The 272,819-nt window shown below is 34.2% G+C and overlaps 21 protein-coding genes, 3 long non-coding RNA genes and 15 pseudogenes across 29 annotated transcripts; 23 read left to right on the plus strand and 16 right to left on the minus strand.

Annotated features, from left to right (window-relative positions):
- The first annotated feature begins 12,938 nt into the window (after nt 1–12,938).
- Nucleotides 12,939–16,570, plus strand: LOC120200801 (histidine-containing phosphotransfer protein 4-like). 2 transcript variants are annotated; one of them, XM_039201561.1, is made up of 9 exons: nt 12,939–13,011; nt 13,223–13,396; nt 13,495–13,567; nt 14,558–14,718; nt 14,879–15,009; nt 15,460–15,528; nt 15,634–15,705; nt 16,303–16,375; nt 16,481–16,570. In XM_039201561.1, the coding sequence occupies exons 4-9, from the start codon at nt 14,659–14,661 to the stop codon at nt 16,514–16,516; spliced, it is 441 nt and encodes a 146-aa protein (XP_039057492.1). In that variant the 5' UTR covers nt 12,939–13,011; nt 13,223–13,396; nt 13,495–13,567; nt 14,558–14,658; the 3' UTR covers nt 16,517–16,570. The 2 variants fall into 2 exon arrangements, with proteins under 2 accessions (XP_039057492.1, XP_039057486.1); XM_039201555.1 differs by having other exon boundaries at nt 12,956–13,011; nt 13,317–13,567.
- A 230-nt stretch (nt 16,571–16,800) lies between these two features.
- LOC120200784 (mitochondrial import inner membrane translocase subunit TIM17-2-like) lies at nt 16,801–18,244 on the plus strand. Of its 2 annotated transcripts, none has more exons than XM_039201538.1 (2): nt 16,801–16,887; nt 17,254–18,244. In XM_039201538.1, the coding sequence occupies exon 2, from the start codon at nt 17,285–17,287 to the stop codon at nt 17,993–17,995; it is 711 nt and encodes a 236-aa protein (XP_039057469.1). In that variant the 5' UTR covers nt 16,801–16,887; nt 17,254–17,284; the 3' UTR covers nt 17,996–18,244. The 2 variants fall into 2 exon arrangements, with proteins under 2 accessions (XP_039057469.1, XP_039057475.1); XM_039201544.1 differs by having other exon boundaries at nt 16,835–16,887; nt 17,269–18,244.
- A 1,128-nt stretch (nt 18,245–19,372) lies between these two features.
- LOC120200766 (endoribonuclease YBEY, chloroplastic-like) lies at nt 19,373–24,578 on the plus strand. Its single transcript, XM_039201519.1, has 12 exons — nt 19,373–19,809; nt 20,229–20,480; nt 20,562–20,657; nt 21,043–21,220; nt 21,383–21,466; nt 21,545–21,645; nt 21,914–22,006; nt 22,443–22,514; nt 22,638–22,757; nt 22,860–22,910; nt 23,353–23,541; nt 24,342–24,578. Exons 1-12 carry the CDS (start codon nt 19,399–19,401, stop codon nt 24,507–24,509), a joined length of 1,815 nt encoding a protein of 604 aa, XP_039057450.1. The 5' UTR covers nt 19,373–19,398; the 3' UTR covers nt 24,510–24,578.
- Nucleotides 24,579–25,815: 1,237 nt separating this feature from the next.
- LOC120200776 lies at nt 25,816–29,305 on the plus strand (annotated as a pseudogene).
- Nucleotides 29,306–30,119: 814 nt separating this feature from the next.
- Nucleotides 30,120–30,712, plus strand: LOC120192509 (oleosin G-like). Its single transcript, XM_039195303.1, has one exon. It carries the CDS (start codon nt 30,186–30,188, stop codon nt 30,651–30,653), a length of 468 nt encoding a protein of 155 aa, XP_039051234.1. The 5' UTR covers nt 30,120–30,185; the 3' UTR covers nt 30,654–30,712.
- Nucleotides 30,713–32,130: 1,418 nt separating this feature from the next.
- On the plus strand, nt 32,131–34,676 carry LOC120200818 (glycosyltransferase BC10-like). Its single transcript, XM_039201569.1, has 2 exons — nt 32,131–32,918; nt 33,928–34,676. Exons 1-2 carry the CDS (start codon nt 32,388–32,390, stop codon nt 34,564–34,566), a joined length of 1,170 nt encoding a protein of 389 aa, XP_039057500.1. The 5' UTR covers nt 32,131–32,387; the 3' UTR covers nt 34,567–34,676.
- A 1,103-nt stretch (nt 34,677–35,779) lies between these two features.
- Nucleotides 35,780–36,503, minus strand: LOC120200828 (vacuolar-processing enzyme-like). The gene is made up of 3 exons (XM_039201577.1): nt 36,324–36,503; nt 35,955–36,161; nt 35,780–35,874 (listed from the first exon to the last, which is right to left on the minus strand). Exons 1-3 carry the CDS (start codon nt 36,483–36,485, stop codon nt 35,824–35,826), a joined length of 420 nt encoding a protein of 139 aa, XP_039057508.1. The 5' UTR covers nt 36,486–36,503; the 3' UTR covers nt 35,780–35,823.
- Nucleotides 36,504–38,392: 1,889 nt separating this feature from the next.
- LOC120181107 lies at nt 38,393–41,015 on the minus strand (annotated as a pseudogene).
- On the minus strand, nt 41,002–77,215 carry LOC120200837 (annotated as a pseudogene).
- On the plus strand, nt 50,167–51,383 carry LOC120200882 (annotated as a pseudogene).
- LOC120200860 (K(+) efflux antiporter 4-like) lies at nt 60,335–61,459 on the minus strand. The gene is made up of 2 exons (XM_039201604.1): nt 60,868–61,459; nt 60,335–60,518 (listed from the first exon to the last, which is right to left on the minus strand). The coding sequence occupies exons 1-2, from the start codon at nt 61,112–61,114 to the stop codon at nt 60,421–60,423; spliced, it is 345 nt and encodes a 114-aa protein (XP_039057535.1). The 5' UTR covers nt 61,115–61,459; the 3' UTR covers nt 60,335–60,420.
- Nucleotides 64,793–65,279, plus strand: LOC120200898. Its single transcript, XR_005523610.1, has 3 exons — nt 64,793–64,843; nt 64,978–64,996; nt 65,141–65,279. It is a non-coding gene; the product is annotated as an uncharacterized LOC120200898 (long non-coding RNA).
- Nucleotides 76,435–76,763, plus strand: LOC120200905. Its single transcript, XR_005523611.1, has 2 exons — nt 76,435–76,464; nt 76,537–76,763. It is a non-coding gene; the product is annotated as an uncharacterized LOC120200905 (long non-coding RNA).
- Nucleotides 77,216–78,217: 1,002 nt separating the features above from the next.
- Nucleotides 78,218–79,363, minus strand: LOC120200848 (serine/threonine-protein kinase EDR1-like). Its single transcript, XM_039201599.1, has 2 exons — nt 78,949–79,363; nt 78,218–78,647 (listed from the first exon to the last, which is right to left on the minus strand). Exons 1-2 carry the CDS (start codon nt 79,224–79,226, stop codon nt 78,539–78,541), a joined length of 387 nt encoding a protein of 128 aa, XP_039057530.1. The 5' UTR covers nt 79,227–79,363; the 3' UTR covers nt 78,218–78,538.
- A 5,683-nt stretch (nt 79,364–85,046) lies between these two features.
- On the minus strand, nt 85,047–85,524 carry LOC120200891. The gene is made up of 3 exons (XR_005523609.1): nt 85,457–85,524; nt 85,246–85,344; nt 85,047–85,109 (listed from the first exon to the last, which is right to left on the minus strand). It is a non-coding gene; the product is annotated as an uncharacterized LOC120200891 (long non-coding RNA).
- A 561-nt stretch (nt 85,525–86,085) lies between these two features.
- On the minus strand, nt 86,086–89,793 carry LOC120181203 (probable serine/threonine-protein kinase SIS8). The gene is made up of 7 exons (XM_039186403.1): nt 89,496–89,793; nt 88,623–88,672; nt 88,095–88,535; nt 87,824–87,927; nt 87,388–87,503; nt 86,470–87,302; nt 86,086–86,358 (listed from the first exon to the last, which is right to left on the minus strand). Exons 1-7 carry the CDS (start codon nt 89,791–89,793, stop codon nt 86,086–86,088), a joined length of 2,115 nt encoding a protein of 704 aa, XP_039042334.1.
- Nucleotides 89,794–97,185: 7,392 nt separating this feature from the next.
- On the minus strand, nt 97,186–102,062 carry LOC120200871 (annotated as a pseudogene).
- Nucleotides 102,063–119,471: 17,409 nt separating this feature from the next.
- LOC120200912 lies at nt 119,472–121,598 on the minus strand (annotated as a pseudogene).
- A 5,785-nt stretch (nt 121,599–127,383) lies between these two features.
- Nucleotides 127,384–128,247, plus strand: LOC120181303 (pathogen-associated molecular patterns-induced protein A70-like). The gene has a single exon (XM_039186497.1). It carries the CDS (start codon nt 127,384–127,386, stop codon nt 128,245–128,247), a length of 864 nt encoding a protein of 287 aa, XP_039042428.1.
- Nucleotides 128,248–138,614: 10,367 nt separating this feature from the next.
- LOC120200922 (NDR1/HIN1-like protein 13) lies at nt 138,615–139,484 on the plus strand. The gene has a single exon (XM_039201648.1). The coding sequence runs from the start codon at nt 138,630–138,632 to the stop codon at nt 139,443–139,445; it is 816 nt and encodes a 271-aa protein (XP_039057579.1). The 5' UTR covers nt 138,615–138,629; the 3' UTR covers nt 139,446–139,484.
- Nucleotides 139,485–140,393: 909 nt separating this feature from the next.
- Nucleotides 140,394–142,930, plus strand: LOC120192607 (translation machinery-associated protein 22-like). Its single transcript, XM_039195387.1, has 7 exons — nt 140,394–140,614; nt 140,998–141,093; nt 141,228–141,292; nt 141,781–141,862; nt 141,953–142,020; nt 142,116–142,199; nt 142,618–142,930. Exons 1-7 carry the CDS (start codon nt 140,467–140,469, stop codon nt 142,672–142,674), a joined length of 600 nt encoding a protein of 199 aa, XP_039051318.1. The 5' UTR covers nt 140,394–140,466; the 3' UTR covers nt 142,675–142,930.
- A 2,138-nt stretch (nt 142,931–145,068) lies between these two features.
- LOC120200943 (cytokinin riboside 5'-monophosphate phosphoribohydrolase LOG8-like) lies at nt 145,069–146,967 on the plus strand. Its single transcript, XM_039201655.1, has 7 exons — nt 145,069–145,284; nt 145,704–145,801; nt 145,898–145,928; nt 146,078–146,177; nt 146,255–146,325; nt 146,412–146,555; nt 146,709–146,967. Exons 1-7 carry the CDS (start codon nt 145,171–145,173, stop codon nt 146,799–146,801), a joined length of 651 nt encoding a protein of 216 aa, XP_039057586.1. The 5' UTR covers nt 145,069–145,170; the 3' UTR covers nt 146,802–146,967.
- Nucleotides 146,968–148,191: 1,224 nt separating this feature from the next.
- LOC120200954 lies at nt 148,192–148,590 on the minus strand (annotated as a pseudogene).
- A 662-nt stretch (nt 148,591–149,252) lies between these two features.
- On the minus strand, nt 149,253–153,182 carry LOC120200933 (annotated as a pseudogene).
- Nucleotides 153,183–157,469: 4,287 nt separating this feature from the next.
- On the plus strand, nt 157,470–165,542 carry LOC120181403 (annotated as a pseudogene).
- A 1,744-nt stretch (nt 165,543–167,286) lies between these two features.
- Nucleotides 167,287–168,507, plus strand: LOC120181503 (annotated as a pseudogene).
- A 2,182-nt stretch (nt 168,508–170,689) lies between these two features.
- LOC120200970 lies at nt 170,690–172,035 on the plus strand. Of its 2 annotated transcripts, none has more exons than XM_039201677.1 (5): nt 170,690–170,799; nt 170,879–170,992; nt 171,112–171,162; nt 171,400–171,484; nt 171,572–172,035. In XM_039201677.1, the coding sequence occupies exons 2-5, from the start codon at nt 170,924–170,926 to the stop codon at nt 171,892–171,894; spliced, it is 528 nt and encodes a 175-aa protein (XP_039057608.1). In that variant the 5' UTR covers nt 170,690–170,799; nt 170,879–170,923; the 3' UTR covers nt 171,895–172,035. The 2 variants fall into 2 exon arrangements, with proteins under 2 accessions (XP_039057608.1, XP_039057614.1); XM_039201683.1 differs by having other exon boundaries at nt 171,115–171,162.
- Nucleotides 172,036–173,357: 1,322 nt separating this feature from the next.
- Nucleotides 173,358–176,363, plus strand: LOC120200963 (annotated as a pseudogene).
- Nucleotides 176,364–177,059: 696 nt separating this feature from the next.
- Nucleotides 177,060–177,784, minus strand: LOC120192705 (annotated as a pseudogene).
- Nucleotides 177,785–178,653: 869 nt separating this feature from the next.
- On the minus strand, nt 178,654–180,937 carry LOC120181600 (annotated as a pseudogene).
- A 5,882-nt stretch (nt 180,938–186,819) lies between these two features.
- LOC120200988 lies at nt 186,820–188,433 on the plus strand (annotated as a pseudogene).
- A 1,804-nt stretch (nt 188,434–190,237) lies between these two features.
- On the minus strand, nt 190,238–192,982 carry LOC120201007 (PHD finger protein ALFIN-LIKE 4-like). Of its 2 annotated transcripts, none has more exons than XM_039201705.1 (5): nt 192,731–192,982; nt 192,570–192,641; nt 191,748–191,976; nt 191,036–191,168; nt 190,238–190,727 (listed from the first exon to the last, which is right to left on the minus strand). In XM_039201705.1, the coding sequence occupies exons 1-5, from the start codon at nt 192,825–192,827 to the stop codon at nt 190,452–190,454; spliced, it is 807 nt and encodes a 268-aa protein (XP_039057636.1). In that variant the 5' UTR covers nt 192,828–192,982; the 3' UTR covers nt 190,238–190,451. The 2 variants fall into 2 exon arrangements, with proteins under 2 accessions (XP_039057636.1, XP_039057640.1); XM_039201709.1 differs by having other exon boundaries at nt 190,241–190,727; nt 192,570–192,602; nt 192,731–192,980.
- Nucleotides 192,983–202,163: 9,181 nt separating this feature from the next.
- Nucleotides 202,164–203,525, plus strand: LOC120200997 (protein BIG GRAIN 1-like B). Its single transcript, XM_039201696.1, has one exon. It carries the CDS (start codon nt 202,334–202,336, stop codon nt 203,510–203,512), a length of 1,179 nt encoding a protein of 392 aa, XP_039057627.1. The 5' UTR covers nt 202,164–202,333; the 3' UTR covers nt 203,513–203,525.
- A 16,949-nt stretch (nt 203,526–220,474) lies between these two features.
- LOC120201019 (mechanosensitive ion channel protein 10-like) lies at nt 220,475–223,384 on the plus strand. The gene is made up of 5 exons (XM_039201719.1): nt 220,475–221,838; nt 221,927–222,047; nt 222,119–222,412; nt 222,503–222,705; nt 222,805–223,384. Exons 1-5 carry the CDS (start codon nt 220,529–220,531, stop codon nt 223,076–223,078), a joined length of 2,202 nt encoding a protein of 733 aa, XP_039057650.1. The 5' UTR covers nt 220,475–220,528; the 3' UTR covers nt 223,079–223,384.
- LOC120201027 (thermospermine synthase ACAULIS5-like) lies at nt 223,235–225,233 on the minus strand. Its single transcript, XM_039201723.1, has 10 exons — nt 225,067–225,233; nt 224,919–224,985; nt 224,732–224,826; nt 224,520–224,622; nt 224,344–224,432; nt 224,099–224,255; nt 223,945–224,020; nt 223,820–223,878; nt 223,592–223,728; nt 223,235–223,495 (listed from the first exon to the last, which is right to left on the minus strand). The coding sequence occupies exons 1-10, from the start codon at nt 225,216–225,218 to the stop codon at nt 223,417–223,419; spliced, it is 1,014 nt and encodes a 337-aa protein (XP_039057654.1). The 5' UTR covers nt 225,219–225,233; the 3' UTR covers nt 223,235–223,416.
- Nucleotides 225,234–235,964: 10,731 nt separating this feature from the next.
- On the plus strand, nt 235,965–242,899 carry LOC120201034 (F-box/LRR-repeat protein 15-like). 2 transcript variants are annotated; one of them, XR_005523623.1, is made up of 18 exons: nt 235,965–236,700; nt 236,786–237,008; nt 237,103–237,235; nt 237,455–237,554; nt 237,643–237,840; nt 237,925–238,195; nt 238,290–238,388; nt 238,492–238,580; nt 238,724–238,823; nt 239,399–239,569; nt 239,918–240,070; nt 240,177–240,337; nt 240,411–240,609; nt 240,941–241,404; nt 241,484–241,547; nt 242,252–242,338; nt 242,509–242,657; nt 242,764–242,898. XR_005523623.1 is itself a non-coding variant. In XM_039201733.1 (17 exons), the coding sequence occupies exons 1-17, from the start codon at nt 236,309–236,311 to the stop codon at nt 242,587–242,589; spliced, it is 2,985 nt and encodes a 994-aa protein (XP_039057664.1). In that variant the 5' UTR covers nt 235,965–236,308; the 3' UTR covers nt 242,590–242,899. The 2 variants fall into 2 exon arrangements, 1 of the variants encoding a protein (XP_039057664.1); XM_039201733.1 differs by having other exon boundaries at nt 242,509–242,899.
- Nucleotides 242,900–244,295: 1,396 nt separating this feature from the next.
- Nucleotides 244,296–251,464, plus strand: LOC120201048 (copper-transporting ATPase PAA2, chloroplastic-like). Its single transcript, XM_039201739.1, has 18 exons — nt 244,296–244,993; nt 245,067–245,144; nt 245,536–245,633; nt 245,736–245,789; nt 246,211–246,297; nt 246,505–246,669; nt 246,883–246,993; nt 247,294–247,362; nt 247,566–247,675; nt 248,242–248,347; nt 248,620–248,686; nt 248,838–248,917; nt 249,161–249,606; nt 249,849–250,023; nt 250,317–250,448; nt 250,856–251,006; nt 251,106–251,237; nt 251,338–251,464. The coding sequence occupies exons 1-17, from the start codon at nt 244,372–244,374 to the stop codon at nt 251,231–251,233; spliced, it is 2,679 nt and encodes an 892-aa protein (XP_039057670.1). The 5' UTR covers nt 244,296–244,371; the 3' UTR covers nt 251,234–251,237; nt 251,338–251,464.
- A 1,115-nt stretch (nt 251,465–252,579) lies between these two features.
- On the minus strand, nt 252,580–256,725 carry LOC120181697 (agamous-like MADS-box protein AGL30). The gene is made up of 6 exons (XM_039186812.1): nt 256,541–256,725; nt 256,372–256,431; nt 256,104–256,122; nt 255,854–255,999; nt 254,085–254,181; nt 252,580–252,735 (listed from the first exon to the last, which is right to left on the minus strand). The coding sequence occupies exons 1-6, from the start codon at nt 256,723–256,725 to the stop codon at nt 252,580–252,582; spliced, it is 663 nt and encodes a 220-aa protein (XP_039042743.1).
- Nucleotides 256,726–270,767: 14,042 nt separating this feature from the next.
- Nucleotides 270,768–272,121, plus strand: LOC120201068 (annotated as a pseudogene).
- Nucleotides 272,122–272,819: the final 698 nt, after the last annotated feature.

Consider the following 272,819-nt stretch of genomic DNA (forward strand, 5'->3'; position numbering starts at 1 on the left):
GTAGTTAATTTGAATCATTTTGTTTCATATTTATTTTATGGTTTTTAACTTATATATGTTATGACTTGCTTTGAATATGACTTGTGATATAAAAAATTATTTTTTATTAAATATTTTTGGTATTTTTATTTAATTTTTTAAATAATTATGACGTCGGCCGGTTCTTCCGACCGGTCGGACCGATTCGACCGGTTGAACCGGTTCGACCGGTAGCATGACCGGTTCGCTAACCGATCCGGTTCTGAAAACCATGATTATATCCCAAACTTCTCTTTTCTAAGAATTTTGTTTTATTTAATTTTAAAGCTAAAAAATAATTAAAAAAAGGGTAAAGTATAGTAATGGTCACTGAACATTTCTGAAACTTGCATTTAGGTCCCCCAACATTTAAAACTTGCAATACAGTCCCCCAACATTTATTCCATTTGCAATATGGTCCCCCAACTTAAACCACAGTTAGAAAATTAGGATAAATTATATAAACGGTCATTGAACTTTTCAGTCACTTGAATTTCGGTCCCCCAACTTTTAAAACTTGCAAAACAGTCATCAATTTCATTCTAAACCCCAATTTCCAAAGTAATTCAATTTTATTCTAAACCCTAAATTCTAAAATACTTCAATTAAATTCTAAAATACTTCAATTTAAGGTAATATAGGCTTGAAGAAAGAGTTCAAGGCACAGACACAACGAATAAAAATATATTTATATAAATGTATATTTATATTTAGATGTATAAATAAAAATATATTCATATATTAATGTATGAATCATTTATATTTTTGAATATTTTATTTTTAATAAGAAATTAAAATTATTAATTATATTAGAAATACTCAACTTAAGATTATATATATAATCATGAATTATAAATATGAAAAATATAATTATTAAATTTAGTTTAAAAATATATAAATCTTAAATTTATTCTTTTAAAATATTGTATCAACTAATATTTAAAAAATATTAAATCTATCAAACAATTTATCAAATATAATATTTTTTTATTGTAAAAATATAATATTTTCCCATCATTTATTGCTTTCAAATTTTTTGCCGAAGTTCAAATCTCATTATTTCCATTTTACATTATATTTTTTTTTGGCATTGGTCATACTATTAGTATATGTATTATTGTATATCTCTTAACACAAACGATGGTGTTAGCTTAATGGCTCCACCCTATATCTTTCATTTGCGTGACTCAGGTTTGAGTTTGCCCAAGACCCAAATTTTACTTCTTTGTAACTTAATTTTCTTCTAATTAGGAGGTGACATGTGTCACCAATAACACATATCATGATCATGTGTTAACACATGTCAGATCCTGATTAAATGATTAATTTATTAAATTTTATTTAATTTAGGACCAAATTGATAGCATATATAAATAATTAGGTGGTAACACGTGTCACCAATGACACGTGTCATGATCATGTGCTAACACATGTAAGATCCTAATTAAATGATTAATTTATTAAATTTTATTTAATTTAGGACCAAATTGATTATATAAATAATAAAGACTGAATGTATAATAATGTCAATTCCTTTTAACTGCCACATCATCATTTTTATCAATTAGTAATGACTAGTGGCTTAGTTGAAACAGTTAAATAATTATGTGGTATGATTGATAAATTTAAAAGATCGATGACAAAAGTAAAAAGGGCTAGATAGTTAAGTTGTCAACCGAGTAGTTTACACTTTTATTTATACGTCAAAATAACATTTTATAAATTTAAAATTTGAATTATTTTCAACCTCTTTTATATCCTAACTACTTTTTTTAATTAAAAAATTTCTTCAACAGATAAGAATTATACTATTATATTTATATAAAAAATACGTATCACATGAAATAAGATGAAATTAAATAATAATAACTTTGACATAATTGAATTTAATTTAAGTATTTTGGAATTTAGGGTTTAGAATAAAATTGAATTACTTTGGAAATTGGGGTTTAGAATGAAATTGATGATTGTTTTGCAAGTTTTAAAAGTTGGGGGACCTAAATTCAAGTGACTGAAAAGTTTAATGACCATTTATATAATTTATCCTAATTTTCTAACTGTGGTTTAAGTTGGGGGACCATATTGCAAACGGAATAAATGTTGGGGGACTGTATTGCAAGTTTTAAATGTTGGGGGACCTAAATGCAAGCTTCTGAAATGTTCAGTGACCATTACTATACTTTACCCTTTAAAAAAAGCCTAATTAACGGGAATTAAGTGCCGTTGCCCAAACTAAAATCGAACCTAAATAATTGGACCACAAACTTGACTTGGCCATGGACAAGTGGCCGTTGCATGTGAGAGACCTAGGCCTACCATTTAACTTGAGAAATTTGCTCCATTATATTTGCAATCAGTTAATATGGACCGTCCAATAGTTGGGTGAAAAATAAATCACTTTACTAACAACCAGATATTAAAAAATATAGGATAAAGTACATAAATGACCCTCGATTATGGGATATTATTTTGTTAAGTCCATCGACAATTAAAAATTACAAAATGATCATTCGACTATAGAGTGTTGCTTTGTTGAGTCCCTTGACTATTAAAAGTTACAAAATGGTCACCCAACTATTTATTATGTTCTAAACTTTTCCTTTTTCGTTAAAATTGATGGTAATCGACAGAACCAAACCTAATATTTAAAAAAGACAATCTTATAAAATTAAGTAAATCGAAATTCTAATAAGAGAAAATATGATCTCATAATCTCAAACAAGTATCATATCTCAGTCATCATACAACCGTCCAGCTTAGACAACCACCAATCTTTTAACGAAAAAAGATGACTTTAGAACATAATGAATCGTCAGAGGATCATTTTGTAACTTTTAATACTTCAGGGACTTAATAAAGCAACATTCTATATTCGAATGATCATTTTGTAACTTTCAATAGTTGATGGACTTAATAAATAGTCCCTATAGTCAAGGGACCATTTTGTGTACTTTACCCAAAAAATATAAACATTATTTTTATAATTACACCCACAATTACGACGATTATAGGATTCAGATCTAATAAATTATGATCGAACTTTCTTTTATTAGAATTCTGATCTGACTTAATTTTATAAGGTTGTCTTTTTTTTAAATATTAGGTTTTTTCAATCGAACCGAGTTTAGGGTGAATGATCCCTGATCTGACCTCAGAAAATAGTATAACTACTTTTATATTTAAGGATTATTACAATAATACGTTGTTCTCTATATTATTCAATTAAGTCTATGTTTTACCTAATAAAATTTACATATGAGTTTTTTTAAAACCTTGCAAAATAAATCAAGACCCCATTGATTTAAACCTTAAATCATAACCCTAAATTTAAAATGATTTTAGAAATTATAAATTTATGCAAGAAAAATACTATTTACTACAAAGTAATATCCTCACCAAAATAATGCAGCCATTATCAAGACCCACCCTAACTTAATGATGATGATAGAGAATCAACCCCAATTTTACATGGATAAAGCAAGTACAACAAGCATGCTTGTATATAATTCTATGCTATAATTATTTTTTTATTAACCTGATGTAAGTACAAGGCGATATCTGTTTAAAGATAACTCTAAACTATTTAACATTGAACACTCACACCCCTAGCGTTTTTGGTGCTCGAACCTGAAACCTCAAAGAATAACAACAATTCCTTTACTATAGAGGTCACTTGATCGGTTCGTAAACCATCCATTTTCTTCATTTTTGACTTCTTTTTTCTTTTCATCTCCCACTTGGAAGGGAGTATTATTTGCTAATCCTCATCACTAAATAACTCACTTAAATTAGGCCATAGGATTCTAGCTTGTGTAATCATTATGAAACCCAATAATTAATAAAATAAATAAAAGATAAAGAAATTCTTTGAAATATATGTATTTTTAAATTGCACCCCATTGTGTAATGTAATGGATAAAGTGGGTTTACACCTTACTTTAACAATGATTTTAATACTTAACGAATCGCCCATATATTTCCTTTTTTCTTTCTTCCAACACTTTCCCACTATATCAGTCGGTCCATGGAATTAGCTTTCAATCTTTGCTCCCCCCCCCCCTCTCGAACTTATCTTAAAACGAACACCTAATTTTCAAAATATTAGCATTAAACAGATGACATTTAACACTTAAATTGTAATATTTATTATTCGAATCAGAAGACCGATCGAACATATAATGTTATATTCGAATAACGGAATCGTAACTGGATTGATCAGGAGGTCAAAATATACATTTACCATGCATTTTAGACTCATAACTAGGTGTTTAGGGACTATTTTGATCAAATCAAATGACATATAGGTTAGGGAAAGAATACAAGCAAAGTGCATGCACCAAAGAAGTTTTGGCAAAATTGTTATTGGATTATGTAGTTCAAGATGTGTAATTTACGTTATAACATTAACGTGATTAAAGTTAGGGTAAATCATGCATTTAGTATCGGAACTATCAGTTTTGGTCTATTTTATTACATAAACTTTCAATTTTTTCAAAACCATACACAATGTTTAGTTTTGTTTCATTTTAGTATCCCGCTGTTAAAAAGTTAAGGCGTTTATTACCTAAACTATCAATTTTGGTCCTTTTAGTACCCAAACTTTCAATTTTTTGTTCAAAATTTAACGTTAAATTTTAAACAAAGGCACTAAAATGAAACAAAAACTAAACTTTATGTATTATTTTTAAAAAATTAAAAGTTTAGATACTAAATGTGTAATTTACCCTTAAACTTAACTATAAATGAATGGGAAAGAATTCTCAAATAACCATTTGATGGTAAAATTTTAAGATATTAATTATAAATTTATCTTTGTGGTTTGAGTTGGAGTTTAGATTTGTAATATAATTTCTAATTATTGAATTTTAAATATGAAAAAAATATTAAACTCATTTTTATTTTAAATCTTGCATTAATTATAATTTTAAATATATATATCGCTAGAGGTTTTGGTGGTTAAGGGATATTGTTATCCCTAGAAGTATTGGGATCAAACACGATATCGACAACGATATTTGAGTGTTTATCCTCAAATGATTGAAATTCTTTCAAACAGATAATACTTTGTAATCATTATATATATATATTCAATTATAAATAAACTATTAGATTTAGCTTGGTTATTTAGGTAGTCTTATACTCTCCCACAAGTCTAAGTTTGAGTCCTTATTTGGTATTCTTTTTACCATCAATGATAATATAAATATATAATATTATAATATTATAATTCATATATTGAATTGATAGAATATATAAGTGATGAGTATATATATATATATATGGTACAAAAAAGTTTATGTCAGGGTTAACTCTCCTAGTTTAGGGTTAGGACATACTTAAGATCCAATTGAGATTTATATAGAAATTTACAGATTGCTCATTAAGAGTAACAATAATAGAATTCGAATTTGATCTTACGAATTTTAATTTTTGAATTCCAACCATTTGTACCAATACTCGTTAGTGACAAAATTATATATATATAATATCTGAATTATATCATAATTCAGATATTAAATTAATAGAATATATAAATAGTGAATACACGACAACCGTAGCATCAATCTCTTCGTCAATATTACCGAGAAGATACTAACAAATATCATAAATCTTAGCGTAAATTTCCATGTAAGCAATATGATTACAGGTAAGATTCTTATCATCATTCCCCTCTCATTGGCACCCATGATGGTGAAATGATAAGTAAAAAACAGTATACACCCAGTTGGTCAATTCTATCAAAATCAAACCCCCTTTCAGTAGTGGAAGAAAAAGAAAAAAACTTTTAAATAAAATATTCCAAGCTCTCAAGGTTGAAGACAAAGGAACATAATCATACACAGGAAAACCAATACAAAAGCAAAGGCAGAGTAATCATAACACACAGCACCGAAACAAACAACACTCATCAACTTTTCTTCAATAAATATTAACCCTAATCTATGATCTCTTCTCCAACAACAAAGAGAAGAAGAAGAAAAAAGAAAAACCCTAATTTTGCCTCTAGATATGGAGCCAAGCCCACCCTTTATAACCAAGAAGCTATCCAACATGATACGTAAAGGCTTCTCAAAGGGCAAGCTCGTGCTCGACGACCTTCATTTCTTAATGCAACGCGGGAAGGTCGTGGGGAAAGAAGCCTTAAACGAGGCCTCGTTGAGTTGCCGGTCGAGAAACGTGCACCTTTCGTTCGTGTCACCGATGGAGTACGAGTTCAGCTGCCGGACTAGTCCGTCGCATCAACCCTACGCCCCCCCTGCATCGTCAGAAGCGAAAATCGGGGCGTTACCGATACTACGCCGCGCGGCCTCGGACACGGGATGGTGTCGGCTTCGTAGGGTGTAGGGACGCGGGCGATTACGAGTCGCCGTTGCCGAAGGCGTTAGCAATGCCGAAGGGAAGGAGAGGCAAGAAGATTAGTAGGGAGTCGCCATTGGTGGTGTTAAAGGATCGTCAAGATGATGGTGAGTACCGTGTAGACGAAGCGGCTGAGGAGTTTATTCAAAGCTTTTATACGCAATTAAGGTTGCAAAAATGGTTGGATGTCATGGATGCAGCAGATTACTATGGCTGACCTTTGATCTTTAGGGGGAAGAAGAAGCAACAAATATGTAATATATATATAACATTTCAGTAGGGTTTTTTAAGGTCAAATTGTACAAAAAAGGACACTCTCTTTTGTATTTTTTCCAATTTAGTGTCTCCACTATAATTTGATCTTTTGAAATGTGTTTTTTTCAGGTCTGAAATCAATTTTCTTGTTGTTAATTTTGTCAGATAGTTTAGTATGATATGTTTAAAACATATCAAATGTTGATGTGCTTCACAATCAAGCGTATATCACACAAGTCGGATATTACCATTAGTCAAGATGGATCGAGAGATATGGGTGATGATAGTTGCCTTCTAAAAATTTAAAACTATTATATATTTTAAATTATTTTATGTATTTTCTATTGAAAATATGTTTTCGTCTCCTAACGTAAAATCTTACGTCCATCCCTATTCACAATCGTCTTCAAGGAACGATTGATATATTACAAACTTTTCAGTTGAAAGATAAAAACTTGACTCGAGTAATACTCGATGTTGATGTCTTGGACATCAATACACCTTGGCATTTTTACACGCATCTAAACAAAAATTATACGAATTTTATCTTTTCTAAATCATGCTATCATATGTTTCAAATTAAATTATTTGATGGAACTAAATAAATTAACCACATGGCTAAAAAATGTTTATATTATAATAAAGAGGCTAAATTCGAAAAAAATACACACTATAAGAACCATATATGAAATTTGACCACTTTTAACCACAACTGTTCTCTCGTTCTTTGGTTTTTTTTTTTTTGTTTTCCCTCTAGGTTATTAGGCTTCGTCTTAATTAAACCCGGTTCCTAGTCTTCGCCTTACTTAATTCGGACTGATCCGTGTAGCACACCTAACTTTGGTAGGTGAATATTCCAGTAGAGATTTTTTTTTCTTACACAAAGACTCGAACTCAAGATTCTTGCTTAAATGATATCATGCTGCTAACCGCTTAAACAATATCATGCTGCTTATCACTTAAACCAACCCAGTTGGCTTTTTAAAATAAGAAGTGCAACACAAGGACTTTTCAAGAAGTCACCTATGTTAGTGCTACTTTCGCCAAACATACTTAACTACGGAATTCTTAAAGGATCCGGTGCATTAGTACTGATATAATCGTGCCCAAAAGATTTGAATTTTATATTTTTTTTTATAAAAAAAAACTCGGATTTGATAATGGCTTTTGAAGAGAGAGGACATATGCCTTCTTTTTCGATGTATTATGCACAGATATTAGGCTGGGTGATGAATATGGAAACAAGTGATGCTGTCAAGTGAAGAATATATTCTCAGTTTGATTTTAATATTTAAATGATAATCCTTATTATATGGACGTTGTATTTAAAAATCATGCAAATATTCTCACCCCATTATGTACCATTATAATAATATGTCAAACTTTAGCCTTCGTTTAAATTAATCAATCGACTTATAAAACAATTCCTCAATCACACTTTTTTTTAAGTAAACTACGTATTTAATATCTAAACTATCGATTTTGAATCGTTTTAGTACCTAAACTTTTAATTTTTTCAAAATTATACATAACATTTAGTTTTCATTTCATTTTACTATCCCGCTATTAAAAACTTAATACATTTAGTACTTAAACAATCAATTTTAGTCCGTTTTAGTATCTAAACTTTCAGTTTTTTCAAAACTTAATGTTAAATTTTGATTGAAGTTACTAAAATGAAACAAAACTAATAATTTATGTATGGTTTTGAAAAAAATTAAAAGTTTAGATACTAGATTTGCCAGCACGATAAGCGGATGAACTGCAAAGACAACATGCATCATCTAAGTAGGGATGGCAGTATGACTTGAACCCGACGGGGAAACCCGAAACCCCGGTCAAGTTCGGGTCGGGTCGGGTCGGGTTGAATGATATCGGGTCGAGTATCAGGGATTTTTTTCGAGGATTTTTTTGGGTCGGGTTCGGGTTCGGGGCAAGGTATCCCCGCCCCGATTATATATATATATATATATAAATAATATTTTATATTAATTATATATAAAATATTTTTGGGTTCGGGTATAATATTTCGGGTCGGGTTCGGGGACGGGGCAAAAAAAATCCCCGACGGGGCGCCCGATAAAAAACCCGTCGGGGATCGGATCGGGGATTCATTTCGGGTTGGGGGACGGGGCGAGCAAAACCCGCCCCGAACCCGACACGTTGCCATTCCTACATCTATGTCCAAGATAATTCATTTGATTGATCTAAAAGGGGAAAAAAGGAGGATCAGGGAATATACATGAAATGCAACTAACCTGAAATTTCTAGCAATTTTTCGACAAAACTCCTTAGTATGCAGTACATCTCTTGGTTCCATTAACAATTTCTCCATCTTCTTGATCTGTACATAAATACATAATTTTAATACGTGTGCACGAAGCATCATACAATGAATCAGAACTATGACATACTAAATCCAGAATCAAGAAAACAGCTCTAACTTCATATGTTCATGAATTACAAATAGACATCAACATGCATGCAAAAGCTAATCAGAAGCATAAATATGGACAATACATATACTTGTATAGGAAGCTTTCTTTTTGCTTACATTGGGAAATATCCATATACATCCACATACATAAATATCCATATACATACATGGCACCATTTGTTCCAGACCTCACAATTTGAAGCTCGATTTCTTAACTATCTCATTCATAAACAAAACTACCATTGCTAGCAGACATCCTAATGAAAATGAACAAAACAGCAGCAGCTGAAAAAAGAAGTACACATTTGTAAACAAATGGAGAAACTGATAGCTACTCAGATGAAGAAACGCCATTTAAAAACAGAGAAGAAAGAAATTTTCACCTCGGCTTTGGTAAATCCAGACAAGACCGCTCTCTGCCTCTGTCTCGGGCGTGGACGATCCATCAAACACCACGAAATAGCGTGTGCTTTCCCTCTCTTTTCAAACAGAAGCTGTTAAGTTTGAACTCTTCCTACTATAAATTGGTGGATGCAACTGGGGAATGATTGAAGGATTAAGGAAGCTTGTGTATAAGATGGAGAACCCTAACGTCTTGAAGTTTCAATGGCAATTTAAGCGCTTTTAAGTTTTGGATTCGATTAATAGAGCTAATTGCAATATATAACTTTAAACTATGACATTTATTCTAATTAGTCCTTAAACATGTGAGTTAGGGCTATAAATGAGTTGAGTCAAAAAAGTTTAAAGTTGAGCTCAATTCAACCTGAAGGCTAGTGAGCTTAAATTTGTTAAATTCGACTTGAGCTCGAAATCAAAAATTGAAGCTCTACTCGTGCTCAAAAAAACTTAAACTTGAAACATTATCATTCTTAGATTGATTTAAGCTCAAACTCAAACTTGTACCTAAACTTTAATTACATGAAAATCTTATATCATATTTTTAAAAATATATATTAATATTATTACTAATCTAATTTTTTTAAAAATTTAATATATTGTTTTTTAAGTTAATTGCGAGATTTTTGTTTTGAGTATCAAGTAGTTTACTTCAATTCGTTAAAATTTTAGTCGAATTCATTTAATTTGAGTGTTGACCTAAATGTAACCAAGTCAAACTCAAGTAGTTCGTGATCTATCCCGTCTTATTTACAACTCTAGTTATGATTCCCGTTCTAAATTTATCTTAAACTTTTTATTTTATATAATAAAATTATTAGGGTAAATTACACATTTAATATCGAAACTTTCAATTTTGACCCTTTTTAGTACTTAAACTTTTATTTTTTTTCAAAATAATACCTAAAGTTTAATTTTTGTTTCATTTTAGTGCCCATGTTCAAAATTTAATGTTAGGTTTTGAAAAATATTGAAAATTTAGGTAATAAAACGGACCAAAATTATTAGTTTATGTACTAAACGCATTAAGTTTTTTAATGATGGTATTAATATGAAACAAAAACTAAACGTTATGTATGTTTTTGAAAAAATTAAAAGTTTAGGTACTAAAACGGAATAAAACTAATAATTTAGGTACTAATTTTGTATTTTACCCAAATAATTATCATAAAATCCATTTAATTATTGAAATTAAACACAAGGCCGCGAAAGAAACAGTATGAACGCAACGCGCCAATCTCTTCACACGCTCCCAAATCGCGCGGTCTTAGTTTCTCCCTCGTTTTTGCTGGATGAATCTTTCTCCCAAACACAAGTTAAATTGGAAAAAAGAACGAAAACAGTTTTCTCCCAATTTCTCATCCTTTCGATTTCATCTCATCGGCTCTATCTGGCTTTCATCTTCAGTGTATGTACTCTGTCCTGCGCCCTCCATAGTTAGATCCATGATTCTTTTATGTTCATATGTTTACTTTGTTGTTTGGCTTTTCTGCTAAAGCAGGTCTTGTGGCGGACTTGGAAGTACATACTTGAAAAGGCCTGAATTCATCCGTAATAACCGTGCTTCAAATGGAGGCAATGTGTCGCTCTCCCAGCCGGCAGCTGCAGTTCCCGAGATTTCTTCCAGCTTGGTCAGGTAATCTCTTTTTATATAGTTATTTCCTTGTCTTATTTCTGATGGAGTTAATGAAATGAAACTTTATGATTTAGTATTTTATTTTATCTTCATTGTAATGGTAAATATAAGCTTGTTCTGAATTGTTGAAAAGCCAGAATGTGATTGCTAATCTAGATTAAAGCCGAATTCATTGCAGTAGAGAATGAATTTGAAGGAAGTGCTCCGCTTAGAGTATCTTGGACTTTATATTCACACATAGGCGTGAAATGCTTTAGGAACAACATTTATTCTCTCCTTTTGAGTCCAGTACATTTTTCTGTACAATATCCAACTTTGCATTTGAAATTTTTATTGATATTAAAACTGCTGCTGTGAGCCTGTGATATAAGAAATTGTGTGATTACCAATCTGAGGCTAGATAGCTTAGGAGAGATTCAACACCCGGATAACTGTCTTGTGTTTTTATCCTTATTTCAGGAAGTTGTAGTGAAATGCCAAGACATGAACTGGGGCTCATTTTAAACCCTCATGACAGATGTATTTGTTTATCATTTGCATCCTACCCAGGTTCTTTTCACTATATGCAGCTTGTTTGTGCATGATATAGACATATACATGCTATTTTTTTACCCCTGTTTTCTCTTGTGATTAGGCATGTTTAGGGACTTCAGGTGTTTATTTTTGTATTAATACTTCATCTAGAAATGTGTTACAATTTAAAGATTAATCATGTTAAGCCAAATGCTGGCTTACAAATAATTTTAACCATAAAACTTCATGTTTTTGTGGGGACAAAATGTATATCTATGGATGTTATTTACTGTTCAAATCATGGCAATTTAGTAGTAGAAGCCTTCTTGATGCAATTGAGGTCTAGTGTGTCCGGGCTATCTTATTTCAGCTGTTTGGTCAACCTTAGAAGTCAAACATTTCATCAAATGATTCCTGGAAATTTTTATGAAGCTGTCTACTTTAGTCTAGGCAGTCTAACAAACTTAGAATCTAGTTATACCCATGTGGCTGTTCACAGTTGATTGGTGCCAGTGTTTTGATTAGATTCCATGTTTGACAGTAGTGATAGATGTGGTTCTTTTCAGGAATAATTCGTAGCACATGGTGATTTTTTTGCTTGATGTCTATGAAGTTGTTTTCAGCCAATGTTGTGACCATACTTCCAATCATTTCGTTAACTACCCCTACTTTTGGCATAGGATTGGTTTTGCATATCTGAAAGCTATCGGTTTATCATCCACTGAGGAATCCCCATCATTAGGAGGTTTTCAACTTTTGCAGGTTCGTTATGAGCGGTAGTTCTGCTATGCGGTGGACAAGCATAAGGTTAATATGTGGTCGGTTTTAACCTAAAATGTTATTCAGTCTACTCCAAAATGTTATCCAACTAGTAATAACTTCAATTATAACCGAGAATGTTACATTGTGACGGTTTTAACCTAAAATGTTATCCTGTCTACTCTAAAAGGTTACACGATTGATAATAATTTAATGATTTGTTACGAAGAACGTACTATTTTTAGTTTCAACCTCAAATGTTACCTAGTTTACTCTAAAGAATTACATAATTAGTAACTTATTGCAGCCTTTTTTTTAACTTTATAGTAACTGATTTTATTTTAGACTCCCTATTATGAGGAAATTATTTTTGATCCAACTTATTTGGACGGAGTCTCGGCAGAAGGATTAAAGCAGCAGCTACTCTCGGTAATGTCTACCAGGCAATGGGATTCTTTGCGTAGATGGGTAAAATGATTTGTATACAAAACTTAACGTTCTTTTGGATGATTCATCATCGCCCACCATTTTTTTGGAGTACATACCCATTGAAATGTTCTAAATGAGTAAAAAGTTTTTTTTTTGGAGGACCACAAATTGTTTGATGGAGTTTCCTCTACCTCTCCTTTCCAGACAGGTGCTATTTAGATCCCTTATTGTTCTTTAAAGGTGGGGTCTGGGTATTTATTGTTTTTTTCCCAAGACAATTTTATTTGCATAAACCACCATGAGCCTAATTAAACCTTAAACTCTTTCATTATAGTTATTTGAGTAGGAACAAGTACTGTTCTTCTATAACCTGTCCTTGCATTTAGTTGTTATTGTGTCCATGGTGGGATTCTGATCAGCATGGGAGCAAGTTATAGAAAAACGAATACTGATCCTTGTAGTGAAAGTCAAATTTAGCAATTCATATTCTCATCCAATTCTACGTGTCTTCAGCCTTTTCTTTAACAAAGGAGAAGATGTGATGAGGCATCTGTAAAAGACCATTTGAGGGAGACAGAGAGGCCAAGGACAATGTAAATCCTCTTCTATTCCTCTTTCTCTTCCACTCTCTCTTTAATGGGTGGCAAAGGAATAAAGGTGGCATCCTTATCAACTCCTCCTTTAACTTTAGGCTGACAGTTACACGGGAGGGACAGACCAAGATACCAGACAAGTGACAAGGACCACTGTCTACTCTGTGTAAGGTAATGTTCTCATTCCAATCAATAACATAATCTTGGTCTTTCCATTTCCCTGTTTTGGTTACCTCATGAATCATGACCTTGTTTACTTTTGTAAACATACTGCAGCCCGCATAGGTTGCTAGGTCAATATCGATTAATCTTTCTTAATCATAGTAACTTTTGTGAAGTTACTGAGATTAAGAATCACCTTCTTGTTAAGCTGGCATAAATTATTAGCATCTTATACTTAAGCACCTACTTGGTAGTTAAGAACTGCCTTGAGTTACCATGTTTCAAGTTTTCAATTATGGTATGCCAAGTGCATATCTGGATTCTAAAATTAACCGAGTAGTTTTCAAGTTTTAGCTTTAGTATTGTGATAGCTTTAGTCGATTTCTTGAAGGATCAACAGATATGTGGTCAGTTCCTATATTCTGTTAAAAGTGAGATTTAATTTCTACACTTAAGAGGGTTAAAATTCTAATCAATTTGTTAATACTAATAGTATGTGGTCAGTTCCTATATTTTGTTAAAAGTTGAGATATACTGACTATCACAAGATATATGTCATCTTTAGATGTATGGTCCCTCATTCGAATATTATTTACTTAGAAATCAAGTATATATTCTGAGGATTTGGACCCTTTGGACATCGTTAATGATATACGGACATATATGGTTCTCTTATACAAATATAGTACGAAATGTAATACGTCTATTTTTTTCAAGAACTTCTAGCAAATTAAAAACCGAAATGGATATACTAATTTGATAATCGTTGGACACGTAGACATTTTCCTTTGATTCTCCATTTGTCGGCTTTACCCAATTATTCTTCCTTTTTCCCTTGCACGAGGGTAGGGAAATTTAAATTTTCATATATTTTTAATAATTTCTTTGTATTTTTTATCGATAATATATTTTTATTTTCTAAAATTTTGTAAACTTATCCCACGTAAAATTTTATAAGTTCATTCATAAAATAAAATCTTACGTCAATTCTTAATATAGCCCTACTATAAATACAAGGCGTGGCCATGGCATGAAGCTGCCAATTACTTGTCGTTGACGTATAAGAATTTTGCCCACTTCCTTTACAAAGAAAAGCAAGGATGGATAGAAATCGCTTACAACACCAAGCTGCTTGCATGAGAAGGTCCCTCTTCGATCAGGTTTCTCTCGCTTCCCCTCTATCATTGATAATATCCCGACCCGAAAAAAATATATTATCATGTGTTCGAGACTGTTCGACGAATAACATTTTATAGATTTCTCTTGAAAGAGTCGGGAGACCTCTCGAAGTAATGAAAATGAATAAAGCATTATTTGTAGGGTTATCTTGACGAGCCATTCATCCAGCTGGAGGAGTTGCAAGATGATGCCAACCCCAACTTCGTACAAGAAATTGTCACACTATTCTACACTGATTCGGCAAGGTTGATTCAGAACATCGAACATGCACTGTAAGGGGAAACAGCATAGATTCTCATTTTAAGCATCAATGTGTCATAAATATTATATTAGGGTAAATTACGCGTTTAGTATCTAAACTATCAATTTTGATCCGTTTTAATACCTAAACTTTTAATTTTTTTTAAAATCATACCTAAAGTTTAGTTTTTATTTCATTTTAATACTATGTCGTTAAAAACTTTAGTTTTTGTTTCATTTTAGTATCCCGTTCAAAATTTAACGTTAAATTTTGAAAAAAATAAAAGTTTAGGTACTAAAACTGACCAAAAACTGATTGTTTAGATGTTAAACGCGTTATATTTTTAACGGTGGGTATTAAAATGAAAACTAAACGGCAGGTATGGTTTTTTTAAAAAAAATCAAAAGTTTAAGTATTAAAATGGACCAAAACTAATAGTTTAGATATTAAATGCATATATTATCCATAAATGCATATGCAGGAGCACTAGGCCTACTGACTTTAATAAGCTGGATGATTACATGCACCAGTTCAAGGGAAGCAGCTCTAGGTAAACTCTTGGATACTAATTTTTCCCCCAAAGAAACCTTGAATTGATATTACTATATTGTTTATTGATTTTCTTGGTTTTATATTTTTTGTAATTCTCATGAAGCATTGGAGCAAAGAAGGTGACGGATGAATGCACTGTTTTCGGAGAATACTGCAGTGCTGAAAACGCTGAAGGGTAATTCTCTTATCTACTTTTTGTTTCATCAGTTAATTCTTGGTACGAAATCGAAAAGATAATGACGAACAAATAAAAAAGCCACAAAATAAGAATACACATATTTATGTGAAAATTTCTAAAAAAGAAAAATCACGAACCGACGAGAAGAATTTCACTATATTACAAGGGGGATTGTAGAGATCAAATTAACTGCGACACACTTGCACTAATCCACGCAAAACCCTTTTTTCTTCTACATAATCCTTGGGAATCCTGGGTATAAATTTATAGCATGAATTAAGTGGTCTTCGTGATAAAAGAATTATTGTTATTTTTTGAGAACTTGAGTTAGAGTATCATAGATGCTAAAAGTGTGAGTGTTTGATGTCAAAAGATTGAAAGTTATCTTTGAAGATATACTGTCTTCTACTTACCATAGTTTAATAAAAAAAATTATAATGCTCATCGGCTGCCTGACTGACCTCATCGGCATCCTTTTCTACCTAATGACCAGTTTCTACACCTTGCAGCCTCGGTTGCCGGGGTTCTTTCCGGCAAGCACCAGGTGGTTTACTAATGTGCTAATTATTGTGACACAATGTCTTGATCTTATAGGTGCATCAGGAGTTTTCAACAGGTGAACCAAGAGTATGTGATCTTAAGGAGGAAGCTGGAAGTTTATCTTCAGGTCTTACATTTCTGATTCATTCTATTTCTATTATATTATCATAAATTGTAATTAGTTAGCACCGACATTTGTTTTAAATGTTGCTTTGTCTTGTGTTTGATTCAGATGGCGAAACAAGCTGCAGTTTCTCGAACAGCATGACCTGCATGCCCCATCAATGGAAATATATACTGATATACATATACATATACATATATATACAGCCTACACAACAATTAGTTCATTACTATATTTGAAAAAAAAAAAACGAGAATATATGTTGTAAGGGTAAATTAAATATTTGATAATTGAAGTTTACTCTCATTTTTACTCTGCACTTTTAATTTTTTTTAATTTACTCACTAGACTTTATATATTAAATTTTTTAATTGTCGTTAAATAATTAAATGATTTATGACATTGCAACATACATCAAAAGATGTCGTTTTGAATTCTTGAAATAAAAACTAAACACAGACCCAACCCTCTTTTCTTGTTGAGACCTCCAGGTTTTCTCGCAGATCGCCGCCGAGGTAAAAAGAGAAATCGATATTTTCGTTCGTGCAAAACTATAAATTTATTGCATCTTCTTTTCGTTTTGCCAAATATTTTCTGGGTTATGTTAGAAATTGATTGTTCACCATCTGAAAGTTACAATTTTTCCCTAGGGTTTCATCTGCTATTCTTTTGTTTCTTAATGTTTCAGCTTCGATCGGTTTTATTTGAAAAGAAAGTTAGATTTTTTTCATATACATGAATAGTTACCTGATACTAGATGTTGCTGATCTTATATATTAATCCGCGTCTTTGGAATTTTTGATAGTGTGTTAATTTGTTGCAATTAAATTATATTAGCAGTTTATTTTGATTGATTTTTGGGTGAATTTTGAACCTTGTAGGGTGTTGTTTTTAAAGGGACTATTGTGAACCATGGGAACCCCTGAAACTTCACGGGAGCCATGCCCCGATAGAATTCTCGATGATATCGGTGGTGCTTTTGGTATGGGTGCTGTTGGAGGTTCAGCCTTCCACTTCTTGAAAGGCACATATAACTCCCCGAGTGGTGCTCGGTTGATAGGAGGAACTCAAGCAGTGCGGATGAATGCCCCTCGTGTCGGCGGTAGTTTTGCTGTTTGGGGTGGCCTGTTTTCCACCTTCGATTGCACGATGGTGTATGTCCGACAGAAAGAAGATCCCTGGAACTCCATTATAGCCGGTGCCGCGACTGGAGGGTTTCTTTCGATGCGTCAAGGATTCGGTTCTGCTTCCAGATCGGCGATTTTCGGTGGTGTTTTGCTTGCCCTGATCGAAGGAGCTGGTATCATGTTGAATAAAGTTCTCAGCCAACCGCAGATGCCTATAATGATTGACGAGCCAGCACCCAACGTAGCCGGAATACCCGGATATCCAACGGGACAACTTCCAAACCAAGCCCCTACATCAATTGATAGTTTTAGACACGGATCAGCACCACCACCACCTCCATCACCATCATCATTGGCCTCGTCTAATTCTTCCTCTTCATGGTTAGGAGGACTTTTCGGTGGAAAGAAGCAGGAAACAACTACTGGTAGCGGAAGTAAAACTGAGGTTCTGGAGAGCTTCGATGCACCTCCCGTGCCATCATTTGAATACAAATAAGTTGGTTCCTTACCCATTTTGTCACGGTTAGCACCGATCCTGCCTTTCTTCCCGGAACTTCGAAGTGTCTCGACTTATTAAGCTTCCGTTTCGTCATTAAATTAAATCAATAGCTGTTATTACATTCTTATTGTTGTTTTCCTATTGCAAGATACATGCTTATAGAGATGTTTTCTCAGCAGTCAAACAAAAACCCCATGTGTGCCTCTATATAGCTTTTCAAATGTCATGGTGGAATTTTGCTTCCTTGTGTGTTTATTTGGTTGTCCTCCTCCCAGTTTTAAGGTTTCGCATTGCATTGACTAATCCATATTGATTCGTGTTGTACACCTGATTTTAGTGAGTGAGTCTTCTTGCATGGCTTGCTTCCGTGTGCATGTATCATTGTATTTCGTGTTGTATGGTGTATTAGCATTCTTAATCGAACAATTATTGGAACAAACTAGAGTATTAGACTGTCGAACATTTAAACGATTTTTTATTAATTTTGAGTAAATTTTGTGAAAAATTAACTTGAAGAGTAAAAATGAAATGAAAACGATTTGATCTTGATCTTGATATTGATCTTGTCACAAGCGATTTTTGACAATTTAATGGGCTTGTATTTTAATCATAAGGGTAAAGTACTAAGATCCATCGATTATAAGATATATGAAGTTTTTTTACTATTAAAAGTTATAAAATGATCGTAGAATGTTGTTCTGTTGAATCTTTTAACTATTAAAAGTTGTAAAATGATCACCTGATTATTTATTATATTCTAAATTATTTTTTCTCGTTAAAAATTTGATGGTATTTTGAATTAAACATTAAATTTTTAATCGTGATATGATAAAATTTAATTCCAAAATCTTAAACGACTATTATATTCTATTTATCATGTTAACGTTCAAACAATCGCCAATTTTTAATAGAAAATGATGAGTTTAGAATATAATAAATAGTCGGGTGACCAATTTATAACTTTTAATAATTGAGGGAGTTAACAAAATAACATTTCATAGTATGAGGATCATTTTGTAACTTTTAATAAATAAAGGACTTAGTAAAATAATATCTTGTAGTCAGGGGATCATTTGTGTATATTATCCTAATTAAAATGTAAAATTAAAGTTTAGTGTTAAATTTGGATTGTTTTAGAATTTAATGTTAAAATAAATATAATAATTAAAAATTTAATGATGAATGATATAATATATCCTTAATTTTATTTAATAAAAATAATTAAGTTTTTTTAAAAAAAGTAATAATATTTGTAAAATAATCATTTATATATTTGTAATTAACGTCTACAAATTTTCTTTACTTTCGAATATATACCGTTTTGGTTCTAATCCATTTCAGTTTAGGCCTCAAACAAACCTCGACTCTCTATCAGCTAACGAGAGAAACAAACACTCTCTATGCTCACCCGCTCCTCTTTTATCCGTTCTCTTCTTCCTCCTCCCTCCCCCGCCATGGCGTCCGCTATTTTACACGCCGCCGCCGCATCCGCCGCCTCCACTTTCTCGCTTGAACGTTCCCCAACTACCTTCTCCACCCCTCCTCCTTCTTTCAATCTATCTCCCCCTCGCTGCTCGGCGCGTTTCGTTATCTCTTCCTCGTTTAGATCTTCTCTATTTGGTCGGAGATTTCACGCCCTGTGCCGAGGAGATGGAAGGAGGAGGCTATCGAGGCCAATGCGATTCGTTTCGGCTTCGAATAAGGACTATCGGAAGATGAGAGGACGGCCGGCGAAGAGTAAAGAGAAGCAGTTGGAGCTCAGTGTTAGTATTTGCATTGAAGAAGAGTTACCCGGTGATCCTGAAATTTCGGTATAATACTTTATACTTTACAGTTATATTTCAAATGATGCAAGCATCAACTAATTTTCATTGTGATTCTCGAGAAAAATGAAAGAAAATGCTACTGATTATACGTTTTTTATGCTTCAATTATTTTAGGTTTCTTTAAATTGCAAGTAGTAATGAATTTTCTTTTAGTTTCTAGAGAATGAAAGAAGAGAAATCACATAGCGAATTCCAGCTGCCCTGTTTGGTCTATCGCTGAGTACATTTTGCAGAGCATCGCACAGTTCTTAATGTTTATACGTTTTTGTGCTTTATATTTATTTTATCTTTAAATTTCTAGTATTAACTAAATTTCTGTTAGTTTCTTGAGAGAATGAAAGAAAAGAATAGGCTATTTCGATTCCAACCGTCCTCTTTGTTTTAAAGCTGAGTACATTTTGCAGAGCATTGCGGAGTTGCTTCGTCTTAATGTGCCAATGGCAATGAAGCTAGCTTTTGAACGTATAACAGATTCGAATTATAAAACAAGAGATACTTCCATTCAAGATTTAGGTGGGTTTGAGAGCGTAGAGTTGTCTGTACTACTTTGTAACGATGAGTTCATTTGGAAACTAAATAAGGAATGGAGGGATGAAGACCATGCTACCGATGTCCTTTCCATGTCCGAACATATTCCTGAACTTAACCTTCCTATTGTAAGTTATCTATCGTCTGAAAATGTTTTCTATAACTCATGAGTGAAACGGATTGATACATCTTTCTTACTTTCTTTGCAGCTTATGCTGGGTGACATTGTTATTTCTATGGAGACTGCTGCAAGGCAAGCAGAAGAAAGAGGGCACACACTTATTGATGAAATACGTATCCTTATGGTTAGTTCAGTAATTTGAGCTTTCTCCAGTTTGTTTTGGACATGAGAGTCATCATAAGCTGATATAGAAAAAATGGGCAGATAATTTATATTAGACATTTAGACTTTTTTGATAATTTAATTACAAAAATGGCCTAGTATAATTATGGTCTGTATGAAATTGCAAGAAATGATAACTTTTCTTTAGAACATAACACACAACACTTACTCAAAAAAAAAATTCCTGGAGATTGATCTAATTTATGTGAAACGCCACACAAATTTGTTGGAAAAAGACAATGGACATATTAGGGCAGTCTTTCTACTGATTCAGCTTCCAAAGAAGTTAGTATCAGGACAGGAAAACTTAATGTGAGGTTGATTCCACCTTTTTATCCACCTTGAAGGTTCATGGATTGCTACATCTGTTGGGTTTTGATCATGAAATCAGTGAAGATGCCGAGGAAGAAATGGAGGAAGAGGAGGATTTTGTTTTGAAGAGTCTTGGATGGAAAGGAAAAGGACTAATACGGAGTGCATATGATGCTGAAACTAATGAAAACCTTCATATTGAAAATTCAAACGGTACTATCTGTTTTGTCCTTTTCTTAGCAGTTTGACCCTTTAAAGTCTTATTTCTTAACATGTGAGGTTTATATTATTTTTTTCTGCGTGTGTTCTTTAATGATTTTGAAACTAAACAATAAATCATAACTAATATATAATTCAAGTGAGTTAATATTACAGATAAATTGTCAAAGGACAAGAAGAAAGAAGGTAGTCTTCGTTTCTACAGACCGAAGTTCAAATACATCTTCTGTGATATGGATGGTGAGATTATTCCCACTGTAATTCTTTGTCTTATTAATTCCAGTACCATACCTAATGCTTTTGTAACTTTAATGCTAGGCACACTGCTGAACACCAAAAGTCAAGTTTCATTGACCAATGCAAGAGCTTTGAAAGAGGCAGCATCAAGAGGCGTAAAAATTGTGATCGCCACTGGGAAAGTAAGAACAATGAGCACATTTTTCTCATTCTAATTCCTCGTTATCAGGATGTTGTTCAAGAAGTTTACAGATGTATTATGTCTTTATCTAGCAAACTGAAACATATGTATATACGCCTGTCCTATATTTTTAACTTCAATTGTACTAGGATTCTTTACATTATGAGTTGTCAGATAACTCATAACTTCGCCTTTTCTTTGATTTTAATCTGACATCGTGCTTGCTAACAAAGATATTGATTACCAGTACCTGACTTGTTACTTGTCAGGCGCGTCCTGCTGCAATAAGTGTTCTGCAGATGGTTGATTTATCTGGCAAAGATGGCATCATTTCGGAGCACACTCCTGGGGTCTTCTTACAGGTACATTTCCGTTGTCCATGCTGATAGAGTCTGTTTCAACTGCATGAATAGCATGAAAATTTTTGTAACATCAATTTGTAAGAGTAGAGATGCCAAGCTGAAAAGTTGAAGAGATCTCTTCTTATATGATATTATTGGGCCCACACGGTCCTCTAGCTCTTTCTGATGTTTTTCTTGCTTCCTTTTTTTGTTTTTCTTTTATTTCTCCCTATGAATTTATTTTGCTTTGTGGAGAATTCACCACAAAGCTTGTGCGGTAAAATTCTACTATTTCATATCTAACCCAAGGCTAAAATCTATCCAGCACATTTTCAGTGAACCCAACTAAAACACAATGTAAAATTTGATTCTGCACATTATTTTGCACGGAAACCTGTGGCAGTTTATTTTGTTACCATAGTGTTGCTCAATTTGGTTTCTTTAATTTTGGTCGCAGGGATTGATGGTTTATGGTATAAATGGTCGAGAAATTTTTAAAAGGAATTTAGATCCAAATGTTTGCAGAGAGGTAATAAATCTTTTCTTTGAAGACCCAAAATACAAATGCCCTGATTAAGAATAGTCATGTAGGATCCTTTAAAAATAAATCCATTGTTTTATTTAACAATTCAACCTTTATTCAATTTTGCAGGCTGGTCGTTACTCTTTGGAACATAAGGTTCCTCTCGTTGCATTTTGCCAGGATCGTTGTTTAACGCTATTTAATCACCCTCTTGTTGATACGCTTCATAGTGTATATCATGAGCCAAAGGTACCGTATACTGTCATATACTTTTTCCTTGTATTAATACATTTAGTTTTTTGACCGATAAATTTTTTATAATGTGTTTGATACACATAACAAATTTTACAGGCAGAGATCATGCCTTCAGTTGAGCATATGGTGGCTGCTGCAGACATACAGGTAGAGTCCAAGATTCTCTTGTTCATGGTTAAAGCATAGATGCAAAGTAATTGGACTATACATTTTCGGTACCAGAAGAGGGGGGAAAAAGGAGCTTTGGCGATTGTTTTGTTTGTTATCGGTTTTGAGTGGTGTCTTGTTATTAGTTTAACGACCACAATCTTCAATATTCTTAAAAGTCCAGTGCCAATTCTATTTTAAATCCTAAATGCCAAAATACAGAGGCAGTCTTTGCCAATAGCTTCTACGAATCTAACATAGATACATGCATATGGTATTTCTGTTGGCATAAAACTACTTTCAAGAAAGAATACCTCAAGGTGCTTAAGATTCTTTGTTTAACTGCCATTCGGTTGTACTCGGTTTCCATTACAGAATCCTACCCCATTGATTTTGTTGAAAATGGTCCTTTGTCTTTTAATCACGCTTTCTGGATTTGCAGAAGCTAGTTTTCTTCGACACTGCCGAGGGAATAACGACTAATCTCCGTCCATACTGGTCAAAAGCTACAGGAGATCATGCGAATGTTGTCCAAGCTGTACCTGACATGCTTGAAATCGTTCCCTTTGGGACTTCAAAGGGAAGTGGAGTGAAATTGCTACTTGATCATTTGAGTGTCAGTTCAGAGGAGGTACTTCTTAAGCCCTATCTTCTTCGATCTTCTCCTTCCTTTCACCTAATTTGCTTCGATAAACGTAAACTATCCACACAGCAAATCCAGTATGCATGCTTCGCTAACTCAGAGAACTAGCTACTACACTATTCATTTAGTACCATTTTACAAATGTTGAAGTGAACTGTCGCGATACTAACCGAAATATGCATTTGTATAAGCTTTAAATATCATGCTAGTGACTTCCTTACTAAAATGTTAAATTCTGCTTAGACACTGATTTTCTTTTAAATTGATGAAAACAACACATTATATTAAAATAGTAGGTTATTCTTAGCCAGCACCTATAGACTAGAGACGTCCAGGAAGACATAGTTGGATGGGCACGGCGCGGGGCAAGGCGGTTTTTTGGCTGCCCGACCCTGACCCAAAAATCGAAATCTTCCATCTGACCTTGACTCGTCCTAGTGTTTGATGATGTTCTACCTACCTAAATTTTGAGATGAAAAATCGTCTCGACCCGACCACAAGAATAATTTAAAAGTTTTTTCCTTTTTTTGCACAGGATAAGAAGATAATTGAAAAATATGTGTAGTAGTATATATATATATACATACGAAGCATAATAGTAATTATCTAGGTCGAGATTTTTTCGTCCTAAACCCGACTCTAGTCCAATCCCGACTCTCTCCTTCACAAAATCTGTCACGACAAACTTCGAACCCAATTCTTTTTTATCGAAATCTATCAGGTTGCAATATTTTGACCATTCCTACATAATTTAACCAATTTTATTTTTTCCTTCTATTTGGCTGTAGATTATGGCCATTGGTGATGGGGAAAACGACATGGAAATGCTTGAGTTAGCATCTCTAGGAGTTGCTCTCAGCAATGGATCGGAGAAAACAAAAGCTGTGGCTGATGTAATCGGTGTTAGCAACGATGAAGACGGTGTAGCCGATGCTATCTACCGGTATGCCTTCTGAAGATCCAACTTAACCTTTAATATATACAACAATAGCCTTCAATTTAAGGCTCAAATGGAACAATTTGGTCGATCTTACATATCTGGGGATGAATTTATCTTATCCTCTTTGCTCAATAATTTTTTTATTATTATTATTATTATTATTATTATTATTATTTCTCATTTTGAATGAGAAAGGAAACCTGTATTATTTGTATTTTTTTTCTTTTTAAGGATCACATTATTTTTGGATTATTATTTGATACACCCTCTTTATTCTCCAAAATACTTGTAATTAAACAATGTAAATCGAACCAAAACGAAAGAACTCTACTGAGTTTCATGTTAAAGGGCACGAGAATTATATATCCTATGGAACCCTTAGACAGCTGCTGTTTAAGGGGTTTGAGGGAGTGACATTATTTGCCATGTAACAGCTTCAAGCTTGTTCACATATACTACATTAAGCTTGTTGACATACTAAACCATTTATTTAAAGGGCAAAGTAGACAAATAGTTCTCTGACCAGAGGATATTATTTTATTAAATTTTCTGACTATTAAAAGTTATAAAATAGTATTTTGACTATAGAATGTTGTTTTGTTGAGTCCATTGACTATTAAAAGTTACAAAATGGTCACTAGATTATTCATTATATTTCAAATTTGTCATTTTCTGTTAAAAATTGACGATATTTTGAGTTGAACGTTAACCTACTAAATGTGATATGATATGATAATATTGATCCCATAATCTCAAACGATTATCATATATCGTCTATCATATTAATATCCAGCTTAGACTATTACTAATTTTAACGAAAAATAACAAGTTTAGAACATAATAAATAATCGGGAGATCATTTTATAATTTTTAATCGTTGAGAGACTTAACAAAGTAACATTTTATAGTCATAATTATTTTATAACTTTTAATAGTCGAAGAATTTAATAAACATTATCCTATAATCGAAGAATCATTTTTTCTACTTTACCTTATTTAAATTAGATGGAGTTATATTTAAATTTAAATTAATCAAGTTAGAGCTTTCGAATTTGGAAAGGAAAAGAGAACATCAATATCTCTCGACACGTGGAAGCCAGTGGAACAAGAAAGATACACAAAGTATACAACCTATGCGGCGCCACCTGTTTTGTTTTGCGAGGCAAAAGAAAACCTGGGATTTAGACCCAAAGCCGAAACGACGTCGTGCCATGTTCTGAAAGTGATCTCTCTGGTGTAATTAATCCTTTTTCTTTACGAGGACAACTCTCCTATATACCAGCAATTTACGATCAGCCACAGATTCTTTCCAGTTATTTCTAAAGAAGAAAAAGAAACACTTGCACCATTTTATTAATAAGAAATACAAGTATTCTTCAGCTGTTCACCGAGACAAAGAATCGAACATTCCCGTTTCCTTTAGAGGAAGCTAGCGATGGAAAATCCCGGCGATACGCAGATGAAGTTAGTCGCCGGCCCTGGCGATTACGTGCTCGAAGATGTTCCTCACTTTACGGATTACCTGCCTGATCTATCTGTACTTGCTCTCATTTTCATGTATTTGTTTGTTTAGGTGTTTCGTACTGATCTGGTTTCTTTAGATCAAGATAGACGAGATGCACATTGTTGACATTGTTGAGATTTCCTTTGTTTAGTGATTGTAATTTGTTAAGCTTTGAATTTCATTGCACTGTTGATTGTTCAGAGCTCCGATTCCCTTTTTTTTTCTTTCATTTTGAGTGCTTTAAGTTAATGATTTTACTTCACTTTAGATCAAGAGAGACGAGGTGCGCATGACGTTATTGAGATTTTTGTTTACTGATTGTAATTCGATCTGCTTTGGATTCTATAGCTTAGTTGAGTGCTGAGAGCTCAGCCCCTCATTTTGAGTACCTTTGAGCTACTGGTTTTCCATTTCACTTTTTTTTTCTCTGTTTGTATACAATTATACATATAAATTGCATTTTGTTTTACCGATATATATATTTGTGTGGCAGAGCTATCCCAATCCATTACAAGATAATCCAGCTTTTTCAGTAGTCAAGTAAGTGCAATTAAACCTCAAAGTTTTCTTCAGTTTTGGATTGTGGTTGATGCTGGTTTGTTTGATCGGCTTTTTGTTCGCAGGCAATATTTTGTTAATGCCGATGATACCGTCACTCAGAAGGTGAATCCTTTTATAGTTGCTTGGATTTTGCAAAATTTATTTGCATTTCGTTGAAGTGGAGTAGGTCAAGAAAGAATGCCTTGGAACGTTTTTAACTTTTTTTTTTCTTTCTTTTTTGTGCTGCAATCACAGTTATAAATTCCTACAGATATACCTTCTTAATCGATATGGTTAAGTGATACACTTGTTTTATTATAGATTGTTGTTCACAAGGACGGTCCAAGAGGGGTGCATTTTCGACGTGCAGGACCTCGCCAAAGGGTAAAATTCTCACCTTGCCTACATGCTATTGGGTTGAAGTTAGTGACTGACCGTTATTATGCTTATCAGGTGTATTTTGAATCCGATGAAGTGCATGCGTGCATTGTAACATGTGGTGGTCTATGCCCCGGGCTCAACACAGTGATCAGAGAAATTGTGTGTGGCCTGTATCACATGTATGGTGTCAGAAAAATTGTTGGAATAGATGTAAGTAACCCTATGGTATAATACTATCGATTACTTGGTTTATAATCAGCAAGAGCAACCCCATCACTTGGTAATCTCACCCGAAACTTATACTTGATGCACCTTTAGGGAGGGTATAGGGGTTTTTATGCAAAGAACACAATCACCTTAACTCCCAAGTTTGTCAACGATATCCATAAACGTGGTGGTACAATTCTTGGGACATCAAGAGGGGGTCATGAAAAATCTAAGATTGTTGACAGCATTCAGGATCGTGGAATCAATCAGGTACTTTGAGGTGCATGGGTAGAGGGTTTTTTTTTCTCTGAGCCTCCTCTCTGTTTGTTTGAATTTATGCATCTAATATTTTTTTTCCCAAATGAATGCTATTGCGCGGGTTCTAATTGTCGCCTTTAGCTGTTCAGGTTTATATAATTGGAGGTGATGGGACACAAAGAGGAGCATCAGTAATTTTTGAGGTATTAGCATTGTCTTTTTTTTTTTCTGTAATCGTCAAATAAGGAATATTGTCACAATCTCTTTAAGCTATTATCGGCATGAATTTGAATGCCAAGCAATGCAACTAATTGATGTTCATGTTTAATGATCTTGTCAGGAAATTAGGCGACGTGGCCTCAAAGTAGCTGTTGCTGGAATTCCAAAAACTATTGACAATGACATTCCGGTACTTCTCTTCGAAGTTGTAGTTTTCATAAATTTTATTCTTGACACCACTTGAAAGACATGTTATTAATCCTTGAGATGGCATCGTGCTGGGTTGCTGATTTTTGCTCAGGTTATTGACAAATCATTCGGTTTCGATACGGCAGTTGAGGAGGCCCAACGTGCCATTAATGCAGCACATGTCGAAGCTACAAGCATCGAGAATGGCATTGGACTGGTGAAGCTAATGGGACGCTATAGTGGTATGCTTAGTTATGATTATAATAGATGAACTCTTTACAATTATGTACTCGCTACTGCCTGGTGTCTCTAGTTTTGTTTGTTAATGGAATTGGTATTTTCGGATCCACTCTCTGTTTAATCTTATTTAACCTCCGCTGCAGGTTTCATTGGAATGTATGCTACTCTTGCCAGCCGTGATGTTGATTGTTGCTTGATTCCAGAGTCACCATTCTATCTTGAAGGAAATGGCGGACTTTATGAATATATCGAAAAACGACTCAAGAAAACAGACATATGGTTATTGTTATAGCCGAAGGAGCAGGACAGGATCTTCTTTCAGAGAGCTTGCATTCCATGGACCAACAAGATGCTTCGGGAAACAAGCTTCTTCAAGATGTCGGCTGTGGATCTCTCACAGGATAAAGGTACAAACTTCAGTTGACATGTGGTAAATGATTAGATGACAATGTAACATTTACACTGAAATCTTTAACCGTCTTCTATTCCTTTGTGTAGGAACATTTTGCGAAAAAGATGCCCATTAATCTTAAATATATAGGTTAATCTCTCGTTTGCTCCAAATTCATCCTTTTAGTAACGTGCAAAATATGACATGAGAAATTTGGCTCGCAGATCCTACATACATGATCCGGGCGATTCCTAGCATTGCTTCTGATAACGTCTACTGCACCCTACTTGCTCAAAGTGCAGTTCATGGAGCAATGGCTGGGTATACAGGCTTCACTGTCGGTCCTGTCAATGGCAGACATGCTTACATTCCATTTAATGTATGTTCCACGACACCCTTTTATAACATATGTTAGTAAGCACTATTAAAAGTTATAGGTTATTGTTCAAGTGTCCGTTGAACCCATCGACCAATCCGCCCGATGGACAGTTCCAGTTGCATGGAAGTAGCATATAGTAGCCGCGCACATATATATAGGATTAATTATTGGGTTTTTGTCATTTGATTTGCAGCGTATCACCGAGGAACAGAACAAGGTGGTCATTACAGACAGGATGTGGGCAAGGCTGCTCTCTTCGACCAACCAGCCTAGCTTCTTGAACCCCAGAGATATCGCCAAATCCAAGAAAGAGAAACAACCGGCAACCGGCATTTTGGATGACGGAACATCAGCGACCGAATACGATCCTTGTATGTCAGCAAATGGTTTGTCGGATGCGGAAAATTGCAATGACGGAATATCGGTGACTGAAGACAAGCCTTGTATGTCATGAAAGGAATTTCCCTCTCCCATCTTTTATAGTCAGTCAAATTTGCCATCACTTAAATAATCAATTAAAATAGTAACTGGGGCCTTCAATTTCTGTGTTTTATGAATTACTTGTAGTTTGAAATGTATGCTCGGCTAATCTAGGCCTCCAAAGTACTTCCCTCTCCCATCTTTTATAGTCAGTCAATCTGAATTTGAATTGTTTTAAATTCTTGTCGTCTAAAATTAATTCTAAAGGCATGATGCAAAAAATAACCCCCAACATTTATTAAAATTAAAATGGTTAGTGGCCTATATTCTTGAAATATTTTGGTTCAAACGTTTTACTTTGGAGGTAAAAAGTTCTATTTATAGATAAAAATCATTAGTTAACACACTATTAACGTTTTAAAATAAGAGTTATTTTATAACCTAAAATGAAATGAAATGTTGAGGACTAAAAATAAGAGGTAAAATGATTATTTTGTTAATTCTGCCTGAAAATGAAACATTGGGACCAAAATATTTGTGTCGGATTTGAATTCATGTTGATCGGATGAGGATTTCAAGTTGAGGTCTATCATGCCATGTTTTCTTCTTTGGTGTAAGAAACCCAAGACAGATCGTAGTAGCCTTATAGAACCCACGTGTCACCTCCTCGTGAACCCACAACCATGCGGGCATCCCATACCAACACGCGCCACACCCCGAACCATGGTAACACCCTGTTCTGGAGAAGCAGAAACACATTTTGATATCCTCACCTCTTCACTCACCACGAGGACCCCTCACCGTCTGCCACGTGTCCACCTCCTCAGTTCACCCAGCTCCTTATATCACCGCCATCACCCTCCCAAGCTCCCACTACTTCAGGCCTCTCATCCTCACTCTTTCTAATACTCAGCTTCTTCCTCTTCTTCACCATTATCAGACAGGATCAGAGCCGTTGTTTATCATGTCGATCAACGATCAAAACATGCCGATGACCCAGAAGCTCTACGAGTCGGCTCCGTATTCTCGTCATGTGGCCAAGTTCTTGACCGCCTCCACATTGGGCGTAACACTGCTGTTCTTGTCGGGGTTAACCCTGACGGGTACGGTGATTGCCTTGATCATGGCGACGCCGTTACTCGTTATCTTCAGCCCTGTTCTCGTCCCGGCGGGGATGACTGTATTCTTGGTCATAAGTGGTTTCTTGTTTTCCGGCGGGTGTGCGGTGGCGGCGATAACGGCGTTATCGTGGATGTACTATTACGTGCAAGGGAAACATCCGTTGGGAGCTGATCAGCTTGATTACGCGAGGAATAAGCTTGCGAGCACTGCTAGAGATATGACCCAGAAAGCCAAGGAATATGGACAGTACGTGCAGCATAAAGCTCGAGAGGTTTCACGTGGCGGCCAAGCTGGATATCAGAGTTTATAAGAAAGAAAGTGTGGGATTTTAGGGTTTGTGAATCTCTGTTGGGCTGAGTACGTCTTGTGTTTTGTTTTGTCGGTGTTGGTAGATTTGTGCTTTTGTAATTTGGAGCTGCAGGGTTCTCTCTGCAGCTTTGAATCTCTCGTTTTTTTTCCCTTCTTCTTTTAATAATAATTCCGGAATTTAAAATAATTTAATGCAGTGTTCCCTCGGTATGTTTTCTAAAAATTTATAAGACCATTTCCACCTAGAAGGTCGCTGTACGTATCGAAAACTGTCAAAGGTGGTCGAGCATGGGAGCCTACTAAACATGACATGGAGGGTACAACCCCCAACCTTCATTCTCCATTTTCCCAGGCGTGAGATCTGAAGGATCCAGTAAATTTGACAAGTGGGTGTCAAACACCATCCAAAAATTTCATTATGAATTAGTACAAAACATACAAGTAGAAGAGTAAATTAATTAGTCCCTAAACTTTATCTCATTTCAATTTACTCCTCAAATTAAAATAAGGATTATAATCTCATTACAAATAATTAATTAGTCCCTAAATTTTATCCCATTTCAATTTACTCCTCAAATTATCAATCTATATAAATTAATCTATAAGTCAAAAACCATAATACAATGATTTAATTTTATGCACTCCATTGATGTAACAAGCTATTATTGAATGACGATTTTTTTCTTTCATTTTCATTTTTAAGTATTTAAATAATAAATATCAATGATGATGTATCACGTAATAATTTTATGAAAACAATTGATATATAGTAATAATTTATAGATTAAATTTAAATATGTTAATATTTAATAATCAAATTAAAATAAAAGATTAAATTACGTATTTAGTACATAAATTATCAATTTTGGTCAATTTTAGTACTTAAACGTTTAATTTTTTTCAAAATCATACTGAAAGTTTAGTTTTTGTTTCATCTTAGTACCCTACCGTTAAAAACTTAACCCTTATAGTACCTAAACTATCCATTTCTCTATGTTTTAGTACATAAACTTTTATTTTTTTTCCGAAACTTAACATTAAATTTTGAACATAAATACTAAAATTAAATTAAAACAAAACTTTAGATATTTAATTTTTAAAATTAAATTAAAACAAAACTTTAGATATTTAATTTTTAAAAAAATAAAAAATTTAAATATTAAAACGGATCGAAACTGATAATTTAAATAAAGCTTAATTTATTTAAAATAAAGTTGATAATTTAAATTTGAAGATGTCTAGGTGAGGGAGATAATCCAACTTCAATGCTGCCCCTATCGGAGCATGCAAAACAGCGACATCAAAGCAAAAATGCCATTCTCAACTTACCTAAAAACGTAGCCATTTCGTTCCTAAACACCGTTTTCACATATCAACCCAGCTTACCTATAAGTAACAAATGGCCAACGCCACAACCTACCCACGTTTCTCTCGGTTTACATGGTAATGTTTCACTATCTTCTACTTAAAACCAGCTTCTCACTTTGATTTTAGCTTTAGATTCTGCGTTAACAATGCTGTTTATCGTGCATTCTTTTGCTTTGATCTCTTGATTTTCGATTTTCAGCTTTGGGTCTGTTGTTCCATCATTGTTTCTCTTGCTTAGATATTAGAAACTTTTTACTGAATTACTCCTTTTGGGGGTCTAAGATTCAATAGCTTTTAGTTCACTGCTTTGGGGTTTTAGATCTGAACCCAGAATTTCGGATCCTAGTGTTTGGGGTTGTCTTGAAAGATGCAAACTAGATCTGGGTCGGTTGTGTCATTAGAGGAAGGCAAGGAACCTGTGGTTACAACTAGAGCAACTCAATTCAAGACTCCACCATTAAGGGTACTTCAATTGTTCGGATTGTATCTTGCTATCTGTATTGCCTTTTCCATCATTAGTATATACACAATCCAGCATTTTGGAATCTATAGTGTGATAACGACGGTCAAGTCGAATTTCGTGACTTGCGATGAACAACCGGATAATAGTTTGGATCATTGGAGGAAACCTCCCTCGAATTTGCTTCATTCGATGAGTGATAAAGAGCTGTTTTGGAGGGCATCGTTCACGCCTCGAATAAAAAAGTATCCATTCCGTAGAGTTCCCAAGATTGCCTTTATGTTCTTGACCAAGGGACCATTGCCACTTTCACCTATTTGGGAGAGGTTTTTTAATGGCCATGATGGCCGTTATTCTGTCTATATTCATTCACTGCCATCGTTCAAGGCCGAGTTTCCACCATCTTCGGTGTTTTACGGGAGACATATCCCGAGTCAGGTATGCTATTCAAATCTTCATTTTTATATTATATGGTTTTGGTATGTTCATTTACATGCTTATGTGTGAGATGGCGAATTATTGTCTTTAATTTTGCTCTTTGCATGCTTGGATGTCTTGCAAGTGTTCCTTTACTGTTGAAGAGGTTTTAGCATGTAGGATACCCTTACTTAATAAAAGTCTTAGACACACACAGTTGCATACACTAACGTTTACCCCCAAGTCTGAGTATCATAGATTACCATGCCTAGTTGCTTAGACTTGGTTTTTGAAGATTAGACTTGGCTCCATTACCATATCTCTTTCAAGAAAAATAACAGCATTCGGATGTTAGTTTTTGCCTCTCCTTATCTCGAGTTCCAATTCTAACTGGTTCTTGGTTGGCTTGATGGTTGTGATTTTTCTGTTCTATTAATGTTGTGTTTGCAAATGAAGGGTTTGTTCTCATATGCATGTGTGAGTACCACTAGTTCATTGCAAAACGTCACGAATTATGGTCACGAATATTTACGAACATGCATTTGACTGCGTTCACACTGTATGTATCATTAGCTTGATTCCTTGACCAGTTTGTGGCATCATTTAATCCGGACTGAAACTTGCACATTTGAGATCTTCGATTTACACCTGTGGATCTGTTTTGTGCTTCAGACGGTGACACTGGTTTACCACCCTCATATAATAGCACACCCTGTTACTGATGCTTGCTGAAAACAGATACGATGTCAATTCGGAACTAATTACTTGTAGCATCAGCCTTCAAGGTGTCAATAGTTGTATGGTTTTGACGCCTTTACGTTGTGAACTGAGGTTTTACTTCGGGAACAGATAGCTACATAATGTGCTAGTAACTTGATGAGACTTTATTGTGATTGATTTTCCCACAAGAAATCTCATACCGATAAAGGATTGCATGAAACGGTTGTGTCATGTCAACATATGTCCATTTTAAATTATGCCATGTAAGAATTAAATAATAGTGATAGTTATGTTTTTGGTACCTCTACAGGTATCTGAGTGGGGAAAGATGAGTATCTGTGATGCTGAGAGACGGCTCATTGCCAATGCCTTGCTCGACATATCCAATGAATGGTTCATCCTCCTATCCGAATCTTGCATTCCCTTACACAACTTCAGTGCCATCTACCAGTACATAAAGAAATCCAAATACAGCTTTGTCGATTCATTTGATGAACCTGGGCCAGTTGCTCGAGGGAGGTACAACGAGAGTATGGCTCCGGAAGTGGCTCTCACCCAGTGGCGCAAAGGTTCCCAGTGGTTTGAGATCAACCGAAGGCTGGCAATCAACATAGTGGAAGACATTAAATATTACCCAAAGTTCGAACGGTTTTGCCGACCAGAATGCTATGTCGACGAGCATTATTTCCCGACCATGTTAACAATTCAAGCACCTACTCTGTTGGCAAATAGAAGCATCACGTGGGTAGACTGGTCGAGGGGTGGTGCTCACCCGGCAACTTTCGGAGGCGCAGACGTTAGTGAAGAGTTCTTCATAAGAATCTATGAAGGCAATGAATGCAGGTACAACAATCAAACATCTTCTGTTTGTTTCCTTTTCGCCAGAAAATTTGCACCCAAGGCATTGGAGCCATTGTTAGAGATATCATCCAAGGTTTTCGGATTCTAATGGCGGTTCGAGTGATCGGAATCTCTTATCTATTACTAATACAAAACTATTCAACCCGGAAAAGAATGTACATAAAATCATGATCAACAAAATCTACTCACGTTATTCTTTAAAAAAAAAAAAAACTGCTGTTCCTTTTCTTTCTTTCTTTTTTGTACCATTAATCCTAATCCGTAGGTGCCAACAGAAAAGCCTTAACCACTGGTCCAAAAGATTGCTGGAAGATTGCAACTTCTATTCAAATAAAGGATTGGGAATTTTTACATTTTGAAAAGGCAAAGTGCAACTTCTGCCCTTTTAGTAGATTTAATTTATTACTTTCGTCCTTATCGTATTTTCGTATTTATTTAGTTTTTAAGTTGTTCAATTCTATTATTTTATACACTATCCCTAACTTAAAATCTTAAATTATAAACTTTTTTAAGTACCTAAATTATAAACCCTAAACACTAAACTCTAATTTAAAAAATTTATAATTTAAGGTTTTAAGTTAGGGTATGATATAAAATGGTGCATTTAAACAACTTTGAGAACTAAATTGATGAAAAAATACGATAGGAACACAAATAATAAATTGGATCTACTACAGGGGCAAAAATGACCTTTGTATTTTTATAAAATTACATTGCTAAATAAATATTAGTCTCAACTGCGATTTAACCTATATATTAGTTTCATTAAATATATATCAAAATCTTAAATTGACTTGGTGGTAGAACATTTAGTTTTTCTTTTCAATGATGTATTAATGTGATATTTACGTTGATAATAGTCATTATACAATTGTGTCGTTATTGAGTTAATGACTCAGTGATATAATCGAAACAAAAATTAAAGTTAATATTATAATTAAAACAATAAAAAGTTCAATGATATGAACAACACACCATCTAAATCGAAACAAAAAATAAAGTTATTATTATAATTAAAACAATTAAAAGTTTAGTGATATGAACAACACATCATACACGACAAAATTTATCTTTTTAATTAAAATATTTTAATATTCATCATACATCATTTATATACAAACAATACTGTCTCGTGGAACATATCCTAACCATATTTACATAAATTAAGCAGTCTGGTATAGACTTGCTCCTACTCATAATTTTAGAAATAAGCAATCACATGAACAATCATTTAAATGCAGCTCCAACGACTGGTAGGAATGCTAACACAAGCATGTGCCGATGCCTCGACCATCTGTTGCGTCTGAATTCCGGCATTGCAGATGTTTGCAAGGGATCGCATGTGTTACATCCCGTACTGGGCTAGGGATCCACAATGTGTCTCGAAAGTCCTCGCCTGTTTAGATGAATGGCATGTTGTTTTAAAGTAGCAAGAGAAAAGGAAGTTAAGAGAGACTGAGAGTACAGAACATTCACCATTTTCTCAAGGCATTTCCAGTCGTTGACGAGTGGTTGGCCAGCTGGTAGAACGGCGCTCAAAACTTCCGGTCCTCTTTCGATGCCGAATAAAAGTTTGCCAATGAGTTTCACACTGTTGTCTATATGCATTCTATGAGACATGGCTTCAACAAACTCCTTTTGGGCTTCCACCTTCCTAGCAGAGCCCTCGGGTGCCCTGCGATACTGCAACGTAGATTCGAGAGAAAGCTCCAAGTTAGATGGGTTCTAAAACTAGCATAGTGTCAGCTTTCGAATCTATAAAACAAATGTAAACATCTTACAATCATTCCGAACGAGATCATTTTAAAGAAAGAGATGCAAAACGAGAAGAACTAAGACACAAACCTTGTGCCAAAACTGGACAAGATCGTCATCACGCTGACTAACAGCTTTTGTAGGTGGTTGCAACGAGTTTTCGTCAACGAAGGTGAAGTTATCATTAGAAGGATTTGTACCCAAGTATGCAAAGAGACTTCCCTTGCTAAGCCCTATATCACCATATTGCATGACACGAGAACCGTATTAAATTAAATTTAATCATTTTTCTAAAATAACGAAAATACAATCGGCCCTATGTGGCTTAGTGCGTCCGCTCATGACTATAGTGCTGAGGTCGCCACAAATATTTTTGAAGAAAACACATATAATTATGATTTGACATTTGAAGATAAGTGGTTATTTTTAAAGGTTTAGGGTTTAAAAATTATTTTTTTAATTCATTTTTCTCGAGATTATTGCTAAGGTCGTATTAAATGACATTTACCGGGTAATATATCAGTTGGGCACTCTTTTCCCTTATTAGGCCTAGATGAGGTTTTTAATGAGGCGTTCCAATCTTTCAAAAAAAAGTTTGTAAATTAAGATTTAAAATTTATGGTATAAAATTTCTATATTCGAACTATTATAAGTAGAAACAATAATAAATGCTAGTACTAAGTTTTAGAGATTAATTAAACTTTTAAAGAATTAAATAGTTTCGATGATAATTTCTACTTATTTTTAAAAGATTAACCATTTATTTGAAACAAGAGGTTTAATTAAAAAAAAATAAATCACGGGATCAAATTAAAATGTTGAAGAATTTAAAATTTTAAAAGGGTCAAATAAATTTTTTTAAAGGACTTGAAAGATATTTCTACTCTCACCGTTATCATATTCATCTGCCCCTAAGTAGAAGTCAATCATTACAAAGTACATATCAAATATAACTTAGTTAGAATAACTTTAGGCATGGCCCCGTGATGACGAAATTTAAATCATATATAAATATAGATATAATCAAAGGTAAAATACACAAATGATCCCGACTATAGAATAATGATTTATTCATTCCCTTGACTATTTAAAGTTATAAAATGATCCTTTGACTATATAGTATTACTTTTATAGTCCATTGACTTTTAAAAGTTATAAAATGGTCACTCGACTATTTAGTATGTTTCAAACTCATCATTTTTTGTTAAAATTTTGATGGCAGTATGAGTTGTACGTTAAGCTGCTGACTGATATATGATAAAATATGATCTCATAATCTTAAATGACTATTATATCTCAGTCAACATGTTAACGTCTAGCTCAGACGATCGTAATTTTTAACAGAAAATGATGAGTTTAAATCATTTTGTAACTTTGAATAGTTGAGGATATTGTTCTAATTAATTATATTTGTTTTTTTTTTCAAGAAAAACTTGAATGAAATTTCAGGGTATCTTATTGTCAAAAAATACATTTCAGGGTATCCAATGGAAGTTTTTGGATTTTATCAACTATATATGTGCTTATCTAATCAAGTAGTTTATTGATGACATAATTTCCTTTAGAGTTAATTGCATCATATATCCTCAAACTATGACCCTCATTTCAAATTATTCCTTCAACTTTTAAACATTCCAATTTCATCTCAAAACTATGACTCTCATTCTAAATTAGTCCTTAAACTTTTGAACATTCCAATTTCATCCCTAAACTATAAATATCATTCTAAATTGGTCCTAAACTTTTGCATCTTCAATTTTATACCAGAATTTGTAATCCATTTCAATTATAGTTTAACCTAAATTTTTATTTTTTTCCAAACATATAATAATATAACTTGGTCTAATGATTTTATTAACAAATGACGTGATTAGTATATACATATAATTTAAGATTAAATTGAAATGTTTAAAAAAGTTTGGGGGACCAATTTAGAATGAAGATTGTAGTTTGAGGATGAAAATAAAATGTTAAAAGTTTGAAAACTAATTTAGAATGATAGTCATAGTTTAGGGTGAGATTGAAATGTTTAAATGTTTAAAGACTAATTTAAAATGAGCGTCATAGTTTGGGGACATATGATGGAATTAACTTTCCTTTATAATATATGATCAAAATATCTACCAATTTTATATGACTAAGAAGGTCGACCAACTAGTTTAGGTCTCCTCGGGCAAGAAACTTGGTTGTCGCTTGTTTTGGAGGAAGAGACAAACCGCCGTACAATCATCCACTTTCGAAGATGGAAACCTCCTCTTCCACGAGGTGGTGGCCGCCTCCACCACCGTCCTTGCCGCTTCATGCTCACCTTTTGTCTCCATCACCATGGATGCAACTTGGTCGTTGTTTAGCACATCCCATACCTAACATCCCCAAAAAAAACTTTTTAACTTCATTATCGTATATTTATTAGCATAAAGGTTAATTCCACCAAATGACTTCAAATTACCACATATATTTTAAGTTAGTCTCTAAACTTTAAAACATTTCAATTAAACTCTCAAAATATTAAGATCATATTAATCAAGTCCATTTGTCAACTAGCCAAGGGTTAAACCCTCAGCATATTGAAAACACGTGGATCAAATTGTAAACATGAGTGTTCTTATTTAACTGACAACGTGAATCTAACATGTAGGAATGACAAGAAATCAGGTTGGATCGGGTTTTTAGTTAACTTAAATAGACTTGAAAAATATATACCCTTCCAGAACTCGACCCGACCCAAAACTATATTTCACACGATCCTATCTGACCCAAAAATATATAATATCCATTTGACTCTAATCTGACCCGAATTTTTAGAATATAAATCTAATCCGACCCGACCCAACCCGGTATAAAATAATGACTTAATTAAAAAAATCAATAGATAGAAGAGGTATTATAGCAATTATATATAAATTTATTTGAAGAAACTACACTATTACCTCAGGTTGGGTTGGGCCGGAGTTTTTCACCCTTCACTCGAACCCGACCTGACCCACCTCACTACTTTAAAAAATTTGACTCGACCCGACCTCACTCCTTTCAAAAATTCGATTAAATCCAACTTCGATTGTTATTTTAAAAATATTTGATCCTATCGGATCAAGTCAAAATCGGTTTCATGTTAAATTGTCAATTATTACTTAAAGAGAAAATAACCTCATTGACCAAAAATGCCTTATAATATATGATTTTAACAAACTTTTTTTGGATTTGCCAAAATGACCAACTAAATCGCAATGCGATCGATAATTCGCAACGTGATCTCCGGTATCGCAAATCAGTTTCCAGATTCGCAACGCGAACTTGGACTATCGCAATGCGAATATGTAAATCGCAATGCGAACTTGAACTATCGCAACGCGAATTTCGACTATCGCAATGCGATAGTCGACTATCGCATTGCGATTTACATATTCGCGTTGCGATAGTCGAAGTCCGCATTGCGATTTATTCCAAATTCGTTGCGATAGTCCAAAATCGCAACGACTGGTGGTATTGCATTTGTTTCTTAAGAATTTTATCTAAAAAGATAGTATTCGCGCGGACGTGTCGAAGACATGTATTACCACGACCACGACCACGACACGGACGGCGGCGGCGCGCGAGAGTCTCCCTTGTTCTCTATCACTCAACAAGGAAGTGGGAAAGCCAAGCCTTAAATATCATTCCCAATAGTGTTTCCAATACTATGTGGGATTTGAGCATTACCAACACTTGTTCCCAATACTATGTGGGATTGAGCCTTAAATAGTGATATTATTTTTGAATGTTTTGCTTAAAATTGCAATAATCGCGATTGATTGTAGATTGACTTTTAATTATGACATATTTAATCGTATAATACTAATGCAATTGGTTGCTGATTCAGTTGTTTTAAGGTACATGATTGTTAATTGTTTCCTAAATAATCACATTATATTGGAAACAAGTGTTGGTAATGCTCAATCCCACATAGTATTGGAAACACTATTGGGAATGATATTTAAGGCTTGGCTTTCCCATTTCCTTGTTGAGTGATAGAGAACAAGGGGGACTCTCGCGCGCCGCCGCCGTCCGTCTCGGGTCAGGGTCGTGGTCGTGGTCGTGGTCGTGGTCGTGGTCGTGGTAATACGTGTCTTCGACACGTCCGCGCGAATACTATCTTTTTAGAGAAAATTCTTAAAAAACAAATGCAATACCACCAGTCGTTGCGATTTTGGACTATCGCAACGAATTTAGAATAAATCACAACGCGAACTTGGACTATCGCAATGCGAACTTGGACTATCGCAATGCGAACTTGGACTATCGCAACGCGAACTTGGACTATCGCATTGCGATTTACATATTCGCATTGCGATAGTCGACTATCGCATTGCGATAGTCGAAGTTCGCGTTGCGAATCTGGAAACTGATTTGCGATACCGGAGATCGCGTTGCGAATTATCGATCGCATTGCGATTTAGTTGGTCATTTTGACAAATCCAAAAAAAGTTGGTTAAAATCGTATATTATAAGGCATTTTTGATGAATGAGGTTATTTTCTCTTACTTAAATTTCTCTTAAATAGGTGGGCTTAAGAGTTAAGAGTTACCCCATCAGATGCGAGGACAATGGAGTGATCATTCGGAGTCAAGTGGTGATAGGAGACATCAGGGACTGCAATGATGCCATGGTTCTTGAGTCGGAAGTCCCCAAAAGCTCGAGACATGGCTAAGCCAGCGAATCCTCATGGGGCAGCCACACTCGCTGGATATGTGGTTCTTCCTTCAACGCAAGCACCCTACCCTTGCAATTCCTTATCCTCTCCGATTCACCTGCACCCAATACAATTCATCAACAAACCTCTTTTATAGGTATCATAGACCCGTAGGGATGAGTATAGCGTAAAATTTTGGAAGGGTGTTTGAGAAAGGTCTACTTGTTAGTTATGAATAAAAATTTATTACTGACAGCTAATAGATTTAATGAATGGGTAAACTATGCATTTAATATCTAATCTATCAGATTTGATATGTTTTAGTATCTAAAGTTTTAATTTTTTCAAAATTACGCATAATGTTTAATTTTTGTTTCATTTTAGTATCACACCGTTAAAAACTTAATGCGTTTAGTACTTCAACTATTAGTTTTGGTTCTTTTAATTTCCTAAACTTTCATTTCTTTCAAAAATTAACTTTAAATTTTGAACAAGGGTGCTGATATGAAACAAAAACTAGACTTTAAGTATGATTTAAAAAAATTAAAAGTTTAGGTACTAAAACGGACTAGAACTGATAATTTACCCTAGATTTAAAGAATTAATATTTGGGGCTCGAGTCATGGGACTTACTCGGTAAACCTCAGATCAGTTGTTAATTGAACACCCTTGATCCCATTCTCTGTCATTGTTCCCAGCACAGCCCTTGAATCGCCAAGGTTCGCGATAACAAGATCTTCACCCTATTGGATGGAAGAAGAAAACATAATTAATAGACCAACAGTCGTATAATTTGCGAAACAACTCAAGAACATCTAACAAAACAATGTCTCAAAATTTTCCCCTGCCTGTCTAACGATGACAACAGCGGTTGTTCCACTGGTGGCGCAGTCCAAATTCTCTTGCAGCTTAATCTCCTTGTCCATCACCTTGAACGCACTGACGCAAGCCTTTTTCCATTTGAGAAAATCCTTGCCCGGTGCGGTTCCACCGTCCTTTTCCGCCGCTGTCTTGAGCTTTGCTAGAGTAATATTTTGGCTTAACAATAGCGATGGCAGTCGATTTCTCACCATGCTGCTCACTACATGACCGTTCTTTCCATGACCATCGAAAACACCACAAAATGCTCCACCTTCAATTCCGTAGTCCTTCAAGAACAAAAGATCGTGGTTTTAGTCCCTCTATTAAGCAGAATTTTGCGGTTTAATCACCCTAATTTTGCATAACCTACTCCCTTTACTTTTATAATATTACTATTATGTACAAATCGATAACCCCATTCTACTCTAATTTGGCATAATTCGATCATTAGATTAATATGTATTTTTTTATATTGGCCGAACATAATTGATAAATTTTCATGTGACCTTGATGATATGATTGAAAAACAGTACACAAAAATTCACATAATCACTTTCACGATAACAATTAGGGTAAACTACATATTTAGTACCTAAATTATTAGTTTTGACCTATTTTAGTACCTAAACTTTCATTTTTTTCAAAATCATACATAACGTTTAGTTTTCATTTCATTTTAGTACCCAATTAAAAACTTAACGTTAAGTTTTGAAAATAATTGAAAGTTTAGGTACTAAAACAAACCAAAATTGATAGTTTAGGTACTAAATGAGTTATTTTTTAAAAGTAGAGTAATAAATTGAAACAAAAACTAAACATTAGGTATGATTTTGAAAAAAAATAAAAGTTTAGGTACTAAAACAGACTAAAACTGATAGTTTAAGTATTTAATACGTAATTTACCCTAACAATTAATAGTGTTATAGGCTTATGTAAAAAAATTTAAACGAAAAACTCATGAGCCGAGGAGGAAGCTCGCAAAACATAAAAGTTTTTTGGGTAAACTACGCATTTAGTATCTAAATTATTAATTTTGATCTATTTTAGTACCTAAACTTTCAAATTTTCCTTAATCATACCTAAAGTTTAGTTTTTATTTCATTTTAGTACCCGCTGTTAAAAACTTAACACATTTAGTATCTAAACTATCAATTTTGGTCCGTTTTAGCCTAAATTTTCAAATTTATTTCAAAAGTTAACGTGAAATTTTGAATGGGGTACTAAAATGAAACAAAAACTAAACTTTAGGTATGTTTTGAAAAATGAAAGTTTAGGTACTAAAGTTGATCAAAACTGATAATTTAGGTACTAAACGTGTAATTTACCCATAATAATAAAGGAGTTGCAACGGCAAACCTGAAAAAGGATGGCAGAATCCTGGTTAAGTCCTTTGGATCCTTGTTTAGAGTAAAGAGATCCAAGCCTTTGAATCCCAAAAGAACCAATGTTTTCAGGCAGGTAGAGAATATTTCATGGCAATAATGTTCTTCAGCTTCATCATGAATCTCTGAAGATGCGGCAATGGATATGCAGATTCCCATCTCCAAAGACTCTGAAACTGTCTCCTCAATGGTGTTCTCAAAGTAATGATAATCACTATAATATATAGCAGTGTGTAAGTGGCTCTCAATTCAGCTGAAACCACACTCCAATTCATTAATTATTGGACTAAATTGTCTAGCATGTTATTTAATTGCTGTTGTTATAATAACAGGGGCGGACCAATGTGGCTCACAAGGTAGCATCTGCATACCCATTTTATTTTAAAAAATACCAATAGTTAGTATATTATATCAAAAATAAAAATTATGCACACCTTTTTTTTATTTTTTTGACTTTTCTGCTCAATTTTTTTGTTGTTGAAATTTGTGCACACCCTTTATATTAGCTTCAACGTTATATTTACTATAAGAGCTATAGGACAAATGGGTTTTATTTTATTGGGAAGAATTCAATATGATTGTATTCTTTTCAAGTTTAAAAAAAATTCTAATTTAAAAGAAAAAGGTTGATGAGACCATTTTTCCTTTTATTGGGGGCACTTAGTCTAATGAGTTAGTGGGTTATATAGTTAATTAAAAAATCGTATTGAGTACTATGACACTTAGTTGAAATTATCAAAACACCATCTATTTTTCTATCCTATTGGTTGGATAAAAGTATAGTACAAAATTCAGCTATTACTAAATCTTCTCTTTTACGTTTTAGTTCAAATCCACAGGCTCCGAGCCTCCAAACCCCACTGCTACTCAATTCTCAGTCTCTTGAGCCTAAACCACCAGCCACGACGACGTTCATCGATGATTTTCCGACGAATTTCCTCAATCAAGCTACACGTGAAAAGAGCATGCGAGGAAATAGCATTTTCTAAAATGAACATCGTGAAGAATAAGTTACGAAATAGCATAGGTGATCAATTTCTAAATGATTGTTTGGTCACTTAGATAGAAAGAGATGTTCTTGTCCAAATTGATGATGAAAACATCTTGAAACGATTTCAAGGAATGAAAGCTCGTCGAGAACAATTGTAATTGTTTATAGTGTTTAGTAATTTTTTGTGCATTTTGAATGAATTGTTATTTTGGATTTTTAATTATGTAACTTTTTTATTAATGAATATTATAATATTTATTTTGGACTCCTATTTTTTAATTCTTGGATCCGCCACTGTATAATAAGCTACCCCAAGGTTCACTTAAAGAGGTGGATTCTTGTTAAAATCAGTATTTTAAGTTATTAACCCATCAATCAATATCTATAGCTTAAGTAAGAAGAGGAATTGGTGCAATTTGGTTTTAGTCCCTCTATTATAATGAAAGGTGTTAAATCAACTAAATTCAAAATTAAAATTTAACAAGTATTTCATCCAAAATATGAAATAGATTTTTTTTGAGAAGTATTTAAATTAAGGGTAAAGTACATGAATGGTCCCTCGACTATAGAGTATTGATTTATTGAGTCTCTTGACTATTAAAAATTACAAAATAGTCCTTTAACTATAGGATATTGTTTTTTAAGTTCTCGAATAAAGTTGCAAAATGGTCACCGACTATTCATTGTATTACCAACTCGTTCTTTTTCGTTAACAAATTGACGATAGTTTGAGCTGTATACGGGCATGGGACCTAAACCAGACAGGTTCTGACCCGACCCCATCGAGACAGTTTTTTTTAATTTCGGGTTCGGGTTAATTTTTTAAATATGATGTTTGGGTCGGGTCGGGTTCGAGTTTAGGGTGAAAAATACCTGACACGACCCGACCCAAAAAATAATTTTACCTTATATATTTAGGAATAATTACAATAATACCCCTCTATATTTTATTTTTTCAATTAAGTCACTATTTTTATTGAATAAAAATAATATTTTTATTATTATTTCGGGTCGGGTCGGGTGAAATCTTGTTTCATGCGGGTCGGGTCGGGTCGAATCTCAGGTGGAGAAGTCATTGTTCTCGAGTCGGGTCGGGTGGACCAAAAATCCGACCCAACCCGACCATGCCCATCCCTAGTTTGATCTGTACGTTAACTTGCTGACCGAAATATGATAACCGTTTGAGACTCTGGGTTCATATTATATCATATCTCAGCCAACAAGTTAACGTCCAACTCAAACTGCCATCAATTTTTATCAGAAAATGACGAGTTTGGAACACAATGAATAGTCGGGTGCCCATTTTGTAACTTTTAATAGTTAATGGACTTAAAAAATCAACGTCTTATGGTCGAGAGACCATTTGATAAGTTTTGATAGTCGAAGGACTCAATAAAACAATATCCTATAGTCAATGTACTATTTATGTTATTTACCCTTAAATTAACAAAGACAAAAAATATCATTAGAACATCCCTACTTACATATCACCCATTGAATGGGACTACTAATGAAACTCGAATCTTTATGCTTATTAAGATTCTATTGAGAATTCAACTAACTGAACCGACCTATGTTCGTAAGACGTTATCACTTTTAACTTATCGATAGCCATATAAAAGTGGAAAGATGGTAAGAAAAGAATACATAACTTAAATCACAAAATTGAACATTAGAAATGGACTAAAACCACATTTAGACCTATGTAATATATAGGTGCATTAACAACCATATATAGTCCATTTTTCATGTCTAAAAGAGAAAATAACTTGAGTGAACCAAAATGCCTTATAATATACGATTTTAATCAACTTTTTTGGATTTGCAAAAATAACCAACGAATTCGCAACGCGAAAACCAAATTCGCAACACAGTTTTCGAATTCGCAACAAGAATTTACATTTCGCAACGCGAATTTACCGAAAACAATGATGTTTTACCTCTATAGGTAAACGCGGTAAAAAAATCATGATATTTTAGGTAGCGCTTTACCGAAAACATAATTTTTTACCGCGTTTACCTATATAGGTAATTAGAATTTCGCAACAATTTCGTTTTCGCAACGCGAATTTTGAATTTTCGCAACTCGATTCTAAGTACCTATGTAGGTAAACGCGGTAAAAAAATCCGGCCAAAAAATTATGTTTTCGGTAAAGCGCTACCTAAAACATCATTTTTTTGACTGGATTTTTTTACCACGTTTACCTATATAGGTAATTATAATTTCGAAACACGAATTTCATTGCGAAATTTAAATTATTGTTGCGAATTCGAAAACTGTGTTGCGAATTTGGCTTTCGCGTTACGAATTCGTTGGTTATTTTTGCAAATCCAAAAAATGTTAGTTAAAATCGTATATTATAAGGCATTTTGGGTCACTCAAATTATTTTCTCAATATAATATTACAGATTTCCTTACTTTTATTTCGATTGGTACCTATATTATAGTATATATGCAACTATGCATGTTGTGGGTGTACACCATTTTTCGTGTCATATAATATATGCATTAACACAAAATTTTTGAACGGATGGAACAAATAAAATTTTAAGGTGGACACCATAAATAAAATAAGGAACTAATCGAAGAAAATTTAGTTTTAGAGTGGGAACTATCAATAAAATAAGGAAATAATTCAAAAAAAAATTCAAATTTCAGGATAAACATGTACCCACCATCAAATAAAAGTGGCTCCGCCACTGGGTGTGGGTCATTTGGTTGGAATAATTAAGGGTTTGGGGAGGCTGACAACTTGACATTTGACGAAGTAATAGCGTGTAAAAAGGAGGACCGGATCCGATCCAAGGCTAATGAAGCTGGTTAACGTTAAAAAGCTGAGAAGATACTAAAGAGTGATGAACAAGCGAGGGAATTTGATTGGAAGAAGAGGGTAAATGTTGTTAAAGGCTTGGCTAATGCTATGTCTTATATGCACCACGACTGCTCCCTCCCATAGTCCATCGGGACATTTCAAGAAAGAATATTCTGCTCGAATCAGACTGTGGCTCACGTTGCAGACTTTGGCGCTGCTAGGCTTCTAAAGCCTGACTCATCCAATTGGACCCCTTTTGAAGGCACTTTTGGTTACTCGGCTCCAGGTATGTTTTTTTTTTCTTTTCATTTTTGAAGTCATGATCGTGTACTTGAGCAATGCCTATTCTTTTGTAGAGCTTGCTTATACCATGCAAGTCAATGAAAAATGCGATGTGTTTAGCTTTGGAGTGCTGACATTGGAAACACTAATGGGAAAGCATCCTGGGGATCTGATATCATTCATGTCATCATCTTCTTCTTCACATTCTCCATCATGCTCATCATCAGCAACCTTGGGTCATTTATCACTGAAAGATCTGTTAGACGAGCGTCGTCCATCTCCGAGGAGACAAACAACAGCAGAAGTGTTCCTCAAATTTAAACCATAAAGTTGATCAGAAGAAGAAAAGTAAAATTGTGATTGCAACTGTAGTCCCTATTTCATGCACACTACTACTTGTATCCATTGTCCTTGGGATTCTTTATTCTTCAAAGCTAAGAGAAAAGCATACCGAGAACACGCCACAGGTTGTAGTAAGTGATGATATGTTTGCAGTTTTCAACTTTGATGGGAAAATGGTGTACGAAAACATCGTCGAAGCAACTGAAGAATTTGACTCCAAATACTGCATTGGAGTAGGGGGACACGGAAGCGTTTACAAGGCACAATTGTCTAATGGTCAAATGGTTGCTGTGAAAATGAAAAGGCTGAAAATAATGGTACTTAAAAAGCAGGATATGAAGCAGGTGGTCACCCCCATAAGTTTCAACCCTGATGAAGACGGTGCTACCCGGTTGGCTGCATGCTTGAAATGTCAAAGGGTAGTTAGCTACAAATGTAATACTTTTTCTTCGTTCTTAATCATATTCACAGCAACTAGTTTCACTTTATAGTTGAGTGTAACCGATACTTCTCCCTGCAATTTCAAGCCATGATACCTTTTGCCAACAAGTTAACATCTTCATCATTCAGGGTCTTCTTCTTTACCCTGCTGCAGCATTCTTCTTGCCATGTCTTTTCTTCTGTTTCTGCCACTTTTAGAGATGACTCATCGGCAGGACAGAAGGAAGCCGATGCTCTTCTAAAATGGAAGGCCAGTCTTGATGCTCAAAGCCAGTCATTCCTCTCTTCTTGGGATGGAAATGGCCCCTGTAACTGGACCGGGATCATTTGTGACAAGTCTACAAGGGTAAGCCATTTAAACCTTTCGAGTTTCGGTTTGAAAGGTACGATTCATGGTTTTAACTTCTCTTATTTCCCCAAACTTACTGTTGTTGATCTAAGCTCCAATCATCTCAGTGGAACCATTCCATCAGATGTTGGTAAGCTATCGAGATTAACATACCTCGACTTGTCTTCCAATCATCTTTCTGGTGAAATTCCTGCTTCTATAGGAAACATGACAGACCTGCTGTTTCTTTACTTATACAAAAATGGACTCTCTGGTTCTATACCTCAACAAATTGGAATGTTGATGTGTTTGAATGGACTTGACCTCTCTGAAAATAATCTGATCGGTTCTCTCCCTCCATCTGTTGGAAATTTGGCCAACTTATCTTATCTTAGCCTTTTTAACAATAAAATTTCAGGGTCCATACCTAAAGAAATTGGAATGTTGGGTTCCCTTGAAACGCTTTATTTGTACAACAATAGTCTTATTGGTGAAATTCATCCTTCCATTGGAAACTTGACAAACCTGCTGTTTCTTTACTTATATAAAAATGGACTCTCTGGTTCTATACCTCAACAAATTGGAATGTTGAAGTCCTTGAATGGACTTCACCTCTCTGAAAATAATCTGGTGGGTTCTCTCCCTGCATCTATCGGAAATTTAACCGATTTATCTGATCTTCGTCTTTCTGGCAATAAAATTTTGGGGTCCATACCAAAAGAAATTGGGATGCTAGGTTCTCTTGTTAACTTAAGGCTGTTGAACAACAGTCTCAGTGGTTTCATTCCAGCAGAGATGAACAATCTTACAAATCTGAAATCGTTGCAACTCGGCGAGAACTACTTGACTGGCCGTTTACCACAACATGTGTGCCTTGGTGGAGTACTTAAAAATTTTACTGCATATGGAAACTATTTCACAGGTCCAATCCCCGAGAGCTTGAAGAACTGTACCAGCTTATATAGAGTTCGGCTTGAACACAATCAACTCACAGGGAATGTATCTGAAGATTTAGGCATATACCCGAAACTGAACTATCTTGATCTGAGTTATAATAAATTGGTTGGTGAGCTATCGTCAAATTGGGGTCGGTGCCACAATCTAACAAGTCTAAGGCTCTCGAACAATAATATATCCGGTGAGATACCTTTGGAACTTGGAAAGGCGACTCAGCTACGAGTATGCGATCTTTCTTCAAATCATCTAACCGGGGGCATTCCAAAGGAACTGGGAAAGCTGAAATTCTTGTTCAACCTTACGCTGAATGATAATCATCTCTCGGGCAGTATTCCTTCAGAAATCGGAATTTTGTCTGCACTTGCTGGTCTTAACTTGGCTGCAAACAACTTAAATGGCTCGATTCCACTATGGTTGAGCAAGTTCAAGACACTCTTGGAACTAAATCTGAGTGCCAATAGATTCAGTGGAGGAATTCCTTTTGAGGTTGGTAGCTTTTCTTTTCTTGAAGTTCTTGATCTCAGTCACAATTTGTTGATCGGTAAAATACCGGAGCAAGTTGGGAACTTGAAATCATTAGAAAAGCTGAACCTCTCTCACAATAAGCTCTTCGGTCGCATTCCCTCAACTTTTGATGGTATGTTAAGCTTAACATCTGTTGATATATCCCACAATCAGTTGGAGGGTCCTCTTCCACATGCCAAGGCCTTTCGAAAGGCTTCATTCGAGGCTTTCAGAAACAACAAAGGCTTGTGCGGAAATATCACAGGGTTGGAATCATGTTCATCAAATTTAAACCATACTGCTGATCAGAAGAAGAAAAGTAAATTGTGATTGCAATTGTAGTCCCTATTTCATGCACTACTACTTGTATCCATTGTCCTTGGGATTCTTTATTCTTCAAAACGAAGAGAAAAGCATACCGAGAACACGCCACAGGTTGTAGTGAGTGATGATATGTTTGCAGTTTTCAACTTTGATGGGAAAATGGTGTACGAAAACATCGTCGAAGCAACTGAAGAATTTGACTCTAAATACTGCATTGGAGTAGGGGGATACGGAAGCGTTTACAAGGCACAATTGTCTAATGGTCAAATGGTTGCTGTGAAAAGGCTTCACCAACTTTCAGAAGATTGGGTGGTAGATCAGAAAGCTTTTAACAGCGAGATCCAGGCCTTGACCGAAATACGCCATCGGAATTCTGAAGCTTCATGGTTTCTGTTCCCATCCCCGACACATTTTTGGTATACGAGTTCTTGGAAGGGGGGAGCCTGGAGAAGATACTAAAGAGTGATGAACAAGCGAGGGAATTTGATTGGAAGAAGAGGGTAAATGTTGTTAAAGGCTTGGCTAATGCTATGTCTTATATGCACCATGACTGCTCCCCTCCCATAGTCCATCGGGACATTTCAAGCAAGAATATTCTGCTCGATTCAGACTATGTGGCTCACGTTGCAGACTTTGGCGCTGCTAAGCTTCTAAAGCTTGACTCATCCAATTGGACCCCTTTTGAAGGCACTTTTGGTTACTCCGCTCCAGGTATGTTTTTTAAATTCTTATATGCTGTAATTGTTCTGAATTTAGATGAAGCAAATTGTTGAACACAATCTGAAGTCACAATCGTGTACTTGAACATGCTTATTCTTTTGTAGAGCTTGCTTATACAATGCACATCAATGAAAAATGCGATGTGTTTAGCTTTGGAGTGGTGACATTGGAAACGTTTATGGGAAGGCATGCCGGAGATCTGATATCTTTCATTTCGTCATCGTTCTATTCACTCCCTCCATCATGCTCATCGTCATCAGCCTTCGGTCATTTACTAGTGAAAGATCTGTTAGACGAGCGACTTCCATCTCCGGGGAAACAAACAGCAGCAGAAGTGGTCTCCATTGTGAAAGTAGCATCACAATGCTTACATGCCAGTCCACAATCTCGACCGAGTATGCAGCAAGTTTCTCGGGAGCTGTCGGTTCGTAATCCACCCTCACTGGAGCTGTTTCACAGGATAACACTAAGCCAATTGCTCGACTCCAGCAGTTATACATCTTAAAGGCTCCGAATGGAATTACTCCCTTTCCCCCCCCCCCTTGTTTCCTGTTCTGATTCTGCATTTCCTTGATTTGCATGTTCTAATCACTTGTTCCCATTAGTTTGTATAATTTCAAGCTCTTTTTCTGGGCCTGCTGTGTACAGAATGCTTTCCAAAGTTTGAAGTGCAAGTCAATCTCATATAATAAATTAAATATAATAAACATTATATTACCTCCTAATGTCTCTCACTCTGCTTTATATAAGAAGTATTTAATATATAGATAAATAATAAAATATATAACTATTTTTATAATTATTTAATAATTATTTTATAATTATAATAATATAATATAATAAAATATTTATAATTTGTATTTCCATCTACTTTTTTTATTAATATATTCTTATTCTTATATCAATTAAAACAAATCATTATTAATTCGATAAAAAATATTAAGGTAAAAGTCGTAAAATATTTTGAATAAAATAATAAAAATTCTAATATTTTACAAAAAGTATGTCTTGTCTACAAAATGTATGTATCTTTATCTTGCACCTAAATTCAATAGACATTTTACGCATCGGTTCGGTACGCCTTGCGTATTTTAAAAGTCAGTACAGAAGTAATAGTTGGATTGCGTATTTTAAAAGTAAGTCTAGAAGTAATAGTTGGATTGATGATCTGCTTTGACTCGCAAGATCAAAAAAAGGGTAAACTACACAAATGACCACCCAATTATGACTTTGGTTTCGAAATTACCATCATTTTTAATTTTTTCACCATGACCACTGAACTATTTAAGTGGTTTCAATATAGCCACACGTAGTTAACATTTAACGGAAGTGTTTAGGTGGCAGTTAACAAAATTAGTATAATTAGGGTGTGGGTCCTTATAAAGTTATGTATTCACGACTTTGACACCCTACTTTGTTTTCTTCCATTTTGGTCACTAATTGTATATGATTTGTTTCCTTGGATTTTCAGTTATTGAAATTTGATCCCAATTTTGTTTTTAATTTGTCTAATGTCTTAATTTGAGCATTAACTTTAAAATTTTCACTTGGGACCCAAGTTGGATTCCCTTGGATGTTAAAACTCATCTTCACTTATTTTCACTTCAATTCAAAAATTGACACATATCATAATTTGATTAGAGAAATAAATTTCTTAAGTTCAATTAAAATTAGGACCTAATTAAAAATTAAGAATTAAAGTTAATCTTGGTGATCAAATTGATTAATTTTAAAATCTAGGGGATTTAATCTATAAATTTAATACATGACTAGAATAAAAGATTTTAAAGTTAATTCTAAAGTTAAGATATTATACGAATTAAAAACATAATCGAGATCAAATTGTATTAAATGAAAATCCAAGGAAACAAACCATACACAAATAGTGACCAAAATGGAAGAAAACAAAGTAGGGTTCCAACACCGCGAATACGTAACTTTACAAGGGCTTGTGCCCTAGTTATACAAATTTTGTTAACTGCCACGTAAACACCTCCGTTAAATGTTAACGGCATATGGATATATTAAAATCATTTAAATAGTTTAGTGTTCATATTGACACAAATTTAAAAATGATGATTATTTCGAGACCAATACCATAGTGGTGTGGTCATTTATGTAGTTTACCCCAAAAAATAATGGAACGAAAAAAGCAGGATATGAAGCAGAAGGTCATCCCCATAAATTTCAACCTCAATGAACACAGTCCGACCTGTGATGAGTGCTTGCAACCGAAACTTTTTGCTGGTCAATTCTCTTGTTTTATGAACTTTTCACTACTGATTTAGTTGCATTTGGCTTATTTTTTGTGCAGAGAACATGTTTACAAAAATTGGAAGCAAAAGGGTGGTGCGTTCTACAACTTTTATTGTTTTCTGGTCGCGACTAGAGGCATGGGCACGACATGAATCTGACGTGGCAATTTCTAAAAGGTTCGGTCAGCACGAAGTTTCTGGAAGCCGCCTAGTCATCATTATCCGAGAATATTTTCTAGGATTTTAGTTTACAATTTTGAAACTTAAAAACATTTGAATTATTTTGATTTATCTTCTTTTCATTATCTTGTTATTTTTAGATTTAAGAAGCCTATAAATACCCTTAATGGGTAAGGATTGAACATATCATCTTCTTACTTTTGTTTTTCGACATTTTCTATTTTAATTAAAGTATCCATTTTCCTTTTTACTTTCTGTTACTTTCCAAATTTATTTTTATTTTACAAATCTATGCTAAGTATGATCATCAATATCATGTTTAGCTAATTTCCTCGCGCCAAGAGCTAGTAATAAATCGATTTTATTCGTGAGAATCGAACAAAGCGCTTAAACTCCTTCGGGATACATTCTCATTTTTCTGGATAAAAGAGCTTGGCAATCGGTCTTGTTCATAATTTTTAAAATATTTTCGAATAAAAAAGTTGACTTTGGTCTTAACATTGTTTGAAAATACCGTTGGGATGAAGGATCGACCTGTGACACTTCGACTTCCTGTGAACACGCTTAGCGGCGGTCCGCTAAGGGAAAACGAGATCGTAATTGATTCTCGATGAGACAATACCCGAGCCAGGCCTTTCTAGTTTTTAATTTGAATGTTTTAACGACAATATATGTGGTTAATCCACTCAAGAATCGTCTTTCAAATATATGCTTGGGAAGATCGGTTACACAAGAGAATGGCAAGTTATAATGGGTCGGGCCTTGTAGACTATAACCGACATGAATTCCGGAGCAAAAATACATTTCTATGTTCGAAGAAATTGAAACAAAGCTAGCTCGAAGTAGTTTCTCTCATTGTAATTTTTCCAATTTGTTTACCGCTTTCTTCTGATTCATTACTGTATTCAATTATTTATTTGATTTTACTTAGTTTGCTTCATCTTAAATTCGCCTATCACACCCCCTTTCTTTCTTTTGTTTTGTTACAACTTACTAGATGAAATCAACATAAATCATATCAGAGATTCTAATATTTTCCTGTGGATCGACCCTCTTCAATTGTTCTACTTTTCACTTATTTATTTTATTTTTGAAGAGGTTTATTTTATTTTGACGAGTAAAACGACGTTTGTCAAAATTGGCACCGTTGCCAGAGAAATTAATTTTTGGCAATTACTGATTAATTTTTGTTTGATTTTATGACCATGAGCAATCCGGGAAATCTTGAGAATTTGACCCAGAGATCGAAGCGAGAGCTCGTAGACTAACGGCCAAACGCTTCAAAAGAAGAAACAACAGCGTGGACAGAACAAACAAAGATCAGATCTGGAATCTACATCCGAAACTCTATCTCAATCACAATCTTACGAAGAATCTACTCTAGATGCCAACCCTACTGCTCCTAACGCAAATCTTACACCCGAGCTAGAACCAATGGCGAATCAGACTATTAGAGAGCTAGCCGCAACGCCCGTTGTGCAACAAACGCTATGTATCGCCTTTCCTAATGGCGAGACCACATTCTAATTAAAAACGGGATTGATCCATCTCCTTCCTACCTATAACAGTCATCCCAGCGAGAGCCCACATAAGCATCTCACCGAATTTCATATGGTTTACAACAGTATGATGCCTCAAGGAGTTTCTAAGGATCAAATTACTTGTGTTTCCCTTTTCCTTAGCTAGAACTGCTAAGGAATGATTATTTTATCTTTCACCTAATTCGATTACTATTTGGGTTGAATTATCTCGTGTTTTCCTTGATAGGTTTTTCCTTGCGGCGAAGGCAAGCGAGCTTAGGTGAAACATTTTGGGAATCCAACAAAGAAATGATGAAACTCCCTACGATTACTAAGAGAGATTTAAAAAGTTATGTGTCAGTTCTCCGCAACATGACCTTTTTTAGCAAACTGTTCGGTAATATCTTTATGAAGGCATGCTTCCGATCGATAGAAAAATGATGGATGCCGCTAGTGGTGGCGCCCTTGTTAACATGACCCCAGAAGCCACGAGGACTCTGATTTCTACCATGGCCGTGAATTCACAACAATTCAGTTCTTCGAGTGAACCCAACCGACGGGTTCACGAGGTAAGCATTGTTTCATTAGAAAATAAGATATATAAGTTAATTGATATCATGAATTCACTTGTTACAGGAAAAATTAGAACAACAAAGGTCTGTGGAATTTACACCTTACCGGATCATCTGATCGACTATTGTCTGATGTTGCAAAACGAATCTGGCACACACGTCAATGCCGTTGGCAACTTCTCAGGACCTCCTCAAAGGCCTTATAATCCCTACGGTAACACGTTTAATCCCGGATTGAGAGATCACACAAACTTGAGCTACAAAAATAACCAAGTAGCTAATCCTATTTATCAACCGAGAACTCCACCTTTTCCTGTCCAAACACCCCAAAAATCTTCCCTCGAAATGATTGTAGAGAAATTGGCCTTAGCACAAGAAAATTTTCAAACTCAAACACAAACCTAATTTCGAGAATTGAAAAACAAATAAGCCAATTGATTCAAATAGTTGGGCGCCTAGAATCCCGAGGTCGATTACCTTCTCAAACCGAAACAAATCCGAGGGAAAATGTGAGTGCAATTACTTTGCGGAGTGGTACCGTCATTTCGCCTGAACCTGTGAAAGCATTCTAAAAAAAGATCCAACAAGAAGGAAGATAGCGCATCATCAAAGAATCAAGAAGAAAAATCTTTGACTCCACCTATCTCAGGTAAAAATGTTTCTTGTTCTTCTTTTTCATCTACTTACGAAACTTCACCTCATTTTCCTGGTAGGCTTACACGACATGATAAGAAAGAAGATGAGAAAGAGATTCTTGATACATTTAGGAGAGTGGAAACAATATTCCGCTTCTTGATGTGATTTGGAAAGTGCCTAAATATGCGAAATTCTTGAAAGATTTGTGCACAAATCGAAGGCGATTAATCGGAAACGAAAAAGTGAATCTTGGCGAGAACGTCTCAGCTATCATTCAGAAGCGCCTCCCACCAAAATATAAAGATTAAGGCATGTTTGTTATACCATGCAAGATCGGGAACGTTGGAATAAAGAGGGCTATGTGTGACTTAGGCACATCCATCAATGTGATGTTGTTGTCCGTCTACAACAAGATTTCAAGTGAACCATTGAAGGAAACGAGGATCACAGTCCAGCTAGCCGATCCGTCAATCATTTACCTCCGAAGGAGTTTTAGAAAACATATTGGTAAAGGTAAATGATCTTATTTTCCCTACTAATTTTTACAATATCGATATGGAAAATGATCGCATCAATACGGATCTAAGATTTTACTTGGGCACCCATTTCTAAGCACGGCACATATAAAAATCGATGTCCGCAGTGGCATCTTGACTATGGAGTTCGATGGAGAAATCGTCAAATTCGATGTATATAAGGCCATGAAATATCCGAACAATGTGGCAAGCTTAAATTTTGTCGATATAATGTATCCGTTAGCCACTGAATTTATGGATACTAATTTATTTCATGACTTTTGTAGGGAATTGGAGCATTTCAACAATAGGGATTTTGACGAATTCGTTTTTGTTATTTCATCTTCGTCTAATTTGTGTTTCGTACCGTCGAACATTAAAACTCTTCCTTCAATTTTGTAGGTACCAAAAGTTGAGTCGAAGCAATTGGCGGGACATTTCAAGAACTCGTCTTTTGACGAAATTGATGTATTGTCGGCCATCGTTTTAGACAAGCTTCAAAAAGGACTCGAAGAATGTAATCCAACCGAATGTATATGAAACTTAACTCATGTAAACATTCAAGAAAAGAAATAGTAATGAGGAAAAACGATGTTATAATAAAACTTTCAGCTATTAGGGAAAATAAAATAAAATAATTCATAGCCCTGGGGGAAACTGAATCGAATAAATTCAATTATTGCACCTTCCTGTATTTCCTCTCCGGGAGTACGCTCTCCGAACACCTGCGAGAATTTCCACTCCAACGGTTGTGGTCCTCCCACCGGAGCCACGGCTGCTTCCGCACCGCCGTTATTCATCGTTATTTTTAGCTCAGACAAACCGATTCCACCTCACGAAATAAAATAAAATCAAACTCAATTCATCGACGATCCGATCTGCCTCTCAGATGAACAAAAAAGATTGAAATATTTCATTGATTCGAAGCAATCTCCGTTTCACAAATGCAAGCTTCTCGATCGATCATCTATAAATTCTACAAAAAAGAAAATTTCATCGGTGATATTCTATCACTCTTTCCTCTCAAATAGGCCATGAACACTGATTTGATATATTTTCTAACAAAAATAAACAAAAAAATTAACATCGACGAGATTGTTCACTCTATCCCTCTCAATTGAAACTCCCACAGTTACTCTCTTAATATTTCTCTTTTAATTTGAGAGGAAAAAGGATTAAAAAATGGAAATTGGAAGATAATAACAGCTGGAAATGCGATTAAGCTTTTTGGTTTATTATTGGAGCCATCACCCTATCTCTCACCCTTTAATTTTTCTTTGGATAAACTTTGTGGATGCACCTTTTACTATACATTTTTTCAAACTTAATCCCTGACTAAAATTTTATCTTTTCTATTTTTTGAAATGCAAATTCCGATTAAATAATTTGATGATATTTATTTTTAGAACATAAAATTATATAATAATTGATTGATTGTAAAAATATCAAGGTGTGCATTTTAATATAATGTAGGATTAGTTAATGGTATCTGGATTGTGTCGGTAAAAATTAGGTCTTGAAATTTTGAGCGCGTAAATTTAAATAGGCAATACAATATACCTAATTTATTACTTTCATCACTATCGTATTTTCATATCAATTTAACCCTCAAAGTTGTTCAATTGCATCATTCTATGTCCTACCCTAAATCTCAAACCTAAACTCTAACTTGAGGTTTATAATTTAAGGTTTTAATTTAGGGGTAGGGTATAGAATGATGCAATTAAGCAACTTTGAGAGTTAAATTGATTTATGCACCTGCCATTAAAAAATAGAAAACAACTTTAAAAACCAAAAATGCTAAACAAAGATAAAGGTCTCTATAAAGAGTGTGCATGTGTCTAAACTCGTGTGATGTGCATAAATGTGTGCTCATCAGTGAGGGCAAGTATGATTGTGTGTAGGAGCTGTAAACATCGCTAAAAGATTTGCACTAAACTTTACTACAGCTGTTGAAGACATTGAAAGGAATACACCAACAAATACACCCTCCGAGAGTCTACAGCCACATAACTGCAAACATCATCCAATTAAAATTGAAGGATTCAGAAATAGAATGGTGGTATAAGTTAATAAACAAAGATAAAATGATCCAAAAATACAACAAGAAACCCGTGTATGGCCCAGATATAAAAGAGGCCTCAGTGACTAAATAAAAGTATGCAATCTTTGTGTGCTCATATTCAGGTGAAGGTTGGCGAACATCAATTAATAAGGACTAATGAACGAAACCAACATAGACTCCGTCAAAATTAGTAGACATACTGAGGCTGTAATTCCACAGAGGCAGATAAATAGAACTATCTGGAGTAGCCCTCCTAGGACAGCAACAGCTCGAACAACTCGAAGCTTAAAATAAAAAGTATGAAGTTAGAAAAATGGTATGAAGATTGATGTAAAGAGTATCATACAAATAGAAAAGAAAGGGTCAGAGGCATAACCAACCTTTGCAATGGAGAACTCTAGGCCCAATGCAAAAAGAAGAAAAATCACACAAAACTGAGCTACTGTTTCGACCTGCATGATTCAAATGAAAGGATAAAAGCTAAACTATTAAATTTTAGAATGTATGAATAACCAATAAACAATTAAACATGTTCAAATGGAACAGCCTCTAATGAAATGAGATCACCCCAGCCATCCCCAAAAAATATTAGACAATATGAACATAAAACTTTTTATGTATTACTTACTGGCACTTAAAACGTTGCCTATGTTTATTTTAAGTATTGCCCTAGTTTGATAGAGGCACCAAGCCACCGACTACCAATTGTAATACAATATGCACATATAACTTTTTTTGTTGAAAAATAAATTAAAGGGAAAAAGACATAGCCGGCTTTCACAAGAACAGATCAATAAGAGCTGTGGATTGTTCAGGTAGGCCTCAAATGAACTCAAAAATATCATAATAACTAATATTAAATGAGATGAAGGAATGCAAATTAGAAACAACGCTCATTTTTCATTATAAGGCTCCATGAAAGAGAGTGAACAATGGCAATATGATCAGGAAACCATCACTCAGAACAGTAACGAAGGGTTTAATATCAATGTTGATTACTAAAATTTAATGAAGCATACAACATACTTGCACCAGTAATAACCTGTAAAATGTGTAAGAATAAAATATATAGGAAATTAGTAATCCGAGACACTCTAGAGGGACCAAACAGGCAAACATTCAAATAAAAGATTAGATAGGCGTATATCAATACAATCAGACCGGTTGTCCAGCACAAGCAAATGCAATGCCACCACAAGTTGCAGAACATGACAACTACCAAATTGATATCAGTCTACAGAGCATAAGCAAAAAAGTTTAAATCAGCTTATTAGTAGAATGTAAAAAGACAAATTTGGTGAAACAAAGATGATATAAATTTTACCTTAAGTCCAGTTGTAAAACTGGATATTTTGATTTAAAATTAGTTATGATGAAGACATTGTCCTGAAAATAAATCAGCACCTCAGATTTCAAAGTATGGAAAAAAAATATCTCAACATGAAGTTTTAAAAGAACCAACTAACCTTTTGATCTATCAACATCGGTGTATCTTCAGCTCTGTTATCATTCTCTAGGTTGAATACGTCATGGAGTTGAAATGATCTAAAAGGAGGATGCAAAAGGTGTGAGGGAACTACTATATGTTGCTATGTAGTTAAGAAGAAGATACTATATGAAAATTGCTCAAAACTTTCGATCGTCAAAATAGAAAATCATGCTCTTCCATTAACACCTAAAGTAATCAGAACTAAAAATGAACAAAGTAAATCTACTCATTGATGAGGAGAAGCACATACTTTTCGTCTTTCATATCATTTTTCTTCGTCTTAACTTGGGCAACGGTTTCCAAAACAGCCTGATAGACAGACACATATGAAAGAGAATAAGTTAGCAAGTTCTACGAGCTGAAATGATTTTAAAAGAATGAGTACTACCAACCTGTTGTTCTGCTACACTGTTATTGAAACTACCAGTATCATCAGTTACTGCAAACAATAAAACGAAAACACTGATGAAAAGTCGGAAATAGAATTTCCTTTAGATTTTGATTCTTACGAAGGTTAAGAAAACAATGACGCCAATGACTGCCAGTCTGTTTCCAGGAATTAACCATATATTGACGATAAAAATCATAACCTGACAATAGATCGAACTCAACAACCTTAGAAAAGAAATAAAAACAAGAAGTAATTGCGACAGTATATAAAGAACTAGCAAATTTGAAGTAAACAACTACAATTAAGCTGAAAACTTTACTAGTAAAGTTCAGATGCACGGATTTGAAACCTAATACCTAATATAAGCAAATCAGAGTGCGGAAAAAAGGAAATGAACCTTCGTTTTGTTCTTTCTCATTGAACTCCTTCTCCAAAGCACGATCGATGATAGCGGCAAATGTACCGTCCTTAGGTTTAGTCGCCGACGAAACATTTGAAACGGTGTCGTTTCCAGCATCGAACCGATCCGGTTCAGCGAGTTGTAGTTGTTGTCGAGTGAGTGAAAACGAAGCCAAACAAAAAGCAGTAACGATGAAGGAAGTAACAATAAGCTCATAGGAGGAGGAATTTGATCTTATCAACATCTGAAAACCACGCCCGGTGAGGAGGTTAAGAGCTTAACAGAATCCTCGCCTTGTTGCTGCTAAACCAATGCAAATTAAGAACGGAGAATATAGATTTATTTCTATTTTCGTTCGAGCAAATCGGAAATTTAAGAGACGATGATGAGATGAAATTGAAATCGAAAGAAACTGTGAATTGAAATATTGAATTCAAGAGACAGAGAGGGCGAGGCGAGAACGGAGTCGTGTGGTAGGTGCAGAAGAGAAAGGAAATAAGTGTAAAAGAAACGGTATATACACAGATGAAAGGGGTAAGTAAAGTACAATTACACCACAGTTGGGGATCAGGAGTCAACTTGTCGTCGTTAATTAATGGGGCAGAGATTTGGAAATAAACTACTTTGGTCAAACTCTTCTATTGATCCCTATATTATACATATATTATGAATTAGATCTCTGTATTTTTTAATTTATAATTTCAATCTTGATTTAAAATAAATGATACTATAATGATCCTATTGACTATCTAAGTTAATTATCAAGATGAAAGAATATTCTTTCAAATATATGGTTAATTATCTACTATTAGTTAGTGTAATGATCCTATTCACTATCTAAGTTAAAAACGGGTTAATTGCATCAAATGCATATAAAAATTTGAGGGTAAATTATGTATTTAGTACTTAAATTATCACTTTTAGTCCATTTCAGTACCAAAACTTTTAATTTTTTAAAATCATACCTAACATTTAATTTTTGTTTTATTTTAGTATTCGTTGTTAAAATCTTAGCACGATTAGTACTTAAACTATCAGTTTTGGTTCCTAAACTTTTAAGTTTTTTACAAAATTTAACGCTAAAATTTTAACATGGTATTGAAATGAAACAAAAACTAAATATTATGCATGATTTTGAAAAAAATGAAAGTTTTGGTACTAAAATTGATAAAATTTGATAGTTTAGGTACTAAACACATAATTTTCCCAAATATTTAATTAGATGGGGAGGCATAATCCTCCCATCTACCATTTGATTTGTCTTTGACCTTTATTTAAAGATGGATAAACTACGCTTTTAATATTTAAACTATTAGTTTTAATCTATTTTAGCATTTAATTTTCAATTTTTTCGAAATTATATACTTAAAGTTCAGCTTTTATTTTATTTTAGTACTCATTCAAAATTTAGCATTAAGTTTAGGGGGGGAAATGATATTATAGTAACTAAAACGGATACTTTAGATACCAAAAGCGTTAAATTTTTAACGGTCGGTATTAAAATGAAAGAAAACTTAAACTATAATTATGGTTTTGAAAAAAAAATTAAAGTTTTAGTATTTAAACGGATTTAAACTAATAAGGCCGCCATAAAAACCTTGGTCCGACCGACATTTTGCTGAGAACAAGCTCTCGTATTTCTTCGTCCGTTGAAGGCAAGACAGCGAATATGTGATGTGAAGTCAAAACAGTTTCATGGAAATGCAGAACCAGAATAGGAAAGAAGATAAAAGGGGAGTACTTCCGTATGGAGCCTTCAGGATGTATAACTGCTGGAGGAGTCAAGCAATTGGCTTAATGTTATCGTGTGAAACAGCTCCGGTGAGTGTAGATTCCGAGCTGACAGCTCCCGAGAAACTTGTTGCATACTCGGTCGAGATTGCGGACAGGCATGTAAGCATCGTGATGCTATTTTACAACGGAGACCACTTCTGCTGCTGTTTGTCTCCTCGGAGATGGAAGACGCTCGTCTAACAGATCTTTCAGTGATAAATGACCCAAGGTTGCTGATGATGAGCATGATGGAGAATGTGAAGAAGAAGATGATGACATGAATGATAACAGATCCCCAGGATGCTTTCCCATAAGTGTTTCCAATGTCAGCACTCCAAAGCTAAACACATCGCATTTTTCATTGACTTGCATGGTAAGCAAGCTCTACAAAAGAATAGGCATTGCTCAAGTACACGATCATGACTTCAAAAATGAAAAGAAAAAAAAAAACCTGGAGCCGAGTAACCAAAAGTGCCTTCAAAAGGGGTCCAATTGGATGAGTCAGGCTTTAGAAGCCTAGCAGCGCCAAAGTCTGCAACGTGAGCCACAAAGTCTGAATCGAGCAAATATTCTTGCTTGAAATGTCCCGATGGACTATGGGAGGGAAGCAGTCATGGTGCATATAGGACATAGCATTAGCCAAGCCTTTAACAACATTTACCCTCTTCTTCCAATCAAATTCAGTCGCTTGTTCATCACTCTTTAGTATCTTCTCCAGGCTCCCCCCTTCCAAGAACTCGTATACCAAAAATGAGTGTCGGGGATGGGAACAGAAACCATGAAGCTTCAGAATATTCAGATGGCGTACTTCGGTCAAGGCCTGGATCTCGCTGTTAAAGCTTTTGTTCTACCACCCATCTTCTGAAAGTTGGTGAAGCCTTTTCACAGCAACCATTTGACCATTAGACAATTGTGCCTTGTAAACGCTTCCGTATCCCCCTACTCCAATGCAGTATTTGGAGTCAAATTCTTCAGTTGCTTCGACGATGTTTTCGTACACCATTTTCCCATCAAAGTTGAAAACTGCAAACATATCATCACTCACTACAACCTGTGGCGTGTTCTCGGTATGCTTTTCTCTTCGTTTTGAAGAATAAAGAATCCCAAGGACAATGGATACAAGTAGTAGTGTGCATGAAATAGGGACTACAATTGCAATCACAATTTTACTTTTCTTCTTCTGATCAGCAGTATGGTTTAAATTTGATGAACATGATTCCAACCCTGTGATATTTCCGCACAAGCCTTTGTTGTTTCTAAAAGCCTCAAATGAAGCCTCTCGAAAGGCCTTGGCATGTGGAAGAGGACCCTCCAACTGATTGTGGGATATATCAACAGATGTTAAGCTTAACATACCATCAAAAGTTGAGGGAATGCGACCGAAGAGCTTATTGTGAGAGAGGTTCAGCTTTTCTAATGATTTCAAGTTCCCAACTTGCTCCGGTATTTTACCAATCAACAAATTGTGACTGAGATCAAGAACTTGAAGAAAAGACAAGCTACCAACCTCAAAAGGAATTCCTCCACTGAATCCATTGGCACTCAGATTTAGTTCCAAGAGTTTCTTGCAGTTGCTCAACCATGGTGGAATGGAACCATTTAAGTTGTTTGCAGCCAAGTTAAGACCCTCAAGGTCAGACAACATTTTGAGTTCTGAAGGAATACTGCCTGAGAGATGATTATCATTCAACATAAGCTTGAACAAGAATTTCAGCTGTCCCAACTCCTTTGGAATGCCTCCAGTTAGATGATTTGAAGAAAGATCACATACTCGTAGCTGAGTTGCCTTTCCAAGTTCTGAGGGAATCTCACCGGATATATTATTGTTCAAGAGCTTTAGAAATGTTAGATTGTGGCATTGACCCCATTTTGATGTCAGCTCACCAACCAATTTATTATCACTCAGATCAAGATAATCCAGGTTGGGGTATATGCCTAAATCTTCCGATACATTCCCTGTGAGTTGATTGTGTTCAAGCCGAAGTCTGTGTAAGCTGGTACAGTTCTTCAAACTCTTAGGGATTGGACCTGTGAAATAGTTATTATCTGCAGTAAATCTTTCAAGTACTCCGCCAAGGCACACTTGTTGTGGTAAACGGCCAGTCAAGTAGTTTTCAGTGAGTTGAAACGATTTCAGATTTGTAAGATTGTTCATCTCTGCTGGAATGAAACCACTGAGACTGTTGTTCAACAGATTTAAGTTAACAAGAGAACCTAGCATTCCAATTTCTTTTGGTATGGACCCCAAAATTTTATTGTCAGGAAGAAGAAGATCAGATAAATCAGTTAAATTTCCGATTTCTTTAGGTATGGACCCTGAAATTTTATTGACAGAAAGGCTAAGATAAGATAAGTTGGCCAAATTTCCAACAGATGGAGGGAGAGCGCCGATCAGATTATTTTCAGAGAGGTCAAGTTCATTCAAACACTTCAACTTTCCAATTTGTTGAGGTATAGAACCAGAGAGTCCATTTTTATATAAGTAAAGAAACTGCAGGTTTGTCAAGTTTCCAATGGAAGGAGGAATTTCACCAATAAGACTATTGTTGTACAAACAAAGCTTTTCAAGGGAACCCAACATTCCAATTTCTTTAGGTATGGACCCTGAAATTTTATTGCTAAAAAGGCCAAGATAAGATAAATCGGTTAAATTTCCGATTTCTTTAGGTATGGACCCTGAAATTTTATTGTTAAAAAGGTTAAGAAAAGATAAGTTGACCAAATTTCCAACAGATGGAGGGAGAGAACCGATCAGATTATTTTCAGAGAGGTCAAGTTCATTCAAACACTTCAACATTCCAATTTGTTGAGGTATAGAACCAGAGAGTCCATTTTTATATAAGTAAAGAAACTGCAGGTTTGTCAAGTTTCCAATGGAAGGAGGAATTTCACCAATAAGACTATTGTTGTACAAACAAAGCTTTTCAAGGGAACCCAACATTCCAATTTCTTTAGGTATGGACCCTGAAATTTTATTGCTAAAAAGGCCAAGATAAGATAAATCGGTTAAATTTCCGATTTCTTTAGGTATGGACCCTGAAATTTTATTGTTAGAAAGGCTAAGATAAGATAAGTTGACCAAATTTCCAACAGATGGAGGGAGAGAACCGATCAGATTATTTTCAGAGAGGTCAAGTCCATTCAAACACTTCAACATTCCAATTTGTTGAGGTATAGAACCAGAGAGTCCATTTGTGTACAAGTAAAGAAACAGCAGGTCAGTCATGTTTCCTATAGAAGCAGGAATTTCACCAGAAAGATGATTGGAAGAGAAGTCGAGGTATGTTAATCTCGATAGCTTACCAACATCTGATGGAATGGTTCCACTGAGATGATTGGAGCTTAGATCAACCACAGTAAGTTTGGGGAAGGAAGAGAAGTTAAAACCATGAAGCGTACCTTTCAAACCGGAACTGGAAAGGTTTAAATGGCTTACACTTGTAGACTTGTCACAAATGATCCCGGTCCAGTTACAGGGGCCATTTCCATCCCAATAAGAGAGGAATGACTGGCTTTGAGCATCAAGACTGGCCTTCCATTTTAGAAGAGCATCGGCTTCCTTCTGTCCTGCCGATGATTCATCTCTAAAAGTGGCAGAAACAGAAGCAAAGGCATGGCAAGAAGAAAGCAGCAGCAGGGTAAAGAAGAAGACCCTGAATGATGAAGATGTTAACTTGTTGGCAAAAGGTATCATGGCTTGAAATTGCAGGGGGAAGTATCGGTTACACTCAACTATAAAGGGCAATTAGTTTCTGTGAATATGATTAAGAACGAAGAATAAGTATTACATCTGTAGCTAACTTAATTTTCCATAGACTTTGACGTTTCAAGCATGCAGCCAACCGGGTCTTCATCGGGGTTGAAACTTATGGGGGTGACCACTTGCTTCGTATCCTGCTCTTTGAGTACCATTATTTTCAGCCTTTTCATTTTCTGAAATAACCTTAGGGTTATTTCAAGCATGCAGCCAACCGGGTCTTCATCGGGGTTGAAACTTATGGGGTGACCACTTGCTTCGTATCCTGCTCTTTGAGTACCATTATTTTCAGCCTTTTCATTTTCTGAAATAACCTTAGGGTTATTCAAGCATGCAGCCAACCGGGTCTTCATCGGGGTTGAAACTTATGGGGGTGACCACTTGCTTCGTATCCTGCTCTTTGAGTACCATTATTTTCAGCCTTTTCATTTTCTGAAATAACCTTAGGGTTATTTCAAGCATGCAGCCAACCGGGTCTTCATCGGGGTTGAAACTTATGGGGGTGACCACTTGCTTCGTATCCTGCTCTTTGAGTACCATTATTTCAGCCTTTTCATTTTCTGAAATAACCTTAGGGTTATTTCAAGCATGCAGCCAACCGGGTCTTCATCGGGGTTGAACTTATGGGGGTGACCACTTGCTTCGTATCCTGCTCTTTGAGTACCATTATTTTCAGCCTTTTCATTTTCTGAAATAACCTTAGGGTTATTTCAAGCATGCAGCCAACCGGGTCTTCATCGGGGTTGAAACTTATGGGGTGACCACTTGCTTCGTATCCTGCTCTTTGAGTACCATTATTTTCAGCCTTTTCATTTTCTGAAATAACCTTAGGGTTATTTCAAGCATGCAGCCAACCGGGTCTCATCGGGGTTGAAACTTATGGGGGGACCACTTGCTTCGTATCCTGCTCTTTGAGTACCATTATTTTCAGCCTTTTCATTTTCTGAAATAACCTTAGGGTTATTTCAAGCATGCCCAACCGGGTCTTCATCGGGGTTGAAACTTATGGGGGTGACCACTTGCTTCGTATCCTGCTCTTTGAGTACCATTATTTTCAGCCTTTTCATTTCTGAAATAACCTTAGGGTTATTTCAAGCATGCAGCCAACCGGGTCTTCATCGGGTTGAAACTTATGGGGGTGACCACTTGCTTCGTATCCTGCTCTTTGAGTACCATTATTTCAGCCTTTTCATTTTCTGAAATAACCTTAGGGTTATTTCAAGCATGCAGCCAACCGGGTCTTCATCGGGGTTGAAACTTATGGGGGACCACTTGCTTCGTATCCTGCTCTTTGAGTACCATTATTTTCAGCCTTTTCATTTTCTGAAATAACCTTAGGGTTATTTCAAGCATGCAGCCAACCGGGTCTTCATCGGGGTTGAAACTTATGGGGGTGACCACTTGCTTCGTATCCTGCTCTTTGAGTACCATTATTTTCAGCCTTTTCATTTTCTGAAATAACCTTAGGGTTATTTCAAGCATGCAGCCAACCGGGTCTTCATCGGGGTTGAAACTTATGGGGGTGACCACTTGCTTCGTATCTTGCTCTTTGAGTACCATTATTTTCAGCCTTTTCATTTTCTGAAATAACCTTAGGGTTATTTCAAGCATGCAGCCAACCGGGTCTTCATCGGGGTTGAAACTTATGGGGGTGACCACCTGCTTCGTATCCTGCTTTTTGAGTACCATTATTTTCAGCCTTTTCATTTTCTGAAATAACCTAAACAGAGGGCTTCCCTCAACTGACATCTTCGTAGAGCTTCCAATAATCTCAGAAAAATCTGAATGTATTAGGATACTCGTTTAATAACTTGAGCGACAACATTTCGATTCCTGCTGAGAGATGATTATCATTCAGCATTAAGCTTGAATAAGAATTTCAGCTGTCCCAACTCAGATGATTTGAAGAAAGATCGCGTACTAGTTGCTGAGTAGGGGTGTTCAAAAGTTCCGCTAATCGATAAAACCGATCGAATCGAATTTTTTCTGTTAATCAATCGATTAATTTTAGGTTTGGTTAGTTAAGGGTTAATGATTCTTTTAAAAGTTTTGTTATTGGTTAATTAGGTTCGAAATCGGTTAATTAATTGAATTAAGCGCAATTTTTAAATATTTAATATATTTTTTATATTAATAGCTTTTGAAGTGTTTAAATTATTTGTTAGATTCGATTATTTATTTTTGAAAAAAAATTAGTTCGATTGACGGTTAAAGCAAACAAAAATTCAATTAATGAAATTTTAAAAGTTCGGTTCGATCAGTTAATTGAACAGACCGATTGAATACCCGTATAGCTGAGTTGCCTTTCCAAGTTCTCAGGGTTTATCCTTTTCCCTTTCTTTTACATGTTTCTTTCCGGTCCTTATGTCGTCACCGTTTGATATTGATCCCTCTTTAATTTCTATTCAAATTTAGGGTAAACTACATGCTTAGAATATAAACTATCAATTTTAATCTGTTTAAATACTTAACTTTCATTTTTTTTAAAATCATACGTAAAGTTTAGTTTTGTTTCATTTTAGAACCCCCTTTCAAAATTTAACGTGAAGTTTTAAAAAAAATTGAAAGTTTTGGTACTAGAACGGACCAAAACTAATAATTTAGGTACTAAACGCGTTAAATTTTTAACAAAGAGGTATTAAAATGAAATAAAAACTAAATGTTAGGTATAATTTTAAAAAATTAAAAGTTTAGATATTAAAATTGATGAAAACTAATTGTTCAGATACTAAATGTTTTAATTTACCTTTAATTATTGGTTTGATAAAACTTTCTTTCATGAGTAATATATACACAATTAATAAAAGGCTTAATGCCTAAATAAGTGCTCAAACTGTACCTTTTGTGTTGAATAAGCGCCTACATTATTTTTTAGTCCATTTAGGTGTCTAACATTACAAACGTTACCTTGTTAGGTTGTCGGGCCGTCAACGACATTAGTTTTCTCTGTTAAGTAACACGTCTCGTAATCTGGTAATTTTGAAATTTATTTTTTAAAAAATATTGAAAATATTATTATATTATAAAAAAAAACCTAACTTCTTTTAAATTACAAAAAAAGCCTCAAAATCCCTAAAAGCCTTAAATCCTAACACTAACCCACCGTTGGCGCCCTCTCCGGCCACGACCACCGCCGCCAACGTAGTCCTTGCCATCGTCCTAGTTATATGTCATCGTAGTTGTCGCCGATTCACCGTCAGAATATAGTGAGATCATGATTTTCATCCTAAGGTTTGCGATGTATAAAACGTCGATTTGTCGTCGATCGATTGTCAACCGATCACGATTTCATAAAGGTTTTGGTCTCCGGAAGGAGGGGAGGTCGGGTGGAGCTTCTTCGACGGCAAAGAGCGGTTGTCGACGTAGGTTTAGGGGTTGAAATGAAGGTTTTCAAAGCTTAGGGGTTACTTTGAAATTTATATGTTTTCTTTTTTAAAATATATAATTTTATTTTTTAAAATTTATATAAAATTCTTAAAATTATTAGATTGTGACTTAAAGGGGTTAAACTAACGTCGTTAGCATCTCGGGCACCTAAAATGGAATTGTTTCTAATGTTAAACACATGCATGGGCCAAAAACTAATGTAGACACCTATTTGACATAAAAAGTAAAATTCGGGCACTAATTTGGACATTAAACCTGAATAAAAATCCATTCGCTTTTCTTACTAAACTGGTGGCTAGGAATATTTAGGTTACATTTATTCTCATGGGACCACAATTTTCTCGTCAACTTTCATTTTCAATTTTCTTTTTCCATTTTCCATGTTACAATAAAAATACCATCAAAATCAATAATTGAATTCAGATGGGAAAAAGTCATGAAATCAAAATAAATTTAACTAACGTATTTAAATATTGAAATCTGAAACCTACACCTTACTATTAATATATCATTTTATTTTAAATTCGATAAATAAAAAGATACATGTAAACAAGTATGTATTTCTTTTTCTTTTTTTCCTTGTTTTTATCCTTTTTGGTAACTTTCTTACACTTGACAAAGGCTCTCTACCTATTCATCATACTAAACCACATATTTTCCAGTGGTATCCTCCATTTTGCTTTACTTTAAAGAGGATTGGATCCGCTCTTCTATCTTTAGGATTGGGTAAATGTGTCGATCCCCCACTTCGAATGAGCCAACACTTTCCCCGACTCCCAACTCTTAACTTTCTTTGCACTTTAAACAATAGAAAAAAAAATCCGGCTGCCTCGATCTTCGACCGAGGAAAACAGCTGATCGAGCACTTATAACACATCAAACAATGCAGTGTACCTTATCGTTCGATAACCTGATTTGTCCCGTTTTGCCTTTCGATGTGCAGATGTTGAAGTCGTCGTAGGCGGAACATTAGCTGTGCAAATGATGGTCGTAGGTGTGGCTCCCTGGCATGAAAGGAAACGGCAACAAAGAGGATTAATGCAAAATTTCCAACAATGCAGGCCACTAAAATATACGAGCTGACTAAGAAGGCTATCGGAAGGTTCGTTAAAGTTACGGCATTTTGACTTGATGCATGCAAAACACTCCCATCTTGTCAGATGCTTATATGGTTGCCCAAGAGACGAGAGACCGATTGAACATTCAAAAGAACTTGGTGGAAGCAAAGAAAGATCCGTGAAAACAGTTTTAAAATCATTCTCGTTGTATAGAAAAAAGATGCGACATGAATAGCATCAAACTCACGTTTGCCAACAATCTCGTATGATCTGTGCAACCATCGGATCAATGTCTTCGGGGATTTCTAGATGCTTATTTTGGAATTCAACAGCTCCGACAACTTGCATTGGATTCAAACCTTTCCAGGGAATGCATAGAGTAGCCAATTCCCATAATATCACGCTGAAACTGTACACATCACATCTGCAGCCAAACCAGTCTATTTGTAAGAAACATAATAGATACATCAAAGAGTAAAAACATTCTATTTCACAATTAAAGTGACTTCTCATTGGCCGGCTCATTCCTTAAAATTTCCAGTGCCATCCATTCAGGCTGCAGTTCAACAACAAACTTTTACTTCAAGAAAAGGATATGATGGATTTGGAGAAACAGGAAAGCAAGACAAAACAAAAAAATCAACATTGAGATTATCATTTACGAATATTACCGTTCCAGCAGTAGGCTTTGAGGATAGGAAAGTATGATGCTTCATGCGTGACAACCCAAAATCACAGACCTGAACAGAGAAGCAAATCGGGGGGAAATGGAGAGGCACATTTCTGTAGAAAATAAAGCAATCTGTTAAAGTTGCTTAAATAAACTACAAGCAAAATCAAGATGCTTGGGAAGAAAGTAGTTTTGAGATAAAGAAAAAATGGAGGTTTGGTGTTTTCAAATCTCGATGCACCATAGTAGGATTGCTTGTGTGCAAATAATTCATTCCTTTTGCCTGCAAACGAAAAAAAAGCTCCACTTCAACTATTTGAAAACACATGCAGGGAGAAGCGTGGAAGGAAGAGGGTCCGAGTGGGGAAAGTAACTTATGCACTTGTGGTTCCTACCACATCAAGAGCCATTCCCATTCTTCTTTTCTCATTGAGTTGAATATTGGATCGAAGCTGCAGCTTATACAAACTTCCCCTGCATAACGAGGGAGGGGCAAGAAGAAATTAAGACGGGATGACCAACCTTGTCGTTTTAAATTAATCAATTTCTCAATAGAAACTAGATCAACAATAGAGAGATTCAGAAATTTATCTGAATATAAATGAAAACTCAGACCTAGAGAATGATTCCTCGTTTTTCATACACAGAAAAGCACAAGATGCAAGCACCAAGTACCATACATTGCAGTAAATGTATCAAAAACCTGGCATAAGGACAAAATATGGACAACATTCTGATCGGCACAGACTACAGGGTACAAGAATTAAGATTATTTTCAGGATTCATCCTTTAAAACTAGAAGGAAACCAACATGAAGTTCAAAATGGCAGCTACATAGCCCGTGACAAATAAAACAGAATGCAAACAAGGTTCATTTACTAATTATGAAAGATATAAGAGTATGAACAGAACTATTTGACTTGTACAAATAAAACAGAATGCAAACAAGGTTCAATTGCAAGTACTAATCACAGGTCGGACCGTGTTCATTGGGGTTGAAATTTATGGGGATGACTTTCTGCTTCATATCCTACTTTTTCTGTTCTATTGTTTTTTTGGGTAAACTACATAAATGACCACACCACTATGGTTGTCTCTAAATTACCATCATTTTTAAATTTGTGTCAATATGACCACTGAACTATTTAAATGATTTCAATATAGCCACCTGCCGTTAACATTTAGCGGAGGTGTTTACATGGCTGTTAACAAAAGTTGTATAACTAGGGCGTGAGCCCTTGTAAAATTACGTATTCGCGACTCTGGAATCCTACTTTGTTTTCTTCCATTTTTGTCACTATTTCTGTATGGTTTGTTTCCTTAGGTTTTCATTTAATACAATTTTAGCATTAACTTTAAAATCTTTTATTCTAGTCATTTATTAAATATATAGATTAAATCACCTAGATTTTAAAATTAATCAATTTGATCACCAAGATTAACTTTAATTCTTAATTTTTAATTAGGTCCTAATTTCAATTTAATTTAAGAAATTAATTTCTCCAATCAAATTGTGATATGTGTCACATTTTGAATTGAAGTAAAAATAAGTGAAGATGAGGAGTTTTGACATCCAAGGGAATCCAACTTGGGTCTCGAGTGAAAATTTTAAAGTTAATGCTCAAATTAAGACATTAGACAAATTAAAAACAAAATCATGATGAAATTTCATTAACTGAAAATCCAAGGAAACAAATCATATACAAGTAGTGACCAAAATGGATGAAAACAAAGCAAGGTGTCAGTGTCGTGAATACATAACTTTACAAGGACATGCGCCCTAATTATACCAATTTTGTTAACTCCACATAAATAATTCCGTTAAATGTTAACGACATGTGGCTATATTAGAACCACTTAAATAGTTCAATAGTCATGTTGAAACAAATTTGAAAATGATGGTAATTTCGAGACCAAACCCATAATTCGGTGGTCATATTTGTAGTTTACCCTTTTCTTTTTTGGTCTTGCAACAGTAGAAGCCAATCACCAATCCAACTATTACTTCTGGACTTACTTTTAAAATACGCAAATGTAAAAAGTCCATTGAACTTAAGCGCAAGATAAAGACACGTTTTGTAGACGAGACATACATTTTGTAAAATACTAGAATTTTTTATTATTTTATTCAAAATATTATACAACTTTTACTTTAATATTTTATATCGAATTAATAATGATTTGTTTTAATTGATATAAGAATAAGAATATATTACTAAAAAAAAGTATATGGAAATACAAATTGTATAAATATATTTTATTAATATTATAACTATATAATATTATAATTATAAAAATAATTATAAAATAATTATAAAAATAGTTATATATATTTTTTATTTATCTATATATTAAATACTTCTTATATAAAGCAGAGTGAGAGACATTAGGCGGTAATATAATGTTTATTATATTAATTTATTATATGAGATTGAATTGGGATTTTTAAATTGGAAACCTAAGAGATTTAATTTTTAAACAAAGTCACCAACTGAGACTTGCACTTCACACTTTGGACAGCATTCTGTACACAGCAGGCCCAAAAAAAGAGCTTGAAATTATACAAACTAATGGGAACAAGTGATAAGAACATGCAAATCAAGGAAATGCAGAATCAGAACAGGAAACAAGGGGGGGGGGGAAAGGGAGTAATTCCATTCGGAGCCTTTAGGATGTATAACTGCTGGAGTAGAGCAATTGGCTTAGTGTTATCCTGTGAAACAGCTCCAGTGAGGGTGGGATTACGAACCGACAGCTCCCGAGAAACTTGCTGCATACTCGGTCGAGATTGTGGACTGGCATGTAAGCATTGTGATGCTACTTTTACAATGGAGACCACTTCTGCTGCTGTTTGTCTCTCGGAGATGGAAGTCGTGGTCTAACAGATCTTCACTAGTAAATGACCGAAGGCTGATGACGATGAGCATGATGGAGAGTGAAGAGAACGATGACGAAATGAAAGATATCAGATCTCCGGGATGCCTTCCCATAAGCGTTTCCAATGTCACCACTCCAAAGCTAAACACATCGCATTTTTCATTGATGTGCATTGTATAAGCAAGCTCTACAAAAGAATAAGCATGCTCAAGTACACGATTAGGACTTCAGATTGTGTCCAACAATTTGCTTCCACTAAATTCAGAACAATTACAGCATAAAAGAATGAAAAAACATACCTGGAGCCGAGTAACCAAAAGTGCCTTCAAAATGGGTCCAATTGATGAGTCGGGCTTTAGAAGCCTAGCAGCGCCAAGTCTGCAACGTGAGCCACATAGTCTGATCGAGCAGAATATCTTGCTTGAAATGTCCCGATGGACTAGGGGAGCAGTCATGGTGCATATAAGACATAGCATTAGCCAAGCCTTTAACACATTTACCTCTTCTTCCAATCAAATTCCCTCGCTTGTTCATCACTCTTTAGTATCTTCTCCAGGCTCCCCCCTTCCAAGAACTCGTATACCAAAAATGAGTGTCGGGGATGGGAACAGAAACCATGAAGCTTCAGAATATTCAGATGGCGTATTTCGGTCAAGGCCTGGATCTCGCTGTTAAAAGCTTTTTGTTCTACCACCACATCTTCTGAAAGTTGGTGAAGCCTTTTCACAGCAACCATTTGACCATTAGACAATTGTGCCTTGTAAACGCTTCCGTATCCCCCTACTCCAATGCAGTATTTGGAATCAAACTCTTCAGTTGCTTCGACGATGTTTTCGTACACCATTTTCCCATCAAAGTTGAAAACTGCAAACTATCATCACTTACTACAACCTGTGGCGTGTTCTCGTGCTTTTCTCTTCGTTTTGAAGAATAAAGAATCCCAAGGACAATGGATACAAGTAGTAGTGTGCATGAAATAGGGACTACAATTGCAATCACAATTTTAATTTTCTTCTTCTGATCAGCAGTATGGTTTAAATTTGATGAACATGATTCCAACCCTGTGATATTTCCGCACAAGCCTTTGTTGTTTCTAAAAGCCTCAAATGAAGCCTCTCGAAAGGCCTTGGCATGTGGAAGAGGGCCCTCCAACTGATTGTGGGATATATCAATAGATGTTAAGCTTAACATACCATCAAAAGTTGAGGGAATGCGACCGAAGAGCTTATTGTGAGAGAGGTTCAGCTTTTCTAATGATTTCAAGTTCCCAACTTGCTCCGGCATTTTACCAATCAACAAATTGTGACTGAGATCAAGAACTTGAAGAAAAGACAAGCTACCAACCTCAAAAGGAATTCCTCCTCTGAATCCATTGGCACTCAGATTTAGTTCCAAGAGTTTCTTGCAGTCGCTAAACCATGGTGGAATGGAACCATTTAAGTTGTTTGCAGCCAAGTTAAGACCCTCAAGGTCAGAAAACATTTTGAGTTCTGAAGGAATAGTGCCTGAGAGATGATTATCATTCAACATAAGCTTGAACAAGAATTTCAGCTGTCCCAACTCCTTTGGAATGCCTCCAGTTAGATGATTTGAAGAAAGATCACATACTCGTAGCTGAGTTGCCTTTCCAAGTTCTGAGGGAATCTCACCGGATATATTATTGTTCGAGAGCCTTAGAAATGTTAGATTGTGGCATTGACCCCATTTTGATGACAGCTCACCAACCAATTTATTATCACTCAGATCAAGATAATCCAGGTTGGGGTATATGCCTAAATCTTCCGATACATTCCCTGTGAGTTGATTGTGTCCAAGCCGAAGTCTGTGTAAGCTGGTACAGTTCTTCATGCTCTTAGGGATTGGACCTGTGAAATAGTTGTTATCTGCAGTAAATCTTTCAAGAACTCCGCCAAGGCACACTTGTTGTGGTAAACGGCCAGTCAAGTAGTTTTCACTGAGTCCAAGTTTCTTTAAACTTGTAAGATTGTTCATCTCTGCTGAAATGAAACCACTGAGACTGTTGTTAAACAGCCTTAAGTTAACAAGAGAACCTAGCATCCCAATTTCTTTTGGTATGGACCCCAAAATTTTATTGCTAGAAAGATAAAGATCAGATAAATCGGTTAAATTTCCGATTTCTTTAGGTATGGACCCTGAAATTTTATTGTTAAAAAGGCTAAGATAAGATATGTTGGCCAAATTTCCAACAGATGGAGGGAGAGAACCGATCAGATTATTTTCAGCGAGGTCAAGTTCATTCAAGGACTTCAACATTCCAATTTGTTGAGGTATAGAACCAGAGAGAGCATTTTTGTACAAGTAAAGAAACAGCAGGTCTGTCATGTTTCCTATAGAAGCAGGAATTTCACCAGAAAGATGATTGGAAGACAAGTCGAGGTATGTTAATCTCGGTAGCTTACCAACATCTGATGGAATGGTTCCACTGAGATGATTGGAACTTAGATCAACCACAGTAAGTTTGGGGAAAGAAGAGAAGTTAAAACCATGAAGCGTACCTTTCAAACCGGAACTCGAAAGGTTTAAATGGCCGACACGTGTAGACTTGTCACAAATGATCCCGGTCCAGTCACAGGGGCCATTTCCATCCCAAGAAGAGAGGAATGACTGGCTTTGAGCATCAAGACTGGCCTTCCATTTTAGAAGAGCATCGGCTTCCTTCTGTCCTGCCGATGATTCATCTCTAAAAGTGGCAGAAACAGAAGCAAAGACATGGCAAGAAGAAAGCAGCAGCAGGGTAAAGAAGAAGACCCTGAATGATGAAGATGTTAACTTGTTGGCAAAAGGTATCATGGCTTAAAATTGCGGGGGGGGGGGGGAAGTATCGGTTACACTCAACTATAAAGGGAAATTAGTTGCTGTGAATATGATTAAGAACGAAGAATAAGTATTACATCTGTAGCTAAGTTACTTTTCCATAGACTTTGACATTTCAAGCATTCAGCCAACCGGGTCGCACCTTCTTCATCGGGGTTGAAACTTATGGGGGTGACCACCAGCTTCATATCCTGCTTTTTGAGTACCATTATTTTCAGCCTTTTCATCTTCTGAAATAACCTTAACATAGGGCTTCCCTCAACTGACATCTTCCTAGAGCTTCCAATAATCTCAGAAAATCTGAATGTATTAGTATACTCGTCTAATAACTTGAGCGACAACATTTCGATTCCTGCTGAGAGATGATTATCATTCAGCATTTCAGCTGTCCCAACTCAGATGATTTGAAGAAAAATCGCGTACTAATAGCTGAGTAGGGGTGTTCAAAAGTTCTGTTAACCGATAAAACCGATCAATCAAATTTTTTCTGTTAATCAGTCAATTAATTTTAGGTTCGGTCAATTAAGGGTTAATGATTTTTTTAAAAGTTTTGTTATTGGTTAATTCGATTCGAAATCGGTTAATAAATTGAATTAACCAAATTTTTTAAATATTTAATATATTATTTTTATTAATAGCTTTTGAAGTGTTTAAATTATTTGTTAGATTCGATTAATTATTTTCGAAAAAAAAATTAGTTCGATTACTTTCGATTATTGGTTCGATCAGTTAATTTAACGGACCATTGAATACCCCTAGAGCTGAGTTGCTTTCCAAGTTCTCAGGGTTTATCCTTTTCCCTTTCTTTTACATGTTTTTTTCCAAGCAAAAAAATCATGAAATCAAAATAAATTTTAGACCAAATTCACACCTAACGTATTTAAATATTTAAATCTGAAACCTACACCTTACTATTAATATATAATTTTATTTTAAATTCGATAAATAAAAAGATACATGTAAACAAGTATGTATTTATTTTTCTTTTTTTTCTTTCTTTTTATCCTTTTTGGTAACTTTCTTACACTTGACAAAGGCTCTCTACCTATTCATGATACTAAAACACGTATTTTCGAGTTGTATCCTCCATTTTGCTTTACTTTAAAGAGGATTGGATCCACTCTTCTATCTTTAGGATTGGGTAAATGTGCTGATCCCCCACTTCGAATGAGCCAACACTTTCCCCGACTCCCGACTCTTAACTTTCTTTGCACTTTAAACAACAGAAAAAAAAAATCCGGCTGCCTCGATCTTCGACCGAGGAAAACAGCTGATCGAGCACTTATTACACATCAAACACTGCAGTGTACCTTATCGTTCGATAACCTGATTTGTCCCGTTTTGCCTTTCGATGTGCAGATGTTGAAGTCGTCGTAGGCGGAACATTAGCTGTGCAAATGATGGTCGTAGGTGTGGCTCCCTGGCATGAAAGGAAACGGCAACAAAGAGGATTAATGCAAAATTTCCAACAATGCAGGCCACTAAAATATACGAGCTGACTAAGAAGGCTATCGGAAGGTTCGTTAGAGTTACAGCATTTTGACTTGATGCATGCAAAACACTCCCATCTTGTCTGATGCTTATATGGTTGCCCAAGAGACAAGAGACCGATTGAACATTCAAAAGAAATTGGTGGAAGCAAAGAAAGATCCGTGAAAACAGTTTTAAAATCATTCTCGTTGTATAGAAAAAAGATGCGACATGAATAGCATCAAACTCACGTTTGCCAACAATCTCGTATGATCTGTGCAACCATCGGATCAATGTCTTCGGGGATTTCTAGATGCTTATTTTGGAATTCAACAGCTCCGACAACTTGCATTGGATTCAAACCTTTCCAGGGAATGCATAGAGTAGCCAATTCCCATAATATCACGCTGAAACTGTACACATCACATCTGCAGCCAAACCAGTCTATTTGTAAGAAACATAATAGATACATCAAAGAGTAAAAACATTCTATTTCACAATTAAAGTGACTTCTCATTGGCCGGCTCATTCCTTAAAATTTCCAGTGCCATCCTGTCACGATGGAAGGGGAGTTAGGGTTTGAAGGTTTTAATTTGGGGAAAAATCGAAGAAAGAAGTTGGGGAATCATCAGCAGAAAGGGGGAGAGGAGAGAAAGGAATTAGGGATTGAAGGGGATTAGGGATTGAAGTTTTATCTGAAGAGGGAAAGGCAAAATAAGGACAGGAGAATGGGTCATACGGGATTGGGTATGGGTTAATAAGGTAACTGGGCTTTATTACTTAGACCCAATTAATATCAGTAGGCTTATGAGTTAAAGGGTGGGGCAGGTCTGGATCTAAGTCAGAAGTGAGAGGGATGGAAGGGTGAGTCATCATTTTAGACGGTTAATTTGTTAGATTGCTGAATTGCCAGCTGGAGGTACTGTCTATATATAATTGTACCCAGAATCTTTGAGGATTTTATCTTATGAAATGAAAATGCACACTTTCTGTAACCTATTCTCTCTATTTTCTTAAATCCTTAAAAAATTCTTCTATCATTCTATCCTAAACCATAACAAATTGGTAATCAGAGCTGAGTTCTGTGATCCAAACCATTTTTCACGCTGGGAAAGACAAGAAAGATGCAAAAGACTGGAACCATTGAGGTACCAGAACAAGCAGCAGAAGTGAAGGAAGAGACCTTACCATGGTGGGGGGGCAGAAAGCAGAGCTGGAGGGAAGGATACAGACCTTGGAGGAAGGAATGACTGAGAACCGGGGATATTTGCAGAGAATCCTACAGCTGGTCAATCAAGCAGCTGAGGAAAAAGACTCACCTCAGTCAGCAAGAAGTCATCCACCAAAGCTGAAAAACAAAACAGAGGTGAAGGTAAACAACCATGTTTAGTTACAGTTCTTAGTGAGCATGAGAAGTATACTTTTAGACCTAATGAACGGGGATATTAGCTGATAAACCTGCGGGGTCTACTGATCTTCTACCTTTAATCAGAAATTGCAAGAGAAAATATTATGGGCAGTTCTAGTGAGGTTAAGTAGACAGTAAAGGTTTATTTGGGAGTTCAGGGCTTATGTTACCTCGACCTAAATTAGAACTACAGATGTTTGATGGTAGTAATCCCAGAGGATGGGTGAGAAAATGCCAAAAATACTTAATCTTTTTGGAGTCCCTGAGGAACAAAAATTGGATGTGGCTGCAATGTATTTGATGGGGAAGGCTGTGACATGGTTTGATGGCTATATTTGCAGAAGCATAGAGTGACTTGGCATGAATTTGAGGCTGATTTGTGTCATAGATTTTGTGACAAAACTATTCAGATATCATTGAAGAATTTAATAAGTTAATGCAAAGGGTAGTGTAGAAGAATATCAAGAAAAGTTGAAGAGTTAAGACCCTATTTGCTACAACAGCATATGCATTTAGGGGAAGATTATTTTGTTTCCAGTTTCATTAGTGGTCTGAAGGAGGAATTGAAACATAAGGTGAAGGTGTTGGAGCCCAGAAATCTGTCTGAGGCTTACAGGCAGGCCAAACTTTATGAGTTGGCTAATGAGATGGAAGGAAAGAAGTATAAATATTCTCAAAAACTTTTTCCTTATACTTCTTCAGGTGGTCAACAGAACAGTGGGACTAAAAGTTGCAGCCTAAGACAACTCTTCCAAATTCGAATACAAGGCAGAGTTTACTGGAATATAGAAGAGCAAATATCTGTGTTTTAAATGTGGGGAAAAATTTACTCCTGGACATCAGTGCAAAGTTAGACAGTTGAACAATATGGAAGAGGAAGAAGATTCTGCTGATCAGGAATTGACAGAAGGAGAAAATGGAGAAGGGAATGATGTAGCTAAAGAAGCACTGGAAATTTCTATCAATGCTATTACAGGTAATGTGGGGCACACTACCTTGAGAATTCAGGGTTTTATCAGAGGAAAACCAATTAATGTGCTAATTGATAGTGGAAGCACACATAGTTTTGTGACTCCTAGGTGGGCCAAAGAAGGAGTGGAACTTGTTCAGACTCAACCATTAGTTATTACAGTAGCTAATGGGGAGAAGCTATTCAGTACTGCCAAAAGTATCAAGTAGTTGGAAGATGCAAGGCTATGAATTTCAGCATGATTTTAGAGTTTTGTCTTTAGGGGGCAGTGATATGGTACTGGGAGTGGACTGGATGGAAGAGTTTAGTCCTATAATGATGGATTTCAAAGCCAAGACAATTAGTTTGAAAAGGATGGAAGACTGTTATGATTAGAGGAACTCAGAAATTGCCAACCATCAAAACCATCTCAGGTGAAAAATTACAGAAGTTAGTGGAGAAGGATACTGAAATAAATGGAGAAATCTATTTGTGAATGCTGAAGTGGAGGAAAGTAAAATTCCTCTATCTTTACAGATTTATTAGAAGAGTTCCAGGAAGTGTTTGAGGAACCTAAAGGGATGCCTCCAAGCAGAAGACATGATCATGCCATTGTTCTGAAACAGGGGACAGCCAGTCAATTTAAGACCCTATAGATTTGCTCATCATCACAAGACTGAAGTTGAAAACAGATTGCACAATGTTAGCTCATCTATCATACAAGTGAGTAAGAGTCCTTTGCTTCTCCTTGTTACTTATTAGAAAAAAGATGGAACTTGGAGGTTTGTGTGGACTATAGGCAGCTTAACTCTTATACAGTTAAGAATAAATCCTATTCCTATAGTAGAAGACTTATTAGATGAATTACATGGGCTAAATTCTTTTCAAAGATTGATTTGAGATCTGGTTATTGGCAAATTCGGATTAAAGAGGAGGATGTTCATAAAACTGCTTTTAGAACTCATCAAGGGCACTATGAATTTAAAGTTATGCCTTTTGGCCTGACTAATGCCCCAGCTACTTTTCAAGCTTTGATGAATGACTTGTTTGGAGCATATTTGAGGAGGTTGTTCTTGTGTTTTTTGATGATATTCTGATTTACAGTTCCAGTATGATAGAGCATAAAAATCATTTAAGAGTGGTGTTGGAAATTCTGTTGAAGAATAGTTTGTATGCCAAAAGAGTAAATGCTTTTTTGGCCAACAGCAAGTAGAGTATTTGGGACATTTAATTTCAGCTAAGGGAGTAGCAACTGACCTGAAAAATAAAGGCTATGCAACAGTGGCCTTTACCTAAAACCTAAAAGCTTTGAGAGGATTTTTGGTTTGACAGGGTATTATAGAAAATTTATCAAAGGGTATGGAGAATTGAGTAAACCCTTGACTAATATGTTGAAAAAGGAAGGATTTCATTGGTCTCCAGAGGCTAAATTATCTTTTGAGAATTTAAAAAGGGTTATGTGTGAAGCTCCAGTTTTGGTTTTACCAAATTTTGAGCAGAATTTTTTTTTGGAAACTGATGCTAGTTCCAGGGGCATTGGGGCTGTTTTATCTCAAGCAGGAAGGCCTATAGCTTATTTAAGTAAGGCTTTGGGGCCAAAGCATGCATACCTCTCTATCTATGAAAAGGAATACTTGGCCATCCTAATGGCAGTATCCCATTGGAGGCATTATTTGGAAAGTGGCTCATTTGTGATTAAAATAGATCATGAACCCCTAAAACACTTATTAGAACAAAAGCTGACTACTACAATCCAAAAGAAAGGTCTGACTAAGTTACTTGGATTGGATTATACAATTCAGTACAGGAAAGGCAAAACAATAAGGTGGCAGATGCACTTTCTAGACAGCGATTGGATTCTGGGGAATTTTTGCAAATGGGGTTACTGTTGTAATTCCTACTTGGAGACAGGATATTGAGCAGAGTTATGAAGGGGATCTACTAGCTCAAGAGAAGATTCCTATTTTACTTATTCAGCCTGACAAGATTGAGAATTGGAAGAGAATTAAAGGAGTTTTATACTTCAAAGACAGAATTTATGTGGGCAGCAAAGGAGATCTCAGGCAGAAAATTATGGTGGCTTCACATGATTTACCACAAGGGGGTCATTCAGGTATTCAAGCTACTTATCAGAGGGTTAAAGCTTATTTTTATTGGCCAAAGATGAAGCTTATGATTCAAGAATATCTACAACAATGTGAGGTTTGTCAGAGAACTAAAATTGAACACATTTCTAAGCCAGGTTTACTACAACCTATTCCAGTTCCAAATAATGCATGGGAAGTTATAACAATGGACTTTATTGAAGGGTTGCCACCTTCAACAAAGTACAATTGTATTTTGGTAGTGGTTGACAAATTTACTAAGTATGCTCATTTTATGCCATTGTCACATCCCTACACAGTGGTACAAGTTGCTAAGCTGTATTTGGATCAGGTTTATAAGCTTCATGGTCCTCCTAAGGTAGCTATTTCTGATCGGGACAAGTCTTTTACTAGTCTATTCAGGCAAGAGCTACTTAAACAATTGGGGACAACTACACTTTTCAGTACTGCTTATCATCCAGAGACAGATGGGCAAACTGAGAGACTCAACCAGTGTTTAGAACAGTATCTCAGATGTATGTGTTTTTTAAAACCTACATCTTGGTCAAAGTGGTTAGCCCAAGCAGAATGGTGGTATAACACTAATTACCACTCTGCTATACAAATGACCCCATTTGAAGCCTTATATGGTTATAAGGCACCTCTTCTGAGTTGGTCAGGGGATTCTAGAGTGGATGCAGTACAAACTATGATGCAAGATAGAGAGCAATTTAATGCTTTACTACGTGAACAGCTACTTAAAGCCAGTAACAGAATGAAGCAGATTGTAGATAGGCATCGTACAGAAAGGGATTTTCAGGTTGGAGAGGAAGTTTACCTGAAACTTCAGCCTTACAGACAGACATCAATCGCCTTAAGGAAAAACCTAAAGCTTGCTGCTCGATATTACGGTCCCTACAAAATACAGAAAAAAATTGGTCAGGTTGCGTATCAACTGGAATTGCCAAATGATTCTAAATTACATCCAGTGTTTCATGTTAGCTTATTGAAGAAGAGAATCGGAAAACAGGGACTTATCTTGCTGAATCCTCCTGAAACATCTTCAGATGGTCAATTGAAAATTTACCCAGCAACCGTGTTGAACCGACGCGTGGTGACACGACAGAAGCAGAATGTTACTCAACTGTTGATTCAGTGGAAGAACATGGGACCAAATGATGCAACGTGGGAAGATGCTTCAGTGTTGCAGAACCAGTTTCCCGATTTCGATCCTTGCGGACAAGGATCGTTTGATGGAGGAGGTATTGTCACGATGGAAGGGGAGTTAGGGTTTGAAGGTTTTAATTTGGGGAAAAAATCGAAGAAGGAAGTTGGGGAATCATCAACAGAAAGGGGGAGAGGAGAGAAAGGAATTAGGGATTGAAGGGGATTAGGGATTGAAGTTTTATCTGAAGAGGGAAAGGCAAAAATAAGGACAGGAGAATGGGTCATACGGGATTGGGTATGGGTTAATAAGGTAACTGTGCTTTATTACTTAGACCCAATTAATATATCAGTAGGCTTATGAGTTAAAGGGTGGGGCAGGTCTGGATCTAAGTCAGAAGTGAGGGATGGAAGGGTGAGTCATCATTTTAGACGGTTAATTTGTTAGATTGCTGAATTGCCAGCTGGAGGTACTGTCTATATATAATTGTACCCAGAATCTTTGAGGATTTTATCTTATGAAATGAAAATGCACACTTTCTGTAACCTATTCTCTCTATTTTCTTAAATCCCTAAAAAATTCTTCTATCATTCTATCCTAAACCATAACACATCCATTTAGGCTGCAGTTCAACAACAAACTTTTACTTCAAGAAAAGGATATGATGGATTTGGAGAAACAGGAAAGCAAGACAAAACAAAAAAATCAACATTGAGATTATCATTTACGAATATTACCGTTCCAGCAGTAGGCTTTGAGGATAGGAAAGTATGATGCTTCATGCGTGACAACCCAAAATCACAGACCTGAACAGAGAAGCAAATCGGGGGGAAATTGAGAGGCACCTTTTCTGTAGAAAATAAAGCAATCTGTTAAAGTTGCTTAAATAAACTATAAGCAAAATCAAGATGCTTGGGAAGAATGTAGTTTTGGGATAAGAACCTTTACGACCCAGTTCTTATCAACAAGGAGGTTTGGTGTTTTCAAATCTCGATGCACTATAGTAGGATTGCTTGCGTGCAAATAATTCATTCCTTTTGCCTGCAAATGACAAAAAAGCTCCACTTTAACTATTTGAAAACACATGCAGGGAGAAGCATGGAAGGAAGAGGGTCCGAGTGGGGAAAGTAATTTATGCACTTGTGGTTCCTACCACATCACGAGCCATTCGCATTCTTCTTTTCTCATTGAGTTGAATATTGGATCGATGCAGCAGCTTATACAACTTCCCCTGCATAACGAGGGAGTGGCAAGAAGAAATTAAGACGGGATGACCAACCTTGTCGTTTTAAATTAATCAATTTCTCAATAGAAACCAGATCAACAATAGAGAGATTCAGAAATTTATCTGATTATAAATGAAAACTCAGACCTAGAGAAGGATTCCTCGTTTTCATACACAGAAAAGCACAAGATGCAAGCACCAAGTACCATACATTGCAGTAAATGTATCAAAAACCTGGCATAAGGACAAAACATGGACAACATTCTGATCGGCACAGACTACAGGGTACAAGATTTAAGATTATTTTCAGGATTCATCCTTTAAAACTAGAAGGAAACCAACATGAAGTTCAAAATGGCAGCTACATAGCCCGTGACAAATAAAACAGAATGCAAACAAGGTTCATTTACTCATTTACTAATTATGAAAGATATAAGAGTATGAATAGATACAATTAAACATGAATATAAAGAATTCAAACAGTTAAGCTAGCTTCTCTTCTTAAATCAATAGCACCAAAAAGTAGGCATAACTTATTTCACAATCATAATTTGCAGCTACCCAATCCAGAATACTTGCACCATCCTGTTCAGATAGAATATGAACCATACTGGATTGGCCTCTAGAAGTATGCTAAACTGAATGCCAGTGTAGGCAGAGATACAATATATACTGATAAATGATAGGTTAAGCTGAGATTCGAGAGTAGGATGCACTGTCAAACAGTTAATAGATCTTTTGCTGATTACATTCAGCTTTTCATACTGTCCATCCACTATAAACAGAGAAACCAGGACATCCCGCCAGAATTTGTTTAATTGGATTACAAGCTGTATCACATTAATAATCAAAAAATGTCACCCAAAACTAAAACAAATAATGGAAAGCAGAGCGACGGGCATGTATTAAAATGATCAAGATTTATTGCACTATTATGAAACCTTACCAATACCAATGCGTTCACCAAATTGAAGATTCTCCCATGGAATTTCCCATTCTGAAGCTTCTCTTAGCATAGGGGAAATCTTCTCACTGCGACCATTGCTAGCCGGAAGCAAATCACTATCTGTGGTTTCAATCAATTCCAATGCAGATTCTTTATTGAAACCAGTACCAGAAGTCCTCTGTATTAATTTCTCATCAATGGCCAAGACATTTTCTGGCTGTATTTGGCAAAAACCATTAGCAGAGAAGGAAGACTTACGAACTTGTATCCAATCATCAGCTGAATTACCAAGAAGAAATCCCTCATTTGAAGCATCAGATGTAACTTTAGCATTTATCACATTAGTTTCTAACTCCTTTCGGTGCTTAGTCATTTGCTTTAGCCTCGTATTGGAATTAATATTTTCTGAAGCCTCCATTACAGTGGATACAAGACAATGTTCATTGCTTAACAAATTTGAATTACAGCTAGCAGCATCTACATTTGTCCCTTTCACTACTTGTTTGGGCATACTTTGTTCACTAAGATCCTGAGAACTAATATCCATGAACAAATCTGGAGGAAGTGATGCACCACTCTCCAATAAAACTGCATGCAATTTCTGAGCAAACTCCGGGTCCTTTGCTGCGCTAATAACATACTTTGAAACATTTTTAACCTTTCTCTTTTGCGCTGATGAAGGTTTTTCATGAATGTCAGAAAAGGCATCACTATAGTTAGGTGCTGAGGGAAGAAGCTTCCCAAACTCCTGCTCAGATCTCTCGGCAACATCTCTTCTGGCAAAGTCCCTCCCATCTTCATTTGTCTGACAGATCTTCATTTGCTGCCCTCGTGACACCAATTTTAATTCCCATATTTAAAGCAGCTGAAACTGCCAAATTATCAATTTCTTTGTCAAGTACCAAACACGAACCTTGAGAAGCTTCATTAAAGCCCCTTACATCCAGTGCAGACTTTAGGAGCCGGCAGCTAGGTACTTCAGCAGGAATAAGTGTTCCGGGAGCACCCATCAGATCAATAATATATTCACTGCATTATTTCAGATAATTGTACATCATCAAAACTTGTGCCAACACAAAATAAAAAATTTCACATTGGCCAGAAAACAAAACTGCATAAAGCAGAGGACAGGTTGGCACTAAAAATGATATACAAAGACTTATGTGCATTTAGTATAAAGGGGGAAATATCAACTAAGAACAGGTGCGAACAATTTTTTTAACATGTATGGCAACACGTTGAGGAAATAATTCAAGAAAAAAGGCCCCAATGTGCACAAGTTCTAGAAATGCAGTGGATAGTTACTAAAATCAAAGAAGAATTTCTAGATGTCAGAAGGAGGAAACTACCTTCCATTGTTGATTCTAACCAAGTTCACAGCTTCATCATCTGTACCGGTGTAATAGCTCCCTTTGACGAGCATGCATGGAAGATTAATTCTATCAGCTAGAACCTAAAAGCAGGAGCAGGAAACAATTTCTCTTAAAAAAGATCCAGAGACATTCATCACCAATGCAGGGAAAAATGTAAAAAGTGGCAGGATATTCTGAATAGCTAAAAGGAAAACACAATCCTGTCATAGGCTAATTTTAACATTATGGAAATAAGTTGATTTAAAACCTTAAACAGCAGGGCTCTGTGGAGCGAAAGTCCAACATCAAGTCTTCCCAATGGAAGAATGATACTGTTAAGAGAATTCCGTAACTCAGAACTTCTCAAGGTCCACATTCTCAGCATTTCTTCAGAATCAGCTACTGGACCACCCATTCTGTAAACAACTATTTCAGAAATCTTCTGAATCAAGTCACTCAAAACCAGGCCATGGCCTAAAGCTCGGGACTGCACATATATGTTATACACTCTTTTCTCGAGCTCTTGCAATTCAGGATCAAGCAACCGGTTAACCAATATTACTTCATAATCAACCTTTTCTGAAACTGATACTGCTTGAAGATCAGCCAAAGATGGCATCTTTCCTTCCAGACCAAGCGTTGGTGCAATGTCATACACATCATAAAATCCATCCACAATTTTTTCATTATAGTTTACGACATTGTAGTTCTGCAAATAGCACGCAACATATGAATTAGTTTTCCTTTTTAAAAAGAAAGGGGAATAAAACAATTAATTGGTCCTGACACTTCTCACTGAAGACATGAACAGGAACAGGAACCTTTCAGCCTGTACAGCTAATCCAACTGAGGAAAACCATAACAAAAACTAACATCAACTAGTATTCATATCCATATCAGCATTTCCTAACAATATTCTACCAAAATAATTAAACCAGAAAAATAAAGTAGAATCATAATAACAGGAAAGGAGACACTATATCTACTAATGAAAAATATACTTCTTCTCAAAGAAACATACATGTAAAGTTTATGGAAAGAAACCATCAGGAAAAGAGTTACCCAATTAGCTATAATTAAAAAAGACTCGCATTATATAGCAGAGCTTAAAGATAAAAGGAAAATTTCAAATAATAGAAACACAACCCATAGCTGACAAGTGAACAGAAAAACTTCAAGTAGTAAAAAGATGAGCAATTATTGGATAAAATGAATAAAAACCAAGAAGGAAGTACCGATGCTATATTTAGCAAAACTTCAATTAATAGAAGTAGCAAGATTAATGGCACTTGAGTCTTGACATGCAAATCAAAAACATTTGTAAACAGAAACAATAAAAAGAACTCTTGAACAATTGAGTTTCTTATCAGAATCAATCCAAGAATAATGGAGAATACAAAAGGGAAATAAATAAACATACTAGAAAATATGAAATGCGACCAAATCATATAAGAGGGGGAAAAGGAAGTTGGATATTAAAACCGGTTCAAACAAGAACTGCAATATTCCCGATAACCTATAAATGAATAAAATAGCAATATCTTTCAAATATGTGTAACAAAAAAGAATATATTACCCAATAACGAAGCGAGAATAACTCAATTAAAGCGTTGGCTTCGGGCACGGGGCCGGCGAGGCTAATTCTTTTAGCAGCGTCGATCTGAGGCACTGATCGCCAAAGCCAATTGCATCTGAAACTCTTCTTCCAGTAAATTAAAATCCACCTCATCCCCAGCCTTTCGATCTCCCCCGACCAATTCAATGGCCCCGATTCTCCCCATTGTATCTGAACCAACCAAAGATGCCGAAGAAGAAGAAGACGTCGTCGTTCCTTGTCCCGTCACGTTCGGACTCGGACTCAGACTCGGACTGGAGCTGATCACCGGCTGCACCTCCGCCAATCGTTGGTGCTCATTTAAACCACCGCCGATGTGGAGTTTCCGCAAGAGATGCTTCATTTCCGGCATCGATCATCAACGGTTTTCCGTTCGCCGTTTCTTCTTTTGATTTTTTTTAAATTTTGTTTATTGTTTTTTTTTCGGTGTTTTCTATTTTTGTATTGAATTTTATCTGCAGGCTTAATATGTTAGATTTGTCTAGAAATTAAGTTGACAAGTTAGAAATTTTATCTTGGTTGGTGGTCAACTTATTAGAAATTTCATATTGGTTGGTGGCCAAACTTTGAACATGTGAATTTCATATTTGGTGGCTAACTTGTATACATTGAAAAATTCTTTGGTAGGTGGTCAAACTTTAAACATATTGTTCTTGAAACTCAACTATAAATAGGCCTAAGTATTTCTATTAGAAATCATCCTAAAAATAAGTTCTCTCTTCCTCTTGTATTCTTCATTCTCCCACTTTGGAAATTCCAAATAATTCCATTTGTTGTAATATTGGCGATATAGTGAAGTTATCATCCGGTGTGGTGCCCGAGGAGTAGACGATATTCTCATCGAACCTCGTAAATTTGGTGTGTTCTCTCCTTTATTATTTTTTATTCGGTTCTTTTCCATTGTGTTTCAATATTCAATAGTTTGACATGTTTATCCGCTGTGCAACCTTTGTTGGTTTTAATCTTGACATTTTAGGTCAATTTTAAAACTATGTTCGTGTGGGAAATAACTCGTTTTCCCCAATAATTAGTATCAGAGCTTCGGTTGAGGTTATCCTGGTGGTTCCGTTGCTGAAAAGATACAGTTCGTAATATTGAATATTGTTCGTTAGAATTAAAATGCCAAAATACGGATCAGTTGAGACATCAAGCTCTTCATCTGGACCGGTGAGGAGGGTGATGTCAAATGAAAATTTCTCGGTGGAGTTGTTTGATGGATCCGGTCATTTTGGCATGTGGCAAGGCGAGGTGTTAGACGCTTTATTCCAACAAGGTCTAGACATCGCCATTAAGGAAGAAAAGCCCGAATATATGGAAGGAGAAAGAATGGGGAACAATCAATCGTTTGGAGTGCAGCACGATTCGATCTTGTCTTTCCAGGGAGCAGAAGTATGGCTACAAGAACGAGACTTCTGCAAGTAAGATGTGGAAAGCTTTGGAGGAAAAATTCCTGAAGAAAAGCTCTAAGAATCGTCTCCACATGAAGAAAAGATTGTTCAGATTTGATTATCAACCAGGCACCAGTATGAATGAACACATCACTGCGTTCAATGAGCTAGTGGAAGACTTATTTAGCATGGATGAAACCTTCAAAGATGAAGATTTGACTTTGATGTTGTTGTCATCTCTTCCAGATGAATTTGAGCACCTTGAGACAACGTTACTTCATGGTAAGGATAATGTTACCCTTAAAGATGTAACTGCTGCTTTGTATAGTTATGAACTCAGGAAGAAAACCAAGAAGGAGAGCAAGTACGAAGCAGCAGAGGCCATGGTGGCAAGAGGTCGCTCGAAAAGTCAAAAGCCAAAGTGGAGAGGGAGATCAAAGTCGAAGTCCAGACTGGGAAAAGATGAATGTGCCTTTTGTCATGAGAAAGACCATTGGAAGAAAGATTGTCCGAAGCTGAAGAAGAAAGGAAAAGCTGCTCCAGATGCATGTGTTGCAGAGCATGATGCACATGACTCTGACGTATCATTGGTTGCTTCATCAACAACATTCCATTCCGATGAGTGGATATTAGATTCGGGTTGCACCTATCATATGTCCCCTAATCGGGAGTGGTTCTTCGATTTAGTGGAACTAAATGCAGGAGTTGTTTATATGGGCAATGACAATGCCAGTAAAACTATTGGGATAGGTTCAATTCGATTGAAGAATCAAGATGGATCAACCAGAGTTCTGATGGATGTCTGATACGTGCCCAGTTTAAAGAAAAATCTCATCTCGTTGGGAGCCTTAGAATCCAAAGGCTCAGTAGTCACTATGAGAGATGAAGTTTTAAAAGTCACATATGGCGCACTTGTGATGATGAAGGACATCAGGAAAAATAATTTGTATTACTACCAAGGTAGTACAATTATTGGAGTAGTTGTAGCAGCTTCCGGAGGTGATGATTTGGACGCAACTCAGTTGTGGCATATGCGGTTGGGACATGCTGGAGAGAAATCCTTGCAAATTCTGGCAAATAAAGGATTGTTGAAAGGTGCAAAGGCTTGCAAATTGAACTTTTGCAAGCATTGTGTTCTGGGAAAGCAGAAGAGAGTGAAGTTTGGCACCACTATACATAATACAAAAGGTATTGTAGATTATATTCACTCAGATGTATGGGGTCCTTCAAAGACATCGCCTTTGGGAGGAAACCATTATTTGTAACTTTTGTAGATGACTTTTCCAGAAGAGTTTGGGTGTATCCGATGAAGTCTAAAGATGAAGTGCTTCAAATTTTCCTGAAATGGAAAAATATGATCGAGAACCAGACTGGTAGAAAGATCAAACATCTTAGGACGGACAATGGAGGGGAATATATAAGTGACCCATTCTTTGACGTTTGCCGTGAGTATGATATTATTCGACACTTCACTGTTAGACATACACCACAACAGAATGGGATGGCAGAGCGTATGAATCGAACACTATTGGAGAAAGTTCGATGTATGTTGTCTAATGCTGGGTTAGGCAAGGCATTTTGGGCTGAGGCTGTGACATATGCTGGCTATCTCATTAATCGTCTGCCGTCATCAGCGATAGGAGGAAAAACACCATTGGAGGTATGGTCTGGAAAACCTGCTACTGATTATGATTCCTTACATGTATTTGGATCCACTGCTTATTATCATGTGAAGGAATCCAAGCTTGATCCGAGAGCAAAGAAGGCTCTCTTTATGGGAATCACCCATGGAGTGAAGGGATTCCGCCTTTGGTGTTTAGACAACAAGAAGGTAATTTGTAGCAGAGATGTTACCTTTGATGAATCTGCCCTAGTAAAGAAGGTAACAAGTGAAGCTGTCCAGACAAGTAGTACTCCACAGCAGGTGGAGCATACTCCAAAACAGATGGAGTTTCAGCAGACGATGATCCCAGAAGTTGATGCGGTTGATTCTTCAACTCCAATAGAATAATCAGAAGATGAAGAGGTTCAAACCCAAGAACCATTGGAGACCCAGAAACACTTGCAGTTACAAGGCCAAGGAGAGAAATTCGTAGACCTGCTCGATTGTTGATATGGTGGCCTATGCTCTTCCAGTTGTTGATGATGATATCTCTATCACTTACCAGAAGCAACAAAGCTTGGAAAGTGATAAGTGGAAAAGTGCCATGGATGAAGAAATGCAATCTCTCCAAAAGAACAACACTTGGAAACTGACACAATTACCGAAAGGTAAAGAGCCATTGGATGCAAGTGGGTATTGTAAAGAAAGATGGATCTCATAACAAGAAAGATGTTCGCTACAAGGCACGGTTGGTAGCTAAAGGCTACGCTCAAAAGGAGGGAATCGACTACAATGAAGTATTTCCCCTGTTGTGAAGCATTCCTCCATTAGAATATTGTTGGCCTTGGTAGCACAGTTGAATTGGAGCTAGCTCAACTTGATGTAAAGACGGCTTTCTTGCACGGTGATTTAGAAGAGGAGATCTATATGACACAACCAGAAGGATACAAGATGGTGTTGTGAGAAATGGTTTGTAAGCTGAACAAATCGCTATATGATTGAAGCAATCTCCGAGGCAGTGGTACAGCGATTTGATAGCTTTATGAGGAGGCAAGAGTATACTAGAAGCAAATATCATTGTGTGTATTGCAAAAGCTCAAAGATGGATCTTTCATTTATCTTCTCTTGTACGTTGACGATATGTTGATTGCTTCGAAGAGTCAAAAGGAGATAGACCAAATTAAAGGCTCAGTTGAATCAAGAGTTTGAGAGAAAGATCTAGGTGAGGCCAAGAAGATTCTTGGTATGGAGATAAGCAGATAGACAGAGAGGGAAGCTTTGTTTAACACAGAATCAGTATCTGAGAAAGGTATTACAATGTTTTGGCATGAATGAAAATACCAAACATGTAAGTATCCCATTGGCTTCTCATTTGAAACTTAGTTCTCAATTATCTCCTAAAACTAACGAAGAACGAGTGTATATGGCAAAAGTTCCATATGCTAATGCAGTTGGGAGCTTGATGTATGCAATGGTGTGTACGCGTCCTGACATTTCACAAGCAGTTGGAGTTGTGAGCAGGTACATGCATGATCCTGGAGAAGGACATTGGCAAGCTGTGAAATGGATTCTACGGTATCTCCAACAAACTGTGGATGTTGGTTTAGTTTTTGAACAGGATGAAGCACTTGGTCAGTGTATGGTTAGATATGTTGATTCCGATTATGCTAGTGATTTGGATAAGCGTCGATCAACTACTGGGTATTTGTTTACTCTTGCTAAAGCCCCAGTAAGTTGGAAGTCTACATTGCAATCTACGGTGGCCTTGTCTACTACAGAGGCAGAATACATGACAGTTTCAGAGGCTGTAAAGGAAGCAATTTGACTTAACGGGTTGATGGAAGACTTGGGAGTTGTTCAAAGTCACATTAGTCTCTATTGTGACAGTCAGAGCGCTATTCACTTAGCGAAAAATCAAGTCTACCATTCAAGGACTAAGCATATCGACTTGAGGTATCACTTTGTGCGGGAGATCTTTGAAGAAGGAAAGATTATACTTCAGAAAATTACGACATCAGAAAATCCTGCAGATATGAAGACCAAGGTGGTAACAGTAATCAAGTTCAATCATTGTTTGAACTTGATTAACGTCCTGAAAGTATGAACATCTTCGGGTGTGTGGCGCTTGTGAGCGCAATTAGAGGCACTACAAATTTGGGGAGTTGAAGAAGTTGAGTAGGCTTGGTAATTTCAAGCCAATGTGGATATTTGTTAGATTTGTCTAGAAATTAAGTTGACAAGTTGGAAATTTCATCTTGGTTGGTGGCCAACTTATTAGAAATTTCATCTGGTGGCCAAACTTTGAACATGTGAATTTCATATTTGGTGGCTAACTTGTACACATTGAAAAATTCTTTGGTAGGTGGCCAAACTTTGAACATATTGTTCTTGAAACTCAACTATAAATAGGCCTAATTATTTCCATTAGAAATAACCCCAAAAACAGGTTCTCTCTTCCTCTTGTATTCTTCGTTCTCCCACTTTGGGAATTCCAAAGAATTCAATTTGTTGTAATATTGGCGATATAGTGAAGTTATCATCCGGTGTGGTGCCCGAGGAGTAGACGATATTCTCGTCGAACCTCGTAAATTTGGGGTGTTCTCTCCTTTATTGTTTTTTATTCGGTTCTTTTCCATTGTGTTTCAATATTCAATAGTTTGACAGGTTTATCCGCTGTGCAACCTTTGATGGTTTTAATCTTGACATTTTAAGTCAATTTTAAAACTACGTTCATGTGGGAAATAACTCGTTTTCCCAACATAATCTACGCCCGCTAGTTTCAAAACATATTCGCTTAACCTGCGCACTCTTCTTCCGCTAAGCTACCCGTAATTGACATTACTTTTAAATTAATCGCACACCGATTCCCTCCAATTCACACACACAAAATAATACGTTCATTTCAAGGCTAATTAACTTTTTGGTCTAATTGTCGTCTTAGTTTCACCACCATGTTGAAACTTCAAATTTAATCCATTCATTTTAATTTATTATAATTGGATCCCTTAATTATTATAATACATTAGCATGTTTAAATAGATAACAACATAAATTGTTTTAAATAATAGGCAAGATGATAACTTTTGCCTTTTTAGTAGACTTAATTTATCACTTTCGCGTCTATCGTATTTTCGCATCAATTTAACCCTTGAAGCTGCTCGATTACATCATTCTATACCCTACTCCCAACTTAAAACCCTAAAGCATAATGTATAACATCTAAACCCTAAACATTAAACTTTAAACTCAACTTAAGGTTTATAATTTAGGATTTTAAGTTAGAGATAGGGTTTTAAGCATCATCTGACTATTCATTGCGTTTCAAACTCGTCTTTTTCCGTTAGAAAAATGATGACAGCTTAAGCTGGCCATTAACCTATTCGCTGAGACATTATAGTCGTTTGAGATTCTAAGATCAGATTTTACCATATCTCAGTCAACAGATTAACATTTAGCTCAAACTGTCATCGATATTTTAACATAAAATGACGAGTTTGGAACACAATGAATAATCGAGTGACCATTTTGTAACTTTTAATAGTCAATGGACTCAAAAGAGCAATATCTTATAGTTGGGGACCATTTTATAACGTTTAATAGTCGAGGGACTCAATAAAGTAATACCCTACAGTCAAGAGACCATTTGTGTACTTTACCCTTTGATTTTTATTTATTTTTTGTGACGGATAGCTTTGCCTATGAACCCAAAACAAATAAAATTTGTCTAATAATAATTAAAAATGAAGTTTAACGAACAAAGCTATTATTAAAAATAGAAGAAAAAATTTCTAATTGGTTAAAGTAATATTTCATCCTTAAACTTTTTAGTTTTTCTCAGATTGGTCCTTGAATTTTTTGGGTTCATAATAGTCATTGAATTTATATTTTTTTCCCTTTCTTGTGAAGTTTCATTATAAGATTATGTAATGCCACCATACTTAAGGGACCAGTGATGATTTAAAAAATGTAGGGATCAAATTAAATAAATTCCAAATTCATGGACTAAAAGATGCTTTACCCCTTTGTAAAACATTGACTTGGAGAACAAGTTGGCAAATTAATCTAAGTTAATCAAAAAATATTATTTAATCAATCAAAATATTAACATAGATAAATCGCTAAGCACAAGTGAATATAGATCAAATATTAAAGAATTTTGTGTTTAAATTTTAATTAGGGTAAACTACACAAATAATCCCTGATCATAAGGTGTTGCTTCATTAGTCTTGCGAGTATTAAAAATTATAAAATAGTCACTCGACTATTCATATATTATAAAATCATCATTTTCATTAAAAATTGATGATTGTGTGAGTTGGATATTAACATGCTAATTGAGATACGATAGTCGATTGAGATTACGAGATTAGATTTTATCGAATCTCCGTCAGCATGTTAATGTCCAACTCATATTATCATTATTTTTTATCAGAAAATGACGATTTTGAAACATATGAATAGTCAAGTGACTATTATATAATTTTTAATAGTTGGAAGACTCAACAAAACAATATCTCATAGTTGGAGACCATTTGTGTACTTAACTATTTTGAATAATACTTTCAGTTATTTTATTTAAAAATTATATAAAACTATGAAAAATAAAAGTATTTTTATAATAAAATTATTTCACCTAAAATAACTCATTTTACTATTTTTATTTTAAAATTTTTGGTCCAAAGAAGGGTATTTAATCATTTCATCCATATCAAATTGAGATTTGAACTGAACTCAAATGGTTCATGCTTGAATAGTTTCTGTACGTGAACAATAACGAAATTGGAACCCTTTTTCATGGAAAAGAAGATGTTGATTTCAGTGGCAACGTAGATTGAGGACTAGGCATTGGCTGCCGCCGCCTCTTCGACCATCTGCGATACCGGAAGAAGGGTGCAGATGACGTTACGGTCGCCGTATACATTGTCGACGCGTCCTGGTAAGCAGTGCAAAGAGTTTGATCGTAAGTATAACATGCCGATTCATGGTCAACATAGTGATCCGATATTATGCAGGGAAAGCCAATTAAATATATCGTAGATGTTACGAGAAAAAGAGATCGAAGAGAGAATCGATTACGAGACCATGACGAGGATGTTCAAACATACCTGTACTAGGCCAGAATTTAGCAGTTCGAAGCCAGGGAGCAGGGAAGGCGGCGTATTCACGAGAGTACGACTTTGTCCATGCATCTCCCATGAGCACCGATGGTGGATGAGGGGCTCCCTGCATGTGCATTACAAAGGTCATGAAAACCTATGCTTGCGGCAGTATACTTGTCGACTATAAAAGGGAAATGGAAATGGTTTCGGAACAAGCCATTTTCACCTTCAGAACATTGTCGTGGATTTCGGCCTTTCCATTCTCGATTTCAGCGATTTCTTCCCTAATGGATATAAGAGCATCGCAGAACCGATCCAGCTCAGCCTGCAATAGATATCGAACATGAGCTCGAGAGATAAAGAAGAGGAATACTGAATGTTGGTTAGACATCGGTGAAACCATACCTTGCTTTCACTTTCAGTAGGCTCAATCATGAGCGTGCCTGGAACAGGCCACGACATTGTAGGAGCATGGAATCCATAGTCCATTAGACGTTTGGCAACATCTTCAGGCTCTATTCCGGCAGTATTCTGCAGCGATGATGGTTCGAAATCAGCCGCCGACGCAAACAAGAGAGTAAAGAAAACGAAAGTTCAAAAATTTATGTACTATAATTACCTTAAAACCTCTCAGGTCTATAATGAATTCATGAGCAACAGTTCCATTAACTCCGCGGAAAAGAACAGGGTAGTGTTTCTGAAAAACACAAATCAACTATTATAAGAGGAAAATGAAAAAGTTGATGCTATCCGAGGAGAAATAACTCATAAACTCAAATTTAAATAGTCGCTTTACTACGATAAATGTCGAATTTCTACAGATCATAAGCACAGAGTTTCAAGGGGAAAAGGCAGGTACCTCCAAGCGTTTTGCCATGTAATTTGCATTCAGAATAGCTATCTTTGAAGCATCAGTTAGTCCCTTAGATCCCATCATGGCTATGTGTATGATATCGGCAAGATAAGTGCAGAGCCCCAAGGAGCAGCGGAAATAGTACCAAGAGGGTTTGATTCGTCTGGAGCCGGGATACCTCCTGTAGGTACCTACGTAGGTTTACGAAGAAATCAACGTCGGGTCAGATAGTTTTTGCAGCCTAAGAATCCACCACTAAATGCCATTTGCAATGTAATGTAAGTGGTAAATGGTAATAAAAGAAGGCATTGCTAATAACATAACATGCTCAGATTTCAGGCGCAGTTATGTCTAGATTCAATATAAGGCTGCTAGCGATCCGACGATAAAAAGAAATCCGGCACAAACCAAATATTCGATGCAATTTTTTTTAAGGGAAACTTAAAGATGCATAAAACGAACATGAAAAAACTGAAAAGAGAATATACCACAGGTGTGAAGGCAAAAATGGTGCCAAATGCTTCTTGACACCAATAGGTCCCATGCCAGGTCCACCACCTCCATGTGGAATGCAGAAGGTTTTGTGGAGATTCAGATGGCAAACATCTGCTCCGATAAAACCCGGACTTGTCAAACCGACCTGAGCATTCATGTTAGCCCCATCCATGTAAACTTGACCTCCATTGTCATGGATTATTTTGCATATCTCGTCGATCCCTTCTTCATACACTCCGTGTGTTGAAGGATAAGTAACCTGAAATGGAATAATGTCAGATTTCCATGATCAATTTCCAGGACTTCGAAACAAATCATAACGTTGAAATGAATCATTCATACCATAAGACAGACAACTTGTCCTTGTTTGCTTCAGCAGCTTTCCTTAGTTCTTCGATATTGATGTTACCCTTGGAATCGGTTCCAACAGGAACAATTTTCATTCCACACATAGCAGCACTTGCAGGATTTGTCCCTGTGCCGAAACAGGTATGATACATACGTTCCGGTGATGGTCACCTCTTGACTGCAACATTTGTCAAGAGTATTCATCACCATAAATGAATAGAAGAATTGTACAAAAAAAAGGATCTAATTTTCTTTCAGTGAAAAGGATTATAAGCTAGTTACTGTCACTTACCATATGATATGCACGATAACCATTAGTCCGGCATACTCGCCAGCAGCACCGGCATTAGGTTGCAAAGAGAACGAATCAAAGCCGGTGATGGTACATAATAGTTCACCCAAATTATTGAACATTTCCTAATAGAGTAGAAAGCCATAATTCTTCAGTAAACCAAGATCTAATTTACTCTTTACTACATGAGTTAAAAAGAAAATAAGTATCAATAAGTTCCAGGTAAGAGATATTCACGAATTAGCACCTGATAACCCCGAGCCTGCTCCGGAGGTGCAAAAGGGTGGATATCAGTGAAACCAGGCCATGTCACAGGCATCATTTCAGCTGTTGCATTGAGCTTCATCGTACAAGATCCCAACGGAATCATACTATGACACAGTGAAAGATCCTTAGACTGTAACCTGTGAATGTATCGAAGCAACTCGTGCTCTGTGCGATACCTGAAAAAAAAAACAAATCGAAGTTGGGGTAACACATTTGATTTTTCTGGTATAAGTAGCTCATCTTGTTATCACCGTTTCATACGTGTTAAATATCGAGTGTGTAAGATATGGGCTCTGTCGTTCTAGTCCTGAAGGAATTGCAGTCTCAACCTCAGGTGCAGAGATGCAGCAGTGAATGAAACCTGAAAGTTGGGTTAAGGTTAAAAGGAAAAATGATACAAGTAAGAACATTATCGTTATCATGAAAAAGGTTATTAGCACCTACCGGTTTGCCACCAGAAAAATACTCTGAAAAGCTTGTCGACATCTTCCAGAGTAGTTGTTTCATCGAATGAAACTGTAATCTGTAAATCAACCGAGTCCCGGTAATCTCACATTATATAACAATATTTTGATCGAAATAACCCATAGACAAAATCACACTCACGGTTTTGGCATCGACAACCCGAAGATTAATCCCACTCTTGTATGCAGCATCAGCAATTGAGTTTGCATCAGCACATGTAACCTTCACAGTATCAAAGGGCAGGCCCTGGACTTCCACGGTGCCGAGTTTTTTCAGTCCCGAAGCAAACACCCCGGCAAGCCCATGAACACGTCGTGCAATGGCTTTTAGGCCCTCAGGTCCATGATAAACAGCATACATAGCAGCCATTTTGCAAGCAATGCCTAGATAAACCATATGCCAAATCAAACAAAGACAAGACAATTCATTCAAATACAAAGACAAATGCATTATGACACTAATTACTCATTACAAATGAATCTCTTACTTGAGCAGTGCAGATGTTACTGGTAGCTTTATCCCTGCGAATATGTTGCTCCCTCGTTTGCATCGCCATTCGCAAAGCAGGCTCCCCGCCGAATCGACACTAACACCGATGATTCTTCCCGGCATCAACCTCTTATACTCTTGAGAAGTAGCCAAAAACGCGGCATGAGGGCCACCATACCCCATCGGCACACCGAACCTCTGAGTGGAGCCAACTACAATATCAGCTCCGAATTCACCAGGGGGCTTCAACACTGTCAATGCCAACAAATCGGTGGCCATGACGACCTTAACACCGTGAGCATGAGCATTTTTAACAAACTCCCCATAGTCCAAAATCTCACCCTCGGTCCCCGGATACTGAACCAAAACCCCACAAACATCACCGGAGCTGTAATCAACGTCCTTAAGATCTACAGTCACCACTTTAAGATCGAAACCACCAGCTCTAGTCCTACAAACATCGATCGTCTGAGGGTGACAATTATTAGCAATACGAAAGTCTTCTTCTTCCCTTTCAGTATGTTGTTACACATGGCCATAGCCTCGGCAGCAGCGGTTCCCTCGTCGAGCAACGAAGCATTCGACATCGGCAAACCGGTGAGATCGGTGATCATGGTCTGGTAATTAAGCAAAGACTCGAGCCTGCCTTGGGATATCTCGGCTTGGTACGGCGTACTGAGTGTACCAAGCCGGATTCTCCATGATGTTCCTCAAAATCACAGGGGGGACATGAGTGTTGTAATACCCCATGCCGATGAATGACCTGAAAACCTTGTTCTTGATTCCAAATCCTTCATGTGTGCAATCATTTGGCTCTCGGTTAACCCTCCATCAAACTTTGAAAACTTCATGGAATCTATACGTATAGCTTTAGGCACGGTCGCATCAATGAGGGAATCGAGGCTCTCAAATCCACACGATTCGGCCATTTTGGTCTGCTCTTCAGGGGTGGCGGAGTTATGGGGCGGGGGAAAGTATCACTCGGTTTCAATGCATCAACAGATATGGATCGAATTTGTGACCCGAAATCTGATCTTTTGTAATTTTGGAACCAAATGGTGACAGTGAAGACACATACCTGAAGGAGTGTACAAAACATGTGATCTGGAACTCATTCCGCCATTGTTTGATTGCTTGGCTTCATTAACCAAGCGTTTCAGATTGCCCTGTTAGCCAACCTCCTTGCCCTCTCCATGAAACAGTCCTTTTGGTGGTGAAATGCAAGGAGGAAGGAAGAGAAAGTTGGGGTTGTTGAGAAAAATGAGAAAACAAAGCTTAAAGGTTTAATATTTATTTCATGAGAGAGGAAGTGGGTTGGTGGAATTTTTAAATAATTATATATATATGGGTAAGTATAAAATGGTCCCTCGACTATAGGGTTTATTTTATTAAGTTCATTGACTATTAAAAGTTACAAAATGATCTTTTAACTATAAAATGTTGCTTTGTTGAGTACCTCGACCATTAAAGTTACAAAATTGTCACATGATTATTCATTATGTTCCAAATTTGTCATTTTCATTGAAAAAATTGACAGTATTCTGAGTTGAACGTTAACCACTGATCGTGATATGATGAAATATGATCTCAAATCTCAAACGAATATCATATCTCAGTCATCATGTTAACGTTCAACTTAAAAATTTGCCATTTTTAACGAAAAGGACGAGTTTGGAACATAGTGAGTAGTCGCTGACCTTTTTGTAACTTTTAATAGTTGAGTGACTTAGGGTCTGTTTGTTTCCCATAATTGGAATTACGGAATTGGTTTTCCCCGAATTCCCGTGTTTGTTTCACGTATTCGTTTTCCGGAAAATGTTTTCCCGTGTTTGTTTCACGTAATTCGTTTTCCGAAAACGTTTTCCCGTGTTTGTTTCACGTAATTCGTTTTCCCGGAATGTAATTCATTTTCCTAGTAACAGAATTTCCTTTGTGTTTTCTGTAAATGACTTACGGATTCATTTTCCGTAAGTCATTTTCCGAACTTTTCACTTCAAAGCAAAAATACTCAAAATAATTTTATTTTATGATTTATTAATAAAATATTTTAATATCATTTTCATCAAATATTAATTATTAAATATTTAAATATATTTATTAATATTATATAATATAATATTATATTTTTAATATTATAAAATAATCAATTATATTATAATAATATAAGATATATATTTTTATTAATAATATATATAATTTTTTTATATATTAATAATGAATAATATTATTTATATATTTTCAATAATATTTTAGTAAAGATATTAAAATATACTAATATTTTTAAAATATAATATAGTACTATTACTTTAATAAATAATTAATATAATTTATAAAATTTTATTTCACTAAAATATACCGAAAAAATGTTTAAATAACATCTCCAACATCATAAAACGTTTTCCAGATGTTTTCCAGAAATGTAATCATTTTCCAGAAATGTAATTCATTTTACAGAATGTAATTCATTTTCCAGAATTCAAATTCCAGTAATTCATTTTCCAGTAATTCAAATTCCAGTAATTCAAATTCCAGTAATTCATTTTCTGGAAAACCAATTACAGCTAAACAAACAGACCCTTAGTAAAATAACATTCTATAGTCAGAGGATCATTTTATAACTTTTAATAATTAAGGGACTTAATAAAATAGTATCCTATAGTGGAGGACCATTTGTATACTTTACCCTATTTATATATGGGTGTGCTTAAATAATCAAAGGGTATGTGAAAATCATAAAAAAATCATATTTTAAAATATAATTAAACTAAAATAAAAAATGTTTTTTTCTTTTTGAAACGATGGGTATCTAACCTTTTAATTTATATTTTTCATTTGTACTCTAATTAATATTTGTGATAATTTTTTATTAAAAAATATTGATGTGTAATTTCCTTTTTGGTCTTGGAAGGAAGGAAAGCCATGGGTTGGTGGAGGGTAGATTTGGGAAAAGGAAATGATGAGATCATCCTTGGAGGTTGGAACAGTACGTGTGACCGAACTGATAGGAACATCATCACAGGTTGTTCTTACTTCATTGCGATAGATCCGGTATCAGTCGGTACAATCTGGACCCTTTGATTGAAATATTTAAGGGTAAAATATATTGAAAGGCATTAAACTATCCTGAAATGATTGTTACAGTCACTTAATTTTTAAACATTATACAAAGGTCACTAAATTTATTAAATTATTACAAATTATCAGTGCAATATTATAATAAGTGTCAAAGTTTGATAAATTTAATAACCATTTTATAATAATTCTACAAATATTAATAATACTTTTATAGCAATTTAATAAAAGAAAAAATAACCTCAGTGACCAAAAATCCCAGATAATATACGATTTTGTCCAACTTTTTTTGGATTTGCGAAAATGACCAACAAAATCACAATGCGATCTTTAATTCGCATTGCGATTTCCACTATCACAAATTCGCGTTACGATAGTTGAAAATCGCGACGCGTTGCGATTTTCCATTTCGCGTTGCGATAGTCTACAATGTCGTTGCGATTTTCCAAATTCGTTGCGATAGTCTACAGTTGTCGTTGCAATTTTTCAAATTCGTTGCGATATTCCAAATTCGTTGCGATAGTTTAAAAAAAAAGATTTTGTTTCTTAAGAATTTTCTCTAAAAAGATAGTATCCGCGCGGACGTGTCGAAGACACGTATTACCACGACCACGACCACGACCCGACCCGACCCGACCCGACCCGAGTCGGACGGCGGTGGCGGCGGCGCGCGAGAGTCCCCCTTGTTCTCTATCACTCAACAAGGAAGTGGGAAAGCCAAGCCTTAAATACCATTCCCAATAGTGTTTCCAATACTATGTGGGATTTGAGGATTACCAACACTTGTTCCCAATACTATGTGGGATTGAGCCTTAAATAGTTATATTATTTTTGAATGTTTTGCTTAAAATTGCAATAATCGCGATTGATTGTAGATTGACTTTTAATTATGACATATTTAATCGTATAATACTAATGCAATTGGTTGCTAATTCAGTTGTTTTAAGGTGCATGATTGTTAATTGTTTCCTGAATAATCACATTGTATTGGAAACAAGTGTTGGTAATGCTCAATCCCACATAGTATTGGAAACACTATTGGGAATGGTATTTAAGGCTTGGCTTTCCCACTTCCTTGTCGAGTGATAGAGAACAAGGGGGACTCTCGCGCGCCGCCGCCGTCGTCCGTCTCGTCTCGTCTCGTCTCGTCTCGTCTCGTCTCGTCTCGGGTCGTGGTCGTGGTCGTGGTCGTGGTCGTGGTCGTGGTCGTGGTCGTGGTCGTGGTCGTGGTCGTGGTCGTGGTCGTGGTCGTGGTCGTGGTCGTGGTCGTGGTAATACGTGTCTTCGACACGTCCGCACGAATACTATCTTTTTAGAGAAAATTCTTAATAAACAAAATCTTTTTTTTAAACTATCACAACGAAAGTGAACAAATGATCCCAGGTTATATGAGATTCTTGTTTCTCTTAATAAAATTCAATAATTATTTTATAATAATTAGATAATTTTAATGGTCGTTTTATAATTTTTAAAATTTTAGTAGCCAAAATAATTTATTTAATATAATTTAATAATCTATGATATACTTTACCTAGATATTATTTTTAAATTATTAAATCTAGGGTAAAGTGAACAAATGATCCCCGGTTATATGGTAATATTTTCTTAAGTCCCTCGACTATTAAAAGTTACAAAATGGTCATTTAACTATAAAATGTTGTTTTGTTAAGTCCCTCAACTATTAAAAGTTACAAAATGGTCACATGACTATTTATTATGTTTTAAAGTCATACTTTTTCGTTAAAAAATTTATAGTTGTTTAAGTTTGACGTTAACATGATGGCTGTGATATGATAGTTGTTTGAGATTCTGATATCAAATTTTATCATATCACAATCAACAGGTTGACGTTCAACCCATAATATTGTCCACTTTTTAAAGGAAAATGACAAGTTTAGAATACAGTCAATAGTCTGGTGACCATTTTATAAATTTTTAATAGTCGATGGACTGAATAAAGCAATAATCTATAGTCAAAGGACCATTTTGTAACTTTCAATAGTCAAGTGACTTAACAAAGTAGTACCCTATAGTCAAGGGACCATTTATGTTATTACCCTTAAATCTATACCAAACATATTGGAATATTTTAAAGCATGACTCTTTTAATACATGTGCGTATACATGCATATATAATTGTAATATTGTAGAAATAAATGGAGTTGTTGGGCTTTTCTGGTCAAAATTGGCAGAAAAAAAAGTAATTTAAAATTTTCCAATTTTAATTAATTTCCTTTAGAGTGGGAAGGAATATTGGTTTAATTTCCTCGAAGTTACTCAATTACATCATTCTATATCGTATCCTAAAATATAAACTTTAAACCTTAAATCATATATTCGTAACATCTAAACCATAAATTCTAACCCCATAACTTAGGGTTTATAATTTAGTATTTTAAGTCAGAGATAAGATATAAAATGATGCAATTGAGCAACTTTGAGGGCTAAATTGATACAAAAACACGATATGAGCGAAAGTGATAAATTGAGTCTACACGTATAAAATATTGTTTTTTATAGATTCCATCGTATCTAAGGGACCAAGGGGTTTTTGAGGGTTCACCTCGGTTGTTAATAAGATGAAACAGATTATGAGTTGTTCGAGAGTGATTTGGTCAAAGGTTGATAAATACTCATTCGAATGGACTCGATTTGATCTCGAGATCTACTCAAATTCTTAACGAGTCGAAATGAGCTATTTGATACTCGACACGAAAAGCTCGCGAGCAACTAAAAAATATAATATACTAAGATAGAGAAGATATAAGAGAAAAATCAAAGAATTAGGCAAAGGCTAGGGGATAAGTGCAGGATGGAGTCAGGATTAAATATTGGCAAAGTTTTAAAGAAAAGTACAATATTATATATTTGAATTTAAGCACAAACCAAGTGATCTCAGTGGTAATATAATTATTGTTATTCTTTGAGGTCTTGGGTTCGAGTACTAGGAATATCGGGAGTGTGAGCGTTCAACATCAAATGGTTGAGATTATCTTTGAACATATTTGTCTTGTACTCATCTCAGATTAATAAAAAAAACTTAAAATTCATAAGACAATACTTAATTTAATTTATTTAAATTTACAATGACCTAAATTGTTATTAGACCAAAAAAATTGAGAATGATATTATCCTTCTTTAGTTCGACCTCTATTTAATTGAATATTAATAAATCTATATATATATTTTTTAAAATTTGAAAGTTTACTTTTACATGAACCAAAATACTATTAGACCAAAATCTATCGAATATATAAAATTTTACAGGGATCGGGGCCCCTTTAAACCCTAACAGAGCTCCATCCTGGCAAAAAGTCTTTGTTAATAAAGTTGAAGAGAGAGTCTTTATAAAGAGAATTGTGGAGGTGGAACAAGAAGAAGCCAGAAGAAGTATATGTTTTAGAGATCCTCGATCATTTGATAAGTCTTTAGTACTCGAATTTAAAATCTCTATAAATAGCAATCATCATTTTAATGATTGAAGTAGCTCGGTTTGAGCATTTCAAGTTAAATATTTTAATACAACATTGATATATATAATGTGATTAACCTCTATTTTATCATTTAAACTATGTGTTGAGTTAATCGATTGACGAAATCGGCCAAAAGGGGGGGTGAATTAGCAATTAAAATTTTGTGGAAGCTTTTGCAGAAAATTGAAAGTAATTGCACATGAATTTAGAGTGGTTCAACTTTCTCAATCAAAGTCTACGTCCACTACCTTAGCTATCCACACTAAGGATTTTCCAACAAATTCACTAATTTGTTCTTTCTTTTGAGGCCAAAGAGATAACCTTACAACACCCTCAAAAATATACCCCAATTCTTGAGAACACTCTTTCCCAAAGAGAATATTACAAATTTGCAAACTTACAAGGAAGTCCTCACAAGGTAATTGTTTTGCACAACTCTAGAACAAGAAAATAACACTCAAGAATGATACAATTGAGTACAAGTAGTGTTCTTGAAAGCAAAATGAAAATGAATGAAAAATAGGCTTGAAATGCACAAACTTGAGGTTTAATGCTTTCTCTTGATTCTCTCTTGATTCTAGTTGCTTGTTGTTTCTTGTATTTGATCAATGGCTTCTAAGCTTGATTAAATACACCTTGAATCACTTTTGAACGTTGGTGATCATTAATGAAGTTATTTGAGCCGTTTAAGTGTGAAAACAATTAATATTTCTATTTGAAGCGTTGGGGAATCGGTACCCCCTCATGGGGAATCGGTTCCCTAAGTGTAAAATTCAAATATTTCGACCGTTGAATAGTGGGGGAATCGATACCCCCTGGGGGGAATCGATTCCCTCCGAGCATTCTGTTTTTCTCAGAGCAAAACCATTCAGGGGGAATCGGTACCCCCTTGGGGGGAATCGGTTCCCTCTGAGCAATCTGGAATTTTGGCTTTGAAATGGTTCGAAATATTTTGTAAAACCGTCTTGAAATTATTTTAAGATGAAAACTTAATTTACACTTGAGTAAGGATTTAAAATGAACTTTGAAATACTTGAGTAATATTTTGATATTCGATTTAATATATCGAATATACTTAGAAAAACCTTTTTTCAAAAAAAATTCTTTAATTTAATTTGTTATATCGAAACATCAAAATGTTTTCAATAATCTCCCCCTTTTTGATATAACAAATTTTTTAAGATTTTCTAATTTCAAATGAATTTTGATTTTGAAAATATACTCCCCTTACTTTAACATTTTCTCCCCCTTTTTGTTAAATCAAAAAGACCCTATAAAAACGTTTTAAACAAGAATTTTGAAAAACGTAAGCCAATTGATTTACTAATATAAAGCTTAAGCTGATAAGATCACAATCAAAAGAGAGGTTAGCCATTAGTTTATAATCAATTCATAATATGTAATGGATATTGGTCATATATGTCTAAGATGCAAAATAACACGAAATCCAAATCAAATGTATTAAACATAAGTTCGAACAACCAAAAATAAACAATCCAAAAAGCATTCAAAATGTTTTAACAATAATACAAATATCCAAGTTCAATCAAAACAAGTAAAGCAAAGATCAAAGTTCAAGCATCCGTAGGAGGATCGGGAGGTGGGAAATGAGCTCTCATAGCTTCAATTTCATGAGTGAGTGCATTAATACGAGCATTGGTTGCTTCATTGTTTGCACGCATCTCCCGGAGAATTTCCAATTGTTGTGCTTCCATAGTCGATAAGTGAGATTCTATGGAAGTGAAGCGAGAATCCAAGAATGCATAACGGAAATCAAATGTCTCCATAAACGATTGAAAATATGGAGGCACTTGATCTTCTTGCTGAGCTTGTTCCTCGTGCTGCTCCGGCTCATCGTCGGCTTCGTCAATATCTTGCATTAATTGTTCAAGCTCGGGATCGTCGTCAGCTTCTGGTGGAGCTTGTGAAGAACTAGCTCCAGGAGTATTCTTAGAAGATCGAACTCATTCACCGGTTTCCTTATTCTTTATCCATCCCGCTCTTGTTAAGGAAAGAAGATTAATTTGTTTTTTGAGAGGAAAGACGGCATCTAGACCAACTCTAAGCCTGGCTTTAGAAAATAGATTACTCATAATGCAACCGTAAACTAGAGATGAACAGAGTTTCTTATTAGGAACAATTTTACGGTTTTCAATAATTTTAGCAAAAATATGTGGTAGGTTTATTTTAATATTGTTTTGGAAACAATGTAACCACCAAATTCCAAGGCTATAAGAGTGAGTAACGACCTCCGGATGGTCGAAACCACCAATAAATCATTAGATGAAGAAAACGATCATGAAGATCTAAGACACTCGCATTATCCCTTTTTTTATAACGAGAACCTAAAAACTATTTTTCATTTGATATACCATTATATTTAATCCTAATTCATTGGCTATGTAAGCCGAGTCAATATGGAAGAATTGTCCTAGATAGGAACGAACTCCTATGGTTTGGTTTGAGCTCGGTTTTTAATACAAACGGCATTAGAATAGAAGATACGAACAAGTTGATGGTAAACTATAGGTCAAAGGTCACAAAGTTTATCAAATTTCCACTTTTGTAAAAGATGAGATATCTAAATTGATATCTATCAGCTTGAAGAGAAGGGATACGTTCTTCTTTAATTTGTAAGAGTCAAAATATTGATATCCAAAAACGATGATTTCTAGGACCAGGATGATTGAAGCACGAGTTTTGGATAGTCATATTAGGATCAACGGGATTAGGAATAGGAATTTCAGGAATATGAGGAGGATTTGGAGGTGGATTTGGTTGTTGGTTTGAACGCTAGATGAGACCTAGCACGTTTAGGATTTGACATGGTTTATGAAAATCGGAATAGAATGAATAACCTGCAATTATAAAACACATTTATGCAATGTAATCAATCCCAAACTCAATTGAGTTCCTCAATATTTCAAGGTTTCTAAATCACTCCTAATGGGCAAAGTTTTTGAAAAACTTATTGAAAAAAGGTTTGAAAATCAATATATGTATAGTTTTCATAGCAACACATAATTCAATCAAAACACAATAATTTGAAGAAAATTTTTTTATTTCGAAAATTTCAAAGAATTTTGGAAAATTCTTGTGTTTTTGATGAAATTAGTTGTAAAATCTAGTTTCTAATCACTAAACAATCAATGCCCGATCACTATTTCAATCTAGAACTAATTAAAACTAGTTCTATGTTCAAATTTGATAAAAATAGAAGTTTAGAAAATACCTTAAAGATTTTCGGATTGAGTGAGATTAGATGAAGTTTGCACGATTTGTTGATTCCATGTTTAGGAGATGATATTTGAAGAGAATTCCGATTAAAAACGTTGTTTTGAGGTAAAATGGAGATAGGGAGAGAATAGAGAGGAGAACGATGTGAAGAGAATAAAGAGAGGGTTTGAGCAAATATTGAGTTCTGCCCGTGTTAAAACCAGAACCGCATGGGGGGTATCAGTTCCCCTAGGGGGAATCGGTTCCCCTTCAAAGGGGTAATCGGTTCCCCTTCACGGGGGTATCGATTCCCTCTGCCCTATAATTCAAAAATCTGTATTTTAAACACTCAAAATGCTAAATTAATCTTCTCTAGTGGTATTGGTAACTCATATATCAAAAATTATTTATGTTCAACCAATCAAATTAATCCTTAAACTACATTTGAACATAAAGTTAATTTTTCATCAAGAATCATAGACTTCCCCTAACTAATAGCAATGAATGTAATCAGAAATTACTATTATAAGCATTTTTCATTTATTCTTTAAAATGCTAAAATTATTTTAAACACTTAGTGAAGATAGGTCAGTTAAACCTAATTCTCTCCTAAGTGTCCAAAAATGTTCCTTATCTAAAGGTTTTGTAAAGATATCCGCTAATTGATGCAAAATATCAACAAATTCTAGAACTACATCTTCTTTAGTGACATGGTCTCTAATGAAGTGATATCTTATTTCAATGTGCTTAGTTCTAGAGTGTTGGATGGGATTTTTAGTGAGACAAATAGCACTAGTATTGTCACACTTGATAGGAATGGTACCTAGTTCAATTCCATAATCAAAAAGTTGTTGTTTCATCCATAAAACTTGTGCACAACAACTACCAGCTGAAATGTATTCCGCTTCAGTGGTAGATAATGCAACACAATTTTGTTTCTTTGAAAACCAAGAAATCAACATATTTCCAAGGAATTGGCAAGTACCGGAGGTACTTTTCCTATATAATTTGCATCCTCCATAATCCGCATCAGAAAATGCATGCAAGCTAAAGCTAAAGTCTTTAGGATACCAAAGTTCTAAACTAATAGTGTTCTTAAGGTATCTAAAGATTCTCTTAACAGCTAGTAAATGTGATTCCTTAGGGCATGATTGAAATCTAGCACATAAGTAAACACTAAACATAATGTCCGGTCTACTTGCAGTTAGAAAAAGTAATGATCTAATCATTGACCTATATAATTTAACATCTACACATTTACCTCCTTCATCTAAGTCAAGCTTTGTTGAAGAGCTCATTGGAGTGTCATGAGGCTTGTCATTTTCCAGTCCAAATTTCTTGAGCATATCTTTGACGTACTTAGCTTGATTGATGAAAATGTCATCTTTTCTTTGCTTGATTTGGAGTCCCTAGAAAAATGAGAGCTCCCCCATCATGCTCATTTCGAATTCACTTTGCATTAGATTAGAAAATTCTTGGCAAAGAACATCATTAGTATAACCAAATAGTATATCATCAACATAAATTTGAACTACTAATAAATCTTTACCTTTATGCTTTAAAAAAAATGTAGTGTCAACCTTCCCTTTTGAAAAACCTTTTTCAATTAAAAAGTTTGAAAATCTTTCATGCCAAGCTCTAGGAGATTATTTTAAACCATAAAGTGCTTTTGTCAATTTGAGAACATGATCCGAAAATTTTGAATCTTCAAAACCTGGAGGTTGTTTCACATACACTTGAGCGTATGTTCATCATAGTCTATGCCCTCTTGAGTAACCCTTGAGCAACAAGTCTAGCCTTGTTTCATTATATTACTCTCATCAAGCTTATTCCTAAATACCAATCTAGTATCTACAGTAGATTTTATGCCTTTCAACTAATGTCCATACTTTACTCTCAAATTGATTTAACTCTTCTTGCATAGCCATAATCCAATGTTCATCATTTAATGATTCTTTAATATTCTTAGGCTCTATGCATGAAATAAATGAAACATAATTACAAATATTTCTAAGAGAAGATAGAGTTGTTACCCCTTTGGATGGATCACCTATAATTTCACCATCCTTGACATAGTTGTACTCTCTTGGATAAGATACTTACCTTTCTTCAATGGTTGGATTCTCGAGAGGATCATGAGTTTCCTCATCTTTCGTTTCTTCCTTTAATGATGATTCTCCAACGTCATGTCTAACGTCATTTGTATTTAGAATACCTACATCATCATTAACACAAGAATTCTTCATCGGAAGGAGATTATCATCGAAAACAACATGTATAGACTCTTCTACAACTAAAGTTCTTTTATTAAATACTCGACAAGCTTTAGAATTTAAGGAATAACCCAGAAAAATTCCTTCATCACTTTTAGCATCAAATTTGCCAAGGTTTTCTTTACCGTTGTTTAAAACAAAACATTTACATCCAAAAGGATGAAAATAGCTAATGTTAGGCTTTTTATTTTTGAAAATTTCATATGGAGTTTTCTTTAAAATTTGCCTAATCATTACTCGATTTACAACATAACAAGCAGTATTTGTGGCTTCCGCCCAAAAATATTTTGGCAAATTATTTTCACAAAGCATGGTTCTAGCCATTTCTTCTAAAGTTCGATTTTTCCTCTCAACAACTCCATTTTGTTGAGGGGTTCTAGGTGCTGAAAAATTATGGCTAATACCATTAGTATTACAAAACTCATTAAATCCAAGATTTTCAAATTCATTGTCATGATCACTTCTAACACTAGTGATAGAGTAACCTTTTTCGTTTTGGATTACTTTTGAAAATGTGATGAAATTTTCTAATGCTTCATCTTTAGTACTTCAGAATAGAACCCAAGTATATCTAGAATAGTCATCTACCCAGACAAATGCATATTGTTTTCCACCCAAGCTAGTAGTTCTAGTTGGCCCAAAAAGATCTATATGGATCAATTGTAATACTCTACTAGTTGACACATCATTAATAGATTTAAAAGAAACTCGCTTTTGTTTTCCTTTAGCACAAGCATCACAGATTTTATCATTATCAAATTTTAGTTTAGGCAGCCCTCGAACCAATTCTCCTTGAACTAACCGTTGTAAAACACTCATGCTAGCATGTCCTAGTCTCCTATGCCATAACCAAATATCATTCTCATCCTTAGCAACTAGGAACAAATTAGTCATATCAATAGAATCTAAATGCACCATGTATATGTTTCCTAATCTATGACCAACAAGCATAACCCAATTAGATGCAATGTCAATGACTTTACAACCATTAATTTCAAATATGACATTGAATCCCTTATCGCATAATTGACTAATACTCAATAGATTATGCTTTAATCCATTCACATATAACACATTTTTAATTTGTATGGAAGTGGTATTACCTATAGTACCAATACCTTCAATTTGACCTTTTGAATTATCACCAAAAGTCACTTCTCCTCCATTTTTGGCGTTCTCTATGAACCAGCTTTTGTCTCCGGTCATGTGTCTCGAGCACCCACTATCAAGGTACCATGAATTTGGATTTGTTTCCGTGCCTTGTAGCAATGCTCCTTTTCCTACAAACATAGATTAATTTCTAATTTTTGTACCCAAATTCTTTTGGGTCTATATTCATTAGTTTCTAAAATCCTTGTCCCCTTTGGTATCCATTTATGAAGGACATCCTTATCTTTAGTAGTAATGAATTCTTTAGGAACCCATATGCTCCTAATAATTTTACCATTCAAGGTTCGTTGAGGACTTCTATGATTGTGGCTTCTAAAACTTTTAACAAAGTTGGATTTTGAATTCTCATTTTTTTCAAAACTTTTTGTTCCAACCTTATTAAAAGAAGTTTTAAGATCATCAATCTTCTTTTGATGGTCATCATAAACTTTTGAAAGTAAGTTATGCAAATCAATATTTTTCTTTTCAAAATCATTAATTTTGATTTGCAATTCTTTGATCTTACTTTCAAGCTCATTGTTGGTCTTAGATATAAGGCTATTTTTCGTTTTTCAATTTTGAAATATCATTTTTGTATTTTGAAAATAGAGTCTTATAATCCGAAGTCAACCCATTATAATCCTCTAATAACTCGTCATAAGATAATTCATCCAAATCGAATGAGTTAGAGGTTACCTTAGAATCTTCCTCGATAGCCATCAAGCACAAGTTTACAACTTCTTGTTCCTCTTCATCGAAACCTTCTTCATCGCTCCATGTAGCTACATGAGCCTTGTGCTTCTTTTTGGATTGACTATTTTTCTTCAATTATGGGCAATCATATTTGACATGCCCCGATTTTTTTTCATTCATAGCAAATGATCGGGTATTTCTCATTCGATTCAGTTTTGAATCTTTCATGACGTTTGAATTTTCTTCCTCGGTTGGGCATCATCAACTTTCTGAATCGTTTGGCAAATAATGTCATTTCCTCGTCATCATCATCGTCATTCGAATCACTCTCATCTTTTGTGGATTTGAGAGCAACTCCAATGTTTTTCTTTTTCTCCTTCTTCTTTGGTGTCTCGTCAATCTTATCGAGGTCCACTTCATCTTCAAGCATCATTTCATGAGTGAGAAGGGAACCGATTAGTTCTTCAAGAGTTAAGGATGTTAGGTCCTTAGACTCGATAATTGTCGTCTTCTTTGATTGCTACGATTTTGGAAGGGAGTAGACTAACTTCCTCATAAGCTTTTCATTTGAAATGATCTCTCCATATGATTTGAGACCATTGACAATCGTTGAAAATCTATCCATCATAGCTTTGATATCTTCGTTTGGTTTCATCCTAAAATTTTCATATCTATGCGTTAGAATACTAATTTTAGATTTCTTTACCTCATCGGTACCTTCATGAGTGACTTGAAGTTTATCCCATATTTCTTTGGCGGTTGTACAAGATGAAACTCTTTCGTATTCATCTGGTCCAAGAGCACACAAAATATGATATAGATGGCTTTGGAGTTGAGCTGGAACATTCTTGTCTCTCCTTCACTCCACAATCTTGGATGAGTGAGAGGCTTGATGTATCCTTCTTCTACGGCATTTCATGCTCCCATGTCACTTGCTTGAATGAAGTACATCATCATATTTTTCCAATAGGCATAGTTAGCCCCATTGAAGAAAAGAGGCTTATTGACGGGCATTGAATCGAGACCGGAGTCGAAGTTTGAAGTAGAGGCCATTGATGACTTTGATTATCGATGTACCTCTTCCCAAATCGACTCAAGAGGCGATTAAACCTTCAAATGAGTTAGGCTCTGATACCAATTATTGAGTTAATCGATTGACGGAATCGGCCAAGAGGGGGTGAATTGGCAATTAAATTTTTGTGGAAGCTTTTGCAAAAATTTGAAAGTAATTGCACAGCGATTTAGAGTGGTTCGACTTTCTCAATCAAAGTCTACGTCCACTACCTTAGCTATCCACACTAAGGATTTTCCAACAAATTCACTAATTTGTTCTTTCTTTTGAGGCCAAAGAGATAACATTACAACACCCTCAAGAATATACCCCAATTCTTAAGAACACTCTTTCCCAAAGAGAAGATTACAAATTTGCAAACTTACAAGGAAATCCTCACAAGGTAGATTGTTTGCACAATTCTAGAACAAAGAAAAGAACACTCAAGAATGAATACAATTGAGAACAAGTAGTGTTCTTGAAAGCAAAATGAATATTGAATGAAAAACAGGCTTGAAATGCACAAACTTGAGGTTTGATGCTTTCTCTTTGATTCTCTCTTGATTCTAGTTGCTTGTTGTTTCTTGTATTTGATCAATGGCTTCTAAGCTTGCTTAAATACACCCTTAATCACTTCTGAACGTTGGGGATCATTAATGAAGTTATTGGAGCCGTTTAAGTTGAAAACAATTAATATTTCTGTTTGGAGCTTGGGGGAATTGGTTTCCTAAGTGTAAAATTTAAATATTTCGACCGTTGAACAGTGGGGGGAATCGATACCCCCTGGGGGAATCGGTTCCCTCCGAGCATTCTATTTTTCTCGGAGCAAAACCATTCAGGGGGAATCGATACCCCCTTGGGGGGAATCGGTTCCCTCTGAGCAATATGGAATTTTGGCTTTCAAATGGTTCGAAATATTTGTAAATCGTCTTGAAATTTTATGATTAAACTTAATTTTACACTGAGTAAGGATTTAAAATGAACTTTAAAATACTTTGAGTAATATTTGATATTCGATTTAATATATCGAATATACTTAGAAAAACCTTTTTCAAAATTAAAATTCTTTTAATTTAATTTGTTATATCGAAACATCAAAATGTTTTCAACACTATGAAATTTAATTTTTTTTCATAAAATGTATGACTATCTCTTGATGATATTATTTTAAAATTTGAATATATTTCACTCTAAGAAATAATTTGTATTCAAGGATTTATGTTTGCTACTTGCTCAAATGACAAAGCAATCATTATATCAAGTACAGACCAAGGAAATCTTACATCATTTTCGTCTTACAGTTTGTTTTTTGTCTCGTGTGCCCAATATTATACATTATGTATATATCAGCTTATTATATGATAATAAAATATTAGCAAAACTTTATAATATTTTCACTGACCATATATCGAAGAGGCACTGCCATTCGAAAAAGCTTGTTGTCTTCAGTTTGCCATACTGTCTTCAGTGTTGCCCAATTGTCTTTAGTTTGACAATATTTAATTTCTTTTAATAGGGCCAAATTAATAATTTTATTAGATGTACTGCCAATTAAATGATTATATATATATATATATATATGTATATATACTTTTATTAATATTCGGTCACATATTTAAAATTACGAGGACCTGAGTTCGAGCATATCATATATGTGAGCATTTGAAGATTGAGAATTTATTTTTAAACAAATATTGTCTTGTACTTATCTGTATTAATAAAAAAAATTGTGGAAATCTAAACAATTATCTCAAGTAACAATAAATTTAGTAATTTATCTATCAATTGAATGCTTAAAATTTAGGGTAAATTAAGTGTTTGATACATAAATTATCAATTTTGGACAATTTTAGTATCTATTTTTTTTAATTTACTCAAAATCATACTTAAAGTTTAGTTTTTGTTTCATTTTAATATCCTTGTTCAAAATTTAACATTAAGTTTTGAAAAAAAAATTAGGTACTAAAATGGACCATAATTTATAGTTTAGGTACTAAACGTGTTGAGTTTTTAGCAATGGGATACTAAATGAAACAAAAACTAAACATTAAGTATGATTTTTTAAAAATTGAAAGTTTAGATACTGAAACGCATCAAAACCTATAGTTTAGGTACTTAATGTGTAGTTTACCCTAAAATTTATTTTTCTCCCCTAAAGTTCCCCACCATCATTTTAGTGGAAAAAAATCTAAATTTATTTCCTTTGCAAGGGATAGGGCCGCTTTTAGTCTCTAAACTTAGCATTTTTTTTAATTTGGTCCTTGAATTTTTTTGTGTTCACTTTGATCCTTGAACTCATGCCATTAAAATAACAAAATTCCAAATTAAAGGATTAATATGAACAAAAAATATATATTGAGGAAATAATTGAATTAATAAGTACGATTTATCAGCTAATTGCATTTGGGCTTCAAATGATAGAGATCTCAATCAACCAATATGGTTTGAAAGTAATAATCTGAGCCCTTATATTATAGGCTTTAAAGCTTACTGCCATAGGAGGAGGAAGCAACGCCAGCCATCCCGGAGGACAAGGAGTCCTGCATTGTCTAACTCGCAGCTTTCACCGTCACCGCCACTGACGGTAAAGAATGGAAGCGACGATGAAGGTTACAACGAAGTTACCGTCAATAGCGGCAAAGCTGTAAGAGGAAGAGCCGCTTGTTATCTCCTTGTAAAACTATACAGTATCTACTCCGATTTCTCTTCTTCGACCAAACCTCATTGGAGAACTCGCTTCAGTGTCGGAGCTTAAAAAACGCATAACTCTAGGCACATCTCCTGAAGTTCAGTTTCCGGCGACTTCTATTCTTCTTTTTGCCTTGACATTAAGAATACGAATATATCAATTTGAGCACAATGGGATGATATTTGTACCCTAAAGGAACCCTATATGATAAAATGAATACAAAAACTACAATGGTAGAACTATCTTTGCATTCGGAGGTGCTTTGTGAAACAACCCTACCTTGTGTGATCGAGATCCTGGCTAACTTCAAGCCGAATAGGTATTATACGTCATCGCGTGGCTGGATTGCATAAACCTGAAAAGCGACATCAGTTTATTCACCATAGAGATCAGACACAGATTATCATGAACAGATTTAACAAAGCTATTTCATCTTAAGGCACAGCTTAAACATTAGCCAAAGAGCAAGCTATAAGTATTACAGTAACACATAATGCGCAACTCATCCAATAAATAGTGGAATCTGATAACACCCAGTCTCAAAATTCTACAAATTTCAAAGCGCAAGGCCGCTTTACAATGACAATATGAAGGTAAAGAAGCAAAGACAACTCATGGCGTGAGCGAGAGAACAAATGTGGAAATGTGCTTGAGGAACTGGATTTGTGCAATTGTGCATATATGAAACCTGGAAGGATACTAGCAGGAACTTAACACTCTATGGGCAAATGCACAAATTCCAAGTCCATTTACCAATACCTTATACCTGTGTCAGACTCAGCTTTATTAGGGAAGGAAAAGTAGAACGACTATACGCCTGTAAGTGAGACAAATTATAAGCTTTGTTAGGGAATTAATATTTTATAGTTTATTTTCTTCAACTTCATATACTGACTTTAAGCCTGAGACAAATTATAAGCTACTCGATATTGATCCGGTCAAAACTAGATAAATACTCTAGTATGGTTTGCAGCAAAGATTGACCCATCATTCTATTGAACATGGGGTGTAACTTTCACACTACATATATAGAATTTCATCTTCTTTACAACATTTGAGAAATGTGTGGAGCTTGAAATGAACAAAGAAAAGGGTTTCATGGTTGGTTGTTGAATTCCAAAACTAAATGCTCAAATGAATAACTAATAAGCAACAGTCTTCTCTGTAGTGAATTCTTAGGCCCAGATGGCAAGGGCAGCCATTAAACCAGCTCCTAGGAACAGCATGAAGTAAGATACCACTTGAAGTCTAAAATTGCAGCTCATCTTACTCAGAAATCAGCAGCAATTAGATCCACCAATGCCATGTAAACCAGGATGCCGGCCGATAAAGAGTCCAGGATGCCTTCGGTAACCAGAGCCGCTGGGCTGTAAGGGTTGTAGAACGAAGCAGCACCGATCCCGATGCCAATTCCGGCCGGGGTGGTCATGGCAAAAAAACATGCCATGATCGTGGCTGATAGGGTTTTGAATTGTGCTTGGGAGATGCAGCCTCCGAGGGCAAACCCTTCAAAGAATTGATGGAACGATAGTGCCGCGATTAGAGGTCTTATTGTGCATGGACTCTGGGAAACACCCAGTGATAGGCCTATGATGACCGAGTGTGAAACAATCCCAAGCTCCAAAATCTGCAAAAGAACAGAAAAAGAGACATTACAACCAATCAAAACACTGTTGTAAGACATTGAATGGAACAATTTGTGATCTTTTAAGTCAGATCACGAGCATCATCCTACTGTACGAACCGATGCTCGATTACCAGTAACTTATTCATTTAACATCACCATTCATTTTTTTTTTCCAATGACAAGTGGACACTAAACCAATGAAGACTTAAAGTACACTCAAATCCCAACCTCCAAATTCCAACACCTTTTGCTAGTTGACCATCAAAACAATTGAGGGTCCACCATTGATGTAAAAGAATCCCACTGTGTTTGCTAACCTGTCTCACTCAAATGGCGTCATTGATGGTACTCACCCCAAAGCTCAAGCAAAGCATAAATGGTAGTACTTATTGACTCCAAGACAATACGTTCACGTTCGAAGAAATAAATTACCTGGGAAACCACGACGTGCCTAACGCTACTATCATCGTCCCCATGACCATGACCATGACCATGACCGTATCCATGACTATGTGCATGTTCATCATCATGATCATGTGGACGTCTCTTTAGCAATCCATCACATCCATCTTGTCCATGTGGATGGCTATGCCTATGATGTGCAGCATGCGCATGCATCCCCACGATGTGCATTCCCCCACCTTCTTCTTCCCCAAAAACCTTCCCTGTTGTTCCGTCCTTGTTCACAAGTAGTACAATCCCGGTATCTGAATCCGGATCCAACGACACGACCCGAGCCTGCTCTTCAGTATTTGCTTTAGCAGTACCTTGCTTCCTCTCGTAGTACTGAGTCCCCACAAAATCAACAAGCAGAGTGACTAAAGATGCGATCATGGCGAAGAAGCCAGGGAATGGAAATTTGGACCATGGGAATTTTGGCAAGCAAGGATCCGTCAGAGCTTCGGTACCACCGGCGAGCATGTGGACGAAGCCGGTGGAGAGGATCACCCCGGCCGCGAAGGCCTTTGCGGCGACGAAGAGACTACCGTCTGTGCGGAGGAACTTACGGTGCTTGCCGATGAGAGGGATAGAGACGCCGGCCACTCCGGCGAGGAGGATAGAGGCTATGGCTATGAGCTTTAACTGCAACGCCGCTGGTTCATCACGACAAACCTCTAGCTCAGAGGATTGGCAGCCTGTGTTGCTCATTGAATCGGTTATCGTTTTCAAAAAGGACTCTGTTTATTCAATCAAAGCGAAACAAATTCAAAAAATGATCAAAACTGATGAACTTCTGGCATAATTGAACAATTTCGCTGCTAAAATTGAGCTGAATTATGAAATCCCAGAACCCAAAAATCAATCATTTTTTGAAATTAAATCCATTCCCCCAAAAAAAAATAGAATTTACCTCGGAAAAGCGTACCGCTTGATCCCAAACGATCAAGTCGGAGCAGCGGTAATATATCCTACAAAATAAACCCAAAAAACGCCACGAATTAAGAAAACAACAAAAACCCAGAAACAATAACAACACAGATTTCAATCCCAAACAACTAACCTCAATGAAGAACATGAGAATAGACAATCAAAAGCAACGCAAGAGGTGGGTTCAATTTATACAGAAAGAGGGGTAGGAAGTGTAAGAAATAAACGCAAAAGGGTCCTCCTTTTCATTACTTTTTAGAACGACGAATCAAAGCGGAGAAGATGGAGTAAGAATCTTGGAACAATACGTATACATATATGCATGTAGAGATTGTGAGAAGAAGATGTTTAAAGCAGTGGTTATATATGGGGAAGCAGCAGCAGCATCGTAGGAGGGATGAGAAGACATACAGAAAAGAAAGGGAATCGTTACAAGGAGAGAGTGTCGACATTGTTTGACGAAAAGCAGAGGGTAGAGCAAGAGGTGGCGTCCAAAGCTGCGACCTTTTGTTAAAATATGAACTCCAATATGTCAACATTGTTTCTTCAATAAGTTATTGTTCCCCCCCCCCCTCTCTCTTCCATGTTACCAATCACGTTTTTCAGGTTTAATTATGGATTTAGTGTCTTTATTACGATGAATTGTGAGATTTCATCTTCTATTTTGTAAACTATACATTTAGTATCTAAATTATCAGTTTTGATCTATTTTAGTACTTAAACTTTTTTTTCAAAATCATATCTAATATTTAGTTTTTATTTCATTTTAGTACCCAATGTTAAAAACTTAACGCGTTTAGCACTTAAACTATCATTTTTGGCTGTTTTAATATATAAACTTTTAATTATTTAAAAATTTTAATGTTAAATTTTGAACGGGATACTAAAATAAAATAAAAACTAAAGTTTTTAATGGTAGGGTACTAAAATTAAACAAAAACTAAACTTTAGGTATGATTTTGAAAAAATTGAAAGTTTAGGTATTAAAATGAATCAAACTGATAGTTTAGGTACTAAACGTGTAATTTACCCTTAACATATTTATTACCTAAACTTTTTTTTTTTCAAAACTTAAATTTAAATTTAGAATGGATACTAAAATGAAATAAAAACTAAAGTTTTTAACGGTGGGTTCTAAAATGAGATGAAATGTTTGGTATGATTTTGATAAAAATGAAAGTTTAGGTACTAAATGCGTAGTTTATCCATTTTATTTGATCTCTAACGTTTGTGAATAAAGCAAACTGGGTTGGAAGGGTTGTCCTCGTCTCTGTAGTACCCATTTTTATCGTCTATGCCAAAATGGAGTTCAAACATCCAATACCTTACAATAATATATTGGTAGTATAATATATATATAATTAGTTTATGAATCTATAAATGGATTCAATAGTTAAACGTATAGTGAATTTAGAAATATTTGTTAGGGTAAGTATATATATGTTAATAGTATAATATTTTTGAATGAGATAAGTATAAATAAAATTTCACGGTGTAAATCATTAACAAAACGAGTCACTAATCGAAGAAAATTTAGATTTAAAGTGGGCACAATAAAATTTCAGGGTAGACACATCCAATAAAATAAGTGACTAATCAAAAAAAAAAAATCTGAATTTCAAGGTAGGCACAAGCCCACCCTGTGCCATGAGTGCATATGCCACTGGTTAAAAGGATTGTTGTTGCACGAATCAAGTGGCCTCCTTGGTAATAATTATTCTTGAGGACTCGGGTTCGAGTATCACAGATATCAGGAGTGTGAGAGTTCAATATCAAAAAATTAAAAGTTATATTTAAACAGATAGTGTTCCATAGAATTGTGATATTTACACAAATGAAAAATATAATTTAGAATATTTTATAAAATATCAAATCATAATTTGAATGATTTTAACAAATTTAATTGTATAGTCCAATAAATATTCAAAATTATATATTATTCTAAAAATAGTAAATAAAGTTAATGACATTAAAAATAGTAAAGAGACTAAATTTTGTAAAATACAATTAGAGAAATTATGTATTAGATTCCGGCATAGTACAAGGACCAAATCTAAAATTAGACCTTTTGCAATTCATTTTATTCTTCTCGGCGCGTGGCGTGGGGCATGTTGAGGGAGGTTAAGGCGTGTCTGATAAAAAATTAGTAAAACTTTTTAAATATTCAATTCTATTTATTATATGATTAATAGTTAAGCTATGTATATAATTAACAATTAACGTGTAATTTTTTTTTATATTTCATTAATAAAATTTAAAATAAATGATTAAATTTTTTTTAATTGAGACTTTGTTTCTCCTGTTTGGATGCGAGTGTAAGAGCAATTTCTTCCCCTTTTATATAGATTAAATTAAGATTAAATTTAAAATTTTTAAAAAAATATCATACTAAAAAATCATTGAATTTCATTATTAAAACTAATATAAAAATAAAAATTATAATGCATCTAAGAAAAATTGGAGACAATAGTAAAAAAATTCACACGTAAAACAAAAGTATTACATCCAAATATATGAAAGAAACGAAATATTCAATTGAGAATGACGTACAACATCAAAAGAATCTAATAACCCTTATAAATCTCAATGTCTTTGTGACGAAACGTTTTATATAATGATAATGGAATGATGAGTGAACTAAATAAGTTGACAAACGTTCATAATGTAGTCGTTGATGTTCGAGTTTTTAACTTTTTGATATTAAACTATCACACTTTTGATATATATTATGTTCGAATCCGAATCTTCAAAAAATAATAATAATTTTTTATTACAAAAAAAACTACTTAATTCGTACATTATTTTTCGAATAAATATGAAACTAATAGATTTATATAATAATTTATTTAGAAAAATGTAGACAATTTTGGGTACGGCAGTTAGGTGCTCCGAAAATGAAAATAGGGGGATCCAAATCCCAAGGCACAATCAGCCTATTTTAGTTTCATCGATTTGGGCCTCTTGACTCCATTGGCCTATTGCTTCAAATAGGAAGAACATTGATTTATATAAATATCACCCTTAGACCCAATAATTACCTGTTAGACATCATTTCCTCAAATATTATCGATCTAACACCTTTTGTAAAACGGTGACAATAAAGCGCGGATTGTCAGCCTCGCTTTCGCGAGATTCTGTATGAGATGGTACCACGTAAGGAAAGGCTAGAGATACATAAATGGTCCATCTACTATAAGATATTAAGTCTCTCGACTATTAAAGTTTACAAAAATGATCATCCAATTATATACTGCTAGTTTGTTAAGTCCCTCGAGTATTAAAAGTTACAAAATGGTCACGTGACTATTCATTATGTTCAAAACTTGTCATTTTTCATTAAAAAAATTACCAGTTATCTAAGCTGGATGTTAACATGAAAATTGAGATACGACAGTCATTTGAGATTATAGGATCAGATTTTATCCTATCGCAGTCAACAGGTTAACGTTCAGCTCAAAACACCGTCAAATTTTTGACGGAAAATGATAGGTTTTGGAATATAATGAATAGTTAGATGATAATTTTGTAACATTTAATAGTCGAGAGACTCAATAAAACAATAGTATATAACTAGAATACCGTTTATAACTTTTAATAGTCAAAGAACTTAATAAGACAATACCATATAGTCGAGTATCATTTGTGTACTTCACCCTTTTTTAAAATAAACAAGTCTTTCATGCATATTATTATACTTATAAACTTAAGTCTATATTTTTTAGGGATCAAATAATAATTTATGATGATTACAAGTTAATATATGTTTAAAATATTTCTTATTTATTACTAATGCATATGTATCTTATAAATATAATTATTCAGACCTAAATTAAAACGATGATTCATCACACGCAACCAAAGTTTCGTTACTTGATATTGACCATCAAAACATTATAATTTTTCATAAAAACAAAATATTCATAATTTCATTTTATGAAGTATTTTAACTATTAAAAGTTACAAAATAGTCACTCGACTGTTTATTATATTTTAATCTCGTCTTTTTACGTTAAAAAATTGATGGTTGTTTAAGATGTACGTTACTAGGATATGATAGTCATTTAAAATTATAGGACAATATTTTATCATATCACAGTCAATAGGTTAAAATTTAGGTCGAAATATCATCAATTTTTAATAGAAAATGACTAGTTTGAAACATAATGATAGTCAGATGATCATTTTGTAACTTTTAGTAGTCGATGGACTCAATAAAGTAATATTCTATCATTGAAAGATCATTTTGTAACTTTTAATTATCGAGACACTTATAAAGCATTATCTTATAGTTGGAGGATCATTTGTTTACTTTATCCATTTTTTAATTTTCCTTAAGGATGCATATAAATCCCTCAATTGTTATATTGTCTCGACTCACAACATAACTTTTTCTAAATACCTTAAATATTTAAATTACGTAGAATTCGATTATATAAAATTTCGACAATAATATAAAAATTATATACATATTTAGATAAAGACTAAAAAATATTACATAATAATAAAGGGTAAAATACACAAATGGTCATCTTATTATAGTGTATTATTAATTTAAAGTTATATAACGATCATTTGACTATAGAGTGTTGTTTTGTTAAGTCATTCGACTATTAAAAGTTACAAATAGTCATGCAACTATTTATTATATTCTAAACTCATCATTTTTCGTTAAAAAATTAATGATATTATGATCACATATTATGATTCATACATTAATCTGTTGAGTGTGATGTGATCCTAGAATCTCAACTATTATATCATAGTGATTATATTAACGTCCAACTTAAACAACCATCAATTTTTAACATAAAATGAAAAATTTAAAATATAATGAATAGTCGAGTGATCATTTTATTATTATTAATAGTTTAAATACTTAACAAAACAACATTATATAATAAAATGATAATTTTATATTTTTTGATAAAATAGAATATTATAATAAGAGGATTATTTATATGCTTTAACCCACAATGAAATACTATATCATATCCTACATGTTATCAGTGTCGGCCACTCAAGCTCCTTGAATGAGAGGTAGTTATATCGTACGACAGCTTAATATATGGTTAAAGAAATACATTATTTGAAATATTATTATTTTTGATATTTTCGATAAAATACTATCTAAAATACTAGTTGTTTTACCGAAAATGTTAATTTTGTAAGCTAATTTCTGGTAAAAAAATAATATTTAAGTAATGTTTAATATTAACATTTCTAATAAAAAAAATAATATTTAAGTAGGGTCCAATATATACATTTCGATAGAATAAATAATATTTTAAATAATATTTTATCAAAAATATTAAAAAAATAATAATATTTTTTATAAAATATTTTTATTAATCGTATATTCACCTCTAGACTTCCCCTTTAATGAGAGTACACTTCTACCGAGGCCAAACCAAATGAAGCCAGCCCCATTCCCTTCTCTTTTGTCTAATTCCCATTGATTCATTCAACTCTCCCAGCACATGTCATTTCCTTTTTCTTTTTTATTAATTAATTATATTTATTTTATTGATCGATTTATTTAAATTTACGAAAATATATTATGAGATTATCTTTTTAATTTAAATTATTTCATACACAAACATTATAATTCGAATAATTCTCTAACTCGCATTGATCCATTCAATACTCCTAGCACATCTCCCTTTCCTTTTATTATTATTATTATTAATCAACGTATTTAATTTATTAATTAATTAATTTATATCATATTTTATATAAATCTATTATAAAATTATCTTTTTAATTCAATTTATTTCATTCACAACTATCATAATTTCAATAATTCTCTAATTTTATTTTAAAAAATAATAATATCTCATTGAATTGATTATCGATGCTACATGTTCCTTCTCCACATCCACACACACACACATACACAAATAAAATAAGCATGAAAAAGCCTCTCTTAAGTTGAGCTCTTGAGAAAATATCAAACTCAATCTCAACCCATCACCACTTTACCCTTCGTCTTCGCTTACCTCTTCTCTCTCTGCGATAACCAGAAACCAAAAGCCATGTTGGAAGAACCGATCCCCACCGTTCCATGTTCCATTTGGACATCGCTGCTCAGCTGGTTCACCCCGGCCGTGTTCTTCGTCTTCCTCAACCTAACAATCGGCACCATTTATTTCACTTCCACTTTGACCTCCTCCAACAACGGCGGCGATGGCGGAAGACGTGACGGACAAGACAATGAAACTAACCAGAAGCTCGCTAGATCCCCGTCCGTGTTGCAGAGGTTGAAATCTATCAACTTTTGTGCTTATAGATCTCAAGAGCCCGTTGTTGAAAGAACGCCGGATTTAAGTGATTTCCAGTTCTCTTTTCAACACCAAATCTCTCAACAGCAGCAGCAACAGCCGCTGGATCGATCTCCTTCGTTGCTTCAAAGGGTTAAGTCCATTAACCTCAAGAGTTACTTCTCGCCGGAGAAAAGCCATGAAAAATTCTCCCATTACGCGTCGGACGAGGTGTCCGATGCAAAAGCGGAGAAACCCGCGGCGACCCAAGGTGATGGGCCGACGCTCGACGAAATATACAGCCAGCTGAAGGTTGAAAACCACCATGTTTCGAGGACTAAATCCGATACCAAACCGTCATCCGGGGAGGTCCCGACTAAGCTTCCGAGGAAGATGAAGAAATCCGCCAGCGTGAAGTCTGCTTTCCGGCATTTCGAGGAAGACGACATCGTCGAAGCTCGACGTCCCGCCACCGTGAGGGAAGGCAAAGATAAATCGACGGCGGAAGACGACGAAGACGATGAAGTTGATGCCAGAGCGGATGATTTCATCAACCGGTTCAAGCATCAGCTGAAGCTGCAAAAGCTCGATTCCATCATTAGGTACAAGGAGACGGTTAACAGAGCAAGCGGAAGATGAAAAGTAAAAACAAAAATGAAAAAAAAAACAGCTTTAGATCTTCAATGGCCTTCTTTGTGTGTAAGGGTGTAGATCCAGTACTGGTATTGTTTCTCCAGAACTTCGTGTTACCAAAAAAAAAAGAAACATGGCACCTTCATTCCATTTTCTGGTCTCTAACATCAAATGGATTAGAATTTAAAGATCTTACTGATTATGGAGTTCTGATATTTGATGGGGTAAGTGTTGTTTGGTGATTCTCTATTCTCTTTTCATATGATGTTCACCATTGCCGTTCTTAGCAATAAGCTTTTCCTAGCTGTTCTCTACTGGAACTACGTTGTTTTCCGGTTAAATTACTGTATTAGTCATTGAACTTTTAAGTTTTCTATCAATTTTAGTAAAAGCTTTTAATACATTTCGATGTAAGCATTAGATTGTGATTTTAGATTTAAATAAAATACTGGATTGTTCGATTAGAAATTACAATAATATGTATTTTTTTTATTCTATCTCATCTCTATTCTCGCATATTTTTTTTTTTTGAAAAAATGGGTTCTAAAAATATAGGTAAATTATGTAGATAGTCCCTTATTTTTTTCAGTGTGATCGATTTTTGTCATTAATTTAAAAAGTAAGGGGTAATAGTCCATAACGTTAACGATCTGTTTGATTTTAGTCTCTTAGTCATTAAATTTCATTTGATTTTAGTCCATCGGTCTTGTTAGAGACTTAAATAAAAGGGATTTAAAAAAAGGGTTAGCGAAAATTAATAACTGAGGAATTAAAATAGAACGGATCGATAACGTTAGATATTATTTTTTTTAATTTTTAAATTGATGATCAAAGTCGATTAGACCTTAAACATAAAAGACTATCTACATAGGTTACCCTAAAAATATTAACAATATTTTTTTCTTCTATTATCTCATTGCCGATTAGTAGAATTAAGATTAAATTTAAAATTTATCGAATAAAAATGTTAAGGTTTATATACACTTTTATAGTCTATATGAAAAATTCCATTTTCCACTTTCTTTTAGAATAATCTTAAATATTGATTAATTTAACACACGAATCAACTTTCTTTAGTGGTTAAATGAATTATTATTATTTTTAAAGTTTATAAGTTTAAATATCAATTATTATAATAGATTGATTGAGCGTTATTGTCAAATGATTTGTTTAACCGGGATTAAGCAACAATAATAAAATTCAGTGCGTGTGCTTTCACTGCGGAAGCCGTCGGTTCCAAAATCTGGAAGTGGAGTGAAACTGTGTAATGGTGTGTCCTGTTTCTCAGGGGAGGCAGATGCAATGTTTATGGTTTTACTAAAAGGCCCCACGTTCATTTTGGATTGGAATAGACATGAGAGCGATGCGGGATTGGAAGGAGAGATTTGTACAAAAACATATGATAAATTATAAGTTTAGTATTTAAATAATTAATTTTGATCTATTTTAAAATTTAAATTTTTATTTCATAAATAATATTTAGTCTTTATTTTATACCAAATATTTCAAAAGCATACTTAATATTTAGTTTTTAATTCATTTTAGTATCTCACCGTCAAAAATTTAATGGACGAGCTTGTCGGTAATCGTATCCGTCGGTTGATGAAGCCCAAACATTTTTATATGCACTTTTTCGACTCACTGAACGTGATTCTGACTTCCATTTCATTGGGAAATGCCTTAATCTCCTTAAATCGATGATTCTTCGATTTTTTCATCCTTCGATCTTCATGGTCCACCATTAGATGGGCAGGGGCAAAACTTGATGATAGAGTTTGGGGACAACTTAAAACTTTAGAGGTTAAAATTAAAATTGTCAAAAGAATTTAATGATTTAATTTACATATAAAAAAATTGGGGTCTAACTAAAATTTTTGAAATTTTGAGAGGCTTATGGATAATTTTTAAAAATTATGGGAGGGGTTTAATTAAGAACATTCACAAATTTAAAGCTTAATCTGAATTCTTAAAATTTTTGTAGGGATAAATTTTTTTTTTAAATTAAGCGTTAAAACTATAATTTTTTCAAAATTTTGTTGGGCTATAGCTCCTATTAGTTCCGCCTCTGTTAATGGGACTGTAACTATATTATGTTGGTCAACTCGTCATTCTCTCGTGGTCCACTATTTGGATTGATTGTCCGTACATCAGAGATATGTCACGTCAGCCCGTTCATTAAATTTTTTACGATGAGATATTAAAATGAAACAAAAATTAAATATTAGGTATGATTTTGAAAATATGAAAGTTTATGTATTAAAATAAATAAAAAATGATAATTTAAGTGTTAAACAAGTAGTTTAAAAAATAGTTTTATTTGAGTTTTTTTTATTAGTTTGTCCACATAAAACGCTGATCCCCATCTGTGGCACTGTCAGGTGCTTGCCTGTGATGCACGTGGGAGATATTGTTTGGGTTACCATGCCCTCTTTTCAAGAGTTGACTAGTGACTTTTTTATCGCCGGATCCTAACTCAAAAAATTATATTTTTCACTTGATTTTAGGGTAAAATACACAAATGGTCCCCAGACTATAGGATAATACTTTGTCGAGTCCCCCAGTTATTAAAAGATAAAAAATGGTCTCCCGACTATAGGATGTTGCTTTGTTGAGAAGGTCGCCTGATTATTCATATATTTCAAACTTGTCATTCTCTGTTAAAAAATTAATTACAGTCTGAATTGGGCATTAACTTGTTGACTGTGATATGATAAAATACGATCTTATAATCTCAAAATACTTTTATATCTCAGTTAGCATGTTACTTTCTAACTGAGATAATATTCAATTTTTTAACAAAAAAGGATGAGTTTGGAACATATGAGTAGTCATGTGACTATTTTGTAACTTTTAGTAATCGATAAATTCAATAAAGCAACACCCTATATTTGGGGATTATTTTACAACTTTTAATAGTATGAGGACTCAATAAATCATTATCATATAGTTGAAGGACTATTTGTGTATTTTACCCTTGATTTTAATATGTTTTGATATTTAATAATATTTTTATTTGTGGTAAAAGAATTATAGTTATTCTTTAAAGTTGAGTTCGAGCATTGTAAATGTCAGGGGTGTGAGCGGAGTGTTTAACGTCAAGAGATTAAGAATAATATTTAAACAGATAACACATTATACTTATCTCAAATTAATTAAAAAAATGATTCATTTCTTCCAATAATGGTTTAAAGAATTATATTTTTTCACGTGCATGTCAAATTATTTTTTAATATTTAAAATAGAGAAATGAATGATTTGATCATGCTTTTAAGGGTAAATTACACGTCTAGTATTTAAACTAATAATTTTGTTCGGTTTAATATTTAAATTTTTAATTTTTTAAAATTTATATTTAACATTTAGTTTTTATTTTATTTTAGTATCACATTGTTAAAATTTTAACGCGTTTAGTACCTACGAATCAGTTCTGGCCCATTTTAGTACCTAAACTTTCATTTAAAAAAAAACTTAATAGGTACTAAAATGAAACAAAACTATTTTATAACTTTTAATAGTAAGAGGACTAAAAAAATCATTATCATATAGCTGAAGGACTATTTTTATACTTTACCCTCGATTTTAATATGTTTTGATATTCAATAACATTTTTATTTGTGGTAAAGGAATTATAGTTATTCTTTAAAGCTAAGTTCGAGCATTGAAAATATCAGAGGTGTGAGCGGAGCGTTCAACGCCAAGAGATTAAGAGTTATGTTTAAACAGATAATGTATTGAACTTATCTCAAATTAATTAAAAGAAAAAGAAAATGATTCATTTCTTCCAATAATGATTTAAAGAATTATATTTTTTACGTGCGTGTCATATTATTTTTTTAATATTTAAAATAGAGAAATGAGTGACTTGATCATGCTTTTAAGGGTAAATTACACGTCTAGTACCTAAACTAACAATTTAATTCTGTTTAATATTTAAATTTTCAATTTTTTAGTTTTTATTTTATTTTAGTATCCGTTGTTAAAAATTTAACGCGTTTAATACTTACACATCAGTTTTGACCCATTTTAGTACATAAACTTTCAATTTTTTTAAAAAACTTAACGGATACTAAAATGAAACAAAACTAAACGTTAATTATATTTTTGAAAAAATTAAAAAAATTAAGTACTACAATGATCTAAAATTAATAAATTAAGTACTAAATACGTAGTTTACCCTTGTTCTAATGTTGGTGGGATTGGCTCAATAATACAAATTGAATTGATCACTCATCTTTCATAGCACTATCATCATGTGTTTTACTTTGAAACGGAAGTGAGTCCATAATTCCCACAGTAATCAAATAGTTGTAAGTACTGATTAGTTTATGTCATCTTAACAATGAATTGTCCGTCTAGCTCAGTTGGTAGAGCGCAAGATTTTTAACCTTGTAGTCGTGGGATCGAGTCTCACAGAGGGCAATTCATAATGTAGGTCTTCCACGGAAGTTACTCTCAACCTGACGTTGGGGGCAGCCTACTACCCTACCTCCCCCTTATCCCATTACATAAGGGAATAGGGTCAGCATATACAATTTTATTTTCAAACCTAATTATTTATGCCAACTATTAATTTATTTAAGTAACGTTTTTGTAATTTTATGAGCCACAACAATAATATCGGCTTCAAATTAGAATATATATAAATAAAAAGGATAAATTACACGTTTAGTACCTAAACTTTTAATTTTTTCAAAACCATACATAAAATTTAGTTTTTGTTTCATTTTAGTATCATTGTTCAAAATTTAACATTAAGTTTTGAAAAAAATTAAGAGTTTAGGTACTAAAACAGAGAAAAAACTGATAGTTTAAGTACAAAACGCGTTAAGTTTTTAAGGTGGGTACTAAAAATGAAACAAAATTAAATATTAGACATGAATTTGAAAAAAATAGAAAAAAATATCAAAACTAAATAGTTTAAATATTAAATTTGTAGTTTACCTATAAAAAATTATATAATTCTTTTTTATTTTAAATTATAGGATAAATTACGTGTACGGTCTGTATCTACTCATATGGCATCACACAACAATGTAGGATGGATGACACTGTAGCTGCTGGTTGAAATTTGGTAGGAAAAAGGGAATGCAGAAATTGAATGGAAACTTGGAAGATGAGTTATCATCTTAAAACATGATCCTACATAGACATGATTATCATGGTTACCTATTTTTCAACTACCAAAAATCAAATATTTTTAGGGGCATTTAAGTTACAATTTTATTTTTTTCTGATAGATTTTGGTTTTTATAATGATTATTTTGAGGGTATTTACTGAGGTATGAAGTGTTCATTATAAAATTCGAACAACGGAAAATATTCTTTTAAAACTAGTCTCATCGAATGATTATTGGAAAAGATAAAAGCATTAGAACGTTAAAAATTTAAATGCATTTTTTTATCGATTTTGAGTGTATTTATTTGAAAACCAATTAAATGAGAAGAAATATGAGTAAAATAAGTGTTTTGGTAATGGTCTTACTACGAATGATAATGGATGACAAGTGACGATTGCCAACGATGACAACAAGAGTTGATGATCTTTTTGTAGAAAAATGAGGAAAAACGATAATATCTAGGGATGAGTATGGGTCAGATTTTCGTTCTACTCGACCCAACCTAAAAATATTAAATCATCCACTCGACTTGAACCCAACCTGAAAAACATACCCCTTCCATCCGACTAAAACCCAACCCGACTTGAAATAATATATTTATCAAAAATATTATTTTTATTTAATAAAAATAAGAATTTCATTGAAAGAAAATAATATATAGAGAGAAATTATTACAATTTTCTCTAAATATGTAAGGTAAAATTATAATTTTTTTGGTCAGGTAGGATCGGGTATTTTCACGCTGAACCTGACTTAACCTAAACATAACTTAAAAAAAACCCGACTTGAACCCATTTTTTTAATAAAAATCTGACCCAATGAGGTCAGAACCCGTCGGGTTCGGGTCCCATGCCTATCCCTAATAATGTCATTATATTGTTAATGTTCAGTGCTTAAATTAAAGTATTTTAAAATTTAATGAAAAAATTAATACATAACCTAAAGTTTACTGACTAACCTTGTGATTTTGCCTAAAGTGAATTTTAGTATTTGATATCTATATTTTTAAGGGTAAAGTACATAAATGGTCCCATGACTATATAATATTATTTTATTAAGTTAAAAAATGGTCCCTCAACAATTCATTATGTTCCAAACTAGTCCCTTTTCATTAAAAATTAGCAATCATCTAAGTTGGATGTTAACATGCTGACTGAGATATGATAGTCGTTTGAGATTATGAGATAAAATTTTATCATATCTCAGTCAGTAGGTTGATGTATAGCTCAGATAATCGTCAAATTTTTAGCGAAAAGAACGAGTTTAGAACATAATGATTAGTTGGATGACCCTTTTGTAACTTTCAAGGGACTCAACAAAGCAACATCCTATAGTCAAATGACCATTTTATAACTTGTAATAGCTAAAGGACTTAATAAAGAATACCATATAGTCAAGAGACAATTTATGTACTTTACCCTATTTATAATCTGAATAATTATGTGCTACTAATTATTCTTGTTAAAATGCTAATAAGTGAAAGAGTTTTTTAAGAGAAAAATCTATCTCGACATTTTAATAGTAGTAAACAATATTAACTAGTTGAATTAAATAACACTATTATAAAAATAAATATTAAAATTTTTAAATTAAAGTATAAAGGTTGGATGACTCCCGTTAGTCAACCCCTTTTTCTTCTCCAGGAGAATTAAGTGCCACGCAAGTAAAAATCTTTCTATATTTTAAATTATTTTAAATTAAAGTATAAAAGTTGGATAATATCATAAAACTAGGTTATTTCATTAAATAACCTGGAGAAGAAGAAGAAGAAAAAATAACGTGGGGAAGAAGAGGAGTTGGTTGATGGATTTGAGTGTGGAAGTGAAGTCTCGTTTGAGTAGTATTTGGAGAAGTGGAATTTTAAGAGGAAGAGGAGGAGGAAGAAGAAATAACTTGGAGAAGAAGATGTGACATCCCAAACTACGAGTTAGTGACTAAATTATAAAATTTCAGAATTTGGTGATTTAAAGTGAAAAAGTTGAATAGTTCAATGATTTATTTTAAAGTATTTCCTGAAGGATTGTTAGTAATTATTAAAAGAATCAAAGGGCAAATGAGTCATTAAACAAGGAAATAATTAAATTATTATTATTGGGGTATTATAATACCACGTAGAGAATGTGTAGGAAACAAATGTTTCCAGATTACTCTTCTTTCTTCTTTCTTCATCTTCTTCTTCTCTCATACGTGAAAGCTCAAAGGCAAAGGTAAATTTCCTTGTTAGCTGATTATTTGTTAATTTAAAGTAAGGGTTTTGATCATTAGGTGATACTTAAGCTTAAGGAAAGTTTAAGTTGTCTTAAAATCAAAAGATGAAGAAGTTATGAAAGATTAAAGAAAATGAGTTTCAAAGTGAATTTTTGAAAAAGAGTTAATAAATGAACTTTGAGATGGAATTTGACTTGTCATAGGTGTGAATAAGAAGTTATAAGAGTTAGAATTAAGTTTAGATAACATGGAAAATTTGGTTTGATTCTTAGTTTTAAGAATCATGATGAGATATGGAAGATAAAGATAGCTTATATGGATATAAGTTGGTTTAACTAATAGTAGTTGAGTTTAATGGTATGAAAGGAGTTTTGTATGAGGAAATTTAATGAAAAGTTGTGGAATTTTCGGGTGAAACCAGTTTATTATTGATAGGTGCATCGATACACTATGAATGGGTACTGATGCACTAAGACAAATTTTAAAGGTGTATCGATACATTAAGGGGTGCATCGATGCATGGGAATTTTGAACCTAAATTGTGTACCGATACATCCATAGTGTATCGGTACACTCCTAAAGGAAAAGTTGAAGTTTGGTGTATTAAATTAGCCAAAGTTATTATTATCAATTTATAAGGTTTAGGCTTCTCATAATCGTCTCAAAAATTATGTTTATGTAGATATTGAGCATAAACAAGTTCTGGAACAATCAAAGAATTAGGGTCGAATCAATGCAAGGCTAAGATGAGTGCAATTTAATTTCTACTTATGTTATTGATCAAACATTGACTTGCGATGAGCCAGTGACAGAGTTACTATGGTAAGAAGTGACTCTTGAAATGTTATTTGATTTGTGAATGATGTGATGCTTATGTGAGCATGAGTATATGAAAATTGGTATATGTGTCATATGTTATTATATGTGACATGATTTACATAATTACATGTATATGAGATATGTGATATTGATATAAGTAATTATAGGAATATGTAATATAAGTGATGTGATATGTCAGAAATATTATTTTATGTGACCATGATCGATGTGAACATATGAAAGTAAAATATGAGTGATTATGTAAACTGTGAGATAAGTTATATGGCATTGATATACAAACTATATGAAAGTATGAACATGAGTACATATATATGTTTATATGAATACAATAAGTATTATATGAAATGTGACCATGTGATATGAATATGATATGTGAACATAAGTGACTAATTGACATGAGCTATGTGACTATATGAAAGCTAGAACATGTGACATGACATACATGATAAGAGGATATGATACTCTGTAAGAGTATTACATGATATGAAATAATGAGTTATGAGTTATATGCATTTGAGATATATGTTTACACATACATGTGGTATGTAACAGAAAATATGAAATATGTGATCAAAAGAGCAATGATATGAATCATAATGATAGTGCCCATGTTATGTGATATGAGAGCTATAGATATAGTTGGCATGCCAAGAGTCGAAGGTTACCTATGTTCTTCGGGACATATGGACAAGATTACCTATGTCTTTCGGGACATATGGACATTATTATCTATGTCTTTTGGGACATATGGACAGTATTACCTATGTTCTTCGGGACATATGGACAATTTACCTATGTTCTTCGGGACATATGGACAGTTTACCTATGTTCTTCGGGACATATGGACAGATTATTATACGAGCTGTGTGCACAGCATATGTGTGCACAACCTCAGTGTACTCACATACCTTAAGTTCTCAGTAATGCACATGGACTAATAAAGAGATAATAACAACTACAATATATGTTATGTATATGCTTTTGGTAATATGAAATGTTTCACAAGAATTATATGATGTTATATGTGTTATACGATACACAGAAAATATAAGTATAAGATCATATGATAAATGGGCTTATAACATGTATTAAAAGTGTTGTTATTGTTATATGTTATTACTATTTACAATGAAGTACATGTGACATGATTTGATTATATGTTCATATTTATAGGAACTGCATTATTATTACGTTTTATATGCCTCATTAAGTCAACGACTTAGCGTGTAATTGTTTCACACGTAGGTTTCGAGAAGAGGAAGATTGATAAAAGTTATTCAAGACAGGTCAGTTTCTCCTTTTCAAAGATCAGATCAGAAAAAAAGTAAATAGATTGTATTTTGTAATATTGATTGAGGTCGGCATGTAAATAAAGATTTGAATCCGATATGTTTTAATCAGTTTTGTAAAATCATATGGTCGAGTTTTGTAATGTTTTAAATGTATATATGTAAATGGTAACTTTATACTAATGAAAGTTTAAGTTTTTATGAATTTTATATGTATTTTGCTGAAGTTACTGTAGCAGTGCATCAATACACAATTTATATTCGATGTTTTTGTGCATCGGTACACTGTAGCATTGTTCATACAATATAGTACTATTCATACCATATAGTATTGTTCATGAAAACGTTTGTTTTTCAAAATTGTTATAATGAAACATAATTCCACAAATATATGATCGTATTTTCTTAATATAAGTTCAAATGATTGATTATTTTGTAAGAAAATTGTTTTAAAAAGTCAATGTGACATCTTGGATTCGTATCCGGGTCGGGTACGTGTTAGGGGTGTTACAGAAGAAGGGGAGTGGATTAACAGGAGTTAATTGTCATGTCAGTAAAAACTAACGGGTGGTAATGACAAAAACATAACTGAAAACGAACTAAAAGTTCGATGTTTGTATTGCAAGTTTCAAAAGTTGGGTGACTAAAATGTAAGTTCCCTAAAATTTGGGGATTATTTATATACTTTACCCTATTTTAAATTAAGCATAGAAGAGGGACCAAGAGCAATTTTTACCAACTTTTTACACAGAATAATATTAAAATTATTCGAATATGGTGAGGTGGTAGCATCCAAAGGTGGAACGTCCACTCGTTTCACTTCAAAGTTCAATTCTTCCCTCAAATTCACTCAAACTGTTTACAAAATCTCAGCTTTCTCCATTTTCTTCCCCATTAAAACATTCCAATACTTTGTTTTTTCATTACTTCAACAATGGCAGACAAAGTATTCCCTTCCTCCAAGCTCACTGCCAATGGCAGCACTGGCGGAGCAGCTGCTGCCACAACAACCAGAGCCAACGGCGGAGCCACCAAATCCGACCTCATTAACCCCACGGCTCGCCTTCCGTACCGTCCACAACCTCATAACAGGCGGCGCCAGTACCGTCCACGCCGGAACTATTGTTGCTGCTGCTGTTTTTGGATCATCCTCGTAATCCTCGTGCTCACCCTTTTAGTAGCCATCACCGGCACTGTCCTTTATGTCTTTTACCGTCCTCATCGCCCTTCATTCACCCTCGATTCCCTCCGTATCCACCGCCTGAAACTCAAGACCGCCGCCGACGGCTCCTCCTCCCATCTTTCAACCCTTTTCAACTTGACCCTTTCTTCCAAGAACCCAAACTCCCATCTATCTTTCTCATATGACCCTTTTGTTGTTTCGTGCGTGACAAGCAACAATGATGTTTCGATAGGGAACGGAATGTTGCCGGCCTTCGTCAGTAACAACAAAGACGAGTCGACTTTCAGAGGGGTTGTCGTGGCGGCGTTAATGGATTTGGATGCGGAGGCTGTGAATGACTTGAGGCCAGAACTGAAGAAGGGCAATGCGGTGTTGCTCAAAGTGGACATGGATACTAAAGTGACGGCTAAAATGTTTGGCTTGAAGAGCAAGAAAGTGGGGATTAGGGTTACGTGTGATGGAATTAAAGGGTCTGTTCCGAAAGGTAAGTCGCCGGCGGTGGCGAATGTCGCCGGATCCAAGTGTAAGGTTGATCTCGGGATTAAGATCTGGAAATGGACATTTTGAGTACATTCATCGACAAATTTCTTTAAAATTTTCTTCAATGCTTTTGTTTTCATTGCTTTTGGTGTTTGTAAAAGAGATGACCCACCAACAATGTCTGTTGAGTCCAAAGGTGAGTCCAACAATATTGTATAAATAATGTTTTGAGTTTATTTTATTTAATATTCGATTTAACTCGATTCTAAATAAAATAATCGTATTGAATATCTCGAATTAAAAAGAAACAAAGAGTAAAAAGCAAATCAAAACAAATAATTCACATAATAACAGGTAAAAAATTTAAATGAATGATGAAAAGGAAGTTGACACGTATCAATAATCTAATGACCACTATAATCTATAAATAGAGGATAGATTTATCCTTATAAAAAGAGAAAAAATATGATCAGAAAAGAGGGCCTAAACTAGTTCGAATAATCGGCAAAATTGGCCCATTAGACCCAGTGGGATAATTATTTAGCTCAATAGGATATTTTGAATTTTATTATGAGATAGACGGTATCTATTACAATGACTTGAAATTCGTCACGTGAGCATGACGAGTTTGAATAAAATGTATTTTTTTATTAGAAACTTGTCACCCCGACGTGAGAAATTCTAATAAAAAATTATATTTTTTTGAATTCATCACTTTAACGTAACGAGTTTGAATAAAAAAAATTATTTAAACGGACTCATCATGTGAATGTGACGAGTTTCCCTTGTACTGTAACATTTGTCGTTGATCCTAAAATAAAATCTGACTTGACCTAATGGGCTAGTTTTTTTCCTCTTGGTTTATTGGGCCAATTTCGTCTGAAAAATCAAGCCATAACTCGATCCAGAATCACTCATTTCCTAGCCCGAGTTAGCCCAATTAGGCCTGTTTCCTAACAAGAAAGAGAGAATCGGATTCTTCTCTACAATTTCGTTTCACATCATTGCATCATTGCGGTTGCATCGCACCGTCACCGGCAAACACGAAACGTATTTATGCATTTTTTATTTATGAAATCTGGGTTTTGATTCTTAACATCTATTAAATATGGCAGATAAACCTCAACCGGTGAAAGTATTATACTGTCCCCTTTGCTCTCTTCCAGCAGAGTACTGTGAATTCGGTCCCGATTTCGAAAAGTGTAAGCCTTGGTTGATCAAGAACGCTCCTGAGCTTTACCCACATCTCCTTAAAGGTTTTTTTAACCCTTTTTTCTATATAAAATTGTTAATTAGTGTTCATGTTTTTTAAATTCCATGCCCCTCTGTTTGTTTACCGATGAAAAAAGATATGAACAAGACGATCTTTTTGTGTGGGATTTTTGGGTTTTTGAATTTTTGAATTTGGTCTCTTTGGAGATAGTTTTCTGACATGAATTGATGAAATGATCAGAAGTTTCTTTGATTTTTGCTATTTTATATACGTATATATGTGTGTATGTATGTATATGATTGTGTGTGCATTATATTCTCTTAACATCAATTGTATAACACCGATTTTAACACCCCCTTTTACTTAGTTTTGTTTTCTAAGGTGAAATTCTTATAGTTATTTAATGATTTCTATTTGGTGTTTCAGAGGCTAATGAAAAGGAGGCTGAGAAGGTTACTGAACAGCTCCAATCAGCTGGTATTTTCTCGTCTGCCGATGGGGCGGCCTCTTCAGCTCAACCAGGTTTAAATGACCTTCATTCATATGGAGAATATTTTATCACAAATAATGTCTTTAACAAAACAAAATTATTCATTCCCCCCTCTCCCCCTTGAAGAAGCAGTTTTATTCTCTGATCCAATGTTTTCGATTTTCAGGGAATGCATTGTCGTCTAAGCAAGAAGACCTAAAACGTCTTCCCGGTGGAAAAATAAAGAAGAAAGTATGGCTCATTTATTTTTTTTCTTCTTCTTTGGTGTTATGTGCACATGGCATTGTCAACCAAGTCATTGCCGTAGTGGAACGTCTTGGTTGACACTAGGTCCGGGATTTATACAACCCTTCCCTCTCCTTACAATTGCCTATATATATACACATGAAACATTTAAGGGGTGTTTTGAAGTTTTTGATTCCCAATCCCAATGTTTAAATAACCATTTTCTGAATTAGCTTAAGTGATCTGCAAGGACCAGGGTTGAGTGTTCCGATATTTCATGGAACCGGTTTTCCTGATCTCTGCTTTTCTTTATGATGTTGCTTTCATGTTCTAAATCATGTTAAAAATATTTTCGTAACTCTTATTCGAAGTCGTTGCTTGTGGACATTTACATAGGATATTGTTTATTAGGATGTGATCACGTGAGAATAACATATTCAAATCATCCTAATTGTTCCTTTTTTTTTTTTGGGGGGGGGGGTGTCATATAAAAGGAGAAACAAGAAGTTGTCATTGAAAAGGTTGTACGTAACAGGCGCAAATGTATAACCATTGTGAAAGGATTGGATCTATTTGGTGAGTTTCATTTTCACATTTTATCCTTTCCATCTATTTATTAGTTTCTTTTTTGTCAAAACGAGTTAATTTCAATGAGTTGGTTTTCAGGAATTAAGCTTAGTGATGCTTCGAAGAAGCTCGGGAAGAAATTTGCCACCGGAGCGTCAGTTGTTAAGGTGTATAAAAGTCATCATCCTCACTTTTAGTTTAGCATTCCATTATATTAGTTCCTCTGTTTCTTACAAACTTTTTGATGTTTGGTTTCCTTTAGGGACCGACCGAGAAGGAGCAAATCGATGTTCAAGGGGACATATCATATGATATTGTGGAATATATTACAGAGACCTGGCCTGCTGTAACATCTTCGATCATCTTATCTTCATTTCAAACTAGGAAAAATGCTTAATATGAGAAACATGGAACCATGCTCTTTTATTTTCTCCGTTTTTAGCAATTAAAAATGACTTTTCCTCCAATTTCTCTCATTGAAATAAATTTCAACCGAAAATATCCAAATTCCGAGTTAGGTTTTCTTTATTGCCTTGAAAGTGGGAGTATGTTGTTAATTGCTAATGCTAAAAGCTTTGATGAAATTTGATTATATTTGTTTCTGTGTTTTCCATGTTCTCAACCATTTGTTCACATAACGTTTAACGCATGCCTCCTTGCTAGAGAAGACGACATTACCGTTCTTTGGAATATTCACCGATATGTTTTTATGTTTGCTCCTCCCTCTCTGAACTTAATCTTGTATATTTGATGTTCCCTTTCAGGTGCCTGAAACTGCCATCTTCTTCATCGAGGACGGAAAAAAGGTCCCAGCCGCTTGATGCTAGAGAGCTTGGAGCCGGAACTCGGGACTGGGATTTCAAAAAGCACATCAACGAGCCAGTTCCACTTCGACTCGACATCACCATCTATCCATCCATCCATTGTTGGATAGTTTTCATGTGAATGATTGGTATTACAGAAAGAAAAGAGTAGATAGATAGAGAAATATCATAGCACTCGATGGATACTATGACAAGTGTTTTCTGGTGTATAAGACATATATGAGCTTTTATGGTGAATATGAATTGGTTTTTTCTGCCTTTTCAATGCTTTTTTCATTGTTGGATAATTATTTTATAACGTTAGATAAATTCAATGATCATTTTGTAATTTTTGAAAATTCAGTGACCTAAACAATAATTTTAGTATAGTTTGGTGACCTGTGATGCATTTTACCCCTTTTTAATATAGGTTTTTTTCTCTCCAATGATGGAATACGGATAGCAATAATGCCATCTTGTGAAGCTTGAGAAAATGGGAGAGTTTTGAACGCCAAACATAGAGATTGATGTGTTCTCAGGCTTCCTATCGTTCGTCTCGATGGCTGATTTTATCTTTTCCTTGATACGGTCTTTGACGGTTTGCCGTCCGATCTCTTGCGACGGAAATAACCCGAGAAGCGGTGCGCATTTGCTTCGGAACTCTGGATCGTTAGATGACGAGATGATGCCAGCAATTGTGCTTGCAAGGTCCGGGGCATAACTGCAAATCTGAAGTTTTATGACTACAAGTTACGCGTGATCTATTTTTTTCACACAATTTAGACATGGATCATGCTATAAAACCATGAACGGAATAAAAAATAGGGAAAAAACTAGGAATAGCTAAAGCTTATAATGATGTGGTGTAGATGGGGTTTGGTATACGGTTGTAATCAAGTCGAGTTGAGCATGAGCAGGGAGAAGCTCAAGTTCAAGCTCGATTCTAAATTTACTGCTCAAAACTTGGCTCAAGTTCAACCAAATAATATTATCTAAGCTCAAACTCGCTCAAAATAAAATAAAGTATTAGTTCTCCGCTCAATTACGCTTGTTTATATAGTTTAGACACTGAAGTCAAGTTCGAGCTGCTTCAGCTCGATCTCGATCTCATTCCATATTCAATAGCTCGAGTTTGGCTCGAGAATGACCAAATCGAACTTAACCTTTTTTCATTTAATCCAAGAGAATCACATGCATGTAAAACCATTAGAACTTCAAAAGAGATGGATGCTTACCTTCACAGCATGAGCACTGAGAAGAAACCCTGTGTATTTCCCCTTGAAATCATCCAATGCAAGTTTCACCGCCTTCTTTATTAGATGCCGATCAGGTTGATATTTATATTTCCCTGGATATATTATGACCTTGGCAACACAAGTCAAGGAATATATGTAACACTCAACGTTTTGAGAAATAAGAATAAGCTGCAATATGAAATCGAACCAAAATTATACTTGGACTTGGCGTAGTTTTTTGAGTGTTAGGGAGCATGTTGTGGCTGTTGGGGGGCTGCTGGGTGGGGCTTTCTCCTCAGTTAGCCCAGTGAGAGAGGAGATAAGATCGAAGGCGCAGAAGGTTCATTGGGATAGGATGGTTTGACACCTGGGCCATATCCCTAGGAACTCAGTTATTGCGTGGATGGTTGTGCTTGATAGGCTTCCCACAAAAAGTAGGCTCCTTGATTTTGGGATGCAGGTGGATGGCCTTTGTGTTTTGTGTAAGAGGGATTTGGAAACTCGCGATCACTTGTTTTTTCATTGTGATTTTTCTAGGCTGATTTAGGATAATGTTTTGTAGCTGTGTCGGCTGAGTAGAAGGGTGATGAGTTGGAGGTTCGGAGCTTGCTTGGGCGAGTAGGGGCTTGAGGAGGAGATCCCTTGTGTCAGTGGTTCTAAAGTTGGCTTGGAATAACTCTGTTGCTTCGATTTGGCGTGAAAGGAATGATAGGTTGTTCAGAAGCTTAGAGCATTCTCCTGCTGAAGTTTTTGCTTGTATTAGGGAGGCTGTTGCCTTCAAGTTGAAGGGTAAGGTATGCAACAGAGTAGGGGTTATAAATGAACAGGGCTGTATAGGTTGGGGGCTGCAGTAGTGCTTCTGGTTGGTGTTTTTGTCTAATTAATTGTTTTGTTGCAATATAATGTTCATATTCATAAAAAAAAATATGCTAATTAAAATAAAAGGATTAAATCAAAAAAGATTAGTGTAGTGAAAGGACTAAAGCTATAATTTGACCATTAAAATATCATCACACGTTTTATTTCTAAAAAAAAATCTAAATATTTTTATTTAAGTTAACTGTTAAATTGTATTTTATGAGTTTGATCTCTCTAATAAGTTTTGCCATTTGTTTTATTCCATAATTTAATATATATGACTAAATTCTGAGCTTTCTTCTTCATTGTCAGGACATTTGTTATCTCTTCAAAGGGAAAGGCTATTGCTTTTTGTTTTCTTTAGCAAAAATTCAATGATTTAAGACTGTAATAAAAACAAAAACTGATACAAAGTTTGTTAATGGAAGAAGAGAAAGGCAGAAGCAAGTTCAGAAGGGTGTGTGTTTTCTGTGGAAGCAACTCTGGACATAGGAAAATCTTCAGCGAGGCTGCTCTTGAATTGGGAAATGAACTGGTTTGCTTTTTCTTCTTCAACAAAGTTTGTGTTGTTTGGTTTCAAAAGATGAACTTTTCAATGTTTTAGCTTATGTCTTTTATGTTTGAGAGCATTTGGCGTTAGTTTTTAGCGAGAAAGATGAGATTCTTACTGGTTTTTTTTATTCTATAACGATGGAGTTTGTACATTTGGTGTTTCATGTACTGAGTTGGGGTTGCTCTCTTTGCTGAGTTGACCATCAAAGGTTGTTCCTTTGATGCAAGTGACTTGCTTGTAAAAACGGGTCTTTCTCTGGCTTATTTGTGTTTTCTATTAATAATCTATTTTCGTCCCTTAGTATAAAATCATGTGTTCGTCCTTGCTTCTGTGCTGCAATTGTTTACCTTTTTTCTTCAACAATTTGTGGACTTTGCTTATAGATGTTGTTTTGATCATAGGTGAAGAGGAAGATAGACTTGGTATACGGTGGAGGAAGTGTTGGGTTGATGGGTTTGATATCCAAGACAGTATATGATGGAGGCTGTCATGTTCTTGGGTATGTAAGAAACTTGCATTAGATAAGCCTATGTTTAATGGTTTCCCCCCCCCCCTTTTTCTTCTGTCTGCAAAATGATCTGTTCTTTACATGCAGGATAATTCCGAAAGCTCTTATGCCTCTAGAGGTATCTGTTCATGTTTAATGTTTGGCGTTGCTCATTGGTGCAAGAATTTGCTGGAATATCTTTGATGTCGATTGTTCTTTTCCTTGATTTTAAGCATTTATCTCTAGGCTGAGATAGATTGACTGTTTATGCATCGAAAATGTCGACAGATATCAGGAGAAACATTTGGAGAAGTGAGAACAGTTTCAGACATGCACGAGCGCAAAGCCGCAATGGCCCGAGAAGCCGATGCCTTTGTTGCTCTTCCTGGTAAAAAGTTCCCCTGTCTTTGTGAATGAGTCTTGTTTAATGTAATTAGTTCAAACATTAGAAGTTTTGTGTTTTAGGTGGATATGGAACAATGGAAGAGTTGCTGGAGATGATAACGTGGTCCCAACTTGGAATACATAAGAAAACAGTAAGGAATCATTCTTCAAGATTGAAGCATTAAAGTCGTTAGCTTTATCTATTAGTACAACAACGTGTAAATCAATCTCGATGCAGGTTGGTTTGTTAAACGTCGATGGTTACTACAATAATTTGCTTGCATTATTCGACAATGGTGTTAAAGAGGGTTTCATCAAGCCAGGTGCTAGGCATATAATTGTCTCTGCTCCAACAGCCAAAGAACTTATGGAGAAGATGGAGGTATGAACTTCCCAAGAAACACTTAATGGTACTTGAATATGTAAATCGTGTTTTCCTCGTGTTATTACATGAACCAACCATACGAGGCATGTTCGTTACAGTTATCTGCTTAGGCCTTGGATTACACACCTAAATTTGCACTTAACTTTGCAGCAATACAAACCTTCCCACCAACATGTGGCTCCTCAAGAAAGCTGGCAGATGGAGCAACTTGGTGATCATCCCAATCAACGAAATGCGCAATGAAGCATTGTTGGTAGGTTTCTTCACAGACATGCACATTTATGGCCAACCAAGTTTCCATTAGACCTCATTCTATAGTCATATGAAGCTGTTTCTACTACTATTACTACAAATCAAAGACAAAAGTACTTTGTAATTTAAAAAGTTTATTGCAGAATCTGCTATAAGGTACTGTGAGACGGCCCCACCGTGCCTTCGCTGGGGCATCTTATGAGTTTAGCTGTAAAGTTCAAGGGATCTCAAGTCATTCCTTGGTATTTAAAGGCAAAATCTGGCTTTATAAGGTCATTCCTTCAAGGAGAGGGAGAGTAAAGTTAGAACTCAAACCGGTTTTACGTTTACTGATACAGGGTAAAGTTGCTTGTTGACAGCTGATTCATGCATCTTTTGACAATGTTTTACTACAAAAATGACTGACCATTGGACCGGCCACGGCCATGGGGTCACCTTTAGGTCTAATCTCTAGAGAGAGTTATATTCCTTGAGATTAGTGCCCAAGCAATCATTCCATCTCAGTTCCCACCTTTTATATTTCCCACTTTCTAATAGATTTAAGGTGATGTTTTTGGCATTGGTTCAATCCCTCAGTGGGGCTCAAAGTGGTACATTTTGGTTCTGCATAACGACAGTGATAAATTCTGCAGATTTTTCAATGATATTCCCTTTAGACCCGATTGCTTAAGGACATTAAATTCCTTATACTGTTGGTATTACCCTACACTACCTTTTATGGGGTATATGTTTTGCTGTCATCTGTCAATTCAAAAACAGGAAAATCGAACAGGCCAGCCCATCTCCATTGGTAGTAATGCCACTTCATGGCAGGGAGTGGCCCCTATGACTGGCTGGTGTTTGTTTTTCCTAATGGAACATTCACTTCACTGATGGTGGACCTAGGTTGTTTGATGCCCCATGGTCCATCATCTTCCCTCCATTTGCTTGCTCTTAAATGGCAACCCAAAAGCCATCAACTGTTTACCAGACATACCATGAGTGATTGCAGAGGCTTCCCATCACTATTCTTGTGCCTAATAAGGACTATGGGGTTGGGGGCATCCTATGAAAGGACTATGGGGACCCTCCTTTCATTTTGACACCCTTTTTTCAACTTAGAATCAGTTATTGCTTTCATATCCAGACAGTCTTTTTCATTATTGTCCTCTCATTTCTGAGTCTGTGAGTTGATTGTTTCACAAATATATTCCTTTCTTTAAAGAAAAAGGTTTTCTTGAGTTGAGAAAATGATGCTTTTTACCTACAAAAAAAATTACCCTTTCTTCTTAGTCTTCTTACTCTTACAAGAATTTAAGGAACGGAGTCGTCTTGATTTGAACTCGAGATTCGATATCAATTAAGACTTAAGTATCACAAGTCATTCATCATTACAAAACATAAAAGAAAAGGATTCGACAACTTGCAACAATCGTCACCAGCCATAAACAACTTGTGTGTACTTATCTTTAAGCCACCTGAAGCTCCTCCTAAAGGACCCTTTGACCTTACCTTCAACACTATACATCTTATAGCTAGCAACCCTTTTCTTCCTCTGAAACTCAGGGTCACCGAAGCTCCACGATTTCGAAGAAGACGAACCCGAACTGCTCTTCGCTTTCTTCAATGAAGTCCCTGGTGTTAGCAGCCATCCGGGACTGTGCAAAGGAAACGCTATAGGACCTTAGCTCATAGCAACCTGGCCTTGGTGGTGCCTCCTGGTAGGTCTCCAACTGCATCCTCCCATTGCCATATGACCTTGATCTGCTGTAATCTTCCATTGAAGTCTTTGGGAGGTTCAGAGGAGAATTCTTTAAGGAAAAGGTGTCCTGGTGGAGGGCGTTTGTTTTTGTAGTTGAGTTTAGGGAAGAAAGAAAAGTTAATAATGGTTTTAGTCCCTCTATTATGAAATTTCAATGTTTAATCTCCATATTCTAATTGATATAATTGAATTATTCTCCTTTTTTTATTATTAATAGTTCAAACTAATTACTTCAACAACAACAGACTAATGATCTTATGAATTTGGATATGTTAATAGTCTTATAAAAATAGCACTAAATTTTACCAAAACTGAAGTGAAATGCTTAAATCTTGAATTTCAACCTGCTATAGGGACTAAAACCATAATTAGACCACTATGGATGATAAAATTAGTTATAATAATTTATGTTGGTAGATAAAAATGGTTATTGACTTTGGAGACGTTGGAACTAATCGTAGATGGCGTGCTATATTTTTTTTTCAAATTTTATACTTTTATTTTAATTTTAAAAAAGCAATCTTTAATATTTCAATATTTCACTAATTTAATCATTTATGCCAAAATAATGAAGTCAAGAATCCAAGCTCTGATTATCACTATTGACAGATTACAAGATCTCAGCACATTAATTTTACTAAAAAGGTGCTAAAAAATATGTGCAAAGATCAACCTTAGCAAGGTCGCCAACAGCGCTGACGTGTAACTTTAACAACCAATCATGTTGTTGACGTGTCAAAATGTCGATATCGTTATGACACGATTGTCTGTTGAAGTATCATGGCAACACAGAGTTCGAGATTTTTTAAAAATTAAATTTGATTAGTTAAGCCCTTCGAGCCCCTTCATTGGATCTTTCTTTGCTATGATCACCTCTACATGACCAAAAATTTGAGCAGCTTTATGGCTTGATTTCTGAAAGCAGCTCTTCTCGCAAGTGCCATGTACGTGTTCCGGTATCGTATTCGCATAATCTGGAATCATTTCCGTTCCATCTTGTTCACAAGCAACGTTGGTCCAATCTCATCCGGTACTTAGTTCTGCAGCGCCATCTTATTCCGAGTTTGCAGACTTGGTCGCCAATTCCTAGTCATTCGATAAGAAATATAGCACTATGTTAGAAAACCAGCTTTCAAGAATCATATGTACTTTTTGTATCCATATGGAGATTGTGTAGCAAGTAACTCTTACTGTTCCTCTCAGTATGTGGCTACACGTCTAATTAATATGAGCGATATATAAGTCTCGAACCTGACTCGGTGGTGACAACCTCGAACTTGAGATGGCAGTGCAAAAAGCATCACTACTACTGAGTGCCTGGCTACCGCCACATGTGTAGAATCCTTGGCTATGATCACTGCTGCCCTGTCCTTGGTAATAACCACAACCGTTAGAACCACTATTGCTGTAACCAATGTCCCTTAATCGGTTAAGTTCTGGCACTATAACGGTGGCAAGATCTGGTCTGTCCCTCTTTCTCAGCTCTACACATTGCATTGCCAACCGAGCGAATGATAAAGCCTCTTCAAGTGGCCAATTTGGCACAGCCGGATCAAGTAAATCAGCTAAAGTTGCTTTCTCAATGGCCCTTCCAACGTGATGAGCAATACCCATCGCAGGCTTGGCTGTAATAATCTGGAGCAACACTATTCCTAGAGAATATATGTCTGATTTAGTCGTTAGCATGCCTGTTTGCTGATATTCAGGATCTATGTAGCAGAAGGTCCCTGCTGCTGAAGTCATGTGATATTGTGTTACACTGTCAGCTACAGAAGGGGGAACTAGCCGTGCTAGGCCAACATCACTAATTTTGCTCACAAAATTGCGGTCGAGGAGAATGTTAGCAGGCTTAAGGTCTCGGTGCACTAGTGGTTCTGGCTTTGATTGGTGAAGGAACAGAAGTGCTGTTGCAATTTCAGCCGCTATTTTAAATCGTCTCCTCCATGAAAGGGACGAGTATTTCCTTTCTAAATAGTCTATCCTCTAAGCTGCCATTGTGCATGTATTCGTATACCAAGCATCCATACTCAGGGCAGGCACCAAGTAGGAGGACCATGTGAGGGTGTCTAATGGTGCAAAGAACCTCAACCTCTTGCTGGAACTGTCTCTTCCCTTGAGCAGCATCTGGTCTCAGAATTTTGATGGCAACTGGAGTGTGATCAAGTTTGCCTTTATACACAGGTCCATAACCTCCTTCTCCAATCTTGTTTTCCGCTGCGAAATTTTCAGTAGCTTCTTCAATTTCTTCTATGGTATACTTTCTGTACCGGACATCGTTAGTTGCCAACGCATGCAAAGCCCGATTTTCTCATCGACTCTTGCTTAGCTTTATACTCGGCTGTTTTTTCTATATGCTTCCATCTCTGCTAGTTCTGTGCTGCCTCAGCTTTCTAGGGAAGCTCTGCATTTAGCCTTCTCCTTCTCTGCCATGGCAAGAGCTGCTTCTCCAGCTTGCCTGGCTTCCCCAAACCTGCGAGCCTCCTCCATCTTCCATTGATGAAGCTCATTGGCCTGCACTCAGAAAAAAAGTTGATTATGTTCTCAAAATGATGTTCTTGACATCCTTTAGACATTAGAGAAAAATTTGTAGCCTTAGGCTACATTTTCAGATTCTTGCAAGAAGAACAACCATTATGTACCTTTTATCTACAATGGCTTTATCATCCGCTAATTTTTACTTGGTTATCATTATTTCATCAAACCATCTTATACACCGATATGTATAGAAAATTTGAACTTTCAGACTCATGAACAAAGTCAAAGATTTGTTATATTTAAGACTTGGGATTTCATAATTTTCTTGGAAGATATTGTTGATTTAATTAATAGAAACCAAAAAGTAGAGAATATGATAGTCGATCACCGTTTTCTTGGCTATAAGAGCTTCTTTGCAAGCCGAGCTGTACATGTCCATGGTTTGTTTAAGTTCAAGCTTTAACCTTCTCATTTCATCTTCTATGTCTTGCTGCAATTCATGGTCATATCATATATGGTTAGCAGTTCTGTCATTAAGCCAGTAGTCCATGTACAAACACATTACAGAGGCTAAATATGAAGGATGATGCTTGCCGAATTTTGTTGAAATGGATCAGAATTGCTTCTTGAACCCACATCGAATTCTAGATCTTGGTCAGATATATTAACAGATCTGGGGGAAAGTTTTCCCGGAAATTCAATGTCATTATATAAAGAATCTTGTCTAGATGCTGAAGATCCTCGGGCTGCATCGATGTCCAATGACATATTTCCTGGAGATCTTCTGGGTCTGTCTCGTATAGGTACTCTTGAAGAATTATCGAACGAACGTCTCCGGATCCTGCACTTCCAGGTACTCCCTTCATATTATCCTCTGTTACAAGAAAAATACAATGTCAATTGTGCCATTACTAAAAAAAATACCAACAGTGTAAACTTTTTCTCCCTACCTGTATCCATCTCTTCACTTTGATCCAATGGAATCAGTGTGGCATTCCTAGAGGTACCTTTGGTGGGGCAACGGTATCGACACGAGTCGTTGCGCTGTTCGCACGTTAGATATCTTACCTTTGGAAATCACATACACGGAACAAAACTCTGGTGCAGCTTTGATCAAGGCAGTTGGGATGTCACATTTGAATTTCCTATAAGAAAAGTAACTGAGCTTTGAGTGTTAGAACATGATAAAAGAAACACCCTGAACTGAACTTTGATAGTTAGAACATATACAGAAAACCCAGAAATTCTAAAAATGAGTGAGATATTTTAACCTTGATATTGCATCCTGGTTGCTGCACCAAGGACCATGGTGTTAATCAGTTTCTACTAATGTAATCCAAAAGTGCTTTAGAGGTATCAGCATCCTCAAGGACAAATCCTTTATTGAATCTGAATTTCACAGAGAAATTAGATGATAATTAGCTTAAATGTGGTGAACAAGTTTCTTAAGGTCTGTGTCCTCGTACTATGCGTTTTATGTGAAATTATCTCCGAAATATGTATTTCAATCCTTAAACCAACCTTCTTTTCTGCTTTTTCTGCTTTTTGTTATGCTAAAAGTTTGAAGAACCGTGCAAAAAATAGCAGATATACATGTAGAGGGGCTAAATTAGTAAAAAACCATACAGTAGGGGACTTCCTATAGCATTAGACTAATTCTTAAACCATTGTTATTTGTTCTTGAGAAATGCTTGCTTACCCCTCTGCGAGCGCAGTAGCCTCGAAAAGGACGAAAAAGCTGGTTTACGTCGCTATCAGATTCGCAGTCACCTCTGCATGAAAATGACAGAAAATCAGAAACAAACATGGGGCGATTTTTTTTTTTGAATGCTTCATTGTCATTGACACTTTTCTTCGAACACTTAAGGAGCAATGAAGATGATATATATGAGACAACGAGAGAAAGTGTACGACGGTTTCTATTCCTAACGTGGATCAATACGATGAGCGGATTGGAGATGACGAGATTATCGATAGCCCAACGAACGGCGTGTGAGCTGTTCTTGTCTTTGTCGATGGCCACCGCAGTGGTGTTGAATGGTACATTGTCGTCCGATGAGAAGCGAGGAGCCATATATAAAAAAAACGACGTTGTCTCCGGTCGGGGCGCTTAACGGTGGTGTTTGCTATCAGAATCTTTTCTGGTTGATGACCGAATCAAGTTTCTGCAACCACCACCACCACAAGCACCGCCGTTGCGACCACCCGGGGCAATGCCCCTCTAGCGCCTGCGATGCTATTGTTAACAGAAATTAAATGGGAATGATCGAGGAAGGGAAAGAAAATATAGGCCTAGTTTAGGCTTGTTCACCTTGTAATTCACATGAAACTACAATAGATCCTCCATTTCCGCCATGGCTTGTTTTGGACAATTTGACCAGGTCCATGAGTGCAAAAACTCTAATTTGTAAGAGAAACATATAGAGATATAAGGCGGTGTTTGTTTTTGCAGGTAAAAGATTTGGTGTCTACGGATATATATCAAAAATTCATTCGTAGTTTGCAAGAAAAGACTTGGTTTAGCAGGAATATAAGATTACTGTGTTTGGTTAAAGGAATAAAAGATTATTGGAATGTATATTTGACCAAATTGTCCTTATTATATATTTGTATAATATTACAAGTTGTAAAATATTTATATTTTCTTCAAAAAATTAAATTCATAATATTATATAATTTTTTTACAAAATTAAAAATATAAAAAAAAGGTTTAATGAAAGGGTAAAATTTTATTTTAACCCCTGAACTTCATAAAAAATTTTAATTAGACTTTTTTTTGTAAATCTAAATAATTTAAGGATAAATTTGTAATTTAACCTTCGTAGAATTTTTATTATTCAATGACAGAATAATGATATTTTGAAAAAAAATAAAAATTTAAGGGCATTTTAGTCCAAAACGCCGGTAATGTTACAATACCTAAGGGAAGGGAGGTAATGACATTCCCGATAATATACCCCAAAAAATCCACTATTGGTAATAAAACATTACCGGGAATGACATTACCGGCCAAACCAAACGGGGGAATGTGGATTCCATTCCCGGGGAATCCCACATTCCCCATCCAAACGCCCCCATAGAGATAAAAGGCGGTGTTTGTTTTTGCAGGTAAAAGATACTGTGTCTACGGATTATATCTGCAGCAGAAGAGGTGAATCAAAAATTTGCAGTTTGCAAGAAGAATACTGTTTATTTTTTAACGTCTGTAGATTGCTAGAATGAACTGAAATATAAATAAACTGATTTTTTAAACTTAAAAGAGTTTTGCAATACTGAGATTTAAATAATTTTAGTTTTACAATATTGAAATTTAAATAATCCATACAACTACAATATAAATTATTTAAAATAAATCAATCCATATTTTAAAATAATCAATTCATACTAATGATTTAAAATAAATCAATCCATACAACTACAATAAATCAATCAATATTTAAAATAAATCAATTAATACAAATAAATTATTTAAAATAAATCAATTCATACTAATAAATTATTTAAAATCAATCCATATTTTAAATAAATCAATCTATACTAATATTTAAAAAATCATTCATACAACTGTAATATAATCAATACATATTTAAATAAATCAATTCATACTAATAAATTATTTAAAATAATCAATCTATATTTTAAATAATTCAATCTATACTAATAAATTATTTAAAATAAATCAATCCATATTTTAAAATAATCAATGTTTTTAAAATAAATTAATCCATACAATAAATTATTTAAAATAAATCAATCCATACTAATAAATTATTTAAAATAAATCAATCCATATTTTTAAAATAAATCAATCTATACTAATAAATTATTAAAATAAATCAATCCATATTTTAAATAATCAATCTATACTAATAAATTATTTAAAATAAATCAATTCATACAACTATAAATAAATCAATACATATTTTAAATAAATCAATTCATACTAATAAATTATTTAAAATAAATCAATCTATATTTAAAATAATTCGATCTATGCTAATAATTATTTAAAATAAATCAATCCATATTTTAAATAAATTAATCATATTTTAAAATAAATCAATCTATACAAAAATTATTTAAAATAAATCAATCTATACTAATAAATTATTTAAATAAATCAATCCATATTTTAAAATAAATCAATATATACTAATAAATTATTTAAAATAAATCAATCCATACAACTACAATAATAAATCAATCCATATTTTAAAATAAATCAATTCATACTAATATTATTTAAAATAAATCAATCCATATTTTATAATAATTTATTTAAAATAAATTATTTTATAATAAATTATTTTATAATAAATTATTTTATAATAAAATTTTAAAATAAATTGTTTTATAATAAATTATTTATATAAATTATTTTAAAATAAATTATTTTAAAATAAATAACATTATTAAATTATTTAAAATTATTTTAATAAATACTATTTTTAATTGTTCTTGAAGAGGTTTGAAGACATAAAACCATGTCTGCACCAAGAAGAGCTTGCGCAGACGTTTGAAGAGCTTTCTGTCTTCTAAAAAAACAAACAGTCTGCGAAGCTTAATGTCTGTGCGTGGTCTGCGCGGCGCACACATAAGTGGTTTGAAGAGCTTGCACAGTGAAAACAAACTAAGCCTAAATGATTTAATAAAATGTATAAATATTATATATATATGTTATATATATAAAAATTATTTAATAAAATATAAATATATATATAACTGTTTGAACATAATTTTATTAAAAATAATATTTTCCTTTTATTATCGAAATCGATCGACAAATTTATTATTATATTAAACTTAAATGTACAACAAATTAATTAAGTGGAAAACTTCGACATTTATAATTAAATATCAAAATGTGAATTTATCAATAATTGAGTATCATTGTTCAAATTTACCCAAATTAGTTTATTCAAGTTTCGTAGCATATAGCAATGTTATTAAAATCGGACCGGATTGGTCAGTTCGACCGGTTGAACCGTAAATCGGTGGCCTGTCCGGTTCGGTTAACTCCCAAAACCGGATTAACACAGAACCGGTAAAGAATCAGAAGAACCGGCTGAAAACCGAGAAAACCGAGGTGAACCGACTGAAAACCGGCAAAACCGGTTTGAACCGCCGGTTCACTTTTTTTCTTTAAAAAAAATTAAACCAAACGTCATTTGTTCAACGAGCCGAGTCAAGTTCGAGTATTATGAGCTCGACTCGAACTCGAAAACTTTAAAAGTAAGCTCAACTCGACTCAAAAACTCACGAGCTAAAAAATTATCACTCGAAATATAATATTAAAACTTGAAATCGAAAATGCTCGAACTCAAAAAATTTTAGAAGTTCGATTGAAGCCTAAAATTTGAGCTCAATTGAAGCCTAAAATTGAGCTCAATTGAAGCGAAAGAATAGTTCGCTTTGTGCTCACTAAAAGACTCCATGATTTTAAATGTCAAATTACCTCTATTATTTATAGAAGTAAGTTGTGATGCTCTTCTATGTTTCTTAGCCATGTGGGATTGTTTTTTTTAAACAATTAAACCAAATGACATCATTTGTTATAATTTTTTTAAGCTCTAATTTTTTTTATTATAATTATATAATTATATTTATTATTTAATATGTTTTACCTTAATATTATGTTGTAGTTGATTTGAATAATTTTGTTTCACTTGATTTTATGTTTTTCATTTATACATGTTATGACTTGTGATATTTTTATACCTTTTAATATTGTAAACTTAAAAAAAGTGTTACATTTATATTAATGTTTTGAATATTATGTAAAATTAAAAAAAAAAATTATTTTATATAAAATTCGGTTCAACCGCGGTTAAACCCGGTTGAACCAATGAACTAGTACCTTCACCGGTTCAATGTCCGGTCCGGTTTTGAAAACATTGGCATATAGACTTAAGTTAGAGGGTAAAGTACACAAATAATCCTTTGATTATAGGATACTATTTTATTAAGTCCTTTGACTATTAAAAGTTATAAGTTAATCTTCCTACTATAAGTGTTGCTTTGTTGAGTCATTCAACTATTAAATGTTACAAAATGGTCACTAACTATTCATTATGTTTCAAATTTATCATTTTTCATTAAAAAATTAGCAATCGCCTAAGTTAGACGTTAACATGATGACTGTTGTTTGAGATTTTGAGATCTTATTTTATCATATCACAATTAACGGATTAAATTACAGCTCAGATTGTCGTCAATTTTGTAACAAAAAATAATAAGTTTAGAACATATGAATATTCATATGACTATTTTGTAACTTTTAATAGTTGAGGGACTCAACAAAACAACACTCTATAGTTTAAAAATCATTATATAACTTTTAATAGTTGAGGGGCTTGAAAAAATACTATCATATAGTTGAGAGACTATTTGTATACTTTACCCAAAGTTAAACTTCCGAATTAACTTTATTGACCAAACCGACGTCGCTTAAACCAGTTCTCGATCCCACTCATATTCTGAAAACAAAACCCAGTAAAGAGAGAAAAAAAAAACCATTCGATAATAAAATTCGACTCCGATTTGATAACCTTCTTAATAGAAGATGTCGACGGTGTACGTTTAGAACCTTCGACGAAGGGCAAAGTGATATCAACACGACATACGGCCCCATTGATATCGAGCTTTGGCCGAAAGAAGCGCCGAAAGCCGTTCGGAACTTCGTTCAGCTTTGCCTCGAAGGCTATTTCGACAACACGATCTTTCATCGGATTATCAAAGGCTTCCTCGTTCAAGGAGGTGACCCCACCGGTTCTGGCACTGGTAATCCACCTTGTTTTCAGCAAATTTTGTTTGCTCTAGCCGTTTTAAATTAATTAGGTTAGGGTTAGTTGAAACTTTAGTTATGAATTTGAGCTTTTTTGTTTTTAGGTGGAGAAAGTATTTACGGGAGTACGTTTTCGGACGAGTTCATTCGCGTTTGAGGTTTAATCATAGAGGTATCATTGCTTGCGCCAATGCTGGTACGCCGCATTCCAATGGAAGTCAGTTCTTATATCGTTGGATAAATGTGAATGGATTGATAAAAAGAACACTATTTTGGAAAGGTAGCATGTGATTACATTCTAATATAATTTGTTTTTTGTTGTAGTCCATTCTTGAGTGCTACTAGAACTTTGTTCGTTTTGGTAGGTTACCGGAGACTCTATATTAATCTTCTGAGGATAGGCGAGGTCGACACTGATCAGAATGATCGGCCTTTGGATCCTCCTCCTAAAATCAATCTGTCGAGGTAAATTTTCCTTGTTATGCTTTCGTTTTAGTAAATAATTAACAAGATTGCTGTGATGTGATGTAAACAGCTTATTGTCCTTAGTTTTTATTATATTTGACGAGGATTATGTCAGGCAGGTTTTTTATACTTTGAGCTGCTGCTTTTAGGTGCTCTGGAATCCGTTTGAAGATATTGTTCCGAGAGTAACTTCTAAACCTTTGACCCTGCCTACAGCTGAAGCTGAGAACAAAGATTCAAGAAGAAAACTGTTAAGTAAGCCTTCTTCTTCCATAACTGAGCACTCTCTTTTGAGCATGTTGAATGCATTCTTATTGCTTAAGTGGTATGTTTTACTTGGAGAATGCAGAAAGCTGAACTTGCTGTCATTTGGGGAAGAAGCAGAAGAAGAAGAAAGAATTGGCAGCGGTGAAGTTAAAGATCAAGAGTAGTCATGATGTATTTGGATGATCCCCGTCTCCTAAAGCAAGAAGTTCCTGATAAAGAACAGGCAAGATCCATATCTATCTTGATGTGTATTTCCCTCACCTTTCTCTATTGCTTAAATAGATTGTGAAACCACGACAATAAAGCTAAGTAAATTGAAGCACAATTTTTTTTCTTCCAATCATTCTCTTTACTACCAATTCCTCGTGTGATGTTAAATATGGTTATCCGTTGAAGAACTTCAAAATTGTGTGTCCCAATCACTTAATGGTAAACATAGTGATGTATTATGTTGAGTTGCAGACTGTTTTTTTCCGTATAATGAGCAATCAATGAATCTCGCGTCTATATTCTTAATGCAACTATTTGATGCAGGATTTAGCTGCTGCCAAAGCTGCTAAGGAGTTGCAATTGTCTGTGAGGGAGCTCTAAGATCAAGAAGAGAAGGATATAAAAAGATGCAGAAGCTGAATTGTCTGATTCCCTTGATCATAGTGACGACGATGAGGCCAGTTTTGATGCTCGAATGCGTCGTCAAATACTAAACAGACAGAAGGAGATTGGAGATCTCTCTAAACAAAAGATGCAAAATGGTAACTCTTTATTATGGAGATCTTTTGTCTTCGATTTAAACTGAAGTTTGAAGTCCCGAACACTATTAATTACAGTTCTTATTCTCATAAAAGAAGGCTTTGGCTCAGTCTTAAAATCTCTCCTAAATTGAAAACATAAATATGGGTAACTATGACCATTATGTAGAAATCAGAGTAATTCTCTGTAATTTCTTATTTTTTTCAATATGACAGATTACATATTTATATACAAAATATCTCTCTAAAGTAGGAAACTCTAAGAAAGGAAAATAATAATCCTAGGATATGATCTCTTAAAATAAGGATTGTAGAAATCTATTTACAAAATCATATCTCTATAGGAATGATAACAAATTATCTCTATAGGAATGGTAACAAATCATAACTCTATAGGAATGGTAACAAATCATCTCTATAATTCCTACACTCCCCCTCAAGCTGGAGAATACATTGTATAATCCCAGCTTGAATAGGAATTTATTGAAAACAGGCTTTGGCAAAGCCTTAGTAAGAATGTCTGCAACTTGTTCTTCTGAAGGAATGTATGAAAGTGTGTCTGTCTTTTTGTAAACTTGATCAGCAATAAAATGCCTATCATCTCAACATGCTTTGTCCGATCATGTTGAACTGGGTTCTTGGCAATTTGAATAGCAGATTGATTATCACACAAAACTTCAAAGTGATCCTCTTGATTAGTGACAAGTTCTTTCAGTAGTTTAAGTAGCCAAATTCCTTCGCATATTCCCAATGCTAGTGCTCTAAATTCAGCTTCAGCACTACTTCTAGAAACGACAGATTGTTTCTTACCTCTCCAAGTTGTAAGGTTTCCCCAAACAAAGGTGCAGTAGCCACTAGTGGAATCCTTTCAGTAAGGTCTCCGGCCCAACTAGAATCTAAAGATCTTAACAGTTCTGTCTTGTGTCTTCTTAAACATTAAACCGTGTCCTGGAGTTTTCTTCAAATACTTGAGAATTCTATTTGCTGCTGCCATATACTCTTCAAGAAATGCTTTGTTAAATTAGTCATGTGTTGACTTATAACATTTACAAGAAATGCAATATCTGGCCTTGTCAAGGATAAATAAATAGTTTCCCAACTAATCTTTGAAATTTCTCTTTGTCTACCAAGGACCCATCTTCTTTGTTAAATTTCAAGCTTGCCTCCATTGTGTATCAATCGGCTTACAACCAAGAAAACCAGTTTCTTTGAGTAAATCAAGTACATATTTTCTTTGGTTGATCACAAGTCCTTTTGACCTTGCCACCTCCATTCTTAGGAAATACCTTAGCTTTCCCAAGTTCTTGGTTTCGAATTCCTTATTTAACAACTTCTTCAAATGTAAATTTCTTCTTCATCATCTCCGGTAAGAATTATGTCGTCCACGTACACAATAAGGGTAGCTTTCTTATTTGTAGAAGTTACCTTGATGAAAAGAGTGATCGGCGAGGGATTGCTTGTAGCCGTTTTTTAGGATGACTTTAGTGAACCTCTCGAACCAAGCTCTGGGTGATTGTTTTAACACGTATAGAGACTTGTTGAGCTTGCACACCTTGTTACTTCCTTCAACAGACTTTAAGCCAGGTGGCAACTTCATATAGACTTCTTCTTCTAGCTTGCCATTAAGAAAAACGTTTTTACATCAAGTTGTGTAATTTCCAATCGTAATTTACAGCCAAACTTAGGAGTACTCGAACAGTATTCAGCTTCGCCACAGGTGCAAAAGTTTCTGTGAAATCTATCCCATATGTTGTGTAAAGCCTCTTGCCACTAGTCTCGCTTTGTATCGTTGGATGCTACCATTTGAGTTATACTTTACAGTAAAGATCCATTTACAGCCAACAACCTTTTTTCCTTGAGGAAGGTCTGTAACAGTCCAAGTAACGTTTTTCTCCAGTGCACAAATTTCCTCTTCAACAGCCCTTCTCCATTTTGAATCCTTTAGAGCTTCAGCTATGCTTGTGGGAACCTGTTCTTTATCCAAGTTTGCTGTAAATGCTTGAAAATACGGCATCAATGAATTATAACAAGCAAATTTTTCAATAGGATGCTTGGTGCACTATCTAACCCCTTTCCTAATAGCAATAGGGAAGTCATCTAGAGTAGGGGAAGTAGACTTACTGATTTCTTCTTCTATTTCGGCAGCTGGACTCAAATCCAATTCTCGGCAAGCATCAGATTGCAAAACAACCTCAGGAATATTTTTTCTTCCTTGTATAGAAACGGAGCTGTTTGATTGGTGTTGTTTGTGGAATATTTTGAATGGGAGTAGGTATTTTCAGGAAGGGTATTTAAAGTGGGTATGGTGAAGTAGTGATAGGTACTACCGGTGGATCAATGGGAGTAGTTACAGTGAAAAATCTGTAGGTAAGGACAAAATTGGTGGCAATTCTGAAGGTTGAGAATGAAGAGTAGGAAAGATACCTGATGTGGCTGAAAATCCTTCCATGTCTCCCCCTGAATTTCAGCCTGAGTGAAATAGGATCATGCTCATAAAATGTTATATCCATAGTGGTAAAAAATTGTTTTGAAGGAGGATGATAGCATTTATACCCCTTCTTAAGTGAAGAATACCCACCAGTACACACTTAATGATTTAGGATCTAACTTGGACTTATTAGAGTAATGTTTTGGATAAAACAGTACAACCAAATATTTTAAGTGGAAGAATGGATGAGATAGGTTTAAAATGGGGAAAGTATTGCAAAAATATAGATTGAGGTGTTTGAAATTGTAAACCTTACTAGGCATTCGATTGATTAAATTGTGGCAGTTAATAAGGCTTCCCCCCACAAATATTTTGGAACTTAGTGGTAAATAGAAGAACGAGTAACTTCAAGGAGGTGTCTATTTTTTCTTTCGGTAATACCGTTTTGTTGTGGGGTGTCAACGCAAGAACTAATCTGAACTATGCCCTTTTCTCTGAAAAACGCACCCAAAGACTTAGCAAAAAATTCACTGCTATTATCATATTTAAAGCTGAATTTTAGACCCAAATTGAGTGAAACCATGTTATAAAATTGGGTAAAAACCTGCAGTTTCAGATTTATCTTTAGCAAATAAGTCTAAGTTATCCTACTGTGATCATCAATGAAAGTGATAAACACTTACAATTATCAGCATTCTTCACCCGAGAAAGACCCTAAATATCATTGTGGATCAAAGCAAAAGGGTGAGAAGGCTTATATGTAGAGGAGAATAAGTTGATTTAGTATGTTTGGCAAGAGAGCAAACTTTGCAAGAAAAGAATTTGGCATTTTATGAATGAATAGAGCAGGAAAAACTTTTGCAAGATAATGAAAACTAGGATGACCTAAACGATAGTGCCATAACATAACATTATCAACTTTTCTAAAGCGTGAAAGATTTCGAGATTTCGGTTTTAGTAGCAGGAAGAATGAGACCATTATGCAACCTGGCATTACCAATCATCTTCTTCGAGTTCAGTGCCTGCAAAGTACAATCAATATCATTAAAAATTGTAGTGCAGTGCAAGTCGGTGGAAAGTTTACTAACGGAAACGAGATTGCAAGCCAGATTTGGTACGAAGAGGACATTTTTAAGTACAATCTGGTCATTGAGAATACAGTGCCATGTCCTTCTATTTTGCACAAAGACCATCAGCCGTTTTGACAGCTTTACCAAGTTTGGAAAAAATTGCAAAACAAATCTTTATTACCAGTCATATATCCTAGCACCAGAATCGAGGATCAATTAGGGGACGACTGGGAGGAGAAAAAAACTGTAGCATAGGTTTACCTTCTGGTACTTTCATGACCATTACCTCTGCTTGAGCAGCAGAACCAGAAAAATTTTCTGGATTTGAAGTGATCTCCGGTAGGAGAAGAAGTTGTGGACATCATCTAGGTTGGAAAGAAACCGTAACCTAAGCTGATACCATGTAAAATCAGAGTAATTCTCTATATTTCTTATTCTATTCAATATGACAATTACATATTTATATCAAAATATCTCTCTAAGTAGGAAACTCTAAGAAAGGAAATAATAATCCTAGGATATGATCCTTAAAATAAGGGATTGTAGAAATCTATTTACAAAACCATATCCTTTAGGACTGATAACAAATCATATTTCTATAGGAATGGTAACATCATGACTCTATAGGAATGGTAACAAATCATCTCTATAATTCCTACACATTCCTTGCACTACATTTCCAGTTACTGTGGTCGTTGGAATCTTGACAGTAAGGTAGACTGTTATAAAACTATTCCAGTTCTGTAATTACAGTTCTTATTCTCATAAAACTATTTTTTTCTAGTACATATCATTCTCTCTGGTTTATTTATTAGTTAGTGATTACCTTACAATTGGTCTCGACTTTTGGAACCTATGTGCAGGGAGCTCTAAAGCAAATGACATAAAATCTCTTCCCGAAGGTAACACATCAGAAGTTTTTGTTTGTTTCTTTTCATTTTCCATTGAGAGCAAAAGCAAAACCAATAGAACCTTGATCAATCTTTCAAAAGGTTTCTTGTAGAATCTACATGTGTAGTAACTACCATATATTTGACATTATGTGTGTCGGAAAGTTTCAAATTACCCAAGTTCGTCACTGAATAGCTATGCTTCCTTTGTTGTTTGAGTGGTTTTCTTTTTTTCTCTTTGTTTTGATTTTACCATGGCAATGACTTGACCAATATTCTATCCTAGTTTTGTTTTTGTTTCTTTCCAAACTTATCCCACCTCTTTCTGACCCGTCCCCCTGATTATTCACACATCTACTGTTGCCTTTCCTTTTTGCTTATATACGACTTTTTGTGTTGTAAATCTACACCAGGCCCAATGATGAAAGTAGTGATGATGACCACCAGGGTTGAAAAGCTGTCCTTGAAGAAAAAGGGTGTGGGATCAGAACCAGAGCTGAGCGCATGGCTAAAGCTGATGGAGATTTACAGTTGTTTAGCAAAGCGAACGAGGAAGATTATTGCAAAAACAGAAGAAGCGTAGAATTCAGGACGTGAAGATGAAGTATGTTATGAATTTCTGGTTCAATTGTTGTTTTTCCCCCCTTATTCCTTAGTTTCTTCTTCTGTCTTTGCGATGCAAACTCTCACATATCTGAATCTCCCATTCAACTTGATTTTTAGCATAGAACAAGTCATTATGCACCTTCTATGCTTATGAAACCCTTTTATTGATATTAGAGGTAAAGAATGATGATAGATCTAGGCTGAATTTTGTTTCTTCCTTTTAAAATTTGAAATCACATTCTCTACACATGTTGGAACTAACTCTACCACTGTTGTTTGTAACCTAGGTTTTAGCAAAACTTGAGAAGTTTAAGCAATCTGTTTTCACAAAACCCACTGCTTCTAGCGGTGAGCCTGGAGGTGATGAAACGAGGCTTGTCTGACTGGAAAGTTCGGTTGCAGTTTGCTCCTGATACCAAGGTAGGTTTTCTTTCATTTGCATATAAGCCATTTGATTTCTTGTACTCATATTCTGGGCAGCACCAAATTAGTCATGCCATATCGAAAAGACACAAACTCTGTAAAAACTTTGCAAAATCCCCATTTTTTGTCTTTCTGATTTCTTCAAAGGAATTTGGTATTGATCTAGACCCGAATTTGTGCTTAATATGTCCATACAATTTTGCTCATTTTAGTGTATCATATATTGTAATAGTATGTTGTATAAATTTTCATGCATTTGTGTTTATTTTTAATTAGGTTATGAAGCATTATGACAATTTATGAAATGATTGTTGTGTTTTTATGATTATAATAAATGTGATGAATTTAATTATAATTTTATAAATTTTTAACAATTATTTTGTAATATTTTTTTTATAAAAGTTAATGATCATTTTATAACAGTATAGTGATTATTTTATAATAGTTTCTGAATTTAGTACTTATTTTATAATTTTTAAAAATTATTAATGGATTATTGAAGCATAATTTAGGTGTTCTTTGGAATACTTTATCCCAAATTAAAAATATATATATTCAGTTGATTTCACTGAAAAACTAATTGGCCGAATAGCATAAAATTTTATATATTAATTGAATATTAATTTTAATTTGTAAAGTAAAATAAGAAGTTTTCTCGATAGAAAATGAATCACCCACTATAGAACAAATTAGAAGACTATTCTTCACACAACTGCCTCCACAGTCCACAGATTACGTGGAAAATAAACAGTAGAGTATCAATGGCGGCGTTCACACTTGCTTACTTTTTTTTTTAATTTTTGTTAAACGTTTTAATAGGTTTCACTATCATGAGCATAACGAATTCAGTGGTAGAATAATTATTATTATCTTTGAAGTATCGAGTTTAAACATAATAAACATTAATGGTGTGAGTATTTATTATCAAAGAGTGAGAATTATCTTTAAACAGATAATGCATGATTTTATATTAGGAATAAATTTAAACTTTTAGATTATTAAGAGTGTGAAAATATTATATATATATATATATATATAAAGTTTAAAAATATATATTTTAAAATTTTGGAAAAGACTAACCCACCCTCTCCACACTGTTCCAGCGTCAGACTTATCTTTGACATTTGTGTATTTGCATGGCTCAAATGTTTGAATTCTTTTCATATTTAACCCCTTAATTAACTCAAAAGGGAAAGGCTTACTCCCTACATTTTTCTATAAAAAAATCTAAATATTAAATTGAAATTATAATTCCACTTAAGAATTTTTCCTCATGGACTTTTTGTTTTTTTAAAATAATAAAAGATATTTTATACTATAGCATAAATTTGATTAAATTTGAAATGAAATTAGAGATTATAAGAAATATAAGTTTGATATCTAATAATTAATTAAAAATCACAATATTATAAAAATATATATATTTTTTATAAATTATTATATTTCATTCATAATATAAAATTTTAAATATTTAATTGAATTTAAAGAATCTTACATCTTATCTTATTAGATCATTAATTATGTATAAACTCAATCCATATATTAAGCCTTGAAGAAGAAAGATCCAACACTTATCACTCATTTACCAACACTATTTGTACCCAAAAAAAGTAAAAGAAACATTCATTTTAATCGTGAGGTTAAATGAATTTTTATTTAAAAAAAATAAATAAATAATATTATTACTCTTAATTTGATATGTGTTTTTTAATAAAATCTATTTAATTCATAATTTATAAATATAAATTATCTAATATAATTATTTAAACAAACACTTATTTAATCTATACTTTAAAATAAAAAAAACTTTTGGGTAAAGTACATAAATGGTCCCCCGACTACAAAGTACTACTTTATTAAATCATTCAACTATAAAGTTACAAAATGATATTTATAATGCTACTTTGTTATGTCTCTATTAAAAGTTACAAAATGATCACCCTACTATTATCATGTTCCAAATTTGTTATTTCTGTTAAAAATTGGCGGTTGTATAAGCGATGTTAACATGATGACTGAGATATGATAGTCTTTGAGATTCTATGATCAATTTTATCATATCACATTCACCAAGTTAAAGTTCAGTTCATAACACTATTAATTTTTAACGAAAAATGATGAATTTGAAACATATTGAATAGTTGGTGACCATTTTATAACTTTTAATATCGAGAGACTCAACGAAGCAACATTGTATAGTTAAAGAACTATTTAATAACCTTTAATAATTAAAGAACTTACTAAAGTAATACCTATAGTCGATGGACCATTTGTGTACTTTATCCAAACTCTTTGTTATTCGATATAGCTTTAATTAAATATACGTGGTCTACCTATTTGGTACGCATACTACTAGGAGACAACGATGTCTTATCAAGTGTTCGACTTCGATCTCTCTGCGTTCACACCTTTGAACCACTTTTTAAGCTCCCGATTACAACAATCGATAACCCAATAATTCCCATCTGATTTCGGCGGTTTAATCACTCTTCTTCCTTAAATGCACCACTCATCGCTGCAGCTGAAACACCCACTTCTTTCTCTTTCTCCTTGGTTTAGCTCTTTTTTGGCGGAAAAAATGAATGATAGCGGCGTTCTTCATGATCGGCGACGAAACCGAGGATTTCCGTTGAAGAAGATGGTTGTTGTTCTAACGATGAAAACCCCATTTTGATTCAACACAAAAGAGAAAAGCTCGAACCACGACGGAGTTTCAGGCAGACGATCGTGTAAGGCGGAGATTCCAGCTCCACGACGGGTCAGAGATTGTGGTGGGATGAGTGTGACGGACCCGATTACCCGAAGATGAATTCAAGAAGGCTTTTAGGATGCGCAAGTCGACGTTCGACCTCATTTGCTCCGAACTCAACTACGAAAACGACAACGACGCCGTCGCGTTCAGGCAAAGAGTGGCGGTTTGCATATGGCGTTTGGCGACGGGAGAACCGTTTCGAGTCGAGTCGAAACGGTTCGGTTTACCCATCCCGACGTGCCGTGAATCTGTCCTCGTCTGTTCGGCGATACGCACCGTCTTGATGCCCAAGTATCTACGATGGCCGGACAAGGATCGTTACGAGAAACAAACAAGAGTTCGAAGCCATCTCGTGGATACCAAACGTCGTCGGATCAATGTCCACAACCCATATCCCGGCACCTCCACCACCACCGGCGGCGTCGATGACATCATACACCGTGACAGTACAAGGCGTGTCGACCATAACGGGATTTTCACCGACGTTTCCATAGGCTGGCCGGGATCAATGAACGACGATCAAGTGCTGCAAAAATCATCCCTTTATCAAAAAGCAACGGCGGGTTTTTCAACGGAGTTTGGGTCGTGGGGAGCAAAGGGTATCCATTAATGGACTGGGTCTTGGTTCCTTACGATCGACGACGATTGACGTGGACACAACATGTGTTTAACGAGAAGATCGAAACGATCCAGAGAGTTGCTAAAGACGCGTTCATGAGATTGAAAGGGAGATGGTGTTGTTTGCAGAAAAACAATACTGATTTCGAGTTGCAGGATTTGAGTGTTGTTGTCGGAGCTTGTTGTGTTTTGCATAATATTTGTGAAATCAGAGGAGATGGGTTTGAGTTTGATCAATGGGGAGAGCTAGTTGATGACGATGATGATGATGATGAAGAAGAAATGGCGGGTGAAAATGATTTGAGATCGGTGAGCTCCATGGAAGCTAGAGATGCCATTGCTCATAATCTTTTACACCATGCATGCTATTAGTATTTGGATAATGTTTATTATAAAGGTTTAATTATTAGGTGAGTAAATGGTATCCGACTATACAATTTTGTTTTCTTAATTTATTCGATTATTAAAAATTATAAAATGATACTTTAATTATAGAGTGTCATTTTGTTAAGTATCCGATTATTAAAAATTACAAAATGGTCACTCGATTATTCATTATATTCCAGACTTGTCTTTCTCGTTAAAAAATTAGTGGTTATTTAAGCTAGACGTTAACACGATGACAAAAACATAATAGATGTTTAAGATTTTAGGATCAAATTTTATCATATCACGGTTAACAAGTTAACGTTTAGCTCGGAATATTATTTTTTTAACGAAAAATAACGAGTTTAGAACATAATGAATAATCAGATGACCATTTTGTAACTTTTAATATTCGAGGGACTCAACAAAGCAACACTGTATAATCAAATGACCATTTTATTACAACTTTAATAGTCGAGAGGTTTAATAAAACTCTACTCTATAGTCGAGAGACATTGCGTTCTTACCATAATATAATGACCATGTCGATATTATAATGATAAAAGTTTAATATATTTAATGGTTAATATAATTTTTAAGAGTTTAATGACCAAAAATATTATTTGAACATCTAATGACTCCTAATATACTTTATCATATTAAAAGTTAATTATAAATTTTCTTTGATGTGATGTATAAAACTGTAGAGTTTGGTACTTTTTTAAATGAATTTTAGGGTTATAAAGTATCTCATTATTAACGTTTAGCTCGGAATATTGTTTTTTTAACGAAAAATGACGAGTTTAGAACATAATGAATAATCAGATGACATTTTGTAACTTTTAATATTCAAGGGACTCAACAAAGCAACACTCTATAAATCAAATGACCATTATTACAACTTTAATAGTCGAGAGATTTAATAAAACTCTACTCTATAGTCGAGAGACCATTTGCGTTCTTACCCTATAATATAATGACCATGTCGATATTATAATAATGATAAAAGTTTAATATATTTAATGGTTATATATAACTTTTAAGAGTTTAATGACCAAAAATTATTTGAACATAATCTAATGACTCCTAATATACTTTATCATATTAAAAAGGGTTAATTATAAATTTTTCTTTGATGTGATGTATAAAACTGTAGATTTGGTACTTTTTTAAATGAAATTTTAGGTTATAAAGTATTCATTATTAAAAATTTATAGTATTAATATTTAAATTATAAGTTTTAATCTGTTTTAATATTTAATTTTTTTTTAAAAATTTAACGTTAAATTTGAAAATACTAAATGAAATAAAAATAAAACTTTAGGTATATTTTTTTAAAAAAATATTAAAACATACTAAACAATAATATTTAGATATTAAAAGTGTAAATTACCAATACAATACTAAAAGAAAACCCAAACTCCCCTGCTCCCAGTCTCAGTATTACCACCCTGAACACACCTACAAAGAGCATCAAAAGACAGCCACGTGGATGACTTTGATTGGGTATAATATTGGAAGTTGCGTGATATCGGAAGTAGAGGAGGATAAGAGGAAGATCACTGAAAAGGAGATCTGTTTCTCTATCCCATCGTCTCCCTTTGTTGGCTGCACAGTAAATGATAAAAGTTTTCAATTTTTCCTTTCAACTGAGAGCTCTTAGAATATATATATATATATAGAGAGAGAGAGAGAGAGAGAGGAGGGGGGGGAATGGAGGGCATAGATGAAGAAGGGGATGCTGGAGAGGAGGTGTTTGGATCAAGCTTGACGCTGGAGAATGTTGCGGCGGCGAAACAGTTCATCGAGAATCATATAGAGCTCAGATGAAGAATATTCAAGAACGCAAAGAAAGGTATCGTTTTTGCTTCTTCTTTAGATAGTATTTATTTTTTTGCGGTGTCTGTGATCTTTGTTTGTTGCTGAGAAAGTCTAAAAAGTAAAGATAGGACTTTGAATGATAGATTAGTTAATTGTTTTTGGTGGAAATCAGTGAACTTTCTAGTCAACTGAAGTGCTGAACCTAACTTCAATAACTTCTTAAAAAAAAGTTTTTATTTTATTTTAAAGTATACTACTTATTCTTTTTTTGCTTCACCTTCATGCATTATGCATACCTGTTCTACTTTTCTAGCTGCACAACGTCTATTATTTCTTGCTACAACTTCAAAAGTGAGAGAAGGTCTTATTCATTTTCCTGATATTTTGGTCACCAATCACTGTCAGATTGTGCATTGGAGGAATCACCTAAGATTTCCTGAATTCGAAGATAAGTCACGAGGCAAAGGATCTTATATGTCGATTGCTTTGTGATGTTGAGCACAGGTTGGGTACTGGAGGGGCAAATCAATAAAAGTAATTATGATACATTGAAACGTTATTTCGTACCGACTATTTCTGCTTCCTTATGGTTGACGAAATATGATTTTATCAGGCTCATCCTTGGTTCAAAGACATCGAGTGGGATACGCTCTATGAGATGGAGGCTGCATTTAAACCCGAAGTGAATGGGGAGTTAGATACTCAAAATTTTATGAAGTGTGATGAAGTATATATAACTCAAACTCCCCTTTTTGTATTACCTTCATTTTTGCTTATTCTAAATACTAATCTCTTTCTTCATAGTACTTTTAGCTTCTATAATTTGACTATTTGTTGAATTATCAGCAGTTGGATCCTCCAGCATCAGCAAGAACTGGCTCGGGATCCTCACGGAAGGTCTGTAACAAATGATGCTATCTGTGAACTTATTTTGTTTTGCACGTTTCTTTAGCATGCGACGAGTTTGTGTTCTATTCACCAACAAACATACGGTCTGTTGATAGAGTGACTCAACTCTTGGTTCTAGAGACCAAGGGTCAAACTCCGGTAACATAAAGAATATGAAGTTTGTGTTCTATTCTGATCAGAAAATGTATAAATGTGCAATCATGGAACTTTATTCCTTTATGCCAGATGTTTTTAACTCCCAAAGATTTGAGTGTTGTTGGCTATACATACAAGAACTTCGATGCCGTCAAAGGGCTACACCATTTCGTTGGTATGCAATTCGTCTCATAGTTGTCAAGGTATTTCTGCTCCCCTTAAAAAGAGGAAATTTGACACCACATTTCTAAACTGTGTGCAGACTTCAACAATCCATCAACGGAGCAGCCATCCGTCGATGCTATATACAGTAGTGGACGGCCTGCAGGTGATTTGGGGGTAGGTTATCCTACTAAGTGGTCAGCCGAGGAGACGGTATGCAGATGCTTGCTGCAGGTGATCCCATGTTGCCATAAAGTAACCTTCCAAGACCTGCAGTTCTTGTGGAGTGGCTGCATCCGATTACTGGAATCACCATGTATATTAAAAAAGGTCTCGAAAACCAGTTTCCCAGTCGACTGGTGGGACAAGGGAAACTCTTGTTTCCTTTTTTTCCCGGCCGAAAGGGCTGTGTGGGAAGTTTAGATGAGAGTTTGTGGATGCACTGGCTGCCCAGGTTGGCTTGTGTTAAAATTTGCCTTCACTAGTGGCAGTTTCTGCTCTAAATTTTCAATTGGTAGCACAGTTCTTTGAGAAACTCCATAGCCATAGTGTTGTGAGTAAAACTTATATCACCATAAACTAGGAATTAGCTATGAGGTTAAATTTTAATAATATTTAGTTTAAATTACTCGATCAATAAATTAAATATTAATATTTTTTTTTTCAAAAATCTATCATGCATGTAATGGAAGGAGTTGAAATTTTTGGAATTTCTTCCATTCTTCACGTTAAAGCAAACAATATGTAATTTACACAAAGACCCTTTTTAGCATTAGGCATGGGATGATAAAAAATATTATAAAAAAATAAAAAAAATCCATGCTTTTATATGGATTGATAAAAAAAATTTATATTATTAAATATACTGATAAATAAAATAATTATTTTTATCATCAAATCATTAAAAAAAGAGATAGGTGGAGAAGATTTGACATATGGCAAGACTTTCCTCCTTGTACCCTTTCTTTACACACATTAGACACACTCCCTCTCCTTGTCTTTTTCCTATGATTTTTCTTATTCTTTAATTTTTCTGGTCTCAAAATATCCTCATGTTATCCATTATTGTATTGCGGATAAAATATAAAGAATGTGAACAAATCAAATCTTAAAAATATTTTAAACCCTTAATTGTTTGATCATTTTGAGCCCTTTTCTTAAGTTACATTTAATGATATTAATGTTAAGCAAAGCAAAGTCCACACCTTTTATTTCTATCTTTTCCTGTCTCGTCTAAGGATGTTAAAAATGCTTCTTTCTTGCTTGAAAACAACCATAAAGTGATTGGCAAAGAAGAACTCTACTGCAGTTGGCAAAGCTAGGTAGTAGTCATTACTTTGTTATTAAAATACATTTCTTCCCTTTTTTTTTCACTTCTTGATTATGATTTTACCCGATTATTTGAGCCAAAAAAATACAAGAGGCTGAGAAGGGTTGCCTCAGATCCCGGGAACTCTTTGTGAAGAAGGATTATCTCCTTTTTTTTAGGCTTTCTTGTGATTCTTGGGTCATCACTTTTCTTTGAGTTCTTTCTCATGAACCCTTTTTTTCTCCACTCCTTTCTCTCCAAGTATTTTCCTTTTGTGTTTTGGGATAAAGGGCTGGCTTTGAATTTGATCTAGTTTTGGTTGTGTGGTGTGTTTATGTTGTTTCTCTGTTTCTTGATGTATTTACTTTAGTTCATGGATGTAAATGAAGAAGAGTCCAGCATAATCAAAGGTGTAAAATGACTGTTTTTGGGTAGTAATTTCCACAAGTGGAAGTTTAGATCCAGTTGTAGTTGACCAGATATGACTATAACCCATTTCTCTTTCACTAAACCTGAACTTGAATCCTCTTTGGACAATTTTGAGTTGATTAAGACATTGTCATTAGTTTAGCTAAATACTGATTAGTAGTGTGATATTTGAAGGAGTTGAAGGGAATTTTGATGGAGGAGTTGCCATTTAGATTAGGTAATTCACTCTGTGAAAACTCAAGCTTTGATACTTCTATGGACATCCCAATTCACAAGACTTAAGCTTTTATGGCAAATCCTAATGATGAAGATGTCGGTTGCCATTGCGATGTTACCGAGACTGAAGTAAGTAGCATGGAGTTGCCACTATCAGAAGTGGTAATGGTGTCTGGTAGTAAAGATGTTTGCATTGCTAGTAATGATATTATAGCCCAAGAAAGTGAGGAAGATGATTCTTGTCATTGGAAGGCGATCGTGTTTGCGACCTTGATAGCTCGTGTTCATATTCTGTGGCAAGTGAGACTAGTAGCTTTTGTGAGAGGATTTCCTGGGTTTCGATGCCGCTTCCTGTGTAGGCATCGAGAAAACATTTGCGGTTTGGATATTATTGCAAAAGCCACTAAGTTTGTGGAGTCGAATGTTGATACAGATGTTGCAAGTGATCCCATTGCTGTGGCGGTAAGCCTCGAGGAAGAGATTGCAGATGGGTCTGAAGAGAAACCATCTGAAGGGGTTCTTCAGTTGGCTCTCCAAAAGGAACTATTATGGCAGTTCCGGTTCCACGCAGCGGTACGAGGTGGAATATGTACCTCTTTGGGGATTTACTTCTATTTGTGGAAGGAGACCCGAGATGGAAGATGCAGTGGCTACTGTGCCTCGGTTCGTAAAGGTTCCAATTGAAATGCTAATTGGTAGTAGGGTACTCGATGGCATGAGCAAGGGCTTTGCTCATCAGACTGCTCATTTCTTTGGCGTCTATGACGGTCATGGAGGTTCACAGGTCGGTTTTACGATTTCCTTTACTACCTTTCCTGTTAAGCTTTCTTCCATTAAAATGGATGCTAAGGAAGTGAATGTCTTTATTGTTGTTTATTGTTATACAGGTTGCAAACTACTGTCGAGACCATCTTCACTGTGCTTTGTCCGAGCAAATAGAGTTTGCTAAAGAATGTTTGGGGTAATGGAAATGTAACAGATAGTTGCCAAGAGCTATGGAGAAAGGCATTCACTAATTGTTTCGTTAAAGTCGATGCGTCGAAGGACGAGATGGTCATGAACCTGTTGCCCAGAAACAGTTGGTTCTACTGCTGTTGTTTCCCTCATTTGTTCTTCTCATATCGTTGTAGCAAACTGCGGAGATTCTAGGGCAGTTCTATGTCGTGGGAAAGAGCCCATGGCTTTGTCCGTCGATCATAAAGTAAGAGACTGAATTTCACCCTCGTGTATTGTTGTATTTGTTCATCAACTGCTGGGAACTTATACCCTTCTGTTTTTATTCTGTTCGTGTTTCGGAGCCAAATCGAGAAGACGAATATGAAAGGATTGAAGCAGCTGGAGGCAAGGTTATTCAATGGAATGGACATCGGGTTTTTGGTGTTCTTGCAATGTCAAGGTCCATTGGTATGTCTTCTGAACTTTTTACGAATGATTCGCATCAAACTTTTTTCATTACTTCTATATGCAGTAAGTGTTCAAAATATGCAGCTATTCTATATCCCTCGATTGAACGACGATCGGTGAATGTTAAAGAGAGCAATAGATTATAAACATCCATGCATTGCTTTGTATTGTCCTTTTTCCGTGTCGGGAAAAAGTCATGATATTGCAGGTGTTCTAGGGGCATAAGTGCACTTGGTGTATACATAGTAAACGATTCGAATGACGGAATAATTAAAAAAAAGAATCACCGTCCTTCGGTTCTTGGTGTTACAGGTGATAGATATTTGAAGCCATGGATCATTCCAGAACCAGAAGTAACGTTTGTTCCTAGAGTGAAAGAAGACGAATGTCTCATTCTGGCCAGTGACGGTCTATGGGATGTTATGACAAACAAAGAAGCATGCGACCTGGCTCGTAGACGAATACTTCAATGGCACAAGAAACGGTTGCAACCCCGACTTCAGAAAGGGGCGAAACCATCGATCCTGCGGCTCAAACTGCAGCCGAATACCTATCGAACCGAGCCCTCCAAAAAGGAAGCAAGGACAACATCACGGTACTCGTGGTGGACCTTAAAGCTCAAAGGAAATTCAAGAGTAAGCCATGATTTAGTTTCTCCCAACTTTTCCCCCCTTGTACGTACATTATAGAACATGCAACACGCACCATTGTATTTCTGGTACAGCTCCATTGTTTCGAGTTCAGGGTATCGTAAGTCATTAGCCGTGTCGTAGGAAATGGGCGATTAGGTGGATAGCCATGCTTTTCGAGTTTGACACTATGGGACGTTGTATTCATTGTTTTGTATCGTTTTCAGTCCATGGTGCTTATACAAAGTTAGCGAATTCAGGTGATAACCCGACGACCGTTCATGGTCGTAAGATTACCGGAACATTGGTGTGCCGATTCATGGGTCACCATAGTTGCAACTTTAACAGAAACCATGCACAGTATTGTCAAACATTTTCTCGGCTGCAAGATGAAGTGCCCTGATTTATGTGTTAGAAAGTTGATTGCATTTATTAAATATTTTCATTTTTCTCTTAGTTTTATATATTCATTATATGAATCATATATTTTTTTGGGTAAACTATACATTGAGTACCTAAATTATCAGTTTTAATCCGTTTTAGTACTTAAACTTTTATTTTTTTCAAAAATATACCTAAAGTTTAATTTTGTTTCATTTTAGTATTATGCCATTAAAAACTTAAGGTGTTGAGTATTTAAACTATCAGTTTTGGTCCGTTTAATACCTAGATTTTTAACTTTTATCAAACTTAATGTTAAATTTTGAATGGGAGTACTAAAATTAAATTAAAATTTAGGTATGATTTTTAAAAAAATAAGAGTTTAACTATTAAAACGGATTAAAATTGATTAAAACGGGTTGTTGGGGAATAACTTGACACTACCCGTCACGGTGTTTCTTAGAGATCCCTTTCGAAACAACGAACCGGTTGGCACTTCAATGATGGCTTTAATTCAAGTAGAGCGAGCTCATGTCGCTCTAGAGCCAGAAAAGATCGAGAATAACCCTGAATCCGAAGCTGCAGAGGAAAAAGAAGGTACTCCATTTTTCATCACCGAAGTTGATCTTGCAGGGTTAAATACTGAGCCTGATAAGCAGCATCTTTGGGGTAGCAAAGCACAGCAGCAGTCCGGGACACGCTGGATGCTTGCTAGTGGCACAGCTGATTCCAAAAAGAAAACATTTTCAAAGTCAAAGGCAATTGTAAAATTCTACCCATCAGTGATGAGAAAAACGCATTCTGGGAACGTGCTGTGGAGTCTATCCTCGAATGTCGATGGAACAAGCGCAGGCTTGAAACGATCGGAGGGGGTTCGGGTCCACATTATGTCGAATTTTGTTGTAGATTGCGGATTTTGACCGTTTACTATGTATGCTTGTATCAGCCTACTTTTCTGCAACTAAAGTTGTCAAAAATTGTATAGTCCAACGAGAATCAATTCACAGTTGAATTTTCATTAAAATGTTATCAGTTCATCTCCGTTTGATAAATGAAGCATATAGCTAAAGTTTTCTGCCTTCTTCTGTGCCTTTTATTCTCTTGGTGCTGCAATCACTTGGCTCACCAAGAAGTCTATAATTTTATTGACGATTTCGGATTATTATTAGATACATCAAGTGTTCAAAGAACAGATCCGAACAACTCTGCCGATTCTCGATTACGAATTGAAACTCAGGGCTCTTGTAGTCTGGTCCTAGATTTTCTTACAGATACCTACAAGGATAGAAATGCGCGGAGACTTTTCGATATTCTATGCAGACGATGCGATCGTTGCAGATTGATGTTGGCCTTCTGCAGGAGTTGGCTCTGAGATCGTAATGGTGAATTGTCGACTGATTCAAGAAGCACTTTGGTGATTATGAATCCCCTCGTAAGTTGTGATTACGTAACTCGGATCGTCTTTATCTCTTTCGACTCTTTTCTTCACGGGGCATCCTTCGACAGAGCATCTATAGTAGTTCCTATCAATCAAACAATAAGAATGGATACAACCGAGAGTTTAAAGGATGATTCAAACCATTCAAGCATTGGCTAAAATACCTCGGATTCGGGCTGTTCTTCACCATTTTCTTCCCGTATTTCCTCCACCGGTATCCATCCTCCAGTATCTCGACCTCGGACTTGGTCTTGAATGCATATCTTTCTCTGACTTCCCTCCTCTCCCTCACGGTTCATTAACTTCATTGCCAGGTACTCGAAGGAGACTGCTAGCGCCAGCAGAGTCATTAAAAGGAAACTGAATTGGCCCTGAGATGATGGCTTCAGGATAATCCTCGAGCCAACCGTCGAAAGTCCACTCGTAGGGGAACTCAAAATTGGACTGATCGGCACTTTCCGGCGAGTCCGGCTGCTTAAAATTGTCGTTGATAGACATTTAAAGCTAAAAGACTGCTGTCTAATGGTAGCATTATGGAGCTATACATATATACTATATTCTGCTTGAGTATCTCTGCAAGGTGGCTTCGCCATGACCTTCCTATGACATTTACAGGAAGCTTCAATGGTTGATGTTGAAATAACTTGCCTAAGTGATTAGATATTTGGGTCCCATCTAGCTGCTGACTATTAAGAAGCTAAAAGGAAAACGATGACTTGTAATTTTCTTTTTCGGTGTGAATTTAGCTTTTTGATTTGTTCAGTCTCGTGCTTAGACCAACCCTTTCACAACAATGAAGACAAGTCAAAAGTGATCAAGACCCCAACTATGAACAATAAGCTGACCAAAACATTCTTTAAGATGGTCATACATACTAAATACATACATACATATTGATAGTATGCTACATGCTCTCGAGCATGACTATACGTCGTTTCGGAACGTTTTTACGAGTTCCAATACGTGTTCGCCACCGATAAGTCCGTCTCTCGGAGGACTGTAACATGCTTCATCGTGACTATATTAAAGCAGCTAATGAAGTTTAAATGAAGACAATCCACCTTCATCATGAAGGTGTCAGTCCACCACTAATTTTACCCAATAAAAGACACGTTTGACCTGACCATCCTGTCCCCGGAACTTCACATGAAACTTCCATTGTCACTGTAAAACTCATTCAACTTTCCAAGCTTTAAACCAACTGATTCAACATCAACTTCATCATCAAGCTTTCTTGTATAGAATCATTCCATCTCGTAACCAGATTCGATTTCGGGTAATCCTTTCTCTCTTCATGTCATATGTTTGTTATTGAGGCTTGAGTCCGGGGGCTACTGGTTCTTAAATAAAGAATATGAAGTATATATATATATATATGTATGTAGTATGTATATAGATTTTATTTCTAATGCATGGGAAGTAAAGGCTTAACGCTTACATAACTTCTTATTCATCTGTGTTAATCACTATTTAATATGTATGTAGACATGAACAAGGCCATGCTACTAGTAGCGATACAAAGCACGTAAGCCATTAATGTCGTCTTGGCCGAGGTTCCGCTTGGTAGTTCCGACTTGAAACGACGGGAACATGATCGCATTCCGGTCCTGACTGTGACCGAGGCCGAGGAGGTGGCCTATCTCGTGCACGGCCACCGATTCCAAGTCCACCTGCGATCTTGTAGGATTGCTGCTCCAATTCTCTTCCGCATCATAGTGAAACCTCCATCCTGTGGCGAAAACGCATGAGCCAGAACACCTCCGGGGCCATCGAACGGTGAGCCGTCACCGTGACCGCGTCGGTAAAACCCAATCCGAAGATCAGATCGAGTTCCTTGGGCCACCTCGAAACCTGAATGGAGAAACATTTGCCCATGTATTGAACGCTCGAACAATGATGGGCCTCAGCGCTTGAAAACTAACCACTGGAACTGAATCAGGCAGGAAACTGTAGTGAGTGGGTACCTGCTCCATTAGAAGTTTTACTGATGTTAACATTAATGTTCCACAAATTGTTTGCAACCTATGTATATTAAATTAAAATAAACGAGTATGAACATAAAATTATGAACATAAAATTTTATGTTCACTTAATAAATGAACGAACAAGAACAAAGGTATGTTCGGTTCGTTATGTCACGAACAAACATGTTTATCGACTCGTTTATCTGATTCTCTTTTCCTTTTATTTTTATATTAAATATCGGAGAAGAGAGAGAATAAAATTGAAATATAGTGAATTTTAAAATTCAAATTATAAAATTTAAGGAACTTAGGACCAATGTTGTAATTTGACCATTTTCTATACACACAATCGTATATGTTCATGAATTATAAACAAACAAGTAGGTAAAAGCTAAACGAGCATATTAGGAACTTATAGATAAACAGAAACATGTTCATTAAACACAAACATAATATTAAAAATTTAAACTAATACGAGTCGATATGAATACCTGCTCACCTCGGACTCCTGGGAAGAAGGAAATAGTTGGCAACGAAGCGAAACACACCATGATCATGGCCGCCATTAGAAGTCTTGCTTACGTTAACATCAGGAACACCACAACGAGGAGTTCTCATCGCTTTGATCGTATTCGAATCGACCTTACCCACATTCAGATGATAAAGCTCTTGAAACACACTGAGACCAGCCTCCAAAGCTCATCAAACCGATCATCCAGCACATTGATCTCACCAGGATAATACCCAAAAGCTTTGAGGAAGTTCTTCACTCGATGAACTCCATTAACAACATCTCCTTTCTGGGCATGCTCAAGATCGTTTTGAAGGGATTGAAGAACCCTAATTTCAGACTTGGCTACAGAAGGATGCAGCACCAAGAACACAAGGATTGCTCCAAGAGCTGATGAGAAATCTAGTTGCCATTGAAATTAGCTACGTGTTGCTTTGGTGTGGGTTTTGATGCTTGCTTTCTCTCCTATTTATAGCAAGAATATTATCATGGACCATTTTTCCCCAGCAATGCAGATAAACCTGGCCATGCAATAATACCAGAGGAAAATTCCATAGACCAGTAGATCATTAATTGATGGCAAAAACTAAATAGGTCGTTAATGTTAGTATTTCTTTGATTATTTTTCTGGTCCACATATTTTAAGTTTAATATCTGAATATAAAATGTATTTGAATACGGTTAGGTTTGACTCATAAATATATATATATATATATAGTCCACTTATTTTTGTAAATATGTATCAGGGTTTATTTATTATAAAAGGAGATGTAATCAAAACCTATGAGATATTGAATAAAAATTCTAGCGCCGGTTAAGGCACCGAGGACGTAAGCAAATTACTGAACCTCTTTAAAATTCTTGTGTTATTTCCGTTTTCTTTACCCAATTATTCAACAAATACATAATGGTAAAATTTTCAAATATGATGAATGTTACATTATCAATCCGATGTCGTCTAAAATCATTTGATGTTTTTTTGAAGACGTCTCAAAGACATGTCTTTCTACATTAGCACTCGTGCTTGTCTTCCTCGTTTTCTCAAGCTTCATCATTGGCGCCCGCATTAGTTTCTATGTCCTATGCTCCAACAAACATCACCAAATCCTCGGAAAAGTTAGTCGGCTCATCATCTCCAACCAGCTCCTTTGTCAACTCAAGGACACCAACAAACGACATCACCATTTTCGCATCCAGAGCCATGCACAAAGATCAGAAAGACGTCAGATCTTTCATGCGTCTTTATGAAGATATCCAATGATCCATGCGTCTTCTCAAGGGAGAAACTAGGATGATATTATGGGAGGGTCAAATTGCTTATCTTTAAAACTAACAAGGTTTTAAAAGATAACTAAACCACAAAAAGTAGAGGATTGGGACTTAATTTCATTAATTCTAAAATTGTCATGTCCTAGAATGCAATTAAACCAAAAAAGTTAAAGGTGAGACTTAATTTCATTTAACTTTAAAATCGATAATGTCTTAAAAAATAATTAAACTAAAAAAATTTCATTTAACTTTAAAATCGAAAATGTCTTAAAAATAATTAAACTAAAAAATTTTTAGAGGCGTAATGACTTAATTTTAATGGTTTTAAAATTTTAAGGGTTAAAAATACAATTAAACCATAAAAGTTAGGGTGAGTCATATTCCCCTTCCGTCTCTATGTGGTTCCGTTACTGTGTCTTCCCTGATTCATTGTAGAGAACACACTACTTGAGAAAATAAAGTCCGATAATCCTTATTTTAGATAAATTTGTTCACCTCATTATTTGGTTGATTTTACCTAATATTTTATCTCATTAATTTAATAAAAAATAAAAATTCAAGATCAAAAGAACGTAATAAAATATTAAAATAATTAAACAGATAAAATTGGGATACAAAAAAGATCATAAAATATCCCCTGATTTAATTTGTTGAGTTTCATTAAATGGATTAGAATTTATATTTAATTTTTTTTTAGGTTGTTACTCGATGTTAATACATACATGCATAGGGAGGACGATAAAGTTAGGTGAGTTTTATTATCATTTTATGATTTATTTATAATTCATATTTTAAATTCAACTATTAAATTTCGAGTAGTTTTTTATATAACCACAGGTATCATATCTATCGATCGACTAATCCAGATCGGGTACTGCAGAGGCAAGAACAACCCTCTCAACCCAAATTGCTACATTCACAATCGTCAAGATACGAACATCTGACCTTACTTAAGGGATTTAATATCTCATCCTAGAGCTGTAAATGAGACGAGACAGATCGCGAGCTATTCGAGATCGACTCGATCAAGGCTCGATAAATACTCGGATCGAATGGACTCGACTCGAGCTCGAGCTCGACTCGAGTTCTTAACGAGCTGAAACGAGCTACTCGATATTCGACTCGAAAAGCTCGTGAGCAGCTCGAAAATATAATATATTAAGATTTTATTTTAAAAAAATAAATTAATAATAATATTAATATTTATGTATTGATTTTTTTAAAAATACAATAAGATTTCATGTATTTAAGGTTCATGTTCGAGTTTGAGGCTTTAATCGAGTTAAGTTTAAGAATTTTTTTTCATCTCGAGCTGCTCACGAGCTTCAGTTCAGGATTTCGAGTTCGAGTCGAGCTTGAAAATTTTAAGCTCGCGAGTTTTCGAGTCGAGTCGAGCTCTATTTCAGAGTTTTCAAGTCGAGTCGAGCTCAGCAATACTCGAGCTCGACTCGACTCGTTTACACCCCTATCTCATCCCACTAAACCAATTGATGTTGGATAAAATTTCGAATGTTGTTTGCATAGATTATATATATTAAATCTGAATAAATTAAAATATAAATTATTCCATTTATGTGGAGAAATTTTATCAAATGTACTAATAAGAGGATCATTTTTTTTATCAATTTAATAAAAATATAGAATAATTTCAAAATTTTATATAGATAATAAACATAATTATTTAATAAAATTTAGAGATTAAATTATTAAAATGAACAATTAACAATGAACCCGACTTTGTTTAACATAATTAATATTTTTAGTACATTAATTTAATTGATACATTCCCTCATTGGCAAGTAAACTTTGAACAGTTGCTTACACCTTAGGTCGGAAAAATTCACCCAATAGATGAGTGGGTAAAAAATTTAGTTTATTAGGTCATTTTTAAAATTATTTCGGGATCTATAACAAATGTTAAAATGAAGAGGAAATTTGTTATGTCCGCATGACGATTTTAATAAAATATATATTTTTTATTAGGTCATTAATTTGAGTTAATTACTAAAGGTCTGTTTGTTTGCCGTAAAACCAATTACTGAATTGGTTTTTCCCGAAATCGCGTGTTTGTTTCATGTAATTCGTTTTTCGGAAAATGTTTTCTCGTGTTTGTTTTACGTAATTCATTTTCCAGAAAATGTTTTCCAGAGTTTGGTTGGAGGAAAACTGGTTGGTCAACATAATTCATTTTCCTGGTCAACAGAATTTCCTTTGTGTTTTCTGGAAAATGACTTACGGTCTGAATTTCCATAAGTCAGTTTCCGAACTTTTCACTTCAAATAATAAATATTCAAAATAATTTTATTTTATGAATTTAATATTAATAAAATATTTTAATATCATTTTCATCAAAATATTAATTATTAAAATATTTAAAATATATTTATTGATATTTATAATAATATTATATTATATTTTTAATATTTTAATAAAATAATCAATTATATTATAATAATATAAGATATTATATTTTTGTTTTAATAAATATATAATAATTTTTTATATATTTAATAATGAATAATATTATTTATATATTTAATTAATATAATAATCTAATAATAGTTTAATAAGATATTTAAAATACTAATTAATATTTTTAAAATATAATATAACACTATTACTTTAATAATTAATTAATATAATTTATAATATTTTTATTTCACTAAAATATACCAATATTAATATTTTTATTAATAAAATTATAAAAATAATATTTAATAATAAATAAATTATTTTAATATTTTAAAATAATAATATTTTTATGATAAATAATATTATTTATTGTATTTAATATTTGTAATAAATAATTTTTAAAAAACTCATCAACTAGTAGAAAAAAGATTTAAATAACATCTTCCAAACATCATAAAACTTTTTCAATATGTTTTTCAGAAAAATATAATTCATTTTACGGAAAACATTTTTCAGAAAACGTTTTCCATAAATGTAATTCATTTTTCATAATTCAAATTTCAGTAATTCATTTTCCAGTAATTCAAATTCTAGTAATTCAAATTCTAGTAATTCATTTTCCAGAAAACCAATTACAGCCAAACAAACAGACCCTAAGTTTTGATTACTTTTGGGGTAAAGTACACAAATGGTCACCTAACTATAAACTGCTTTGTTGAGTCCTTCGACTATTAAAAGTTATAAAATGACCATCTAACTATTCATTATGTTCCAAACTCGTCATTTTCTGTTGAAAATGTGACTGTATTATGAGCTGAATGTTAACTTGTTGATTGTGATATGATAATTAAAATTTGATCATAGAATCTCAAATGATGAGCATATCTCAATTATCATGTTGACGTTAAGGTTAACAACCTCCAATTTTTTAAAGGAAAAAGACTAGTTTGAAACATAATGAATAGTCAGGTGACAATTTTGTAACTTTTAATAGTCGAGGGACTTAACAAAATAATAATCTATAATTAGAAGATCATTTTATAACTTTTAATAATTGAATGACTCAATAAAACAATATCATACAGTCGAGTAGTTTCTTCCTTACACATATAATTAATCACCTCTAATACTCCAATTTTAAAAATAGGAATTAGGGTTTGGATTATAACATTATGAAGAAAATAAATTACATTAAAAGTACCGTTTCCTACTCTGTCTTGCTCGATTCATATTAGTAAACCAATAAATACATATGGATTGTTATTGAAAGGGTAAATTACACCAATAAGTTTGGTCTTTGAAATTTTAAAAATTGCATTACAACCACTAAACTTTTAATTCACTTTCATTATAATCATTGTTAGCTGTCGTTAAGAAATATTGATCTGCCAAAGCCTTCAAAAAAAACTCTAATTTTTTAAAGCTTTCTCCAAAAAAAATTCTAATTTTCCCAATTGACAACCGAATTTTTTTTATAAATAGCGGTCGACTGGTCGTCCATCGATCTCAATGACCAGAAGGCTTCATTTGGTCAAAACATTAATATATTTTAATTTCAAGTTTATCTTACGGTTAAAATTATGGATAAGAAAGGTTGAACTTTTACTTTATATTATATTATCGTCTCATTTCGTTATTCTTTCTGTTACCATCCCATATTTTATCAAATCGAAAACATCACTAAATATTTCCTTTTTTCTTCTTTTTTTCATTCGGTTCAAAATTGTCAGGTAACCTTTTAATCTTCTCAAATCTTGGTTAAAACAAAAAAAAAAGTTTATCCTTGAAAAATCTCAATATCTTTACACTTAGCAACCATCATAGTTAGAATCCACATGAAGAACCTTAGCCGGAAAGGCAACCCTGTAATCAGCAACAAGATCATACTCATCCTCGTTGGTACCGACTATAATAGCTCTGGTTTCTATGTGCCGTCATCGAAGTTCTCGCCTTTGGAGAGTATAGATGGACACATTTTTTTTTATATTAGAGGAATAAATTTATAAAATTTTAAGAGACTACACGCTTAATACATAATGTTTAGTTTTCGTTTTATCTTAGTACCACGTCGTTAAAAACTTAACGTGTTTAGTACCTAAACTATCAGTTTTGGTTTGTTTAATACCTAAACTTTTAATTTTTTCAAAACTTAATGTTAAATTTTGAATGAGTAATAAAATGAAACAAAAACCTAAAGGTTTTAACGGCGGGATACTAAAAAAACAAAAACTAAACTTGGGTATGCTTTTAAAAAATTGAAAGTTTAGGGATTAAATTTGTTTAAAACTGATAGTTTAGGTATTGAATGAGGAATTTACCCTTAAATTAAAGAAGCTTAAGTTGACCATGAAACATGCGAGATTATCTATGTGAAAAATCAAGATATTACACCAGTTGGCAATTTCCACGCTCACAAGGTTAAATATTAGGTCATTCTGATTTGTGACACTTCTATCTTAATATATTTTAAAGAGCAACTGAGCAAGTGGACAAATTTTATCGTTGTACTCAAATTAACGGGGTTGGTTTAAGTGGTAAGTTAGTTTAATGTCGTTTAAGTAAAATTTAATGTTCGAGTCTTTATGTATGCAAAAAGAAATTCACCGAAAGACTCACTTACCAAAATCAGGTATACGGCCCAAATCGATCTAAATTAATTAAAGCGAAACCTTAGAACTGGAGGATGAAAAAAAATAAAATGGTGTGAAGATAATCGAAAGAAACCCTTTCTACATCATTTCTGTGTTGTTTCTCCAAAGGCACAAGGTTCGGATTATAATGAAAATGAGTGAGCTTTAGGCCTAACTTATATATTTAGATCGAATCGATCAAATACAGATTTTAACCTAAAAATCATATCATTTTCGAGCCTGATAAATAAAACTTTCTTAAATCCAAGTCGGATTAAAAACGAGTAAAAGATAATCGATTTTCAAAATCAAATTGAAACGGACTAAAATTTAACTTGACCCCATTCCTTGTATCATATTGTTATTAAGAAAATCAAGCTATATCACATGGAAAATGGTCCTTAAGAACCTTTTTTTTTTATTTTCCTTTTGATTTTTAAATTTTATATTGATTAATTCGAATCGAATTAGATTATTCATTTGATTTTGATGAGTAAATTTTTCAACGGGATACCATTAAGACCCTTTAATTACTAAGAAGAATCTTATGTAACCGAGATGGTAATGATCAACAAACCAATCACCGACTAGATTAAGGTGTGATTTTGTTTATGGATTTCGGTGAGTTGAGCTGAGCTGCTCGAACCAAGTGAGCCTAAAAGTAGGCTAATAAAGGTACCCGCCCAGATGAACACCAACACGTGTCCACGTTCCTCGATCCGCAAAAACCCTTGCTAAAATCCATAGCCCTTGTTTGTTTTCCTTTCCTCTACTACCGTTAAAGCTTTCCTCTTTCTCTTTTGCACATCCTTCTCATTAACGCTATCCGTTTACCTTTTCTATTTTCCCTTCTCTTAGATTCTTTGCGTTCAAGATTTGTTCTTGGTTATTGATGATAATGATGAAGCCTTGAAGATGTTGCAAAGACATGGTCTTTTTCTGGTAAGAATAGAAGATAAAATCTGGGGTTTTTGTATGGAGTTTAAATGCTTGACTTGTTTCTCTTGACCCTTTCCGATCTCAAATTTGGCTGCGCAAGAGGAAGAGGAAGAAGAACCAACGAAAACCCTTTCTGATTTTCTGGTTTTACAGCTAAAAGAAGATAGAAAGTCACTGTTTTTCCTTTTATTTTCTGCTTGATGTTCCTAATTTCTTTAGTCCAAATGCTAGAAGTAGTTGAGCTGAGTTGATTTGTGATTAATTTAGCTAAACAGATCACAAAAAAGGTGGCGAAAATGAGCTTAAGTGCAGCTGAGGATGATTCAGGGTCAGAGATTCACATACCAGGAGATATTGATTGGCATATGCTTGATAAATCCAAGTTCTTTTTCCTTGGTGCCGCTTTGTTTCAGGTGTATCGGCTGCTCTTTACCCTGTGGTGGTGTTGAAAACCAGACAACAAGTTTCATCTACACAAGTTTCTTGCTTTAAAATGTGCTTCTCCATCATGATATGAAGGATTTAGGGGGTTCTATAGGGGTTTTGGTACCTCTTTGATGGGCACAATCCCAGCCAGAGCACTCTACATGGGTGCCCTTGAGGTTACCAAGAGCAGCGTTGGCACTGCAACTGTTAGTTTAGGGTTTTCAGATACTTCAGCGACTGCTATAGCTAATGCAGCTGCTGGTTTGAGTTCAGCCATGGCCGCTCAACTGGTTTGGACCCCGATCGATGTCGTGAGCCAAAGGCTTATGGTTCAGGGATACAATGATGTCAAAAACGTGAACCCCAGTGTGAGTTTTTGTAGATACAGGAATGGTCTTGATGCGTTTAGGAAAATCTCGTATGCAGATGGTGCTAAAGGACTGTACAGGGGATTCGGGATCTCGATCTTGACGTACGCCCCGTCGAACGCCATCTGGTGGGCGTCTTACTCCGTTGCACAGAAGCTCGTATGGAGCCGCATCGGTTGCTCCTCGGTGAGTAAGAAAGATGAGAGCGGTTTTAGGCCTGATTCGAAGGCCTTGGTGGCTGTCCAAGGACTAAGTGCAGCCATGGCTAGTGGCGTTTCGGCCTTGATCACCATGCCACTCGACACCATCAAGACCAGGCTACAGGTACTGGATAGGGAAGAGAATGGGGTAAGGAAACCGTTGAGCGTGCCACAAACGGTGCGGAATCTAGTGCAAGGAGGAGGATTGGCTGCTTGTTACAGGGGATTGGGACCACGATGGGCATCAATGGCCATGTCCGCCACGACGATGATCACGACCTACGAGTTCTTGAAGCGACTATCGACTAAGACCCGTGAGCCATTGACGACATGAGAAGAAAAGCTGGTGGGTTTAACCAACTTGGTTTTACTAACTGTAAATTCTTTTATTACTTTGGTTTGTTAATGTAAATAGTACATCTAGCAGTTTGTTCATCTTTTTTTTTTTTGTTCGTTCATATGGATCATTATGTAATAATGTATCTTCCATGTCCTCAATCGAAATATAGTTCAATCTTGGAAAAAGACAGGAAGAGGAACTCATACATGTATATATTAGGGATGGCAACTGGTCGGGATTTTCTGATTTGAAAATATGTATCATCCATAAGAATCTGATCCGACTATAAATTTTATATCCTACATTCGATTCGACCCGATAATATATATATTCCATTGACTCTGATCTAACCTGACTTTTTAGTGTATAAACTCAATCCGATCCAATATAAATTAAATATTTAATTAAAATAATAAACAAAAATTTTAAGAAAATTATATTATTATCTTCGGGTTGGAGTTTTTTCAACTTCGACTGGAATTCGATCTGACCTGATTGCATTCCTTAAAAAACTCAATTCGAACATGAATTTTTTTTAAAAAAAATTTGATTCAATCGGGTCGAATCGAATCAAAACCCGTCGAATGCGGGTGAAATTATCATCCTTACTCTGTATATATACACGCCAACGTGAGAATTCAAATCTATTTACATATTATAAAAATTTTAATCTTGTTCATTCACTTATCTAGCTTTTATAAAAATATAAAATTTAGAAGTTTTATATTATATCAATGGTTATTACTTATATATATATATATATATATATATATATATATATATATATATATATATATATATATATATATATATATATATATATATATAGAATAAAGGGTATATTATGAGTTTAATATTTAATCTATCAATTTTGATTTGTTTTAATATTAAAACTTTTAATTTGTTTAAAATCATTTAAAGTTTAGCTTTTATTTTATTTTAGTATCTGTTTAAAATTTAACGTTATGTTTTATTTTTTATAATGTTATTAATAAGTTTATATTGATAATGATTAGTTGTTGATTTTAAGACGGTGATATAATTAAGGTAAAAATATGTGTTTAATATTTAAATTATTAATTTTGGTATGTTTTAATCATTAAATTTTCAATTTTTTTAAAAAATATACCAAAAGTTTAGTTTTTATTTCATTTTAGTACATTGTTCAAAATTTAATGTTAAGTTTTGAAAAAATTGAAAGTTTAGGTACTAAAATGGACCAAAACTAATAGTTTAGGTACTAAACAACAGATACTAAAATGAAACAAAAACTAAACATTAAAATATAATTTAAAAAAAATAAAAGTTAGGTACTAAAACAAATCAAAATTAATAATTTAAATACTAAACACGTTATTTACCCTTAAACTCGTCATATAAAATATAAAAAAATATTCCGAGTTTATCTAAAAACGCACATAACACATGTTGAAAACACATGTTTTTACAAACACGATTTTGCAAGAGTTTAGGAATTAAATGTGAAATTATGGCACGATAAATGATTCAAGTGTAAACTACACATTTAGTACATAAATTATTAGTTTTAATCCGCTTTAATATCTAAATTTTTATTTTTATTTTTCAACTTTTATTTTTATTTTTCAAAACTATGCCTGTCGTTTAATTTTCATTTCATTTTAATACCTACCGTTAAAAACTTAACACATTTAGAACCTAAACTATCGGTTTTAGTCCATTTTAATACCTAAATTTTCAATGTTTTCAAATCTAAACGTTAAATTTTGAACAGTACTAAAATAAAATAAAAACTAAAGTTTTTAACAGTATAATACTAAAATAAAATAAAAACTAAACTTTAAGTATGATTTTAAAAAATATTAAAAGTAATTTAGGTACTAAACGTGTAATTTACCCAAGATTCAAACATAAAAGCAAGTCTCCCTTCCAATTGAAGAAAGAAAGGGTTATAAATAGCCAATTTTATAATCAAATTAAACAGCAAGTTCACGACCTCCATACATTCTACGTAAACATAGCTCTCCTACATTAAACGCGACACATTGACAACTGACTACCACATTACCTACTAGACAGTTAGAAACTCCACGATATCCGAATTCACATAACACGAACCACCGAGCGCAACCGTAGTCAAGGTCGTGCTCTCTTGTTGCTGCACGACGGGCATTTGTACTGCTTAATGTGCTCGGCTCTTGCCGGCGTAATCTTAACGCACTTCCCATGGAACCATTTCTCGCAGATGTCACAGCAAATCCAGAATTCATCAGCTGCATAATACTCTCCACAGGCCCCACATAACGTCTCTCCGTGCTCCTCCTCCTCCTCGTCTTCCTCTTCCATACCGTCTTCAACCTCATCTTTTGCCACCGCTGCCTTCGAATACTTGGGTTGAGATTCGGATCCTCGCTGCGTATTATCAAACAAAAAAGCGGGGAAAGAAATCTGGTTTATAAGGTCCACTTCCCTCGAAATCGTAAGGTTATCTCTCCCTTTCGGGTCTGCTATCGGCGAGTGGCGAATGAACATTGCTAAACTATTGAAGAAAATCCATCACGTTGACTAGATTCGGTATAACTAAATTGAGTTCTAGTGCCAGCAACCAATGATAAAGTTCACTCAATATATTTTCGCTCAGACCTCGACAACCTTAACCCTAAAATTTAAACAGATTAACATTTAACGGAAAAGCTAAGCAAGGAATTTTCTTTCCATACCTTAGAGTTTGATTTAGATTTGTTGCTGCTGTGATTTGAAACTGCCAATTTTTCCTTTGTCTGTTTCTTAGCTACTCCTGTCACAACTTCGAATATTGTCGGAAGATCATTTATCATATTGAAAAGACGCTTCCTGCATCAAATCGACTGGTATTATTGCAGAAAAAGTGAATCTCAAAGTATATCATACTTGTTACAACCAAATGCAAATCCGATACACAGTGTCCCAAATGAACATGCTCACTCATGCAATGCCTAGTACATACCATGTACACGGACACTACAAGCACTTAACGCTGAAGCCTATATCTAAGGATCATGCCGGTCGTACATTGGATGTAGAACACCTAGCTTTAGCATTTTTGCAAAGATTTTAAACTAGTAACTGCAATGAACTTTCAAGGAAACCTTATGTATAGGTGCTTACACAAAATTAGTTAACGGGGCTTCCCGAACCAAATAGCAAATTCTAGCCAAGTTAAACAAGTTAAGATAATGTACTAAAATTTACCTTAAAATGAAGATTTGTGTACAGAGAGGGATAAAGAAGAAGATGACAAAATACTAATGATTAACAAAACACCCAAACCGCAAGATACTTGAATCAATTTGGATGGACCGTTGCATGCCTATGAGTAACTTAGATTGTTTACATCTATGACGGTATTTAAAGCCAAAACAGGATACGACACTTGGGGCAGGGAGAAACTACCTATCAGCTTTATCGAATCCGAACCTAGCACCAAAATAGAAAGCCACAGCAAGTAACCACGCGTCACTGTGTACGGCAACCAAAGACAACCAGTCCTTTTCTTGCATCCCGTCTCTGGCAAAGTTAATACCCAGCGCAGGCTCCGGAAGCTCCGGAGGCACCTCTTCAGCTGGTAAATTCACCTCCCACTGCTCACTGGGATATCCATAAAGGCAAAGATTCTCCTTCTCTGTAACCAAAATCTAAAATGTTAATTAACTTGTTTACATTTGAGTATCTGGAACCGAACGAGGTAAAAACCAGTAAGCAATCATACGATGAACATACATTTTTATCCAAATCAAATCCAACAAACCAAAAAGCAACTAATAATGAGTACAAATAAAGAAAACACTCCACAAAGAATTTTTCCATTTTCGACTTTTAAAAATAAAAAAAAACAACAATAAATGACAACAAACTGATGAAATAATCAAATCCAACTCATCTGAAGAAATGTTGTAAATAGATCCCTCTTAGTCCAAAACAATCCAATCTTATTTTTAGAAAGGAAAGTTCAAACTATGCATAAATGAGTGTTCAAAAACTGATGATTTTGTCTTCATGGCATAAGAATTAAACAACAATAAAAGCTAGAATCGTTAACATCATTGCATGCACTACAGATTTCACTTCATTTTATGCTAAAGTTTGGGTTCTTCAGTTGAATTTAAAACAACTAAAATACATCGAAAAAAACAAACAAACTTCAATTCTCCAGATAAATCATTTCAACAAACGAAGCTGGGAACAAGAAATTCTCCAACAAGGAAAACCCAGTACCTGGATCGCACTGCTTGTAAAACTCCTCCACGTCTGCAAGCAACGCCAAACCCAGAAAAGTAAACAAACAAACTTTAAGAGATGAAACACACAAAAAAAGGAGTAAGACAAAGGAGTAGAAATTTCAAAAAAAAAATAGAAGAAAGGGTGTGGAATAATACCAGAAGTGAGAGCTTTAATCATGGCAGCTCGACGACCCTTGAAATCTCGAAAGACTTCTTCAACGGTACGTGGGTTGTAGGAAGCACCGCCGTCCATAACCCAAACTTTAATTTTCTTTTTTTCTTTCTTGGAGAGGAAAAGGAAGGAAAGATTTGGGGAAATGGAAGATTCTTTTTTAGTGTTCAAGAGAGCATTGGACCGACCAGTTTCTCTCTGGAGGGAGAAAAAAAAATAAAGGAACGAAAGAGACACAGAGATGTTGGTATATGAGCGGAAGTTTGAAAGAAATTTGGAGCTTTTTTTAATTAAGCGGATTTGATAAAGGGAGGAGGAGTCCGTGATTCTCACCTCAGCTTGGCCCATATGTCTATGACTATAAAACAATAGGATAAATTATAATTTAGTCCTTTAACTTAACAATTTCTTTCAATATGGTTCTCAAATTCAAATGCTCACTCAATGAGCCCCACTTTGTACAAAGCTTCACAAAGTCAATCCTATTCACCTTCCTTGTATAAATTTTAAATCTAGCTATTAATATCCTTTGATACATTACGAAAAATCCTATTATTTCTTTCCTCTCAAATCATATAAAAGAAAACACTCCAAACTAGAGATGAGAATGGGACTCAAACTCGACGTGTTTCGACTCGACCCGATTAGGTCAGGTTTTTTTTATAAAAAAAATCAGGTTCGAGTCAGGTCAGGTTTTTTCAAATGTGGTGTTCGAGTTGGGTTAGATTCGAGTTTAGGGTGAAAAATATCCGACCCAGCCCGAAAAAATATAATTTTACCTTATATATTTAGGAGTAATTACAATACTTCTATATATATATATATATATATATATATATATATATTTCAATTAAATCATTGTTTTTATTGAATACAAATAATATATTTTTTTATTATTTCGGGTCGGGTCGGATCAAATTTGGATTTTATCTCAAAAAGTCTTATCGGATTTGGGACGGGTGGAGTGTATATATTTTTCGAGTCTGGTCGAATCGGGTGAAGGATGTAAAACTTTTGGGCCGGGTCGAGTTGGCCAAAACCTGACCCATGCCCATCCCTACTCCAAACTAACTTGAGAATAATGAGTAAAGAATTATCCCTGAACTTATTGACAGCCCAATTGAATTACCTGTCCATGTCCAGCTCAGTTGGTAAAGCACAAGGCTTTTAAACTTGTGGTCGTGGGATCGAGTCCCACAGTGAGCAATTCATAATTCTGAGTGTCGGAGGTCTCCAACAGAAGCTATTCTCAACCTGGCGTTAGAGACAGTCTACTATCTTAACTCCCCTTATTATCCCATTACATATGATAATAGAGTCAGCTAATTTATTTGTATTGACAGCCCAATTCAACTCCCGCCCCCACAAATGCACCCCTCTGTCTCGATTGCATGGACCGAGGACTTGTTTTCAAACGTCCACCGAATAGGGGCATTCAAAAAATTGAGATGCTCACACGATTTCACACCTCCATCATATAACACGCCAGCCCTCGCCCACCCTTGTCCCCATTTTCAACATACAATCTCTTGTTTTCAACCTATTGAGTATGACGATCCAAGCAACCACAACGTGCTAGGGAACATGGAGAGAGAACCAAACAAGTTCGTCTCAATTTACTCTATTCTAACATCTTCGAACCTTTATCTAGATATCCCTCAAAGTCACCTCTTTAAAGACCAGAATGTCATAAAATGAGTAAGTCTCCCTCCTTAATGAGAAGATCTACCGCAGACTTTAGCTCGCGAAGTCCTTAATTTCAACAGTTTAGAAGTCCCCCTTGTCACATAAGCTTTCACACCACGCCAACCATAAAGACCCTTCATCCACCAAGATATTTCTCATCAATTTGAATAAACAAACCTTGAAAAGATGAGAACATAATTGATCAATCCTATTAATCACGCCCCTTGGAAGGATAAGTTGTTTACATGAAAAATTAGTGATATCGAAAAGTACCGAGCGGACCAATTGGAGCCTACCCGCATAGCTCAACCGATGATTAGACCAATACTCCAATCTACTACTGATGCTATTGAACAAAGGTGCACTCAGCCTTTAGGAAAAATAAGCAGGTCAACGACGAAGGATAAGTTAAACCAATTTTTTTGCACTTTGGGCTGTAACGAAAGACACCTTTATCAGCTACTACATCCAACAGATGAGCCAACATACAAAAATAAGAGGGACCTCCAAACAAAACTTAGGGGATACCCCAAGAATCACAGTCTCTCCCTTCCATTGTTCGTGTAATCTATAAAATGCTTTCTAGCTTTAATTCAAACAATATCTCTAATAGTACCAAAAACCTCATCCTCAAGCAAATTTTTCCTCTAAAAAACCGATAATTTCTCTCACTCCAAATATAGTAAATATGGGCACCCCAAACAATCCTAAAGACATGAGCTAGCAACAACTTACCCCTCACCTGAGTGCAAGCCCAAACTAGCTCGTGCTCCCAATCCACAACTGGTCTGCCAATGTTGCAAAGTAGAAGAACCCTCTCTCAGAAGCATCGAGAGAAGGGACAAGCATAAAAGAAGGTCTCTCGACTCTAAATTAGAACAAAAAATACAGAGGGAGTCACAACGATACCCCTTGATGTGGGATGATCAGATCTGCCAAGTGATGGACCACGGCAATGGACTGAGATTTTTTACGCTTGCAATCTCATTTTTTGAAATTTGATATGGACCTGGCCCGATCCATGTTATTTATAAATCTTGAATCACGTACAAGCTTACAGATAAAAGAAAAAAATTAATTGGAATCAGAAAATATTAATTCAGTTGTTCTATGGTTGTTATAATGTGTTTTTTTATAATCACATGTACCTGATCTATTGATTGACTAATTCAAATCGGATACCGCAGAGGCAAGGACTACCCTCCCAACCTAATTTGTTATATTCGCAGTCGTCAGGATTCGAACCCCTCACTTGTTGTTATAATGTGTTTAATATTGTAAATTTTCAATGCACTTAAATACATATTAGTTTTTTATTTAAAAATTTAGAGATTATTGATAGTTTAAATAATGAATAAAAAGAATAATTTCGAGGATCGATAAATAACAACATAAAGCCCCATGATCGAACATATTTGGTCGGTTGGTTAAAATTTTCATTTTTATTCTTTTATATTCTCTTGTGCCAGGGTTTATACATCCTCTAATAATACTCTCCTTCTTTAAATTATGTAAGATTAGAATATATTTAGAATTTATCATATATATATATATATATATATATATATATATATATATATATATATGATAAATTAGAAGGTAAATATAAATAATAATAAATGAGTTAAATTATAATTGTTAAATTAAAATTTAATTTATTTAAATTTAGGATAAAGTATACAAATGGTCCTTCAACTATAGAATACTACTTTATTAAGTCCTTCGACTATTAAAAGTTATAAAGTGGTCCTCCGACTATAGACTGTTGTTTTGTTAAGTTCATCGACTATTAAAAATTACAAAATGGTCACCCAACTATTGATTATGTTCAAAACATGTCATTTTTCGTAAAAAAGACTACAGTTGTCTAAGTTGGATATTAACGTGATGAATGGGATATGATTGTCGTTTGAGATTGTAGAATCAGATTCTATCCTATCACAGTCAGCAGGTTAACATTCAGCTTGGAATACTGTTAAATTTTCAACAAAAAAGGACGAGTTTGAAATATAATGAATAGTTGAGTGATCATTTTGTAACTTTTAACAGTCAAAGAACTCAACAAAGTAACAATCTACAGTCAGGGGAGCATTATATAACTTTTAATAGTTGAAAGACTTAATAAGATAATACTCTATAGTCGGGTACTTTACCCTTAAATTTAAAATTTATAAGATTCAAATATGTTTTAAACGAAAACAATGAGGAAACGGTTCACGTGCCTTCCGATATGGACCGGTGCCACTCCCCAGTCTGGCCACCACAGATGACCGTATTCGGGGTTCCACCGGCGGAGCAAAGCGTGATGGCATCCATATCATACTATCAGCCGTTAATTTTTATCCATTTTTAAGAATGAAAATAAGATAGTCAGCCGACGATCTCTGCATGTAGACATGCACATTACCCGATTAAAAACCGATCCGATTTTTTTACCTAATCAAAAAATCATATTTTAAAAAAGTCGATTCGGATTCTAACCGGTTTAGAGGGCCGAATGGTGTAACCGGTTTTGGTTTGAAAAAAATCAGATATAAAAAATCGATTTTAATATTATTAAAATTACATCGGTCACAAAAACCTCCCAACGGCTATATTAACGGCTAGTTTTTAAAATCCTATACCGGATTTTTTTCGGATAAAAAAATGATTTTTTATCCGGTAAAAATCCCGGTGTCCAATTTTTTCCCAAACCGGTTATACTATCTGGTTTTAAAATATCCGATCCGGTTTAAAAAAACGGTTTTTTTCTAAATCCGATTTTGGATATTTTTTGCGTAAAATCAAATATTCGGATTTTTTGTACACCTAGCATGGGCCTTGTTTTATTTAAATTAAGGTTTAATTAAAAATAATATTTAATTTGTATCTTTAAATATTAAAAAAATCAGTAAGAAAAAAAAAATTGGTTCTAGAAAATATTTTTTATTTTTATTTTCTGTTTTATTTTTATAAAATAATTTTCATTTTCACTTTTTGAAAATTAGAAAACATGTTTGATTAATATAAATTAAAACTTAAATTTAAAACTAAAATACTAAAATTATATTTGGTATCTAATTTTTAAAATATAAATAAAAATAGTTATTTAATAATTAAATTAGATTATAATTATTAAAAATTATTACATAAATTTAAAAAAATGAGTTATATCAATATAAAATAATAAAGTTGATAAGAAATTCTATAACACAAAATTTATTTTAATTTATAAGAATATAATTTTAATGCATATTAAACATTATTTAAATTTTAAAAATACACAAAAAAACTGTTATGAATAGTAGCACATAAAAATGTCATTAAAAATATAAAAGACATATGTTTATGGGAACTGAGACTCTCAAACTTTTGAGAAAAATAATTAGTGTAGTCCATGAATTTTTTTTTGCACCGACTATTATCGTTAAACTTAGAAAAAATATAACTCTTTGAATAACGGAATCAAACATTGACAGTCATGATACTTACATGACAATTCACAAACTTACATGTTAATCTACAATATTAATGTGACATTTCACTTTACTGTTTTAACAGTACTCGAGGGAAGATGATGTGGTAGAGAGTTTAATTGACTATTTTAGAAAGTTTGATGACTTATTAATTTTAAAAAAATAAAATTTATTTAAATTATAAATACAAAATACACAATTATTATAATTCAATATATTAAATATAAAAATACTAAAAAATTAATTTAAGGGTTATATTGAATGCAAAAAAGAGGTTTAGGGATTATATTGATTTTTTTATAAAAGTTTGAGGGTTTCAGATACCATTAAATCAAAAAATTTGTTGTTAGAATGATTTAAACATGGGTAAGTTAAGTTAAAAATCTAAAAATAATGTTTTGGTACAATTTTAATGAAAATATTGAAAAAACTTTTTTATGTTTTCATAATTTCACTTATTTTTGTTTTATTTTTTAGAAATCATTTTTCCAATTTTACAACCAAAGACGTTTTCTTCGAAGTTTTCTATTTTCTATTTTCTATGAAAATGAAAATAGGCTATATTTTTAAAACCAAATGAACCATAATATTCACTTCGTTTTCATTTTTTTAATAGTATGTGGTAAGTACAAGATAATTTCTGTTCGAAAATAATTCTCAACCTTTTAACATTGAAGGCTCAAACCCTTGACATTTATGATGCTCGAACCCGAACCCTAAAAAATAATAATAATTTTTTTACTATTGAGGGCACTTGATTCGTGCTCGTTTTCATTTCTATATAAAGAGAAAGAAAGAAGGAAAAATAGGTGGAAATTATCTAAAATCATCATTTTTGTATGTTTATAGTTCTTTTGACTTCCGATTAAATTATAATTTCGTTCGTTGCTAACAACAAGTTTGATCTATGCTCATCCAATCATTCATACATATTTTTTTTGTAAATATTATACTTTTTAAGAAAGTTAAAAATATTAAATTTCAATAATTTCAATTAAAAATCATATGAAAATACGAACCGAGTGATATCAGTGGTAAATGAATTCTTATTATTTTTTGAGATTTCGACTTCGAGTAATAGGAATGTCATAAGTGTGGCGTTAAATGTCAAACGATTAAGAGAGTTATATTTGAACAGATACTCTCTTCTACTTACCCTAGATTAATAAAAAAAATCATATGAAAACTTATTCTTCATTCTCCATATAAAATTTAGGGTAAAGTACACAATGATCTCCCGACATAGGATACTACTTTATTAAATCTCTTTACTATTAAAGTTACAAAATGATGTTCATGATTAGGGAGTTTCTTTGTTGAGTCCCTCAACTATTAAAATTTACAAAATGGTCACTCGACTATTCTTTATGTTCCAAACTCTTCATTTTCTGTTGAAAAATTAACGGTCGTATGAGTTGGACTTCATGTTAACTAAGATATGATAGTCGTTTGAGATTATGAGATCAGATTTTATCATATCTCAGTTAGCAAATTAACGTACAACATAAACTGTCATTAAATTTTTAACGAAAAATAATGAGTTCTGAATGTAATGAATAGTCGAGTGGCCATTTTTGTAACTTGTAATAGTCAAGAGACTCAACAAAGCAACTCCTTATATTTAAAGGATAATTTTGGAAATTTTAATAGTCACGAGACTTAATAAAATAGTATCTGATAGTCGGGAACCATTTGCGTACTTTACCCTAAAATTTATATATTTATTTATATAAAAGTTAAATAAAGCATGGATCTCAATAGCAAGAGTGAGATAGATGCCATTTTGAAAAGAAGCAAAAGCATTAAGATGTACTACCACCTTTATATGTAACTTTAAAAGGCTAGTAATTAACATTATGATGGCCGTTGATAGTAGGAAGCTTGGTTGATGAAGCATTGGGTCTCACACAAGTAATTAAAGGCACTACGGGGGCATATTCAAGTTGCTATTCAATACATACTATATCATACTCAAGGTACTATGGATGTTGATTTTCAATAGGGGGGTGTTTATTGTTCGGATTTACCGGAATCAATTGATCAGATCATAATATATTGTGGTTAATCGATTTGGTAATTAGATGTTGGACCGGTTATAATAAGAAAAATTTTAAAATCGGGTTGTCAAATAATTTAATTTGAAATCGATTAATTTACTAAATCAATCAAAGTAATGTATGTATGTATAATAGGGTTAGGATCCACTTACACTTTTATACTATCTCATTATGTATGTATGCGCATGTGTTGGTTAAATTATGTGTTTTTAGTCCCTGTACTAATACTAAAACAACTTGAAGATCCAACCATGTGTCCTAATTTGTTGTTCCTAACTTTGAAAAAAAAGTGGTCCAAAACACAATTATGTCTTAATTTAAACAATAATGTGGCTTACTACATAATCAGACATAAATGGCTTAAGTATCAAATCATGTCAAGCCAATTATGTAATATAATTTGCTTTTTGTGGCAGATTCTTTTGTCAATATTGTTTTGTAAAAAGATTAGGGTAAACTGTATTTAGTACCTAAACTATTAATTTTAGTTTGTTTTAATACCTAAACTTTAATTTTCTTTTCAAAAGCACACATAATGTTTAGTTTTTGTTTTATTTTAGTATCCACTGTTAAAAACTTGACACATTTAATATTGAAACTATCAATTTTAGTCTGTTTTGGTACCTAAACTTTCAATATTCTTATCTTTAAATCCCCACAATAATTATATTTAACATTAATAAAATAAGTTCGAGTTAAAAAGTACACACATCCGAAATCATTTGAATCTAGATTCAGAATATTTTTTTATACTTAATATACAAAAATATTTTATAATTTACACATATTTATAAAAATTAGTTCAACAAATAACTATAAGTGTAATGAAAAGGGTTTATATATAAATTTATTATTTTGGGACTTTTAAATTTAAATAATTTAATAAAATTATATTTGAAAACAAATACACACGATTGATTCTCCGATTATAAATTTATTTAGTAATAATCTAAATATTAAATTCATTTGGATTTTTACATTGCATTATACGATTAAAACTATTCAAATATAACTTTTTAAAAAATAATTATAAAAATAACATGTATTTCGTATTATTTCTTAAAATAATATTTTTTATACCTTATAGAATAAATTTATATTTAATCAACTATAATTTTAAAAGACACACTTGATTGTATAATAAGTATATACAACTTTTATTTCCCAAACATAAATTATTAAAATTATTATTTATTACCATATTAAAAAACCCAAAAAAAGCTTCCATATAAAAGAAACATTTGGCCCCACCAGAACTGACAGACCCTTCTCTTCCTACAATGATCGAACGGCCATAAATTCAATTCTCAAAGTAGATAAAAGGACCAAATTCAAAGGGTCGGGAATTATCGGGATTGGAAAAAAAACTAGAAAAGGAGTGCCACGTAGACAAATAACAATACGGCATCGGCTACAAAAGGTCAAATTATAATTTAGTCCTTATACTATAAAAATTCGATCTATTTTTTAAATCAAGGTAAGGCAAGGAGTTGAGATTATGGATACCAAAAGGGAATAATTCCAAAACTACAAAACTAGTTCAATATGTAATGTGATGTACCGAAAGGGTAAGGTAAGGAGCTCGATTCGATTCAAAACTCTAAAATGGAGCTCGACTTGGCTTGAAAATTCGTGAGCTTAAAATGTTCAAGCTCTATTCAAACTCGAAATCATGAATTGAACTCGAAAATACTCGCCAAGCTTGAAAAAAAACTTGAACCTAACTAGGTTGAAGCTCAAACTCGAACCTAAAACTTACGTATGTGAAAACCTCTACTATATATATATATATATATATATTATATATATATATATAAAAACACATAAATGTTAATATTATTAATAATTTATTTTTTAAGAAAAAAATAAAAATTTTAATATATAATTTTTTTGAGTTACTCATGGTATCAACTAAATCATTTTGACTCCTTAACTCGAGTCGAGCTCAAGCTTGAGTCAAATTCATTTGAGTCAATCTGTCTCATCTCATTTACAACTTAGACAATAGTAAAACTATATTTCAAATTGAGAATAGTATAAGGACTGATAGAATAAATTGTCCCTCCTTTTTATTATATAGTGACAAGCTTCTGTTCCTTCCTTCTCCATCTTCCACAGTTTTTTTTTTTAATTTCTCCACTCTCTTTCCTTCTCTCTTTTCAGACAAAGCATCAATTCTCCTGTTCATGTCCCGTTTCTTTCGTTTCCAAGTTGCAACAGCTCGAAACACAAACCACAAGCAGTGATTCGTTTCCTGTTTCATAAAATCCTGCACTTTTTCCTCTTTATTTTGCAGCTTTTGAGCCCTTCTTCACAGACAAGAAGCCCCACCTCCTGTTTGGTTCCTTGATAATCTCTCTGTTTGTTTCTTTGTCCTAAACGAGAAGCCATGAAAGCGTCGATGAGAGACAACCCATCTTTCTCTTCAACTCTACTTGACAAAATCTACCGTTCAATCGACGACGGCGAAACCAAAACTGAAGACCTGAGATTTTACGGCGAGACTATACTGAGGAAACAAAGGTTGTCGAGTTTCCAACGAACTTGTTTGATCGAGAAATGGATGGAGAAGAAGGTTAGTGAAAAGGTAAATGCGGATAAGAAACATGTTTTCTCTGATTCTGAGTTTGTAAGAAAAACACATCATAAACATGAACATGGAGATGATCATGATCGTGACGGTGTTTTGTTTAGCTCTACTTCGATCTCTTCTGATTCAAGTTCCGGTGGGTTTTCGTTTTCATCATCTGACACCGAATCCATGTATTGTACGAAAACCCAAACTCCGTCGTGTTTTGTTCGACCATGGCCGAAACCAGTCAAGACCAGAGTGTCGGCGACGGCGGCAGAGGCTCAACCCGACAAGCCATTCAAGACGGAACACAGGGCGGCCGAGAAAATCCACGGCGATTCAAATAAGGCGAAACAACGACCACGACAACCACCAGTTTCGCCTGGCGGTCGACTCGCGAGTTTCATTAATTCTTTGTTCACGACAAGCAATACAAAGAAATCCAGAAGTTCATCATCAACACCAGCATTATCTTCAACCGTGTCCGTAGCAAGCCACAAACAAAAGCATCATGTCTCGTGTTCTTCGGCTTCATCGTTTTCGAGATCGTGTCTAAGCAAGTGCTCGCCGTTGACGCACGAAAAGCTGCCTGACGGTGCCAAAAGAACAGTCCAGTTCTGTCCCGTCAGCGTAATCGTCGACGAAGACAGCAGACCGCGCGGACAAAGAGAAACAGGGAAACCGCCGTCGAGAAAGTACGACCAAGAGATAAAGTTTCAGACAATGGAGAGAGCAAGGCGAGTCGAAGAAATGGCAAGAGAGTTTCTGAAAGAGTATAAACTATATAAAGAGAAAAACGAGTTCATTTCAAGGGATTCTCGCATAAATTATGTACACCATGAAGACGAAGACGAAGATGATGTGAGTAGCTGTTCGAGTTCGGATCTGTTCGAGTTAGATCACCATGTTCTTTCGCGTAATCATAGGTACGAGGAAGAACTGCCGGTGTATGAAACTACCCGTGTCGAAACAAATCGAGCCATTGTAATGGCTTGATAGTTTAGTTTTTTTTTTCTTTTTCTTTTTTTCTTTTTTATGTTATTTTCATCCTTGTTTTATTTGTTCAATTTTGATTTCAGTCCCTTTAACTGGATTTTGATATAATTTGATCCCTCTATAAATAATAATTAAGATATTAAATAAAAAAATTTAATCAATTAGACAATTTGATTAATTTTTTTAAATAATTTATTATTGTTGTCATGTAGCACACTGATTATGTCATATAGTCGATGTTGGCTAAAGAATGAATTGGTAACATCCAAGAGTGTGTAAAGGCTTAATTGGGTGCATAAAATCAATGATAAAGTATAGATTCGTGAATTATAAGATATTGTTTTATTAAATCTCTCGACAATTATGAGTTACAAAATAATTCTTTGATTATAGGATATTGTTTGGTTGAGTATTTCGATTATTAAAAGTTATAAAACGGTCACCCAATTATTAGAATTTCCAAACACATCCTTTTCTATTTAAAAAATTGGTGACAATATGTTAACATGTCGACCGAGATATGATAAAATCTGATATAAGAACCTTTTAAGTTGTATTTTGTTGATCGATTATTCGTTTACATTATGTCATTAAACCAATGCTTAAAACATTCCGTTATCGATACCAGTGGCAGATGTACATTGATGCACACCTTGAAAATTCCTAGAATTTGAATTTTCTTCTTTAAAATTTGAAGTTTTCCTATTAATGTATATGTGACCACCCTCATAAAATTTTATAGATCCGCCATTGGTCGATACAGTGCTTGAAAACAACACTGGTGTCAATATACATCATTAAAATATGGTTTTATTATATCTTAGTCAGCAGGTTAACATTCAACTCAGACGATCGTCAGGTTTTTAACGGAAAAGGACAAGTTTGAAACATATGAATAACCAGGTGACTATTTTGTAACCATTAATAGTTGAGGGACTCCACATAACAATATTCTATAATCAGGAGACTATTTTATAACTTTTAATAGTCGATGGACTCAACAAATCAGTATCGTGTGTATTGGTGTAAATCCAAGCTTAAAGTGAGATGAAATGCTAATGCTAGGGCCTAGTTAGAATGTGGAGAAGGGGGGGGGGAATTAAAATGAGGGGAAAGTAAGCATGTGATTTTGGTATTTTCTGAAAAGTAAACAAGTGGGGATGCGTTAAATCTTTGATCAACTGACAGTTTCCAATGGATTGATGAAAGGGAAAGAGGAAAAAAGCAAAAGATTCGAGATCGTAATCACAAGCAAAATGAGAGACGAGGGTAAAGGCAAAGGCAGATCTTCTCCCCCATGGGAATAGAGAAGATTGTATGAGACTGCAACCTTTTGCTTTCTTTCCCTTTCTCTCTACCATTTTGAAGAAAAAAAATTAATACGACCCTCGTATTATTATTTTTTCAATATAATCATCAAACTCAAAAAATAAACTCAATGTGATCCTGTGACTAATATTTTCTATTGTTGACCATTACGATTATGATGTGGTAGTCACGGTGATGACATGACTGTCCACGGTAGTGGATAATAATATGGTAGATAACATGACATATAAACTAAATTTGTAACTCAAATATGACAGATGAACTTCCACGTAATCACCATGGATGTCCACCTTAACACCTTGAACTGCTACGGTCAGCGCCATTATGATCAACGACGGAACATGTTGGTCAAAGGATCATATTGAGTTTATTTTCTGAATTGAAGGGTCATAATGAGAGAAAAATAATACGAATGTCGTATTAGTTTTTTTCAAAAATATAGATACTTCTAATGCCTTTTTGCCTAATTTTAAAGTTTGAGTCTTATGACTTGAACGGTTGGACATTGCATTTTACATCACCATTTCCCAACCTTTCCTATTGCCGAGAGAAGAAGAGCACTCTTTTGGGTTACTTACCCTTCCTATCCAAGACTCCTCTCTTTAAGTTCACAAAAGGTCAAATTATTGTTTTAGTCCTTTTACTATACTAAAGATTATTATTTGGTCTTTATGTTTTAATTTTGAATGATTTGGTCCTCATACTTTTATAGTTATTAGTTAATCCATGTTTTTACTCTCGTTAAAGCGATTATGTGATTTTTTATATAGAAATTGCCCTCAAACATTCAAATACCATTCAAACTCATCAACGAGTTAGTTCAAGTGGTAAGCAGCTTGATATCACTTAAGCAAGGTCTTAGGTTCGAGTTCTTGTGTATGTAGAAAATCTCCGTTGAAATACTTACCCACCAAATTCAGGTATACGACCTGAGTCGATCTAGATTAATCAAATCAAAACATTGAAATGAAGTCCAACCAAAAAAAAATTACCATGGAAACTCTTTTATTAATTTAAGTAGCTGGTTGTAGAATTTTATTAAACGCAACTTCAAAGAAAGTTTCAACGGGTAGACCAAATTAAATCATCACTGTAGATAGTTAGTGGAGACAGCTTTATTTCTAACAACTAAGACCACAATAATTATTACTGTTATTATGAACATGAAAAAGTGTAGGTTTATAAACCATAGCCCACTCAAGTTTATTACAGCATTTATGCTCGTTACTGTTGTTTGTTTAACCTAGACAAGGAAGAAGACGATGGTCCACGTGATGTAATACAATGGGTTCGTGTTGAAACAAAGAGACAGAGCTCGTAGGGTTTTGTGAGTCTTAAGATTCCTGTAAAGGGACCAACAGCGTTGTAAGTGTGCTCATAAATCAGTTTGGACTTTGTACAAACAAAACTGGTGGTCTTGTCCAAAAGATTGGAGAAAGAATAGATCTAAAGCTTGTCTATTATGATTAGACTGCTTGCTCAATTATATCCCCATTGGACCATTCTACTTGCACAACTTGTGATACATGTGATTTTCTTTTGGTATTCAATCGATTGATCGATCTGTTTCTTTATTCCGATCTTCTTAATAATTTGTAATTTTACGAGTTACTTTGGAGTACAACGATATATAAACAATCACACGATAAAAATAAAATACATACATTTATACAAAATATCTTATTAGAGAAAAAACGAATAGAAGAGAAAAATTCAATATAGTATAAAAATTATAAGAGATATATGACTACAAAATAGGGTAAATTATACATTTAATACATAAACTATTAGTTTTGATCCATTTTAGTACCTAAGCTTTCAGTTTTTTCGAAATCATACCTGACGTTTAATTTTCATTTCATTTTAGTACCTAAACTTTCTATTTCTTCAAAACTTAACGTTAAATTTTGAACGGACTAAATGAAATAAAAACTAAAGTTTTAACAGTGGGTTACTAAAAAGAAACATAAACTAAACTTTAAGTATGATTTTGAAAAAATTAAAAGCTTAGGTACTAAAAATACTAAAATTAATAGTTTAGGTATTAAATATGTAATTTATCCATAATTTTTTATTCCATCCTTGTTCAATAACCCTAATCAGTTTTGACAACCATCATAAAACAAAAGAGAGGGAGACAACCTCAAAAAAAAAAAAAAAACTCAGTAATAAAAAGAATATAGATAATGATGCTTTAACCAAGCTCATGTGTCCATCTAAATAGAATAATGGGCAAACTATGTATCTAGTACATAAATTATTAGTTTTGATATGTTTTAGTATTTAAACTTTCAAATTTTAAAATAATATTTAATGTTTAGTTTTTGTTTAGCTGTCCAAAACTTAACGCGTTTAGTATCAAAACTATCAGTTTTTGCCTGTTTTAGTACCTAAACTTTCAGTTTTTGTTAAAAACTTAACGTTAAGTTTTTAACGATGGTATTAAAATGAAACAAAAACTAAACAATAGGTATACTTTGAAAAAGGCTAAACTCTCGAGATAACGTTCTCGAATAAATTAATTCACGAGATAATGCACTCCTCAGATTAATTGCTCAAATAGGGTGAAATCTACAGTGTTGGTCGTAGGTCGCCATGTCTTCCCGCGAGCTATGAGAGAGATTGCATGTGTCATGCACGTTCCAACACGTTGGGCATCCGAAGGCATTCGCCGAGGGCATGACCGAGGCCATTCGAGCGAGCTGCGAGGGCATCCGAGGGCAAGAGGAATCACGCGAGAGCAGGAGGAGTGCATGGGACCTACAAGGTCGCCAGGAGTGCATGGCGACCTACAAGGTCGCCCGCATGGGACCTATGCTGGAAGCTGCCCGCCGTAGGTCGCCCGGAAGGCTGGCGACCTACGGCCAACACTGTGCAATTCACCCTATTTGAGCCATTAATCTTGAGAGTACGTTATATCGTTAATAAAAAATTCGAGAACATTATCTCGAAATTTTACCCTTTGAAAAATGAAAAGTTTAGGTATTAAACAAATTAAACTTGTAGTTTAGATACTAAACGTATATTTACCCTAGAAAAATTGTTTAACAGACCTAAAACAAATTGTCCACAAGCATCAATTAGGGTTTGTAATGTCCAAAGAGAATACATGGGGCCCCTAATTCCCCAAGTGGAGGCAGAATCTCTGCAAGTCAAATTCCAACACGATCATATGATTACAAACTAATAAACCTTCACTAGTGGAATCCCCGACTTCTTTTTCAAGAGTTGTAGGCGGATAACTGTTTATTTAATTACTGTAGTTTCTTTTTCATTGTTTATTTTTTAATTGGAGTGAACTACATAGTAATCCCTAAACTTTGTGGCATTTACATTTTGCTCATCGAACTTTAGAACTCGAATCGGAATTGTTGAACTTTTAGTTCAGTTTCATTTGGTCACTGCCACCAGATGCAAAATTAGAACATCTATTAATAATGGTCCAATTAAATGAATTAAAAGTTCAATAACCCTAATATAAACTTTAAAAGTTTAGTGACTAACATGTAAGCATCCTAATAGTTCAAAATCTACAAGTGTAATTTACCCAAAAATAATTATATGTTGAAGTTGCATTTCAATCCACCTCTAGAAACTATTAATTCATCTAGGCCCTTTTAACACAAAATTTATGATTATTATCCATTGGTTCCGATGACAAAATCACAGTTTAACCCCCCAAATTAGGCTTAAAGGCTATTTTTGTCTATAGTAGACCTAATTTATCATTTTCGGCCATATAATTTTTTCACATCAATTTAGCCCTCAAAATTGTTTATGGGCATTATCCTATCCCTCGAAGTTTTAGGGACACCATCCTAGCTCTCGAAGTCTGTCTAGACTAACATAATCGTTAAATTTACGTATTTCAATCATTTTAATTCATTTTAGTACCCACCGTTAACAAACTTAACACATTTAGTATCTAAACTATCAGTTTAGGTCCGTTTTAATACCTAAACTTTATTTTTTAAATTTTAACGTTAAATTTTGAATGGTGCACAAAATAAAACAAGAACTCAAATTTTAACGACAAAGTACTAAATGAAATAAAAAATTAAACTTTAGATATGATTTTTAAAAAAATTAAAAATTTATGTAAAATAGATCAAAACTGATAATTAGATAATACGTTTAATATACCCTAAAATGTAAGTTGGGATACGTTTAATTTAAAGGTTGAAGGGTTATGGATGCTTTAATTATTGCATCTTTACTTAACATCAAGAAAATCTCTCGTCACTTGCTAATTCCAATAAAGAATCCAAATGAAATGCAGACCAGACCAGTGGTGTCATTCATAAAACAAATCCATTCTGCAAAACCAAGACACAAAAACCCAAGCCCCATCCAATAAATATCCGCCAAAAAGTGATATTTGTATATTAAAGCTCGAATTTCAACATTTTTTTTATATGTTCATTAATTTATCCACCATTCTTATGTCGAAGTGGTCCTCCGGTGTTCTGCTGCGCTTTTGCTTGGTACGCAGTATATGACAAAGATTTGTGGTTGTTGATCCCAATATGTGTGTTCACAGATCATCCCTACATGCTTTACCGATCTCTTCTACGTTACAAGAGCACAAGTGTTGAAGAGACCATGACTCCGAGACTGACTTCAAGGATCGACGTAGGGTTTTATGTTAGGAGTTTAAATTTTAGTTTTTAAAATTTCACAGGGTGATTAAGCTTATAAAATTTATTTTAGAGAACAAAACTAAATTTTTAATAGAAATACTTAAATAATTTTAAATATAAGATGATATTAAATTTTCAGAGAACAACTTCTATCTACCTTTTAGATTATCCTTATATGACTCGAGACTCGAAAAATACATGTTTAGCTTCCTTTGTTTCGTTTTCTTGGAACTATAATTCCCTTTTTACGAAAAAAATTATAGATTTTATGGCAAAATGCGTCAAAGGTCCCTATACTTTTTAAAAACTAATATGATCGTATTATTTTTCTCTCAATATGACCCTCCAAATCAGAAAATAAATCCAATGTGACCTTTTAACTAGCCTTTAGTTTAATTATTACACTTCTTCACTAATCACTTGATCCTATATGAATTTAGAGGGTTTTCATCTGATATGATTTAACATATATACTTAACTTTTATCAAGTAAAATAAGGACTTAATTATATATATATATATATATGAGATAATTATATTATTATCTTCGAATCGATTTAATAATTTTTCATTAAATCTGAATTTGGGATCCCACCTCATCTTAAAAAAAAGAACATTTTCTTTTTTTTTTATAAAAAAACCCATTAATTTGCCTCAATAAAATAGGAGGGATGTAAGGGTAACAAGCTTACATATATATATGACTCAACTATATATATATTATATAGGCTGGAACTTGTCTTCTGCAATAAACATTTTCCCCTACTCCATATAGAGTACAGCTATAGGTTCATGTTATGGATAACTGCAAGCAACAAGCAGTACTTAAAGATCAGGTGCTGCATATGCTGTTGCGTCTGGCTTGTCTCGAGGGTCTTGGTTCGGATTCCCCTGTTCGGGAAGGAGATCGTACCTTATGCCCAACTCTTCCATAATCCTCTTCAATTCGATGATCAAATCGTTCGACGTCTGTTCCTCTCCCTTAAGTCCTGGAAGTTCATCGTATGATTATAATGGAGAACCATCTTTAACTTCTTGTCGTTCTCGATCGCAGTCACGGGCCACGAGGTAGCTAGGGTGCCATATGACAGAAGTTTCCAAGTGCCTGGTTGGACAAAACAGCACAGATGCATAGAGCAATAAGTTCCATGAACATGATCCTATATGATCTAAAGCAAGGATAGATCTACATTCAGCTTGCTTATTTCATCTTTCGGCTTGCCTATTGTTTCTGCTGGTGTCCTGAAATCAATGCAGAACTCTATAGCCTCACCCATATCAGGGTTTCGGTAGTAGTTGCTGATAGGCTTCGAGAACAAAACCGAGTTCGGGTAGTACACCTTTTCGTTATTGAGCTTCAGGAAGGTTGTCGTAAAAATATTTATCTCCTCGACCACCAACTGTCAGTTACCAAGTGATGAAGCATAGTTAAAATTTTCCCAGAAATACACATTGGAGGAAGCATGCCATTTCACTAGTTTTTTTTACCTGAACACCGTCAACCACACAACGATCACCGACGTCAAACGGATGCATCACGAATATGAATATGACGACTTGAAATATCGTCTTGGAGGTTTCTGCAAACAGAAAGGCTGCGATTACGATAAGCACTCTTGTGGTTGCAGTTCCCACCAGAGAAGCCATATGATGAAGTGACAATCAAGATCGCTTTCACAAGTTTATTCAATCGATCCACAACTATGTTGGTGTCACTCAAAGTGTTTGCTAGTGCTTTCCTCTCCCTGTAAACCTTTATCTGTATGAAATAACAGGAAACAAGCATGTTATACAAGCTTTTTCTGAGCTTAAACCATATAAATAACTTGAGTTTCATAAAGTGCTCTGACCACGCAGTTTGTAAAACTTTTCCTGTCGATTTTTCAGTATGTGATCCTTCGAACAATGGAAACACAATCAGCCTCCTCTTTAATCAAAACTTAAAAGTTCATCTCATCAATGTAACTGATCATAAAGACCATATAGTTAGTGTAAGGAAAAATAAGGGAAAACAGAATCAAAAGAAGCATCTTGAACAGCTAATTTTCGAACCTGCTATTGTGATTACTATCATGTCGAGCTACGTTGTAGAAGATCTGATGAGCAGAAAACTGAGCCTCCTCGTAAGTATTTTCGAACCTGCTATTGTGGAAAGCCCTGAATTGGTGATAGCATCAACCAACAACTTCATGCGCCAAGATGAAACTTTTTCTCACTTCAATCTATGGACCTTTCCCATGTCAATGAACTTTTCGGTTTTATATCCTTTACCCTTTTTCGCATTGCGAACGGTCAAAATTAGCCGTTGTTTCTTCATCTGACTCGGTCAAATGAGCTAGCCCACTATTGCTATGAGGAGGTAATAAAATTTTGTTTTATATTATATATTGGGTGTTAACTCAAATCAGGAAAATTTTTCAACGTCGTGAGTTTAAATTCAAAGTCTGTTTTGTCAAATTCGAACCCGAAAGCCTCCGAATTGATCGTCAAACTTGATTATGTATATGTAATTTAAGCAATTTAATTAAGTTCATTTAATTTAAAGTCAATAACTGATTAATTTGCGATGTCGTTAATTAAGGTACTCGTGGATCTCTTGATTGTTCGTTTGCGTGCGATCCCGTGATTACTCTTATAGTTCTGTAACCCTATTAAATACTTAGCTTAGAATATTACTCCGATTATAACATGTTCTGGTATAACCTAGGTTCGCGATTAGTAGAAAAGCGTAGTAAAGCTGGTGCTCGATAGATCTCCCAGACTGATTCTTTTTGCAAGGTGTGTTCTTTGTGTACCATATAACTGTTTTAAATATCTATTTGAAATACCACGTGCACATGATTGTTTTATCTGATTTGAAATCAATTGTTTGCTCTTATTTGACTACCGTATGATTTATCTGATTTAAGTATTATTCTTGACTTACTGTATTTTAAATCATGCTTGCTTTACACATGTTCTCTAGTTACTGTTTTTACTGATAAATAAATATATGAATGAACTTTGATTTCCTGCTACTACTGGTTACTGTTTGAAAAATGTTTCTCTTTGGGGTACTCTGGGATCTGGTATGAAGTCTATACAGGTTCAGTTCTGATCAAGCCAGTAATTCTTTATATAGGTTCAACACTGATCAACTGGTAATTCCTTATGGACCTATGGCGACCCTTGGTTGGGCTCTTGGGCCCAATAGGCCTAGTGGTAAGACCTTATGGACCCTAAAGTACTCCCTTAGCGTGGTATCTCTACTATGTGCATTGGGTAAGTTCTTATGGGCCTAAGGGCACACCCATCAGGTGGAGATCTACATTTCGGCTAGGTAAGACCTTATGAACCCAATGTAATCCCTTATGTTGGCACATACGCCATTCGGGGCCTAGGGTAAATCCTTATAAATGCAAATTTAGGGAACTGCATATGGTGTTCGATTAGAGGTCGATTTTATATTTTTAGCTAAAAATACTACTGACGTTTTCACAATTTGGAACTGAACTGATTTTGGAAACTCTACTGACGTTTCATGAATTTAATGTCGAAAAGAATTTTTGAAATCTTAATTATATGTTTATTTCTACACTGTTGGAGCATACTGAATTCCATAGCTCACTCCCTCAAACTTTTCTCTTTCAAATACTTTTGATAGGCGTCTCTAACCTAACACTTGGAGGATCGACACATTCGCACCGTTCCATTTTTGTCTTAATGTATTTATTTTCCGAGCTGCATTTATTTTGGGTGACATGTGCCTATATTTCAAAAGTACTTGTTTTATGATTTATACTGCTGTTGCTACTGCTGTCAGATTTGCTTTGACACTAATTATGGAATGTTTTATTTTACTCAGTCCTTAATACTTTAATTATTTAGAATTGAATTTTAATATTATCAACTGTATTTTTAAAGATGTTTACTCGAAATATGATTTTAAGTTACTGAAAAATGTTTTGAAAAACTTTATTGTAATCTAGTAGATCTAATCATAACACATAGGTCGGGTCTAGAGGTTACATTGGCTCTTCATACTAATAAAGGAACATAATCGTACAAATCTATTTATTTGTAATTAAAAATAAAACTAAATTATTTTTTATATTTTTATATTTATTTAATGTTGCAATCAATAATTTATAATTGTTGTTTTAGTAAAATTACATCGCCAAGTGTCAACCGAATAATTTCAATTCCACGTGTGAAATTTTTTTCTTTAAATAATATTGAGTGAGACGAGATATTAAAATTTTTAAATGAAGTTATAGCTCGAATTATAATATTTATAAATATAATATACTAAATTAGGAGGATCATTCTTATATTAGACCTTTATAATATCCGTCTAGATTAGTGTATTGATAAATCATATACTAATAATTATATAAAAATAACATTTTAATAATATTATAACAAGTGATTAAAAATTTATTTAAGGGTCAATTCTTTTCCTGTACTAGACCCAATATATCATGTTTGTCCCTATGATATTTCCTCATCAATTTAGTCCTTAAAATTGTTTAATTGCATCATCGTATTTCCCACATCTTAACTTAAAATCTTAAACCCCAAACCTTAACTTAGAACCCTACACAATAGTAAATATTTTAAACATCGATACAATCAAGCAATTTCGATGACTAAACCAGTCTGAAAAATACCTTAGGACAAAAATAATAAATTACGTCACTATAGGAGCAAAATTGACCCTTAAACATGCGGCTATAAATGAGACGAGACAGATCGCGAACTATTCGAGATCGACTCGATCAAGGCTCGAGAAATACTCGGATCGAATGGACTCGACTCGAGCTCGAGCTAGACTCGAGTTCTTAACGAGCCGAAATGAGCTACTTGATATTCGACTCGCAAAACTCGTGAGCAACTCGAAAATATAATACATTAAGATTTTATTTTTTTAAATAAATTATTAATAATATTAACATTTATGTATTGATTTTTTTTAAAATACAATAAGATTTTCATGTATTTAAGGTTCAGGTTCGAGTTCGAGTTTGAGGCTTCAATTGAGTTAAGTTTAAGAATTTTTTTTTTAATTCGAGCATTTTCGAGGTGCTAACGAGCTTCAGTTCAGGATTTTGAGTTCGAGTTGAGCTTAAAAATTTTAAGCTCGCGAATTTTCGAGTCGAGTCGAGCTCAGCAATACTCGAGCTCGACTCGGCTCGTTTACCCCTACTTAAACCTTAGAAACTAAAATTTTAATAAATTGAATGACCAAAATAGAATCAAACTCAAAGTTAAGTGACTATCCTTGTAGTTAAAAAACACCTTCTTCACGATTAAAAACTCCTCTTAGTCCTCTAGTGTTGCCAACTGCGTCCATAGATGGAACAATTCAGTGCATGGGACTCTACTCTCAAAATTTTGTCTAATAGCAATTGTAGTCACGGCTAATTAATTCATTGTTTCTTCCTAAATTTTGAATTATATACTTAATATATATCTGTTAATTTAAAAATTACGCTATATACACGAACCAAGTGACCTCTGCGGTAAATAAATTGTTGTTATTCCTTGAGGACCTCGGTTCGAGCACCATAGATGATAGGGATATAAGTGATTAATGCTAAAAGGTTGAGAGTTATATTTGAACAAATACTGCCTTGTAGTTACCCTAAATTAATTAAAAAAATAGCCTATATAGCCTTCCCATCTTCTAGTCCCAACTCCACCCCTAATTACATGAAAACTTAAGGTTTGGGTGAATTTATTTTTAATAAAAAAACATTTTGATGTTATTTTTTATTAAACTAAGTTGATTATAAAATAGTATATATTTTAAATACTCTCAACCACTTTTATTAGAATCGTTAGTGCTCAAATCCGGGACCTCTAAGAATAACAATCGTTCTTTTAACCACTGAGGTAATTTAGTTCGGACATACTTTAATACTATTTATTATTCAATTGACATAAAAACTAGATAATTGCTAATAGATTATATATTATTTTGATATAATTATTGCTATTTTAATTTCTTGATTAATTCAAATTAAATATATAATGTAACTATGCTTTTGAAGGATTCATTTGGACCATATATATATCAAGCAAAAGAAACAAAACAAGGCACGTAACGGTATACATTTTTGAGCCATCAGATAAGCCTAACAACGTCACTATTGTTTGTTTATTGGCTTAATATAAATATAAAAATAAGTATCTCAATTAGCTTAAAATTAATTTTTAGTGTTTAAAGAATTTTTTTTGTTAAAAGTAGGTGTCTAATATTTTCTACATCATACTTTTAGGTGTCTACTGTTAAAAAAATCCGTTAAGTGAAATGTGTTACGTTCATATTTAAAAAAATATAAATGTGACACATATCACTTATTGCCTTGAATCTCTGCATCAGTCAACCCCCTCGACTAGCCCACTCATTGAGTGTCGAACCTTGCACACAAGTTAGTTAGCTTTAAGTGCCTCGTGCACTACCTAGGGATATATCCAAGCTGAATATATACTTTCGATAATGCTAGCATTTTCTAAAGGAACTCGGGTGTCCTAATCGTTTCCTGAGCATCATCCAAGGTTATTTTTTTCATCATAATTGATCTTGTTTCTAAGTGTAAGATTAATATCATTAATATTCTAACTTGTAGTCTTATTTGATGATAAAATGAAATGTTGGGATACTTGGAGTCTAATTACCTTAAAACTGGCATTTTTGCCCAAAACAGACTGAAATTGTTCTACCCAATTTCGAAACATTCTGGAAATTTGGAAACTATGACACAAAGTTTCGATACTCTTGCCCAGAAACTCACGAATTTGTCCAAAACGAAGAACAAATATCGATACTCTTCCTGCAGAAGTCATAAAACACATACGAAAATGATATATTTCAATCTCAAAGGCCCTAGTGAGGTCCCCAAACATGCTTAAAGTTTTATTTGATCAACAAGGGTCATAATAGAGGCTTTAAACACATTTATAACTCTAAAACAAGAATTTCACCTTGAAAATGCTTATCATACTCAACTCAAACATTTAAACTATCTTGAACTTCTAATGACCTACTAAGAGTATATAAGAGTTGTAAAGGTGTTACATTGCTCCTTGGATGACTAGAAACTTTCTCAACTCACTCAAGATTCAACTTTTCTTTTCCTTTAGTTCTTGAGCTTTCTCCTATCTCCTTCACTAAACAAAATGAGAAAATGGATTACCAGTCCATCTAGGGATTGAATAACATCTGAACAAACTCCCTATAACTCAAAACTATAAAATCTATAGATTCCCACAAATCTCTCAATACCCATTTTTGGTTCTCTACATAAAAACTAATGAAATGGAACTTAAAACAAAGCTTGGAGGATGAAGATTGACATTCTCACCTTAGTTTCACCACACTAGACTTGAAATGCTTGAAGTCTCACTTAGAATGGCAGAAAGAAGAAGAAATTATGGAAGAAATAAGAAGAACATTTGGTGAGAATATAAGGGGAGTGGATCACGTAAAAACATAATATATACGAGGGTTTTTAGCTTTCAAAATTAACCATTGGTAAACTACAATTTTAGTCCCCCAAATTTCTAATTTACACAACACTCATAACCAATCATCAAAATTCTTGGGACCTAACTCAAGCCCAAAAACAATAAAATTGGTCCACTAATTTATAAGGTCTTTTGGGCTCATCTTTGGGTCTCAGGTTGACCTGAACTACTAACCCGAGTTTCAGGGTGTTACAATGCATGCACATGTTGAGAACCAAGAAAGGTTACTTTCTTTAATTATTTTAAATTCAAATAATTATATCTATAGAATGTATATGCATTATCAATTAAATTTAATCATTAACTTGTATAATCATAAATTTTAAATCTTAAGTAGGACACATGATATATCATAACTAAGGATGAGCGTTCGATATAGTCAAGTCGAATAAAAAATTTTTGAGTTATTCAAGTTGACGAGTCCTACTTTGTAACTCAGAGTTGACTTAAAAAAATTTTCTAGTCTAGTCGAGTTTCTAAAATTCAAGTCGAGTCGAGTCAAAGTTGCAAGTTTCTATTTAAATTTAACTGTTAATATTTATATATTATAACATTATTTTATTCCAATTTAAATAATATTTTATAACTATATACAATATGTATATATTTTTTGTATTTTTTTTCATATGTGATTTACATATACCACACAAACTCGATGGACTCGACTCAAACTTGAAAATCAATATACTAATTACTAAAAATTTTGTGTTGTATTTTACAACTCTATTTGAACTTAAAAAAAAAATTCGACCCGAGTCGAATTTATGAAATTACAACTCGTAGTCAATTTGAAAAAATCGGTTTTTTGAGTCGGATTAAGTTTTACTCATCCTAATTATAACGCCGCTTGTAAAATAATTATTTTACTGCATGGAATAATTACTCATTAAACAAAAGAAGAATGTATGATGATAAAGTTAATTATTTTGGTCCGTTAATTCTAAAGTTGTGTTACGAAGAAAAGGATAATAAAAGAAAGAGATTAATGATTTATTATGCAGGCCAATGTACTACAAAAAATTAGTGGAGGTCATATAAAACAAAGAAATTTTTTCCTTGCTGGTGTTTATGATAGTCGGTTTGCGAGGACGAATCGATATTCAATAGTGGAATGTAAAGATAAGATGTCTAAAAAGGACTAAATTGAAAATAAAATTTTATTGCGGTGCTTCAAATGTTTATGATTTTCAAGTACAAAAATTGAAATTACACGAATCAGCCAAAAGGTTTGGTGTAGGTTGACATAAAATGGACCTTTTATGTCGAGGCATTAGTATATAATATATCAAGATCATTATTATCTTTAGTGATTTTAAGTTCGAACACATATTTATAGATTGTGTCTGTAAGGATATTTGAATGTTTATTGTCAACTTATTGAAATCTTTCGAATATAAACTATCTTGGAAACATCCTAACTAATCGATATGTATATAGGGTCAGGATTCACTTATACCTAGTGTAAAACTAAAAGTTTTACGTCATTTTAAGATCATTGGATGAGAAGAAATTAAAGGCTAAGATTAACTCATTGTCTTTTTTATGTGAATATCAGCCTTTGATTTCCTCTCGTCCAACGATCCTACTGTTAGTCTCAACCTTTGATTTACTCTTATCCAACTATTCTAAAAAATGTAAAACTTTTAGTTTTACACTATGTAATTGGATATATATATATATAGTTAGGATCTATTTACACTTAGGGTGGGTTTCGATCAGTCGAGTCGAGTCAAGTAAAATTATTTTGAGTTAATTGAGTTGACAAGTCATATTTTATAATTTGAAGGTGTCTTGAGAGTTGAGTTTATAAAATTCGAGTCATGTCTAGTCAAATTTTTGAGTTTCTGTTTAAATTTAATTATAAATATTTATAATATCTCATAATATTTTTTAACAACGACAACTTAATTTCATTAATAAAAATGGGGGAATCAAAATTACAACGCATCTAAAGAGAAAATTGGAGACAATAGTTGCCAATAACTCATACATAAAATAAAAATATAAAACCCAAAGATATGAAGAGATTGAAACATTCCAAACATCAAAACAATTCAATAACCTTCATAAAATTATTTGTCTCTGTCGAACGAGATGTTTTACGATATGATAAAAGAGTGGTGAGCAAACCAAACCATTTGGCAGAATGCTTCATTGTACAATTCTGATTATATTAGCAAACGACCATTTACAAAAGAGTAGATCGATCAATACGTGACCACCAACAAGCCAATCAGAAAACAAATGCCGTGATGATCTTTATGGAAGCACCAACATGACAGCAGAAGTATGTGAAAAGCTTACTGAAAACCATAAGAAAAATACCACAATAACAGAGAAAAACATGTCACAATGACAAAGATTCTTATTTAAAAGTGAAAAAAACTCAAGAAAAAACAAAAGACATAATATAAAAAAATAAAAGAAAAATAATAATCACTGGCGTCGGCAACCAATATTAAGATTAGTGCCGTCGCCGGGTAAACAAAAAACAAAGTAAGAGAAGAAGACGACACAAGAATATTGAGAGAAATTAGGTTAAAGAATTCACATCGAGTATATCTCATAATATTTTACTCAAATTTAAATGATGTTTTATAACCATATAATATGTGTATTTCTTCATATTTTTTTCACATGTGATATACATTTATGATACAAGAGTTGAGTGACTCAACTCAAACTTGAAAATCAATCTACTAATTACTAAAACAATTCGAGTTTTTCGAGTTACTATTTGAGTTGTATTTTAAAACTCGGTTTGAATTTGAAATTTTTTCGAATCGAGTTTATGAAATTGCAACTCAAAGTTAGTTAAAGTCGAGTTTTCACGAGTAGAGTAAAGTCGAAAAAATCGATTTTTTAAATTAAGTCAAGTTTTATTCACCCCTGCTTATATTGTGTAAAAGTCTTTTAATTTTATATTTTAAGATTATTATATTGAGGGAAATCAAATGTATGAATTAATTTTTTTTTTAAATAGAATATCTTCTTATTTTTTAATGTTAATATCCGTGTTTAATGTTTATCGTCAAATGGTTCTAAGCTTAAAACTAAAAGAGTATATATATAACCTCTCCTCTTCCTACAAGTAGCATGGTACAATTACAGGCTTTGATATGGTGAAAATATGAGTCATGGTTCTTCACCTTCATGACTCAAACTCCACAATCTATTTTCTTGGCCTGTAACGTGAGAGAGACAGGTCTCAGTGGTTTTTTGTTCATCATTGTCTCTCAACCTTTTCCTTTTGTTTGTTTCTCCTGCTTTTCTATATACCTTTGTACTAAAGGGGTAAGGCTTACTAATATCTGCACAATTTCAATAACAAAACTTGATGATTGTTCATTTTCTGTGAAGGGTATCATTTAACGAGTGTTTCAAAGCTTTTTTGTCCTCTTAAAAGCAAGATTGCATTTTCAACGTAAAGTTTCGTTTTTTATTGCTCCTAATGTTGTTAGTCTGATCGTATGTTCTCAATGGAAATTGATCATCGATGTTTTGGTTTGCTTCTTGTATAGGGTTTGGATTGAGAGCTCATGGCGGAGAAGACAAGCGGTGAAGGAGGAGAAGTGATGATTAATGTTCCTGGTGAAGGGCCAAAGGAACCAGAGACATTGGACCCCAAGCAAAATGCCAGAGCATTTGGTCCAGCTACAAACAAGCCACCAAAGGTCCCAATTGCAGGTAATGAGACCCCTTTTACTCAAACAAGGTCGTTTTCGAAACCGAAATCGAGGTTCGGGGAACAATCATATCTTGTTGACACTGATAAAATGGAGGAGAATGGTGTAGCTAATCAAGAACAAGTTGGCGGTAACTCATCTTATAGACACTCCTCTAGTAGGGCCTCCTCTAATAACAAGTTGGGGAGGACTACAGGGACCGATTCCAGCGTGTCGAAAATGTTGCCGATGGCCTCTACGGACGCCAATGGGGAAAGTAAAGAATATGAAGAGATAATTAAGAAAGTTAAGCTGCATAATGAGAAGCTTAAGGGAGTGAAACCTAAGGCTGTGATTGAGTGGTTCATATTTTTGTTACCCTTGGCATGCTTAATTGCTAGCTTAACGGTAGATAAACTGAAAAGTCACCATTTTTGGGGCTTGAAAACTTGGAAATGGTGTGTTCTTATGACGGTTATATTCTGTGGTATGTTGGTTACTCGTTGGTTTATGCGTCTCGTCGTCTTCTTGATCGAGATCAACTTCCTGCTAAGGAAGAAAATGCTGTATTTTGTTCACGGTTTGAAGACCAGTGTGCAAGTGTTCATATGGTTGAGCTTAGTTCTTGTTACTTGGGTTCTTCTATTTCTTAATGTCGAGAAGTCGAAGAACGCATCAAAGATTCTCGATTACGTGATGTATACACTTGTAAGCGTTCTCATCGGAGCTTTCTTGTGGCTCTTGAAGACATTGTTGTTAAAGATATTGGCCTCCAACTTGCATATGAACAAATTCTTTGACAGAATACTAGAATCTGTCTTCCATCACTACATACTTCGGACCCTTTCGGGACGACCACTACTGGAGACCGATGAGAAAACAACGGCTCATTTGGCTGTTAGCAGTGCCAAAAAGGGTAAAAGAGCTAAAGCCAAGAAGTTGATTGACATGGGAAAGGTCCATAAATTGAATAAAGAAAAAGTTTCTTCTTGGCACATGAAGGTGTTGGTTGATGCTATCACCAATTCAGGTCTTTCCACAATCTCCTACTCCTCGGACGAAAATACTTACGAGGAAGGCGTTGAACAGACGGAGAAAGAAATCACTAATGAGGAGGAGGCACAGTTTTTTGCTCATCAGATGTTCTACAACGTTGCTCAACACAATAGTAATCAGAATCGCAGGTTCGAAAATTAGCTGTTCATGGTGCTTCTTTCGATTCTGTTTTCCCTTTGTTTTGCCTTACACTAACTATACGTTCTTTATGATCAGTTACATCGATGAAGACGATCTTTTAAGGTTCATGATTAAAGAGGAGGTGGAGCTTGTGTTTCCGTTGTTCGAAGGATCGAACACTGGAAAAATTGACAGAAAAAGTTTCACAAAATGGGTGGTAAGAGCTCTATATAAAACTACAATGCATATGACTTGTTTAACAAGCTTGCTTTGTATTATTCCATACAGACAAAGGTTTACAAGGATCGGAAAACACTGGAACATGCTTTGAGTGACACCGAAACGGCCGTAAAACAATTGAATAAACTCGTGACAGCGATTCTGATTGTCGTTACATTTGTTGTATGGCTTCTGCTGACGGGAATCGCAACCACGAAAGTGCTTTTGCTACTTTCATCACAGCTTGTAGTTGTAGCTTTTATGTTTGGAAACACCTGCAAGACTATATTTGAAGCCATCATTTTCGTATTCGTGATGCATCCATTTGATGTCGGAGATCAATGTGTAGTTGATGGTGTTCAGGTAAACTATTGAAAGAGCATATGCTCCTATATGCATTTCTGCAAACAAGAAGATTACTAACAATGCTCTTGATCACTTGGTAACTCGCAGTTGTTGGTAGAGGAGATGAACATCTTAACGACCATCTTCTTGAAGCTCGATAACGAAAAGGTGTACTACCCGAACTCGGTTTTGGCCACAAAGCCTATCAGCAACCATTATAGAAGCCCTGATATGGGTGATACCATAGAGTTCGCTATTGATTTTATGACACCAGTGAAGACGATCGGTAGGCTGAAAGAAGAAATAAGGAAGTAAGTTGACTATAGCTTCATCCCTTCTTTAGTTCACACAAGATTATGTTCATGGAACTTAATGGTTTACGCATTCGTTCCAATATGTCGAACCTGCAGGCATTTGGAGGCCAATAGTACCGTATGGTATCCTAGCCACCTTGTGGTGGTGAAGGAGATCGAGAACGTTAATAAGTTAAATATGGCTCTGTACTGCAACCATAAGATGAACTTCCAGGACTTTATGGAGAAGAACAAGCGTAAAACCGATTTGATCATCGAATTAAAGAGAATTTTCGAGGAGCTGGGCATAAGATACAATCTCCTCCCCCAACATGTGAATCTCAACCAAGTCAATCAAGACATACCGGACGCGACATATGCAACCGCCTGATCCTTATCGTGGGTTGCTCACGGATAGTTTTTGGAGCTGGACCAAGAGTGGCAATGAAAAACTATGTACATAGTTGTAATATTTCATATGTAAGCTTGTATTATTTATGTTTGGACTTGTGGAATCTGTTAGATTCTGCAGATAAAAAGAAGCTTCCATGCATTTTGTTTCATTGCAAATAAATCTGTGAAAACAACACAAATCCAAACACATAAATTGTCTTGAAATTAAAAACCAACATTTTTCCCAACAATTGATGACAGATTTCTTTGAAGCAAAGTTCTTTTTGATGCTGTCTTTTATTTACAACTTCTCTCCACATTAAGGCCGTGCCAATCTCAAAAGTGGTTTCCCAATCCATGTCCAGGTATAAATCTTGCGTTTTCCTCAGTGTAAACATGGGTTTCATTCAACAGCCTGTGAAACAACCAATGCATCAATCTCGGTTAGCTGAACAAAGATCTCGAGTTCGAGTTTTGCGGACTGCAGAAAACAGTGCTACAGGGGGCTTACGATAGATAAACCGTCTTGTTCATGGTTGCAGAGGAAAGGAATGAAGAGCCATTCAAGTAGAGTAATTCGCCATCAACTCTTTCGGCAATCCGCTTGTCGATTTCTTCGGCGCCGATGGAGAATGGTTGATCAGAGGCCTATATTAAAGCAAATAAATGTCAAAAGCTATACAAAAAGATGTACTTTTAGCCCACTTGACTATACAACTTTGAACATCGAGTCCTATACCATAACCCATCCCCATGTATCAGCAAAAGATGGCACATGAGCTGTGTATGCCAACACATCTGCAATAAACACACGTATCTTAGGATTCAATCTTTTGTATAGAAATTTGGGGTTTAGGAACTTACACTTGAAAACCTGCCTGATTGTGTTATATATAGAGGAAAATACCTCCTTGTGAGTGAAAATTCCAGCTGGACCAGCCTATATAGAATATAAATCCATCTTTATATTTCACTATAATAGCACAAATATGACCCTACATGAGAGTAAAAAACCAACCTGCGTGACAAAAATACCATTTTCATTGAGCTTAGGCTTAAGAATTTTCTCATAGAATGATTTAGTATAAAGTTGATAGCAAGGACCTCCCTCAACAGGATCTGCCAAATCTCCAACTATGATATCAAATTTCTCAGTCCTTTTCTCCAGCTCAGCCCTTCATGATTTCATGCACAAGCACCAAGTAAATTAGCTTCAAATTCGTCACGAATCGGTCATCAAATAAGTTCGATCGATGTACTTACTTGGCGTCATTGATAACAAGGTTAAGCTTCTTGTTGCAGAATGCATCGCGGTTCACTGTTAGGTATCGACGGCAAAAATTGACCACTTCCTGCAAGTTATTAGTTCAAGAATCATCAGATGGTGCTCAAATAAAAGTTACAGGCAATATGTAGAAGAATGAAACCAAGCAAGTCACCTCATCAATATCACACATTACAACTTCATCAATAGACTTATGCCTGAGTGCTTCCCTTGCAGCAGAACCTTCCCCTCCTCCCATTATAAACATAGTTTTAGGCCTGCAACAACATTATCAGAAAAGGGTTTCAATTCGAACCCTGAACTTGATCACGACAGACTCGAATCTCTCTTTGAAAATGGCATTCATGGTAGATAAAATGGACTCACTTGGAGTGGAACAAAAGAGCTGGATGAATCAAGCATTCATGGTAGATAAACTCATCAACTTCAGCACTTTGCATTTTCCCATCAATCACCAACACCTACATGCAAACATACATACATACATACATATATTAACACAAGCAACTATTCAAACAAATTGAAGACAGGAAAACACGCTTCTTATACGTACCTTGCCAAAACGTTTAGTGTCCAGAAGTGCAATATCTTGATACTCACTAGCACCTTTATACAGCACACTGTTGAGACAGATACATAAAGAGTTAAAGACATGTACATATACATACATACATAAATACAATAAAGTAATAGGGTCAAACCTATTCAAAGCAAAGGACCATTTGAGATCTTCATCAATGGTCTCCTCATACCAAGAATCAAACTGGTGATGAGTCTCATCATCAACATGCTGGTTCTTTGTTGTTCCATTGCAGAAACCATTTGGATAAAAGACCTCAACTGCTTCACCCATTATAAAAGAAAAAAAGCCAAAGAAACAAGTTCTTCAAACAAAGCAATGATAGAACAGAACAAGATAGCAAAAGGTGGCAAAGGGTGTGCAGATGGTGGTAACACTAAGGTTCTAGTTCCATTTATAGTACATTTGTAAGGGAAAAAAAATAATCTTTTTAGATAATCATCATTGGTTTTGGCTAACACGGGCAATGATGCTGTCACAGACAGTCCACGGATTTTCTGTGCACAAAAAAAAGGGCTCTTCACGCCAATTATCATTTTCATATGGTACTACATGGTGTTCATGGAAATGGTAACTTCATCAATGGTGACCACCCACCATCAGTTGTTTCCCGGTGATGTTCTAAGCTGGCATGGCAGTAATAAGGGATGGTCCGTCGGAGGTTGAGAGACGATTGACTTTTAAAAATTTTAAATTAATATTTCTTTTATATTTTTCATTGATAATCTATTTGTTTATCCTAAAATTTATAAACCACACCATCAAGGATGAACCATAGGGAGTGCTAAAGACTTAACATTAAATACTACCATCGTCTCTAGCGATAATTAAATAGTTTTTAGTTTTTACCCCATTTTTCTCTCAATTTTTGGGCTTCGAAAGCCATGTGTTGGCATCTTAAAGTTGGCTATGGGTGAAATTTCCTAGAGATGGACTGTCATTGTAGAATTATGGAAGAAGCATGCGCATATGATGTTATCTGTAAGTTGGTGGCTAAAAGGAAGAAAAACGGGGAATACATGTCCGCGTGGGTTAATGTGGATCCCACACTGTACATGTGGTGAGCCTTGTGGTCGAAACGTGGATGGAAGTACATGTGGCAATGGGGTCTACTAGGAGACTGTAAAGTAATATATTTATTTATGGACTATGCACTTTTTAACCAACCTTTGTCCTTTTCTCCATCACTAGCCGTATTTAATTCTGACCTGAATTTGAGTCAGATCGGGACAAATCTTTTAAGGGATGAGATTGGGTCGAACCAGTTTTGAGTAGGATGTGAAAAAACTTTGATCCGATTAGACTCAATGATAAAAATTCTACTATTTTTTATACCATAAAATTTTGAATTGGTCAAAATTGGGTTGAAGATATAATTTGAGATTATATATAATCGAAAAGAGGATATATAATTTTTTAGGTCGGATCAAATTCGAATGGAGGATACATATTTTAGAATCAAGACGAGTTGACCAAAAGCTAGACCCTAACCCCTCTATTGTCACCCCTATTAGCACCCCTAACTATAGGTGCACAAAAAATCCGAATATATGATTTTGCGTAAAAAATATCCTAAATCGGATTTGAAAAAAAATCAGTTTTTTTAAATCGGATCGGATATTTTAAAACCGGATAATATAACCGGTTTGGGAAAAAATTGGATGACTAATTTTTTTACTGGATTAACAACCGGTTTTTTATCCGAAAAAAATCGGTATATGTTTAAAAAACTAGCTGTTAATATAGTCATTGGGGGGTTTGTTAGTGGAAGGGTTATATCGCAACGGATATCAAGACTAAGTCCGAGTCGGTGGAAGTATGCATTTGTTTGAAGGATTATTTGGATGGAGCGGCTCGGAAGATGCAATTGATGCCGATTTAGAAACAAACTTACACATTGAAGAATTCGAATTTGGAATATCCTCTCTAAACGAAGAAGGCGAAGATGATGAAGAAAAGAGGGTGATGTAGTTTATTTTTAAATTTTATTTCAATTATCGTAAACTTTGTTTTAATTATCGAACTTGGAAGTTTTTAAGTATTTGAATTTATCGAACTTGGAAGTATTTAAGTATTTCAATTATCGTAAACTTTGTTGCAATTGATGACGATGTAATTTTAATAATATTAAAATCGGTTTTTTATATCCGATTTTTTTTTCAAACCGAAGCCGGTTACACCATCCGGCCCTCCAAACCGGTTAGGATCCAAACCGGTTTTTTTATAAACCGATTTTTTGGCTAGGTGAAAAAATCGGATCGGTTTTTATCCGATCTGAATCGGATTTAAATCCGACTTTGTGCATGTCGACCCCAACCAAATGGTATTCTTTTTTGGAGTGAATTGCAATATAAAGTCCCTAAATTTTGTGTTAAATTTTAAAGAGCTTCTAAATTTTGATAAAATGAATCTTCATGTGAAAAATCATTATTAAATGAAATTGTTTGAAAACTTATAATCATTTTTATTAGTTTTTTAATACAAGGACTAGTGATTTTTTAAATAAGGGTTCATTTAATTCATTAGTTAAATTAGGGGCTAACTCAAATTTTTAGTGCAATCAGAGGGACTTGTAGGGGTGTTTAAAATTCGGTTTTAACTGAATTAACCGACCGAATTAAATTAGTTCGGTTAATTCGATCAGTTACCGAATTAATTCGATCGGGGAACGGTTAAGGATTTTTTTTGAAATTCGGTTAACGGTTAATTCGGTTCGAAATCGGTTAATTAACCGAATTAACCGATAAATATAATTATATTAAGAGGCCCAATCTATTTAAAATCCATTTAAAACCCAAATCAATATTAATTAATTAAAATAATATCAAAACTAAATGCAAAATGTTTGAATCAAATTAATTAGATATTATTTAAATTAATTGTAAATTGTTTTTTTTAATTAAAAATATTAAATTCTAAATTTTTAAAAAATTTCGGTTAATTCGAAAATTAATCGAATTAACCGAAATTTATTCGGTTCGGTTAATATTTTTGAAAAAAAGTTCGATTCGGTTAACGGTTAAAGAAAAAAAAAAGTTTGATTAACTCAAAAATGATAGTTCGGTCGGTTCGGCCACCGAATTAACCGAATGAACACCCCTAAGGACTTGTTTGATATACAAGTCAATTTTAATTGATAAAATGTGTTGGTGTTGTGGTGACTCCACTTTGTTTCAAAACAAAATTGTGGAAATCCCACTCTAATACTATGTCCTCTCTCCATCGTATCCTATTCAGGGATGGATCGTGAAATATTAAAAAATATTATCATTTAAAAAAAATTATCGTATAATTTAAGTTATTTATTATTTTTATATAAATATCGATATTTAATTTATCATTTAATTAATTCAGATCAAATTTTCGTTGAGAGAAAGACTATTTCAACCCAATCAATGCCAAAATTTAGTGATTCCCTCTTTTACTTGGTGGCTAGCTTTAATATCAATTATGACTACCGATATTTACCCATTGATTTCATCCACATGCATCTGATTCTTTTCTTTTGTGATAAGATATGTTCATGGATATTCTTTTCTTGTAACGTAGGGCAATGGTGGACCGTAAACGAAACGAGACAGATCGTGAGTTATTTGATATTAATTCAATTGATGTTCGATAAATACTTGACTCGAGCTCGAGTTCAACTCGAGCTTTTAACGAGCCGAAACGAATTATTTGATACTCGACTCGAAAAACTCGCGAGCAACTCAAAAAAATTAATATTTTAAATTTGTATTTTTTAAAAAAATAAATGATTAATAATATTAATATTTATGTGTTTAATTTTTTTAAATGTAGTAGAAGGTTTTCATGTACTTAAGATTTAGGTTTGAGCTTGAGCTTCAATCGAGTTAAGTTCAAGATTTTTTTTATTTCGAGCTTTGGCAAATTTTTTCAAGCTTCAATTCATGATTTCAAATCTGAGACGAACTTGAAAATTTTAGGCTCGCGAGTTTTCAAGCCGATTCGAGCTCCATTTTAAAGTTTTCGAGTCGAGTTGAGCTCAATAAAACTCGACTCGTTTACAACCCTAGGTAGGGGTGTAAACGAGCCCAGTCGAGCTCGAATAGTGCTGAGCTCGACTCGACTCGAAAACTCGCGAGTTTAAAATTTTCAAGCTCCACTCGAATTCGAAATCCTGAACTGAAGCTCGTGAGCAGCTCGAAAAGGCTCGAAATGAAGAAAAAAATTCTTAAACTCAACTCGATTGAAGTCTCAAACTCGAACTTGGACCTTAAATACATGAAAATTTTACTGTATTTAAAAAAATCAATACATAAATGTTAATATTATTAATAATTTATTTAAAAAAAATAAAATCTTAATATATTATGTTTTCGAGCTGCTCACGAGCTTTTCGAGTTGAATATCAAGTAGTTCGTTTCGGCTCGTTAAGAACTCGAGTCGAGCTCGAGCTCGAGTCCATTCGATTCGAGTATTTATCGAGTCTTGATCGAGTCGATCTCGAGTAGCTCGCGATCTGTCTCGTCTCATTTACAGCCCTAGCCCTAGATGGCAACTTATACAAGTATGAAAATTCCAATAAATAAATGAATAAAAAGAGTATTTTTTTGATCTCTTCATATTTGATGTTAAGGTTGCAAGATTCTTGGTAAAACCTCTAGATTTGTTCCCACATAATTATTTCAAACACTTGTGTATAATTTTGCTTCCATGCATGCCTTGTTGGTTGATGAATTTGGTTTTGCGATGATCTTTATAATGATATGGGGAGATAATTGCACAAGATGTAAGTTTGCCGGTTTCTCGATCGGAATATGTAATTCTTGCAACAAGTTAATGAGCCGTTTGACTTCTGCTGCGGCATTAGCTAGAGACCGATACTCTGCTTTGGTTGAGCTCCTTGCGATGGTTCTTTGCTTTGTAGAGCTTCTATCATCTATATGTACTACTTCTATTCTCAAGAAGTAACTTAAGCTTCCAAGATCTTTTAGGGAAAACTTTTTCGATAATTCTTCAATAAATTGTTGAGTTGCATCCTTGTTATTCCTTGTAATTATTAGATCATCAACATAAACTAAGAAGTAAATTATATTATCTCTTTGAGTGTACACAAGAAGTGATGCGTCGGCAGAAGCGTTTTAGAAGCCATAGTCAATGACAAACTTGTTGAGTTCTTTATATCAAGTCCTAAGAGCTTGTTTTAGCCCATAGATCGTCTTTTTTCAATGTGCACACGTAATCTCTTTTGTCTTTGTCAATGAACCCTCTTGGTTGAGCCATGTAGACTTCCTCTTCAAGATGCCCTTGGAGGAAGGCATTGTTGACATCAAGGTGAGTAAACTCTCAATTATTAGAGACCGCAATTGCTAGAACTGTTCGTGTAGTAGACGGTTTAATGACTGGACTGTACGTATCCTTGAAGTCAATCCCGGACGTTGGTGAAACCCCTCAGCAACTAATCTTGCTTTGAATCTCTCTATTGAACCATCGGGATTTCTTTTGATTCGAAACACCCATTCGTTGCCTACAATATTGTGTTTGGGGTATGGAGGAACAAGGGTGCATGTTTCATTGGAAATTAAGGCGTTGAATTCCTTGGTCATAGCTTCTCTCCACTCGACCATCATCATAGCTTCGGTTGCACACCTAGGTTCAATTTGAGGGCTAGTTTAGGTATCCATGACACGGTAAAGGTATTTTGGGTTGGGTTTTGTAACTCCTGTTTTTGATCTTGTTTCATTGGGGGGTGTTTGAGGCTGGGATAGAATCAGATGTGGATGTAGACGGATCAGGTGCGAGATTGGTTTCGATGGGGGTTGTATCGGTTGTAGGTTGTGGTTCGGGAGAAGGTACAGTTTCAAGAGGTGGTGATGTAGTCTGATTAGGTGGGTGAGTGTCAGGGAGTACAGATGTTTGTAATTCACTCAAGTGACATACCTGTGATGATTTGATTTTCGGGGTTGGAACAAACTACAGGAACAAATTGAGCAACTTCTTCTTGGGTAGCTTCAATCTATCTTTTAAAAAGGAAAAACATTTTTAGATGAACTACACAATTAGTCCTCTCACTTTTAAGAATCTTTATTTTGGGTGCGAAGAACAAAACATATACGAATTTAAGCTCCATTTTCATTTTAATCACTCGTTATTAAATTTTGCTAATCACACATGTCATTATAGAAAATGGTATGTGTCAGATTGATTAGGAAAATAAATTAAAAAATAAGCGTAGGGCCTAGATAGAATGTTGGGTTATAATCAGAGACGAGATACGTAGTAACTTTGACTGTTTATTCTCTCAAATTTTTTTACCATTGAAGGATATAGGGACAATAGCATCTTTTAGAAATTTTAAATTCTCGTAGAGGGCTACAGTACATGTTGCACGAGTCTTCAACTCCGATTAGAGAAGACGGGACTATCACCCAAGATAACATTAAAGTCATCCCCGTCTCCCCGGTCCCCGCTTGGCTGCGCCGGCACCGGAAAACTTGAGTGGTGCCTTAGCATTTTTCCTTGGATGCTTCATGCTTGTGCCTAGGTGAAAATTACATATAGTCCATGTGTAGCCGTCCACTAGCAACTTATCCAATAAAAATGGTTTAAGCCCATTGTTATAGGCCCCTTGTATAGAAAGTAAAAATGGGTTACCAAATGAAAGTCCATTCGCCGTTGTCCTCAAATAAATGTTCAACAAGCTTAGGGATAGGTACGAGACTCGGATTTGAAGAGTTCTGATTTAATTTAATTTTATAAAATTATTTTATTTAAAATTTTCAGGTTTGAGTTGGATTTATGATGAATTTTTTTTATCTAAAATAATAATATAATTATCTTTTATATATAAAGACTGGTCGGATCAAATACGAGTGTGAATTTTATTTCAAAAATCCAGTTGAATTTTGAATCGAACTAGATGATTGGTAAGTACTATAATATTCAGATTGAATTCAAGTAGGCCTAAAACTCGACTCTATTCATATTTATCTTTGATTCAACCTCATTTCTTAAATGAAATATTTTTTTATTAGTGTGAGATGATTACAATATAGTATTTATTTATAATATTTTTTAACTATTAATATCACACATACTCTACAGTTATAACCGCTAAAACTTATAACTTGTAGGAAAAACACTCATCTTAATCATCAAGGCTAGTTAATTAATAATTACTTTTTGAGCCTTGACTATAGGAGACTATTTTATTAAATCATTTTACTATTAAATGTTACACAATGGTCCCTCCTCTACATGAAGTTGTTTTGTTGAGTCCATCGACTATTAAAAGTTACAAAATAGTCACTCGACTATTCATTATATTTCAAACTCATATTTTTCTGTCAAAAAATTAACGGCCATCAAATTTGGACATTAACATGTTAACTGAGATATGATAGTCGTTTGAGATTATGAGTCAAAATTTATTATATTTTAGTCAGCAACTTAACGTACAACTTAGTCTACCGTTTAATGGAAAATGACGAGTTTTTGCAACCTTTAATAGTAAAGAGACTCAATAAAGAAACTCTCTATAATTAAAAAAAATCATTTTACCAACAACCAGTTGCTCTAGTGGGATGAGACACTAGATCTCTTAAGCAATGTCAAGGGGTTCGAATCATGGCGTTTTTTAATGGAGCAAACTGAGTTAGGAGGGTCGTCCTCACCTTTGCAGTATCCGATATGAATTAGTCGGTCAATAAATCGGATACCAACGATTAATTCAAAAAAAATATTTTATAACTTTTAATAGTCGGATAACTTAATAAAATAATATGTTATAATCAAAAAAACGATTTACGTACTTTATCCTAAAATACAATGCCAACCTAGTGTAAAATTTTTAAAGAGTCCTTGGGTAACAAGTAACGATACCCGTTTTCACGTATTTGGAATGGGGTGGTCGGCCATTTAGAAAGAACCAAAGAGTTAACCATTGTCAACCGTCGGATCTCTTTCCATATCTGTTGTTTATCGTTGATCTGGAATTATCGGGACCCACGTGTTTCCTAATCAGAAAGCCATTGTCATTTACTATAATCATGCTTAATTATCAAAGTCCTTAATCGGAAAGTATTTAAAACAATTATATTTAAAAGGATGAACTTATCAAATAATGTAGTGAAAAAAGTATTTGTTCGAATAATACAGTCGACAGATTATTTCGTGAAATAATAGATTGTCATGCGTCTTCGAGGAGACTTCACGACATCGGCGGCCTGGCTGGTCGGGAAGGGTAAGACGTTTGGATTCTAATGCATCTTCAAGGGATTTGGGTAAGTCGTTTGGACTCCAGTGCATCTTCAGGGTTTACTGTAGCATTCATCATATTTCACGAAATAATCTATCGACTACATTATTCGAGTAAATAATTTTTTCTACTTATTTGAGAAATTCACCCATATTTAAAAAGTAAAAAATAGAAAAATCGTATATCTTTTTTTATACTTTTTAGGTCATAAATAAAGAATGAGAAAGTTGGCGTGGAAAATAAGTTAAAATCAATGAAATATGAAGTAAATTCTGATTCGATTGTTATAGTTATATTTATGATAATTTAAAGACTAGGATAAATTATGTATTTAGTATTTAAATTATTAGTTTAGCCTGTTCTAATACATAATTTTTTATTTTTTTTAAATTATATCTAACTTTTAATTTTTATTTAATTTTAATACTCATCTTTAAAAACATAACATTTTTAGTACAAGTTTTGGTCCATTTTGGTATCTAAGTTTTCAAAAAAAAAATATTCAAAATTTAACGTTAAATTTTGAAGGAGATACTAAAATAAAATAAAACAAAACTTTAAGTATAGTTTTAAAAATTAAAAATTCAAATATTAAAACAAATCAAAATTGATAATTTAAATACTAAATAAATAATTTACTCTAAAAATATTGTCGGAAATTCAAAGAAAAAGATAATAAATTATTGTTTAGACAATGTTTAAACCCATAATATTTTTCATATATGATATTTTGGAAATATCTTGAAATTAATTGTAATAAATGTATTTGTGTATTGAGAGATATAAAAAATATTATAATATTCGTGCATGTTAAATTATTATAATTGTAATCATATTATTTAATATATGTTTAAGGAAGTAATGGTATGAGATAAGAATTTCACATATTTTAACATGATTTGATCTTATATTTTGGCACCAGTTTTGATATTGGTTGGTTACAGCCGATTGTCTTTTTTTTTTTTTTTTTAGCTTTTTATGAATAATTATTTATTTATGACATATTTATCTCTGTATTTGTCGCACATTTATCTCTATCTTTTGACAATTTTCATTTTTGGTCGTTGTTTTCGTTTACCATTTTTTCAGGGTTGGATTTGATATTGTCATGACTGGTCAAGATGACGCTTATTTGTTATCATGCTGATCTTTCCTGTTTTGGACCATCGGATTGATTTGGATACTGTTTTGCGTTCGTGGATAGTTTTCTCACGTTGCTTGACTTTATTTTGCGATTTGTCGGTGGTCTTTTAATAGTTTTGTTCCATTTTGTAGTTCGTTTGTCGATGCAGTCAGATTTATTCGTATCTTTATTTTGTTCGAGTATTTTGGTTAGATTTTTTTTAACCTTTTATTTCTTTGGTCCTTATGTGATCTATGTGACTAGTTTTTGTATCAATGATTATAAGAGAATATCCTAATTATAATTTAGTTTACTGTTATAATTATACTTGTAAATATTCATTATAATTATGTACATTTTCTACTTTTAATAAAACTAGCGGGGTATTTTTTATAAAATATATATATATTTTTATTCCTATTTCGTGTTGGATCATATATTTTTCACTTTAAATTTAAATTCGATCAACTTGTTTTTAATTTTTAGAAAAAATAAAAACAACCTTATATCATATTAAGTCAAAATTCATCAAATTTAAATATCCATCTCTAATTAAATACATACAAAATCCTCAAATTATATATCAAATTCTAAATTAATAAAAGAAGCGATTTAGTCATTATTTTAACACCAAATGATACTCTAAATTCGGTGTGAGATATATTTAATATATGTGGTTTTAATAATAAAAAGATATTATTTTTTTTAAATATTATGAGTTCAAACATTTATATCTATAGGGTGTGTGTACGCTGTTAATAAATTAAAATTTTAATATATATTATTTTATAATAATCTCAAATTATTTAAAAAAATAATATATATATATATATATATATTATAATTAATATACTCTAATTTAAATTTAATATGTTAAAAATATATATTCGTAAAATATTTGTTTGAATGAGTCAAACGATTTTAATAATAAATGAATTGTTATTTTTTTTTGAAATCTTTCAAAGATATAAACGTTATATATCATATGATTAAAAATTATCTTTAAATGAATATTAACTTTTAACTCCATATTAATAAAAGAAAATCGAAATACAGTTAAAACTCTATAAATTAATAATGTCAAGACCGGAAAAATTTATTAATTTAGAGAGTTATTAATTTATCGATAAATTAATAATTATTAATTTAAAGAGTTTTTAGGTAATTATACTGTACATGCCAAACAAAAAGGTAAATTAGTCTATGCCTCTTAGAATTACGTTGCAAGAGATGAGTTAAATTAATAATGAGCTCCAAATAGACTTAAACTTTAAAGTAAAACAGAAAAATATTAAATCATATTTCAATAGAGTGTAATATATTTTTTTCAGTTTCTATGAATTATTAATTTATAATTTTCTTGGGACTGAAAATTATAAAGGGATCTCACGAAAAATTATTATCTTATTATTTTATCAAGTTTTTCAATTTTTTACATTGGTCCAAGTCAGGACCGGACAAATTTATTAATTCACTGAGTATTAATTCAAAGAGTTTCTACTGTATTTGTTTTTAACATATTAAATATAGATTACAATCAAATCCTAAACGGTGTCGTTCCTTCCCTCGTAACGAAACACGAAAAATTTCCCTTGGCCGCTGTCTTGAATAAAACCAGAAAATAGGGGAAAAGAAAGAAAAAGTATAGTTTTCGCTTTTAAATTTCAATAAAAAGCACAAATTCTCGGATTGTTTCACCCGTAGACGCCGGTCCCTTCTTCTATTGATTTTTTTTTTGCTTGCTTAAAGAGCAATGAAGTGATCCTTTTAACTACCAGCTCTTCAAGATCCGATCAGATCTGGTCGTGTTAGTTCCCCTCTCTAAAATTCACAGCTTTGTCTATTTGTTTGTATGTATCAATCGATTCTTCTATGGGTTTTCTGAAAGATTGGAGCATCGAGATCTCTTTTTTTGGGGAAAAAATTATTGGGGTTTTTTCTGGGAATGAAATGTCGGGGATTGTGAGTTAGGGGTTTTCTTTGTTTAGTGGAGGGGTTGGGGTTTTGACCTCCGGATGTATGAAGATTTGGTGCTGCCTTTGGTTTATCGACGACGAAGGAGACAATAATCGACGGGGAGGAACCATGAAGGAAGGTTTTTTGGCAAATGTCGACGACATTGAGGGAATTATTGCAAATGACGGCGACGAAGAAGCCTCCGCCGGTCTATCTGTCTCCCTAACCGGAACCCTTAACAGTCAACAACAGGGAGACGAGGCGGGGCTGTCGTTTCAAGAAAATTTCATCGCCATGAGATACGGTGGGAACTGGGTCGATCCTATGTGGCGCCAGTCGGTTGGCTGCTCGCGTACTTTCCTTGGTGAGACTAGCGCCTCTTCTTCAGCTGTCGTAAATGGTTATGAACACCACGATTCGCCCCATAAGCGAGCTAAAGTCAACACCTTTTATCAGTGAGTTAACTGGACTACTCTAGAGAAAACTTTTTGAAGAAATTATTTCTGTTTTCATACTTATTTTGAGAAGTTTTTTTTGCAGTGAGAGCACCTCTTACTCATCAGCAGAGAGAGATTATAGTATTAATCAATGCTCATCAATTTCGTCTAATAATGGGGTATTTTATCACAATTTCATGTCGAATAATGAGAGTGATAGGCATTCTTTTGATGGAAAAGGTGGGAATGAGGAGGAAAATGAAGGTGGTTTGAGAGCTGAAGATTTTGAGATTCGAATGGATCTAACTGATGATTTATTGCATATGGTAGGCAGATTGATTAATTACACTATTGCAGTTTTTATTATTTTTTGTATTGCTTTATCTTATTGAGCATTTTGTTTGTTTTCCCTTTTTTTAGGTGTTCTCCTTCTTGGATCACCGTAATCTTTGTAATGCTGCCATGATTTGTAGGCAGTGGCGATCAGCTAGTGCTCATGAGGATTTTTGGAGGTGTTTGAACTTTGAAAACCGGAATATACGTCTTGAACAATGTGAGTCTCAGATTTGCTAAATATCTTTACTTAGTTCTCATTTGGTTTAAACAGTGTGCTCCAAACAAAGTTTAGGAGTTGCTTGGAATTGACACTATTTTTTAGATAAGAGAACTATATGGGTATTCGATTAGAATATTATTTTGCATGAGAAAATGGTACATTGATGTAATGAAATTTGATGCCAAACTGCAATAACATTGCATTTTGATCTTGCAGTTGATGACATTTGTCAAAGATATCCAAATGCCACTGAAGTGAACCTGAGTGGCACTCCTAGCATGCAACTTCTTGTTATGAAAGCTGTCTATTCATTACGGTTATATTTTGTTGAGATATTTTATATTCTAAAAAATGCATTTTGCGCAGCCTCTTGTTAATTTGTATAAAAACTTCTGATTATTTAGAAATCTTGAGGCTTTAACGTTGGGAAAAGGGCTACTAGGGGATGCTTTTTTCCATGCATTGACCGAGTGTAGTACGTTGAGGATTTTGGATGTGAATGATGCTATTCTCGGTGACGGTGTTCAAGAGATACCTATTAACCATGATAGGTTATGTGATCTGAAATTAACTAAATGCCGTGTGATGCGTATATCCATCAGGTGAAGCAAAATCTAGATATGATTGTAAACCATGTTTTGATGTCAATCTTGTCTTCCTCTATGCTAACATCTGATCTTTTGCAGGTGCCCACTATTAAAGAGTTTGTCTTTGAAACGTAGTACTATGGCACAGGCAGCCCTTAATTGTCCCCTTTTGCAGCTGCTTGATATAAGTGCATGCCACAAACTTACAGATCCAGCAATTCGTTCTGCAGTGACTTCTTGCCCTCAATTAGAGTCTTTAGACATGTCAAATTGTTCGTGTGTTAGTGATGAAACATTGCAAGAAATAGGTCGCTCTTGTTCTGTTCTCCATGTTCTGAATTCGTCATATTGTCCAAACATATCTCTTGAGGTCAGTTTTTGCCAATGGTTAATTTAGTTCTAATTAGTGATTTAGTAATGCTTTCTGGTTAAGCCATATTTTGATGCATTTTCTTTCTGTGAAGTCTGTAAGACTACCAATGTTAACAGTTCTTAAGCTTGACAACTGTGAGGGTATCACTTCGGCTTCAATGGGTGCAATAGCATACAGTTATATGTTGGAGGTTTGAATCATTTTTTCTCTTATAAATTGCTGCTACCTAGATGCTTTTTCTATCCCTATTAAAATTTTCTAGCTGTCTGTACTGATTCTTTTATCTGTTGCAGGAGTTGGAGCTTGATAATTGCCACATGTTGACATCAGTGTCACTGGATCTTCCTCGTTTGCAGAAAATTCGACTTGTTCATTGTCGAAAGTATACTTTTGTTCCATCAACTCCCCTTTCATTTTATTACCAATATCCAAAAGATTACCCCATTGTTTTTGGCTGGACGTTTGTTTATCTTTTTCATGCCCCCTGTCTTAATTTTATAATAATTGATCATTTCTACCATGCAGATTTGCTGACCTGAATGTACAATGTTCCATGCTATCAACAGTAACGGTGTCCAATTGTGTCGCACTCCATCGCATTAACATCAGTTCAAATGCACTTCAAGTATTTTTTTTAATGCATCATTTTATCATATTTGTTGTCCTGGTTTTTTATAGGGTTGTAAACGAGCTGAGTCAAACTCGAGTATTGTTGAGTTTGACTCGACTCAAAAAGTTCAAGGTTGATCTCGACTCGACTCAAAAGCTTGTGAGCTTAAAATTGTCAAACTCGATTTGAACTCGAAATCAAAAATTGAAGCTCGACTTGAGCTCGAAAAAACTTGAACTCGAAGCATTCTTATAATTAGCTTGATTGAAGCTCGAACTCGAACCTCAAGTACATGAAAATCTTACATTATATTTTTTTATAAAAAAACATATAAATGTTAATATTATTAATAATTTAATTTAAAAAATTAAAAATTTAACATATTATTATTTGCTTTTTTCGTGTGTTTTTTGAGTAAGGTATCAAGTAGCTTATTTCAACTTGTTAAAAACTGAAGTCAAGTTTGAGCTCTTGTATTGACCGAGCTTTGACTGAGTCGAACTAAATAGCTTGCGATCTGTCTCATCTCATTTACAACTCTAGTTGTTGATAAGAGTTTGACTTATTGAGATGGTTTCATGAAAATCCAGAAATTAGCGTTGCAGAAGCAGGAAAATTTGACAATGTTGGCACTGCAGTGTCAAGATTTGCAAGAAGTAGATCTCACAGATTGTGCATGTTTGACAAATTCTATTTGCAACATCTTTAGTGATGGTGGTGGATGTCCTATGCTAAAATCATTGGTTCTGGACAATTGTGAGGTTTGTGAATAGGTTATAGTTGTTTTTTTTCTCTGATTTCATGCATGTCTACGGATAAGGGCCTTACTATACTAGGGGAACTTGGAAAGATTGGGTGATAAATGAGACATAAGATAATAGATATACGTTTCAAAGACTGGGTAATAATAGGCTTGAGACGATATAGATCTATAAGATTGGTTTGATCTCAACTCTTTGGTCACTTTCAATGGCGCTGTAGATTTATTTGAGTTCTGGTCTGTATCTAACATGTTTACCAATATTCTTTAATTATTTCTGGTCTGCATTGTTACGAGTCATTATTTTGGCTTCTGAGAAAAATCTTTGTTTGTTTTTCATCTTTACCAGATCTTGACAGCATTGCAGTTCTCCAGTACATCTTTAGTCAATCTATCACTGGTTGGTTGTCGTGCGATTACTACTCTGGATCTTGCATGTCCATGTCTAGAGAAAATTTGTTTAGATGGCTGTGACCATCTGGAAAGAGCTTCATTTTGTCCTGTAAGTTTACTTTTATCTGAAATTACTTTTGTGTTATCAGCTATTTGATGCGTGCAATCTCTTACCGTATATAAAATATAATGCCCGAGAATTTCTCTGTTTTTAGGTGGCTCTTCTGTCACTTAATCTCGGAATATGCCCCAAACTGAACACCCTCGGAATCGATGCTCCTCATATGGTGTCACTTGAGCTGAAAGGATGTGGTGTCTTATCTGAAGCATCCATAAACTGTCCTCTATTGACATCTCTGGATGCTTCTTTTTGCAGGTTTGTTTTGCTACCTTTTTTGTGATCTTTACTCTGTTCCATGGCTGATGCTTTTATTTGATTTTACATGCAGCCAACTTAAGGATGATTGCTTATCTGCAACCGCAGCTTCCTGCCCTCTGATTGAGTCATTAATATTGATGTCATGCCCATCTATTGGTTTTGAGGGTCTTTACTCTTTGCGCTGGCTTCTAAATTTAACGACACTTGATTTGTCATATACCTTTTTGACAAATTTGCAGCCTGTTTTTGAGTCTTGTTTGCAGCTGAAGGTAACTTCTAAATCCTTGATATATAATTATGAATTGATGGGCCATAGTGGCATAATTGAGTTGTTTCTTGTTCAGTTGATCATACTACCAGTACCTGATGAATGCATGAATGTTGCGTCAGTTTGTACTGTTAATTATTCTGGGTTTTCATCTAAAATGCTAATACCATTTGTCACTTTTGTGGATAATTTTCACTCATGACATCCATTTCGTTGTTTCTTTCATGCAATTAAAGCAATTCTAAGAAAATTCTTTCATTATTTTGGATGCTCCATGTTTTCCATATTTCATGCCATATTATATTTCTTACTTTTCCTTTTCTTTCTTTTAGGTGCTAAAATTACAAGCTTGCAAATATCTATCTGACTCATCATTGGAGCCTCTTTACAAGGAAGGTGCTTTACGAGAACTTCAGTATTTGGATTTGTCATATGGTACCCTGTGCCAAACTGCCATAGAGGAGCTTCTTGCTTCTTGCACACACCTTACCCATTTGAGCTTGAATGGATGTACACATATGCATGACCTGAATTGGGGTTCTACTGCTAGCCAATTTGAGTTCCGTGGTGTACATGATGGATCTAGCACGTTCTCTTTTGAGAACATCAATGAACCAGTCAAGCAAGGGAACCGCTTACTGCAGAACCTGAACTGTGTAGGCTGTCCCAATATTAGGAAAGTGCTCATCCCTCCAGAAGCTCGTTGTTTCCATATGTCATCCCTAAATCTTTCTTTGTCAGCCAATTTAAAGGAAGTTGATCTTGTTTGTTTCAGTTTGACCTTTCTTAATCTAAGGTACGTAAATATTCCGCTTTAATTATGGTTTCTATTTGTTTATTTAGTCCTGAGATTTTCTGCTCGTATCTGAATGCAGCAATTGTTGCTCTTTGGAAGTTTTGAAGCTCAGTTGTCCTAGACTGACTAGTCTCTTTCTTCAGGTAAGAAACCTCATTTCCCAGTATTCGGAACCACATGTTTTTAATGTTTTTTCTTGCAAAATTACAACTGGCAAACAAATGGCTCCTATCTTCCAAATTACCTGGCACATCAGGCAGTGCCCTTCAATATGCAATCCCATCTGAATGAGCCTCACTTGTTGGCAGCCTGTCTAGTATGGTCAACCAACAAATAAAAGCATGTTTGGGAATATGAAAAGGGAACCAAATAACTCTTTGCCGAACAACTTTTGCACTCTTTGTTCTGATTCCCTCCCATATATTAGCAGCAGTAACTTTCTTCACCAGAAATGTTTTATATCAGCTTTTTACTCCTATGTTCTGGTGATTTTTATTTGAGGAGTGTATTCCTAAAGATGCTTGGTTTTTACTAGGCATAAGTAGTTCTTTTGGTTTTGCCTGGTGTAATATGGTGTGAAAGTTGCCTTTTTTAGTTTGATGTAAAAGTTACCAATTTTGCTGACTCTGAATGCGTTGCCTTTTCCATGGAGTACGTGTCCTAGCTCCAAATCCTCTTTTCAGATTCCTGTTTCCTTCATGCCAAGCCATTTTGATTTCATTTATCAGTTGTAACACACAATCATACGTGTAATGCTTTTATATCCATCCTTGTAGTTAATGTACATACATACATGAGTTTCTTACATGTTATTTTCCGTTTCCTTTTGCATATTGGCCATTTCAAGTCTTGCAACATTGAGGAAGAAGCTGTTGAATTTGCTATATCACAATGTGGCATGCTGGAGACTTTGGATGTTCGTTTTTGTCCGAAGGTGAGGGCAGTATTCTTGCTTTCCTTCTTTGTTCGCATCACTGAAAGTCCTTACCTTCTATCTGTCCACCGGTTGCTTTAAGTTACCTCTGCAGTTTCATTTAAACATTTAAAGCTCGGTATATCGTCCCTTATACAGTTCGTTAACATTTCTAATGCTGTGGGTGATAGATTTACTCGACGAGTATGGGAACATTTCGCGCTGTTTGCCCCAGCTTGAGGCGTATTTATAATAGCTTGTCACCTGCATGATGTGAATCCGGTCCTAGAATTTCGATCTCGCAGCAGCAACAGCTTGATATTTTCCGATGATTGCCTCTGTATGTAAACAAATAAATCGCTCACCATTGCTCCCTGTCTCCTTTGGATATATTTACGTGTGTATGTGTATGTATATGGACTTATTGATTGTTTTTGTATTGACAGAAGGAACTGCAACGGGGAAGGTGGGAGCTGCCCCCATTTAAACCCTAAAATTACATTTGGGCAGTGTACTGTAATAGTGGTCTATATGCCCCTATATTTGATTTTGTGTTAATTTAAACACAAATTTGTAGGCTGTAATACATTTATGTAGTCCTTTGTTCTTTTTGGGTAAACTATACATTTAATACTTAAAGTATCAGTTTTTTCTTTAAAATAAATTGTGTCCCATTAAAACCCCCGTTAAACTATTAGTTTTGGTTCGTTTCAGTACTTAAATTTTTAATTTTTTTTAAAATCATATTTGATGTTTAGTTTTTGTTTCGTTTTAGTATTTACTGTTAAAATCTTAATGTGTTTAGTATTTTAACTATTAGTTTTGGTTCACTTTGTACTTAAATTTTTAATTTTTCTCAAAATATAATGTTAAATTTTGAATGGGTTATTAAAATGAAACAAAAATTAAACTTTAAGTGTGGTTTTAAAAAAACTGAAAAATTAGGTACAAAAAGTGATAAAAATTAATAGTGTATGTATTAAATGCATTATTTACCCTTTCTTCTTTTTAGAATTGGTAATTATAATATAGTTGAACAAAATAGATTTTGAAAAATTCACACTTATTTGTATTCGAATCTATACACAAATACTCTACATTTGCCTTACTATAAAATACTGATCCGACCAAAATAATACATAATTATTTATATATATCTCAAAGATTATTAAATTGAAATATTGTTTTTTACTTGAACTGAATAGGCTTGTGAAAGAAATATATTATCAAAGACGTTATATCTTAAGAAGATGATTATTGAAATTCTCTCACAAGAAGAATCGATTTTAATGGTAAGAGGGAGTCCTCCTCTGTCTATAAGATTCAAATTCGAACAATTACGTTTGTAAGATACGTGCGTGTTATCAATAAATTAAGAAAAATTATAAACATATATTATATGGATATTGTCTATGTTCTCTTATAGTGGGAGCACATAAAACTCGGTGTGTATGTGAAAGCGTTGCATTTTTCGGAGAGTATTCTACATTCTCTGTCATCTAATCCTCCCTTAATAATATTTCAAAAAATAGATCGGAGTCAAAATCATAAGTTGACATTGATTCTCTTCGTCATCTAATCCTCCCTTAATAGTATTTCAAATAATAGGTCGGAGTTAAAATCACAAATTATTATTGATGTGAAAAGAAAAATAAACAGAAGACAAAAAAAGGGCTAAATGAGATTTTTTTTTCTCTCTCAAAATTTAACATTTTAGAGGTTAATGTGGATGAACAAATTGAAGGACCCGATTGATAAATGTTACCAAGTTCAGGGACAAAAAAATGTTTTATCCTAAAAAATTATAATTGAATCCAGATTTCAGGCTGATGTGGCTGGCGCGTATATTATCGACCACGAAGGTTAGGTGGAGTTTTTAATGTAATATTTGCAACGAAAAAAGCAAGTGGATATATTTCTAATTACGTGGCGTACTGTAATTGGATAATCTTATTAAATTATTGAGCAATGGTGCTCGTCGTTCGTTTCATCAAGGATCGTCTTCCTCAAATTTCAGTGCGTTCTTTGTTGTCGTCTTCTTATGCGAACACACAATGCCTATGGCGGGGAATCTGTTAAGGCTCTCTCTATCAACTCAGCCAAAGCTCTGTTTCGGTAATGACGCGAAGCTCAAAGTAGACCGCTTTGACTTGCTGAAACGACGATGTCACCGGCGTTTCCATTTTCGACCTCAGTCAATTCCTGGATTGGTCTTGTACAATTCATTGGAGACTAGATTAAAGCCGGAGGAATCGTCTAAGCTTAAAGATTCTTCGGTTCTCCTTGATGTCAACGGGATGATGTGCGGCGGATGCGTGTCCCGAGTCAAATCAGTTATCTCCTCCGACGAGCGAGTCGAATCGGCAGTTGTAAATTTGTTGACCGAGACAGCGGCGATCAAGTTGAAGAAGGAGGTGATGGAGAGCGATACCGTGGAGAGTGTTGCGGAGAGTATAGCTCAGCGCGTCAGCGAGTGCGGGTTCACGGCTAAGAGGAGGGTTTCGGGGCTCGGAATCGGGGAGAATGTGAGGAAATGGAAGGAAATGTCGAAGAAGAAAGATGAATTGTTGGTGAAGAGTAGGAATCGAGTGGCTTTTGCTTGGACATTGGTGGCGCTATGTTGTGGAGCTCATGTTTCACATTTTTTGCATTCGCTAGGGATTCATATTGGCCATGGTAATTCAATACATTCAATTTCTTATTTATTTGAAATGTGATAATGATGCCTTTAATTTAATTATGTATTCAGGATCCTTTTTGGAGATCCTCCATAATTCTTATATTAAAGGTGGATTGGCTTTGACGGCTTTGTTGGGGCCTGGAAGAGGTTTGTTGTTTTTATCCCTTATTACTTTCACATGCATTAACATTTATTTAGCTGGTATTTGAGAAATTTCTTTGTTTGGAAATATGGATTTGAAACCTTGGGTTTGTATTTTTGTTTGCTATATAAATTGTGAGAATGAACCGATTGACCATTGAGTAGCCTTAGTGATAGAAGGGAGTGTTGTTTTTCCTAAAGGTCCTGAGTTTGAGAGCCACTAAATGGGCATGCACAATTTCATGAATTTCAAAAACAACCGATATTTAAGGAATATGTTCTTTGGTCTTAAGGCAGTTACTTGCAAAACTCTTTCCAAAGTGTCTTAATGCTGCTGTCACTAGTGACTAGTGAGTAAAGGTTGGCTTAAATCAAAGTTGTCCAAAATGTTTTGCAGACTTGCTAGTTGATGGATTAATGGCGTTCAAGAAAGGATCACCCAATATGAATTCTCTTGTGGGATTTGGATCAATTGCTGCATTTATCATTAGTGCAGTGAGATTTTTCTTTCTTCTCTTTTCTTTGGTTTTCTCAAAATAGAATCATGTACATGATCTGTTAAGTTCCGTTGGTGCTTATATTTTCCTTTTCTTGTAGGTTTCACTTCTTGACCCTGGACTTGAATGGGATGCTTCATTCTTTGATGAACCGGTGATTTCCCCTACTTTTACTCCTTTCCGGGATTTATTTTTTATATCATGGTTCTCCTATAGCTACCAAAAATCATAATAAGTGATATAGGCCAAGTCGAAATTAGCTAACAACCTGAGATAATAAGTAATAGAGAATAGAAGACACAAGGACAAGAAGATGAGAGAGACAAAGGACAGAAAAAGATTTAGAAATTTTCAATATCTTTTTCTTGCCTTTATAATTATTCCAGAGTGTCATAATATAGGTAGCCTAGATCATTATTTACAATATTTCCATTACTATGTTTTTTCCCATAACACTAAGTTTTCTTTTTCTTCATTATTTCTTTTATGCTGAAGCCATTTAGATTGGAAGTCTGATAGTTTTGGTTTAGTTGATTATAGCCTCTCATGAAGCATTCCTGTATCTTGGCATGCAGGTCATGCTTCTTGGTTTTGTGCTCCTGGGACGTTCTTTGGAAGAAAGAGCAAGGATTAGGGCATCCAGCGACATGAATGAACTTTTAGTGAGTCTTAAATTATGAACTTTTAGTGAGTCTTAAATTACTTTCTTGTGGTGTTATTATACTTATTGTCATGCTTGGTGATCAATGATTCCTGGCTTACAGGCTATGGATCCTTAAAACTAAGATTTAGTTATATAACATGCCTTTACAATACCACTCGTCTTAATGTCATTTGATTGATTTCACACGAGATCATTGTTTTTGCAGTCATTGATATCGACTCAGTCAAGACTCATGATTACTTCGTCAGACACTGATTCCTCTGTTGATTCTGTACTTTGCTCTGATGCTATTTGCATCGAGGTCCCCTCAGATGATATTCGAGTTGGAGACTCTGTGTTAGTTTTGCCAGGAGAAACAATTCCTGTAGATGTAAGTCGTTAATATGTCGAGTTAAAATTTAGTACATCATAGTCTAACTCATAAACTTGGTCCATACACAGACATTCCCTTTGTATTTTCAGTTAAAGCTAACAACATATTGATAATGATATGAAACTAAGATGAACCTTCTGTAATCTCTGTATAATTAAATTTACCACATGCATATGTGTACGTATGCTGAAATTAGAATTCCCTACGCAGGGAAAAGTTTTTGCAGGAAGAAGTGTGGTTGATGAATCCATGCTGACCGGAGAATCACTTCCAGTATTCAAGGAAAAAGACCTTACGGTCTCAGCTGGAACAATAAATTGGGTAAGATATTTTGAGGAATATATTTAGCAATGCTATGAATTATGCCGCTAGGCACTAGCATTTACTTAAGGGTAAGAAGTATTTGACAATTTCTTATTTCAGAGATATAGGAATAAACTTTTGTAGTAAAATACATGTTAGCTGGATTGCTTGGGATGACTAGACGTGAATGAGTTTTTTTTTCCAGAAAGATTAAATGTTGGTATTAGTCGGATATTTTATAAATTATATCTTTAGAATATTAGATTGAACCCATTACCCATGCAATCATCATTTGTTTTTATGAATGTCCTATTTCAGGATGGCCCTTTAAGAATAGAAGCAACTTCAACAGGCTCCAACTCAACTATTTCTAAGATCATACGCATGGTTAGTACCCTAATGAACCTTTTTTATCAGATTAGTTACTAGTCAATAGTCATACAGTCATGTCCTGAAATCTGATGCTTGATATGAGTCACTGTGTCTGCTGCACAGGATATAATTGTCCCATTCTTTTTTAATTTCTAATATCAAATAACAAAATGTTGCTTCCTTTTATCCTGACTAAAAAAGGTGCAACAATTTTTTAGGTTGAGGATGCTCAAGGACAAGAAGCACCTGTACAAAGGCTCGCAGATGCTATAGCTGGGCCATTTGTATACAGCATAATGACTCTGTCCGCAGCAACCTTTGCTTTTTGGTATGGGGTCTTTTCTTCTAATGTAACTTCAGATAGAGTGATAATAATGAGATGCTTAAAATAGATGGTCAAGATGGGATTCTAATATATTTATTATTACAATAGATTTCTGTTGCTCGTAGATACTTCCAGAAAAACTAAAATGGGTAATTGGCATTCAATCTGAAATTCAAATAGTTGAAATCCTATCTATGGACAAAGTGTGACAGTTTTATCTTCACTCTATTTCTTGTTGCTCACTCCTGATCATTCCCCCCAAGATCCAGCATACTTTTACTTCTGCATACACTTGTGACAACTGGGTCATTAATTTAAGTAAATGCTGGACAAGTATGCGTTTTTCCCAAAACCTTGTTTTATTCTAGATGTATATTTTTCTGCATTAACTTTCTGATTTCTTGAGTTACCCTTTATCCATGCTTTTTTTCTTTTAACTCAAACCAGATAATGCTGGTCCTGTGGGCTTTTGTTTTGGTTGCTTATATATGTGTTATTTTCTCTTAGCATCCCGCTTATTGTGTACCAGCTAATCTTGTCTCTCTCTCCATGTTGCTTTCTGCGTCCAGGTATTATGCTGGGTCGCACATATTTCCAGATGTTTTGCTCAATGATATTGCTGGCCCTTATGGAGATCCCTTGCTTTTGAGTTTGAAACTTGCGGTAGATGTCTTAGTGAGTTTTCTTATGTTTACCTTTATTTCTTCACCAGCTTATTGCCTAAATATTAGTTGCCTGATTGTTTGCATTTTTTATCCATTTGATTGCCAATAAAGTTAATTTGTTATGACAGTAATCTCAATACAGTGAGAATTACCAGGTATCATTTCAAGATGGTTGCTTGAATAGATGTAAAAAATTCATCAGAGAATTGTCACAGAGAGTGATTTGAGCAAAACAAATTTTATTTGCGCCAACAGTTTGTAATGCCTATTTTTGCTTTCCAGGTTGTTTCCTGCCCTTGTGCTCTGGGTCTCGCCACACCAACAGCAATCCTAGTTGGCACCTCTCTTGGTAATTATCTAGCATGTAAATAAATCTTGATTTTGATGCATTTTCTGTTGAATTTGAAGAATAACATACCGGTTATATAAATCTATTCCTTCTTTGCATTTTACATACAACAACTAACTCTGTTATATGTTGCTGCAATGAAATACGCCAGGAGCAAGACAAGGACTGCTTATAAGAGGTGCAGATGTTCTGGAGCGCTTGGCCAATGTAGACCATGTAGCTTTTGACAAAGTACTTTTACCATCGAAAATAATTGCTCCCTCCCTCTCTTTCTCCATATATATATGTATAGGGATGGACCGAAGGGGGGCGGTCGCCCCCTAAAATTTTCAAATTTATATATATTTTAGATATTTTCTTTGTATTTTCTATTGAAAATTTCATCTCCTAAGATAAAATATTGCTTCCGTCCCTATATATATAATGTGCTACGTTGAAGTTCACTCTAAAATTACTCTGCTTTTCAATGTGCAGACAGGGACTCTCACTGAAGGAAAACCCACCGTCTCCTCAGTGGCTTCCTTTACTTATGATGAATCAGAAATTCTTCAAGCTGCTGCAGCAGTAGAGAGAACAGCAACACATCCAATTGCTAAGGCTATTGTAAATAAGGCAGAATTGTTGACTTTGACACTCCCAGAAACAAGAGGACAACTAGTTGAACCAGGTTTTGGAACCTTAGCTGAAGTAAATGGACGTTTGGTTGCAGTTGGCAAATTACAATGGGTTAGCGAACGTTTCAAGATAAAAGCAAGTCCATCTGATTTGATGAATTTAGAGCATGCTGTAACGCATCGGTCATCTTCAGCATCAAACTATTCAAAAACAGTTGTCTATGTTGGACGCGAAGGAGAAGGGGTTATCGGTGCTATAGGAATATCTGATTGTTTGAGGTTTGATGCTGAATCTACTGTGAGTAGGTAATATTTCATTTTCTTAGTCATGTGGACGAGTTCTTCCATTTGCCTGGCTTGGTTTGCATTTCAAGTCTTGATTAGTAGCCAATTCCCAACTGATATTCTTCATTGATGATTGGAGATGAAGCTCTATTCTTTATGTTTCCATCTAGAATAGCAACTTAAATGTTTCATTTCCTTGTGCTATTCTTACTTTTTAACCTAAATTATTATTTTTGGTTGTTTTGTTGCATTGTTTATGCAAGGCTTCAGCAGAAGGGTATCAAAACAATCCTTATTTCAGGAGACAGGGAAGAGGCGGTTGCAACTATTGCGAAGACAGTTGGAATAGAACGTGAATTTGTTAATGCATCTGTGACACCTCAGCAGAAATCAAGGGTTATATCTACTCTTCAGACTGCAGGACATCACATTGCAATGGTAACTCTCTCTCCCAGAACAACCATACCTCTTGAATTCGATTAACAATATAAAACATACTTAAAATTCACCTGGTCTCCTGAGACGAAGAAAAGCAGTTATTTGCACCAAATTATGGTGGATGCAACTAAATAACCATACTAGTTTTCTTTTACCCCTTCAATTCGATTCACAAATTATGGTGGATACCTCGAAGTACTTGGAAGAAAGGTTTAGGATACCTTAACTATTCGATTAACATTTTGTGGCTTGATTAGAAAATATATTCAGCTTATATTTTTTTTTCCTCAAAGGTAGGAGATGGCATTAACGATGCACCATCATTGGCCCTTGCGGATGTGGGGATTGCTCTACAGACTGAAGCACAAGAAACTGCAGCCTCTGATGCAGCATCTATTATACTTCTCGGAAACAGACTCTCCCAGGTATGCTCTCCTTAATATCGTAATTCTAGTTTACATGTGACACGGTAGACAAACTTGTCGATGCTATAAGCTTTTTAGCCAAGTCAATTGTGCTTTTTCAAAACATTTTCGTAGAAGAGTGATGTTTTGTTCACTCAGAAGAAACACCAGTCAGATTCCTAGCATCTCACTTAGGCCTTGCTTTAGCAGGTAGTAGATGCGCTAGATCTGGCACAAGCAACAGCTCTCCTTAATATCGTAATTCTAGTTTACATGTGACACGGTAGACAAACTTGTCGATGCTATAAGCTTTTTAGCCAAGTCAATTGTGCTTTTTCATAACATTTTCATAGAAGAGTGATGTTTTGTTCACTCAGAAGAAACACCAGTCAGATTCCTAGCATCTCACTTAGGCCTTGCTTTAGCAGGTAGTAGATGCGCTAGATCTGGCACAAGCAACAATGTCGAAAGTGTACCAAAATTTATCATGGGCCATAGCATATAATATCGTCGCCATCCCCATTGCGGCCGGTGTTTTACTCCCCCAATTCGATATTGCCATGACACCCTCGTTTTCCGGTATGTAAACAGAAAATTGTGAAGGAAAATTTTAGTTTTATGTGCCATTTCCATCGGCTATAGCTGAACTGCTTCAATTTTACATATCGGTTCAAATAGGTGGTTTAATGGCCCTGAGCTCTATATTTGTTGTAACCAATTCCTTGTTGTTACGGCTCCACGGGTCCGAGAAGAGCCGGAAGAGTAATCCTGCAAAAATTTCGCAAATGCCTGCCGGTCCAAGTTAACAAAGTACATTCCGTTGAATGAATATCCTGAGCTGGTATATCTTTAACCCGTAATGATCAAATGAAACAATTACTATTTCTTTTTCGTTATTTTGTGAATGCAGATAAGCTGTGCAGCTCACTGAAGCTCTCTGATGCATTGCTTCTGGCAGTGCTTTTTGACCGATGAACTTGTAAGTAGTTTATTTAGTAGAAAATTAAGGTAATCTCGTTATCTATTGATCATCTCGATCATTGACCGTATTCTTCATTAATATGTATTATAATAATAATCCTTTTCTTCTTCCGGGATAATTTTTGGGTAAACTATGCATTTAGTACAACTATTAATTTTGATCCGTTTTAGTACCTAAACTTTCAATCTTTTCAAAACCATACCTAACGCTTAGTTTTTGTTTCATTTTAGTATCCCACCGTTAAAAACTTAACGCGTTTAGTACTTAAACTATCAATTTTGGTCCGTTTTAGTATCTAAACTTTCAATTTTTTTCAAAATTTAATGTTAAATTTGAATATGGATACTAAAATGAAACAAAAACTATACTTTAATTATGATTTTGAAAAAAATGAAAGTTAAGTACTAAAGCGGATCAAAACTGATAGAGTAGATACTAAACACATAATTTACCCTAAATTTTTTATCCATCCGAATCTGACCTGAATATTCTACCATTCAACTTGTCGCCTGACTTAACTAGGATATAGGGAGGTTACACTTGATCCAATTTTGGGTATTGTTAGGGATTATTCAATCTTGACCTCACTTTATCCTTAAAAGAAAATTTAACCCGACCCGATCATAAATAACCTGAATTCAAGAAAAATCTTGAACCCTGTTCCTAATACAAACTGCAACAATCTGTCTCTTTAACTTGTGACACTTTTCGATTCCAAAATTCAACCAAATCCAAAATAAAACAAGGCAAATGACCAAGGGTTTTTTTTTTCATTCATGTCTCAGCTTTATAGCTAAGCAAAGAGACCTTATTAAATTAAAGAAAATCACAATTTTCACATTTCATGTATCATTCATTGCTGCTACACATCTTCGGTATTCCATCATCCTTAAGTTTCAGTATGCTTGTTCCCCTGCAGTCTTTTTTTTTTTATATAAAAAAACATATGTTAGCTAATATAAATAATTAGACTTGTGTTCGGCTTTATAAAAATTAGTTTATTTTTATTTTAAAATGAACTTTGATTCGCATGTTTCTACGTAGAAATGAAAATAGTAAAAAAAATTGTTTATTTCATTTTTGGTATAACTATCGGTATCTGATCTATTGATCTACTAATTCGGATCGGGTACTACAGAGGCAATGACAACCCTCCCAACCCAGTTTGTTTTATTCGTAATCTCTAGGATTCAGATCTATAACCTTACTTAAGGGATTTAGACTCTTTCCATTAGACCAATAGATTGTTTGTAAAAGAAAAATTATTGAAAAACCCACCTCCAAACCTCTTTCTCTGGCTTGCTGCTCCACCATTGCTAATTGACTCTGTCAAAACAAATTAAAGAATTAGGGAAGCTTGTTCAAAACGTTCTAATTGAGTTGGAATTTACTTAATTTATAATACCAACTCAGTTAAAGATTTAATATATAATATAGAAAAAAGTTTAGCTAGAGTAACATGGTTGCAATTAGTGATGGCCAAAATATCCATATTGGATGATCCCAACCTAACTCTATAGAGTGTATATATTAGAAAAAATAAGTTCCAACGGATTTTATGGATCCGATTTAACTGAAATAATTATCACAATATTATTTTATATATATTTAAATATAATTATTATAAATTTCTTATATATACATGGGTAAGATTGTCGATCTACTTACACTCGGTGTAAAACTAAGAATTTTACATCTTTTTAAGATTGTTAGAAGAGGAAAAATAAAATGTTAAGATTAACTCGTTTTCTCCAACGAATATCAATGATCTTAAAAATATGTAAGAGAGAGTTTTACAATGGGTGTAATAGTATCCTATCCCCAAGGGCAGAGCTATGTTGGGGTCCAAAAGGGTCTCGATCCCTGTAAGAAAATTATATATATATATATATATATGATAGATTTTAATCTAATATTATTTTGGTTCATGTAAAAATAAGTATTTAAATTTTAAAAATATAAAAATTTATTAAATATTTAATTAAGTAGGAGCCGAACTAAAGAATAATAATTTAATGTTCTCAATTTTTTTGGTTCAATAGCAATTTAGATCGTTGTAAGTTTAAAGATTAGACAAATTAAGCATTGTCTTCTGAATTTCAAATTTAATTACTTAATAATTCTTTATATTTTCTTAAAAACTTCAATATTTTGATTCCTGTCAATAATTAATCCTGACATCGTCCCTATTTGTCCTTATATATACTAACGCATACACACACTAACCCATATGTATTTTGTCAAAAACAAATGAAAATATATATTCATATTCCTACTTGCCACAATCAAAAAAATGTTTTCTATTTTTTCTTTTGGTATAATCATAGGTATTCGATCTATTGATTGACTAATCCGAATCAGGTACTACAAAAGTAAAGGTAATTCTCCCAACCCAGTTTACTCCATTCACAATGGTCAGGATTTGAACCCCTAACTTTATTTAACGGATCTAATACATCGTTCTACTAGACAAATTAGTTGTTGATAAAAAAAGTGTTTTCTACTATTAAAAAAATGTTTTCTAAAAATAAATTAAGTTTTTCATCAACTAAAATAATATCATATTAACTCGTAACACCAACCGAATCAAAATTTTATTACTATATAATATAAATATATAAAAAGGATAAAAAAAATTAATAGGTCTTCAAATATATTGAAAAGAAAGATGTTACCTTCTTGTTTCGGATTCCATTGAGAGATGAAATGAGGTGTTCCTCCATAGCCTTTATTTGTGCCATGTCCTCCACTTTGCTTGGGTCTTTCCAGTCCCTATCAATCCAACATCACTAAATTTATTACTAAAATTCTTTCTGTATTATGTGCATAACACATGATATGAATAAAATTTTAATTATGAATATTATGCTTTGGCTTGTGTATAAATCTCAACATGTGAGATTTTCAAAGTAAAATCTCTATAGGTGACATTCTCTTAATAAAATAAAATCTTAAGATTAGATCTTTTAAATCTTATGCATCGATTATTGTATAAATCCTGACACATAATGTTCTCTCAACAACGTAAAGTCTTAACACTATATTTTCCAAATCATAAGTATTGATTTGTATATAAATCTTGACACACGATTTTCTCTTAATAAAGTAAGGTCCTAAGACTAAATCTTCTAAATCTTATGCATCGATTCATGTATAAATCCTAAAACGTGACATTTGTATGCATGATTAAAGTGTTAATTATTAGTATTTCTTAAAGCTTGTGTGTTGTCTTATTTGTAAATTTTGACACGTGACATTTTCTTAACAAAGTAAAGTCTTAATTCTAGATTTTCTAAATCTTATGCATTGATCTATATATAAATCTCGACACGTGATATTCTTTTAATAAAGTAAAATCTTAATATTAGATTTTCTAAATTTTATGTATCGATTCATATATATATCCTGACACGTAACATCCTCTTGACAACATAAATATTAATACTATATATTCCAAATCATAAGCATTGATTTGTATATAAATCTTGACACGTGATATTCTCTTAATAAAGTAAGGTTTTAAGACTAGATTTTCTGAATCTTATGCATCGATTCATGTAAAAATCCTGACACGTGAAATTCTCTTAACAAAGTAAAATTTTAATATCATGCTTTCAAATCATAAGCATTGATTTGTATATAAATCTTGACACGTGACATTCTCTTAATAAAGTAAGGTCTTAAGAATAGATTTTCCAGATCTTGTATATGGATTCATGTATAAATCTGACACGTTATATTTGTATACTTGATCAAAATATTAATTATTAGTATTTCTTAAACCTTACGCGTTATCTTATTTGTAAATTTTGACACGTAACATTCTCTTAACAAAGTAAGGTATTAACACTAGATTTTCTAAATCTTATACATTAATATGTATATAAATCCCGACACTGTGATACTTGCATACATGACTAAAATATTCATTATTAGAATTTTTCAAACCTTAAACGTTGATTTATACATAAATCTTAACACGTGATATTTACATACACTATTGAAATCGATGTGTACATGGATAAAGGTATATGGATAGTAGGAAGGGTTTTCGTCTCTCTTAAAATTTTTGGTTCAATACCATTTTGAGTCTCGATCAATTTAAATGACCATCCAGCTCAGTTAATAGAGCACAAGGTTCTTAACCTTGAGGTCGTGGATCGAGTCCCACGGAGGGCATTTCATAATTCGGAGGTCTCTTACGGAAGCTGCTCTCAACCTAGTGTTGGGGGTAGCCTACTATCTTACCTCCCCCTTACCCCATATATATGGGAAAAAGGGACAGCCATTTTTTTTTTAAACTTCTGCCCCTTTAGTTTTTTAGACTAAACACTTAATAAATCCTTATTATTTTAAATTTAAACAATTTACTCCTTTTAGTATTTGATTCTAACTTCGTCTCTTTACGACAAACACAATCAAAATCTACAAGTATTTTCCATACCTTAGTATCTTGCTCTTCTCAGCCAATTTTCCCTTCAGCTCCCTCAGTTGATCTTCATGTACCTTCTGGGCGTTTTCACTAGCATTTTGTGAGGAGCTATTTTGTTGAAATTCCGACTCAGAATTTGCATAAATTTTCTTCAATATCTTCATTTAAAAATAAAATAGTTAATTTTAATTGGGAATTACTAAGAAATACAAAATTAAAATTTAAAAAAAACCCCAAATGAGGATTGGGAATAGGGACCTACCTGCATTGTATACTCCCTCCTGGTGATGGTAAAACAAATACACAATCAAAATCCATCAGTCCCTCGGCATATGGCTTTATTCACAGTTTGATCCCTGGATCATACCTGTTCTTTTATCATTTTGATACTTGGAATCTTGGATTATCATACAGGATGATAATTTAGGTATCAAAATAAGAACAAGTGAATAATTCAAGGATCAAACCTACAATTAACCAAGAAAAAATTGAAAAAGAAACCCCACACTGTTTTAACAAATATTATATACCTTTCTTCGCGCTCCTCGTATGGCGATTTCGACAATCTCTCAAGAACATCACTCAATCCCCTGTTTTTGATCATTCAAAAAGTGAAAGAAAAAAAATGAAAAATCGAGCTTCAACAAGGAAGATAAATCTGGGATTTCAATGGAGAAAAAGAATGAAAATTCCTTTTACTTTTCTCGGCCAACAAACAGGGTTGGTTTATCAGTAGGTGAAAACAGCAGCAGAGCAACATCCACATCGCACAAGATCGAGATCTCTTTCGCCTTCTTAACGATCCCGGTTTTACGCTTTGAATAAGTTGCTTGCCTTGCTTTGATGCTCTCCAGTCTCAGGATTTTCAGCTTTCTTCTTCCCATTTCTCCCCCGCTGATCTCTGTTCTTTCTGGGTGGAGAGATTGTGGTTTATATACGTAAATGAGAGTCGGAACCATTTATGGTACAATAATTAGAAGAATCTAAAGCTGATTTTAGACACTTAAATGTGCCATGATTTTTCACATTTATTGATGGGTGCTTTTTGTTTCATTTAAAGAACCCAGGTTTTGCCAAATTTGAATACACACACGCGGAATTCATCGGTTTCTTTGTCTGTTTCTGTCTGCTGTACTCCTGTATTTCCATATAGGGAGGAGATAGGTTGAAGATGACATAAACAAGGGGTGTCAACGGCTTTTTTTTTTTTTTTGGTCTCGAGTCGAGTCCGATTTCTTCGATCCTGTTTCGATAAATCGAATCGAGTTAGTCAAACGGCTAGAGTTGCACCGTGATACTTTAAAAATTTTAAATTATCATTATTTGTCTCAGAAATCAAACGGCTATCGAGTCATGTATTCTCACGTCGAGGAATCTTGTCCATAGGAAATCGTCTATGAGTGAATTATTTCTATGGTTATTCGTATTTTGGTTGTTTTTTTGCTTGGTTCAACCTCAATAAGTGGGGAGGGTCAATATCCCGATGAAAAGATGAAATCTAACGTGGTTCGGCCATACTTATCTCCACACACGAGGGAAAAATAAGTATATTATAAATATAGAGATAACAAAAAACATTTCTTATGCAAGGTATTCCCGTATCTAAAAAATCCAATGTATTTTACAAACCCGATGTATTACCGAAACTCATCTAATATCCCTACAAAATACATCTCTCAAGCAATCTTTCTAATAATTTTTTTTTATATTTATAGAGTCAAATGCTTGATCATCAAGAAACCTTAGTACATAAGAGTTCTTATCCAAGTAAACTTGATTACCAAGTAACGAGTTATACTTTACTTAACCGTTATACCAATTAGAACGAGCCGAAATATAATACAAAACAATTTCAAATGGAAACCTGGAAAGATTATAATATCATAATCAAAAGCTATAAAATAATCCTTACATTTATCGAACTATTATAAAATTAACATTAAATTTTATCAAACCATTATAAAATAAACTTTTACTCTTATTATAACATTGCTCGATAAATTTAATAACTATTTTATAACCGTTCAATAAATTTAATAATTATTTTATAAATAATTCAACAAAACGATCATTCAATCATAGTTAACTAACCATTCAATCATAGTTAACTAACCACTGATGTACTTTACTCAAACAATAAGTTGTATTAACATATAACACCGTCCTAAAAAGATAATTAAAATGACAGGTATAACTATTGTTTTTTTATTTAAATAATAATTAAATATTTATTAGTTTTAAAATTAAACAAAATAAATCCTAATCCCCTTTTAAAATTTTATAGTAATAATTTAATAATTAAATATTGAACTCATTTATTACTATTTATATTTATATCCTCAAATTTTATTGTAATCTCATCATTTTATCCATTGTACGACTAACTTGATAATTTATTATATTTATTTCATCTTCTAATGATTATCTTATCGTTATTCTTAGAGGTTACGGTTCGAGCACCAACGACTGTAGTAGGGCGATTGAGCGGTCATTGTCAAATGGTTGAGAGTATTTAGACCAGATACTACTTTGTAATCACATTAGCTTAATAAAAAAAACAATTATCTTATGTTGAAAATATTTTGATATTTCAATATAACAAATTAAGTTAAATGAATTTTAAGATTGTGCAATAAAGGTTTTCTAAGTATATTCGATATAATTATTCGAATATCAAAACATTACTCTAAATCTTTCAAAAATCATTTTTAATCCTTACTCAAGTGTAAAATTAAGTTTTAATCTTAAAACAATTTCAAAATAATTTTACAAAGTATTTCGAACCATTTCAAAGCCAAAAATTCCAGATTGCTCAGAGGGAACCGATTCCCCCCCAAGGGGTACCGATTCCCCCTTAATGGTTTGGCTCCGAGAATTCCAGTATGCTCGGAGGGAACCGATTTCCCCCCCAGGGGGTACCGATTCCCCTCATGTGTAACGATCGAAATATTTGAATTTTACACTCAGGGAACCGATTCCCCTAACGCTCCAAGTTGTTTTATTAATTGTTTTCACACTAAAACGGCTATATTATCTTCTCTAATAATCCTCAACGTTCAGAAGTGATTCAAGGTGTATTTAAGCAAGCTTATAAGCCATTGATCAAAAATAAGAAATATCAAGCAACTAGAATCAAGAGAGAATCAAAGAGAAAGCATCAAACCTCAAGTTTGAGCATTTTAAGCCTATTTTTCATTCAATATTCATCTTGCTTTCAAGAACACTTATTGTACTCAATTGTATTCATTTTTGAGTGTTCTTTTCTTTGTTCTAGAATTGTGCAAAGAATCTACCTTGTGAGGATTTCCTTGTAAGTTAGCAAATTTGTATTGTTCTCTTTGGGAGAGAGTGTTCTCAAGAATTTGGGGTATAATTCTTGAGGGTTTGTAAGGTTACTCTTTGTCCTCAAAAGAAAGACAAATTAGTGAATTTGTGGAAAATCCTTAGTGTGAATAGCTAAGGTAGTGGACGTAGACTTTGGTTGAGAAAGTCGAACCACTCTAAATCATTGTGTAATTTCTTTCAATTTTCTGCAAAAGCTTCCACCAAAATTTTTATTGCCAATTCACCCCCCTCTTGGCAAATTCCGTCAATCGATTAACTCAACAATTGGCATCAGAGCCTAACTCATTTGAAGGTTTAATCACCTCTTGAGTCGATTCGGGAAGAGTTATATCGATAATCAAAGTCATCAATGTCCTCTACTTCAAACTTTAACTCCTGTCTCGATTCGATGCCTGTCAACAAGCCTCCTTTCTTCAATGGGGCTAATTATGCCTATTGGAAAAATAGGATGTTGTACTTCATTCAAACAAGTGACATGGGAGCATGGAATGTCGTAGAAGAAGAATACTTCAAGCCTCTCACTCATCCAAGATTATGGAGTGAAGGAGAGACAAAAATGTTCCAGCTCAACTCCAAAGCTATCCATATCATATTTTGTGCTCTTGGACTAGATGAATACGGAAGAGTTTCATCTTGTACAACCGCCAAAGAAATATGGGACAAATTTCAAGTCACTCATGAAGGTACCGATGAGGTAAAGAAATCTAAAATTAGCATTCTAACGCATAGCTATGAAAATTTCAAGATGAAACCAAATGAAGATATCAAATCTATGACGGATAGATTCTCAACGATTGTCAATGGTCTCAAATCATATGAAGAGATCATTTCAAATGAAAAGCTTGTGAGGAAGTTAGTCTACTCCCTCCCAAAATCGTGGCAATCAAAGAAGACGGCAATCATCGAGTCTAAGGATCTAACATCCTTAACTCTTGAAGAGATAATCGGTTCACTCCTCACTCATGAAATGATGCTTGAAGATGAGGTGGACCTTGATAAGATTGAAGATACACCAAAGGAGAAGGAGAAGAAGAAAAATATTGGAGTTGCTCTCAAATCCATAAAAAATTAGAGTGATTCGGATGAAGATGACGAGGAAATGACATTGTTTGCCAAAAGGTTCAGAAAAATGATGAGACCTTACCGAGGAAGAAAATTCAAACAAAATGAAGGCCTAAAAAATGAACCAAAAGAGAAGGACCCGATCATTTGCTATGAATGCAAAAAGCCGGGGCATGTCAAATATGATTGCCCATAATTGAAGAGAAATGGTCAATCAAAGAATAAGCACAAGGCTCATGTGGCTACATGGAGCGATGAAGAAGGTTCCGATGAAGAGGAACAAGAAGTAGCAAACTTGTGCTTAATGTCATTCGGGGAAGATTCTAAGGTAACCTCTAACTCATCTGATTTTGATGATTTATCCTATGATGAACTATTAGAGGAATATAATGGGTTGGCTTCGGATTATGAGAAATTGTTTTTAAAATATAAAATTGATGTTTCAAAATTGAAAAATGAAAATAAACTCATATCCAAAACCAACAACGATCTTGAAAGTAAAATCAAAGATTTGCAAATCAAACTAGAAGAGTTTGAAAAGAAAAATTTAGATTTGCAAAATTTACTTTCAAAAGTCAATGATGATCATCAAAAGAAAATTGATGATCTTAAAGCTTCTTTTGATAAAGTTGGAACAAAACGTTTTGAAAGTGGAGAAAATTCAAAATCCAACTTTGTTAGAAAAAGTTTTAAAAACTACAATCATAGAGGTCCCCAAAGAACCTCTAATAGAAAAATCGTTAGAAGTATATGGGTTCCTAAGGAGCTCATTACTACTAAAGATAAGAATATCCTACACAAATGGATACCTAAGGGGACTAGGATTTTGGAAACTAATGAATATGGACCCAAAAGAATTTGGGTACCAAAAATTAGAAATTAATCTATGTTTGTAGGAAAAGGATCATTGTTACAAGGCACGAGAAACAAATCCAAATTCATGGTACCTTGATAGTGGATGCTCAAGACACATGACCGGAGACAAAAACCGGTTCATTGAGCTTAATGCCAAAAATGGAGGAGAAGTGACTTTTGGTGATGATTCAAAAGGTTACATTGAATGTATTGGTACTATTGGTAATACCTCTTCCATACAAATTAAGAATATTTTATATGTGAATGGATTAAAGCATAATCTATTGAGTATTAGTCAATTTTGTGATAAGGGATTCAATGTCATGTTTGATATTAATGGTTGTAAAGTCATTGACATTGCATCTAATCGGATTATGCTTGTTGGTCATAGAATATGAAATATATACATGGTGCATTTAGATTCTATTCATATGACTAATTTGTGCCTAGTTGCTAAGGATGAACATGATAGTTGGTTATGGCATAGGAGACTAGGACATGCTAGTATGAGTGTTTTGCAACGGCTAATTCAAGGTGATTTAGTTCGAGGGTTGCCTAAGCTTAAATTTGATAATGATAAAATCTGTGATGCTTGTGCTAAAGGAAAACAAAAGCGAGTTTCTTTTAAATTCATTAATGACGTATCAACTAGTAGAGTATTACAATTGATCCATATAGATCTTTTTGGGCCAACTAGGACTACTAGCTTGGGTGGAAAACAATATGCATTTGTCTTGGTAGATAACTACTCTAGATATACTTGGGTTCTATTCTTAAGTACTAAAGATGAAGCAATAGAAAAATTCATCACGTTTTCAAAAGTAATCCAAAACGATAAAAGTTACTCTATAACTAGTGTTAAGAGTGATCATTGCACTGAATTTGAAAATCTTGGATTTACTGAGTTTTGTAATTCTAATGGTATTAGTCACAATTTTTCATCACCTAGAACCCCTCAACAAAATGGAGTTGTTGAGAGGAAAAATAGAACTTTAGAAGAAATGGCTAGAACCATGCTTTGTGAAAATGATTTGCCAAAATATTTTTGGGCGGAAGCCACAAATACCGCTTGTTATGTTATAAATCGAGTAATGATTAGGCCAATTTTAAAGAAAAATCCATATGAAATTTTCAAAAATAAAAAGCCTAACATTAGCTATTTTCATCATTTTGGATGTAAATGTTTTGTTTTAAACAACGGTAAAGAAAACCTTGACAAATTTGATGCTAAAAGTGATGAAGGAATTTTTCTGGGTTATTCCTTAAATTATAAAGCTTATCGAGTATTTAATAAAAGAACTTTAGTTGTAGAAGAGTCTATACATGTTGTTTTCGATGATAATCCCCTTCCGAGGAAGGATTCTTGTGTGAATCATGATTTAGGTGTTATAAATACAAATGACGTTAGACATGACGTTGGAGAACCATCATCAAAGGAAGAAAAGAAAAATGAGGAAACTCATGATCCTCTTGAGAATCCAACCATTGAAGAAAGGGAAGTATCTTATCCAAGAGAGTACAACTATGTCAAGGATGGTGAAATTATAGGTGATCCATCCAAAGGGGTAACAACTCGATCTTCTCTTAGAAATATTTGTAATTATGTTGCATTTATTTCATGCATAGAGCCTAAGAATATTAAAGAAGCATTAAAAGATGAACATTGGATTATGGCTATGCAAGAAGAACTAAATCAATTTGAGAGAAGTAAAGAATGAACATTAGTTGAAAGGCCTAGTAATAAATCTACTGTAGGTACTAGATGAGTATTTAGGAATAAGCTTGATGAGAGTGGTAATATAGTGAGAAACAAGGCTAGACTTGTTGCTCAAGGGTATACTCAAGAAGAGGGCATAGACTATGATGAAACATACGCTCCCGTAGCTAGGATGGAAGCAATTAGAATGTTACTAGCATTTGTATATTTTTATGAATTTAAATTATATCAAATGGATGTTAAAAGTGCATTCTTAAATTGTTTTATAAAATAAGAAGTGTATGTGGAACAACCTCCAGGTTTTGAAGATTCAAAATTTCCGGATCATGTTCTTAAATTGAAAAAAACACTTTATGGTTTAAAACAAGCTCCAAGAGCTTGGTATGAAAGATTGTCAAATTTTTTAATTGAAAAAGGTTTTTCAAAAGGTAAGGTTGACACTACATTGTTTTTAAAGCATAAAGGTAAAGATTTATTAGTAGTTCAAATTTATGTTGATGATATAATATTTGGTTCTACTAATGATGTTCTTTGCCAAGAATTTTCCAAGCTAATGCAAAGTGAATTTGAAATGAGCATGATGGGGGAGCTCTGATTTTTCTTGGGACTCCAAATCAAGCAAAGAAAAGATGGCATCTTCATCAATCAAGCTAAGTACGTCAAAGATATGCTCAAGAAGTTTAGACTGGAAAATGGCAAACCTCATGACACTCCAATGAGCTCTTCAACAAAGCTTGACTTATATGAAGGAGGTAAATGTGTAGATGTTAAATTATATTCAATGATTGGATCTCTACTTTATCTAACTACAAGTAGACCGGATATTATGTTTAGTGTTTGATTATGTGTTAGATTTCAATCATGCCCTAAGAAATCACATTTACTAGCTGTTAAGAGAATATTTTAGATACCTTAAGGACACTCCTAGTTTAGGACTTTGGTATCCTAGAGACTCTAGCTTTAGCTTGCATGTTTTTTCTGATGCGGATTATGGAGGATGCAAATTAGATAAGAAAAGCACCTCCGGTACTTTCCAATTCCTTGGAAATATGCTGATTTCTTGGTTTTCAAAGAAACAAAATTGTGTTGCATTATCTACCACTGAAGCCGAATACATTTCAGCTGGTAGTTGTTGTGCACATGTTTTATGGATGAAACAACAACTTTTTGATTATGGAATTGAAGTTGGTACCATTCCTATCAAGTGCGACAATACTAGTGCTATTTGTCTCACTAAAAATCCCATCCAAACTCTAGAACTAAGCACATTGAAATAAGACATCACTTCATTAGAGACCATGTCACTAAGGAAGATGTAGTTCTAGAATTTGTTGATACTTTGCACCAATTAGCAGATATCTTTACAAAACCTTTAGACAAGAAAAGATTTTGGACACTTAGGAGAGAATTTGGTTTAACCAACCTATCTTCACTTAATATTTAAAATAATTTTAGCACTTTTAAGACTAAATGAAAAATGCTAATTTTTAATTGCATTCATTGCTATTAGTTAGGGGGAGTTTATGATTCTTGATGAAAAATTAATTTTATGTTCAAATATCGTTTAAAGAATAACTTGATTATTTGAACATGATTAATTTTCAATATATGAGTTGCCAATACCACTAGAAAAAAATTTAATTTAGCATTTTGTGTTTAAAATCGGATTTTAACATTTTGGTGCAGAGGGAATCGATACCCCCATGAGGGAACTGATTCCCCCTTTGAAGGGGAACCGATTCCCCCCACAGGGGAATCGATACCCCCCTGGGGTTCTGGATTTTAACACGGGCAGAACCCTTAAATCCTCAAAACCTTCTATTCTTCTTCCTTCCGCCATTTCTCCTCTCTAACCTCTCAAATCTCCATTTTGCCTCAAATCATCGGTTTTAATCTGAATTCACTTCAAATATCATCTTCTAAACTTGCTATCATCATTAACATCGTGCAAACAACATCAAAATCTACTCAATCTCATCCTTCAAGGTAAAATTTTCTAAACTCTCTTTTCATCAATTTATGAACATAGAACTAGTTTTAATTAGTTCTAGGTTGAACTTTAGATCGAGCATTGATTGTTTAGTGATTAGAAACTATATATTACAACTAATTTCATCAAAAACACAAGAATTTTCCAAAATATTTAAAATTTTCGAAATAAAAAAAATTGTTTTTCAAATTATTGTGTTTTGATTGAATTATGTTGTTGTTATGAAAACTATACATATATTGTTTTTCAAAATCTTATTTTTCAAATAGTTTTCAAAAACTTTGCCCATTAGAATTGAATTAGAGAACCTTGAAATATTGAGGACTCAATTGAGTTTTGGGATTAATTGAATTGCATACATGTGTTTTCTAAATTGCAGGTTATCCATCCTATTCCGATTTCCTAAACCATGTCCAATCCTAAACGTGCTAGGTTATCATCTAGTCGCACACCGTCAACCAAATCCACCTCTAAATCCTCATCCTATTCCTGAAAATCCAATTCCTAATCCTAATCCCACTGATCCTAATTTGACTATCCAAAACTTGTGCTTCAATCATCCTGGTCCTAGAAATCATCGTTTTTGGTATTATCAATATTTCGACTCTTACAAAATTAGAGAAGAACGTATCCCTTATCGTCAAGCTATGTTAGATATTAATTTTAAATATCTTCCTCTTTTACAGGAGTGGAAATTTGATAAACTTTTTGATCTTGAACCCATTGTCTACCATCAACTTGTTCGTATTTTCTATTATAATGTCGTTTGTGTTAAAAACCGAACTGAAACCGAAACCATAGGAATTCGTTCCTACCTCCTAGGACAATTCTTATATATAACTCGGCTTACATAGCTAATGCATTCGGTTTAGATAATGATGGTATTTCAAATGAGAAACAAATCTTAGGATCTCGTTATAAGAAGGGATATGCAAGTGTCTTAGACCTTCATGAACGTTTTCTTCATCTAATGATTTCTTGGTGGTTTCGACCATCCGGAGGTCGTTATTCTACTCTTAGAGCCTTGGATCTTTGGTGGTTACATTATTTTGAAAACGGTATTAAAATAAACCTACCTCATATCATTTTTGCTGAAATTGTTGAAACCGTAAACCTTGTACCTAACAAGAAACTTTGTTCATCTCTAGTTTACGGTTGCATTTTGAGTAACCTATTTTCTAAAGCCGGGCTTAGAGTTGGTCTAGATGCCTCCTTTCCTCTAAAGAAACAAATTAATCTTCTTTCCTTAACGAGAGCGGGATGGATAAAGGATAAGGAAACCGGTGAATGGATTCGATCGTCTGAACATACTCCGGGAGCTAGTTCTTCACGAGCTCAACCAGAAGCTGACGATGATCCCGAGCTTCAACAATTAATGCGAGACATCGATGAAGCCGAAGATGAGCCTGAGCAGCCCGAGGAGCAAGCACAACAAACGCATCAAATGCCTCCATATTTTCAATCCTTTATGGAGACATTCGATTTCCGATATGCTACCATGGATTCGCGCTTTACTTCTATAGAGTCCCATTTATCCACAATGGGAGCTCAATAATTAGAAATTCTTCGGGAGATGCGTGCAAACAACGAAGCAACCAACGCGCATATTAATGAACTCACTCACGAAATGGCCGCTATGCGAGCTCGTTTTCCTCCTCCCGATCCGGATGTTTGATTCTATGCTTAGTTTTAAAACTTTAAACTAAAATTATTGCTTGAACATTTTGAATATTTTGGAATGTTTGATTTTGAGGATTGTTAGACTTTGGATTTGTTTGGACGTTTGGGCTTATATATTTGGCTTAGTTAAATTTATTGCATCATTTACATCATTTTAGCAATATGACCAATTTTGCCATGTCACATTAATTATGAATATTGATTATGAAACTAATAGCTAACATTTCTCTTGATTGTGATCTTAGCAGCTTAAACTATATTCAATTGGCTAAATGATTTCAAAACCTTGTTTAAATTCTTTACAAATGTCTTTTTGATTTAACAAAAAGGGGGAGAAGTGTTAAATGTTTTAAAAGAGGAGTAAGTGTTAAAGTAAGGGGGAGTAATTTTCAAAAACATCGGTTTTTGATTTCAAAATCTTAAAATTACTAAAATGTTTTGTTATATCAAAAAGGGGGAGATTGTTGAAAACTTTTTGATATTTCGATATAACAAATTAAGTTAAATGAATTTTAAGATTGTGCAATAAAGGTTTTCTAAGTATATTCGATATAATTATTCGAATATCAAAACATTACTCTAAATCTTTCAAAAATCATTTTTAATCCTTACTCAAGTGTAAAATTAAGTTTTAATCTTAAAACAATTTCAAAATAATTTTACAAAGTATTCCGAACCATTTCAAAGCCAAAAATTCCAGATTGCTCAGAGGGAACCGATTCCCCCCCAAGGGGGTACCGATTCCCCCCTTAATGGTTTGGCTCCGAGAATTTCAGTATGCTCGGAGGGAACCGATTCCCCCCAGGGGGTACCGATTCCCCCCTGTGTAACGGTCGAAATATTTGAATTTTACACTTAGGGAACCGATTCCCCATAGGGGGTACCGATTCCCCCCACGCTCCAAGCTGTTTTATTAATTATTTTCACACTAAAACGGCTATATTATCTTCTCTAATCATCCCCAACGTTCAGAAGTGATTCAAGGTGTATTTAAGCAAGCTTAGAAGTCATTGATCAAAAATAAGAAATATCAAGCAACTAGAATCAAGAGAGAATCAAAGAGAAAGCATCAAACCTCAAGTTTGAGCATTCCAAGCCTATTTTTCATTCAATATTCATCTTGCTTTCAAGAACACTTATTGTACTCAATTGTATTCATTTTTAGTGTTCTTTTCTTTGTTCTAGAATTGTGCAAACAATCTACCTTGTGAGGATTTTCTTGTAAGTTTCCAAATTTGTATTGTTCTCTTTGGGAGAGAGTGTTCTCAAGAATTTGGGGTATAATTATTGAGGGTTTGTAAGGTTACTCTTTGTCCTCAAAAGAAAGACAAATTAGTGAATTTGTGGAAAATCCTTAGTGTGGATAGCTAAGGTAGTGGACGTAGACTTTGGTTGAGAAAGTCGAACAATTCTAAATCGCTATGCAATTTCTTTCAATTTTCTGCAAAAGCTTCCACCAAAACTTTTATTGCAAATTCACCCCCCTCTTTGCCAATTCCGTCAATCGATTAACTCAACATCTTAGGATATGTATTTAAATAAAATAATGATAATTAATTTCAAATATTTTTTTAAAAAAATATGTAGTTGAATTTCGAATATTTCCAACTAAATATTTAATTATCAAAGCTAAAGGTAGAGAAGGTTCCCCTCTCTTGCTGGGGAAATTCTTATGAGGTCAAGTTTTGACTTGAATAATTTGTTAATTAATTATTGTAAAAAAATAACTAACTTGTGAAGAAAACCAATAACTTACTTATTATATTTAAGGGTAAATTACGAGTTTAGTATCTGATCTATCCGTTTAATCTATTTTAGTACCTAAACTTTTAGTTTTTTAAAATCATACCTAAAGTTTAGTTTTTGTTTCATTTTAATACCCCTGTTCAAAATTTAACGTTAAATTTTGAAAAAAAATGAAAGTTTAGGTACTAAAACAGATCAAAATTGATAGTTTAGGTACTAAACGCGTTAAGTTTTTAACAATGAGATATTAAAATGAAACAAAAAATAAACATTAGATATGATTTTGAAAAAAAAAAAGTTTAGGTATTAAAATGGACCAAGACTAATAGTTTAGGTACTAAATGCGTAGTTTACGCTAGATTTAAATTTAGAACCCTCATTCTAAATTAGTCCTTAAATTTTTGAATACTTTTGATTTTATCTTTAAACTATAAATTTTATTCTACATTAATCCATAAAATATTTAACATTCCAATTTCATAAAAAGTATGACATTCATTCTAAATTAGCCCCCAAACTTTTGAATCTTTCAAATTTATCCCTAAAGTCATACAAATATATAATTAGTTTCAATCATAGTTTAACTTGAATTTCATTTTTTTTTCAAACATATAATAATATAGCTTGGCCAAATGGTTTTATAAACATGGGATGTGATTAACATGTATAGATAGTTTGGGATGAAATTTAAATGTTTGGAAGTTTAGAAACCAAGTTAGAATGACGATCATAGTTTAAATATGAAATTGAAATATTTAAAAGCTTGGGGACTAGTTTAGAACAACAATCATAGTTTGTGGATAAAAATTAGAATATTCAAAAAACTCTAGAGATCAATTTAAAATAAAGAACATAGTTTAAAGACGTATAATACCATTATCTCTTAAAATTACAGTTAAACATTGATTAAATGTATAATGTGTTATATGAGTTATGATTTTGTAGAAGTATACACATATAACTTCAATAGCAGTATAAAACAAGGGTAAACTACACATTTAATACCTAAACTATCAGTCTGTTTTAGTACCTAAACTTTCAATTTTTTCAAAATCATATCTAACATTTAGTTTTCATTTTAGTACCGCCGTTCAAAATTTAACGCGTTTAGTACTAAACTATCCTATTTTGGTATGTTTTAGTACCTAAACTTTCAATTTTTTTAAAACTTTATGTTAAATTTTGAACGATATACTAAAATGATACAAAACTAAAGTTTTTAACGATAGGGTGTTAAAATGAAACAAAAATTAAAATTCAGTTATAGTTCTGATTTTTTTTTACAAGTTTAGATATTAAAATGGATCAAAACTAATAGTTTAAGTACCAAATACATAATTTACCCTAAAACCAAATACAACAAATATAATACATTGATAACGGGTTTTCTTACAACTTAAATACAATCTATTTAAAGTGATCACGAACACCTATTAGTATTAAAAATCAAATTAAGAGTTCAAATTAAAAATATAATAAAAAATTAATTAAATAAACATCAATTTAAAAAATATCTAAAAAGGGAAAAAAGTACATATTATACGAATAAACATAAAACATCATCTTTTTTTAAAAAAAAGAAGAAAGACTTATCAAGTAAGATAACATAAAATTTTAAATATGTAAAATATTAAATGAAAAAATAAAAATTAAAATAATTGGAAAATCACACGCAAATATTATCACAAACACGTAAATGAAATTAGGGTAAACCAAATAGATAGTCTCCTATGTTTAGGGATGGGCACGGGTCAGGTTTCTGACCCAAAAATTTTATATCCTTCACCCGACTTGACCTAACCCGAAAAATATATACACTCTAACCAACTCGAACCCGACCTGATTTTTTAAAGATAAAATCTGAATCCGAACCGAAATAATAATATTTTTATTCAATAAAAATTATAATTTAATTGAAAAAATATATAGAGAGGTATTATTTTAATTATTCCTAAATATATAAAGTAAAATTATATTTTTTTTGGTCGGGTATTTTTCACCCTAAACGCGAATCCGACCCGATTCTAACATCATCTTTAAAAAACTCGACTCGAACCCAATTTTTAAAAAAAAAACCGAACAGATCGGGTTTGGTCGGTCGGAATCCGTCGGGTTCGGGCCCATGCCTATCTCTACTTATGTTTAGGGTTTGTCCGACTTTAGTCATCAATTTAAAAATTAAGGGAAAATGATATCTAACTTTATCAATCCGTTCGATTTTAGTTCTTCAACCATTAATTTTTGTTAACCCATTTTGTTTAAGTCTCTAACATGGCTGAAGGACTAAAATCGAATAAGAATTAACAACTGAGGTACTAAAATTGAACATATTAATAATGTTAGAGACTAATTCGAATGTATCGATAACATTAGGAACCATTCCCCTTTAATTTTTAAATTAATGACAAAGTCGATCATACTGAAAACATATGGGAGTATCTGCATAGTTTACCCATGAAATGATCTATATTTCGATAAAGAGTCAAAACGGTTTGGATTATTTTTTTTCCTCTCCTGATTGAGCTGAGAAAACCAGTGTCGATGGTGATCTTTCAAGGACCCAATCTCAAATTGAAGTTCACATCTCTTCATTTTTCGTTTACCCAGAAATCAAGAAAGTTCGGCTGCAAATTGGGTAAGTTTCTCAACGGTGTTATACGCGAAGTTCACGATGCAAAAGACCCACACATTGACGATGAAAGCGAAGAGATTTTTTTCACTCCCAGAGAATCATTGGATCGTCTGGGTTACGAAATCGGCGACGGCAATTGCTACGATTGTGGAATCTGTGGGGAGATGAAGCTGGTGGACGATTCTTTCGACGTCAGAGGTTGTTCACACTTCTACTGCGTCGATTGCACAGTGAAGTTCATCGAGTCCAAGCTCGACGATAACGTGAGCTCGATCAAATGCCCGGAGCCGGACTGCGAAGGGGTTTTGGACCCTGAGTTTTCCGCGAGATCCTTCCCTGGGATTTGTTTAACCGATGGGGGAACGCCCTTTGTGAATCTGCCTTCCTTGGCTCCGAGAAATTCTATTGTCCGTTCAGAGATTGCTCGGCTTTGTTGATCAATGACGGAAAGAGGGTTATTAAGAAATATCGATGTCCTTTCTGCAAGAGAGCGGTTTGCGTGCGGTGCAAGGTAGCTTGGCACTCTGGTCTGAGTTGCGCCAAGTTTCGGGAACTCGAACCCCTTGGCCCGGATGCTCTGTTCGCTGATTTGGCGAAGAGGAAGAGCTGGAAACGCTGCCCTCACTGCAAAAACTACGTTGAAAAATCGAGCGGCTGCAATTACATGAAATGCAAGTAAGAAATTTACACTTTAATCAATTACTTGCAGGGACGAAAACTAAGAAATATTGTTCGATTTTAACTCTGGTTCTAGTCACTTAGACTTAATTTAGGCAAAAAGGCATAAGAGGTGATTGAATTATTTTCTTTACAAGATCATCTGACTCAAAAAATAAATTTTATGTGATTCTTTAACTAACGTTTACAGAACTAGCGTGTCAATTCAATGTGCTGACATGACGGTTTACGGTGTTGATATGATAATCTGTCTCGTTAGCACCATGTATTATCATGTGAGCACTTAACTGTCAATGACAAAAAAAAACGTTAGTTAAAAGGTCACATTGAATTTATCTTTTGAGTTTGAGAATTACGTTGAGAGAAAAAATAATACGAATTCTTCGTTATTTTTTTTTAAGTACATGACCAATGCCTTTTTACCCTTGATTTATGACATATGTTATTGTTTAGAAAATGATGTTTGTTCTAACGGTTTCTTTGTAGGTGTGGGAAAGCCTTTTGTTACGACTGTGGAGCAACATCAACTAGCAGCATCACCCATATTTGCTATAACTGTGCTCATTAGAATTAAGAACTTCATGCATCACATGGGGTTTCTTTTTATTATTATTATGATTATATATTTTGCTTGTTCGGTTTGATTTTGATGTGAAAAGTTTTAATGATTGTAGTAGTAGACGTTGAGACGATGGTTATGAATTTTATTATTTATGTACATATGATTTATGTCATGTATTTATGTACATGTGATATATGTTATATTATTATTTGAACATGTGAAGTATGTCATATTATTACTTTGATACATATAGTATGTGTCATATTATCACTTTAGACATATGAGATTTGTCATATTTACGACAAATATTGATTGTTAATTAACTAGTGATATCCATCTAACCAGAGGTCATATTTTTATTAAAACACAACGTTTGAAATGGGAATAAAAATAGAGATTAAAATAATTATTTAATTGAATATTAAGAGTGTCTTTTATCATTATGGTAAGAATATAAGGTAAGGTATACTAATGGTCCCTAATTATAGGATGATACTTTATTAAGTCCCTCAACTATTAAAAGTTACAAAATGATCATTTGACTATTAAAATCTCAAACGAATATTGCATATCATAGTCAACATGTTAACGTCCAACTCAGAGTGCCTTTGATTTTTTTTTTTAAATGATGAGTTCAGAATATATGAAATAGTCGAGTGACTGTTTTGTAACTTTTAATAGTCGAGGGTTAAAAACAACATACTATAATCA

The sequence above is a fragment of the Hibiscus syriacus genome, unplaced genomic scaffold, assembly GCF_006381635.1.
Source record: "Hibiscus syriacus cultivar Baekdansim isolate YM2019G1 unplaced genomic scaffold, ASM638163v2 tig00000340_pilon, whole genome shotgun sequence".
In the NCBI taxonomy this organism is placed as follows: Eukaryota; Viridiplantae; Streptophyta; class Magnoliopsida; order Malvales; family Malvaceae; genus Hibiscus; species Hibiscus syriacus.

What these genes read in the sequence shown, in the direction of transcription:
- LOC120200801 (XM_039201561.1), top strand. Translation starts at nt 14,659, where the DNA reads ATGGATAGAAATCGCTTACAACACCAAGCTGCTTGCATGAGAAGGTCC. An exon ending in GAAGGTCCCTCTTCGATCAG is followed by an intron (nt 14,719 to 14,878) that starts GTTTCTCTCGCT and finishes CATTATTTGTAG; the next exon opens with GGTTATCTTGACGAGCCATT. An exon ending in CAGAACATCGAACATGCACT is followed by an intron (nt 15,010 to 15,459) that starts GTAAGGGGAAAC and finishes ATGCATATGCAG; the next exon opens with GAGCACTAGGCCTACTGACT.
- LOC120200784 (XM_039201538.1), top strand. Translation starts at nt 17,285, where the DNA reads ATGGGAACCCCTGAAACTTCACGGGAGCCATGCCCCGATAGAATTCTC.
- LOC120200766 (XM_039201519.1), top strand. Translation starts at nt 19,399, where the DNA reads ATGCTCACCCGCTCCTCTTTTATCCGTTCTCTTCTTCCTCCTCCCTCC. An exon ending in TGGCTGCTGCAGACATACAG is followed by an intron (nt 22,911 to 23,352) that starts GTAGAGTCCAAG and finishes CTGGATTTGCAG; the next exon opens with AAGCTAGTTTTCTTCGACAC. An exon ending in TGAGTGTCAGTTCAGAGGAG is followed by an intron (nt 23,542 to 24,341) that starts GTACTTCTTAAG and finishes ATTTGGCTGTAG; the next exon opens with ATTATGGCCATTGGTGATGG.
- LOC120192509 (XM_039195303.1), top strand. Translation starts at nt 30,186, where the DNA reads ATGTCGATCAACGATCAAAACATGCCGATGACCCAGAAGCTCTACGAG.
- LOC120200818 (XM_039201569.1), top strand. Translation starts at nt 32,388, where the DNA reads ATGCAAACTAGATCTGGGTCGGTTGTGTCATTAGAGGAAGGCAAGGAA. An exon ending in GGAGACATATCCCGAGTCAG is followed by an intron (nt 32,919 to 33,927) that starts GTATGCTATTCA and finishes GTACCTCTACAG; the next exon opens with GTATCTGAGTGGGGAAAGAT.
- LOC120200828 (XM_039201577.1), bottom strand. Translation starts at nt 36,485, where the DNA reads ATGCAATATGGTGATATAGGGCTTAGCAAGGGAAGTCTCTTTGCATAC. An exon ending in TTGTCCAGTTTTGGCACAAG is followed by an intron (nt 36,162 to 36,323) that starts GTTTGTGTCTTA and finishes TCTACGTTGCAG; the next exon opens with TATCGCAGGGCACCCGAGGG. An exon ending in GGAAATGCCTTGAGAAAATG is followed by an intron (nt 35,875 to 35,954) that starts GTGAATGTTCTG and finishes TCATCTAAACAG; the next exon opens with GCGAGGACTTTCGAGACACA.
- LOC120200860 (XM_039201604.1), bottom strand. Translation starts at nt 61,114, where the DNA reads ATGTTGATAAGATCAAATTCCTCCTCCTATGAGCTTATTGTTACTTCC. An exon ending in TGAGAAAGAACAAAACGAAG is followed by an intron (nt 60,519 to 60,867) that starts GTTCATTTCCTT and finishes TATTGTTTGCAG; the next exon opens with TAACTGATGATACTGGTAGT.
- LOC120200848 (XM_039201599.1), bottom strand. Translation starts at nt 79,226, where the DNA reads ATGAGCCGGCCAATGAGAAGTCACTTTAATTGTGAAATAGAATGTTTT. An exon ending in ATACGAGATTGTTGGCAAAC is followed by an intron (nt 78,648 to 78,948) that starts GTGAGTTTGATG and finishes CTTTCATGCCAG; the next exon opens with GGAGCCACACCTACGACCAT.
- LOC120181203 (XM_039186403.1), bottom strand. Translation starts at nt 89,793, where the DNA reads ATGCCGGAAATGAAGCATCTCTTGCGGAAACTCCACATCGGCGGTGGT. An exon ending in ACAGAGCCCTGCTGTTTAAG is followed by an intron (nt 87,928 to 88,094) that starts GTTTTAAATCAA and finishes TCCTGCTTTTAG; the next exon opens with GTTCTAGCTGATAGAATTAA. An exon ending in GTTAGAATCAACAATGGAAG is followed by an intron (nt 87,504 to 87,823) that starts GTAGTTTCCTCC and finishes GAAATAATGCAG; the next exon opens with TGAATATATTATTGATCTGA.
- LOC120181303 (XM_039186497.1), top strand. Translation starts at nt 127,384, where the DNA reads ATGTTGGAAGAACCGATCCCCACCGTTCCATGTTCCATTTGGACATCG.
- LOC120200922 (XM_039201648.1), top strand. Translation starts at nt 138,630, where the DNA reads ATGGCAGACAAAGTATTCCCTTCCTCCAAGCTCACTGCCAATGGCAGC.
- LOC120192607 (XM_039195387.1), top strand. Translation starts at nt 140,467, where the DNA reads ATGGCAGATAAACCTCAACCGGTGAAAGTATTATACTGTCCCCTTTGC. An exon ending in GTGGAAAAATAAAGAAGAAA is followed by an intron (nt 141,293 to 141,780) that starts GTATGGCTCATT and finishes GTCATATAAAAG; the next exon opens with GAGAAACAAGAAGTTGTCAT. An exon ending in TTACAGAGACCTGGCCTGCT is followed by an intron (nt 142,200 to 142,617) that starts GTAACATCTTCG and finishes GTTCCCTTTCAG; the next exon opens with GTGCCTGAAACTGCCATCTT.
- LOC120200943 (XM_039201655.1), top strand. Translation starts at nt 145,171, where the DNA reads ATGGAAGAAGAGAAAGGCAGAAGCAAGTTCAGAAGGGTGTGTGTTTTC. An exon ending in GGAGGCTGTCATGTTCTTGG is followed by an intron (nt 145,802 to 145,897) that starts GTATGTAAGAAA and finishes CTTTACATGCAG; the next exon opens with GATAATTCCGAAAGCTCTTA. An exon ending in AACTTATGGAGAAGATGGAG is followed by an intron (nt 146,556 to 146,708) that starts GTATGAACTTCC and finishes TTAACTTTGCAG; the next exon opens with CAATACAAACCTTCCCACCA.
- LOC120200970 (XM_039201677.1), top strand. Translation starts at nt 170,924, where the DNA reads ATGGAGGCTGCATTTAAACCCGAAGTGAATGGGGAGTTAGATACTCAA. An exon ending in ATTTTATGAAGTGTGATGAA is followed by an intron (nt 170,993 to 171,111) that starts GTATATATAACT and finishes TTGAATTATCAG; the next exon opens with CAGTTGGATCCTCCAGCATC. An exon ending in GCTCGGGATCCTCACGGAAG is followed by an intron (nt 171,163 to 171,399) that starts GTCTGTAACAAA and finishes CCTTTATGCCAG; the next exon opens with ATGTTTTTAACTCCCAAAGA.
- LOC120201007 (XM_039201705.1), bottom strand. Translation starts at nt 192,827, where the DNA reads ATGGACGGCGGTGCTTCCTACAACCCACGTACCGTTGAAGAAGTCTTT. An exon ending in GATTAAAGCTCTCACTTCTG is followed by an intron (nt 192,642 to 192,730) that starts GTATTATTCCAC and finishes CATCTCTTAAAG; the next exon opens with TTTGTTTGTTTACTTTTCTG. An exon ending in TTACAAGCAGTGCGATCCAG is followed by an intron (nt 191,977 to 192,569) that starts GTACTGGGTTTT and finishes TTTTGGTTACAG; the next exon opens with AGAAGGAGAATCTTTGCCTT.
- LOC120200997 (XM_039201696.1), top strand. Translation starts at nt 202,334, where the DNA reads ATGAAAGCGTCGATGAGAGACAACCCATCTTTCTCTTCAACTCTACTT.
- LOC120201019 (XM_039201719.1), top strand. Translation starts at nt 220,529, where the DNA reads ATGGCGGAGAAGACAAGCGGTGAAGGAGGAGAAGTGATGATTAATGTT. An exon ending in AATAGTAATCAGAATCGCAG is followed by an intron (nt 221,839 to 221,926) that starts GTTCGAAAATTA and finishes CTTTATGATCAG; the next exon opens with TTACATCGATGAAGACGATC. An exon ending in GTGTAGTTGATGGTGTTCAG is followed by an intron (nt 222,413 to 222,502) that starts GTAAACTATTGA and finishes GGTAACTCGCAG; the next exon opens with TTGTTGGTAGAGGAGATGAA.
- LOC120201027 (XM_039201723.1), bottom strand. Translation starts at nt 225,218, where the DNA reads ATGGGTGAAGCAGTTGAGGTCTTTTATCCAAATGGTTTCTGCAATGGA. An exon ending in ATGGTATTTTTGTCACGCAG is followed by an intron (nt 224,021 to 224,098) that starts GTTGGTTTTTTA and finishes TATTCTATATAG; the next exon opens with GCTGGTCCAGCTGGAATTTT. An exon ending in AATCAGGCAGGTTTTCAAGT is followed by an intron (nt 223,879 to 223,944) that starts GTAAGTTCCTAA and finishes TGTTTATTGCAG; the next exon opens with ATGTGTTGGCATACACAGCT.
- LOC120201034 (XM_039201733.1), top strand. Translation starts at nt 236,309, where the DNA reads ATGAAGATTTGGTGCTGCCTTTGGTTTATCGACGACGAAGGAGACAAT. An exon ending in GTGATGCGTATATCCATCAG is followed by an intron (nt 237,841 to 237,924) that starts GTGAAGCAAAAT and finishes GATCTTTTGCAG; the next exon opens with GTGCCCACTATTAAAGAGTT. An exon ending in TCAGTTCAAATGCACTTCAA is followed by an intron (nt 238,824 to 239,398) that starts GTATTTTTTTTA and finishes ATGAAAATCCAG; the next exon opens with AAATTAGCGTTGCAGAAGCA.
- LOC120201048 (XM_039201739.1), top strand. Translation starts at nt 244,372, where the DNA reads ATGCCTATGGCGGGGAATCTGTTAAGGCTCTCTCTATCAACTCAGCCA. An exon ending in CTGCATTTATCATTAGTGCA is followed by an intron (nt 245,634 to 245,735) that starts GTGAGATTTTTC and finishes CTTTTCTTGTAG; the next exon opens with GTTTCACTTCTTGACCCTGG. An exon ending in CATGACACCCTCGTTTTCCG is followed by an intron (nt 251,007 to 251,105) that starts GTATGTAAACAG and finishes CGGTTCAAATAG; the next exon opens with GTGGTTTAATGGCCCTGAGC.
- LOC120181697 (XM_039186812.1), bottom strand. Translation starts at nt 256,725, where the DNA reads ATGGGAAGAAGAAAGCTGAAAATCCTGAGACTGGAGAGCATCAAAGCA. An exon ending in CTGTTTGTTGGCCGAGAAAA is followed by an intron (nt 256,432 to 256,540) that starts GTAAAAGGAATT and finishes GATCAAAAACAG; the next exon opens with GGGATTGAGTGATGTTCTTG. An exon ending in GAGAAGAGCAAGATACTAAG is followed by an intron (nt 254,182 to 255,853) that starts GTATGGAAAATA and finishes TTGGATTGATAG; the next exon opens with GGACTGGAAAGACCCAAGCA.